Source organism: Panthera tigris, chromosome E1 (assembly GCF_018350195.1).
Source record: "Panthera tigris isolate Pti1 chromosome E1, P.tigris_Pti1_mat1.1, whole genome shotgun sequence".
Lineage (NCBI taxonomy): Eukaryota > Metazoa > Chordata > Mammalia > Carnivora > Felidae > Panthera > Panthera tigris.
In genome coordinates, this window is record NC_056673.1 from 55,919,562 (window position 1) to 56,197,020 (window position 277,459).

Consider the following 277,459-nt stretch of genomic DNA (forward strand, 5'->3'; position numbering starts at 1 on the left):
TTACTGGCACACGGCGCGAAATCTATTTAGATTGGGATTGCATTGAATTCATATATAAATAGGAGGTAAATGAACATGGTTAAAAACCCACCCAGCCAAGGGCCAGAGCAGGGATGGATCGGGCTCTCCCCGCAGCCTGTTGCCCCGGGGGAGAGTTTGTGAAGCTCAGCGGCCCAGCCCCTCTATTGGAAACATCTGGAGACCCTTAAAATTGCTGATGCCTTGGTCCGACCCCACCTGTCAATCCAGGGTGTACTCCCTTTTGGCCAGGACTGGAGGCTGATCCTGGGGGTCAATGAGAAGGCTGGGGCCCCCTTGTTCCCCTCTACTGGGGACCGTGGCTAGGAAGGCTGGTGCGGGTGGTGGGGAGAGAGAGGGAGGGGTGAAGGGAGTCTCAGTGGAGGCAGCCGCCTCAGCCTGCTGTGGGGCCGGGGTGGGCTGGCTTCTGGGCTCAGGAAGGCCCCAACCCCCTGGCCCAACAGTGTGTGCGCCCTCCCGAAATATTTGGAATAATTAGCAAGTGAAAGCCGCAAGTTAGCACAGGGAATGCCAGGTTGGCCTAGAGCCAGACTGGAGAGAAGGGAAAGAAAGGGGCTTCGGGAGAAAGGGGTCTGTGGAGGCTGGGCAGGGTTGTGCGAGACAGTGCTCGTTTGTGCCCCGGGTGTGGGAGGGGGCTGGGTGGAGAGGTGGGCTCCAGACAAAGCTGGGGGGAGGGACTGAAAGGTGCCGCTGTGCGTCACCCAAACACACATTTCCCGTGCCTCAGTTTCCCCATTAGGACTCCGGCAGGCTGGTCCCTCGTGGGGGACCCCCCCCCCGGTGGCCTTTTCCTCCTCCAGCCTGCGTTGGGCCCGGGAGGGAAGGCGCCTGGCTGGGTGAGCACATGCCGGGCTGGGGCCCTCTGGCCTCACACCCTGTCCCTCCAGGAGAGGACCCAGGGAGGGTGATGCTGGAGACAGGCCCAGGCCAGGACCGCAGACTCAGGCCGGCGAGCCCGGGCAGGCCCTCGCGGTCAGGGACATGTGAGCGTGTCCCTGGGCATGCTTGGCCCTTGTGAGTCCCCAGGGCCAGGGAGGGGGCTGCGTCTCCTTTGTCGCCCTTTCCCCGGGGACTATGGGTGCAATTCTCCCCATTGTGCAGACGGAGGTGCTGAGGCCCAGGCTGGAGGGGACCCCTGAGGACTGCTTCTCAGCCCCTTCCTCCCAGGGGACACAGAGGTCACAGAGAGTTCATCAAGGGGCACTCTGGAGGCCTTCAGCGCCCCCACATCTTCCTCCCAGCCATTCCCCTCCTCCCAAACTGGCCCTTGCCTTCTCCTAAAGTTGCAAGCAGGTCCATTTTCAGATTTTTAAAAATTTTATTTTTAAAAATGGTTTATTGTAAATAACTTTCCATGAAAAAGGTTAGGTTGCCCCACAGGGCAGGAGGGTGGATGTGGGAAGCAGACTGAGGGGCTCAGGGGAGAGCGGGACACTCCCCCCCCCCCCCCCCAGCAAGCGCGGGCAGGGATGCGGGCGATCCGTCCCCCCCACCCCCCCCCACCATTCCTGGTCCCAGAGGTTCTAGCAAGCTCCATCCCTCCCAGTTAAGCCTCAGCTACAGCTACACTCACTACATTAGTCTGTCTGTCCCCTCCCCACTGCAGCTCAGCTGCCCCTGCCCCCAACCCCCAGAACCCCAACTCCCCCACTGCTCTCTGCCTCAAAGATTAGGGATTTCCACTCTTTGCCCCCACCTCTAGGGATGGGGCCAGGCAAAGACCCCAGAGGCCTTAGAAAACCTCCTCGCCCACCAGGCTCCCCGACCTCATTCTGTCTCTGCCTTCTGTCCCCTCCCCCCTCCTTCCCCAGGCCCAGGGGAGAGGCTTTGCCCGGAGGGGCCTCCAGGGGGTTAATTTGCTGTCACCTAATTAGCATTTGTTGTACCTGGGATCTTTCTCTGGATAGAGACCTGGGGAGGACAGCGGGAGAGGAGGGAGAGGTGTCGTAGCTGAGGCACCCAGGGGCGGGCCCTGTACTGTCGCTCCCCAGCCCGGGCCAGCGCCCCTCCACGTGCAGCCCCCACTGTGCGGGGCCGGAGCCCGTCCCTGGGGCAGGAAAGAGGAGGATCAATGAAACACTGTGTGTGCGGCCGGGGGGCCGGGGAGGCAGCAGTTCTGGTCCTGGGCCTCGGCTCTCAGCCTCCTGGGCTGGAATCTGAAGGCAGCCCGGGCTGGGGGCCGCAGGGCCTCGTGGGGCCAGCCTCGGGAGACCTGGCCCAGCCCCTGCCCGGGGCGGTAGGGTGTCCGTGGGCCTGTGCCGGGTGGGTGGGTGGGGGGGTGCATTCTGGGCCCTGACGCGGGCACTGTCCAGAGCTGGGGGCGGGGCCCGGCCTCTTACAAGAAGGCGCCCACGCTGGCCCAGTCTTGCAGGTCGGCGGCCAGGGTGGCGTCCCCGGCCTCGAAGAGGGGCTCCGGGGGCAGGCAGCCACTGCCGCTCTCGTCCCAGGGGTGCTGCAGGAAGGACGTGGCCAGGAAAGTCTCGTCGAAATCCAGGCTGTCGGCCGCCTGCTCCACCGGAGGCCCCCAGGTCGCGGGGCAGTCGATGTGGCGGCCGTGGACGGTGAGGTCCACGTCCCCGTGCGAGGCGGGGCTCAGCGGCGGGCTCAGCTCCAGGGCCTCCAGGGTGCCCAGCTCGCCGCCCAGCGCGCCGGCCTCGAAGATGGCCTCCCAGTCAAAGTTGCCTTTGAGGGGCTCCAGCTCGCCCTGCTCCTCCTGGGTCAGCAGCAGGGTGCTGGGGGCCCGCGGGACCTTGGCCACCCGCTTGGGCAGCGGCTGCTTGCGCTTGTGCCCCAGCCTGCCCTCGCCCGCCTCCCCGGTGGCCTCCTCAAACTCCCGCAGCAGCTGCTGGGCCTCGGTGTTCACGGTCAGCGGCCCGGCCCACGGGGCGGCGCCGGGCTCCTGCGAGGCCTGGCGGGCGAAGGCCGGGTGGATGTGGACCGGGGGCAGCCGCCGCTTCTTGAAGGCCCCGCTCAGCAGCCGCTCGGCGTACTGGGGGTCGATGCGCCAGAAGCCCCCCTTGCCGGGCTCGTCCTTCTCCCGAGGCACTTTGATGAAGCACTTGTTCAGGGACAGGTTGTGGCGGATGGAATTCTGGGCACGGGGAAGGGAGGGGGAGAGGAGAGAAAGAGGTCGGCTGGGTGAGCCGGAAGGGCCGGCGATGGGGGGGGGGGGGAGTGACTCGTGCTCCTGCCCGCAGGGGAGGAGGGACGGACACAGCGCTCTGACCGGTGGCTCTGGGACACAGGCCACAGGGCACCGGCGGCCAGGAGTGCGGCCGGGGGGCTTTTGTTCCCTGTTGCCGGGATATCCGCCTGCTCAGTCATCCGAGCCCTGAGCCGCAGGGTGGCTCTCAGGGCCACCCCGGCCTGCCCTCCCTCCCTTACCCCACCGCTTGCGGTCTCTGGCCAAAGGCTTCAGCTCCCCCAGGGCCTGGACGGCCATCTCACTCCGCCTGGGCCTGGGCCTGGGCCTGGCGGGCCCTGTTTGTGAAGAGTGGGTGGGTTGAAAGGTGGGGGTGGGGAGTGCTGGGCTGTGGAGGGTGTGAGGGTGTGTGCTCTGAGCGTGTGTAGGGATGAAGTGGGGGGGGGGATCTGATGCCTTGCCCTGTTTGTTGAGCCCCTGCTGGCCTGCCCTCCCCGCTCCGCCCCCCCCCCCCCCCCCCCAGCAGCAGGCTATGAGGCCTCAGTTGATTATTACCCAGCCTGGAGCACAGCACTCATTCCTGACGCCCAAGTCCCGAGGCCTAAGCTTCACGGGCTTGGGGGAGGAGAGAAGGGGGGGGGGTCTCTGCTTTCTCATCGAGGGTACAAATGACACTTGCCCCAGTCAGGGCCCCAGCAAGTGTGGAATGGCCTGGGACCGGGATTCTGCAGCCTGCTCCCGGTGGGTGCCCCAGGGAAGAGTCTGGGCGTTCTGGGGCCTCTCTCTCCAACTAGACCCTGATCTAAAGTGGAAGGCTCATATCTGCTTGGCCTCAAATCACCACTCTGCCTTGTTCATTCCTAGGTGCACAGTCTTGTCCAAACCACGCCAGGGGACAGGGGTTTAGGGCCCAGAAGGCAGAGCAGGTGGGTGGGTAGTGGCCCCCCAGTAAGGCTGGGATGTTTACATGGAGGCTCGGGCCCGTTGGCTGCTCTGTGCCAGGTTCTGGAGACTTGGAACATGAAGCCAGTGAGTGCGGCAGGGAGAGCCCCTGTGGAAAGCACCTGGCCCAGGTAATTGTCCCCCCGGGGAGGTTGACTGAGAGGAGGGGGAGGACAGGAGGCAGGAAACTGAGGAGGAGTTGGGTGAGGGGCCGGGGCAGCAAGGTTACTTTAGGAAGGCCCCACAGTCCCTCCAGGGGGACACAGCTGGCCTTCACATGCCATGTCCCCCCACCCCCAGCCCACCTCCACTGGCCAACTGCAACAAGACAGAATGCAGAGCCTGGCAGGGGCCATGCTCCAGCATCCCATCCTGAGTTGGGCCTTGACAGACTGTCCTTGGGCAGGGCGGTGTCTAGGAATTCTAGGACTTGGGACAAAAATGTGTCCCTTAGTCCATCATCCTCTCTTAGAGGACCATGTCCGCGCATAATCTGGCCCTGATCTTTGGGCTGGGTCTACTGGACGAGCGACAGGTGCTTTCCCCATGAATTTTGGGGTCTGCATCCTTTCTAAAGCCCTTTCAACCTCCTCCCTCCTCTCTCTCTGAAGTCAAAGGGAGGGGCAGTTCCAAGCACTGGGCTCCCTTGAGGTCCTTCCTCGACGGCCTTCCTCCCTTGGGGCCCTGCCTGCACAGCGGGCCTACTCGGCGTGCGGACCTGGGACCTAAGTCCAGTCAGTCCGCCCCGCGTGGGGAGAAAGGAGGTGAGTGGGGAGGGAGCGACCGCCACCTGCACCTCCCCTACCTGCCAGGTGGGATCAGCGTGGCGGAAGTAGCAGAAGTTGTCCGTGATCCACTTGTAGATGGCCGACAGGGTGATCTTGGTGGCCTTGCTGGCCTGCATGGCCATGCAGATGAGCGTGGCGTAAGAGTAGGGCGGCTTCACACTCGGGTTGGTGGCGTAGTCCACGTCGTCGGGGGGCGGGGCCTGCAGCCCCGGGGGCGCGCTCCGCGACGTGCATGACGACGTGGGCTTACCCGGAGTGTGCGGCTGCCCCAGGCAGGCGGGATCGGCCGCCAGGGGCGACGCCGGCGCGACCGAGCCTGGCACCTGGTGATAGCCGTGGGGGTCGGTGCCCCCCGGCGGCAGGGCGGGGGCCTTGGCGTTGAGAATGGAGAATTCCTGCAGCCACTGCAGGCTGGTCAGGCTGTCGTCCAGGGCGTCGGGCTCCTCCAGGACTCCCTCCGGCCCCGCCTCCTCCGCCGCCCCTGCACCCGAGAGGCGTAGCCAGCTCTCCGCCATGTCTGCGGGGACCCTCCGAGGGGGCGGTCAACATCCACGGCTGAGCCGGGGGTAGCCCGCCGCGCTCTCCGGCCCGCTGACTCCCGCGGCTCCAGTTACAGGGCCTCCCGGACGCGCGCTTCCATCCCGCGACCAGGGGGTCGCCTCCTCGGAAGACCAGTGTGGTTCCTGCGAAGGACCACGGCGGGAGCTGAGCACTTTCCCCACCCTCGATGGGAGAGTGTGTGCGAGGAGGGGGAGGCTCCTCTAAAATCGTCCCCGCTGCTGGGGAGGATCTTTGCTGGCCGAGGTCTGGGAAACAGGACCAGTGCCCTGGGGTCCGACCCCCGCTGTGTCCATCTCACTCTTTTCCTCTCCGAGGTTTTAGAGGAGACTTTCTTTACTGGGTATCCGAGGCTATCACCTTCTCCCCCAGAGCGGGAGATCAACCCTCTCACAACAAATGGAAACGGGGCGAGGGAGCCCAGGAGGGCAGAGGCCAGAGACGCGGAAGTCGTCTGATTTTTGAAAAGAGATATTAGAATGGGGGGTAACGGGGAAGGAAGGAAACAGGATAGGAATTACAGGGGGCGAGAAGTAAGTGTCCCCCAAACTCAGATGTCATTCCCGGATCCACCAATTCACTCGAGGACGGATGGGAGAGCGGGCTGGTACAGACACCCTCCCTTCCCGCGGCCAGCAGCCGTCTCAGTCCCTTACCTGGCTCAGAGCGCAGCCCGGGCCAAAGGAAGGTTCTGGAAGAAGTTCCTCCCACCCCCCGCGGCTCTCTGTCCCCAGCTCGAGTGCCCCGCCAGCGCCCCTTGTCGCCCCCCCGCCCGACGGCGCCTCTCTGAGCGCTAGTGGCCCCCGGACCGGCATTAAGTAGCCGCTGCAAAGGCTTCTTCTGCTGCCATGGCGACGCTCCGCCCCCATAAACAGCTTCCGCTGCTGCTATTGGCCAGTGCGTTTCTAAGGAGATCGCGGGCTCTAGCCACTCTCTCTGGCGGTAACTCTCCTCGAACTCCCTCCTTCTGCCGCCCTCTCCCGCGCCACCCAGCCCCCCTACCCGCCACCGCGTCCCGGCTCCGCGCATTCCCGCCCGAGGGCCCCGCGCAGGACTCGGAGAAGCGCGCGGCTCTCGCCCGAGGCCCCCGGCACGCCCGCGAGCCGTCCGCCGGCGCAGCCGCGCTCCCGCCCTCGCTCCCTTCCTGTCCCGGCTGCTCCGGGCGTCCACGGCTCCGCGGACCGAGCCAGGGGCGCGGGGGCCAAGGCTGGGAAGGCTGGGAGCCGGCTCAGGCTCGGGAATCGTGTGCTTGGGGTTTCCTTTCCTCTCCTCTGGGCTCACGTTTCTGTGCCCTTTCCCACCCTCCCGACCCTGAGTGTCGTCTGGGTGCCCGCGGGCAGGTCTGACTCTCCGATGCCACCTGCCGCTCAGGCCCGCAGCAATGGCTGCACCGATCCCAGGCACACCAAGGCGAGCAGGGTTTCCCGGTAAGCGGCCCCCTCCCCACCCCTGCATTCGGCAAGGTTCCCGGAAGCTGACTTTCCAGAGGCTTCTGCGGAAGCGCTCTCCCTCCTTTTCAGATAGCTGAGGGAACAAAGCCGGTGAGTGAAACTCACAGAGGTCACAGACTTGCGGAATTCTCGTAGCAGGGTCATTCGCCCCGCTCGTTTCACCAACTTTCTAGTGGCATGGACTAAAGGTAGGGGGACACCAGGGGCTGCTTCCTCCCCTCCTCCTGGTCCCTGGCCGGTCACCAGCTTTCCTGCTCTTCAATTATTGAGGAGCTGCAGTGACGGAAGTTCTCCGGTTTAAGGGTGAGGGTGGGGTGAGGGCTCCATACTCAGGCCTCCGCCCAGAAGCTGGAGGGCAGGGAGTGGGAAGCCCGTGTCCTCAGGGTGGCCCCTCAACTCCCACCTCTCACGCGGAGCAGGTCTTTCCCTACCTTCTGCCTCCCCCACTCCGCCATTTGGAGATTCTCTTGAGGAAAAATGTTTGAGTGCTGGAGAAAGTCGGACAGAAACTTTCACAAATGAGCCAAGGACACAGTTAATAGCTCTCCTTCCCTTGTAAACAGTTTTATTCGTTTTAAAGAATCATGCAGCAGTCCATAAATATTGCATCCTTGATGTCCCCACTGTAGTGTGCCCACGAGTGTACTCCAGGGAGTGAGGGGTACACAGATGGCACAAACAGTACACACACACACACACACACACACACACACACACTTGCACACACCAGGTGTGCAGGTCCTAAAGCAAAGTGATCAACAAGCATGCCAAGATCAGGTGGACAGGACACCAACTCTCCCCAGGTGAGACAGCTCAAAGTGTGCGGCTCTATGCCCAGGAGATGCCCCAGTGCGGGCATAAACTCCAGTGGGTGGAGCTGGGTGGGGAAGGAAGGAAGGCTCCACGCGGCCGGGATCAGCACACCACCTGGAGGCCACAGGGACCTCGGGCCAGAGTTGGCAGGAGAAGCCACAGGCCTCCAGAAGTCTGTGCCCTTGTGCGAGAGGCCAGGCCCCATCCCATCCTCACTGGGCCAACTGCTCATAACACAACTGTCTCCGGATGACGGACTGGGTGCGGCAGGGTCAGGAGCTGCCCTGTTCCCTGATCAAGCTGACTAAAGACCAGCTCCTTTGGATGGGATGTTTCTGCTTGCCTCAGAGCCAAATGAGAACAAAGAGGTAGGAGAGACAGAGTGACAGAGACACAGAGGGATCGGTCCGAGAAACAGGAGCGAAAGGGCCATTTCTGACCTGGGCATGTCTTGATTATGGAACCAAGACCTTAAAGAATCTTTCTGAGCCTCTTGCTGGGAGAGGACCCAGCCTGTGCTGTAAGGAAGGACACAGACCCTCCAGGAGGGGCGATGATAATGGTTTTTCTCTCGGGGCTCCTGGCCACCGTGGCAACTGTTTACCTACATCTCCTTCATCTTGGGTAACACCACACGGTGAATACTACCTGCCGAGAGGGGAGGGAGGCTGTGGGCCGCCACCCCCGGCTGAGGGAAGATCCCCACTCCCTGGGGCTTAAACTTCAAGGAAATCAGGCAGTGGGGTTATTGCTCTGACCTCAACCGCAGAAGGGGCCGTAAGGATGTTGGGGGAAAGGACAGGAGTCGGGCCTGAAGCAGCAGGGTCCAGAAGCCCCGGCAGGGCCTCAGAGAGGGGGACATGGGGACTCAAGACAGAAGCTTAGATTCAGGCACGACTCACATATCGTGTCTGTTGGGACAGCAGGCCTTCCCCCCACCAGGGCAGGACCTGAGCCATAACCACTAGGCCGGGCAAGGGTCACCACCGCCTGGCAGTGCAAAGAAGCCACACGGAAGGGGTGAAGGATTCCCCGGGCACGGGGCTCACTTTGGGGTGTTGGAGACGACCCTGAAAGGCTCTCCCAGGGTAACAGTTCCACATACAAAGACAGGCCATCGTGATGATCAGAGCCTAAAGGCTCTGTGGTCTCTGGGCCTCATAAATTGCTGTATCTAACTCTGCTTCCCTATCTCATGCTCCACAGAGAGACCACCTTTTCCCAAAGCCAACAGACACATCTGTGCAAGAACTGTGCGGAGCCACCGATGACAACACCGTCCAGAGAGGAGGAACTCCCAGCAGCTTACAGCCTGGCCTCGCTGTTTTAGACTTTTGTTGACAAGCCTCGCACGGGGCTGAGGAGAGGTGGCGGGGTGGGGGTGGGGGTGGTGCCTATGATCTGAACCACAGAATCTCTGAATCTCTAAGGAGCCTGCGGGAGGAGTGCCTCCCCCTCCCCTGCTCAGGCTCGGCAGGTCTGGGAGGCAGGGAAGGGTAACACTTGGGGTGGGGAGGCCCCGGCTCCACGTGTGCCACTTCCTGTGGGACTCCTGGGCACCGACTTGCGAATCACTGTTCCACCCCTCTCTCAGCCTATCTCTTCAACTATTGACAAAAAGGGGTGGGGACAGGGACAACAGATAGAAGAACACCACCGGACCGGGCTGTGGTGAGGGAATGTGAGAACATCCGACAGCTCCTCACACAGGTGCCTGGCACACAGAGGTGGTCAAAGATGTGTTTTCTGAAAGGTCACCTTAGGATGGAGTCCCAGGCCTTCAAGAACGCACCTGCTCCTAAATAACCCTCCCGAGGGTCATCACGTAACTGGGGGATGCTCAGATTCGAGGCCTCCTTCCTAAGCACACAGATGCACGAGGCACAGGGGACCAGCTCTGTGACCAGACCAGATGTTCCAGAGACCAGAAAATGCCAGAGGGGTGTTTGTAATGAAGCTGCCAAGACTCCAGGTCTTCTTGGTTGTGCCCCCTAAGGAGAAAAAGATGCACGAGGAGCAACCAGCCCGTGGACCTGAAGGTCAAGGTGGGTACCTTCCACAGAGTCTCTGCAAGAGGTCTCATGAGCTGCAGTTCACTGAGAGGCTTTGGCCCGCGAGGAGAGAGGAGGCTGCCAGTTCCTTCTGGGTGGGGAAGGGTGGGGATTACGGAGGGCACCGGGCCGGGAGCGGGGGCAGGCTGACCTCCACGTCTAGCTTGCATCTGGGTGTAGAGAGTCTTCGAGGTTTCGCTGAGGACGCCGAGGAGGCCAGCAGTCCAGTGAGGCCGGGATGGAACGTGAGGGTGGCAGGGAGCCCAGGGACGGGCTGGGGCTCTCACACGGCCAAAGGACCCCACACGCAAGGCCTGTCCTGGGGGTCCTCCAGGCTGCCGGAGGGTAAGCGCGGGCGCTGTGTGTGCCGACGACCGACGTTGTCATCGGCCTGCCAGGTGCCTGGAGAAGAGAAAAGAAGGGTATAGGAGCCAGACCCCCGGCCAGGTCCGGATGGGATCTCCAGCAGGATAGCCCAGGAGTTCGGCACGGAAGCTAGCAGGACGCGTGTTACCTGAGACCCCCATGTGTGTGCAGGCCACAGCGAAGGAGAGAGAATCGGGTGAGGTGGGCACCCAGGGGGCAGGGGGCTGTCCCTGTCCTAATGGGCTAGGGACAGTCACGGCCACCATGGACTGCAGAGAAGAACATACAGGGTATTTCTTGTTCTGTGCACCTGCCCTGCAATCCACTTCTGTGTCTTTGTTTTGAAGTTTGCCTAGATGGTATGGGGGGTCGGGCTGAGGTTTTCCCCAGGGCAGGAAGCAGTGGAGGGGAGTGAGAAGAGCGTGTTAATTTGGGCTCGGTGTCAGTGTTTGCCGTGGGAGCCGGGAGGGGCAGGACGGGGCTGGTTGCTCAGCAGGGTGCCAGGGACAGAAAGGTTGGGGGGGGGGCACAGGTGTGACGGGCCCACCTGCTGCTCCTCATCTCTGTCCACCCGAGCAGCCCTCTGGGGTCACCATCAACCCCGGGAGACACCAGCTCGAGAGCCTTGGGGTCGCCCAGGTGGCACCTACAAAACTCTTGTCCTCCCCCAAACCCGCCACGGCTCCTGCACAAGGAGCACCGGCTGCCTGGTCTAGAAGCCCATTCTTGGCTGCTCCGTCCTTCGTGCTCTGTATTTCATCCGTCACTACCTCCTGTCTGTCATCAGAAAACCTGGGCTTCCCTCCTGGCTCATGACTGACGGACTGACCGCGTGCTCCTGGGCGGAAGCCTTGATTCACCCACCCATCGAATGGGAGCGGAGTGCTCTCCTCACAGGGCTGCTGGGACGACAAAACAAGGTGACACGGGAGTGTGCAGAGCAGGGCGTGGCTTGTCCAGGCTGCCCTCTTCTCTCCCTGGGGTCTCCCCTCAACTCTCGTGCTGGCCCCGACTGCCTTTTCCCAGTGGCGCCCTCCAGCGCAGTGCGAAGCTCCCCGTGACACAGAGGCTCCCGGGGAAGACCTGACTCCACGGGGCCCGCGGACCTCCAGGCTGCGCCCCCCAGGTGGTGCCCCCAGCCCGACTGCGGCCACAGTGTGCACCTCAGACGGCGAGGGAACCGCCAGGCCCTTGGCCTCCTCTGTCAGACTGCAAGCTCTTCTGGGCAGGCCCGGCCCTCAGAGGACTCATGCAAGGGACAGGCCGGGCTGAGCCGGTGCAGAGGGAGGGCCCGAGGCTCACTGTGCTCGTGTTTGAGGGGCTCAGCCTCCCGCCAGGGCCCGCCCAAGACCCTTTCACGGCCCGCACACTAGGACTGAGTAGCTAGAAACTGCGTATCTCCCGCAAGTGCCCTGGTGTGATCATCCATCTAAAGGCTCTGGCGGCAGTGTGCGGAGGGGGGGCCCCTGGGGCAGAGAAGTGAGTGGAACAGAAAATTCGCGGTGTCTCTCGAATCTAGATGGAAGCTGGAGATTTCGATTCCCTGGAGTCTAGGACATGGGCCAAAGTGCATTCTCCTCTAAGGGAGGCTCTCTTCAGTGTGACAGGATGGACAGAAGGCAAGATTGCCCTTTGAGTCAGGAACCCCCAAATACAATGAGTTGTTTGTTCACTTATAGAATTTGGTAGATCTCATACCTATTCCTCAATGTTTATGGGGCAGGACTCCGGAACTGCGGCTGTTCGGTAGGAAAGACCAAAAGCAAACGGTGAACGAGAGAGAAGACACACATGCATGCACAAAATAAAATCCACGCCACCGCCGCCGCCAACCAGCACGCCACGAAACACCGGACCGACAGGCCACCCTCACTCTGAATTCGCACGAGTGCCTGCCACAGACCACCGCTCTAGGACCCTGAGCCAGGGCCTGGAACCGATCCTGCCAGAATAGACTCAGCACTCAGACCTGAAGGATCTGTTCTTGCCGGCTTCTTAATTCACTCCGTGGCGAGGGGAGGGTTAGCAGCAGTCACGTGGTGCCCTTCCTGCTCCCCCCCTTCCCCCCGAAAGGACTCCGAGGGGCCCTCAGCAGAACCCTGCTGCTGCTCCCGGGTCACATGTGCAAAGGGGGAGCCTCGCTGCAGAGGGCAACCGGCTCGCAGACGGGGCTTCCCGGACACATGCTCCCACTGGGTCTGGCCCTTCAGCCAGAAACTGGAGCTTGTTGACTGAAAATCTGTCGTGGCGACAGATCAAGGTGCCTTCCCATTTAGAGGATGGGAAACAGGAGGGCAGAGAGACCTCTAGAGGTAGATTTGGGGAGCACACTTAGGGGAATTCTGCACACCCCTTTCCCAGCTCTACCAAGCCCCTGATTAAATGTAGGCGCTCTGACAGTTTGATTGTCTCGTGGAGTTTCCAGGGGAAAGAGAAACCTAATTCAGATTTCTCCTTCGTGTCTAGGAAATATGAAGTCTCCTAGGTGCATCTCAGCCTCGGGTTATGAGGCTTGAAGACAGGAGGAAACTGGATTTCAAGTTTTTGCCGGTATTGCTGTGCTTCGCTGGATATGTCCCCTCCTGCACGCTGCGGTCATTTAACAATGTATCTCTATTTCCACTAACAAACCCAAATTATGTTGGCTTTTTTCCCCCCCTATCACCTACACTACCCAGAACCTTATCACTTACTCTACCCAGACTTGTCACTGGTCCTCTGGCCACTACGTTGCCACCTGCGTGGTATTTCATCCAATTCCTTGGAGCCACATCCACTCAGCATGGCTTCACGGTCCCAACCTGCTCACCACCTGCACCAGTCAACTTAGGCTCCCTCCCCTTGAGACCTTTTAGAACACTCTCAGAACACGCCACCCCCTTGGTCTTGGAGCCCAAGAAGGCCCAGAAGCTTCTTAGGGGAAGAAGGGCTGGAAGGCCACGGGTGCCCTCTCAGTGACACTCCCACAAGTGGGAGAGGAGTGGTGAGGACGGGGACCTGCGTGGTCTTCGTCACGGGCCGGGTCTCCCGGCAGAGCACACATGAGCATGGGGAGCATGGCATGTGGGGCGGGGAGAGCGCGGGATGCTCCCCTTGGCTCCGCTTCTCATCAGCCCTCCGCGACGGGAGTGGCGCCACCCGGAGAGGGAAACCGACTCGAGCAGAGACCAAGTGCCTGAGAAGCTGTCCTGGTGGCCGCAGGACACGGAGCTGAGCCAGCCTGTGGGTATCCCAGAGGATGGTTTGGACTTAACAGCTGAGCGCGAAGAGGCCTATTTATTCCACTGGACCTACCAAAGCGGATACTCCTGTTATTAATCCAACAGATGCTTCCAGAGAGTTCCCCAGCAGGCTGCTACCAGTGTGATGCTAACGGTAGAACCAGAGGAACATCTGGCCGAGAAAGCAGATGCGCCTTCCCTCTCCTGTAAGAGCCCTTGAGACCTGTGGTGAGAGGGCACAAGGGGCCACCTCACGTGCCTCTACCTGAGTCGCTCTCCCGACAGGCGTCACGGGCATTTGGCTGCACGTCTGGCTTGGACTGTGAACCTAGCTTAATCCCAGCGCGCTGGCTCTTGAGAGCACCATAAGGAACCCCGGGGGTCCTTTCGGCTTCCCGCAGTCCCGCAAGTGGAATAAATATCAACAAGCAGGTTGGCCAGAGAGAGTCAGGAGGCGGAGGGAGCGGAAGGAACAAAGTCAGTTTCCACCAGCATGGTTGGCTAAAACCGTGCCTGGCAGCCCCCTCTGCCAGAAAACGGGGGTGAGGGGGAGCCCCTCGAGGGAGACAGGAGCCTAGCAGAAGGATGGCTGCTAGTGAGCTGCCACAGACACAGGGCAGAGAGGACAGAGATGTCATCATTCCCGACTCGTGCCCCAGGATGCCAGTTCAAAACGACTCCTCCTCATAATGCTTGCCACAGAAGCATCCCCGTTTTTTGTAGAACAGGGACTCATCTATTTTGACAAATACTTTTTTCTCAGGAAATCTCCTATTGAGTGCAGGCCCTCGCCAGTTAGGACCGGAGACCTAGGCAGAAGCCTCTGGCATGTGCACACGCCCAGCAAGCTTGGTGTCGGGCACAGCATGGCTGGCGGGGGGGGAGGGGGGCGCGGGGACAGTGCTGGCGCAGAGTGAACATGAACTTCCATACGAGGTCTACGTGACATAAATGAGCTTCAAAAGAAACAAACCAGACAGACAGATTTACGTTTGGCAAAAAGACGTGAGAAACAAATGGACAGACGGAAGCAAGACACGGAGCGGGAAGGCAGGAAGTGAAGTGTGCCTGGGCCCCACAGCTCCGGTCCAGGCCTGACACGGCATCCTTTGTCCTCGCTGAACGTGAAGAGTCCTGGGCAGGACCTTCAGGACAAACTAAATAGAAAACAACCGGAGAGGCCTTTGAAAGGCTGCAGAAAGCACCTTCTGGGGATTACGGCTTCCCCGCCACGAGCCTGTGTGGGGCAGGGCGTGAGAGTCCCCGTGTCTCTCCCAGGCTGACGGAGAGCGGCCACCACAGGAGGCTGTGCTGTTCCGACGCCTCTAGCTGCTTCGCTGAGCGAGTAAAGCACTGGACCCATGATGTGACGTGGCTGTTCTGAAGTTCAAATAAGTCTCCATTTCAGGGGATGTTGAAGAGATTTACAGACACCACAACGTGGATGACCATCTCTGCTGTGAAACCAGGAGGGCGGTTTTGACCTAGTCTACCCGGCCGTGACTTGGCTTCAGAGGGGTTCGTGGAGCCCTTGAACGAGCACATGGAATAGAAGGGGGTGGGTGCTTAGCGGGACTAACGCGGTTCCCGTATAGGAAGTTATCCCAGGTTCGGCTTAGTATCATGAGAGGGAAAAAGGGGGCCTATCGATAGTCCTGACTCAACTTAAAGTCAGGGCTCCGGGGAGCATAGTCACCCTCGACCCCTGACTTCTCCTCTGGGATCCAAGTCTAGGAAGTACAATGCAAATGTAACCCAAAGCTCACTGGATCACAGAGCCATTTGCTAGTCTAAAAAATGTCGGCTTTCAAATTCCTCCCTGTTCCTCTGAAGAGCTATGGATCCCCTTTCCAAAGGCTCAGGCTATCTTTCCAAGACCTTCTTAGAGAGGCGGGGTCTGCCTCAAACTTCCTGTTGATGAAAACAAGACCAGGCTACCTGCCACGGGGCCTGCAGGATGGGGGTGGAAGGCTGCTTGGTCAGGCCAATTCGGAAGAAGGGGGGTTTTTTACTCCTGTCGTCCTGTCCTCATATTCTTGCTCAGGGCAGGGTGTGCTCTCTGCACAAGTTCAAGGACTCTCCCGAGGCCTCCTCACTTCCTTTCAGCATCTGGCTTCCAGCAGCCTAGCACAGCCCGTGCCTTCTTGCAGGAAGGCCGGGGCAGGAGACAGGTGTCCCAGGGTGAGAGCAGGGGTGCGAGCAGGGGAGCATCTCCCACCAAGTTCATGTTCAGCAGACTGCCACTCACCGGGTAAGCAGACCTCAGGGCACAGCTTATTGTCCAGTGCTTTCACGCTTGCGATGCCAAAGTCATTGTTATTGTCACACTCCATACCTAGAAATGCGCGTGTCCTCTGGCCTGTAAGGGAGTTAACGCAGTTAGAGAGGGGCTGGCGGTATTTTTTCTCTGCTTTGCTGTCCTTAAAAAAAAAAAAAAAAAAATCTTAAGGATGGAGACAAAAAAAATCAAATCATATGTTTAAAAAAAAGACAGTAATTAAGTGGGTAAAGAGTGGACAATAAAGGAATCAAATTGTGTGAGGCCGCCTGTGTGCCTGCCCCGTCCTGCCCTGTCTCCCTAACTGGCTGCTTCCCAGCAGGTGCTCAGCCTGCTGGAGGCCGAGGGGCACCGGCTCATGCAGAACCGCACTGGTGTGGACCGCGGTGGGGAAAGCTAGGGACAGCATCTGCCGAAGCTACCCCTGCTCCTGCCTGGGTCTGGGGTGTGTGTGTGTGTGTGTGTGTGTGTGTGTGTGTGGTGTGCGCGCACGTGCGTGTTTATGACCACAAAGCTCTGTAAGATGATAAATACGTACAACAAACACTAAAAGTCTCAGTTTCCATAATTTTGCATATAAAATCAGAATCACCACATTCACAAAATTATGTTTTGTTTTCCTATGAAACGTGTTATTTTGAGGCTGCCTTAAGGGTCTGACCAGAAACCTACAGACACGTGAGGGGAAGGGGAAAGTTTCAGAAGTTATTTTTTCTAGCTCCCCCTGTGCCGCCGTTTTTCTCTTGGTGAAAGGGAGAGGGAAAAACGTAAAACCACCGTGCGGGCCGTGGGATGTCAGGCAGAAACCGCCCGCCACCCTGCAGTTTTCAGAAGCGAGTATTCTATGGGCGGGAAGCAATCACACAGGGCAACTCGGGGACCTTGAGCGCCGAAGGCGTCCACCGAGCGGACGACGCGCCGGGCCCTGTCTTGGCTGGCGTGCAAGCGTGGCAGGGGCACAGCCTTGGCGGCCGTCCCCTCCTCCTCCAGGGCTTCCTGGTCAGGGGAGCGCGGTCAGGCCAGCATGCACACCCCTGAACTCCCCAAGCAATGGCCAGCGCTAAAGCAGAAGCAGGTAGGATGACATCCGCGTCCGGGCTGCGGCCCGGGTCCGCTCTGGAGGTGCCCTTCCGAGGGAGGAAAGAGACGCTGGCCCCTGGAGCACGTGGTAGTCCATTCCCAGGGGGATTCTCCCAGTGCCCCCCACCCCCCGACTCTTCTCACTTCCCTGATCTGAAGACCATTCCTTCTCTCCCAGCCTTGCTAGAAACAAAACTCTTCCATCTGGAGCTATAACGGGGGCGTGAGTTACAGTAAAGAAAATTGCGATGACAGCCTACAAACGCCCGTCTACATGGAGCAGCTGGCGTCCGTCGCCTTCTCACCCCCGCTCTGCGCCCACTGGCTCCGAAGGTCCCTCCACTAGCGAAACGTCAGCCACCTTCTTCACCAAAGCAAAACCAGACCGACTGCCCGACGGTCCTTTCTGCCACGTGGAGGAAACTGTTCTGCTGCCGTTCCTAATCGTGGGGGCTGCCAGAGCAGCTCTGGGGGGGCGGGGGGAGGGCTCAGCTGCAAAGCGGAAGCGGGAAGGAAGGAAGGTGATGAGGGTCGCCCAAGAAGCTTCAGAACTTAGTCCACGAGAATTTAGAGCTCCCCGCGCGCTTTGTGAAGCAGCTCCGTCCTGATGTCCTCGGCCCTGAGGCCTCCAAAAAGCCAGGAAGAGCGCTGCGGCCCTCAGACTCCCTGCTTGCCTCGATACTCCATCAAGAAGGCCGCCTTTCCCCACCAGGCACACTGGTGCCACCGAGTCATCCCGGTGTCCCTGTCTGTACCCTTTGAAGAATCCCAAGAGGGGAAATCTAATAAGAGGGAGCGAAAGACCAGGTCTTTTACCATCTTCTTGTGGGGGGGGTCCATCCTCTTCCTCCATAACATCATTTCCCTAGGACAGAAGGAAGGCGCTATGAGTCTGTAAAAGCAGTGAAATGAATCTGTTGGTCAGCTGAAGACAAGTAATTGGCCTAACGGTATCTCACTCCAGGGCCTACGTCAATGGCATACATCTCCCGTCGTGTCTGAGGGGCCCGGGAGGCTGAGCAGAGACAGATTTTCCTTGGTGAGGCGTGGTCTGCCCGCAGGGACCGCGTCTGAGGCCCGTCACAGATGTGCCCGGGGAATGTCAAGAATAGCCTTGGTAACAGTTTAGCTCATACTGTCTCTTGAAGGTGGAAATAAAAGTTGTCAAATGAAAAGGTAAATAGTAAGATCACGGAACTTTCAGAAATTCCTTTGGGATCCCAAACCCCAACGGGCTCTGCTCCCGCGAGAGCATCTGGCTCAAGAAAGAGTGCTAGTGCCCTCACTGTGACCTGGGCCTGTCATGCACTTCCCGAACACCTCCATCAGGGCATTCTCATACTGAATTGTAATCCTGTCCGCACCACCTGCCATGGGGCTTCTAGACGAACAGGACATTTAGCGACTCTACACACAACGTGGGGCTCGAACTTACGACCCTGAGATCAAGAGTTGCAAGCTCTTGTGACTGAGCCAGCCGGGCGCCTCTGCATGAGTCTGTCTATACAGTCAGGGTCGGGGGGGGGAGGCCAACACCAGGTCACTGGGGTCTTTGTGTCATCCCGTGCCAGGAGGTGCCTGAGACAGTCATTCTGTGTAAATACTGAGCGAACGAAGGACACACACGCTCAGGTGGAGGGTCCGACCCAGAAGAGTTCCCTCTAGGACCCACTCCACACCTGCTACGCTGGGACTGGCGCACGGTGCGGTGGGACAGTCCACTGACCGGAGTGCGTGGCCACTCTCCCCTGCACACCACACCCCACCCCTAACTGAGCCAAGCCTGCCACCTTAGGAGGCCTCTTCCAGAACAGCGCCCATCCTACCGCGCCCCCCACCTCCGCCAGCGCCAACAGCCCCACCATCGGCGTTACCTCTGCGTCCTGCTCCTCGGCGGCGAGGCCGACGAAGTTGCTGTCCGGAGATGCTGCCGGCATCACCTGCCACAGAGCGACAGAGATCAAGGCACAGACTGACCCAGCTCGCAGGGTCTGCGACCCGAGCCCTCGGCACGGAAGTGGCACCAAAGAGAAGGGTCAGAGGTGAGGGGCGTTTGATTCAACGACCCCACCTCGTCTGCCAGGCCCTCCTTCCGAGCCCGGCGGGCACTCGGCAGCTGTCCCCCCGGCAGACCGTGGGGCGAGCTGCCCTGGCCGCGTGTGCCGAGTCACGGCAGCAAGGACCGTCCCCAACCCCGGGCTCCTCCCTCACCTCTCCTTCTTCTGAGGGGGCCCTGCTGGCGGCCCGGGGCGAAGGGAGCGCCTCTCCCTCTTCTTCAGTGCCGGGGGCGATGTAAGAGCCGGACATGGAGGAGACCGTGTCGGTGCTGATCTGGGAGTGGCGGCTCTGGGAGGACACCATGGACATGACGGACTGGGCCAGACTGCTGCTGGCAGGGTCTGGGGAGGCCGGGGCGGAAGGAAGGAGACGGGAGGTCAGGCTTCGGCGAGCGGACTGAGGAGCGGACCCACCTCCCTGTGCTCACGCAGCGAGGACCACAGCGGCCACACCGCACCCTTACCTAAAAAGCTTCGGGTTCAAGGTTTTCCGAGGTTCTGCCCCTTTGCATTTTAGAGCTCAGGACTCTACCCCGGGAGCCAGGGTTTGCTCGTCTCTGACTTAATGTTACAGGAACCGCTGACAGCAGGCCGGGAAACAGACGAGGACTCCTGCCCCCCTGCCTGGCTGTCAGCAGGACCCCCTTGCCTCTGACTCTGGCCTCGTTAGTCACGCAACTTAGGTATCAACCTGCTGGCCCAAGTCCATCCTGCAGGAACTGTCAGGGGTGCTGAGCGCCGGGCCGAGGGGCCGAGCGTGCAGTCCCCCTCCCTCATGTACCTTCTGGGGAGGAGATGGTGGAAGAGAGAGGCGTCCCTGTGCAAGACGACTGGTCAATAGCTCCCGACGATGACATGGTAAGATTCTCACTTTCTGGAGTTATGCCACATTCCTGGAGGGAAACAGTTAAGTGCAAAGGGAAGGGTGTAAGGGCAGGGGGCTGGCTACGGAGGGTGAGGGGGGCATCGGGGGCGCCGAGGGCCCCTCCATCAGGGGGCTACGTGCAGAGGAGGGGCGGTTTCTCTTGTCCTCACTTCTCTGCCGCCCTGGCCTGGAATGGCTGTCTCCCAGGGGAGGTGCAAACTTCAGTCAGCACATCCTGCCTGAGGCACAGCATCTGCTAGGGCCATACAAAGACTGCAGCTCAGGTGACACAGGTCACCCAGCAGCTGTGACACGGGAACACCCCAGGTTTCCCCAGGATTATAAACCGCTTTCCTTCTGAAGGAGAACACAAAACCAGCAGAGGCCTCACTGCCTGCCAGGCACCTCCGCTTGGATATCGGGTTAGTTCCAGCTCAATCGACCTAACACAAACACTACCTTTGCCTCCCCACCCACTCCTGACACCCCGGCTATCGGTCACCTGGGCCAGTACCCTCACCCCATCCCAGGCAGATGGGGATTCTGCCCCTATAACCTTTTCTCCAGGAGTTTTGTTTGGTTTTAAGTAGTCTCCACACCCAACGTGGGGCTTGAGCTCACGACCCTGAGATCAGGAGTCACGTGCTCTACTGACTGAGCCAGTGGGTGCCCAAGGAGCTCTGTGTTTATTGTAGCTCAAGGATTCCCTCCCGCCTGGGCCAGTGGAATCATCCAGACGGCCCTGCTGGTCTCTGGGCGGCCACTGTGTGCCTCCGTCAGGCAGGCCTTCCTACAGCAAAGCTCTCCCAGACAGCGGGCCTGCTCACAGCCCCGGCCTCCGCCCTACACCTCTGCGTGCCCTGCCCTGGCCATCTCAGATGCTTCTGTCGCCTTTCTCTAGGAGTCTAAAACACGCTGAGAGTCAGCTCAAATGCTACTCCTCCACTCTGCTCCCCTGGTTTATAACTGCTCTTGTCCCTGCCACAGCACTTTACTGTCCCTTCTTCTCTATTGTTAAAATCCGCTCAACGGGGCACCTGCGTGGCTCAGTTGGTTGAGCGTCCGACTTCAGCTCACGTCACAATCTCTCCGTTCAGGAGCCTGAGCCCCGTGTCGGGTTCGCTGCTGGCAGCGCGGAGCCTGTTCTGGATCCTCTGCCCCTCTATCTGCCCCCCCCCCCCCCGCCAATAAATAAAACATTAAAAAAGATTCATCTATTCATCCATTCAGCAAACAGTGCTGGGCACAGCACTGATACTTGTGTGCACATCCTGTCCCCAACCAGACACTGAGCTCCCAAGGTCAGGAACCACTTCATCAGGTTTGCCTGTTCACTCTCCCTAGCTCACCGCCGTACAGAGAGCGGGGGTAATGAACCTGTTCAATGAAGCCTGTGGGGGGCACGGGTGGCAAGCCCCGCCCTCTTCCACCGGCCTCCCAACGCACCTCTGCTGGGCCTTCCTGCTGCCTGTTCCCACGCCCGCAACCCGCTCTCCTCAGACATCTGCATCGTTCACTCCCTCACCTCCTTCCGTCTTGGTTCACAGACTACTTTTTACAGACAGCAACCCCCCACCTCTGGCCTTGAACTCCCTTGTCTGACGAGCCAATCCACAGCACGGTCTGACACACCCCTTTTCTCCCGTCTTTGCGTCCATCCTAGCCCCGATAGCAAGAATATCAGCGCCACCAGGGCAAGGACTTTTGTAATTTCCTTACTGCTACTGTCCTCAGCATACGGAGCAGTGCCTGGTAGAGAACACAGGCTCAATATATTGTTGAAAAGATGGACGTAATGAAACCTTTGCTGCTGTCTCAAAGGGTGTTCCAAGGTGCCCGAGGAACAAACGAAGGCAGACGGACCTGGAGAGGCCTGTGGGACGGAAGAACCTGTGGTCCAACGTCCGAGAAACAGAGGGGAATGAAATTACCTCTTCGAGATGCTGAGCTGAGTGTCTCTGAGAGAGCGGCGTCTCTGACTCGCTGCAAGAACGCTCGTCTTCCTCTTCACGCAACACAGAAGAGTTCTGGGAAACAGACCTGTAACAGTCCAGAGGGGAAAGCATCTGGCGCCAGAATCCACACGAAGAGGGGGACTGGCTTGTACTCTCACGAGCCGGACTCCAAGGGAAGAAGAGGCCCGAGAGGGGACGGAAGGAGCCCAGGTCTTAAGGAGGAGGACGGAGGTGGGAAAGAGCCCTAGGGGTAGCCTGAGTGCTTTTCAGGGTGTCAGAAAATCTGGGCTTTACCTTTAACTCCTTTAGTAACTTGTGTCTGTACCTGGGAAAAATCACTGACATTTTTAGGGTCTCAACATTTTCATCTATAAAATACGCTCCTTAACTCTGCCACAGAAAGCTTATCATGACTTGTGCCTAGTTGGATTTAAATGCTTATGAGGTACAGGTACAGATTACAAGGTTCCTTCAGTCTTTAGACTGAGCGACACTCCCCACAGGCGTCAATGACCCTAGGGATGTCCTTTCCCCCCCAAAACACATGAGATTCGCCTGTCTGGTACCCACAGGTACCGTAAGTATCTTCCTCACCTACGGAATGGGGGAACCTTCTGCCAGAGTGTTCACCCCAGGTCTTACGTGGGACAAAAAAGCTCCGGGAACAGCCCAGAAGGTCTACGCTGCCCTGGGGACCCAGGACGTGAGCCAGCACTGAGGAGGTGAGAGAAGGAGTGAGAACCTATCATCAGGGCCTTGAGGGGCAACACTATCGAGCACCAACCACTCACTTGGAGAGACTCTTTTTGAGCTCAATTCCTTGGCTGCTACAGTCAGACAGGCGGTCGAGTGGGGAGAGCGTCCTGACAGGGGGCAGGTGGCCATCACTGCCGTACGAGGGGAGCATTCCCGAGAGGTGGCCGTCTCCAAGCACGTGAAGGGCAGGGGCCGCTGGGGATGGGGTGAGGGGCCCATTGAGGGCCTCCAGAAGAGACACAACTTCATAACCTGGTGGAATGTTCTCTGAGGACTAGGGGAATCAGAGACAGGTTGAAAAATTAATTAAGTACTCTTTGTTTTATGACATGATCATGTTTCTCACTCTACACTGAAAAAAAAATGTTTTCTTTTACAGCTGGTCTGGCAAGAAAAGCTTCTGCAAAGGAGGCCAAAGAAAGACACAATGTCAGGGAACCTGCATATTCCTACATTCCGCTTACGGGCGAACATCTTCTCAGCAATGTTTATTTTTCTGATTGTAATGGGAATACATGTTCGTTACAGGGAATACGTGTTCATTACCGCGAGATCATGACCTAAGCAGAAATCAAGAGTCAGACACTTAACTGACGGAGCCCCCCAGGCGCCCCTATCTGTAAATCACAATTTTATATCCTGCTTTATTTTAGCAAACGTTAAGTATTTTCCTTCACACATGTCCCCTTGTCACAGATTCCATGTTTCCTACCTGTTCTCCTCTGCCCAGGATTTAGCTGCATCCACCATTTCCTACTGTAAGCAACATTTTGAGGAACATCCTTGTGTACAGATATTTTATTGTTTTTGGAGATTTAATTGGCTTCATTAAGCAATTCGTGAAGCGGGCAACATCCCATCTAGCAAGGAGAGAGATGCTACCACGAATCTTTTTTTTTTTCCACATTGTTTTCTTGGTATTAAATTCTTAGATCTTCGATGACCAGATACAGATGTTTTTAAGGCGCTTGATGTATACAGCTATACGGTTTTGTTTCTTCAAAGAGCCTTCCAGTCACACTCCCATAAGCAGCACAGAAAACCTATTTCAACTGCTTCTCTGACAGCATGGAGTATCTTTAAGAAGCTTTCGAATCTGGGGGCGCCTGGGTGGCTTAGTAAGTTAAGTGTCTGACTCTTGGTTTCAGCTCAGGTCATGATCTCATGATTGGTGGGTTTGAGCCCTGTGTGCAGACAGCGTAGAGTCTGCTTGGGATTCTCTCTCTCCCTCTCTCTGCCCCTTCCCTGCTCATGTTCCCTCTCTTTGTCTCAAACTAAATATATAAAACTTAAACAAACAAACAAAAAAAGCTTTCGAATCTGGAAGGTGAAAAATGGTACCTTATTTTATTTTTTAATTTTTTTTTGAGAGAGAATGACAGAAGGGCAGAGAAAGAGAGGGACAGAGGATCTGAAGTGGGCTCTGTGCTGACAGCAGCCAAGTCCAATGTGGGACTTGAACTCACAAACCAATGACATCATGACGTGAGCCTAAGTTGGATGCTCAATGGATTGAGCCACCCAGGCGCCCTGGAACCTCATTCTAATTGATTGGTATATGGTGGATCTCTAATGTGGTTGACTTAAAAAAAAAAAAAAAAAAAAAAAAAAAGATTGTTAACCAGCTAAGCATCCTCTTCTGAGAATTAAAAAAAAATATTCTGGGGCGCCTGGGTGGCTCAGTCGGTTAAGCATCCGACTTTGGCTCAGGTCATGATCTTACGGTATATGAGTTCAAGCCCCGCGTTGGTCTCTGTGCTGACAGCTCAGAGCCTGGAGCCTGCTTCGGATTCTGTGTCTCCTTGTCTCTCTGCCCTTCCCATGCTCATGCTCTGTTTCTCTCTGTCTCTTAATAATAAGTAAATGTTAAAAAAAATAAAAAAAAAATCCTTTGTCCATTTATCTACTGTTTTATCATATGAGCCACGGCAAAGACATTGTCTTTCCTCTGATATAAATGCTGAAGACATTTTTTTCTCTAAATGATTTGTTGTTTACCTATTTTAATTTTTTGCACATGTGAACTTTTACATTTTTTATATGGTAAAATCTACCCTTCTTTTTTTTCTTTCTGTAGTGTTCCTCTGCTTTTAAGCTTAGAGAGTCCTCTCCCATGCCAAGTCATTAAAGAATCACCTATAATTTATTCTCAGTCTCTAATATTTGGTTTGGTTTCGTTTGCTTTAATATAGTTACTCTATCTGGAATTTTAGTTGTTAATCTGGTAAGGAGTAAAGTGCTAGGCTGATTTCTCCTCCCTAAATAGCTAACTAATTATCCTAATACCATGTACTGAATAATGGCTCTCTTCTATTGGTGTATGAATCTGAAGCCGGTCTCTGCTACGACAGCACAGCTTCGAGGCTGCATTCTAACGCCATCACTTATGCTGTGAAACCGAGGTGAAATATTTCATCCACTCGGGTCGCAGTTGCTAAAGCCATGAAACGGGATAAAGAAAACAGTTACCTTCTTCGAGGACTCGGATAAAGACAGTAAACTGTATTCAAATCCAAAACAATCATCCCCTTGTTCCTGCTTGGGGGGAGTTCCAGAGCTGGACCCCACTGGGAGGAGGCTGCACGCAGACAGCTCTAGGCGTCGTAAATATTAACTGGACGCCCAGTTCCCAGGGAGGAAAAGGGGGATTTAATGATCAGTATCCAATTTTCCGTGGTAATACCGGTCGGTTTTAACACAATGTGACCTCAGCCAGCTTACCAAATACTGCAGCATGCCAGGGTTTAATTACTTGTTGCAAAGTCAGGTAAAGAAGGGTGAGAGGTGAAAAAAAACCCAGCAAGGAGAGCAGAACGCCTGCCTCACAAACGGTCACGGTGCCCAGCCCAACTTACTGAATGCTCTTCCGAGTCAGATGTCTGAGACGAGATGATGGGGTTAAAGCCGGTTGGGGACAAGGGGCCCAGTTTTTTCCTCATGGCCCGGATCTGAAGCAGTGCCCGGAAGGCTGGAAGAAGGAAACAGGCCATCGGGCCATCCTGATGCAGGAGTCAGGCTACACGAAAGCCCGGGCAGAAACCACAGTCCCCCCACCCCCACCCCAGTGTCGGTCAGTTCGCAGACCCCGCTGTCGGGTCCCAGCCTGCGGTTCTGGGGCTTACGCAGTCGGCAGATGGGGCAGTTGTTGGCCTGGTAGCGCAGGGTGTCAGCACACGTGTTACACAGGCAGAGGTGGCGACAGGGCAGAATCAAGGTGTCGCGGACATCCGAGAGACATACCACGCACTCAGCGCTGTTATCGCTCACTTCATCCTCAGCCACCTGTCCCAGGAGACAGAAATTCAGCCGGTGACACAAAGCCCTTCGTGTCCTCCATTTTCTTCACAAGCAGCTTTGCCTGAAGAGCTGAGACAAGTGGTAAGAACAAAACCTTACATTTGCTTTGGACTTAAAAAAAAAAAAAAAAGTTTATTTATTTTTGAGGAAAAGAAAGGCAGAGAGACAGAGAATCCCAAGCAGGCCCTGTCAGCACAGAGCCTGATGCTCTGTGCTGGGGCTCGATCCCATGAACTGTGAGATCATGAACTGAGCCCAAATTAAGAGCCGGATGCTCAATGGGCTGAGCCACCCAGGCGCCCCTGCTTTGCCTTGACTTTACCGTTCAGCAAGTGTGTTCACATACTGGTCAGTATCACTTCTTCTGGGAACTGTTTACCTCAAGCTCGTCCTATGGGGCTCAGATCTGTCCTCTCCGACAGATCTGGCGGGGCCCTAGGAGACCACACCAGGAAGGGCAGGGGCCAGGTAACTGAGTGACCAGAACTCTGTAGAACAACTGATCCCAGCCTGCCTGTGTTTTTCATTTTGGAAGTGATGTAAGCATAAGCATCTGAAATAAGGAACAAGAGAACACCCTCCTAGGACCAAACTGATTCCAGAGTTGGTCATGCTAAACCCCGAGATCCCAGTTTCATCAGAGCATTTCTTACTCTGTCCCCAGGGAAAAAAGTACATTCAGAATTTCGGATGGAACTTGCCTTAGAATCCTGGGTGTTGTACTTGTTTTCAATTCCATAGATCTCCTGAAGGAGGTAGCTGACCCCATCTACCTGAAGAGCAAACAGAGAAGTTCAAGGGCAGGCTGACTCAACAGAGATAAGTAGGAACTTGCCCCTCAACCTTTTCTGGTAACCAAGGACTACTGATGCACAATGAAAAAAAGCAAAGGCCTAGACAAGTAAGGATGCTTTTTCTTTTTTTAATTAAAAAATATATTTTTTTAATGTTTATTTACTTTGGAGACAATGCGAGAGACAGAGTGCAAGCAGTGGAGGGGCAGACAGAGGGAGAAACAGAATCTGAAGCGGGCTCCAGGCTCTGAGCTGTCAGCACAGAGCCCGACGTGGGGCTGGAACTCACGAACTGTGAGATCATGACCTGAGCCGAAGTCGGATGCTCGACTCACTGAGCCACTCAGGCACCCCATGGATGCTTTTATTTACTTATGTTTTCTCTTTGACAGAGAAAAGGAAATCCGATGTCTGATTCACCCACCATTATACCCAACAGGGAACATGAAAGTTCACAAATACAACACTAATCTGTGTACTGCAGCTCACTATTCCAGGCAGTTAAGAAGGGATAGACTAAGCAAATGGAAGAATGTGCATCAAAATAGAAGCATCAGCTATGTAACCAAAGTTAAGTGTAGACATTACAAAACCAAAGGAATGGAAAAGAGAGAGAAAGAAAGAAAGAAAGAAAGAAAGAAAGAAAGAAAGAAAGAAAGAAGTGGGCAAGGGAAAGAGGGGAAAGGAAAACATCTGAAGCAGAGAGAGACAGTAAGACCTTGAAGGGGAGGCCAATGGAGCCCCTCCACCTGCACGAGCCACCGTCACCCACAGAGCCAAGGACCCCTCTTGGCCCTGTTCCTTAAAACCCCAAGTTCAATGCCCACTCCCACTAGCCTAGCCACGTCAGAGCCAAAGCAGGCCCTTTTCTTGTTTCTTTACATGAGCCCACTCCTCCCTCGGCTTCACCTCTGTCCCACTGATCCCCTCCCCTCAGACCTAGCCTGTCACTGATTTTATACCTCACTCTCCGGTGTGACAGAGTCAGTTGCTAATGCCAAGCTAGCAATAGGAAAATAGACCATTTACCTTGAGCTACCCTAGCCTTTCCATCCTATCTAGGCGTTCCGGGAAATGAGGCCTCCCCATGAGACAACTCACCAAAGCCTGGCCGTGGCAGGCAGTACTCTGGGCCCAGGATCTGTTTCCTCCTGTGCCTCTTAAAACTTGTTTCGACCTACTGATTCTAATGGAAAGGATATTATCAACAGATTTAGACTAAGGTGTTACTGACTACTATTGGCCTCATTAATGAATAACTCAGAATTTCAGACACCTGTCACCCATCTGCAGGGGAGGCTGGCCAGTGCCACTGGCACCACTCTCCAGGACTCTCCGCTCACCGTTGCAAGAGTGGAAAAAAAAGTGCTGGCACACAGCAGGGGTCAGGCCTTTGAGCAGACATATGCGTGACTTGCTGGTCATCCTGGAAGACGGCAGATGGCCAGGAAACTTGGAATTTTAGAAAAACACTTGGTGGGATAAATTAAGCCAAGGGCCCTAACTGGCTCTGAATTGGACCCCGACATTTTATCCTTTAGCTCGGAATGTTTCTCGCCCTGGCATTTTCAATGAAAAGAGTTCTCCCTAAACCTAATGTCAAGAGACAAATCCTGTTCTTTCCTTTCTCAAGACCTTTGCTCAGATAATGGCTGCCTCCACGCCAACAATTCTGGAACAAGAAAGACACCAAAGTCAGTATTCTTTTCAGGCCACCCAAGGAGTTTCTAACACACAAAAGCACTCCTTTTTTTTTTATTTTAACTTTTCTTGGATTAAAAAAAAGGGGGGCAGTGGAAGAGAAAGAAGCATGCTTAGCAAAAAAGAAAAAGAGAGAGATGAAAAGAAAGAAGTCTGGGGGGGAGGGGGCCAACGATCCCCGGCCCTCAGATACCTACCACTTGTTTCTGTTTGAGGGGCTTGACACAGAATGACCCATCGGTGTGCTGGAATGAAACACGACCGTTAGGACCAGGAAGCAGGGGCAGGAACCGGGCGTTCTCGGGCACTCCTCTCAATGACACCTGCGTGTGATGGCACACTCCTCACGCCGCGGGGCCTCATGAGCATCTAGTCTGACCCTTCCGTCTCGGGAAGAGGAGACTGCGGCCTCGAGAGCTGCAGGTCGCGCAGCACGCGGGCGGCAGAGCTGGACCGAGGCCCGAGGGCGGCCCCCAGTGTGGTGCTCCTCCCGCTCCGTGGGGAGCCGGGCCTGCCCTGCCGCGCTCAGGGAGCCGGCCAACAGGCCGCACGCGTCCCCGCACGAAAGACAGCTAAACAGAACCGAGTGAGGCCCTGTGAAGCTACTCACCTTTTCAAAAGTGCCCAGCAGTACATGGCAATGGCCAAAATACTCTGAAAAAAATAAAGGGACGCGGGTGAAGGAGAAAGCCAAACAGCACACCTTGCCACCCATCTATCTTCCCCGACTCCCCCCAACCCGGAAGACCAGACGCTCTGGGCCGTCAGGAGAAGGGGCCCGTCCCCTCACCCAGGGCTGTTCTCATCAGCCTAAGGAGTGCAAGGGGCATGGAAACTGGCTGCCTGATCCCCACGGCGGGGGCGTGTTGTTCCCGAGGCCACAGCGACTGCCCGGCCTGTGCACCACAAAAGGGCAGCGCGTAGAGCAAAAGAAGACAGAGAACGCCCATTACCGTCTCCTTCATCCACCACGGCGTGGACCACTAAAGGGTAAACCTCTCGGTCCAGATCAAAGCCAAGCTGAAGGGAAAGAAAAGGGGGGGGGGGAGGAAAGACTTAACACGTTTAAATGGCCCAGTAATCCATCAGAAAGGGAGACATCGTCAAGAAGCATTAACTTCATCTCTGCTCTCGTTCGTCAACTTCGCGACCACCTAAGTCTGTTTAACTGGAGGCCACCGTTGCTTTCTAAAGTCTCATGGCTGTGAAGCCCTCTAACTGGCAGGTTCTTCTCTTTGAACGTGACTTTCTCAAAACACCCGGGGTGAACGCGCTGCTTTGGAACAGAAAAGCTATCGACATGAGGTGTGTTTCAAGGGCAAGGAGAAGTTACAGCGCTGAAGAACATGGCCTCCCAGCATCTGGGCGGTCCGGGCACTGCCGGCCGGAGTCCCGACGAGGTCCTAGGCCCATCTGGGTCCACGTGAGGGACCTGCCCCCAGGCTTTCTCCCAGCAGCCTGTCACCGCCCCCGGAGGCAGCTCACCTCCTCTTCAGCCCACTCTGAGGGGTCCACGGTGTGGGAGGGCAGGCAGAACTGCTGGCCGACCCCTCGCTTGTAGTGCACCGTCTCCGACTGGTGGCTGCTGTCCTTGGGGATGTAGCTGTCCATCAGAGAGGGAGACAAAGCAAAAGTCAGTATCTAGCCCGGAAGGATCTGACCGCTTCCTCCGTCCCACGCCTGGTCTCAGTATCAACGGGCTCTAGGTACAGAAAAGGAAAGGAAATATTTCCTTCTAATGTGTCCTTTGCTCTTGCTTGGGAACGCTGTTAAGATTATATGTCCAACCCACACATCCGCACGAAGGTGGCTTAACAGATTTTTAGCAGCATCTTGATGAAATGAAAGGTTGTGCCACCATCTGCCGCTGCACAAGCTGGCCCAGATTGAAGGGAAAAGGCAAAGAGGTGGGGCTCTGCAGAAGAAAGTCTGAGCTCAGGAACCAGATCTCACCCGGTCCGTAGGTTTTTTTCCCACAGGTGAGCGAGGAAGGCTCGCCTGTCTGGGAGGGATGTGGCTCACCTGGCCTCTCGTTCTTACCTGGCAATCCCGTTCTGGAACTCTTCCGTGGCCTGATAGTAGATGGTGATGGCCACCCGAGCGTCAGTGTCAAAGGTGAACTCCACATTGTAGTGGACTTTAGCTCTGCCCGCCTCTTCTCCCAGGGTCTTCACTTCCTCGGCACACCTAGAAAACCAGAAAGACGCGGCATTTGGGAGCTCGCAAACCAGTTTTCAATTTACCTTTTACAAATTTTTACACTTCATACATCGTGAGCTTCTCTCCAGGGTCGGAAACTTAGGCCCGCACCTTCATTTCGAGTGATGGCTGAACACCCCGTGAGCACTGCTGTTGGGCATTTAGGTGACTTCTGATGTTTTGCGGTGCTATAATGAACATTTGTGCACTTGCCAGACCTGTTTTTCTTTTTTTTTTTCTTTAGTTTTGTTGTAATCGAAGTTACTAATCACATAGCTTCGTTTCCACGGGGCTTGTTACTATCATAGCAGGCCCTCCCCCCTCCTTTCCCCCTCTTCAGAGACAATCTTTACCTCGTTTAGCTGATCATTGTCGCACTTACCTATTTTCTATACAACATGCTTAGATTATCCTTTTTATTTTTTAAAATGTTTTTATTTTTATTTTTGAGACCGAGACAGACACAGACACAGAGCACAAACAGGGGAGGGACAGAGAGAGAGGGAGACACAGAATCCAAAGCAGACTCTAGGCTTTAAGCTGTCAGCACAGAGCCTGACGAGGGGCTCGAACGCATGAACGGTGAGATGGTGACTTGAGCCAAAGTCGGACACTTAACCGACCGAGCCACCCAGGCACCCCACGTGGATCATTCCGGACTCTTCAGTTCCAGGTGCTAGCCGCTGACTTCGTACTATGGGAACCAGGATTTCTTTCTCTTTCCTTGCGCTGCCCCATATGTAGTACCCACCCCCCGCCCCCCAGTACGCTCTATCTCGATTCTGCTAGTTCAGCACATCCGTGTCTGTCTTACTGTGATTATACGGACATGGTTCCCGGCTTAGCCACAGAGTAATCTCTGAGTATTTTTCTTTCCCTTTTTCTCAAGAGTTTGTGCTCATTTCTCTTTCAGTCGCTCGGTTTCCTCGGTACTTTCTAATTCAGACCCTAGCCCTCTGCTGGCCATCCGTCTAAATCTCTCCATGTCCAGAAGTGCCGGGTGTTCCATGCATTTTGTCTTCTTGAGGGGGGTCCTACCTGGACCCCAGGCCCTCTGTGCCTGGGTGCAACCACCCGGAGCCACCCTCCCCCCGTTACCCCGGGAAGTCCCCTCCACCTCTTTCCTGCATCTCCTGGCTTCTTCTTCCTTGGGGCACGCTTTCACTGTGGCAGAGCACCTCTTCCACTAGCCTCCTGAAAAAGGACGTGTTGGAGGGATCAACTTTTTGAGAGATTTTATTCTACAGTCACACCACACTAAAAGTTTGGTTGAGGGGCGCCTGGCTGGGGCAGTCGGTTAAGCGTTCCGACTCTTGATCTCGGCTCAGGTCATGATCTCACAGTTTGTGAATTTGAGCCCCGCATCAGGCTCTGCACTGACGGCGTGGAGCCTGCGGCTTGGGATTCTGCCTCTCCTTCTCTCTGCCCCTTCCCTGCTTGTGTGCTCTCTTCTCTCTCTGTCGCGCTCTCTCTCTCTCAAAATAAATAAATACACTTAAAAATGAAAAGATTATTTGGTTGAATAAAGAGTGCTGGGTCATAAATACTTCTAAAAAGCCATTTGAAAACATTCCTGCATCATCCTCTGGCGTCTACACTGCCTCAAGAAGCCATTCCAACTGCTGGCCCTTTTCCCTCTGATATATAATCTCTGCCTTATCCATTGAACTCAACACTCCAGTAGTCCTTTTTTTTTTTTTTTAATTTTTTCAAATGTTTATTTTTGAGAAAGAGAGAGACAGAACATGAGTGGGGGAAGGGCAGAGATGGGGAAACACAAAATCGGAAGCCGGCTCTAGGTTCTGAGCTATCAGCACAGAGCCTGACACGGGGCTTGAACCTGTGAATGGTGAGATCAAGACCTGAGCTGAAGTCAGACCCTTAATCGATTGAGCCACCCAGGCGCCCCTCCAGTGGTCCGTTCAATTTAGAAACTCATGCCCTCTGGTTCTGGGAAATTTTCTTAAATTAGTTATGCCGTTAATGATGATTTCCTTCCTTCTATAGTCTCTGTTCTCTTCCTAGAACCATTATTGGATATGACACCTTGTGAACTGGCACTCTATGCTTTGGATCTTTCTTCTTCTATTTTCTGTATCTCAACCTTTTTGGCCCACTTTCTAGAAAATTTCAACTTTTCTTCCTCCATTCTATTGACATTTTCATTTCTGCTGTTTGTGAGTCTTGTTTATTTCCTAAATGGCCTGTGTCATTGCGTCTATGAAATAAGACAGCATCTACTGTCTCTGAGGCTACAAATGAGCTTTTTCTCTTCCTGCAGTTTTTATTTCCACTTAGTTATATTTTTTCCTGTTGGTTTGTTTGGCCCCTATATTTTGTATTTTTTTTTTTTATGTTTATTTATTTTTGAGACAGAAACAGAGCATTGAGTGGGGTAGGAGCAGAGCGAGAGACACAGAATCTGAGGCAGGCTCCAGGCTCCAAGCTGTCAGCACAGAGCCCGAGGCGGGGCTTGAGCCCACCAACGGTGAGATCATGACCTGAGCCGAAGTCGGATGCCTAACTGACTGAGCCACCCAGGCGCCCCTCTTTTGTCTTTAAGTAGGCTCTACGCTGGATGTAGAGCTTAACTCGGGGCTTGAACTTAGGACCCTGAGATCAAGATCGGAGCCGAGTTCGAGAGTCGGACATTTAACCGAGCCCCCCAGGGCGCCCCTTGCCACCGTCTTTCATATTATAGGCACTCCCTATGCATCTAGGAAATCTAGGAATCTTTGGTTGTCTGCTCATCTTTAAGAAAGTAAATCTCCGATTGGAACTCGGAATGCATGGTGGGGTTTGGGGACCCTGGGCTTCCCCAGGGACCAATCCGGGTCTTTGGAGGAATCTCCAAGGCCAGTCTCTTTGGTCTTCCCATCTGGGAGGCTCCTGCTCCTCAGAGACAGTGTTCCTCTCTTTGGACAAGGGCCTGGCAGCCAGCATTCTGGGGGCAGACAGTGTTGGGTGGTGGGCAGGCTGGAGGGTTCAGCATCCAGTGTGCCTAAATTCCCTTAGCCCCCATCTTTAGTACTGGGTCCAACTTTAGCTGTCCCTGGGTCTCCCAAGTCCACAGAGTCTCTGTTTTAACTTTTCACTGAGAATCGCCTGCCAGCCTTCTGCCAGGGTGTGCAGAGGGCAGCTCTGGCTGTGTGGCAAAGAGAGGATCTGACCGCCTCTTGAGTAGACTTCCCACCAATGCTCTTCATGTTAGCCTTGCACCTCGATATCCAGAGGTCCTGGTACTGCCATTTCCTGAGCCTTTGGGGGGGGGGGGTCACAGTTCCACTGGGTGATTCTCAGCTTTTCCTTTGGCTCACTTGGGATCCTGATTTCACAGGCCTGCTGTATTATTTAACTCGTACCATTTGTCCCATTCCCCCACTTCTTCTGGATTTATGCTTTTTAAAATTGCTTTTTTTATTAAAAAAAATTTAACGTTTATTTTTGAGAGACAGAGTGCAAGCAGGGGAGGGGCAGGGGGAGAGGGAGACAGAGAATCCGAAGCAGGCTCCAGGCTCCGAGCTGTCAGCACAAAGCCCGATGCGGGGCTCGAACTCACAAACCGCAAGATCATGACCTGAGCCGAAGTCAGACGCTTGACCGACTGAACCACCCAGGCGCCCCAGGATTTATGCTTTTGAAAAAAATGTTTGTTTATTTATTTATTCTGAGAGGGAAAGAGAGAGCATGAGCAGGGGTGGGGCAGAGAGAGAGTCAAAGAGAAGGAATCCCAAGCAGGCTCTGCACTGTCAGCACAGAGCCCATGCGGGGCTCCATCCCACAAACCGTGAGATCATGACTTGAGCTGAAACCAAGAGTCAGAAGCTTAACGGACTGAGCCACCCAGGCGCGACTGGATTTATGCTGTTGAAAATTCTCTTATTAGTGGGTTTTGACAGCAAGTGAAAGATGTTCAATCCTCCATTTTTACCCGGAAATCTGTGAATCAGTATTTACCCTATTCTCATAATCTCAGAAAAACAGACCCAAAACACCCTTCACCTTAATATTTATTGAACAGCAGGTGTTTTCTTCCTATTATCTTGCTGAATTCTGACAAGAGCCATTAAAGGTAAAGTGTGGTGTAGCTCTCTACGTTACGGACGGGAAAGGACTTATAGGGTGAGGGAAAGCGGAGAGAGTGGCCGACAGCCGCTGGCTCCCGAGGGCTCACGGGCCGCGAGCCACTCTGCTGCGGCGGGAGCTGCCCCACGGAGGGTGAGCACCCGCCTGCAGGCTGCTCGGCGCACAGAGCAAGCACCTCCTTGGCTGCCTGGTCCCCAGAGTTGACTCCAGGGCTGGGGAAATCGTTGGGGAAGCAGTCAGAACTTCAGGGACAAATGAAATACCGTATACAAATCAGGAGAGAAACACAGAAGTAAATTAGTGGTTGCTTAGGCCTGAAAGAGGGGTTTCAGGGAAAATGTGGAGTCACCAGCAGTGAGTTCAGGGTCTCTTTTGGAGGTGATGAAAATGTGCTAAAATTAGATGGTGGTGATGACTGCACAACCCTGAATATACTAAAAACCACTGAATTGCACACTTTAAACGGGCAAATTGTACAGCATATGAGTTACGTCTTAAAAACAATGATCAGAAATAAAACTTCCTACTGCTAACAGGACTGACCTATACGGGCATGAAATGGACTCATGAGTCATCTTCCTTGTCCGTTCAGAAAAATCTGAGATCTGTGATTTGCCCTAGCCAAAGCTGTCTTCCCAGGGGACCAGTGGGCATCAGATTAGCATGCTACCTGGAGGGCAGCATCAGTGTAAAAGTTACACTATCTTACGGACTGTACAGAGAAGGTAAATGTTGAAGATACTTAATAATGATGATGATGATTAACCAGACAAGGACACAAGGAGTTCCTCTGAGGAAGGACACATGAGATGAAGAATAAATTAAAAAGTAAATATAAGCAATAAAATAATGCTTTTATATTCCAACAGCAAATATCCCATTTTTCCACAAGCTTGCTGAGGTAGCTGCAAGATTCACTTTTTCCCCTCAATAATTTTATTTATTTATTTATTTATTTATTTATTTTGAGAGAGATAGGGGCGCCTGGGTGGCTCAGTCGGTTAAGCGTCCGACCGGCTCAGGTCATGATCTCACGGTTCATGGGTTCGAGCCCCACGTCGGCTTCTGTGCTCGCAGTTCAGAGCCTGGAACCTGCTTCAGATTCTGGGTTTCCCTCGCTCTCTGCCCCTACCCCGCTTGTGCTCTGTCTCTTCCTCTCTCTCAAAAATAAATAAGCATTAAAAAAAAACCAAAAAACTAAGAGACAGTGAGCACGAGTGGGGTAGAGGAAGAGAGAGAGGGAGTGAGAATTCCAAACAGGCTCTTTGCTGTCAGGAGCTCAAACTCATGAACCACGAGATCATGATCTGAGCTAAGAGGCTCTGACACTTAACCGACTGAGCCACCCAGGCGCTCCAATATATATATATATATATATATATATATATATATATATATATATTTTTTTTTTTTTTTTTATCATAAAACAAGAATAAAGACTGCTTCTGGGAAAGGGGAAAGTCTTTCATGAACACAGACTCTCACATAAAGTTCTGGACAATCTGGATGCGGGAAGACCTAATCTACGTGGACAGGGGCTGCTCGATCACTGCCAGGGCAGTTCACATCCTTGAGGCCAGGGAAATGAGACTCGGGGTCTGGCAGCAAACTGCTCTGCTAGTCTCTTGAGGGGTGGGGGAGGGGAGCTGCTCCGCACCTAGAACCGGGCCTGAGCCCCAGCCCCAGGGGAACTTACTTTACAAGTCTTAGTGTGTCCTTTCGGATGTTGATCAGGCTTCTCAGAGTCTTCACAGGTTCTTGGGGAGGTGGGGCGGCATAAGGAAACTGTCGGAAGCAAAGTGAGAAGGCAGCATGTTTATAGAGACCAGTCACTGTCCCCGGCTGGTACACAGCTTCAAGGCTGTCAAACAACAGCTTTGGGAGGTGAGACGGGAAGGCGCCACTCTCCTAACTAAGTGAGGACACCCGGACCTGACATGTTAAGTGAACTTGCCCAAGGTCACAGCTAGTGGTAGAATGGAGAGTCGGAGATTCGATTTGGCGTCAAAAGGGCAAGATTTCTCTGCTTTTTCCATTAGATGCAGTTCATTTGAGTCAGGATTCGAAATGTGAGTAACTAATAAAAACTCTCACTGAAGTTCCAAATACCAAAGGACATACTGTGGCCGAGTTAATCACAAAAGGCTTTTCCATCTGACCTGAGACGACAGGGAGCCAGACCTGCAAGGTTTTTCCTTCAGTGAAGCCACATGGTGTCTTCGGGATTTAGGGACCGTAAATAAAAGAGAAGCCCATCCTGTGTACAGAGCTGAGGCTGCAAACAGTGAAGAACAAATTTTCCCTGCAGCTGGTTATATAAAGCAGAGTCCTTTAAAATGTGAGCCAAGAGCTATTTTGGGGTCCTAAGAGGTCTGTGCTTGCCTGTCATTTACCTTATGCTTTCACTCTTGCCCCACTTAGAGGGCTGGATTTGGAGTTCTGTATGATGATAATGTGATAAGAAAGGGAAAACAGTAGAAACGTTAAGCGAGACTTGCTTCCAGACAGTTAAGAATGTTCTAGTGTTACCTGGACAATATACGTTTTTTACATATAATTCACAGAAAACCCGCCAGTCTCTGTAGCTTGGCCAAACTGTGGTACTCCTAGGCTCTAAGAGTCTACCTCCTAGTGCTGGGATCAGAAAATAGGATGCCCACATTATACTCTAATTGTGCCTTCACAGATTTTTGCTGAATGTGGCTCTTTTTCTTGGGAAACATAATTTAACCCGCGGTACGTGTGATTTTATGTATTCAGTATGACTGCTGATAATTCACTTGTATGAAATGGGACCCTTAAGAAAATACATTCAGTCTACAATCATGCGCCTTCAGATTACCCACCTTGTGGGTATTAGATAGCAACATTTTACTTTTTCATGGATACATTAAACATGTATTCTTTTAAAATACAGGGTGGTTGGCTTTTCTAATTATAAAGCAATACGTGTTCAAGCAGAAAATCTGAAAAACACACAAACACTACAAAATCAGCCATAATTTCAGCACTCAGCAACACCAAAGTTAACACTGCCGAATATGTCTCTCCAGACAGGCATCTACCCCCTCACTCATCCATCTGTCCATCTCCCTGTCTACTTACCCACCCATCTCTGTATCTCTGCACTGTTTCTGTGCAGAGATATCTATGCAGCCGTGCCCACTAATTTTTTCCGTTTCTCATTTAGAAAGATGCGGTAAACACTTTTAAAGTCTGTAATCAATCTGCCAATGTGGCTACACACATCAGAGACAGCGGCGTACTTTCTTTGACCAATTCCATATTATTCAATGCTTTCCATTGGTTTTCCTTCTTCTTTTATTTGTTGTTTTTGCCGATACCAATGTTGTGGTGAGTGCCTTGTCCCTACATTACTGCATGCTTGTTTGATTACTTCTTTAGGACGAATTCCTAGAAGTGGAATTACTGGATCAAAGAGTAAGCATATTTTGAAGACTTTAAAAAATATTTTGCCAAATTGTTTTCCAGAAAGCTGATTCCAATTTTGCTCTCCCACTGGCAGCGTATGAGGGGGCTTTTCTATAGGAAAGCTTCAATTCTAGTTCAGATCCTCTCTGTGGCCTGTTCCCCTCCCCCCCCCCCCACTTCCCTAGGCTGTCACACTAAAGGAATTTAAAACAATTTTAAAACAAGCTTAAGCAAAAAGTAATTAGGCGAGAAAATCCGACACAAGTGCTAGTCTATTCTAAAGCCAAAATAAATGACTTTGGGATTAAAATTTTTTTCTGGAGTAGCAAAGTTAATCATATTCATTTGCACAGGTACTTGGGAGTTATCCATAACTCCTGAGTTTAAAAAAAGAAAAAAAAAAAGGCGATTCTTCCTTCTTTCTTCACCCTTTACCCTCTATACCCCCAAAAAAAGAAAAACAAAAGGAAAGTGAAAAAGAAAAACTAATGCTCTTCGTCCTCCACCTCGAATAATCCCTGAGCCTCAATCCTCGGTCATAAAGGTACTGACCTCAGAGGTTTTGTCTATCAGTCCCTGACCAGACCAAACTTAATTCTTTGTCCACTCGTCTTTACCTAAACCCTGTCTTCGTTATGAAGAGTGAAGCAGAATCCCCGAAACTGCACTTAGGCGTCCTTCGTGAGGCTGTTCAGTTGATGTGCTCCAGGATGATGCCTGAGGAACAGGAAGGCATTCCATACGCCCACCTTGAGCTTGAGGCAAGAAGTCAGGATATGCCCTGCAGAGGCTCGACAGTCTTCCTCCATCGGTGGACCTGGTGGCATGCTTTGTCCAAGACAGAAAAGGCCATTTCTTCCCACCGACTGGGCTAATTGTGCCAGGGCACTTGTATCTAGTGGTCCTCCTTGTCACCACTCACTCCCGAGCTCAATGGATGGTTACCGAGTGGATCCTGAGTCTACTATGTGCCAGGACCATGCTGGGTTCTTTGGATATTTTGTTTTTCATTTTACTTTACTTGATTGTGGTAAAATACACAGAACATGAAAATGTTCACCTTCACCATTTTAAGTACACGGTTTGGTGGCCTCATGTACATTCACATGCCGTGCTTCCATCGCCACCAACCGCCCCCAGTTTAAATACATTTTTATTCAATAGGCTCAACACTGGGAGACGTGTTTGCCATGCACACCAGATTGTAAAGTCCCGGACGAACTCAAAAATTATGCTGGCTGATGGGATAAATGAAGAAAGTCAGTATTAACATCCTCACTTTGCAGATAAAGAAACTGAGATTCAAAAGATTGTATGATTACTGAAGATCCAGGCCTAATAGCAGAATCAGGATTTGAACCCAGAACCAAGAGTTCTGGTTCTTTCTCTTGTAGCTGCCTCAGCTAGTGCAGGGCAAGTCTATGGGTTGTTCTGATCCCGGGAGTATTCTAGGAACCTGAGCAGAGCGTAGAGAGCCTGACCGTTAAACACTCATTGCAGAAGGCACCGCATCCTGTTCAGGTTCTGCAAGTTACAGTGGAAACTCTGGATTCCATCCTTACGCTTACTTAGCCAGCAGTACATACAAAAGCATACCTAATGCCATGCTCCTTTTAAATTCTAACAGGAGTATCTAAGGTCTTCTCAGAGAAAAGCTTTCTTGGAGCACAGCATGACAAACTCCTTTTGTTTGTAAGATCTAACAGCACCTGCAGGAGACACAAATGTACATTCAGGGTATGGCGGCCACAGCAGGGGCAGTCACTGCTCCTCTCCTGCCCGAGGTGCTCAAACGCATGGCACTGAGAGAGATTTCTAGAGCACAGTGGGTTCCTCTAAACTATTTTCAAAGCACAAAGATGGGTACCCATCCATTCGACACTCTCGCTTCATCCTGAGTACTCCGTGCTAGGCCTGGGATTCAATGAGGGACCCGGCACACCTCTCCTGGTCCTGCTTGTAATGGGCCCAGAGCCGTGACAGCTTTTGTTGGGCCACTGCGCTCACTGGCCTGCTGCTTCTGCACTGAAATAAGACCAAATCTCAGAATAATTTAAATCCCAAACACCTCATGTCCAGGATAGGAGTATGGTACAGGCTCAGCCAAATGAACCCTTTCAATGAGCCCCAGGGGACTGCCAATCAGGGTTCCCTGTGAATACTGAGCAAGTTCCTCTTTGGCCTTTTATCCTGGTGTTCATCAGTTTCCTTTTACGTTAGCCTTACGCTGGCCAAGTGCCACCTAGTGACCAAATGTGGAACTGCCAGTTTAGACTCAACAGAAGCATGCGTTGCTGGGTGTGTGAGTGTGTGTGTGTGTGTGTGTGTGTGTGTATACGTACAAAGTATACACACGTATATATGTGTGTGTGTATCAACCATATATCCTAGACTTCTAAACCATTCTAATTTTCAAGTATTTTGTTAAACCACCCCAACGGATGCACACATTTTGTCGTAGAAAATATGGTCACAAGGCATGTAAGGTAATAGAACATCTTATTTTAGTTGTAAATTATTAGGCGATTCCCAGTAGTCTATAAAAAGGGCTATAGCCATTTATAAAAATAAGCAATTAACTTCAATAAAAAAGTTTTTAAGTACATAATTTGCTAACGTTTACTATTAGATTTAGGCCTGATCAGATGCATACAGCCTCCCAGATTTGGCTGTGGGGGGGCTCCTTCAAGGTGGTTACTGTGTCCTTTGACATGCCCCCATTGTTTTCTGTGCATTTCCTTACTTTCTGGTCCCACAAGATATTCCAGGTTAATCTTGTGTTTTTCTCTGATCCCCGGAATTGTTCCAAGGGGCCCTGGGGTTCTTTGAGAGAAGTCTACCTCATGCCATGACTTAGTCACTAATCGTTCACTAATGAACACTTGGTCTGTTTCTAGTTTTCACTATTACAAACAGTGATGCCATGAACATTCCTTGGAAGGAATCTTAATAGAAAAAAGAAAAAAAACAGGGAAGAAAAAAGGTGGGGGAGAAAAGCAAATTCAAATGCACTAATGCAGTTTTTATTTAGGAAAGCAAAGGCCCCAAATGCCAAAAACCTGCTTCCAAAGAGAGAGGATATTATTTTAGCCAATCTTCAATGATTAAAATAGAAAAGAACTCATCTAATATATTAGCAGTCTTGTAATATTTGTACTAAAGAATCAAGTAATAGTTACTATGGAAACCGACATCTGGGGTCAGACGAAGAACTCATTTACAGCACTACAGAAACCCTGTCTTTTATAGATTTTTTGGATTTTTATATGTAAATGTCACCTCCTTTTTATTTGATGTCTGCTTATGTTCTCAGCTTTCGCTATTTCCCCTCTTCTCAGATGTGTAGTGTGTCCTAGACTCACCAGTGGGTATTTTTAGAATTGCGATGCTTTAGAACATTTTCTTAGATCGGTGTCAGGGGAGAACAGTTTAGTCTCGGCTTGAGTGCTCTGAAATGAATTTGCCTATTTACCAGCTGCAGCGCTGAGACAGACTGTATTGTCCCTGCTATAGACCAGAGCATCAAATAAGCTATATTCACAGCTGTTAAAAACCCCTTTTCACGAATCTCCCATCCAACCCTCGTGGGGAGTCAATCACCAGTGTAGAAAGACTGGCGATCACAAAGCTGACAACATACAAGACACTCTTTTCGCTTATATCAGAAATGTGAGGGACACACCAAGAGGGTGTCACACGATGACCTGAACACAAAGATGCTCTGTGTTCAGGGTTGGTTACCAAAGGAATCAGTCCAAGAAGGCAGCCTATTTATAGTCCGTTAACTCTTTTGCAAGGTCTCCTGGCAGGAAGCACACAGGACCAATGTCATGGCCATGTGACATCACATCTTATGTTGACCTTTCCCAAAATATTTAAACCCTAGTATGAGTGTGCCCAATTAACCAAGTCTCTCCAATCCCTCTAACCGGTGATAAGAAAAACATGGAAAATCCACTGCAGAGTAAAGCATCCACCATGAAACCACACGGATCTAGGTCAGTGACCATTGCTATGTACTGCTTTGGTGACAAATGAAACCTACTCGACTTTCAGTTCCCCACTGACAGAAAGCCCTCGCCAAAACCAGGCCCCTCCCGGGAAGGATCAGGATAAAGCACAACCCAATCCTACTGTGCTCCTAAAATAAAAGTACCTTCCTGAGGATGAGCTGTTTTTAGATATACAGGGTTTTGCCTAACACCAGCTAATTTTAAGGGGGGTTAAAAGGGAAGAAGTAGTGCTTTTATTAAAGCAGACAGAGTCATCTTTTCCCTCCAGGCAAGTTGGTAAATAATGACTAATGGCCAGAGAAACTACTTTCAGACAAGCACTCCATTCCAGACGCCTGACTTCCGGATTTCATCTGGTCAGAAGACTCGTAACCCAGCTCACAAATAAGAATCCACTTTTAAGCAAGAGATTTTGAGATGCCTGACACTGTATGCGAAGAATGTGTCCAAAGAGACAAGCAGCAGCATTAGCTGAAATAGGTATTTTAATACACAACACCTATTTCTCCCCCAATGAAGCATATGAATGTTCTAATGCCACCAAATGCTAGTTTTCTGGTCATTTTTTAAAAATGTTTACTTCCTTATTTTTAGAGACAGCGTGTGCACGTGGATAAGAGGCAGAGAGACAGGGAGACAGAATCCCAAGCAGGCTCCTCACTGTCAGCACAGAGCCTGATGCGGGGCTTAAACTCCCCAATTGTGAGATCATGACCTGAGCCGAACTTGGGACGCTTAACGGACTGAGCCACCCAGGCTCTTCGTTTTCCAGTCATTTTGAAACAGGCATTTTCAAGAGGCCAATCCCTAAGAAGGGCAAGAGGAACAAAGGCTTCTTCATTCCATATTTCAAAAAACAAAAAACTGGGGCGCCTGGGTGGCTCAGTTAGTTAAGTGTCTGACTTTGGCTCAGGTCATGATCTCATGTTTCTTGAGTTCAAGCCCTGCATCAGACTCTCTGCTGTCAGTGTGGAGCCTGCTTCAGATCCTCTGTCCCCCCCTCTCTCTGCCCCTCCCCCGTGCTCTCTCTCAAATAAATAAATAAATGAATGAATAAAAAATAAACATAAAAAAAAGCAAAACCAAAAAACTGTAAACTGCTCTGCTGTCTTCCTGTGCCCCACTGAAATATACTGACTCTAAAACTATATAAATGAGGTCCAAGGTTAATCACAAGAGTTGTCAAGTCTCTTCTCATATTCCTGGAAAGAAAATATGCTCTTGCCTGAAAAAATGGCAGTATGAAATACGGAAATAGTTAAGTTTATAAGCCAATCAGTTACAGGATTCTCATCCCTGGTGCGGTCTGGAGACTTTGGCGAGGCTATCTATTCACAGATACAGCCCTAGGAAGAACGCCATTACTCTGAATCGGTGACCCTAATGAGATTTTATTTTCTTTAGCTAACCACAAGATACGGAAACCCCATATAATTAGAACAAAATAGCATGCAATAAAAATCTATAGCTCATGTCTGATGGTTTTAATTTGTAAGTTATTAACATTACGATCTGTAGTCTGCAGCTAATTTAACAAGGTGATGAGCTCCATGTTGCCCTGCTAAAGTTCCAAAAGTTGTGAGAGCTCTGATTATTCTTCAGCCACTCCTTAGTAGCAGTGAATACCCAAGGTTCCATAACCCAACTGAACTACTTTATTTGGCTCATATGAAAGTCTAAGCTCATTTAAGTACTGTATATAGTGAAAGCTAGCAGCTAGAACTGTAACTATTGTCCTGGATGGTGAGTCTCAGAGACAAAATGCACATATTACAATAAACCATGTTCAGAGTCCGGCCTGAAGTTCGATTTTTGTCACTGGCTTCCCTCTCTTCGTGGGATCCGTCCCCGTCCCTTCCTTGGCCTCCTACCTGAGATGTCTGCACCTCTCTGTGCCTGTCATCTCTCAGCCTGTTCTTGCAAATCTCCACTTCTTCAGCCACATGCTTTAACATCTCCAATTTTCCTATTCCCAGCAACCGTGTCTCTATGGCTCTTCCTCTTTTTACCGATTTCCTGCATGCTGTGAAGACCCTGAGCTTCTGCTTGTATTTCAGGGCTTGTCAGAGGTGATTCCAGTTCATCAAGAATAAATAGGTGTCCTAGTGTTAACCAAAAGCTTCCTGAGACTAAAGACGGCCAAGTTCCAAGTTGAACCATGGTGCAACACAAAGGATACAATGGATAATAATTCCCCAAGAAGCACTACACCATCGCATCTCCCAACATCGCGAATCTGACTCCTAGGTTTGTAATTCGCGGCCATGAACACAAAGATCCTTTAAGCGCCGGATAATAATCTGTTCGGAAAGCACAGCTCCATAATTAAGTGGGCAGTGAAAAGTACAGCAAGGGGATTTAGTGGCCGGCTTCTAACAAATAAATTATGGAAAAGGAAAGGCGTATAGTGGGCAAACCTGACAGATCCCACTTGGACCAAGTGATCAAGGTCACCATCGCCAGTAGTAAGTCATGAGCTATCAGGTACCTCTGAGGTGATGCGATCAGAGGAGCACTTCCCTCTGTGGTACTCTTCCCCCAAATCTGCAGCCTTGGTCTAATTAGCAGAAAACCCAAACCAAGGGAAGTTCTAGAGAATATCTAACGGTACATCTCAAAATTGTCACGGTCGTGAGAAATAAGGAAACACTAAGATGCTGTCACAGATGAGAGGTGACAACCAAAGGTGATGTGGGATCCCGGATTAGATTTGAGAACGGAAAAGAGACATGGAAAAACTGGGGTGGTCCTAATAAAGTCTGTAGGGTTTTTTGTTTTGTGTTTTTTTTTTTTTTTTAATGTGTGTGAAAAGAAAGCTGGGTAAAGTCTGTAGTTTAAAATAGTAATGCACCTATGCTAATTTTTAGTTGGGATAAATGTACCGTGGTGTGTAAGAGGTTAACAGTAGCAGAAGCTGGAGGAAGGGTATTATGGGAATTCTCCACTACCTTTACAATTCTTCTGTAAACATAAAATTATTTCTTAAACAAATGTTTATTTTTGAGAGAGCGAGTGGGGGAGAGACAGGCAGAGAGAGGAAGAGACAGAGGATCCCAAGCAGGCTCCACACTGACGGCACCAAGCCCAGTGCGGGGCTTGAACTCACGAACCGTACGATTACAACCTGAGCCAAAGTCGGACACGTAACCGACTAAGCCACCCAGACGCCCAAGGATAAAATTATTTTTTTTAAATAAGTTCAGGTGGCACCTGGGTGGCTCAGTCAGTTAAGCATCTGCCTTCAGCTCAGGTCATGATCTCACGGTTTGAGTTTGAGCCCCACATCAGGGTCTCTGCTCTCAGTGTAGAGCCTGCTTTGGATCCTCTGTCCCCTTCTCAGTCCCTCCTCCGCTCATGTGCGCATGTGCTCTCTCTCTCAAAAATAAATAAATAAATAAATAAATACACAAATGGAAAGCAGAGGATCTCAAAGTGGAAGGTGCAGGTCCTGGCTCGTGTACTACTGGTTGTGTACTTTCAGATAAATCACTGTACGTTACTTAAGTAAGTCTCCATCCCTCACCAGTAAAATATGCCTCACAATTTGTGACATTAAAGGCTGTATTAATCAAGGGCAGATTAGGAAAACAGAAACCACAATGGTTACTTTAACAGAGAGAATCTATTCTAAGGCACGGGTTAAACAGGCACTGGAGAACTAAAACACGAGAAGGGGACCCTGAGCTGACAGAGGGTGACCTCAGGAAGCAGCTACCTCCTCTAAGGGCTGGGAGAACAGAGGAGAGAGTGGGGGTTATCAGATCCCAGAGGCCCTGTGAAGCTGGGCTCAGACTGCTTCTTCTTTTTGGATATAGCTGACAGAAAGAAATTGAAGATGACACAGACCGAAAGACAAATATTCCATGCTCATGGATTGGAAGAATTAATATCGTTAAAAAGTCCACGTTACCCAAAGCAATCTGCAGATTCAACGCAATCCCTACTAGACTTTTGAGGTGGGCCCTTCTCTTCCTCCAGTCCTTCCAGCGCTCCCTGTTGGTAGAGCCTGGCAGGGAGCAGCGGGTAACGGAGAAACTTGACCCCTGGACGCCAGTTCCAGCCTCTGGGGTGGTTAGGGGCCAGGAGACAATAGCTTAGCTATTAACTGTGAGATAGTTTTGTAGACAGTAAACTCTGCCCAGAGGTATTTATTATTATCATTACTTCTATGAAGTGCTTAGGCTCACTGCGTGTTCTCTTTCTTTTAAAAAATATTATTGGGGCGCCTGGGTGGCTCAGTCAGTTGAGCGTCCGACTTCGCTCGGGTCATGATCTCACGGTCCGTGAGTTCCAGCCCCGCATCGGGCTCTGTGCTGACAGCTCAGAGCCTGGAGCCTGCTTCAGATTCTGTGTCTCCCTCTCTTTCTGGCCCTCCCCCCGTTCATGCTCTGTCTCTCTCTGTCTCAAAAATCAATAAATGTTAAAAAAAAAAATTTAAAAACAAAAAAAAATATTATTTATTTTTGGGGGCGCCTGGGTGGCTCAGTCGGTTGAGGGTCCGACTTCAGCTCAGGTCATGGTCTCGTGGTTCGTGAGTTCAAGCCCTGCATCGGGTTCTGTGCTGACGGCTCGGAGCCCGGAGCCTGCTTCGGATTCTGTGTGTCCCTCTCTCTCTGCCCCTCCCCTGCTGGTGCTCTCTTTTTCTCTCTCCAAAATAAATAAACATTAAAAAACATTAATAAACATTAAATAAATACTATTTTTTATTTTTAAGGCTGACGAGATACACTTCCAGTGTTTATAGCATTTAACATTTTAGTGAGTAGAATATATGGCTAGGAACTACATTCTATTCTATTCTTAGAGCAACCTTTACTGCAAAGCTTGCTTACCAGTGTTGCCTTCTATAGATAAAGCCTATGTCTGGTTGACGTCTGTAATAATCAGGGCTATTTTATGTGATTGACCTGGTAAGGCCACTTGAGAGAATGCAGAGAGAGTGCTCCTTAGGGATGCTGGTGTGTACGTGTAACCAACTGCTGTTTGACTCAGAAGCCTTTGACTTTTATAGAATTTGTGGAACAGCTTCATGACAAAATAAGGCCACTATGCATCCCTTTAAAAGCTGAAAAAATTAACCAAATTTTTCTTTGAAATGCAACAACAAGAAGCACAGTTTCCCGTAAGGTGGGGTGTACGATGACAACAGGAAACAGAGGTGAGAGTGTGTGCGCTTGGCTTCAGTAGGTTTCAAAGAAATTTCGAGGAAATTCCTCCAACACAGAGGCTTTAGTTTCACCGCCGAATACCACAGCAGTTCTTAGCACTCTGGTTTGTCAAGAAACAGCATTAAACAACAAACCACAAGTTCAAGCGCTTTAGTGGCACCTTCCAAGTCCGCAACACTGATGTCATAGAGCGCCTTTCTCAGGGCTTCTGTGAAACTGTACAATTCACGATCACGTCCTCTCTGTGTGGTCTGTGTCTGCTCTTCCTGCGAGATTATAAACCGGAGGGAAAAATCCATGTTAGAGTTGTCTTTGTATGGCCCAGAGTGATTAGACCAGAACACGGACAAGACAGGAGGAGGTATCCGTAGAACGAATACAGGAGGAAGATCTTCAGAAAAGCATGTGTCCACGGTGGCTCTCAGGATTCTGAACATTTGGCCCTCGGGCTACGTGGCAGGCTGGCACAAACAGTGTTCACAAAATAACTGGACAACGCGCACTGCCACGTGTTTTTTAATAAAGGTTTGTGGGGCAACATTTATTAAGTTTAATGAGGCGTTAAGACCCTCCGGTCCTGCCAGTGAACTGTGTGCAAGACTGGAGAAGGAAAATGAAATTATTTAACGAACTGATGGCAACACCAGGAGCTGGAAGACCCGGTTTCGTGCCTCGGTTCTCGCACTTATAGATAAGTGAGACCTCGGGTGAGTAATTTATCGTCTCAGCCTCAGTTTCCTCGTCTGTGAGATGGGATTTACAGCCCTGTCTATCTCCTAGGGCAATTAAAATCAAATAAGAAATGTTTTAAAAATCATACAGTGCTATGAAAATACTGGTGATCATTAGCAATCACTGTTAGTGATAATACTGTCTCTTCTTTAAAGAATTCTACCTGTAATGCAATTGTGGACACAGGCATACTTCGGAGAGATTGTGGGTTCGGGTCCAGAATGCTGCAATAAAGCAAGTCAAACGAATATTTTGGTTTCCCAGTGCATATAAAAATGATGTTCACACTATGCGGTAGTCTCTTAAACACGGAATAGCATTCTGTGTAAAAAAAACAAAAACAAATGATGTACATACCTTAATTTAAAAGTATTTTATTGCGGGGCACCTGGGTGGCCCAGTCGGTTAAGCGGCCGACTTCGGCTCAGGTCATGATCTCGCGGTCTGTGAGTTCAAGACCCGCGTCGGGCTCTGTGCTGACCGCTCAGAGCCTGGAGCCTGTTTCAGATTCTGTGTCTCCCTGTCTCTCTGCCCCTCCCCTGTTCATGCTCTGTCTCTCTCTGCCTCAAAAATAAATGTTAAAAAAATTTTTTTAAAAATAAAATAAAATAAAAATAAAAGTATTTTATTGCCAAAGAATGCTAACCATCTTCTGAGCTTTCGGTAAGTCATAATCACTTATCCCAGATCACCACGGCAAATACGATAATGGAAAAGTTTGGAATATTGTTAAGAATTACCAAAATGTGACAGAGACATGAAGTGAACAACTGCTGTTGGAATGTGCTCGACGCAGGGTTGCCATAAACCTCCAATTTATTTATAAAAAACTCAACGTGTGCCAAGTGCAATAAAGAAGCACAATAAAACGAGGTACGCTTGTGCTTAGAAAAAAGAACGTACAAATGAAACGTCGGCAACTCGATCTCCCTCTCTTAACTGTGAATCCCGAAGCACTCGGAGTAAATACAGTTAGGATGCATCTCACTTTGCTGTGACCCGGGAGAATTATTCTAAATGTGCCACTTACTCTATCGGAATTCTAACTCCTGGGAAGAGTAAGCTCCCAGGGAGGTACGTAAGTTCCTACCACAGTGACTGGTAGGCTCTTTGAGGTTCTCGGCTTGTGATTAGACGGAAATGGAAGAAGACACTGGCTAAAGTAAAATGAGAGTTAGGCAAGCTCTCCTCTTGCTGTGGCCCTGGCGGCCGAACACACAGGACTTCTGCAGCATGACCCCAAACAGTCATGAACCAATGAACAAAACAAAGCACAGGTCTGGGATGAACAGCTTCTGTCCTGCAGCGAGACACATGCACCCGTTGGTGAGGAGCTGGGATTAATGGCTGTGACTGAGGGCTGCCCGTGCAAAAGCCAGGCTGACCTCCCACCCCTCCCACCACCACACTGGGATCTGTGCCTCTCCATGGTGCCTGTCCACAAACAGGGGCTCCCTGAGCTACGTGGAGACCAGGCCTCAGAGAGAACGCTGGCATATCTATGAACCCCCGCTCCCTTCCAAGATATATTCTTTTTTAAAGTCAGGCTTATTGGGGCGCCAAGGTGGCTGAGTCAGTTAAGCTCAGGTCAGGATCTCGCGGTCTGTGAGTTCAAGCCCCGCATCGGGCTCCGTGCTGACAGCTGGGAGCCTGGAGTCTGCTTCGGATTCTGTGTCTCCCCCTCTCTCTACCCCTCCCATGCTCATGCTCTGTCTCTCTTTGTCTCTCAATAATAAATCAATGTTAAAAAAAAAAAATTTCAGGCTTATTGAGATATGATTTACATCAAAAGTAAAATTCACCCTTTTCAGTATGCAGTTCTATGAATTTTGACAAACACATACAGTTGTGTAACCACCATCATAATCAAGATACAGAACATTTCCACCACCCCTAAATGTTTCTTCATGCCCTTCTGTGGGCACCCCCTCCCTGCACCCCCAGGCCCTGGCAACCACTGATCTGTTTTCTATCCCTATAGTTTTGCCCTTTCCAGAATGACAAGACATACTCTTTACAACACTTACATAAAATAGCCAAAGGCCTCTTCCAACTCGCACACAACGCTGTGTGTTCAGTTGCCTTATGACCCTCTTGCGTGTGCTAGGAGGGAGAACCCAGGGTCTGAGGCTTACAAAGGGCAAGAAAATTCACTGCTTGAGAAGCCTACACATGGTCTCCTGAGAGCAGGACACATCCTGGTGGGAGGGGGAGACGCTCTTTAAAGTCCAAAAACAAAGGCCTCATTTTAAACTGTCCCTGTGTAAACCTCCCAGCTTCCTCTTCCCTGACTGCACAGCATTAGACACAACTAGATTTCCTTCCGGTTTAGATGAATTTCTGGTGTTAAAGGAAAACGTGAATTACCGTGGCTGGAACTGGATATAGATGAGTAAGAAAATTCTGCTAGGCTACGAAGCTTGAGTTTCAATAGAATATTCTTCCTGTCAGATCTGGCTTGACCTCACACTGAGTTATTTGGGCCTTGCAAAAGACTGAAGTTTTACTGAATTCTGCAGGAAGCGCTCAAGACCTAGGCTGGTCTTGGGTTAGGGTTGAGGTTAGGGTTCTTTGCACACAAAGGAAATAATTATGTGACCTGATAGAGATATTAGCTAAAGCTACAATCATACTGCAATATAAAAATATATCAGATCAACACACTGCATACCTTAAACTTACACAATGTCATACGTCAATTATATCTCAGTTAAAATACATAAATTAAAAGAAAGGGAGAATGAAAGGCAAGCAGAGACTTTGTAAATATAAACATATATTTACACATATCTATCTGAGAAAGGACTCCTATTTTCTTAGTATTTCCTTACCAAGAAAGAAAAAGCAGATGACCTCGTAGAAAAATCAGATGAGCTAATGGAAAAGATTTGAACGGACACTTCACAAAGGAGGAATCCAAATGGCCAATAAACAAACATAAAGGTGCCCGACCTCATGAGTCATCAGGAAAATGAAACTTAATTCTTGGGGCATGTGGGTGGCTCAGTTGGTTAAGTGTCCAACTCTTGATTTCAGCTCAAGACATGATCTCTCAGTTCATGAGATGAAGCCCCACTCTGGGCTCCATGCTGACAGCGTGGAGGCTGCTTGGGATTCTCTCTCTCTCTCCCTCTCTCTCTCTCTCTCTCTCTCTGAGCCCCCCCCCACCACCACTGTCTACCAATTTGTGCTTTCTCTCTCTCTCTCAAAATAAATACATAAACATTTAAAAGAAAAAAGAAAAACAAAATTAATTCTACACACCCACCAGAATGAAAAAGAGAAAATACGAGGTGCTGGAGATTTCTAAACCATGCTGGCTGGAGTAAAATTGGTGTCAAAACAGCTTTGGGAAATGGTTCAGCAGTTATCCACAACAGCGTCCTCCCGTGCCCTGGCAATGCCCATCCCAGGTATACTCGGAACAGACGTGGGTCCACGTGCGCAACAAAATACATACAATGAGATGGGCACAACGGCACTATTCGCGACAGCCCAGAACAGACGGCCGAACGCTGTAAACCTAGGGTGGATAAACTGTGGCGTACTCACACAGGAAACACACATGCAACAAGCATCATCGCTACATGCAATGAGGTGAGCAAATCTCACAAACACTGAGTGAAAGGAAGCAGACATAAAAGGGCCATATGCACGGTTCCACTGACATAAAGATCAAATCAGGAAAGGAGAGGACAGTGGCCAGGCTGAGTTACAGGTAGTGATAGGAAGGGGTATCAGGGCAGCTTCTGGGAGGCTGGCCCTGTTCTACTTCTTGATCTGGATGCTGGTCATAGAGGTGTGTTGGCTTTGTGAAAATCAGGTGTACATACGATGGTACCTTTCAGTGTATCTGTTATACTTCAGGAAGCATAATTTTTACTTTTATTTAAAATTTTTTTTTAATCTTTATTTTTGAGAGAGAGACAGTGTGTAAGAAGGGGAGGAGCAGAGAGAGAGGGAGACACAGAAACTGAAACAGGCTCCAGGCCCCAAGCTGTCAGCACAGAGCCCGACGCAGGGCTCGAACTCACAGACCGTGAGATCATGACCTGAGCGGAAGTCGGACGCTCAACCGACTGAGCCACCCGGATGCCCCCAGAAGCATAATTTTAAAAGGACAAGCCAGCCCCATGTAAACAGATCCAGAATGATCTCCAAGATGTGCTACTCAATTAAGAAGCGAGAAAAAAAAAACCAACCAAGGGCTGAAGTGAGAATGGGGTGTGCAGTGACGCTCTAACACCCACCTCCACTCCCTCCCGGCATTCCCACTCTCCAGCTGCTGAGAATGTTGGCCACTGACAGCCCACTGCGGCTCCTTCGCCAGGAATCAGGAACCAGAGCCTCCTGGTCCAAGAAAGTGCCCTGGACTTCCCCTTCATCAGACCACCACAGGGCAGTCAGCAACCAGCGAGACCTGGGCAGGGCATACGAAAGGCCAGGCCCCTTGCCTCAAGGTAGGGCGACGCTGTGACCCGACTTGTCTTCCAAAGCTTCCCAAGGAACCAGGCCGAAGCGAGTGTCTACCAAGACCCCACCGTTGTTCAGTTTTGCTCCCCTGCCCCATCTGGCTTCTGCTGTCCCCGTTCTCAGGACGCCTTCCTTCAATAAACAGATTTCACAAAGGTCTCCGTCTCACGTTCGTTTCCAGAGAACCTGGTATCAGCAGCTGCCTAAGGAAGCGGACTCTGCGGGTGCAAGTTGGGGGTAGGGTACCTACCAGCCAGACGGCAATGAGGACCCATCCCCCGACACGGTCCCTGGCGTGTTATGGTAAGTGTACCACTGGCTGGCTTACGGGAAGTGCAAGTGAAATTGTTTCGATAAAACTGTAGAAGTGGGTGGCTATTATTAAGATCCATCCATTCACCAAAACGGGAAAAAGTCTCGGACACAGCAGTCAACAATTTAAAGCCAAGTAGGACAGGCAGTCAGCCTCCTTCGGCAAATTTTAAAGACCGCCACTTCCTGCAGCCACAGGACCTAACTGCAAGGAGTGGAGGACAAAAAGAAGGCTGTGCTCTTAGCCCAGGTAAGTCTATGAAGGCAAAGTCAGGGCTCTGATGGGGAAAGAGGGGCCTCTAAGGCTTGAGAAGGGGATATCTATGTATACTCACTGGAGAACCATGAACCCCAGAGTCCCTCGACTCCCTCTCCTTGGAAGACAGGCAACACAGCGCTCTCACACAAGACAAGCCCCTTACAAGACAGTGCTTGCCCTGCAAAGGACCTGCCCATCTTCCGTCTTCCCCCATGGCCGTAGACCATAATTAGGGTCAAATCTCAGCATTATTCGCTTGGGGCCCGCTAGGCCTGCTAAGGGGGGGGCGGGGGGGGGTGGCACGCGGATTTTTATGTCAAAGATGCGCAGGCCCAGGCTAACACGGACACAGATAGGACTAGAAGCATACGTGGGAGTGGTCCGAGGGCACTGGGGCAAGGAGTGTGGAATATAAAGCTGGATGAGGGACAGCCCACTGGTTACGGGGACATTCTCTCGTGACACAGAATTAGCACCTTGGCAAGCTCCCTGGGTCTAACGTGTTGGGGAAGGTGGCCTCTCGGGAGCTTAGAAAAGCAACGGACCATACTAAATGATATCAGAACTGGTGCAGCAGTCGCCGGAAGAAAAGATCAAAGGCTTGCAGGAGCAGGTACACTAGGATGGGTCTGCCACACAGGAAAACCCACCAGCTGGCCATGTCCTGTGGGGGAGCCTAGAAGAGTCCAGTTACCAAAGCCTAGATGCCGCCGCTTACACTGGTTACCAACATGAATCCTGCCTCACGTATCAGGGCCTTCCTCTTCCTTGGCCCTGCAACCCGAGACGAGACCTCCATCAAATCTCATTTGGACAACTGGCTCTCCTTTACCTGTCCCCACAACCCCCTAAATCATCTTGTACACTGTCATCTGAGTGATCTCTCAAAATGTGTATTATATGACACCCAGTTTAAAACCCACTAGTTGGGACACCTGGGTGGTCAGTTGGTTGAGCATCCCCACTCTTGATTTCGGTTCAGGTCATGACCCCAGGGGTTGTGGGATTGAACCCCAAATTGGGCTCATGCTGAATGTGGAGGCTGCTTAAGGTTTCTCTCTCTCTCCTTCTGCCCCTTTCTCCCACTCATACTCTCTCTCCAAAAAAAAAAAAAAAAAATTTTTTTTAAACCCATAAAACCCATTAGAGGTTCCCCATGGCTACTGGAGAAAAGTCTGAAGCCTGCAGAAAAGCATACAAGGTCCCTCCGTCTAGGCCTGGCTCCACAGCCCTCTGGATGCTACACTTCAGCTAGATGGAATCATCTGGAACACACAAACCACCTTCCCTTCTTTAGATGCCTTTCTGCCTTTGCTCATCAGCCCCTCCTCCGACACGTTCAGGTTTCCTGACTAGTGGATAAGTTCCTTAGGGCAGGGGCTGCATTTGCTCTGCCTTTGTGTCTCTCGTGTTCAACATTAGTCTGGAATGTCACAAGTGTTCAATAAAATGTTAAACGAAGGAAGGAATGATTGAGTCAGTCAATCAACGATTTGTGTCACGGGGAGGGGAGAAAAAGATCAACGGCATGCTGTAATGATTAGTAAAGAAACCTGTATTCTCAACCAGTACAGACACCAAATTAAGGCAAGAACAGAAAAGAAACTATTTCTTCCTCTTCCTTCTCTACTTCTCCCTTCTATAATTCTCTTCCATTTATAATCCAACCTGATTTTGAAATACTTTTTTTTTTAAGCTTTATTTATTTATTTTGAGAAAGAGAGAGAGAGAAAGCACGTGAGAGACAGCAGGGAAGGGGCAGAGAGAGAGAACTCCAAGCAGTTCTCTTGGGGCTCGAACTCACCAACCATGAGATCATTCATCTGAGCCAAAACCAAGAGTAGGATGCTTAACTGACTGAGCCACCCAGGTGCCCCTTGAATATAGAGAAGGTAACCCACTAGCAGTCAACAGCTACTAAAAACTACTGTTCCTCATTCATCTCCAGCAAAGTTTCTTCTCCAGAGAATTTCTCTCCTTTCTCTCATAATCTCAGGTTACGCTATAACTGCCTTCTATAGCTTCTCTTCATATAACTATACCCTGAAGCCCGCACACCAGACAGATAAAACCACGATCCCTGTCTTCCATCTCAAAGCAAGGCAGTACGTCTAACATGGAACATCCTGTTTCACTAACCTTGGCCAATGCAGAAAATGTAGCTAAAGGAAGGAGCAAACTTAGTTGATGTTTTTTTGCATTAAAAAAAAAAAAAAAATCCAGGCAGTAGTTGCAAACTATCTTCCCCAAGATACTTATCATTTATCTGCACAAAGCTGTTACTTAACAAAGTAATACAGATGCAATCAGGGTTAGGCACGGGGAGGTGGTGCCGGCAACATTCCACTTTTTGATCCGGGTGGTGGGTACAAGGGCGTCTGTTTACGGTTTCTTTAAACTGTAGGCATATGGTTTATATAGTTATGAATATTTCACAAGTCACAATAAAAAAGCGAGAAGAAAACTCATAGGAAGTAAATTAAAAGGAGTTGTTTTTTAAAAAAAAAAAAAGAAAGTAAGGGGCACCTGGGTGGCTCAGTGGGTTGAGTGTCTGACTTCAGCTCAGGTCGTGGTCTCGCAGTTCATGAGTTTGAGCCCCGCATCGGGCTCGTTGCTGTCAGCATGGAGCTTGCTTGGGATTCTCTCTCTCTCTCCCCCCCTTCTCTTTCTGCCTCTACCCCGCTCACAAGCTCTCTCTCAAAAAGAAATAAGCTTTGTCCATCTGGGTGACTCAGTCAGTTAAGCATCCGACTTCAGCTTGGGTCACGTTCTCACTGCTTGTGAGTTCGAGCCCTGCTTCGGGCTCTGTGCCGGCAGCTCAGAGCCTGGAGCCTGCTTCAGATTCTGTGTCTCCCTCCCTCTCTGCCCCTCCCCTGCTCACAATCTCTCTCTCTCTCTCCCTCTCTCTCTCTCTCCCTCTCTCTCTCTCCCTTCTCTCTCTCTCAAAAAATAAACACTAAAAAATTTTTAAAAAGAAGGAAATTCTGACACCTGCTACAACATGGATGAACCTTGCAGACATCATGCTAAAGCCAGACACAAAAGGACAAACACTGTAAGATTCTACTTATATGAGGTAGCCAGTCAGATTCACAGAGACACGAAGTAGAAGACTGGACGCCAGGGGCTGGGGGTTGGGGAGAATGGGGTGTTAGCGCTCAGTGGGTACAAAGTTTCAGTTTTACAAGATGGAAAGTGTTCTGGAGATCGGTTACAACAAGTTTACCGCTGAACTGTAGGCTTCAAATAATTAACATGGTATGCTTTATGTTATGTGTATTTTGTCACAATTTTTAAAAAAACTATTAAAGCTCACTTATTGAACTGAGCAGTATGGTCACCTCTGGGAGGAAACTAGGAACAGGGAATTAATAAGGAAGCAGGAATATTAATAAGGAAGCTATTTTTTTAAATACTTAAGTAAGGGGTGCCTGGGTGGCTCAGTCAGTTGAGAGACCGACTTCGGCTCAGGTCATGATCTCACGGTCTGTGAGTTCAAGCCCCATGTCAGGCTCTGTGCTGACAGCTCGGAGCCTGGAGCCTGCTTCGGATTCTGTGTCTCCCTCTCTCTGCCCCACCCCCACTCATGCTCTGTCTCTCTCTGTTGCAGAAATAAACATTAAAAATAAACAAATAAATAAGCAAATAAGCAAATAAATAAATAAATACATACATAAATACATAAATAAAATACTTAAGTAATACTGTCTATAAAGCCCTAAACCGTATTTAAAAAACGGGATTATTCATTCTCCAGTTTAGGCGTTTCATAGTCTGGATTTTCTTTTACTCTCAGATTATTAAAAACTAGGCTGTATCCATCATGAATCAAATGGTTCTAACAGTGAATCATTGCACACTGGCACCAAGAGGATGAAGCCACCTGATTCCATATTCCTCTTCATGCTTATTCTGATCTTGTTACTGTTCTCCACAAGCCCCCAACCCCACTCGGCAAGCCACACCCTTTCTGTAGTTCACTAAACAATTAAACCATTATTTTATTAATTTCCTTAATTTTCCCACTCTATGTATTTTCCTAGAACTGTCTCCTTTCCTGCTCAGTAGTGGGCCCTTTTCCTATTTTTTTTTTTAATGTTTATTTATTTTTGAGAGACAGAGAGTGAGCAAGGGAGAAGCAGAGAGGGAGACACAGACTCCGAAGCAGGCTCCAGGCTCTGAGCCGTCAGCACAGAGCCCGACGCGGGGCTCGAACCCCACGAACCGTGGGATCACGACCTGAGCCTAAGTCGGATGCTTAACCGACTAAGCCACCCAGGTGCCCCCCCGCCGTTTTTTTTTTTTAATGTTTATTTATTTTTGAGAGACAGAGAGTGAGCAGGGGAGAAGCAGAGAGAGAGGGAGCCCTTTTGCTATTTTTACAAAAAAATGTAAATGCTTCTGATTTAAAAAAAAATTCAAATTCAAATATATATTCACACAGAAAAATACCAAGTCAGGAGTATGTACCTCCCCTCACTGATGTAGCCCGAGAGTTACCACTGTAACGGGTAAAATGCACTATTCTCTTATGTATTTTATGCACCTACAAATATAAATACACAAAAAAGCATACAAATACACATATATTGTTATGCACTGTTATTTTTATCAGAAATGAAACTGGATTCTATAGGATACATAACAACTTGCTTTTTTCGGCACACCATGTGGCCATAGACGTATTTTTATCTCAGTGGGGTACAAATCTACTTTATTTTTGGTTGAATACCAGTTCTTAGTGTAGACACACTATAATTTCTTTAACAATTCCTGCCTGATGTGTGCGAAGCCCACATATCTGGTGTCAAAAACGAGTTAGCATTGTGGCAGAATATTGAGAGAAGAGGAGTAAGTTTCTCCTTTACTCAGAGATTCAGAGAAATGAAACAGGTTGGCTAAAGGGTATGCATAACTAGAAATGTAATAAATATGGCCAAACTAAATGGCAAAGATAGCTGTAGTCCAATTTATAAGGGAAGGAGGAAGGAGAGACAAGAGCAGGCAAAAGGCAAGTAACTCAATCTACAACACACACCCACATACACACAGAAAAGAGGCACGTTCCCGTCATGGACTCTCATATCAAAATTCTTATGTTAAAGCCCTAACCCTCAATGTGACTATATTTGGAGAGGAGGCTTTTGGGAGGTGATCAGGGTTAGGTGAGGTCATAACGGTGGGCCTCTCAAGATGGGATCAGTGCCCTTATAAGGAGGGAAGAGAGAGAGCACTTTCTTTCTGCCATGTGGGGACAGAGCAAGAAGACAGCCACTTGCAAGAAACCCTCACCAGAACGAAATCTGCCAGCACCTTGATCTTGGCCTTCTTGCCTCCAGGACCTTGAGTAATGGATACCTGTTGTTTAGCCCCCTAATTTATGGTATTTTGTTTTAGTAGCCTGGGTAGACCAATCCAGGCTCTAAGGCAACGCATGCCAGGGTACCTGTCTTGTGACCCGCCTGTCTGATTACACTGGGGACAGGGCACAAACTAAACTGCAGATAGGGGGCGCCTGGGTGGCTCAGTCAGTCTGACTCTTGCTTCCGGCTCAGGTCACGATCTTGCAGTTTTAAGATCAAGCCCCAAGTGGGGCTCTGCACTGAGCATGAACCTGCTTGGGACTCTCTCTCTCTGCCCTTCTCCCACTTACGTGGGCTCTGCCCCCGCCCCAACAAAATAAATAAAGAAATTTTTTTAAATGTTTATTTATTTTTGAGACAGAGAGAGACAGTGCATGAACGGGGGAGGGGCAGAGAGAGAGGGAGACACAGAATCGGAAGCAGGCTCCAGGCTCCGAGCCATCAGCCCAGAGCCCGACGCGGGGCTCGAACTCACGGACCGCGAGATCGTGACCTGAGCCGAAGTCGGACGCTCAACCGACTGAGCCACCCAGGCGCTCCGAAATATTTTTTAAAAAGAGTAAAACTGCAGGGGCTCCTGGGTGGCTCAGTCAGTTGAGCCTCCAACTTTGGCTCAGGTCATCATCTCATGGTTCGTGGGTTTGAGCCCCATGTTGGGCTCTGTGCTGACAGCTCAGAGCCTGGATCTTGTTTCAGATTCTGTCTCCCTCTGTCTCTGCCCCTCCCCCACTCGTACTCTGTCTCAAAAATAAATAGACATTTAAAAAAATGTAAAAAGGAGTAAAACTGCAGATAAAACCCACACATGGCATCCAGTTGAAGTGCTAGCTGTCCCACAGAGGCTGTTCCTCATGTCCTTACCTACTCCTTGCCTTCAATTCAGACCGCCCACCACCCTTGGAACCTGAACCAGCTTTATCGTTAATGCCACTGTTCTTGTTCAGGCACCGTGTATCTTCCTTCTTATCTAAAACAAACCACTACCTAACTGGTTCCTTATCTCTTGTCTTTCCAACTCACTCTCTACACCATGAGATGATTTAAAGAATTAATTTTCTGGGGGCACCCGGGGGCTCAGTCAGGTAAGCGTCCAACTTCGACTCAGGTCACGATCTCGCAGTTTGTGGGTTTGAGCCCTGGGTCGGGCTCTGTGCTGATAGCTCGGAGCCTGGAGCCTGCTTCGGATTCCGTGTCTCCCCTCTCTCTGCCCGTCCCCTGCTCACACTCTTTCTTTCCTTCAAAAATAAATAAACATTTTTTAAAATGTAAAGAAATTCAGTAACAGTAGGGTGCCTGGGTGGCTCCGTCGGTTAAGTGTCTGACTTCAGCTCAGGTCTTGATCTCAAGGTCCATGAGTTCGAGCTCCGCATCAGGCTCTGTGCTCACAGCTCAGAGCCTGGAGCTTGCTTCGGATTCTGTGTCACCCCCTCTCTCTGCCCCTCCCCCCAAATAAATAAACATTAACAAGAAAATTAACTTTCTGGGGGTACTTGGGTGGCTCAGCCAGTTAAGCATCCGACTCTTGATTTCGGCTCCAGTCATGATTTCAGTTATGAGATTGAGCCCTAAGTCGGGAGCCTGCTTAAGATTCTCTCTCTCCCTCTCCTCCTGCCCCTCCCCAGCTCATACACACGCATGCTTTCTCTCTGTCTCTCAACAACAAAAAAGAATTAACTTTCTGAAAGGCAAATCAAATCATAATAGCTGTCATTTTTGAAAAACTTAAAATAGGGGCGCCTGGGTGGCTCAGTCGGTTAAGCAGCCGACTTCGGCTCAGGTCATGATCTCGCGGTCCGTGAGTTCGAGCCCCGTGTCGGGCTCTGTGCAGACAGCACAGAGCCTGGAGCCTGTTTCAGATTCTGTGTCTCCCTCTCTCTGACCCTCCCCCATTCATGCTTTGTCTCTCTGTCTCAAAAATAAATAAACGTTAAAAAATTAAAAAAAAAAAAGAAAAAGAAAAAGAAAAACTTAAAATATACCTGCAAGATAGGTATTTTTATAGATGGGGAAACTGAGGCTCACTGATGGCTAATATGTTAACCAACACCAAGAAGCTACTCAGTGGCAAAGCAACTCATGACTATGACCTTCTTTACTGCCTTAGAAAGAAAGGCATAAACTTCTCAATACGACCCTCATCGCCCTTCCAACATGGGCCCAGTCTGTCTTTCCAGCCTCACCTCCCACCGACATACCTCATGACCCAATCCTTACAGCCTGCTCACCCTTCTGGAAACCCAACACGCACTTCTGCCTCTTAGTCGCTTCCTCACGTTGCTTGTTAATTCTGCCTTAGTGACCTTCCCGACACCCACGAGGGACATCCTGCTCATCCCACCCGGTACAAGGAGTCGTCTCAGAGCCAGCGCCCTGGGCGGAAATCATCCTCACTCCCCCCTGCTCCCAGAGCACTCTGGCCCTGTCTCTCACACAGTCACACAGGACTTACCGGAACACGTCGCAGTCGGGAGCAATCTGTCTACCCCATCATACCGCGAGCTCCTCGGGGCAGGGGCAAGCCTTCTCCATCTTTGCACTCCCAGCTGCTAGCGCAGTATATGACCCACAGATATTTACTGAACGAATGAATGGCACCGTGACAGACACAACGCTCTGTATGGCCCAAACTCTACTTCCTAAATGGATATATTGCCAAGTTGTGTTGAATAGCTTGCTCTCCCTGCACACCTGTGGATAAAACGGCTGAATTTACGGAGACTTGATGCGAGTACAGCGTTTAGGTGTATCTCTGTTAGGGGGGGAAGAAAGACCCACCTGTGCCTATCTTGATTCTTACGGCCAGCTGTGCGGCCCTGGCTGCAGGGAGCATGACACAGGACCGGTGTCAAGGGGGTCTGGTGACACAACACGGGAGATGGCGTACCAGAGGCCGGACTGGAACTCAGCTGCTTTCCTCTAAGGTGAGATGATAGATCTGAACTCAGGTAGGGTCAAGGTATCACTCGATTCTCGGACAATCCTGAGGTCACCACGCCTCTAAATAACTTAGAGTTTTAGCAGTAATTTGCCTCAACAAAAGAAGCCCTCACTCAGTAAAGGAGCAAAAACTCACACCAGCTCTTCCACCCCGTAGGAAGGCGAAGGATGGTCTTTATTTAACATTTTATAACTGTGATGTACAAACACAGGGATCTCAACTCCTCTATATATGGGGACCAGAACAGAAAGACCGTCAGAAGCCCTGTTGACTGCTTAAGACAATAACTTAAAAACCAGCGACTATTCTCTCCACCCAAAACTATCGGTAGCTGCAGAAATAACCAACCTGAAAGGGTAGCAGTACAGCCAACATTATTTTTATCCTGGCTTCTTTTTACCCAGCAATCCCAAGACATTCTTCAAGCATCACATTCCCATAAAGTCAGAGCTATCCCCCTTTACCACTGGGTAATCTGAGAGCCTCAGTGATAGATTTGCCAAGGTTGCAAAGAGTCTAGTGGTTAAGATGTAAACAAAACCTGAAATCTTGACTCCGGCCTCTCTTCAACCATCCATGTCTATGCACGCGCTCTAGTTCATTAAATCTGACCCCTGGGACTTGATACCAAATTTGACATTGACGGATTATCCCAAGTGGGAGATCGGCAGGGCTCCAGTAAAAACTACAGGCTGAGTGATGCGTTTGCAAACGGTATTCTTTTTAGTTTGACCATTCAGAAATGACAGGAAATACCACAAGTCCCACAAGCCAGGAAGTCTATGGCACTTATATTTTATGTAACAATTTATTTCAACATCTTCCACTCCTTATCTTCATTCTCCCTCGAAGGAGGAGCTGCTCGGTGGCTTTAAAAGGCTGTTCCCTTTCCTCCGCAACCGGATGCCCACGTACTGACCCTGGGGGACATGTTGCTAGAGAGTAGAAGTCAAGTCCTCAGAACTCAAGCTACAAGTCCATGTTCAGTCTCTGGGCCGTCCCCCAAACAGGTGTGACGTGCAGTAACGACAAAACACAGAGGTCAGGCCAGCAGATGGAATACACACCAAACAGCAGCTCTCTCAAGGGACACTCAGAGAGAACATGTCCCTGCCACTCGGTCTACTTTTAGATCTCTGTCTGCATCTCACAAATTACACTTGATGATCTACTAGGACAGACTCACAGACAGGATATGCACAGAGTTCCTGAGCACACGTGCTCTGAATAGCAGAAACCGGAGTGCTTCAGGCTCTGGGGCTGGACGGCTAGGTTCAAATCCCAATTCAACCACGTACAGGCTTAGTGATCCTTGTTTAAATTCCTTGCGTCCATGTTCCTCATCTGTCAAATAAGGACCTTCCTCACCAGGGTGTGAGGACAAAACGACATAACATGTATGAAGAGCTTAGAGCAACCAGGCCTGACAAATAGTAAGTGTTCAATGAATCATTATGAAATAACGTGTGGGGAAAGAAAAGGAAATGTGCCACGTTTGTTCTGTATACCTTCTTTTTTTTTTTAATTTTTTTATTAATGTTTTATTTTTATTATTTTTGAGACAGAGAGAGAGTGAGCCGGGGAGGGGCAGAGAAAGAGAGAGACACAGAATCAAAAGCAGGCTCCAGGCTCTAAGCTGTCAGCACAGAGCCCGAAGCGGGGCTCAAATTCGTGAACCGTGAGATCATGACCTGAGCCGAAGTCCGATGCTTAAACCATTGAGGCCCACAGGCACCCACCCCCTGTATACATTATTTCTATATATATCTGAAGTTACTCCAATTTGCTTTATTAACCTGAAATTATGATATCTCCTGAAAACATCTGCTCTTACAACATTAAGCATATTTAATGATGACTACATAGAAACAACAAACAAAATGTCAATACTCCTTTAGAAAAAGCCTCAAACTTCAGGTCAGGGCTGCTCTTTAGGGCTTCAGGAAGACCTCAGTCCTTCACAGGCTCACAGAGAAGCATAAACAGGGCAGCTGAACCAGGAGTCTGCCAGCCAAAAGAAACCTCAGTAGGAACCAAAAGAAGTATTTATTTGATTTAAAATAATCTTTATGGGGCGCCTGCGTGGCTCAGTCAGTTAAGCGTCCGACTTCAGCTCAGGTCATGATCTCACGGTTTGTGAGTTTGAGCCCCACGTCGGGCTCTGTGTCAACAGCTCAGAGCCTGGAGCCTGCTTCAGGTTCTGTGTCTCCCTCTCTCTCTGCCCCTCCCCTGCTCATGCTCTGTCCCTCTCTGTCTCAAAAATAAATAAAAACATTAAAAAAAAATCTTTATGGTCTGAAAAGGTCAAAATTAAAAAAATAATAATAAACTATTCTCACACAAGAGGAAAGAAGAAAAGAAAGGAAGTAATTGACGTAAAAAGAAAGGGCCATTTTTCAAGCACGAATTGACTCCCAGGGAGGGAGGCACAATTCTTACCTGTCTCTGTCAAAACAAAACAAAACAAAACAAAACAAAACAAAACAAAACAAAACACCAAAGATCCTTCTACTCTAATTGCTAAGGCAGCAGTAACAAAATCAGAGAGCAGACATTTGGTGAGCATGAGCTGGCATGACTGAATGTGAAGCAAGAAGGACGTGGTATTTTGAAAGCACTCCTGGTCTATGAATTAGGGGAGGGGGTCACTCCAGATACAAAGGGAGAAACCAGTGAAAACCCATCATCAAAATATGTTGTTTAATTAAAGCTCAAGATGGGAGACAGTCACTGGATGAATCTCCCTAAAGAAAAAAAAAAAAAATTCTCCAAGTCACTTATCTACCTAAAAGTCTTCAATATTTCCCACAGCCTACAGGTAAGAGTCAAAAGCCTTGGGGGTAATGCAGCCCCCACCTACCTTTCCAATCGTGTCTCACCATCAGGAAATGTCTACTCCTGCCAGCCTGGCTTCCTTATTTGTTCCCGGGAGAAACAGACCATGCTCATTTCAGCTTGGTGTCCCCAGCGCCCATCACAGTACCTGGCACACAGCAGTCGCTGGGTAAAGGTTTGCTGATTTGACAACAACGGGAAAGCGTTCGGGCCTGTGCTCTGCACCTGCTCCTGGAAAGCCCCTTCCCCACCCGTCTGGTAAAAGCCCAGGCCTCTCCAAAGGCTCGCTCAACACCGTCCGCCTCTTCTCAACACGAGCGTGAGGGGGTCAGGCCTGCCGTTCTCCTCTCCTGCTCGCAAGCCCCACAGCATCCAATCACTTCAGACCTCTCCAGCTATTTATGCATCTCCTGTTCCTGTGTTTCATCTGCCCCACTGACCCAGGAGTTTCTGGAGGAAGGCAGGGCTTTTTGAAGCAATGAGAAGCAGTGGAAAGGTCATCGACCTGTGGCCAGGCAGACCTAGTTATTGGAGTTTGGGAAAACTTTATGTAAATAAACACTTAGAACAGTGCCTGGAACAGAGCATGCACTTATCATTGGTCATTTCTTGGAACCTCAGTTCTCTTGCTTATAAAACAGGATTAATAATCGGGGCACCTGGGTGGCTCAGTCGGTAAAGCGTCCGACTTCTCAGGTCACGATCTCATGGTCCATGAGTTTGAGCCCCCGCTTCAGGCTCTGTGCTGACAGCTCTGAGCCTGGAGCCTGCTTCAAAGTCTGTGTCTCCCTCTCTCTCTGCCCTCCCCAACTCACGCTGTCTCTCTTGGTCTCTCTCAAAAATAAATAAACATGAAAAAAAATTTTTTAATAGGATTAATAATAAATCTTCTGGTGCACCTGGCTGGATCAGTCGCAGAGCATCAACTCTTGATCTTGAGGTCATGAGTTCAAGCCTCACATAGTAGGTATAGAGCTTACTTAAAAATTAATAAAAATAAATCTTCTGTCAGGTGGGTCTTACGAAGATTAGGAATAATGTCTGAAAAGTCTCTAGGACCTTCCTTAGCCACTCACTAGCCATATGGCAGGCTATTCTTCCAAAGCCTCGGGCTGGGTACCAAGAGGATGCTACATACGTTTATGAAATGAGCTGAATGAACGGAGACATAGCCTAGTATCAATTCAGATATGAAGGGAAACCTTTTCAGTCATTCATTCAACAGCTCTTTAAGGGCTTGTCAGTATGCATCAGGCTTTGTTCTAGGTGCTAGGACGCAACAGTAAAAATAGTCCTGACCTGTGAAATATACATTCTAATTTTTTTTTTTAAATGTTTATTTATTTTTGAGAGAGACAGAGACAGAACGCAAGTGGGTTAGGGGCAGAGAGAAGAAAGAGGGAGACACAGAGTCCGAAGCAGCTCCAGGCTCCGAGTGGTCGGCCCAGAGCCCGACGCGGGGCTCGAACTCACGAGCTGTGAGATCATGACCTGAGCCCAAGTCGGACCCTCAACCGAGTGAGCCACCCAGGCGCCACCCCCCCCCCCTTTATTTTAAATTTTTTTTAATGTTTATTTATTTTTGAGAGAGACAGAGACAGGATGCGAGTGGGTTAGGGGCAGAGAGAGGGAGACACGGTAAAATTTACGTCCTACAAAGAAGGGCAGATAAAAAACAGAGGGCGAGACAGAGAAATACAAGCTTATATGGCATTAAGTGCTATGAAGAAGAGAAAAAGAGGTGGCATTTAGCAGAGACAGGAATCTTTCGGACATCCAGACATCGGGAACCTGTGAGATGTCCTCCCCCTTAGGCAGACTCCCGCAGTCTTTCCAGGGGTCAGCCTCTAGTGACTGGAGACCCAACGCCAGCCAAGGGGCTGTGGCCTGGCTCCCAGGGACCCTCTCAGCTCACACCGAGCTACAGACACCTCTGAACCAATGATTACAAGCTTATTTTTATAAGACTGTTTGTATTGGCCACTGAAGCCCCACGTGGAAATAAACAGGTCATAACCATACCGCTACTGGTCTGTTCCCCAGAAAGTTCAGATCACTGTTCTCTCCAAATAGGTAACCTTCGGGGTGCGTGGAGTCAAACTTCTCTCCTCCCATAATGAAGTGGCTGGCAAAATAGCTTCCTAGACAGGGAGACACAGAGACATCAAACAGAAACCAGTCAAACTAAACCAGGTAAAAAAGCTGACTCAAAAAAACGTTAATCCTTCCAACAAATAATCAGTGCAACAGTTAATAACTGTTAGGGATTTTCTCTTGACTTGGGACAATGGCACAAAGTACGCCAAATCATAGCAGCGAAAACCCAAGCTACTAACCATAAATAGATGAATTTTCCTTTTAACGTTGTTAATCGAATCCTTATTATGACCTGTCTGTAATACCATCGGCCAAAAGACCAGAAGGCCCCACAATGCACATTAATGAACACATGTACGTATTTTGTCCCTGTTTTTTTCCCTTAAACTTGAAGTGGTTATTTCCTATCCCCTGTATATTCAGGGATCTTAACTACAGGCACCAGCATGTATACGCACACATACATTTCTCTGCCTGGATTTTCCTAAGCCAGTTCATACCTAAACACACACGTCTCAGTACCTGCCTACTACTACATACATAATCCCATAACCCTCTACAGTGAAGGCTCTTTCCTTTTCACATTTGCTTCAAAATGATTGTTGTTGTTGTTTTTATTGAGAGAGAAAGAGAGAGAGAGGACACATAAAGGCGGAGACAGAGAGGAAGAGAGAGAAAGAGAGGGAGAAGCAGGGCTCACCCAAAGCAGGGCTCGTGCTCATCCCACGTGGGACTCGAACTCACTCACTGTGAGATCATGACCTGAGCCAAAGTCACATGCTTAACCGACTGAGCCACCCAAGTGCCCCAAGATGATTATTAAAATGAATTTATATAATACAACTGTCCTTGGGGGCACCTGCGTGGCTCAGGCGGGTAAGTGTCCGACTCTTGATTTCGGTTCAGATCATGATCTTGCAGTTCATGGGATTGTGTCAGGCTCTAAGCTGACAGCACAGAGCCTGCTTGGGATTCTCTCTCACCCACCCTCCCTGCCCCTCCCCTGCCCTTGCACTCACACTCTTACTCTCTCTCAAAATAAATAAACATTTTTTTTAAATATAGCTGTCCTTGGGGCTCCTGGGTGGCTCAGTCGGTTGAGCGTCCGACTTCAGCTCAGGTCATGATCTCACACTCCGTGAGTTCGAGCCCCACATAGGGCTCTGTGCTGACAGCTCAAGAGCCTGGAGCCCACTTCAGATTCTGTGTCTCCCCCTCTCTCTGCCCCTCCCCTTCTCATGCTCTGTCTCTGTCTCAAAAATAAATAAAAACATTACAAAAAAAATGAAAAAAAAAAAAATATATATATACATATATATATATAGCTGTCCTTGACTTTACCTACCAATTACCACACAGATTATGGAGTTCGACAGGACAATAGTTTAGAACTATGAAAAGACACATGTGCACACACACACACACACACACACAAAACACACACCCTCAGTCCCAAATTCACTAACGGTGTGAACGGCCAGGGTTTCAGAGACATCAGTCATGTCTTGGCCCCACCTTGGCTCACGAGGAAGCAGGGATATTTTTAACACTACAGTAACTAGAGGCAATCGGTACTCAGGGGTCAGAATCCCCATCTGCCTCATCCAGACAAACTGAGGAACTGTACCAGGACGTGAGGGCACCGATAAGTCACCAAGGGAGGCTTAGGTAACACTGCAAATTCCACCTGGGAATACTTTCCAACCTAGACTGAAATGAATGCCTCTTAACATAAATTTCTTTTTTTTTTTTTTTAAGTTTATTTATTTTGAGAGAGAGGGAAAGTGGGAGGGAGGAGCGGGGCGGGAGAATCCTAAACAGGCTCCGCGCACTGTCAGCGAGGAGCCCGATGTGGGGCTTGAACTCACAAACCGTGAGATCACGCCCTGAGCTAAAATCAAGAGTTGGACGCTTAACCGATTGAGCCAGGCAGGCACCCCAACCCAAATTTCCATAATCTAATTATCCCATGAAGATATTTATCCCCCAACACGCCTTCTCACGGCTCTCCTCACATACCCCAATTCCTGGACGAATTCAAAAAACATATGAAATGGTGAGAGGCTTCGTCGTTATCTGTCACACAGCAAGAGTATAGGTAAATTTTCTAAACCAGTTTCAATTTTTGTCGAAGGTTTATAGCAAACTAAACACAGTGAGATTCAGCATTTTCGGCTGTGAAGAAGCCATAGGAAAGAAGACAGAGAAGCAAATTCCAACAGAAAAACTGAACCAAACGTTCATTTGCGGGTGTTCTTCCCATGCAGCTTTACAAACACTTATTACACAAGGCAATGTGGATAAAAATCACTCACCACAAAGTGAGACGATTCTTTAATTAAACAACAAGTAGGAAAACATTATTTGAGAGAAAAAGCGGCCAAACTCAAAGCAATCACCGAGGAACTCGCAAGAGCTACCCACCAAAACTGAAAAATACAAAGTGTATCCATCTGCAGTGACAGTGCAATTCGTCATTTGGGAAAGCTTCATTATCAATTATTTACGTCTCGCACTTGCAAGCCCTATTTTCCAAGTGCATAATTTATAGAGGGGGGAGGGGCCGAGTTGCCCTAAGTAGAAGCTGCCACCTCAAACAGTTGAAGTCATTTGCTGTTGAACCTTAGCAAAATCTGTTTTCTGTACGTTAGAGACTATATATTTATCATCCATTCGCTGAAATTTTAAAAGTTAAAGATTTTGGGGCGCCCGGCTGGCTCGATCGGTAGAGCGTGCGAGTCTTGATCTCTGGTCAGGAGTTCGAGCCCCACGTTGGGGAAAGAAATGACTTAAATAAATAAATACCATAAGATAAATAAAAAGTTAGAGGTTTCACACGCAGGGATGGCTTGCCCGAGTCACGAATAAAGAATGGAGAGAGGAAGGTTTGGTGTCTGGAACTGGGACACGCTGAGTTTCCAGCACCTGTGAACAGTCAGGTGAGGGATGTAGGGACAAAGAAATCCAGATAACCCACTTACGGATGGTAGTGATTACCCTGGCAAGAGAAGAGCACTGATGTCTTGGGGGGTAAAGGGCTAAAGATGGTGACAGGGTTCTTTCGGAAATGCCTTTTTTTTTTTTTTTTTTTTGCCATAATATTAAAAGAGAAGAAATTACCAAGAAAGTAGGGTACAGCTAGCTGTGCTTTTGCCTTACATTAAAAATCAAGAGCACAAATATACACAGATTTAAAATTAGGGTCAATATTTCACAGGTGAAGAAAGGACTTCTGCATTTCAGTAGAAGAGTCGACGTAAAATTCCTTTAAAAAGATGATCTCCGGGGGCGCCTGGGTGGCTCAGTGAATTGAGCGTCCGACTCTCGGTTTTGGCTCAGGTCGTGATCTCACAGTTTGTGGGACTGAGCCCCGCACTGGACTCTGTGCTGACAGTACTCTCTCCCTCTCTGTCTCTGCTCCTCCCCCCCACCCGTGTGCATACACGCGCACGCGCGCTCTCTCTCCCTCTCAAAAATAAATAAACTTAAAAAAAAAAAAGATGATCTCTCTTGGTGCACTTAAAATACAAATACTTTCTCTGTTAAAAAATAATAATAATGAGCTTAAAGCAACCAAAAATTTGCTCGTTCCTTTCTTTGAAACGGACCCCTGTAATCACTTGCCCTAGTTCGACGGGCAAGAAAGAGCAAATCTGCCGTCTGCGGCCTGGATAAAGCTTTCTGTCTGTCTGTCTGCCCAGCTGTCTAAAGGGACAGATCAGCGCACAGTCATGTGCCGCTACCACATCAGCAGACGGTAACGGTCTCTGAAAACGATGCCTGTTGGCGTAGTTGTTCACAGTTTCACTTTTCAGCATAAACTACACTCTAAAATCAGAAATGGTAGGGGGGAAAGAACTGTACTCGAATACTTTGCCTGTTTGCTAACAGGAACACGTATGACTAATGGATAAACTGCAAGCTTTTCATTATGAGTTAGCTAGAATTTCTTAATCAGAACTCGTATTCAAATTCTTTGTGGGCTTGAAGAAGGTATATCTTGTGGTAATCATTTTACGCGATAGACGTGTGTCATATCATCGCTTTGTACACCTTAAACTTATACGACGTTTTATGTCAATTATATCTCAGTAAAGGGGGAAAAAGAAGACACATCATACACGGATCTCCAACATTATATTTAAAACACAGCACGAGTGGGAGGGAGAAGGGGGAAATGGTGTTTAATGGGTATAGAGTTTCTGTTTTGTAAGAAGAAAAAGTTCTAGAGATCTTAACACTACTGAATTGTACACTTGAAAGTGGTTGAGATAATAAATTTAATGCTACATAATTTCCACTACGGTAAAGAAAAAAATAACAATAAGGTTTGGTCCAGAATGGCCAACACTAATTCAAGTTCAGGATTAAAGGAAACAAATATTAAAGAAAAAAAGGCATCCAGGCAAAAAAGTAAAACTATTTCTAAGGGAAGAAAATTACACTAGCACTGTTCCTCCAGATCAGGGCTGTCCAATAAAAATATAACACAAGCCCCCTACGTAATTTTTAAATTATCGAATAGCCGCATTTTTTAAAAAGCAAAATTGTAATATATTTTATTTATCCCAATATTGGATATCCCAATATCCCAATAGATCCAAAATGTTTTATCAACATGCAAATCAGTATAAAAATTATTAACAAGCTATTTACATTCTTTTTTTTTTTTAAGTATGGAGTCTTCAAAATCTGGCACATATTTCCTACTGTCTACAGTGCATCTCATTTTGGACTGGCCAGGTTTGGTTTTTTTTAATGTTTATGTATGCATTTTGAGAGAGTGAACGAACAAGCAGGGGAGGTGCAGAGAGAGGGAGAGAGAGAGAGAATCCCAAGCAGGCTCCACACCATCGGCACAGAGCTGACATGGGGTCATGAGAGCATGAGCGGAGCTGAAACCAAGAGTCAGACGCTCAACCAACCGAGTCACTCAGGCGCCCTTGAACTTGCCACATTTCAAGTGTTCTACGGCTACGTGAAGCCAGTGGCTGCCACAGTAGAGAGCACAGCTGCAGACACTATTCCTCATCCTCTGATTTCATCTTTGTCACTATCAACACTTTCTGGCTCTACAAAAACTTCAGAGTAATTCCAAAGGAACTTGTATAGTACCGAAGGAATCCTACCCTAGCAAAGACAACTTTTGAACCAAGAGCTCAAATCAGTAAATTGACTTCAACTGTCCACAAAGAAAAATACAACTCTTTGCTCCTTATGTGAAGAAGAGAAAAACCTCAGTTTTTCTGAGAAAACTGGTTTTCTGGTTTTCAGAAAAACCAAAGAGAAAAACCTCAGTTACAATTCACTATCTTAAACAATTTGCCCAATGAATTTAAGCTATTGGGCCATATTCCTAACATCACAGTGAAATTAAATATTGCTCAATTGATTCCATAATTTACATCTGATCCAATGAGACATTCTGATATATGCCACCAAACTGCTATGAACTGTAACATCACACAATAAAGAACAATTAGACCCACTTCCCATTTTCCTACAACTCTGTATGCCTTTTATAAGATATACATATATCAAATCATCACATTGTTCACCTTAATCATTATGGGTACCCTATATATTAACAAAAACTCTAATTTCAAAAAAAAGGGGGGAGCTGGCTGGCTCAGTCCCTAGAGTATGTGACTCTTGAGTCAGGGTTGTAAATTTGAGCCCACGTTGGGGGTAGAGATTAATGAAAACTAAAATGTAAAAAAATAAAAACTGAGCCCGGGTGGCTCAGTCTGTTCAGCGTCAGACTTCGGCTCAGGTCATGATCTCACAGTCTGGCAGTTCGAGCCCCGCGTCAGGCTCTGTGCTGACAGCTCAGAGCCTGGAGCCTGTTTAGGATTCTCCCTTTCTCTCTGCTCCTCCCCCACTTGTGCACAATGTCTCTGTCTCTGTCTCTCTCTCAAAAATAAAAAATAAACATTAATAAAAAAGATTTTAAAAAATAAATAAGAACTTTTCTTTCCAAATCCATGAAATTACTGAAATATGTCTGCCTACAGAAACCAGGCGTAGGAAAAAAAAACCCCCAACTGCTTAGGCCTCTAAGTAATGGCACATTGCAAATCAAAGATTTTAAACTCAAGTCATGGAAACTTTATATTTTATAAAACAAACAAAACTCAAAGATAAGCAAGCAAAAAATTTTGATAATTTATGTGGAGTAAATGATAAAGGAAAATGTATTTGGGATTTTAGCCCCTATCTTAGGCTAAGTGGGAGTTTTTACTGCAAGATTTATAAACAATCTTCCCTTCTTTTTGCATTTTGAATGATGTCACATAAAACAACTATTCTGCCTATAAGTGAAAAATATTAATCTTCAACTTAATGGAGGTGTATGCTTGATTATTGCAAAAAAATGGAATTATATTTAAAAATAACTTTAGGGGTGCCTGGGTGGCTCAATGTTAAGCATCAGATTTCGACTCAGGTCATGATCTCCCAGTTCATGAGTACAAACTCCTCATCCGGCTCTCTACTGTCAGTCAGTGCAAAGCTGGCTTCAGAGCCTCTGTCCTCCTCTCTCTGCCCCTCCCCCATTCTCTCTCTCTCTCTCTCTCTCTCTTTCAAAAATGAATAAACATTTAAAAAAGTAAATAAAGGGGCGCCTGGGTGGCTCAGTCAGTTAAGTGCCCGACTTCGGCTCAGGTCATGATCTCAGGTTTGTGAGTTCGAGCCCCACATCTGGCTCTGTGCTGACAGCTCAGAGCCTGGAGCCTGCTTCGGATTCTATGTCTCTCTCTGCCCCTCCCCTGCTCGCTCCCTGTCTGTCTGTCTCTCTCTCTCAAAAATAAATAAACATTAAACATAAATAAATAAATAAAATAAAAATAAAAAAGTAAATAAAATAAATTAAAATAACTTTAAAAATAAAATAATAACTTTATACAAAATTTAAATATGAGAAAATTGGCTATAGGAATCCTATTAGGTTTCCATGTATTTGAAAAAGCTTCATCTACACAATATTTAAATAATATACTTTAAGCTTTTGGTCACAAAAATGAAAAAACAGTAACGAAATTTTTTTTTTTTTTTAATTTTTTTTTCAACGTTTTTTATTTATTTTTGGCACAGAGAGAGACAGAGCATGAACGGGGGAGGGGCAGAGAGAGAGGGAGACACAGAATCGGAAACAGGCTCCAGGCTCTGAGCCATCAGCCCAGAGCCTGACGCGGGGCTCGAACTCACGGACCGCGAGATCGTGACCTGGCTGAAGTCGGACGCTTAGCCGACTGCGCCACCCAGGCGCCCCTAAAATTTTTTCAAACATCTCTATTCGACTCAATTCTTTAAAAAAAAATTTTTTTTTAATGTTTATTTTTGAGAGAGAGAGAGAGACAGATTGTGAGCAGGGGAGGGGCAGAGAGAGAGGGAGACACGGAACCCGAAGCAGGCTCAGGGGTCGGAACGGTCAGCACAGAGCCTGATGCGCTGCGAGCCGTGAGATCATGACCTGAGCCGACTAATGCTGTTCACTCAATTCTAATGCCACAGCACTACTTTTGTTATTTATGCTTTTATTCATTTAAAAAATTACAAAGGGCACCTGGCTGACTTAGTAGGTGGAACGCAGCGACTCTGGATCTTGGGGTTAGGAGTTCAAGCTCCATGTTTGGTGTAGAGATTACTTAAAATAAAGCCTTTTTTAAAATTACACAAGTAAAACATATCCTTTGCAAAAAATAAAAAACAAAAATACACAGAAGCGCGTAATTTAAAAAGTGATAATCCAACCCGATTATCCGTTCTGTGAGATGTAACTCTGCTATTAAGAATTGGTTTGTGGCCTTCCAGATTTTCCTACACAGATGTAAACACATTCGGATTTTCTGTTTTACTTTGTCTTTTAATTTAATTGGAATATACACATATCGATCTGCAAGGTTTTTTTTTGTTTTTTGGGGTTTTTTGCCTATCGCACTCTATGCATCTTTCCATGTCTGCCCTTATAAATCAAACTCAAGGGATACCTGGGTGGCTCAGTCGGTTAAGTGTCCGACTTCAGCTTAGGCCATGATCTTGCGGTTTGTGAGTTTGAGCCCCACATCGGGCTCTGTGCTGACAGCTCAGAGCCTGGAGCCTGCTTCGGATTCTGTGTCTCTCTCTCTCTCTGCCCCTCCCATGTTCATGCTCTGTCTCTCTGTGTCTCTCAATAATAAATAAACGTTAAAAAATTTCTTTTAAAAATCAAACTCATTATTATTATGACCACGTTATAATACCTCATAATAATAACCTCAATGTAACAACCCCATATCGAGGACTCACTCTATACCAGCACTGTACTAACAAGTAGCACATAGGTTATTCCTCACAACAACCATATAAGGTAGGCGGTACAAATTTTTTATTTTGCAGAAGAGACGGTAAATGCACAGAGAGGGTAAGTAATTTGTCCAGGATCACACAGCTAGTAAGAGGCAGTGTCAGGGGGTACCTGGGTGGCTCAGTCAGTTAAGCATCCGACTTCAGCTCAGGTCACGATCTCGCGGTCCGTGAGTTCGAGCCCCGCGTCAGGCTCTGGGCTGATGGCTCAGAGCCTGGAGCCTGCTTCTGATTCTGTGTCTTCCTCTCTCTCTGCCCCTCCCCCGTTCATGCTCTGTCTCTCTCTGTCCCCAAAATAAATAAACGTTAAAAAAAAAAAATTAAAAAAAAAAAAAGAGGCAGTGTCAGGTCCCAAACCCAGCTATTTTTATTACAGAGTTCCTATGTGTACTCTTAACCATTGTACTATATTCCCATTGAATGCCCAGATTTAATGAACTGGTTCCCTACTGATAAACATTCTCTACTTTCTAGTTTACGTTGCTTGCATGCTTTTTTTTTCCCTCCTGGGTATTGTTGTTGTTGCTATTTGATCTGGAATTTGTCCTTATAGACTGTGTGGGATAAGGGGTTAGTCTTTTTTTTTTTTTCCCCAAACGGGAAACTTTACTAACACCATTTATTGAATATTCCATTACCCCCACTAAACTGAAAATCTATTTTTATCATGCTATATATATATACCTAGCTCCAGACTCTATTCTATTCTGAACGAGCACAATGAAGTGTTTTTGTTTGAGTACAATATAGTTTTGCTTTGTTTTTTAGTAGGCTCCATGCCCAACGTGGGGCCCAAACTCACAACCCTGAGATTGAGAGTCGCATACTCTACTGACGGAGCAGGCCAGGTGCCCCTGAGTACAATATAGTTTTAACAACTGTAGCTTTCCAGTATTTAGAGCAAGGCGCACATCGACAGAGCCAAGCCTTCCCCCCGTTTTCGAGGTACCAAACCTGACTCTTCCATTGCGACATCCCCTCAAAACCCTTCAACGTCACAAAAGCTTCACCACCTTGGGGTGCCGGGGTGGCTCAGTGGGTTAACCGTGTGACTCTTAACTTTGAGTCAGATCATGATCTCACAGTTCTTGAGTCTGAGCCCCACGTCTGGCTCTGTGCTGACAGTGCAGAGCCTACTTGGGATTCTCTCTCTCTCCCCCTCTCTCTCAAAATCAATCAATAAACAAATCCTTAAAGAAAAAAACAAAAACAAAAAACCAAAGTTTCAACACCTTCCAACTTCCCTATATTTCTATCCACACATTCTTCCGATCTCAAGAAGGTAGCCCTTTCCCCATTCCAAGGTTAACTTCTCCGCTTGAGTTCCCATTCCCAACTGCCTCTCCCTCCTGATGAGACCTCACCAGCAACCTCCCTCTTTCTCAATATTGCTATTCCTCTGTCCACCATCTTTTTACTTGCCTTGCGCTGAAAGCATATTCTGGTCTCCCCAACTTAAAAAGCAAACACAAAAAGAGTTTCATCTGCCATGCCTCAAAATCCGCCCCCTGGGCCCGCATCCGTCATTCCTGCCTGCTCCCACCCACATCCAGTAACTCCGCAGCTCTTACAGTGGTTTCCGCTGCTCTAAATTCTTCCCTGCAACACCAGCGGGCCAAGTCTGTTCTCACACTTCCTTCACCCTTATGAACGCTCAGAAGACTTCCACACTCATTTCTGAGGCTCCTTGTCCCTTGGCTCCCCAAGCCCTCCCGGTCCTGAATCTCGTCTTACCTACCACTTGTTCCACGCTTTTGTGCAGCCCACAAACGCGGAAGTGTCTCTAAGAGCTCAGGTCTCTCCTTTTCTTTCATTCTTTCTCCCTCTCTCTTCCTCATAGAATCAAAGCAGAGGCTCTGACTTAAGGCACACATTTGCTCCTGGTGCCACCTTCTACCACTGTATGGCCTAGGACAACTTATTTAACTTTTTTGAGCTTTGGTTTATTTGTAAAACGGATAGTAACACGTCTTTCAAAGGACTGTTGTCAGGCCCAGGGAGCAATCAATACACACGGGCTCCTCCTTTCCCATAATGCGACTCCCAAACATTTTCCTCCGATCCTTCCTTGGAGTTTCAGCCCAAATCTTTAACCACCTGCTGTATCTTTTCATCCGGGTAACCCCTCTTTGCTTCAAGTTCAATGAATCACCTTTATTGCTGGGAGGAGGGGGAATAAAGAGCATTTTATCTCAGGAGCTGTCAGCACAACTCCTCTGGGTGAAGGCACAATCTTTTTTTTTTTTTTTGGAATATACCTTAATGAGCTTCTGAGAATGAAGAACAACACACCAAGGGTCCGTGTCCTTTTGTTACTGGTTGCAACTCAAACTGTCTTGTGACTTTTCTTCTCAGGAGAAAGGGTGAGAAGAAGAGTCAAAAAGGCAGAGAAATGACAGGATGAGAAAGGCTGGGGCTGGGGAACCTAAGAGCCAGTAAAACTCCGTAGCTGAAGTTCGGTTTAGGGCGATGCTGCCTGCTACTCCTTTGTATTTCTGCGACGTAAACCCCAACTTCATTGCCCTCCGCAGACCTTTAGCAGAAGCTATACTTTGTTGGGGGGTTTTTATGTTTATTAATGTATCTTTGAGAGAGAGAGAGCGAGTGCTCGTGAGCACAAACATGCATGTGAGCAGGGGAGGGGCAGAGAGGAGAGAAAATCCCAAGCAGCTCCAAGTTGCCAGCGCAGAGCCTGACTCGGGAGGGATCGATCCCACACGACCCGGGAGATCATGACCTGAGCAGAGACAAAGAGTCCGATGCTTAACCGACTGAGCCACCCAGGCGCCCCAGAACCTACGCTTTCAGGGTTTTCTGTGAACGGAATTTTTTGGAGAAACTGAAGAATGGACTGAAGTCACATTTACTGTGGGGCAAAGACAGCAAGCTGGAGCCCCGGAGCCAACATGACTGTACCACGGGACATGCAGGAATTCGCAGAAATCTTGGAAGCGGCATTAGAAGTCTACACTCTATGATTTGGGGGGGTTGGGGGGGGGGTTCTGTCTAATTCTTCTAGATTCTAAGGAGCAGTAAAGCCCTGGATGACATTTGGAACTCACTTTAAAATTCTTTATTTTTTATTTTTGAGAGAGACAGAGAGGCAGAGAGAAAGGGAGACACAGAATCCAAAGCAGGCTCCAGGGGCTCGAACTCATATCATGACGTGAGCTGAAGTTGGACATCTAACCGACTGAGCCACCCAGGCGGCCCGTTTGGCACTCACTTGAAAAGCAGTGTCTTCCCCAGATTCTCAATTTCTGTCAATGGTGCTCACTTCTCTGGTCACCCAGCCTAAAAATGTCATAGTCATCAAAACCACAAAAACACTGAACGTGTGCTTTGTGCCAAGCATCCTTGTCAAGACCTCAGCCCTTTCCAAGTTCGGTTACAGTGGATTATCAGGTTATACTTCCCTAGCAAATCTCCATGCTTCTGGGTCTTTTTCTCCCTACAACCTATACCTCTAAGAGATAAATCTTCCTAAGAACACCACCTGGCTCCTCTCTCTTTTGGCTCCTACCCACCTCCCAAATTTTATTCCACGCTATCTTTCTACTAGAATTCCCTGCCTCAACCAACTAATCTATTCGCTATTCTCTAAATCCATCAAGAATACTGGCAAGTACACCTGAAACTAATACAACACTAGATGTTAACTGGCATTAAAACAAAAACTTATAAAGGCCAAAACAAAACCAAACCAAACCAAACCAAAACCAAAACAAAGCACACCAGCAAACTTCCAGGCCATTACTAACACTGTTCTCCCTCTTGGGCTATTTGAGCGTTCTACCCTGCCTTCGATGCATTCAGAACCATTGCTTTCTAGAACTCTACCCTTACTGATCAAGCTCTTTTCTGTATTTTACTTGCTTGGCAGAAACCCCTGTGTAGTTACTTTTAACAGCTTTACTGAGGTATACTATACATCACATAAAATTCACCCATCATGGGGCACCTGGGTGGCTCAGTCGGTCAAGCGGCCGACTTCGGCTCAGGTCATGATCTCACGGTTCGTGGGTTCGAGCCCCGGGTCGGGCTCTGTGCTGCCGGCTCGGAGCCTGGAGCCTCCTTCGGATTCTGTGTCTCCTTCTCTCTCTGCCCCTCCCCAACTTGTGCCCTGTCTCTATCAAAAATAAATAAATGTAAAAAATAAATTTTTTTTTTAATTCACCCATCGTACATTTTAATGACTTTGGTAACTATCACCACCATCCGCTTGAAAACATTTCCACCACGCCCAAAATGTTCCCTCGTGCCCGTTTACAACGAAGTCCCACTCCCTTCCCCAGGCTTAGGCAAACACTGCTGTTTTCTAGCTCTACAAATTTGCCTTTTCTAGCCATTTCGTATAAATGGACTCACACAATATACGGTCTTAAATCTGGTTTCTAGCACTTAGCACAATGTTTTCGAGGTTAATCTGTGTAGTGCAGCATATATCACTAGTTCATTCCTTTAAATTGCCGAATAGCATTTCATTGTACGAATTTATCTCATTTTATTAATCCATTCACCAGCTGATGAACATTTGGATTACTTCCCATTTCTTGCCTCTTCATAGATACAATGCTGCTATGGACATGCACATACGTGTCTGTGTGTGAATCTTCTGGACACATTCGTTGAGAGTGGAATTCTAGATCATAAGGTAACTTTATGTTCACTCCCAAACCCTTCCAAAGTGGCTGCTACCATTTTACATTCCTTTCAGAGACGTACTAGGATTCCATTTCCATGCATTCCCACTAACACTTGAGATCTTTTTCTTTTTTTTTGACATCGTCTTTCTTATTGTAGCTCTCCTAGTGGTTGTGAACTGCTATCTCCTTGTGGTGTTTTGTTGTTTTTTTTTTTAATTTTTTGTTTATTTATTTATTTTTGAGAAAGAGACAGAAAATGAGTGGAGGAGGGGCAGAGAGAGAGGGAAAGAGAGAATCCCAAGCAGGCTCCGCACTGTCAGCACGGAGCCCAATGTGAGGCTTGAACTCACAAACCTTGAGATCATGACTTGAGCGGAAAGCAAGAGTCAGAGGCTTAATCGGTTGAGCCACCCAGGTGCCCCTCATTGTGGTTTTGACTGTATTTTCCTAACGACTACAGGTAGTGAGCATCATTCTATGGGTTTATCAGCCATTCCTATATCTTCTTTGGGGACATACCTATTCAACTCGCTTGTCCATTTTAAATTGGGTCGTCTTAACACTGTTGTTAGGGACGCCTGGGTGGCTCGGTTGGTTGACTGTATGACTCCAGCTCAGGTCATGATCTCACCGTTTGTGAGCTGGAGACCCGCATCAGTCTCTGTGCTGACGGCTTGGAGCCTGGAGCCTGCTTCAGGTTCTGTGTCTCCCTCTCTCTCCATCCCTCCCTCACCCACGCTCTGTCTCTGTCTCTCTCAAAAATAAACATTAAAAATAAATAAATAAATACTGAGTTGTTAAAGTTCTTGGTATATTCTAGATGCAAATCCTTTATCCATGTGTTTTGCAAATATTTTCATTCAGAAGATGGCTTGTCTTTTCATCTATCTTAATGTTTTCTGAAACAGAAACATGTTTAATTTTGGAGAAATCCAATTTATCAGTTTTTTCTCTTCTGGACAGTGTTTTTGGTGCTGTATCAAAGAACTCTTTCCCTAATCTGAGTCAAATAAATAATTTCTCCTGTATCTATATCTTCTTTTAGGGGTTTTACAGCTTTAGTTCTTACATTTAGGTCCATTTTTCTAAACAGCTTTATTGACATATAATTCATACACCTTACAATTCACCTATTTAAAGTACACTATCCAGCGGCTTTTTCGTCTATTCACAGAGTTCTGCAACTATTCACCATGATCCTATTAGTGGACATTTTCATTATCCCAAAAAGAAACCCATTAGCAGTCACTCCCCATTTTCCCCTCCCCCAGTCACTGACACTCACTAATCTACTTTGTCTCAATGGATTTGTCTTTTGCAGACATTACGAATAAATGGGATTATTCGATGTATACCATTTTGCATCTGGCTTTTCACTTAACATGAATGTTTTCAAGGTTCATCATGGTGCAGCAAATACCCTGTTATTGCCAAATAAAGTCCCATTGGGTGGACTTGTCACATTTTATCAGTTGTTCCATTTGCCAGTTGACGGACGTTTGGGTTATTTCCACCTTTTAGCTATTACGAAAAATGCTGTCACGAACATTCATGTACATATTTTGGTGTGGATTTTCCCCATTTTTCTTGGGCATATATATACCTACGAATGGAATTGCTGAGTCATTTAAGGAACTGTCAAACCGTTTTCCAAAGCAACTGTGCTATTTTACATTTCTACCAGGAGGGTACCAGAATTTTAATTTCTCTACATCCTCACCAACACTTATTATTTCTTATATTGATTATAGCCACCCTAGTGGTTGTGAAGTGGTATCTAACTGTAGCTTTGATTTGCATTTCCCTAATGGCTAATGATGCTGTTTTCATGTGCTTATTTTCCATTTATGTATCTTTTTTTGGAGGAATGTCTATCAAGACCTTTGTTCCTTTTTTAAGGTTTGTCTTTTTCTTTTTTTCTTAATTTTTTTAATGTTTTATTTATTTTTGAGAGAGAGACAGAGCATGAGCAGGGGAGGGGCAGGGGAGAGGGAGACAGAATCCACAAAGCAGGCTCCAGGCTCTGAGCTGTCAGCACAGAGCCTGACATGGGGCTTGAACTCACAAACCACGAGATCATGACCTGAGCCAAAGTCAGAATGCTTAACCAAGTGAGCCACCCAGGCGCCCCAGGTTCTTTTTCTTATTGAACTGTACAAGTTCTTTATATATTCTTGATACAAATCCCTTAACATATATATGAATTGCAAATATTTTCTCCCATTCTGTGACTTGTGTCTTCATTCTATGATCCATTCTGAGTTAATTTTTGGTGATGTAAGAAAGAGTTTAAGTTTATTGTTACTATTATTTTTTGCTTGTCATTATCCAAATGTCCCAGCACCATTTGTTGAAAAAAAACCATTCTTTTCCTGTTGATAGGTCTTGGTACTTTTGTCAAAATCAACTGACCATGAACATAAGGTTTTATTTCTGCCTTAAAATTCTGTTCCATTGATCTATATGACTTTTGTTGTGCCAATACCACACTGTGGTTTTATAGTAATTTTTTAAATTGGGTAGTGCAAGTCCTTTAACTTTGTTAGTCTCTTTCTTTCTTTCTCTCTCTCTCTCTCTCTCTCTCCCTCCCTCCCTCCTTTCCTCCCTCTCTTCTTCCCTTCCTTTTTTTAAGATTTTTCAGGGCACCTGGGTGGCTCAGTTGGTTGAGCATCCAACTCTTGATTTTGGCTCAGGTCATGATCCCAGAGTCATGGGATCGAGCCCTGCATCAGGCTCTGTGCTGAGTGCAGAGTCTACTTAAGACTCTATGTCTCCCTCTGTCTCTGCCCCTACTCCACTCGTGCTCCGCCTCCCTCTATCTCTCTCTCAAAAAGAAATGTTAAACAAAAAAAATTAAAAAGAGAAAAAGAATCAGTTGGTCAATTTCTTTAGAAAAAGTTTGTTGGGATTTTGACTAAATTTTTAGATCAATTTGGAGAATATCGGCATCTTGACAATACTGAGTTTTCCAACATGAAGTGTTTAATTACTTAGATCTTTTAAAACTTCTTTAGTTAAAGCATCAATCTCGGTAACATTGTAGAATTTTCAGTGTACAACTTTTTTACTTTTTTTTTTAAAGTTTATTTATTTATTTTGAGCCACAGTGTGTGCAAAAGTGTGCAAGAGTGAGCAGGGGAGGGGCAGAGAGGGAGAGAGAATTCCAAGCAAGCTCTGCGCTGCCAGCACAGAGCCTGAACCAGGGCTCAAACTCACGAAACCCTGAGATTATAACCTGAACCAAAACCAAGAGTCAGACACTTAACTGAATGAGCCACCCAGAAACTCGAGGATGAATTGCTTTCTTTCTTTCTTTTAAAAAAAAAAAAAATTTTTTTTTAATGTTTATTTATTTTTGAGAGAGAGACAGAGTACAAGATGGGCAGAGGCAGAGAGAGAGGCACAGAATCTAAAGTAGGCTCCAGGCTCTAAGCTGTCAGCACAGAGCCTGATGCTGGGCTCAAACCCACGAACCACAAGATCATGACCTGAGCCAAAATCCGACACTCAACCAACTGAGCCAGCCCGGTGCCCCAGCTTTCTTAATTTCATTTTCAGATCATTCCTTGCGTGTAAAAATGCAATTGATTTTTATATATTGGTCTTGTATGTGCAATCTTCCTAACTCATTTATTGATGGTAGTAGTTGTGTGTGTGTGTGTGGAATCCTTGGTACTTTCTCATACAGGATCGTGTCACCTGTGAACAGAGTTTTACTTCTTCCTTTACATTCTGGGTGCCTTAAAAAAAATTTTTTTTAATACGTACGTGTGTTTATTTTGCCATACTAGTCCGAATCTCCAATCAACACTAAATGACAAAAGCAGACATCCTTGCCTTGTTCCTGATCTTAGCAGGAAAGCATTCTGTATTTCATCATTAAGTACGATATGAGCTGCGGGCTTTTCAGAGATGCCCTTTATCAAGTTGAGGAAGTTCCCTTCTATTCCCAGTTGGCTGAGTGTTCCTCATCTTGAAAAAGTTGGATTTGTCGCGTTTTATCTCCATTTATTGAAATAATCATGTAGTTTTTATTTTTTATTCTACTAACATGATATATTAACATTAACTGATTTTCAGATATTAAACTAACCCTGCATTCCTGGGATATATACCTCAGTTGGTGACGGTAGTCTGTATTCTTACTTACCTCTGTATGCCTGCATTCCACCTCTGACAGTAGATTATAAGCACTGAAATTCTGGAAGAAGCATAATTTTTAAATAATGATTTCTAAAGGTTATAACTTTTAGATTTTTTTTTTTTTTTAAATAGGTTGTGGGGCACCTGGGTGGCTCAGTCAGTTAAGCCTCCAACTCTTAGTTTTCAGAGGCTTGGTTTCGGGTCAGGTCATGATCTTGCAGTCTGTGAGTTCGAGCCACATCTGCACTGTCAGCACAGAGCCTGCTTGGGATTCTCTCTCTCTTCTTCTCTCTGACCCTTCCCTGCTCATGCTCACTCTCGCTCTCTCTCTCAAAATAAATAAATAAACTTAAAGAAAAATTTTTTTTAAAAGAGGTTTTCACAGCACAAGTACTCTTTCATCAACTAAAACCTCGAGCTTAGCACCTACTTCACAAGAATAATTAGTTAAAATAGGAAGCCACTATAGTTGTAACTTTTATGTGTCTTGGCTGGGCTATCATGCCCAGCTGTTTATCCAAACGTTAATCTAGATGTTGCTGTGATGGTATTTTGTAGATGTAATTAACATTTACAATTAGTTGACTTTAAAGAAATTACCTTGATAATGTGGATGGGCCTCATCCAATCAGTGGAGGACTGTAAGAGCAAAAACCGAGGTTCCCCAGAGAAGAAGGAATTCTGTCTTAAGACTGAAAGAGAAATCCTGCCGGAGTTTCCAGTCTGCTAGCTTGCTCTACAGATTTCAGACTCATGACTACATCAATTCCTGTCTGTTTCCAGCTTGCTGGCGGGCCTTATAAATTTTAGACTTGCCAGCTCCCACAATCACAGAAGACAAGTCCTTAAAATAAAAAGCAAACATAAAAAATAAATCTTTTTATTTTAAGGAACATACATATATTTTTTAAATATACATATATCTCCTATTGGTTCCGTTTCTTTGGAGAATCCTGACTGATACTGCCACCAAATAGCTTGTGTTGTTAATACTCCCTTCTGTGACCCATATCATGAATTCCAAAGTTGATTTGAGAGCTATCCTGCTGCTTGCCAAAGGAATCAAAATCACTGAGCACAAGGATCAGAATCTATATACTGGTGCACAGTACAATGCATGATACATACCAGGTGCTCAGTAAAGGTACATAAATGGTAATAAACAGAAAGAGAAAACATGCTAAAGAACAAAAGGATACAACCACCATCATATAAGGAAATCAAAGGCCCTAAATCTTAGAACAAAATCGAGAAGTAAAAGAAATCGGTCTGCTTTTAATGAAGTATAAATAAAACAAAAACACTGGAGGTTTCAGGGGCACCTGGGTGGCTCAATTGAGTGTCTGACTCTTGATTTCAGCTCGGGTCATGATCCTACAGTCAGGGGATTCTCTCCATCTTTCCCTCTGCCCCTCTCTCATACTCTGTCTCTCAAATAAAAAATAGAAAATTAAAAAAATTAACAATAAATACTGGAGGTTTCAAGAGGAAAATCACTACATTTTAAGTGTTTGAAAAATAATGCTGGCATTTGAACTCTTGACCTTGATGACCTTCATTAAATGGAGGAACGTTTAGGTTTTTTATGGTATTCAGTGTATTTACTATGAATTTCAGATTATTTTCTTTTTTTAATGTTTAGTGCAGGGGAGGGGCAAAGAGAGAGAGAGCCTATCAGAAGTGGCCTCTATGCTGACAGAGTTCATGACCTGAGCTGAAGTCAGTTGCTTAACCGACCGAGCCACCAGGCACCCCAAGGAACTTACTTAATTTTAAAGTTATCAAACGGTCCCAGAACTGAACAATTCTTTATTTTGTGGTGAGTTACAGATTTTAAACTCCTTGGCTTCGAAACTAATATTAAATTGATGTTCCTAAAAACTAAGAGAAATTGTTATAACTATTTCACAGACAAGAGGCGTTATCCATGCTTAAAAAACTGCTCTTGGGGCACCTGCGTGGCTCAGTCGGTTGAGCATCTGACTTGATTTTGGCTGAGGTCGGGATCACAGGGTTGTGGGACTGAGCGCTGCTTCTGGTTCCACACTCAGTGTGGAGTCTGTCTGGGATTCTCTCTCTCTCTGCCTCTCCCCTGCCCACACTTGCATGCTCTCTCTCTAGCTCAAAATAAATAAACATTTAAAAAATAAATAAAATCTTTGGGGTGTCTGGGTGGCTCGGCTGGTTAAGCAGCTGACTTTGGCTCAGGTCACGATTTCACGGTTTATGGGTTCAAGCCCCACATCCAGCCCTGCGCTGACAGCAAGCAGTCTGGAGCCTGCTTCAGATTCTGTGTCTTCCTCTCTCCCTCTGCTCCTCCCCGTCTTGTGCTCTTTCTTTCCAAAATAAATAAATAAACAAACATTAAAAATGTATACAAAATAAATAATAAAATCTCTACAAAAAAAAGGTTTAAAAAAAAAGGTGCAGAACAGCCTAAATAGCATGTTATGCTTGTATTCGCACAAGAAATTGGAAGAATTCCAAAGAAACCAAAAATGGTTACACAGGGATGGGAGGAGGTGTATGGGGAGAAACCGGGTGATGAACAGAGCAGTGAGAACAAGACTTTCACTTTATGGCTTTTCATTCTTTTAAACTTTGAATCATGTAACTTAGATTACTTATTCAAAAAATAATTATAAAACAATTTAGGCTATCTCTCTCTAAAAAAAGAAACTTAATTTTTTAAAGAAACTTCAGTTTCAACATGAAATCAGCTGTTTCCAGTAATTTCTAAAAAAAATTTTTAGGGGCGCCTGGGTGGCTCAGTTGGTTAAGCGACCGACTTCGGCTCAGGTCATGATCTCGCAATTTGTGAGTTTGAGCCCCGCGTCGGGCTCTGTGCTGACAGCTCAGAGCCTGGAGCCTACTTCAGATTCTGTGTTTCCCCCTCTCTCTACCCTTCCCCTGCTCACGCTCTGTGTCTCTCTGTCTCTCAGAGCGTTAATAAACGCTAAAAAAAAATTTTAAATTATTTTAATATTTACTTTTGAGACAGAGAGCGAGAGACACAGAGCACAAGGGGAGGGGGGGCAGAGAGAGGGAGACACAGAATCCAAAGCAGCTCAAGGCTCTGAGCTGTCAGCACAGAGCCCAACACGGGGCTCGAACCCACAATCATGACCTGCGCTGAAGTCAGATGCTTAACCGACTGAGCCGCCCAAGCGCCCCTGTTCTCAGTAATTTCTAAATGTTTCTATTCCAATGAGCGTACAAAACTAAGGGGTTCCTCTAAAGACACAAACAAAAGAAAGCAATTTCTGCCAGGCACTGTAACTATCATCACAGGGCCAGATGACACAGTTGCTTTCTGAAACTCTTCCACGGGCAGCAGAGTCTGAGACTTTCCAGGGAGTCAGGGCACGGTCTCAGTTTAGCTGGTCACCTGGAGAAAGCCGACTCTGTTATCTGCTTTGTCCTACTATCAGTACTGAAGATAAGAAGGCTTAAAATCAACCCAGTCTGATTCCTCAACAAGGACGGGCCTTTGAGTTCTGTTTCAGTCCTGATGCAGAGCAGCCTCCTTTCCACAAGTCAATTCCTTTGCGAAAGGCAGAGGCTGATGGCTTAGAAAGAAGTGCCCTAACCTGATGGGTGACCTGGCCAGACTAATTTACGTCTCTGGACTTCCACTTTCTTACCACCCACATGAGTGGGTCTTGGGCCAAATTCTCTCAAAGGTCCCTTTTCAGGTCTACAATACTATCGTCCCCATAAAAAGCCAAGTCAGGGAGCGCCTGGGTGGCTCAGTCGGTTAAGCGTCTGACTTCGGCTCAGGTCACGATCTCGCGGTATGTGAGTTCGAGCCCCGTGTCGGGCTCTGTGCTGACGGCTCAGAGCCTGGAGCCTGTTTCCGATTCTGTGTCTCCCTCTCTCTCTGACCCTCCCCCGTTCATGCTCTGTCTCTCTCTGTCTCAAAAATAAATAAATGTTAAAAAAAAAAAAATTAAAAAAAAAAAACAAAAAAAAAGCCAAGTCAGTTTAAAGATCAGATGAAGGGTGGGAAATGTCTCCAGACTAGAGCATAAATGCAAGTTCATGGAAATTCTCAAGTCCACAAAGATGTGCTGGCTGGGACATGAATGTTCTGGTTCTTATCTTCTGTGTTTTCTCTTCAACACAAATAATTTGGCCCTTTTGCTGTAAAGATTTCTCACATATATAACTTCCAAGTAGAAATGAGCTACGAATGGGGCGCCTGGGTGGCTCAGTCGGTTGAGCGTCTGACTTCAGCTCAGGTCACGATCTTGCGGTCTGTGAGTTCGAGCCCCGTGTCAGGCTCTGGGCTGGTGGCCCAGAGCCTGGAGCCTGCTTCCGATTCTGTGTCTCCCTCTCTCTCTGCCCCTCCCCCGTTCATGCTGTCTCAAAAATAAATAAATGTAAAAAAAAAAAATTAAAAAAAAAAAAAGAAAGAAATGAGATACGACTACTTAGCACTTTTAAAAGACTGGTGGAGTGGAGAGGATTATTTCAGACTGTCAGCACAAAGTGTGTTGCATAAGGAAAGTTTTAGTTTGGGGATACCTAGGTGGCTCAACTGGCTGAGTGCCTGACTTCGGCTCAGGCCATGATCTCCCAGTTCGTGAGATCGAGTCCCGAGACGGGCTCTTCACTGACAATGTGGAGCCTGCTTGGGATTCTCTCTCTGCTCCCCCACCCCCCACCCCAGCCTCTCTCTCTAAATAAATAAATAGACTTAATAAACAAACAAATCTTTTTAAAAAGTTTTAGTTTGGTCCATTTTCCTTTTATGGTCATCACCCAAGACTCATACTTGTATTAATATCCTTTGGGGAACCGCCTTCTAGAGATTTACCCATGCTAATTCCCACACGTGAAGGGAGGGTGAATCCTCTTCTGAGACTGCAAACTCTACCGAAAACTCCAAGCTCAGCAAAACATGTTCCATACTCTGATCAATAAAAGCTAAGTGATTTCGGGGGGGGGGGAACCCCCACAAATACTTGTGCATATTTCTGTCCATTAAAAAGCAAAGTGCACGCTTCTATGGGCATTTTTTCATACAGTCCTAATTAGCTAGAGTTTTCTTAAAACACTAGAGATCCCGCAGCTTTGTCTTAGACTGTTCTAAAACGGCTCTTAATCACATTCAGCAAGGATTCATGCTTTGGCACAGCAGCAGCAAGAAACAGGGCTGGCAGACATTCTGCAGGGCGCAGGTTCATCGTCTGGTCCCTGCTTCCACCTGGCACACACTGGACACACTGCTGAGAAACCAGCTCATCTCATTAGCATGTCTTTACCCTGAGGCTCCCATCCTGACACCTCTCCAAGATCGCCCAAAGCCTCATTAGGTCCCAGGCCAAACAGAAGACGGTAGCCATCCGTCCCCCAGAAGCCTTGGGAAAAAGCAATGAAAAAATCACGAGCAAAGAGGTCATGCAGCAAGCAGTTCAGAACTGGCCGCTGCTCAATCCATTCGGGATCCTCTCCCCCTCCCTGGCAAAACCCTCCTCCACCTCCAACGCTTAGGGCACAGCCCAGGGGCTGCAGACATCGCTCTTTTCAACGATTCTGACCACACACACAGTAACTTCGAGACATTCTAAATGCCTGTGCCCTGTCCCCTAGCTCTCCCCATTCCAAAAGCCAGGCCTGCCGCTACTCTGGCAAAGCGACAACCCGGGTGACTCTGATACTCAGATGCCCAAACGTTTCTGTGAAACACTTCTTTCTGCTTCTGACAGCTTCCTGAAAAGCGCCAGCCTGCAAACGCATTCTGGGCCTCCATCCTCCCGCAGGCAATGGAAGCTTTCCGCGCCCCCCCCCCCCGCCACTCCACCCCTCCCCGAGAAACCTACTTCAAACCTTGCGTCCGCGCCTCCCTCTCCAGAGGCCTGGATGCGCGGCCCCCGGCCCTCGGCCCCCGTTTCGGACGCCAGGCCCGCCTCACCTAGCCCTCAGCAACCCCCCCGGCGGAAAGGGCGCACCGGGCGCCAAGAAGCGCCCCGCGGGGCACCCCGCCCCTCCGGAGCCGCAGTCCCCGCCGCTCGCGTCTCTGTCACCGGGCAGACGGCCTGCAGGCCGCTCGCGTCCTCGGGCGGCGGGCCGGCCGGCCACCGCGGCTACCCCGCCAACGGCCCCGCCGCACCGGCCCGCAGACCTCCCCACGCCCCCGGCCCCGGGGCGCGCCCAGCCCGCGCCCGCCGGCGCTCACCGGACTTGGGCGGGTAGCGGTACACGGAATTGGACGGGATGTCCACCTCCTCCACGCCCGCGTGCTGCCGGCTCGTCAGGGCCCCCATGGCGCCGCGCCCGCGCCGCCCTCTCGCCTCACCGCGGCCGCTCGCCCCGCGCGCGGTGCGGGGGTCGGCTGTCCGCCGCAGCCGGCTCCGCCTCGGCGCTGCGGCTCTGGCGGCGGGGAGCCCCCGGCGCGCCGCGCACCATCCTCCGCCGGGCCCCGCGGCGGCGCCTCTGCCGACGGGGGGGGGTCTGCGCGCTGGGCCGGGGGCGCAGCCGCCGCCGCCGCCGCCGCCGCCGCCGCCTCGGGCCGCGTGATGTCAGCGGCAGCTGGAGCAGGGGGCCCGAGGCGGCCGCGGCCAATGGCGGGGCGGGGCGGGACGGGGCGGGGCGGGGCGGCGGCGGCGCGCCAGCCAATGGGCGGGGGGATGCGGCGCGAGCGGCTGCCATCCGGGCGCGGGGAGACGGCCGGGGGCTCGCGGCCGCGGGCTGGGGCTGCGGGCTGCGGCTCCGGCTCCTCCGACCGCCCGGCCCGGAGCCTGCTCGCCGTCGACCCAGACACCTGAAGGCGGCGCGAGGCCGCCGGGCGGTGGAAAGGCTGCTCCAGCCCCGCCCCCGACACGAGCGAGCCGGCGGCCAGAACCCCGCAGAGGGGCGTCCCCAGCCGCAGCGGTCCGAGCGCGCTCCAAGCAGAGGACGGCGTGGCATCGGCGTCTCTCTCGCCGCCCCCCACGCTCACCGCGCCTCTGCTCTAAAGTGCCCTGCTGATCCCATCTCCCAGGGGCCGGGGAGATTACTCAAGACTGGTGACCCGCTATGAGGGTATCGCCATGCCTCTCACGTAGCTCCTTTAAGAGCGCCCAACTCTGTACATGCTCCCTGTGGGTCCCTGAGGCGGCTCCTGCAGCTTCGAAGTTCGGAGAGCATCAACCCACGTTAAGATCCAAGACATCCAAGCTCTGATTGCACCTTTTGGGGGCCTTTGAGGACTGCGTGCGCGAAGAGTCAACGCAGGGGAAGGCGAATGGGGCCAGACAGAGCAAGGGGCCTCTCTTGATGAAAACACTTAAGACAGAAGCTGGGCAGAAGGCGTCATTCTAAAAACTTAATTATAGACATTTGTATTTTAAACCTTTTATTTTATTTGTGGGTCGGGTGTTTTGTTATGTTTTTCTGAAAAGGTGGGCTGATCAGCAGAAATTTCAACTGCCAAAATATGACTTCAACAACTTTTCACGATGTTTAAAGTACCGTGTGGAGTGTCCAGTTCCCTTGACTAGGTTTGCAAAGGCTTTTTATAGCCTTTCCTGGTTATGTTTTGCGTTGTTCATTGCCCTCTTTTGGTGCTAAAGGCACCTAGGACAAGTTGCCTTGGTTTTCTCCAAGGTCCCCAGGATGGCAGGAACATGTCTCTGTTATTTATGTTGACTGATGCTATGAGGAGGGCTTGAGCTACAGGGCAAGTCCCTGGCCCAGACATGTTGGTGGGCAGCCTTCTCCCAAGCTCCAGGGCTCCCTGGCAGAGTCCAGAGCCTTCCCTCCAGCCCCTGGCCCCAACCACTAGTAGGCTCGCGGACATATCTCTGGGAGGGAACTGGTGTCTTCCTCGATACTCCATTCCCCACATGCAGGTCCTACCTTATAGTAATAATAAGGTAAAATACGAGTCATGAAGAATCTACAACAACCTCAAAATAGAAGGCCTTCAGCACATCGCAGAGTAGAATTTAGCCTTATAATCTTGGGCTCCATTCAGAAACTTTTGTTCTTCCTGCTCTCAGCATTTTGTAAAGGGGGTACTGTCCTTTTTATGAGTTTCTCTGCATCTAAGGGTTTTAGTCAGAGCCGGGGGCGGGGGGGGGGGATGTGTCTCAATAGGGCAGCTCAGGGGCACCCGGATAGTTCAATCATTAAGCATCTGACTCTTGGTTTTGGCTCAGGTCACAATCTTGAGATTCGTGAGTTCAATCCCCATGTTGGGGTCTGCACCAGCAGCACAGAGCATGGTTGGGATCCTATCTCTCCTCTCTCTGCCCCTCCTCTGCTTGTTCTCTCTCTCTCTTTCTCCCTCTCTCTCTCTCGCTCTCAAAATAAATAAACTTTAAAAAAAAAAAAAAGGGGGCAGCTCAGTTCTGTTGCTTGCAAGGATCTGTTCTGGTCCCACCTCAGCCTGCGCCGAGTCTGGGAAACCGGTTCATTCCTCATCTTGGATAACACTCTACAAGCCTGTAACCTGCTTCCTGCTCCCATGAATAGTCAGGAATCCAATGCTTGGAAGAGTGAAGAAAAACAGGGCATAGCACAAGAACATTAGCAGACATTAACTGAACACTTTCTATGTGCCATGCCCTATTTTAAGTGTTTTTACATATTAAAACATTCATCCCGCCACGGCAACCCTACGAAGTACGTGCTATTAACCCTTTGATTTTACAATTGAAGAAACGGAAGCAGAGGAAAAGCACTGACTTTTGGTTGGACAAATCAAGACCCTAGCCAGTTATGTAACTTTGGACTAGGCTCTAATCAAGTCTGTTTCCTTGTCTGTAGAATAGCCCGGCCTTCATTGGTTATAAAAGAACCAATGAGTGAATCAAGAGGCAGTTAAAAAGAAACCGTAGAGGTGGTGCCTGGGTGGTTCAGTCGGTGAGGCATCTGACCCTTGATTTTGGCTGGGGCCATGCTCTCACGGTTTGTAAGTTCGAGCCCCATGTTGGGCTCTCTGCTGACAGTGTGGAACCTCCTTGGGATTCTTTCTTTCCTTCTCTCTCTGCCCTTCCCCCCACCTCAAAAATAAATACACAAACTTTAAAACTAAACAACAAAAAAGAGAAGCAATAAGAAAAAAGTAAACATAAATAAATAATTAAAAAGCATCAATAAGGGTGCCTAGCTGGCTCAGCTGGTAAAGCATATTAACTCTTGATCTCAGGGTCATGAGTTCAGGCCCCACGTTGGGTGTGGAACCTACTAAAAACAAAATGTTTTTTAATTAATTGCTGTTTTCACAAAAGGGGTAAAGGAGCCTCAGATCAGCCTTTCATCAATTCAGATCAGCTTGTACCACCAAATTTAGGGTTTTTTGAATGTCTGGGGTTTTAGGAGTTGCAGATAAAAAAAAAAATAGTGGAGATCGGGGCGCCTGGGTAGCTCAGTTGGTTAAGTGTCTGACTCTTGGCTCAGGTCAAGATCTCACAGTTCATGAGTTCCAGCCCCAAGTCAGGCTCTGTGCTGGCAGCCCAGAGCCAGCTTGGGATTCTCTCTCTCCCTCTCTCTCTCTCTCTGCTCCTGCCCTACTCGCACTGTCTCTGTCTCTCTCAAAATAAATAAATAAACTTAAAAAAAGAGAGAGAGACTTTCTGTGAATTAATTGGGTTAAAGTCCCACTTTCTACAACATAATCACATAATGTTAAGGTTTGGGGAAAAGAGAACTTCAGCCAGTGCCCAGGGCAAAGGAGAGAAAGCTATGCAACCAAGCCTTGGAGCAGCCACCTCTGGGGGGGCCAGTCCTGCATTCCTCTCTGGTCCTTCCTTGGCGCCACTTGGCTCCCTCGCCAGAGATCTGGGCCAGGGAAAGGGCCCGAGGGAGAAGACGGCACAGACAAGAGGAAAAATCCAGAAGTGATTGCCATCAAGAGAGCCATAAAAATGCTTTTAACTTGAATAAACGGTCTGGTGAGGGGTGGCAGAGCAGTGAGTGGGGAAATTACATGCAAATACCATGCATCCTTTGTGTAAATAGCCTCACAGCATCCTCTCTATTTGCATGCTACAGATGCAGCCCTTGGGAAAATCCCCGCAGAGAACCCAGCATTTAAGGGTCTCAGGGGTTTCCTCTAAGCATCCACTCAAGGCTGGGAGGTAAAAGCCACATATTTTATCACGTCCCACCCCTTCTCAACCTTGGGTCTAAGGGACAAAGGAGAAGCAGGGAGAGGAAGCACAGGGATGAGTAATTTCGAGGTCAGCCGGTCCCTTAGAGCTTTCAATTTTGTTCATTTGGGCTGTCCTGATTTCAGCTCAGATGCTCATTTTCCACCTTTGTAACACATCCACTCATTTGAACGATTCTCACAGATTCCTGTAACGGGAAGGAGAGAGAGCCTGCCAGTGAGAAGCTGACAGATGCTGGTCTGTTTGTAGCACAGCATTCCCATGATAGCAGGGGAAAGGGGCGGCGGGGGGGGGGGGGGGGATGCCTCCTGGGAGCCAGAGGAGCTAAGACAGGCCCCTTATTGGCTGTTGGCTTGGCCTTTCCGCCCCTGGTAGGGCGATAGGAAGAATAGCCCTCTGGCTGTTCTGAGCGAGTGCAAGGTCTCTCCAAAAATGGGGCCCAAGCAGCAATATATGGCCCCTGATCCCTCTCTAAGTCCATGGGCCATGGTTTCAGTGGGTCAAAGCTAAAGCAACCAGAAGAAAATTTCACACGCTACCCCAGATCAGCCGACTAGGCTGACACTGACAGAGGGGTCCGATCCTAAACGCTTTGGGACCCTGCAGATGGTTCCTTCGGCAACCTTAAGGCTCTCCGTTGAGGAAAAGAACCTTGTCCGTTAGGAAATCAGCGATCAGGCTTTCATATTTTGCTTCTTACCAAATGTGAATTCCTCATTGTTAATTTCCTCCTCAGCTGCCAGCCGCCGCTCACAAAGGAAAGCTGTTCAAATGGCCCCGAACTTCGGTTGGGGTTCGTAGCTTCTTAATCTACTTTTCCATTCCAGACTGTAACCGAAGACGAGGCTTGCACTGCCCAGTGTGGCTGAGCCCAGGATGGGGAGAATAATGTGTTAGGGTGCATGACCCTTATGTGGCGCTCACACTCACCGGCATGCGGGCGCTTCTGCTGCCTCTCCCTAGTTTTAGCCCTGCTGCCTGGGCATCTGGCATTTGCAGAAATGAGGCACCTGGGACATGAATCCCATTCAAGAAATTAGGAGAGTCCATTCTACTGCACTTTATTATTATTTTTTTTTAACGTTCATTTTATTTTTGAGACAGGGAGAGACAGCATGAACGGGGGAGGGTCAGAGAGAGAGGGAGACACAGAATCCGAAGCAGGCTCCAGGCTCTGAGCTGTGAGCACAGAGCCTGACACGGGGCTTGAACTCACGGACCGCAAGATCCTGACCTGAGCCGAAGTCGGATGCTTAACCCACTGAGCCACCCAGACGCCCCTATTGCACTTTATTTTAGTTTACTTCCTGACTGTCCTACCAAATACCAGACCCTATGTAAGCTTGTGTCAGTACAGTCACTTCTGCCTTCATTTGTCTGGCCCTGCTTTTGTATTTGAGCTCAACCCCACCTGAGGCTGCACGTTCTACACAATGAAGTCAGGGTAAAAAGAATGCACCTCTAACATTTCAGCCCGGTATCCACTCAACTGCCTCTTCTGCCCTTCTCAGATAAACACACCTACACCGGGCAGGCAAAAAGCCCAGCATCTGTCACCTGCGACACAGAGAAGCCGGAACGTGAAAGAGGCAGGGAGGCAACAGCCCTCAGACCTCCCTTTAACAAATGTTCCCCTGTGGTTACTTAGACAAATCAAAGGAAGAAAGTAAGAACAAAGGCTCTTCCTTCTCCTAGGGCTTCTTGACAATGTGTGTCCTGGCTGAAGCATCAGATCTGGAAGAAGTCTAAAGGTCATCTAGTCCAGCCCCCTCCCCTGACAGATGAGGCAGGTGCAGCCTGGAAAGGGAAAGGGGGACTGGCCCAAGGCCACACAAGTGGCAGCACGGCTCGGAACTCAGGGATCCCAGGCTCTATGCGCTGGGCCTGGCAAAGGGAAACCCAGACTGCTGGTTTGGTTTCTATTTATTACAGGATACACTGTCTTCTAGAGCCAGTATACGAGGACAAATCAACTCAAGGAAAAAGCTCAGACACCCAACGCAAACACAGTACCAGTATGGACGCGGATGTGATGTGCATTTGCCTGGAAGCTATCCATAACCATGCTCAAGTTGGAATAAGAAAGCCACGGAGACTCTCTCGCCCGGAGTCTCCCCACACTCCCCCTCTACTCCTTGGAAACTGGAACGGAGGTCAGATCTGTCACCTAACTCCTCGCAGGCAAAGGAAGCAAAGCTCAGATGAGAAAAGGGAGGGAGGGAGAGCAGCCACCGAAGGGATCAGATTCTTATCAAGCGGGTTAAAAGTGTCCTATCCCACTGATGTTGTGTCTCTGCTAAAGCCTGAGCTAAAGTCCAACACAGGCCAGGGATTCGATGACTTCATTTACAATGACACAGTCATTCCTGAGCTAATTGCTTATTTATTTAAGTGATAACTACCGTCCTCATTAGGGCACTTCAAAGACTGTGTTGAGCTGAAGAGTAATCAACAGAGATCCTACCTACTGTTGTGGTTCTCACAGTTACTGTTGCAAGCCCTAGACCTTTTTTATGTACCATGAGATGCACATTTATTATACCTCTTGGTTGTATATACTGTTGTCTTTTATATTGCAAGATGAAATCTGCGCATGAAAAGAGGTCTGGCAACTGCATTAGCTTCCTCTCTGGTCTTCCTGCCTCTTGATCCTGCCCCTAAAAATCACTCTCAGGGGGCGCCTGGGTGGCTCAGCCGGTTAAAAGCATCTGACTTCGGCTCAGGGTCACGATCTGACGATTCGTGAATTTGAGCCCCGCATCAGGCTCTGCATTGACAGTGTGGAGCCTGGAACCTGTTTCAGATTCTGTGTGTGTGTCTCTCTCTCTGCCCTTCCCCGCTTGCGTGTGTGAGCTCTCTCACTCTCTCTCAAAAACAAATAAATAAATAAACTTTAAAAAATAAAAATAAAAATAAATTGGGGTTCCCCGGGTGGCTCAGTCAGTTAAACATCTGACTTCGGCTCGGGTCATGATCTCACCATTCCTGGGTTCAAGTCCCGCATAGGGCTCTGTGCTGACAGCTCAGAGCCTGGAGCCTGCTTTGGATTCTGTGTCTCCCTCTCTCTCTCTCTCTCTCTGTGTCCCTCCCCTGCTCATGATCTGTCTCTCTCTCTCTCTGTCTCAAAAATAAATACACATTTAAAAACATCGGGTGGGGGGGAGGGCGCCTGGGTGGCTCAGTCAGTTAAGTGTCCAACCTCAGCTCAGGTCATGATCTCACGGTTCATGTGTTCGAGTCCCGCATCCGGCTCTGTGCTGACAGCTCAGAGCCTGGAGCCAGCTTCATATTCTGTGTCTCCCTCTCTTTCTGCCCCTCCCTGACTCTCACTTTGTCTTTCTCTGTCTCTCAAAAAAACGAATAAGTGTTAAAAAAATTTTTTTTAAATTAAGTTAGCGTTCTAAAAATGGTGGGGGGGGGGGGGCGCCTGTGTGGCTCAGTCGGTTAAGCGGCCGTCTTCGGCTCAGGTCATGATCTCACAGTCCATAAGTTCGAGCCCCGTGTCGGGCTCTGTGCTGACAGCTCAGAGCCTTGAGCCTGTTTCAGATTCTGTGTCTCCCTCTCTCTGACCCTCCCCCGTTCATGCTCTGTCTCTCCCTGTCTCAAAAATAAATAAAAATGTTAAAAAAAATAAATTAAAAAAAATAAATAAAAATAAAAATGGTGGGGGTGGGGCGTGCCTTGGTGGCTCAGTTGGTTGAACATGAGACTCTTGATTTCAGATCGGGTCATGATTTCACAGCTCGTGGACGGAGCCCCGAGTCAGGCTCCTCACTGAGCTTAGAGCCTGCTTGGGATTCTCGCTCTCCCTCTTTCCATTCCCAGCTTGAGTGTGTGTACTCGATCTCTCTCTCTCTCTCTCTCAATCTCTCTCTCTCTCAAAAAAAAAAAAAAAGTTAGCATTTATTGAGAACATGCTCTATGCCAGGAACTGTGCTAGGGCTTTTTTTCTTTCCAAGATTTTATTTAAATTCAAGTTAGTTAACATATCATGTAGTACTGGTTTCAGGAGCAGAATTTAGTGATTCATCACTTACATATAACACCCAGTGCTCATCACAAGTGCCCTGCTTACGCCCATCCCCCTGCCCACTCCCCTCCAGCAACCATCATCAGTTTGTCCTCTATGGTTAAGAGTCTCTTTATGGTTTTTGTCCCTCTCTGTTTTTGTTGTGGAGTGGTTGCATTTTAAAGGTATTTTTTTATGTCAGAAGTCAGGATTTCAGAGCCAGGAGGTGCATTCCAGACCCTGCCTTCAGAATGCACGTGGTAAAACAGGTTGGCATCCCCCTTGGCTGAAGGCAGAGCCCAGGGGTTGGATCCCCTGAGATACCATCTTCCTGTGCCCATTGGAACTCCAAACGCCAGGGACACATCTCCCCCATCACGCTGCTGAATGGCCAGAGAAAAAGCCAGGTTTTTTCCTCCTCAAAATGCAGCAGCCTGAGTCCCTACACTCAGCGATTGCCACCCTAAATAGCCCTCTAGCTCCTACAATCTGGATCAGCCCTCTGTGGACAGGCAGGGGGAGGGTGTATCCGTGCGTCTCTAATGTTAACTTTTCACTTATGTGTCATTTGCTAACTGGAGAGAAAGCTCATTGGGTTGGGGCCTGCTCTCTAGAGCTGATTGTTCAGGAGTTTTGCCAGCCAGTTGTTAAACTGTCAGTAGCTTGAAATTGGCCGTAATGAGACTATTTAAACCACAGAAACCATCAAATGCTGTGTATCAGGGCTTCGCCCACTCCCTGCGCCCGTTTACCGCCCACTCCTGGTCTTACGTTTCTTCGAATTCACCCCCTCTACATACACACAAGGACTGGACACATTGTTTCCCATATATAAGTACTCATTACATACATAGTTATTGAAATACATATGAAGAATAATCTTTTTTTTTTCAAGAAAAAAAATTTTTTTTTACTTGTAAGGAATCTCTGCACCTAATGTGGGGCTCGAACTCACAACCCTGAGATCAAGAGTTGCAGGCTCTACGGGTAGAGCCAGCCAAGAGCCCTAAAGAATAACCATTTTTTTTTAATGTTTATTTTTTAATTTATTTTGTGAGAGAGAGTGATAGAAAGCGAGCAGGGAGGGGCAGAGAAAGAGGGAGACAGAGAATCCCAAGCAGGCTCCGTGCTGTCAGTGCAGAGCCCAATGTGGGGCTTGAACTCATGAACCTGACCTAAAATCCAGAGTCGGCACCACCCAGGCGCCCCAGAATAATCACTTTTGAGCAATCACTCCATCTAAGCATTTCTCGAATAGATTATTTCATTTAATCTTTAAACCAAAACTAAGAGATAATGCTCCCATATCCCAGATGGGGAAACTGAGGCTCCCTCAACTGCGGGTAGGGAGCAAGAACTTGCCTGAGGCTCATCTGAGCCCAAAGTCCCCAGTCTTCCCCACAGATTGCCTGTCCTACCAGCTTCCATGGGTACCCTGGTCCAGGGCCAGGCCTGCTGGTCACCAAGCCAGCAGAGTGGTTCTCTCTGCAGTGCCACCAGTAATAAGAGATGATGCATGGGGACTTCCCTCCAGCCCCACCTTGCCTCTCTCCATATTTAACCTGTCTTCTTTATCCTACCTACTTCCTTCTACATCATCGCCTTATCTGAATTAGGACGCTTTGTATTTTTTAGGACCATTTTTCAACAAGCTTGATGCTCCAAACCCCCTTTAGAAATCCTTTTTGGCCTTCAACTTCTCTCCAAGAGCTCCGGTGGACGAATAACCTCCTATAAACTCTGTGGACCCTGTGCTTTGTAACCGTCTCCAGGCCTGGACAGACGCCCCGTCTTCTTAAGGAATCCCTTCCGATGGCTGGGCTCCATACACAATGCGGTCAGTGGGGCAGCTCTGGTCTGGAGGCTCCTGAAGTGCAAGGACATGGCATTTTCCCTGACTGCTCTCAGGCCCCAGGGGCATGCTAGTCATGGATGCTGCTGCTGCTGAGGAACATTCTGGTGGTTTCCCAATTCTGTTGTGTACAACCCAGTGCTCTCGTTCTCAGCAAATACTTCCTTCCTCTTTATGCAGAAGACTGTCCTGTGTTTATTTACAGCACCCATGCTTGGTCCAAAAAAATGATCTGTGTGGCCTGGGCTTTTGGGGTCAGGAAATAGCACGAGTGTATCCTTTGCCCCAAGGTGCCCTGTGTTCCTGAAGAAGGGCACCTATCATTGCCAAATTTGCAAAAAAAAAAAAAAAAAAAAAAAAAAAAAAAAGATCAGGGCATTTATTTCAATCAAATGCTTCTCTTCCAGGACTTGCTAGCTTTTTTTTTTTTTTCATGTACCCTGACTTCCTGTGTTCCTGAAAATTTCTGAAACCTCAAGCCACATCTCATCAGAAATTCCAGACCTCTTCAACATTGCCCTCCGCTGTGCTGAGTCCTCTGCAATTTAAAATCCCTCTGCAGCTCTGGGATTTAGAGATAAACAGGTAAAAATAGGCTCATCCTCACTGCCCAACAGTCTGGTGCCTGTGGAAGAAGAGCCCGATGGTGGTTGTTTAGACTAATGCTCATCAGTACTCCGGGCTCCCCTACTTCTTGCTTCCCCCTGAGTTAGGAGAGGCCGTGTGATCCTTCTGGACAAGGAACCATGAACAGAGGTGTGTTACTTTCAGGCTAAAGCAAGGCATTGCCAAGGCTTGACTCTCCAGCACTCTCGCTGCCTGCCTGCGGAAGGTTCCACGTAGCACCAAGGACAGATCGGAAACCTTTTAGGCTTTGTGATCCATCCCGCAACCGTTCGGCTCTGCTGTAGGATAAAAGCAGTCACAGATAACACAGAAACAAATAATGGGTAGCCGTGTTCCAATAAAACTTTATTTGAAAAAAACGGGCAGCCGCCCAAGGGCTGGAGTTTACAAACTGGGAGCTACAACATGTGGAAACTCCCACAGTCTGGATCATCGTGTCCCTGCCCAGAGGGCAGTTCTTGAGAGTTACCAAACTTGTATTGGTGAGAAGTAGAATTTTAGGATTGCAGCGACCTCGACATAGCTCAGCCTAACCTGATTAACTTCAGGAGTCTCTGCAGCACCTTGAGAAAGCATGTGCCATTTGGGGGGAATAAAGGAAAGGATACTAACCACCCTCCTCCCCCACTGCCCACGCTAACATTTGCCCACCCAAGCTTAGCGTCACCCCTACCCCACTGTCTCCCAACAGATGCCCCGAACAGTCCTCGCTATAAACTCGCTTTCAAAGTAACTTCTGTGCTATGGTTAGCACTGTTTCCTGTTCTGAAAAATACCTTTCGTTCTCCTTTCTACCTACCCCACTCCTTCCCAGCTTCGCTTCTTCCTCCTCAAAGGAGCCTCCCTATCTCCTTACCAGCTGTGATGCTAGTTTGGATCAGAGCTGCTGTCTGGGGTCATGGAAAAGAGGACAAGAGAGCCAGCCCCATCTGCCAGCGACCCATATTGGTAAGGAGGGTCCACTGAGCTCACCCAGCAGAGTTAATAGAGGGAGAGACTGAGCACCCGAAAGGGGCGAGCCACTTATGCAAAGGAAGCAATCCAATCAGTCACACCCACAGCGCATTGTTTGGAGATACCTACATACAGGATTAAATGACAAAGAAAAGCAAGGGAATGATTAATGCAAATTTGAGGCTTAGGAGTCTTTCTGGGAAAGAAAGAAAGGTATGCATTTGGAGAAGCTCTTAGGAACGTTTTCAAAGGTGCTAGGCTTGGACATCTTAAGTTCTACGTTGGGTGTGTGGGTGATCGATATTCTTCGAACTGTGCATAGATTATGCACAAACTCTTGGTGTATGATATATTTCTCAGAAGTCAATCAATCAATCAAAGGGTGGGTCAGGGGTCGGTTGAGCTTCTGACTTTGGCTCGGGTCAGGATCCCATGCTTTGTCAGTTCGAGCCCCGCGTCGGGCTCTGTGCTGACAGCTCAGAGCCTGGAGCCTGCTTCAGATTCTGTCTGTCTGTCTGTCTCTCTCTCTCTCTCTCTCTCTCTCCCCTCCTCCCCTACTTGTGCTGTCTCTCAAAAATAAATAAATATCTAAAAAATTTTTTTTTAAAAAAGGAAAGTTGTCTCTCTGCCCTGCCTTTCTCTCCCCCTAGGCAAAGACCTAGCTTCTGGTGTCCCTTCGAAAAGTTGCCAGAGCCTCACCTACCGTGAGACATACCTGGCAAGCAGGGGCAGGGCCTCCTTATCGCTGGGCTGGCATAGGACAGAGAGTACAGGCCATCAGGGCTGCTTTTGGGAAATGCCATTAACTATGTTGGGAGTGGTACGGCCTTTGTCCCTTGTGGGACATGTGACATTTGGTGAAAATGTAATCTGGTATAAACCAGCAAGAACGCATCACCCTGGGAATGGCCTTGACCTACCGGCTACTTCCAGCAATGCAGACAAGCTTTTCGATCTGATCCTTTTAGTACCACTAAGGGAGAAGCTAAAGTGGATTCCAGGGGGGTAGGCAGGGCTAGAAAGTAGCATGTGATATTTAAGAGCACCAGGTATGGGTGCAAACACAGGTACCTGAGTTCAGAGCTCAGTTCCACTCTGAGCTAGCTGAGTGACCTAGAGCAAGTCACTTAACCTCTCTGATCCTGCTTTTCTCACTTGCTAATTGGGGGTGTGCAGGGTTTCCCACCTCACTGGGTTGTTGTGTTAGATCAAGTAATTCAAACAGAGGAGTCAGCACAGAGCTGGGTTCATAGTACCTTCTCCACAAGCACAAATCTCAGTTATCACAGAGAACTGGGATTTGCCTGGAGTAGAGGAAGCACTCCTGTACTAGTCCCCATCCTCTTTAAGGAGACAGACCAGAAAAAACGTCACGCTTCAAAGTGGCAAAGTCAACCGAACCTTCCATATAGTAGAAATAGCGTACATTTCCACCGAAAAGGAGTAGCACGAAATAGGTTGTGTTAAGCAAACAAAAGCTAGCAATAAATAGCATGGGAAGTCCGAGACGGGGGAAGGGAGCCATCCCACACCTGTCAGTACCTGAGCCCCACTTGCTGAGCCCGCCCTTCCCCTCCTCCGCCAGCGGATGCCCCCTTTTCCCCATCGGGGGTCCACTCAGTGGAAATCCCAATGTCCTTGACAGCCCTCGTGTTTCGGAAAGGGCAACCACTCCGGCACGAAGGCGGGCCGTGTGCTGTAACGGGTTACCGCGAGGTTCTGGAACTAGTCCGGAGCCAATGCCTCACCCCACTGCTTACTACTGTGACCTTGGGGAGGCTCCTCCCCTCCCAGGTGCCTTACCTGCCCAGCTGGTGCTAGGGGACTCCGGATTGTGTGGCTTGAAATGAGTCCGCTGACGTCGAACTCTTAGAAAGGTGCCTGGCCCACAAGAAGTGCCGGGTAGGCGGCAGTGGTTTGCTGCGGTCCAGCTGTTGCTGTCCTGTCTCAGCACCCAGTCTCAGCACTCGCCGGCTTACATTCACAATTTCCTCGTGAGCCGCCCGAGGAAATACTGGCTAGGTCTGTCTCTCTTCTAGGTGCCGCATCACGGCTCGTTCTGGAGTTCAGACCATTGATGGGACCAAGAGCTTGTTCCTTCGGAGGCTCCTACTGTTTTGTTATTAATGGGCATGTTTTTATGGCTCTGTTTTACCTGCTGCACATGGTCCTCTCAGATTAAAATAATGATACCTTCAGTTAATAATACCTTGCACTTGGAGAGTCGCTTTTATCCCGGCAGCTCAAAGCCCTCTACAAACATGACCTCATTCATTCTCCCTGCGCTCCCAGGACAGGGACACTCCTATGTTAGCCAGCCTGGGAAGAAGACGCCCTACCCCCCCCCCCCCCATCTCCAACCAGAGACTCAGAAGCCAAAGTATTGACAGAGCATTTCCACCTCTCACGGCCACAAGTCAGAGGCAGAACTCGGTGGCTCTCCCTCTCTCTGCCCTGAGTGGCCTTACGCACACACAAGCGGAGCCCCTCTGGCTGGGGGGGGGGGGGGGGGGGGGGCCTTTTCCTCTATGCCTTTCTCAGGTGCCCACAGCTGTGATCAGGGTACCTGTCAATGGTAAACCTTGAAGAAACCTTCAGAATTAACTGCCTCGAGAGCCGGCGTGGGGGTGGGGGCAGGGGAAGGCTTGGCAACCTTGGCGTTTTCAGGATTCTCGTCTTTCTGGAGAATTTCTTCATTAAGACCTAAGGGCTCCTGCAGGCTGAGATGCCTCTGCCCGGGTAAATCCTACCACTCACGGTCCTGACACGTTTGCCGCCTGTATGTACTTGTGAAAACTAGAGCCCCACAATGACAGTACTTCCTTGTTCTGAGGCTGCTTGTGGCCTGAGCTCCCTGGCAATACAAGCTGCTGGCTGCTCACTTTTGTTTTCACCTTGCAATTACTGGAAGGGAAGGGCTGCGAGCTGTGCTCGACTCTCCAGCCACGCTGGGTCTCAGCCCATGTGCACTTAATTATGGCGAAAGAAGCAAAGCGCTGACTCCTTCCCCTTCAAAATAAACAAACAAGCAAGTAAACAAACAAAAAGACGGAACGGGATAAGCTCACTGTAACACCCGAGGCTGGGGCCGTTTTACATCAGGACATAAACACTGGGTGTAATTTCTTTCTTATTTTTATTTTATTTTTTTATATGGTCAGGTTTTCTTAGCTAGAGACTTAAATCCGGTTTAGGCAAAGTCAAAATAGACCCGTGGCTTGCTTTCTTCCAGCCTCCTATTCTGCAGACTCTTAACATTTAAAAAAAAAAAATTTTTTTTTTAACGTAATATTTTATTTTTGAGAGAGAGAGATACAGATACAGCATGAGTGGGGGAGGGGCGGAGAGAAAGGGAGACAGAATCTGAAGCAGGCTCCAGGCTCTGAGCTGTGAGCTGTCAGCGCAGAGCCTGATGCGGAGGCTGGAACCCACGAACCGGGAGATCCTGACATGAGCTGAAGTCGGACGCCTAACTGAGCCACCCAGGTGCCCCAACCCTGAACTAATTTAAACATAGCGTGTAATTGGTATTTCAGATCCAAAACTTACCAAGTTTTTCAGAAACTGAAATTCTAACAGTGAATCCCTAGTAATATTTACCTTCCTAACTTCTCTGTCCCTTCCTTAATCCACTTAAACTCCTAGTTCTTTCCCCACCCCACAATACCCAAACAAAGCCTTGAAGGTCAATCCTTTTTTTTTTTTTTTTAAGATATTATTTTTAAGTTATCTCTACACCCAACCTGGGGCTTGAACTCACAACCCCGAAATCAAGAGTGGCTCGCTCTTCCTACTGAGCCAACCACGTGCCCCTAAATGCCAAATTTTTATCCAGAAGATGATAGCTCAGCACATATAAACAAATCTGGTTTTTAAATGGCTAGGGTTGAGAGCCAGTAGCCATATAGGAACACTGTATTCAAAAAGATGGTAGGAATTTAGCTTCAGCTAGGCCAATTGATTTAAGGAAAAAAAAATTCGCAGCTTGGGCTATTAGTGACTGAGAAAGTCTCATTTTTCCCCCCTTGCAATTATACTTAGTGTATGTTAACATCGGTTTATATCTTTAGAGAGCAAAAGTTTTTGGTCTAAAAACTAGGAAAAGTTTGTTTGGCCTTTGGGGAGGGTAATGATCGAAAGGCAGAAAGCAGGTAGCTTATATTTCAATAAAAGGCTAAAAAAAAGGAGAGCTGTTCGAAAGTTTTAAAAAAATAAACAACTTTGAGACTTGAGCAGCTGCAAAGCCTCTGTTTTCTATTTTGATCATTCTGTTTCTCGAGATGACCACATCTTTCAGAGGAAATGAGTCAAAGCCACTCTGTCTTGCTTTTCCAGCTGAGCATGTACAGTTTCAATGAAGTAATGAATGAACTTGGCCGCACCACCCCCAAGCCTACAACAGCAAACACAGGGCCCTCGGCCAATCAGCAGACACTCAAGGTTTTCAAGTTGAGTTCAAACAGGCCCACGGGAGGCCAATCAACGAGCGCGGCTCCGCCCCAAACTCCCGGCCGCGGCCAACCAGGAGCCCGGAAGAGCCAAAACACAGCGGCCGACCAATGCCGGGCGGCTCCACGGCGCCGAGCTCCGCCAATGGGCGCGGCCGGGCGAAAAGAGAAACAGTGCGGGCCGCAGGCCGCAGGATTCGAATCGAACGTCCGCACCGGAGCCGGGCGCAGGCCGAGCGGCGCGGGCCAATCAGCGGCGGCGGCTCGCGGCCCCCGAACGTTGGGACAGCGGCCCCGCCCCGCGCCGTTGTTTGTGGTGTCGGCGGCCGCGGGAGCCGGGCCGGGACACTCGCCGGGCGGGCGGCGGGCGGCTAGGGGTCCGGAGGCCGCGGGCGGGCGGGCGGGCGGGCGGGCGGCGAGCGCGAGCCGAGAGCGGCCGGCCTCCCGCGGCCGCCGAGCCGGAGTCGCGCGGCGGCCGGAGCCATGTCGGTGAACATGGACGAGCTGCGGCACCAGGTCATGATCAACCAGTTCGTGCTGGCCGCGGGGTGCGCGGCCGACCAGGCGAAGCAGCTGCTGCAGGCGGCCCACTGGCAGTTCGAGGTGCGCGCGGGTCGAGGCCCGGGGCGCGCGGCGCCGGGGAGGGGGGCGCTCTATTTGTGTCGCCCCGTCAGGCGATCCGCGGCCGGGAGGTGTCGCGTGGGGCGCGGGCCCGGGGCCGGGGGCGGCGCGGAGGGGCCCTGCCCGCGGGGCCGACGGGTCGGCCGGGGGCCGATGGTGGGGGGTGGGGGTGGCTTCCCGCCCCCGTCCCCGTTAACCGCCGCCCTGCCGCTGTGTTTGTCCGCAGACCGCCCTGAGCACGTTTTTCCAAGAAACCAACATTCCCAACGGCCACCACCACCACCAGATGGTAAGCGGGGCCGGGTGCCGGCGGGCGGGCGCGGCGCGGGCGCGCACCCCGGCCCGCAGCTCGCCCGGAGCCGAGGGCGCGGGCCGGGGGCCGCTGTCAGCCGCGGGCGGTGACAGCCATGTTGCCGGGGAGCGCCGCGCCGCGATGTAAACAAAGAGCCAAAATGTCTTCCAGGAAAGAGCGGCTCCCGGGGCCGGCTGGCTCGCCCAACTTCGTGGGCCGGCCTCCCAGGCGACTGTACCTCGACCTCGGGCCTGGGCCGGGAGCGCTCCGCGGGGCCGGGGGCCGGGATGGCCGGGGGATGGGGAGGGGGCTCGGATGGGATGGTAACGGGTCGTCTGGGAAAACTGGGAGCCCGGGTGAAGGACCCTGAGGGGGGCTGGGAGCTGGGGCGTCTGTGTTTGCGGAGAGCTCCCCCCCGCCCCGCACCTCAGCCAAACAACCCAGCCCTGCAGGGAACAGGAAAGGGATAAACCCACCCAGGCTCGGGTAGCGCTAGGCTCTACCCGGAGAGGTATGTTCACTCTTTCCTGTTGTTGGAAAAGGGACTTGCCCTGAGCGTGGAGGACATACGGATTTAGACCAGATAAGGACAAGAATTTGCATTTAACCCCAGTACGTAAAGACACATAAAAGTACAGGAAACAGAAGCGGTTGGGGTCCGGGTTTGCTTTCTTTTCCAAGCCGGCCCCCCGGGGCCTGAGGCTTTGCCCTCCTGGCCGGCGGGGGTGTCCTGCTTTCCAGGGGCGCAGGACGAAGCTTTCACTTTAGAGGCTTGAATGCCTTTCCCTCCCCACCCCTAGTTACCTATTAGCTCTGTTGGGGGGGGGGGGCGGGGAGGGACTGGGCTCCGCAGTAGGGATTGTAAAACATTATTCCCCAGGAGATCTGTTGTGGCTTTTGGAGTACATTTTTGGCATTTTAACACTTGGTGTCCTTGCCCACGGCTCCCTTCTCAGCTGCTCCCTTTCCTGGAGAAGCTGCACGTGGTTCTGTGTTGTGTCTTATCCTTGGGGCCCTGTTTTCATCTAGGTGAAAGGACAAGTGGAAGGGTCTGCCTTGACCTTTTAACCAGCTTCTCAGCTTGGAATGGTTTATGCTGTATATAAATCAAAGGACAAAAAACGTCTTGGAATATGAGGGGAGAATTGTGCCGGCTGCAGGGCTGTGGCAGCTAAGGCCAGGTTCCTTGTATAAACCGTGAGGGGTCCTCTCCAGGAGACCTTGCCCTGCGTGTGACCATGGGAAAGCTCTGGCTTCCACCTTGCACTAGAACCTGGGAGCCCCCTGCCTCTCATCTCTCACAAGAGCCTTGGGGTTTGCTCCGCCAACTGTAGCCATTCCAGAAAGCCCAGGGGCTTCCAGAACAAGCATTTTGTGGTGCGGTGAACAGGGAGAGCTGGGACTAGCGGCCCTTTTAGGTCCTGTAGTTCCTTCTCTGCAAATCCCAAAGGATTATAATCTCCCTCTCTCCCTCCCTCTCTGTCTCTCTCTGTCTCTCTTTCTCTCTCTCTCTCTCTCTCCCTCCCTCCCTCCCTCCCTCCCTCCCTCCATCCCTCTCCCTCCCTCTCCCTCCCTCTCAATCTCTATACCCCACGTGAGGCTGGAACTCACAGCCCCGAGATCAGGAGTCCCAGGCTCTTTCAACTGAGCCAGCCAGGCGCCCAGGGATTATAATCTCTTAAAAGCTTCCCTCAAGGCAGGCGGCAGATTTTGTAACAGACTTTATAATCTCGGGTATCCATCAGCCCGCCATGTATTGAGTACTTAATCAGCACAGTGGAGAATGCCATTCCTGCCCTCAAGGAGTCTAATTTTAGAGAGAATCCGAGGAAAAAACTTAACAACAAAGAGAACAGTAGTGGCATAATACCAGAAGTGACCCAGGGCACAGGTAGCTGATAAATGATTGTCCTGTAAATTACTGTACAGTCACACAGCTATAGGCATCTTCCCAGACCAGGGTGGGGGTGTGGGTGGGGGGCTTTGGGCAGCTCTAAGAGTGAGGCACTGCATCGCAAGCAGGGTGCAGTGGACACTGGGTGTGCTTGAGGGCTGGAAGCTTCGTCCACAGTTGTTAGAAGCAAGGAGCTGCAGGGGCTTCGGGAGCATGGGGTCCAAACCCCTGCGTTTACCGAAGTAGAGAGAGAGAACCTCAGAAAGGTGAAGGAACTTGCAGGAGCTCACCCAGCCAGGTGGGCACGGGATGCGCCCGGTCCCCCACGAGCCAGACCATTCTCTGCAGTGGGGTGGGTCGTGGAGGCCAAGCTTCGCTGGCTTGGTCAACTGGGGAAGTCACGATGCTGTGATGCAATTGGCCTCTACCCCCACCCCCCATTCATTGTTTCCTGCTGCCGAGAAGTCAGCCCTGGGGTGGGGGGCGGGGAACAGAAGGGAGGAGGGAAGCGGTCGGTCTGGGTGGGGCCGGGCCTGCTGGGAGCCCTTGCGGCCGCCCCTGAGGAAGACAATGGTTGGTGCTCCCTAGCTGCTGGTAGGGAGCTGGCCCAGTTAATAGGACTGCTTCTCCCTCCTCATTTCTGCCTGGGATTTAAAAGCAGAGCTGTGAAAGCGCCCTCTGCGAGGTGAAGAACCCTAGAGTCTTGTCTCCCCCGCCCCCCCCAGCCCCGTGCCTGGGGGAGGGGCTGGTGTTGCTAAAATTAGGAGAAATTCAAAGAAGTACTCTCCTGGCCTCCCCGGAAAGGGAGAAGCTGCTGGTGAGGTCAGAACAGGCTTTGTGTAAGGCCTTGCTCTCTGCTGCCCCGGGCCGCGTGCCCCTGTGGGACACTTCTAGGTGGCACCCTCAGCCCCACCACGCTGCACTACCCCTCCCCCCCCTCCCCCCATAGGCGGGGAGAGTCTGCCACGCTACCCCAGCCCTTGGCCCTTCCTGGCGGGGGTCCCTGATCAGAAAGGGTGGCGGATACTGGAGAGTTCGGGGGGTTTCCCTCCCAGGGTCGTGGCAGAAGACAGCAGGTTTTGCGGTGTTTGTAAAGGTGCCCCCAGGAGGCGGGCTGAGGGACAGAACAGGCTGAGACTTCTGGCAGCCTCTGGCTGCCACATCATGGGAGAGATGCTGGGGACACAGGAAACCCAAATCCCTCCCTGGTTTTTGTCCTCCGGGAGCCGAGGCATGAAGTTGTACTTAACTCTAAGTGCAGATGACTCAGGGTTGGGTAGAGATTAAGAGCTGGGTCCCGCAGATCTGGGACCCCACCCCTACCCCCACCCCCAGGAATTCGAGCCTGGGAATCCCATCTTCTCAGCTTGTAGTCTGCGGTGGATGTGCCTCGGTCACTTGACTTGAGCTCCAGGCCTCAGTTTCCCCATCTGTGCCCTGGCGTCGTGAGAAGTGGGATAACAAAGTGTCCAGGGCCTGCTGGCTGGTGCTGTTAGTGCCGAACCAACCCAGACACTGAGAAAGGGTAGCTTCTGGGCATCGGAGGGAGACCCTGGGTCTGGCCGCCTTCCTTTGAGCAACAACCTCAGAACATCTGAGGGCGGATTATTGAGGGAGCCAGCTGGTTTCTTACCCAGGGTGAGGCGCTAAGCAATGGTGTCCCGGGCTGCTCTCTTGTCCTCACTTGAATCTGACACCCTAGCTTCTGGTTGGAATTAACCCTTTACTTCTGACGCTCCTCGGGATGTCGCTGCCTGGCATCATGAAACTCTCTTTGGTTTTGATGAAAATCGTTGGGGTTTGTGTGTAGTGACTGGCTCAGGGTGGAAAGGGTGCTTTTTCCTGTAGAAGCTCCTCGTGGACTGGAAAATGGGAATAACGGAGGGGCTGGCCTTGGGGGAGCGCCACCGGAAGGCTCCGGTCCAGGGGGCGTGGCTCCACGTTGGGGGCGGGGAGTGTGCCGGTAACCCTCCCCACACCTGTGTTCTCTTCCAGCAGATGTGCACCCCCAGCAACACACCTGCCACGCCGCCCAACTTTCCTGATGCACTGGCCATGTTCTCCAAGCTTCGTGCCTCGGAGGGCTTGCAGAGCGGCAACGGCCCCATGACGGCCGTGGCCTGCTCCCCCCCTGCAAACTTCAGCCCCTTCTGGGCCTCGTCCCCCCCTGGCCACCAGGCCTCTTGGATCCCACCCTCCTCGCCCACGGCCCACAGCTTCCACCACCTGCACCACCCACAGCCCACGTGGCCCCCCGGAGCACAGCAGGGGGGCTCCCAGCAGAAAGCCATGGCCGCCATGGATGGCCAGAGATGACACTGGATGCTGCCAGGCGCTGGGCTGGAGCTGGGGGGCAGCCCAGGGTCGCGGAGACACAGGAGGGCCAGGGTGGGGGGAGCTGGGGCGGGCGGGGGTTTCCTGAAGATCGCACTGGAAGATTTTATAAAAAGAATTGTTGTGGGGGGGGCGGGGCTAGTAAACTTCCTGAGCCACTTGGGTCCTTCAGGAGTTTCTCTTCAGGCAAGTTTTTTCTCTTTTTAATATATAACTATAATATATAAATATATAAATGTAACTAATGTATGAGAATGGAGCTGGCTGGTCGGGGTCAGCAGGGAAGGGCCGGAGCGTCCTCCCCTTTGGGCCGGCACCCCTCCCTCCACCCCTGGTGCCGGGGCAGGTGCTTGGGGGCCAGGTATCTTGCTAGCTGCCTCCCCTCAGAGGTCATGCCTTCTGGAATCAGAAGAGGACCCCCGTGGAGCCACTCCAAGGAGTTGCGCGGCGGCAGGGGCTCCCAGAAGTGCCCGGCGGCCGGAGGGGTGGAGGTCTCCTCGCCATGGGGCGCTCTCCCCACCCCGGCTTCCTCAGCGGCCCCGCAGCTCCCGGGGTCCCCCCATCTCCAGCTGGATGTGCGGGGCTTGTGCGGAACTAAGGAGCCGGCTTGGGTCAAAGGCCCAGGCTCTGCCTAGCCGGGGGACCCGATTCTCCACGGCCACCCTGCCTCTCCCGCTGTGCGTCCCGTCCGAGTGGGTGACAGAGCGGAGAGCTTGCCTTTGGATTTAGTTCCCAAATCGATCATCTCACCAGGGTGAAATTTTAATTTAAAGACTTAAAAAGAGACTTTTCTAACTTTCCTGGTTTGCGGTGCCTTTATTTGCCTTGGTAGGAAAAAAGCGCTCTCCTGGGGAAGAGGGGCCGGGGCGCCCCGGCTGTGCTGTGGTTGGAGGGGAAGGGCTTCCTTGCTAGGTGGCTGGGCTGGACATTCTGAGGAGGGGGTGTCCAGACCCCGGCGTTGAGAGGACAGGCTGGGTCCCGTTGAGTATGGAAGGGAGAAGGGGAGACGGGGCCTGACTTGGTGACCGTGACCCTCTCCCCTCTCCCCTTGGCCCTTGGCAGTGGGGAGTGGCTGGTGCTCAGCCCTGGAGCCTTTGTCTTGTCCGCGGTGAGGGGAGCTACCCCTCCACTTGGTGGCAGCCCTATCCTCTGCCCCTGCCCCCAGTCTGGACCCATCCCCAGTATTCTGTCCTCGGCCTTCTTCGGGGTAGCCTGTCCCTGAGTGCGTGTTGACTGGCCATACCCCAAAGGTCAGCCCAGGCTGTCAAGGATCCAGAGAGACGGGCTGTGACCCCACAGGAACTGACCTCCTTTTGTTAGGACCTTCCCCACAGCCTCCAGGCGGTAGACTGGAGGCAGAGATTCCTGGCCCAGTGGGCCCCTTCCTCAGGTGACCCTGCCGTGCGGGTGGTCTGGGCGGCAGGAGCCTATTAGCTGGCTGGAGGAGCGGGTGGCTGGCCCCAGGGTCGGGGCTCCTCCGTGAGCCTCATGCTGGAGAGGAGGGATGCTACCTGGAGTCCCTTGTCCCCCAAGAGCTTGTTTTCTCCCTCTGAGCAGCCAGAGCCCGGGAGTGGGCCCCCGCTGTAGCTTGGGGACAGGAAGGTCTGGGAGTTCACGCCCAATGCCTGCTAAGCCAGCCCGCCCCGCTCCTGGGTCTTCCCGCACCTTCTCTCGCTGGGAACCCTGTAGCAGCTCCCCTCTGCTTGTGATGGTTTAGGGGCCGGGTCCGTCCTTTCGGTTTTGTTTCCTGGTTGGAAACCCCTGGGGCTCCTCCTGGCCTCCCCCCACCGGCCAGCCCACCTGTGCTTTCCCGGACTGCCAGGGGAAGTCCCTGCGGGGCACGTGGGTGGCCTCGGGACCACAGCCCGGGTGAGGGTGGGCGGCCGGCCCAGGTGCGGGGAGGAGGGTGGGCCTCCATTCCCTGTCCTTTCGTGGGCGCGGGGGAGGCCTGGGTGCGGCGGGCCGGCTGTCCTGCTGCCGCCGCCCTTCCCTGCCAAGCTGGTGAGTTTGGATTCTAGGCCAGGGACACGGAGCCAGCAACCTTCTGACATTTCTCAGGGTGCGAAATGGGAGCCCGAGCAGGAGCAGAGGGGCTGGCCCTCCCCTGCCTCCTGCTCCAGGAGAAAAGGGCACCGGCTGTGAGTCCGGGACCCCACACCCCGGGCCCCGGGGTTCAAGCTGCTCCCCTCCTCTCGTCCGGAGCATTAGGTCACGCACCGCATGATGCGTGAAGGTGAAAGCATCTCAGGAGATGGGGACAGGAGGGGGACGTCCCCTCCCGCGGGGAGCCAACCCCACCCTCCGCTTGCCCACATGGAACTGGGGAGAAACCCTTTTTTGGGCAGTTTCCTGCCACACTTTCCTTTACGGTGTGATTTGTCACCCCATCTTCTCACACCGTAAAGCAGGCCTCCGGTGTCAGACATCCCTTTCCCATGTCGGGGAGATGGGGACTGGGGCGGGGGGGGGGGGCCGTGAGAACAGACCTGAAGATGGTTAAAACTGCTCTCAGGACTTCAGAGGCCTCAGTGTGAGGGCGGCCCCCTGCCCGGGGTTGGGGGGGGGGGAGTGCTGTACCTCCCGAGCTCAGCCCTGCCCTTGCCCCTCTGTCCCCTCAGACCTGCCGGGACCTTTAGCACAAAGGACTCGGGATAGCGGTGAGAGCTCTCTTGTCTGTTTGGGGCTGGTGGAGCCGAGCAAGCTGGAGCAGGGCAAGGGCTTGGCCTCGAGGCCACCTGGCAAATGGCCGTCACCAGGCTAACCCCCTCCTGACACACTTCTCCGTCTCCCTGGGGAGGGAGGAGGGGAACAGGGAACCGGCCTAGGCCAGCCAGGCAGCACCGCCCCCCCCCACCCCCGCCCCCCGCCTCGTCTAAGCCCCGGCTTGCCTCCGCAGCAGCCACCCAAGGGTACACTGCACAGGACAGCAAGCGGGAACCTTCCCGGGCGCACTGGTCCCCCCTGGGACGCCGTGCCAGGAGCTGGGCACTGCCAGAGCCATCCGTGGGGGAGCGGCTGCCGGCTGCCACCCTCGCCTCTGCTTCAAGGTACAGACACTGGGAGCCCCAACCTCTCCACAAAGCCCCAGTGGGCCCAGACGGGAAGGCCGCAGCCTCCAGGCCCAGCTGAGGTCCAGAGTGAGCTGGGGTCTGGCCTCTGCTGCCCCTGCCGACCCCTGGTGCAATGCTCAGCCCTCCTGAAGCCCTTGGAGGGCAGCTTCATCTGTTGGGTGAGGGGGTCGCGGTCTAATTCCCAGGCTACAGGTCATTCCTGGTTCTCCAAGAGAAGCCCCCCGCCCCCGGACCTGGGGGCAGTCTGGAGGTGCCTGGCCTGCAGGGGCCCCTCCCTTTCCACCCCATCTTCCTGAGCTCAGACCAGAGAAGCCTCGCTGCCCCAAGCTTCTTCCTAAACATTTATTTGTAGCTTTGCTCAGTGAGCAGTGGTGGACCTCGGCCCCCGGGTGGGCTCCTCGAGACCCTCCCCCGGCGGGACATCCAGGTGCGCGTCCACATCCGCCGGCCGGTTTCCCATCTCGCTGGGGCTGGGCGGGTGGGCCACATTCGGCTGGGAGAGGAGCCCCTCGGAGGAGACAGGTCTGTCTTTGCGCTGATGGGAAGGAGCTGGGAGACACGGGCGGCTCTGTCTCACTGCCCACACCCGCCGCAGCCCGCCACAGCCCTCCCCAGCTCGCCCAGAGCCCGGGGACGTCGGGAGCCGCCCCGCTAGCCAGGCAAGTGGGGGCATAACGCCAGAGAGGGGGCCCGTCGGGCTGGGGTGCTCAGCGCAAGCCCTCATTGGAGCTCCCGAGCAAAGCTCCTTTATAATCTCCATGAGTTAAAAATAATCAGGCTCTCCGTCAGTGGCCAAGAGCCTGCCTCTTAAGTAATGTTTCCTCTATTAATACAGGGACTATTTAGGCAATATTCACATAAATAGGTGCAGGAGTTTCTCCTAAGACTGCCCTGCCCCCCTCTCCTGCTCCCGTAGCATTTGAGGTGCCCTCACGGTGGACAGTGGGATGCCAGGGAGAAGGAAGCAGAGTTCCCCCACAAAAACCGTTTTGGAAGCCAGGGTCACAGACCTGCACCCTCCGTCCGCTACTGAGTCCTCTACCCCACCCTGCTACCCTCTGTTACCAGCGCAGGTTCTGGAGGCAGCCAACTTAGGCTGGAATTCCTAAGAATTTAGTTCTGCTGCTTCCTCCCTGTGTGACCTTGGGCAAGTACCTGAACCTCTCTGTGCCTGTTTTCTCAGCTCTAAGTGAGGCTAACGACTAGAACTCGTTCCTACATGTAAAGCTCCTCACAGTGGCCCAGCTGGTGAGGAGCCCTCACATTCAGATCCCCTTTCTTGGGGGCCGTGACACTAAGGGCACCAATCCAGCAGCGCCCCTTTATGGACAGATGAGGAAACAGGTCTGGAGAGGGGGGAGGCTTGCTCAGAGTCACTTAAAAGTGATCTGGCCTCGAGGCTCCAGGCCAGTGTCCTTCTCTGGCCCCCACATGTGGCTGGACCCTGGGGGCCCCCGAGCGCCACCCCCCCCCCCAGACTTTCAGGCGGGATTTAGCCCCTCAGGGGAGAACAGGGACTCTAAGGACCTTTCAGGCCTGGGAGTGAGGAGAAGCTCCTCGCCAGACAGGGTCAGAAGGAGGGATTCTCGGTGGGGAGAACCGCCCATGCCCACCAGCTGCCGCGCAGAGCTGAGCACTAGCTCCAGGAGCGTGAACACACAGGAGTGCGGTGGGGGGAGTGGGGTAGGGGTGGGGATGAGGGCTTGCGGGGTGTGGCTTGGGCCTGGACCCAGAGCCTTGGGCTATAGCCCTGCCCCTATTTCCGGTTCAGCGAGATGGGGAGAGTAAGGGCATCTACCCCACAGACCTGGCGTGTGTGAACTCAGTAAAGACGGATTTTCTCTCTCCTCCCTCCCATCCCGTCTCTCAGCTTCCAGGCGCTTCCTCTCTCCAGGGAATTAAGGGCAGCTACCAGGCCTGGGCCGGAAAGGGGGCCGGCAGGGCAAGGAGGAGAGGCCCCGGGGGAGGAGGGCAGTGGTGGGGCCACCTGGAAGGAGGCTCCAGCCGGAGGGAAGCTACCTGAATTGTTGCCAGCCAGCATCTGAGCACTTTGTGGCCGGGAGGGCAGCTGGCTGCCGTCGCTGAGAGACTGCTGCCGGTGCGTGTGCGGCCGGGGCTGCTTGGCCTTGTGCTTTGTCATCCCCGAAGCTGAGACCGGGGCTGGTGGGGACAGAGGATGGGAGGGTCAGTTCTGAGACACCGAGGGAGAGCTCTGCGGGGCCCCGTGGGGACCTGGAGTGGGCTGCAGGGCAGATGGTCACGGCCGGCCCCAACTGGGGTCCTTGTAAGCACACCATTCGTTCCTGTGTCCGTCCGTCCATCCGTCCACCCGCCCAGATATCCTCTGAGGACCCACGCGGACCAGCCCCGTCTTGGGTGCGGGGTGAGTTCTGACCGGGGCTCACAGTTGAGGAGGGGAGGCGGCGAGACAGGTGCACACGTGGCTCTGAGACCAGGTGGGGAGTGGGGGGGGGGGATCAACAGGGCCCCGCAGGTCTGGCCAACTGGAGGTGGGCCTCATGGGGACGGGAGATTCACTGAGTGGTGGGGGGCTCAGGAGGAGCATTTTGGGCTTTGAAAAAGGGGTAGGAACTCGGCCCCGGTGGTGCTGGAACAGGGGCTGAGGCAGCGAGGAGAGGGAGCCTGGCATAAATACGTGGCCGTGATGTCCCAGCTCGTCGGCTGAGGCCGGACAGCTGTCCCCCACCCGCAACACTGACCTGGAGCTTTCAGAGCCCTGAACGCTTGGGATCGGGGAGGCTGCAGAGGAAGGCAGGCAGCCAGATCCAGTGGCCCCATGGCCTTCCAGGAACTGGACAGAACCCCGGGGACCCTTGAGCAAGGAGGCTGAGGAGCCTCCGGGCCACCTGGACACTCACTGTCTTTGCTCGGGATGCCCGGCAGCCTTGTATCTATCCGTCCCTTGTAAATATGTCCATCCAGGCCCAAGATATCCACCTCATCATGCTGTGGGGACGGGCGGGCATCCGTTACCATGCGGCACCTTAGGGCTCGCCCTCTGGTCCTTCCTCCACGAGGGCCTGGGGCACCGAGTGACGTCCTCTCCCGACTCCCGGCACCCGACAGTGCTCAGAACCCTCCCCCGGGCTCTGGCAGCACCAGGGTGAAGGGAGGGCCCACGGTGGGGGTGGGGGTGCCAGATGGGCCGGCGGCCAGGATGCCATTTCTCCCAACGAGGCACGAGGACCAGAGGCTTTAGCTGGGACTGTTTAAGAAGGGGCCTCAAGGCAGAGGGCTGGTCATCCGCCCTTCTGGCGACTGGCGGTGGTTTTTCCAGAATGACTGGAGAATTCGGGGTCATGTCAGGGCCCTGCTCCCGGGCAGCACCCCCAACCTTCATGGCGATCTGGATCTCCTCGGTGGGGTACGGGCCCTGTGACAGGTGCTGCAGGCGGTTGCGGCGGTAGGGGTAGGTGAGGGTGTGGCTGCCCCCGCAGCGCCGAGGCGCGCTCGAGTAGGTGTAGTCGGCCATGTCTGGCACCCTGCGATGAGGACAGCAGGGTCACCGGGAGCAGCTGTGACCTGGGACACACCTAAGGGGATGGGGCAGTTGTCTTGGGCCGGGGCAGTGGGGGCGGAGGGGGGGTGTCTCTGGGAGCCAGGGCAGGAGCAAGGGATGGGAAGGGGCGAATGCATGAGGAGAGGAGAGCGACCCTGAAGACCACTCTTTCTCCCCCTCACCGCCCCCCCCCACATGTGCACGCACACCCACACGCACTCTCCCTCCCTCCCTCTCTGGCAGGGCTTCCCCCAGCAGTGGGTGAGACGTTCACAGGGCCGTGCCGTGGGCGGGCCGAAGCCGAGCCCCATGGGGGGCCGGGGGGCCGGTCCCGGGGGTCCTACCGTCTGTGGCAGGGGGAGCTCAGGCACTGGGCCTGCAGCAGCTCACGGATCATCTGGCTGCTGGCCTTGACTGAGCCTCCAAAGTGGATCTGCACCTTCTCAATGTCCATCAGCATCTTGGAGTGCATGGTGCGCAGGCGTCCCACGCTCCGCTCCGTGTGTGCCAAGTCGCCCCGAGGGAAGGGGGCACAGCCCAGCTTTAGGCTGGGGGGGGGTGGTGGTGCAGGCAGATGGAGGGGTCAGGCGACTGCAGCCACCTGAGCCCACACTCACACAGACCCTGGCCCCCTCCCTCTCTTTATGCCTCTCTAAACAGGACCGTGTGTGGGCAGGAGCCCTTTCCCTAGCACCCTGAGGGACCACAGCCAGGCTTCCCCGGGAAGGATTCCTGAGATGAGATCGTGCGGAAGAGCCAGATGGGGAGAAGCCCAGCGACTCCAGCTAAGGCTGGGGGTCCTTGGCCCCGCACACTTGGCCTTGCCTACGTGGAACACCTACAGGGCTCCAAAGTGCAGTTTGAAACCATCCTTACTGCGGAACCCCCAGACTTGGGAGGAGGAAACGCAGTGGGGAGGAGGGCAGGAGCCTGAGGGCGCGTGCAGTATGTCCCCACCTTCTCCCCCCACATTCACTGAGCCAACCCTCTGGCTGGCTGATGTCGGACCCCTGCCTTCCCCCCACCGTGCTGGGGTTGCTGAGACAGCTGAAGCATCTGGGGGGTACGGGGAGGTAAAGAGGAGCTCCCCCAGCCAGCCAGTACCCTTGGCAATGTCCCACCGGGACCCCCAACAGGGACTCCAAGGCAGGTGATTACGCCAAGGCAAGTAAGATCACTCTTACTCCTTCTGCGAAGAGCTGGGGTGGGGGTGGGGGGCTAGCCCAGAAAGTACTCTAGTGGCTCCCACCGTCCCAGCCAGGAGAAGGAGCCCTCCACACCCACCCTCCAGCCTCGGCCCCTGCCTCCCCTGCAAAGGGGACCCCGCTGCCCCGTCCGTACTTGCGGCTCTGCTGTCGGATCTGCTCCAGTTCAAAGACCGTGTAGGGGCGGATGGAACGGTGCCCGGGCAGGCCTGGGCCCATGGGAATCACAGGGATAATTCTGGGCAGGGAGAGAGGGGAGGAGGAGGGTTGGAGAGTGAGAAATCCCATCGTCCAAATCTGGCACTCCACGTTCTACGTGCCTGCGGAGCCTTCCTGTCCAGGGTCTGGCGGAGGGCAGGTCGGAGGGCCGGCAAGCAGTCAGGCATACAGGAATGGACCCGTGGGAGAGGAGACGAGACGAGGGAGGACAAGACTCGGAGGCAGGTAGGGAACGGGCGAGATACAGCCCCCCTGTGCCCGCCCTCATTATGGCCACCAGCTGGGGTTGGCCAGGGGGGAAGCACTCACTGTCCGGTCACAGGTGTCTCCAAGGGACGGTCGCACGAGAGGCAGTGGAAATGTGCCAAGAGCTGCCTGTGGGGAGTGGGATGCACACAGAGGGTGAGAGCCCTGCCCAGGGGCTCTGGAATGGGAGAGGAGAACGCAGAAGGGCTTGGCCCCCTGCAGGCCAGGCGGCTGGAAGCTCGGCACACCACGGTGGCAGACCCCAAGCCCCCAGAGGCAGATCCAGCCCTGTTCCCTGGGAAACCCACTAGCTTCTAGACGTGCCTGCTGCTGGGCGCTCACCCAGCACCCACCTGTCCTAACCCAAAGCCGGCCGGCCGGGTTTCAGAGGGTCCCTGAGGACCTGTGTGAACCTCGGGGGCCCTCTGGCGGCCAGGAGTGGAGATCCTGGGATTCGAGCCTGCTGTGGGCTGGGCCCCCCGGGACCAGGCTCAGACCTGGGGACCTTGGGCCCCTCCCTGTCACAGCGACCCAGCGGAGCTCGCCCGCTACCCGGAAGCCTTAGCCTCTCTCCCCTCCCTTTGTCCACCGCGGTCGTCACTAGCCTGAGCTGGAAGAGCTTTTCGAGCTCTCGGATTCGGTCACGCCAACTTTGGGGTGGTCCGGTGGGATCGGCCATCCTCCCAGCGCACACTGCGTGGGAGCTGTTCATCTGGGGACCCCCAGGACCCCCCCCCCCAGTCCGCAGCGTGGGCCAACCCCGCCCCCACGCGTGGGCCAGGCCTCACTGCCGCATGGCCGCTGCCTCGTCCGCCTGGTAGAGGGGAGGGCGCTCTTTAAGCTGTTGCCGCAAGGCTTTCCACCGGTCCTCCAGCAACTGCTTCACGGGGTCCAGCTCCAGGCGGTCCAGCTGCGGGCCGGGGTGGGCCACCGGTGAGCTCCGGGAAGGCGGGGTTCGGGGGGGGGGGACGGTGGGGGGGGGCGATCTGCGGCACCTGGAGACGAACTGCCATCTGCCCTCACCTTGCTGTCCATCTCCACCAGCAGCTTGTCCAGCATTTTCTGCCAGTCCCGCTCCTGCCCGCTCATTTTAGACATCAGCTCCTGCATCATGTGGTTCAGCTGCTCCGTGGTGGCGTCAAACTGGACCCGGCTCACTTTGGCCTCCAGGGCACTCTTGTCAGCCTTCTGGCCGTGAAGAGAGGAGGGGGTCCCCCAGATGGGAGAGGGAGCCCCGGAGGGGCCGCATTGCCCTGAGGCATCAACCCTGGACGTTGAGCTCCGCCCCCTTCCCCCGCCCCAATAGGCTCCTCCCCTCCCGGCCTTCCAGAGCTTCCAGAGAACGACCGGCGAGATCTCCTGGGACACAGGTGGCTCTTCCAGGCCGGGCCCTTACCACGTCCATCTCCATCTCCAGGTGCTCCCTGTTGGCCTTCTCCTTCTCGAGCTTCTCCAGACCCTGGTACAACACCTGGGAGGCCGAGGGAGCAGAGGATGAGGAGCGGGAAGTGAACGGCCTCACCCCCCCCCCCGCCCCCCAGCCGCCCCGCCGGCCCCTCACGTCAATGTCCTTCTGCTTCTGCCGATGGTCCTCGATGAGGCTGCCGGTGGTGATGTTGAGTTTCTCGCAGTCGCCCTGTACCTGCAGGATGGCGCTCTGGATGTGGCCCAGCAGCTCTTCGTCCTGCGGGGAGGTGGCACACAGGTGTTGGGCGCCGCCCCTTAAATCATCGCCCAGCAGGTGACGCTGACTTCAGACCCCTTTCTGGCTCTCCTCCGCAGTTGCCCCCTGCAGTGGGGAGGCTCTCTGCTCTTTTCCAAGTGTCCCCCTAACTGGACGTGAGCTTCAGTCTCCCACCTCCCCACGGACTAGCCTCCAGGGAACTGGCCCCCCTTTGGGGGAGACCAGAACAGGCGACGGAGAGGCTCCGGAGTGGCCCCCGAGAGCTGGGATGTGGCCCACGGTCTCCCCATCTGCCCTGAGCTGGATCTGAACTCCAGAGTCCAAGAGGTAGGACTCAGGGACTTGTGCCCGTCCCTGCCCCCACCAGCAAGCCTGCCCTTCTGTGGGGAATTAAGAAAGGTGCTGGAAGGCTGGCATGAGGGGACTTAATGAGCCCTAAAGCTATGCCAGCGTCCCCGAGGCACACGACCAGCTCTGCCGTCCCACCCCTACGGAGCCAGCTCTTCCCCGTGGTCTCCTGTCCCCAGAGCCAGCTCTGTTGCTGCCCCCACTGTGACCCCGTGAAAGGACCTGGGACTGTTGTGGGGTCAGTAAAGAGCTCCACAATGGAAAACTGGCCCTCAGGCCCGTTAAAGCTCCACCGGCCACTCCCTGCTCTGTGGGCCTCTGAGCTGTGGCTCCCCCGCTGGGGGCCGCGTGTGGCCACACGAGGAGGGAGGCCAGCGGGAATCACCTGGCTCTGCAGCTTGGCTTTCTTGGAGGGCCGGGTGGCAGCCAGATTGGTGACCATGTCCTGGAGCTGCTCGTAACGCTGCACCAGCATGCTGACCTGGTGGCCCAGGTCCAGGCTGCAGGCGGGGCAGGCGGTCTCAGGGTCGATCTGGCTAGGTGCCGAGGCCGTTAGGATCTTGCGAGGAGTCATGCTCATGGACAGCAGCGTGGAGGATGAGGCCAGCATGCTCTCGATGATCGTCCTGAGCTTGTCCAGCTGGGCGCGGGCGAGAAGGCAGGTGCAGGGCGGTGAGTGAGGCACGGCCACCTTCTGTCCACACTGCCACTGCTAGCGTGTGCTTTCTGCCCCTGGCCTGTGCGATGCAGGCGGTCGCTGCAGCCTCACAGAGAGTGCGGCCGATGGGAGATGCCCAGTGCCTGTCCTTTAAGTAGTGAATATGGTGCTCAGGGAGTGAAGCATTAATGCTGAATAAAACCCTTGCAGGAGGGAGGTTTCGGGACCTTTCTCCAGCCAGCTCATTGAGTCAAGGCAAGGACATAGCTCTTCTAGCTAAACCCTAGGGTGGTGATGTCAGTTAGCCAGTCCACAAACACTGAGAGGAGCCCGACGACACACAGACACGGCTCCAGGCCCTGGCGACGGGAGGGGCGGGCTCACACATGCTCTGTCCCCATCCAGCGTGTCGGTAACAATAAATCAGTGGGGTCAGAGCTACTTCTGCTGCGGGGGTCTCTCACGGTCTGGGCGGGAGCAGGTTCCTTCCACTGGCTCTCCTGCTCTCTTCTGTTCCCCACAGCCCCGGTTTGTCACCACAAAGGACTGGTGTCGGGTCAGCACCCGATTTGGGGGCAGCCAGTCCCACAGGCGTTTGACCTTTTGCCTGGCTCAGAGAGGGGCTGGGCCAATCTAACCCCCTCTTGGAAGTGTGCGACGTTGTCGGGCCTTGGCAGCCACTGTGGGCCGTGTGTGAGAGATAAGAAAGCTGGCCGAGAGTCCCACGGAAGAGAGATGTGGAGGTATTTGAGAGAAATGGAGAAGAACAGGGACACAGAGGCACAGGTACACACAGAAACAGACACAGAAAGACAGACAAGCGGGGGCCCCCCGGTGAGACTGCCCCCTGGAGGTTCTGCTCTTTCCCAGCCCCCGTAACCCCGTGCCCTTTCAACCGAGCTCCCTTTTGCCTGAGCTCAGTGAGACTCTTGCTCGTGCCCAGAAGAGCCCACACTCTTCTGAAGAGCCCATGATAGCATGTCAAAGGGCCCCTGGGATAAAAAGGATGGATTAATTCTAGAAGAGAGGATGATGCTGTGGAGTTGGGAAGAACGAGTAGCAGTCGTTTGGGTAAGAAGGGGTGGCAGGGACATTCCAGGGAGAGCGGCAGTGTGTTCAGAGAAACGTGGGAAGCCCAGGTGGCTGGAGAATCGGGAGTGTGGAGGCTGGGGCCTCAAAGAGGCTGTGGCAGGAGGCCAGGCCGGCCCAGCAGGGAGCGGCTTCTCTCTGAATATGCCCTCCCACTCCCACCCCTGACAGCCCAGAGGTGGCTAAGCTCAGACATGAGCTTTGGAGTGACGACTCTGGGACACGTCTGCTGCTCCTCAGGCCCCACACTGGACAGCTGGCTTTGGGGTCACGAAATGGAACACGCAGGTGCTCTGGCAAACTTGGAAATGGCCCAGAATGGGGCCTCCAGCACCGAAGGGCTCCTGACATGAGTCCCCTTGGCCCAGTGGCTTTTCCTATCTGATCCTTCCACAAGTGCTCAGAGGGCTGTCCAGACACTCCTCAGTGGGGACCCTCTGGGGTGACCGACGGTAGCATCACTCAAGATTTAAAGGTAGACATTGTCAAGAGCGTGTAAAGGGGGGGCGCCTGGCTGGCTCAGTAGGTTAAGTGTCCACCTTGGGCTCGGGTCACAATCTCAGGGTTTGTGGGTTCGAGCCCCGCATCGGGTTCTGTGCTGACAGCTCAGGGCCTGGAGCCTGCTTTGGATTCTGTGTCTCCCTCTCTCTCTGCCCCTTCCCACTTGTGCTCTATCTCTCTCTCTTAAAAATAAATAAACATTAACAAAAAATTAAGAGCGTGAAAAGAGAGTGGGAGAAAGTATTTGCAAATCATATGTCACGTAAGAGTCTAGTAGCCTCACCGCCCACGGCCAACTCTGAGAAGGGGCCTGGTTCCTGCCCCTGAAGAGTCTAGAATCCTTACCTGGTCCTGCAGGTAGAGAGAGGCTTCGGAGACTGAATGTTCCATGCTGACCTTGCCCCGCTCTTGGCTCTCCCTGAGCTCGGCCAACTCCTTCTCAATGTCGGCCACGGTGACTCTGAGAGACGGGCAGGAGGGATGGCCTGGCCCCACCGGCCGCCCAAAGGGCCCAGGCCCACCGGGTCCACCAGGGGCAGAGAAAGATGCACACCAGGGCTCTCCCAGCCACCCTGCAGCAGGTTCCGTCTAGGGAGTCCCAGGTGCCGCGTGTCCCGGAGGTGTGTGCCCGCCTGCTGGCCTGAGAGGTTTCTAGGGGGTGAGACCTGACATCACAAAGTGAGGGCTCTTGAGGGGCTCTGGCAAGTGCTCTCCTACAGCCTCCGACTGGGGAGAGAGACTAGCCTCTTTTTTCCTTCCTAGCCCTGGTGCTGAGCTGTTTTAAGAACTTAGGAAATTTTCACCAGTAACTTGAGCTAGACACGGACACCCTGAAGGGCAGACACAGCCCGGGTCAAAGACAGGGCCCAGTTCAGACTGTGAGTGAACCCAAGGCTCCTTGGCTGGGAATACGTGATGCCAGGACACAGGCTGCCCTTGGCAGGGGCGTTTTACCTGAGGATTCCCAGCTGCGTGCTCAGCTGGTCGTCTTTCATTTCTTTTCCGATTTCCTGTTCCCTTTCGCCCTCCAGGAGCCTCTGTATCTTGTCCAGCTACAAACCCAACGGAAGAGGAAGGTCAGGCAGGCTTGAGTTCTTTGCTTTCTGAACATGCTCCTGCAGCCCGAACAAGCCCCTTTCCCCAGTCCCGGTCCTGGTCCTATCCTCTAACGAGCCATCCATCAGGGTGTCCCTTCCGGACATCCGTCGATCCATCTATCCGTCCATCCTGGGCATGTGGACAGCTGGCATTAAGAGAGCAGCTGAAGGTCTAGCAGCTCCTTGCCATGACCACTGGCCCCAGACAGTCCCACAAACTTGGCTCCAAGGCTGCTGCAGAGACAGTGGGCTTTGCTGGAAGGGGCCCCATGTGATGCAAGGAGCACAGGCCTCCTTGTTGGCTCGGCTGAATCTTAACAGCTTTGAGCGTCAGGTTTTAGATCCAGGAAATGGACACGGTGATGCTTGAGGTGCGTTTCCTATCTGATGGGTTTGTAAAGATCCGACGAGATGATGTCAGCGAGAGGACTGTGTAATCTATCGAAAGACTAGTGCAAAGTGGGATTGCTGGCTCTCAAAGGCCAAGTGGGTGGACCCTCCCTTACTTACTTTGGCTCTTTCCTGCCGCACTTCTTTGGTCAAGGCCTTTAAGGTCTTCATCTGTTCCTGCAGGTCAGGTGGTATAGTCTTTTTGACTATGAAAATGGAGGCCTTATAGTCAGAAGGGTGGGATCTCCAGCAGGCCCCCCGTCCCAGCCCCCCACAGTGAAACTACCCTGGAAAGCAGCAAGATGTACCTGCTTTTCCTGGTGACTGGGTGGAGGCGATGGGAAGAAAGCAGAGGGGGGTGTTTTCACCCCATAAAAATCCACCTGATGCTTAATATTCTAAAGGGCTTTGGGACTACTGACCCACACTTTCCACCCAGCTCTCAAATCTTAATTATTCTCTGGTCCCACAGCTGTGAACAAAGGTGAAGTTGAATTCTTCCAGGTCCCCCCCACACACACCCCTGGGTGCTACCGCCGCCCTTGCCCGCTGTCCTCAGCTGCTGTCCAGAGAGTCTGATGAGGCATCAGAGCCACCTTACTCTTCTGCTGAGGCTTCTTCACTTCTACTGGTTTAATTCCAGCTTTTGGACCCCCAAGGCTATGGTAGAACCCAGAGTGGCTTTTCAAGAAAGGATATGCTATTGGCAACGACTCAGGAAGAAACTCAGCTGCCAGGAGAGGAGGCCGGGGGGAGGTTACAACACAGTGGTCCCTCCTCCACATAAGTGGTACCTACCCATGAGTGAAAGCAAGTACTGTAACTTCTCTAAGTCCGTCTGGCCAGCCTTCTCCTCATCCAGCTCCTTCATGTTCTCCTTGAGCTCTACATAAAGGCCAATGAGCTCTCCCATCAGACGAAATGTTTCCACTGCTATAGGGAAGCTGGGAGACAATTTATCCAGGGAATCATGTCTTTCGCTCTGGACATCGACCCTTTCCGATGAGACTCGGTAGAGACCGTTGAGAAAGACTGTACTCTTGGCAGAGGTGGCTTCTTGGCTTGGGGTAGTCTGGACAGAAATTCCAGCTCGGTCTGAGGTATGTGTTTGTTGTGGATCCACACTGACCTGGAGCTGATCTACCCCAGGAAAGCCTGGGCCCCGAGGGCCAGGGTACGTTAGGTCACGGGATTCTGGGATAGAGTATGACTGGTCGTGCTGGTCTGCACCTGGTTTTATTTGGCCGCCCTGGTCTGTGCCCGGATGTATCACGCCTGGCTGGTAAGTTTCTGATAAGCCCTCTTGGTCAGTACCTGGTGGTGCCAAGCCTTGACCGGAGAGGAGCGGTGACACCTGGCCATGCTGACCTCTGCTAGGAGGCATTACACCATGCTGATATGGATACGGTGATATAAATCTTAGAGACTCCGGGTGGAATGTTGGAAAGCCACGAAGCTCTGTGCTTGATGGCATTGAGCCTTGCTGATCTCTACCGGGTTGCCTCAAGCCACGCTGATCAGTAAGAGGCTGCATGAAACCACGTGGAAGTGCACCAGGCTGGACCAAACCGCGAGGATAGGCACCAGGTGGAACCAAACCTTGTGGATAGGCACCAGGCTCCACTGAACCGGGAAGATGTGCACCTGGCTGTAGCAAACCAGGTGGATAGGCACCAGGTTGAAAAACGCCACGTGGACCTGGGCCAGGCTCTGCCAAACCACGCTGCCCCGCTCCACGTTGCACCAAACCAGGCTGACCTGCACCAGGTTGTACCAAATCGGGCTGACCTGCACCAGGCTGGACCAGACCACCCTGATCAGCACCAGGGTAGACCAAACCACGCCGGTCCATTCCGGGTTGCACCAAACCAGGCTGACCTGCACCAGGTTGACCCACACCAGGCTGGACCAAAGCAGGCTGACCCATTTGAGGTTGCACCAAACCAGGCTGACCTGCTCCAGGTTGGGCCAAACCATACTGACTCACTGCAGGTTGCACCAAACCAGGCTGAGCTGAACCAGGTTGGACCAAACCAGGCTGTGCTGCACCAGGTTGTGCCAAAACACGCTGATCCGTTCCAGGTTGGACCAAACCACCCAGATCCATTCCAGGTTGCACCAAGCCAGGTTGACCCGCTCCAGGTTGGACCAAACCAGGCTGAGCTGCTCCAGGCTGCACCAAACCAGGCTGAGCTGCACCAGGTTGCACCAAACCAGGCTGAGCTGCTCCTGGTTGCACCAAACCAACCTGAGCTGCTCCAGGTTGGACCAAACCACGCTGAGCTGCACCAGGCTGCACCAAACCAGGCTGAGCTGCACCAGGTTGCACCAAACCAGGCTGAGCTGCACCAGGTTGCACCAAACCAACCTGAGCTGCTCCAGGTCGGACCAAACCACGCTGACCTGCTCCAGGTCGGACCAAACCAGGATGAGCTGCACCAGGCTGCACCAAACCAAGCTGAGCTGCACCAGGCTGCACCAAACCAGGCTGAGCCGCTCCAGGTTGGACCAAACCAGGCTTAGCTGAACCAGGTTGTGTCAAACCACGCTGACCCATTCGGGGTTGGACCAAACCACCCAGATCCATTCCGGGTTGTACCAAACCAGGCTGACCTGCTCCAGGTTGCACGAAACCAGGCTGAGCTGCTCCTGGTTGCATCAAACCAGGCTGGGCTGCTCCTGGTTGGACCAAACCAGGCTGACCTGCTCCAGGTTGGACCAAACCAGGCTGACCTGCTCCTGGTTGCACCAAACCAGGCTGAGCTGCTCCAGGTTGGACCAAACCAACCTGAGCTGCTCCAGGTTGCACCAAACCAGGCTGAGCTGCTCCAGGTTGGACCAAACCAACCTGAGCTGCTCCAGGTTGCACCAAACCAGGCTGAGCTGCTCCTGGTTGCACCAAACCAGGCTGACCTGCTCCTGGTTGGACCAAACCAGGCTGAGCTGCTCCAGGTTGCACCAACCCAGGCTGAACTATGCCAGGTTGCACTAAACCACGCTGATCCATTCCAAGTTGGACCAAGCCACGTTGATCCATTCCAGGCTGCCCCAAATCGTACTGATCCATTCCAGGTTGGGCTGAATCTTGCTGACCCAATCCAGGTTGCATCAAACCAGGCTGATCTGCACCAAGCTGTACTAAACCAGATGGATATACATCAGGGTATACCAAATCAAGAGGATAGGCACCAGGCTGGACCCAGCCACCGGAATATGCACCAGGTTGAACCCAGTCAGGTAGATAAGCACCAGGCTGAACCAAACCACTTTCATCTACCACAGGCTGCACCAAACCACGCTGATCCATTCCAGGTTGGACCAAACCAGGCTGACCCGCACCAGGCTGGACCAAACCAGGCTGGACTAAAGCATTCTGTTCTGTGCCAGTTGGTCCCAAACCATGCTGATCGATGAGATGCGGAACCAATCCATGCTGCTCCATGCCAGGCACTGCCAGTCCTTGCTGATCCATGCCGGCTATTAAAAATCCATGCTGATCCACGTGAGGAGGTACCAATCCACGCTGAGCCACATCAGGCTGTCGGTCCGTGCCAGGAAATATCATGCCGTGCTGATACGTGCCAAATGGAACCATACCAGGCTGATCTGTACTAGGTGGTCGCAAGCCTTGCCGATCTCTGCCAGGTACCAGTGGTGGCATCATACCACGCTGAGCCATGCCCTGCTCATCCATTCCAGGTGGCGTCATACCAAGCTGACCCATGCTGAGGGGTACCACACTGTGTGGGTAAGTGCTATGATGGAGCGATGCAAGCTGATCCATGCCAAGCGGTGCTGTTCCACGTTGGTCTGGCCTCGGATAGATTTGACCGTAGCTAACATGTACCCCCCCCTGCTGATCTGGGTACACGTGAGGATGCTGATCTCCGATCGCGGTGGCTGAGGGCAAGTCCTGTTGAACTAGACCGGGGTGTGCCTCTCGTTCATCTTTTCTTAGATATGCTGAGGTGTGCGGCTGCAGCTCTCTAGTCCTGTGACGATCTGACTCTAGTCTGAATTGGGACACAGGTGGGTGATGGGACTTTGCCAAGCCAGCCTCGTCACGGGCCCTTGGGTGCTGTTCTCTACCAGGGGATGCAGTGGCGGGGGTGCTTTTCTTTCGTTCCCTGCCAACTCCTTCGGAGGGGTATCCCGTGGCACTGAGTCCTGATAAGGTCCGATCGGAACCATGACCATCTGCAGAATCCACAGTTGGGTCAGCACTTGAGTGCTTGGTGGAGGCTCCGTCATCCGATGTTAAGGAAGTATGCTTTTTGCGTTTAAGGAGTCCCGTTGTTGTCTCTGAGCCCTGGTTGGAGTGGAAGAAAGAGGTCAGTAAGTGTAAGTAGAAAGTCCTCACTATGAGACACGAAGGAAAGAAAATCTGGGACGTCTGACAAGGATGACTTAGGGCCTTTGGAGAAACCTCTGGGCCCCAAGACTAAGCTGGACACAAAGACTTTGACGTTCTTGAAGGACAGGTCTCCAAAGCTTTGAGAATCTGCACATTTGCAAGTGGCACCATAAGATGTTATTTTTTAAGTTTCTTTATTTGAGAGAGAGAGTGTGCGTGTGTGCGTGTGTGCGCATGAGTGGGGGAGGGGCAGAGGGAGAGGGAGAGAGACAATCCCCGGCAGGCTCTCCACTGTCAGTGTGGAGCCTGACATGGGGCTTGGACTCACGGAACTGTGAGATCATGACCCGAGCTGAAACCAAGAGTCAGATGCTTCTCCCACTGAGCCACCCCGGTGCCCTGCCACCATAATATGTTAATTCCCTTCATAAAGGACAGCGGGAACACTACCCAATACAAGTGATCCACTCCAACTATTGCTGGGTCTACAAACAAAGGACATGAGTCATTTTATTAAGTTTAAAATATAAGGTCTACCCCATCAGTGGCCCATTGCTGATGGTAAAAGTATACACGGCAGGGCGAGTAAACCATGTCTCCAAAATGTAAGCGCACCAACTCTTGTACTCGGAAATCCCATAGGTAAGATTTTCTCTGTGGACTCTTACAAAGGGCTGCCGGGATATATATACAGAGTCTGCAGCATTGTTTATGAAAACAGATTATCAGTAGGGGGCTGATCTAGTTAGGGGACACACCCATACAGGAGAATACTAAGAATCCGTTAAAAGAAAAGAGGGACCATTTCCATTTCCAGCCCAAATGAAGTGACAGGAACTGGATTTACCCTCCCGTCTGTAATAACCAAAAGTCAAAAACCAAAAGCAACAACAATGAAATAGACACGCTGGAAACCGGCTAGTGAAGGCTGCCAACCCCTGAAACATGGGCAGGCCAACTACGTGAGCTCTACTGCCTTAAGAGAGTTTCCAGGCTACAGTGCCAGGAGAGGGACTCCCCGAGTTGAGGAGAGAGAGTTGAGCCTTCAGGGAGACTGAGGCCACAAGGGCTCACAGGACAGAGTATCAGAAAGAAAGGACATGCACCTAGAGAGGACTCCGGAGCTCTGCAGAGGGCCCCCTTTGGGTATCCAGCACAGAAATGATCAGCATGACTATGTGAGGAAGCTACCCAAGGTTGGGAAGGGAGCCATCTGCAAGGCTGGAGGGAACCGTGCCCAGACTCTCCTGGGGTTGGGAACGGTGCCGGTTTCTATCAGCCAGTTTGGAAAAAACTCCTAATTCGGGGGAGAGTGCTCAGAAAGGTGTTGCCTCAGAAGTGGAGAATAAGCGGCTCTATGCCGAACGCTGCTATGAACCCCCTAAGAAAAGAACCCCAAAACATATACAGAAAAAGAAACAAGGGAATGAAAACAGGGCACGAGAATACAATTATGTAACACCAAAGAGACGCGATTGAGGAATGGGGGAATGGAAAAGACCTAAGATATATGGAAAACACATAGCAAATGGAAGACGTAAATCTATTTCATCAGTAATTAAACACCCCATCCAGGAGGCGCCTGGGTGGCTCAGTTGGTTAGGCATCTGACTCTTGATTTTTGGCTCAGGTCATGATCTCACAGTTCATAAGATTGGGCCCTGCGTTGGACTCCATGCTGATGGTGCACAGCCTGCTTGGGATTCATTCATTCTCTCTCTCTCTCTCTCTCTCTCTCTCTCTCTCTCTCCCTCCCTCCCTCCTGCTATGCCCCTCCCCTGCTCATGCACGCACTCTCTTTATCTCCCAAATAAACTAAAAAACAAAAAAAAGGAAAGAAAAAAAGAAGCACTCCAGTCTGAAGTCTCCAATCAGAAGGAGATTTGCAGAATGGATTTAAAAACCTGATCATTGTGGGGCACCTGGGTGGCTCAGTCGGTTGAGCCTCTGACTTCGGCTCAGGTCACGATCTCACAGTGTGTGAGTTCGAGCCCCGCATCGGGCTCTGTGCTGACAGCTCAGAGCCTGGAGCCTGTTTCGGATTCTGTGTCTCCCTCTCTCTGCCCTTCCCCTGCTTGTGCTCTCTCTCTCTCTCTGAAAAATAAACATAAAAAGAAAAAAAAACTGACCACCGTGTGCAGCTTTTTCTTTCTGCATCTGGAGGCACATGAGACCTTGTCCACAGACTAGGCAGCCATGGCCAGGGAGGACACAGCAGCAAGCACCAGCGTGTGTGTCCTGGGCAGGGGTGGTGCCGGCACAGTACGTGTTCACCTTAAAGAGGAACGTGAGGCAGAAGTCCAAGGTCACTGAGATGCCTGTATCCAAGCCCTGCATCTCTGGATGTTGCATATTGTCTATGCTGTTGTTCTAGGACAAGTTTAAGAACAGAACTCGGAGTGCCTTTAAGGACAACTGACTAACCAAGAAATAACTAATAAAAAAATCTGCTGTGTATGTGAAAATGAGGTCAGAATTCCAAAAAAGTTCAGGTCATATCAGGAGCCTTATAAGAAATGATCTGTGGTCTTATCAAAGAAGGACCTTGCACGCCTTCAGGTAATAATAGACTCTGATAGGACTCTAAGTGGGTTTTCCTAGTTCCTAAAAAGGGAAAAGATGCTCACCATGACAATTATAAGCTGGTGACAAACGGAGGTCCAAAAAAGTTACTTCAACAAAAAGGAAAAGATTATGCTACAAAAATTGATCCTGTTCCTACCATAGAGGAGAAGTACCCCTAATATGGTTGAATGGAACCCTAAATCACAGGGTTTGCTTATTGAACAAGCTCTACCAAGAGCTAAGCTGAAAGAAAGAGAAATTGTGGCAGAATCTGATGTATGTTCAAGGAAGGATACGAGAATTTGATATTCTTTGATAGTCTTTGATAAGCTCCAACGACACAGTCTCCCTGTGTTCAAATTTCAGCTGGGTGCTGATGATGTACTGTAGGAAGTTACCCATCAGGCTGGCGTTTATCACCCAAATGTCAGAATCATGACCGGCTTCATGGATTTTGATGACAAACAACGGGGTGTTCGAAGGACTTAGAGGAGAACCAATTCATGAATTTAACAAACATGGTGCCTTGAACACCACAGAACATTTTGATCAACTACAAGACAGTAACAACAAAATTCTGGGAGACTCCCAAGGAGGCTTGAGGTTGGCAGATGGACTATGGCCAATGCTGAACACATTCTGGAAACTGGATTTCAAAATGATAGGGTGGGTGAACTCTTAGAAAAGTACATGCACTCTTATGATATTCCTTTAGTAAAAGATGAATCATTGGACATAGCCACCACTGTCTTACAGAAGATTCTATAAACAAGCATTCTTCAAGAAGACCTCTTTCCTCTGGAGGCAACAGATACAAGAACTGCTTGTCCATTCATCTTGCTACAAAACTCTTATTTATAATATATTCTTGCCCTTGAAGGTTTCCTTTGCGCTACTCAAGTATCTTCAGACACACTGAATCTATCGACTGGAAGTTCCTTTTTCTTCACCTCGCTCAATACACTCCTCACCATATTTTTTGACAGATTAAAGAAACAAATAAACCTTAAAGCAAAATTTGAAAAGTAACGCCCAACTTATCCAAAAATTAATTTTGTAGTTCATGTTATCACAAAGTTTTTGAAGACTTTCTTTTTTATACTGGCCAAGTTGGTAGAAGTTAAAACAGAAGTTTTATGAAATGGTGAAATAATGTGCATGATTCTAAGTATTGTTCTTTTTATAATTTGGGTGAATTATGCTGATGCTATATATTATCCTGAAATTGTGTTATGTGTGATTATTTTGTTTTAGGAACATATTTATCAGAAATGATTGGCACTTGGTGTTGAAAAACTCTGGGTGCCCACATGTCACTGGTCTTTACAAAATGTTCTATAGCAGAGGTGCCTGGGTGGCTCAGTCAGTTAAGCGTCTGACTTTTGATTTTGGCTCAGGTCAGGATCTCAGGGTTGTGAGATTCAGCCCCTTGTGGGGCTCTGCACTGGGTGTGGAGCCTGCTTAAGCTTCTCTCTCTCCCTCTACCCCTCCCCCCTCACTTGCACTCTGTCTAAAAAAATAAATAAATAAAATTTAAAAACCCAAAATGTTCTATAATGAAGCACTGATAATACACATGAAATGAAAAGCAAAAACAAAAAAATAAAACTGATTCATGATCCAATTACATGCTGTCTGTAAGAGACATATATTAATGTCAAAGAAACAAACAAGTAGAAAGTAAAAAGATAGAAAACAATAAACCATGCAAATACTAATCAAAAGAGAGCTGGAGGGATGCCTGGCTGGCTCAGTCAGTGAAGCATGCAACTCTTAATCTTAGGGTTGTGAGTTTGAGCCCCATACTGGGTGTAGAAATTATTCCCCCCACCCCCAAAAGAAAAGAACAGAAGAGAGCTGGAGTGACTGTACTAACATCAGACAACATTGTTAATAGAGACAAAGAAAGACATTTTATACTGACACAAGAGTCAATTCATTAGGAAGACCTAATAATTTTTAAAAAATATATGAACTGAGCAACAGAGCTCTAACATACATAAAAAACCGGACAGAATTAAAGGGAGAAATAAACAATTCAACAATAATAGTTGCAGACTTCAATACCCCACTTTCTTTTTTTTTTTAATTGTTTAATGTTGATTTTTGAGAGAGAGAGAGAGAAAGAGTGCAAGTGGAGGAGGGGCAGAGAAAGAGGGAGACACAGAATCTGAAGCAGGCTCCAGGCTCTGAGCTGTCAGCACAGAGCCAGACATGGGGCTCGAACTTATGAACCATGAGATACGCTGGGTGGGACACTTAACCGTTGACTGAGCCACCCAGGCGCCCTGATACCCCACTTTCAATAGGGATAGAACAAATAGGTAGAAGATCAACCAGGAAATAGAAGACTTGAACAACACCATAAACCAACTGGACCAGCAAATATCTGTACAACACTTCACATAACAAGATCTGAATAAACATTTTCCACAATAGACCACATGTTAGGCCACTAGAACGCAAACAAAACACAAAACACAGGAAAAAATAAAGATGTTTTCAGTCATATAAATACAAGCTGAAATTCATCAGCAGCAGACTCACACTATAAGAAATGTTAAATGAAACCCATCAGGCAGACAGAAAATGATACCAGATGGAAACCTGGATCTACACAAAGGGACAAAAAGCACTGGAAATGGAAACTACATGGATGAATCTATAAGATGGTTTTCTTATGACTCAAATCTCTTTGAAAGATAATTGACTGTACAAAATAAGAACAATGTATTGTAGGGTTTATAACACATGTGGAAGTAAAATGCACGACAACAATAGCACAAAGCATGAGCTGGCAAACAATGGCCATGGGCCAAATCCAGCCCATCATCTGTTTTGTTAATGATAGTTTATTGGGACACAGGCACACTGATTCATTTATGTATTGTTTATGGTTATTTTCACATAATAACAAGAGTTGAGCAATTGTGACAAAGACTATATGACCCACAAAACCTAAAATATTTACTTGCCTCCTCTAGAAAAAGTTTGCTGACCCCAGAAATAAAAGCCCCTGGAAATATGCCATTGTAAAGTCCTTATACTATGTGAAGGTGGACTGTGATTAAGCTAAAGAGGTATAAATCTATAAACCCTAAAGCAACCACTAAAATAACAAAGACTTGGAGCGCCTGGGTGGCTTAGTCAGTTGAGTGTCTGACTTAGGCTCAGGTCATGATCTCACAGTTCATGAGCTGCTGTCAGCGCAGAGCCTGCTTCAGATCCTCTGTCCCTCTCCCCCTCCCCCCACATGCTCTCAAAAAAATAAATAAAACATTAAAAAAATAACATAAAATAACAAAGACTTATAGCTAATAAGCCAACAAAAGAGGTTACAAACAAAAACATTCAAATAATACAAAAGAAGAAGACAAAGAGGGAAAAAGGAACAAAAAGCAGATGGAACGATAGAACACTAATAGCAGGATGATAACTCAACCCTAATGATATCAATAATCACACTAAATATAAATGATCTAAACAGCCGGATTAAAAAGCAGAGATTGTCGGATTGGTTAAAAAAGCAAGACCAACTCCATGTCACTCGTAAGAAAAAACTTCATATAGAGAGACACAAATAGTTTAAAACAAAAAGAATGGGAGAAAGTACACCACACTCACACATGTATAAGAAAAAAAAAAGCTGGAATCACAGTATTAATATTAGACGAGGTAGATTTCAGAAAGAAAAATATTACTAGGGATAAAAAGGTGATTTCTTCATATAAGGAGATCAATTCATGAAGAGAGCATAACAATCCCAAATATTTGTGCACCTAATAACAGAGCTTCAAAATATGTGACACAAAACCTGACAGAACTACTACAAGGAGATATGGATAAATCCACAATTATAGTCAGATATTTCACTACCTTTCCCTCAGTAATTGACAAGTAGGCAGAAAGTCAGCCAGGACACTGTATTCATTTTCTGGAGCTGTTACAACAAACAGACTGGGTGCCTTGAACAACAGAAATTTGTTGTCTCACAGCTCTGGAGGCGAGGAGGTTGAGATCCAGGTGTGGCAGGGGTGGTTCCTTCTGAAGCTGTGACGGAGAATCTGTTCCATGCTTTCTTCTAGCCTCTGGTGGCCTCAGGCATTCACTGATGGCTATCTTCTCCCAACCATCTCCGGACAATCATCTCTCTATGTGTGTCTCTTTCTGTCCAAGTTTCCCCCTTTTATACAGACTCACTTATATTGGATTATGGCCCACCTTAATGACCTCATCTTAACTTGATCTTCTGCAAAGACCCCATTTCCAAATAAGGTCGCATTTACATGGCAGGGTTAGGACTTCAACAACTTCTGGAGGGGTGGGGGTGGGGGGACACAGAGTTTAACCCAACAGATACAGTAAACCTGAACAAAACTACAACCCATGTGACTTGACTGACATTTATAGGATACTTGCCCCAAGGATAGCAGAGGACACATTGTTCTCAAGTGCACACAAGCATTTACCAAGAGAGACCATGCTCTGGGCCATAAAATATACATCTAACAATTGAAAAGGATCCAGGTTTGTACACATTATATTTTTTGACCACAATGGAATTAGAAATCGGTGACAGAAAGATCCCTGGAAAATCCCCAAATATTTAGAAACAAAATAAGACTGCTAAATAGATCATAGATGAAAGAAGAAATCAAAAGGGATATAGAAAGTATCTTGAACTGTATACTAGAATTTGTGGGCTGCTGCTAGAGCAATACTTAGGGACATATTTATATAGCACTAAATGCCAATACTGAAATAGAAAAAAGGCTCAGCTTGCACTTCAAGGAACTAGCAAAAGAAGAGATTAAACCCAGAACAAGCAGAAGAAAGGAAACGTTAAAGGTCTGAGCAGAAAGCAGAAAACAACAAAGAAAATCAATAAAATGAAAAAGCAAGCCATTTGGGTAAAGCAACGTGATTGATAAACCTCTAGACACACTGGTGAGGAATAAGAGAAGACATAAATTACCAACATCAGGAATGTCATCAAGGAAATGCAAATTAAAACAGGATACCACTACACAACTATGAGTATGGCCAAAATCTGGAACACTGACAACAGCAAATGCTGGCAAGGATACGGAGCAACAGAACTTTCCATTCGTTGTTGGTAGGAATGCAAAATGGCACAGCCACTGTGGAAGACAGTTGGCGGTTTCTTACAAAATGGAACATATTCTTTCTATATCCCAGCAATCACGGTGCTTGGTATTTACCCAAAGGAGTTGAAAACTTACGTCCACACAAAAACCTGCACGCAGATGCTTACAGCAATCTTATTTATAATTGCCAAAACTTGGAAGCAACCGAGATGCCCTTCGAGTAGGTGAATGGATAAACAAATTGTGGCCCAGCCCAGATAATGGAATATTATACAGCGCTAAGAAGAAATGAGCTATATCAAGTCATGAAAAGACATGGAGGAAACTTGGGGCGCTTGGGTGGCTCAGTGGATTGAGTGTCCGACTCTTGATTTCGGCTCAGGTCATGATCCCAGGGTTGTGGGATTGAGCCCTGCGTTGGGCTCCATGGTGAGTGTGGAACCTGCTTAAGATTCTGTCTGCCTCCCTCTGCCCCTCCCCTGCTCATGCTCTGTCTCTCTGTCTCAAAAACAAGTAAACATTAAAAACAACAACAAAAAAACTATGGACTTTGAGTGACATTATGAGTCCATGTAGGTTCACCAGTTGTAACAAACGTACGCTCTGTTGGGGGATGTTAGTGGGGGAGGCTATGCAGGTAGGTGTGGGCAGAAGGCAGATGGGAAATCTTTATACCTTCTTCTCAATTTCTTTCTTTCTCTTTCTTTTCTTTCTTTCTTTCTTTCTTTCTTTCTTTCTTTCTTTCTTTCTTTCTTCCTTCCTTCCTTCCTTCCTTCCTTCCTTTCTTTCTTCCTTCCTTCCTTCCTTTTTTTCTTTTCTTTCCTTCTTTTTTTTTAAGCAGGCTCCACACCTAATGTGAGGTTTGAATTCACAATCCCGTGATGAAGAGTCGCATGTTCCACTGGTGGAGTCAGCCAGGAGCCCTTATGCCTTCCACTCAATTTTGCCATGAACCTAAAACTCTACAAAGACAAAGTCTGGGGGTGCCTGGGTGGCTCAATCGGTTAAGCATCCGACTTCAGCTCAGGTCATGATCTCCTAGTCCATGAGTTCGAGCCCTGTGTCAGACTCTGTGCTGAGAGCTCAGAGCCTGGAGCCTGCTTCAGATCCTGTGTCTCCCTCTCTCTCTGCCCCTCCCCTGTTCATGCTGTCTCAAAAATAAATAAAAACGTTAAAAAATTTAAAAAAATAAAAAGGTAAAGTCTATTTTTTTAAGTCAATTTTTAAACGTGGGGGAAAAACATGCCGTTCCGTAAGCCCCACTACCCTCTTTCAGGCACATCTAATCCTGACCAGAGGCTGTGCTGTGATCCCCGTGACTATCATTTTTTAGTCAGGATCCAAGTTCCCGTGATTATAATCTTTATTTTTCTCTCCTTGATTTTTTCTTTTAAGCAATCTCTACACCCATTGTGGGGCTCGAACTCACAACCCCAAGGTCGAAGAATGGCATGCTCTACGGACTAAGCCAGCCAGGGGCCTCCACCCCCGCCCCCTCCCCCCAACCCCCAGTGATAATCTTAAATGTCATTCGCAACTTGTTCCACATCGATTGAGCAGCATCTGTAAAACTGCAAAAACGCACAGCTCTCGGTAGGGGACCCTGGCCAGGGTGAGGCTGGCACCGCCCAGGGTTAGTGTGTACTCCTTGGACCCTGGGAGCCCTTAAAATCTTTGCGAAACAATTTCCTACTATTCGAATCACCTACAAGATCCCAGGAAGCACGAAAGATTTATAACGTCTTAGGGCCTCACCTTGGCAGAGCACAATACTTCCCTCTGAGGTCAGGAGCCTCACTGGTGACACTTGATGGCCCACCTGCAATCCTAGCTCTGGAACTACTCGGTGAGGCCCCAAACCATTTAACAAAAACACCGGTTCAACGACCTGGACTCGTTTTCTCCTGCCGTCTCACAAATTGCCACAGACATAGACACCGAAAACGACACGAGTTTAGAGTTGGTTATCTCACTGTTTCCATGGGTCATGAGTCTGGACATGTTTTATCTGTGTGCTCCATCAGGGCCCTCAGCCTGCAATCTAGGCCAAGCTGCGGCCTTATCTCAGGCTCAGCACTGTTGCCAGAACTCAGCTCCTCGTGCCCGGCTGTAGCTCTTAGCTCCTAGAGGCCACTCTCGATCCCAGCCACTCGGCCCCCTCCACAGGGGCCAGACTCGGGTTTCACTTTCTTGAGAAGGGTTCACCTGATTAGGTCAGGACCACCCAATCCCTCCTGAGATTAACTCAAAGTCAGTGTATTAGCAGCCTAATTATGGGAGAGGTACCAAATCATATCCACAGGTTCTGCCCACACCCGAGGGGATTATACAGGTGTGCGCAGCAGAGGGCAGGAGTCTTGGCAACCATTTTAGGGTTCTGCCTGTCACCTAGAGGGGCCTACTGGAGTTAAAATCAATCACTACAAACAACAACAAACAAAAGAGGAAGAGAGGGAGGGAGGGAGGGAAGAAGGAAGGAAGGAAGGAAGGAAGGAAGGAAAGGAAAGGAAAGGGAAGGAAAGGAAAGGAAAGGGAGGGGAAAGAAAACTGACTACATGCAAAGATTTTGAAGGCAAATCTTAAAAGACACCCAATGTATTAATGTATTGCTCGTGTCAGAAAACCATTCCAGAACCAAATGCTGTGGACTTTGTGTCCGTCCAGGTTGCTGCCTGACATTCGGAAACAATATCGGAAAAGTTCAGCTAAACCTACAAGACTAGACAATCATTCATGAACTGCCCTCAAGAGGAAGAAGGGGACTGTATTACCTGTTCCTGATGGCTGCCATTACAAACTACCCCACAACTTAGTGGCTTCAGAGAGCACAGATTTCTTATCGTACAGGTCGAAAGGGCAGAATTCCAAAGCTAGTTTCACTGGGCTGGAGTCAAGGTGACTGGCAGGTGCTGATTGTACAGGCTCTCGCCTTCTCCAGCTTCTTAGACTTGCTGGCATTCCTTGGCTTGTGCCTGCGTGGCTCCAATCTCTGCTTCTGTGGCCACATTTCCTTCCCCTCCTCGGTAGTAGAATCTTCTGCCTCCCTCTCATCAGGACCTTTGTGATCACACCACTGGGCCCACCCAGATGATCCAGAATAAGCCCCCATCTCAAAATCCTTAACTGCTTCACATCTGCCAGGTCCCTTCTGCCATGTAAATCAACGTTATTCAGCTTGCCACAGCGCCTAAAACTAAAGCTACAGTTTACGATCCTGGAAAAATGGATATAACGGTTATGGTGGGGGGATGGAATGGGGTTTTTGAAAAGTTGGTCATTTTGGGGGCGCCTGGGTGGCTCAGTTGGTTGGGCGACTAACTTCGGCTCAGGTCACGATCTCGCGGTTTGTGAGTTCGAGCCCCGCGTCGGGCTCTGTGCTGACAGCTCAGAGCCTGGAGCCTGCTTCGGATTCTGTGCCTCCCCCTCTCTCTCTGCCCCTCCCCTGCTCTCACGCTCTGTGTCAATAATAAATAAACGTTAAAAAAAATCATTGAAAAAAGAGTAAAGTTGGTCGTTTTTGTTACTGGCATCAGATGAGACCCACATCATAGCTGAGGATCACGGGAATTGAAAATAACGGGTGCCAGGCCTGACCTCCTAACATGAACCGCACTTCAGACTCATCAAACAACAAACTGTAACTACTCACCCCCCCTCCAGCTGGGAAAATCTGGAAAACAGCCATCTGTTGCTCTGTCCCTTACACCCTGCGCCAAGTTCAAGGATCTTGGAGGCAGAGATGCCAGGTGCTCTATGTTAAGACAACTTATCAACTCTCACCTTCCAAGATAGTCAATACCATGGGACTTTCCTACCAAAGTGTATCTCGTGCCGGCTCTCCTCCTCACTTCAGCAAGCCTAAGGTGGTGTCGTTTATGATGGACCATCAATTTACGTACTGGTAGAAAAAGGAAAATGCTGCCAATCAATTACAAAATACCATCAACTCAAAGACACAACCTGATTTCAGAGACGCTAAAATGTGAGGGGGGGGGGGAATGTACATCTTGGAATCAATGGGTCTATTTTGATTCAAAATACATTTCTTTTAAGCCCCTCCTTCCCTGTTAGCCTGTTAGGTTGTGATCTGAACGAGGAGGATGTAAGATGAAGTCGTCTCTACGCAGGATTCATCTAGCGCTCCCTCCTGGACTGGGGCTTTCAGTCCTTCCCGCCTTAAATGAGATCTGCACCCCCAATCCACAGAACCTACCTACTATGTCCTTGACGCCGAGACATTACGACATTTTAATTTCTGTTTCCCCGGGGATGTGCCATTTTGCCCAGGTAGATGAGAGCAGGGTCAGTCTTGGGAAGCCCTTCCTCCCGATTGCGCCACTGTTCTTTGGGTCCTGAAGCAGAAGATATCTAAATGCTGATCCCAACTTCACAGTTGTACTGGAATACAAGTTTTAATTTTTGCTTCCTACTCTGTTTAGAGGCCACAAAGCTTTGAAGAGAAAATGCCCTTTATCTCGGACAGGCTATCTCTGCAAGAGACCGTCTGTGCTCAGGGTCCGTGGGCCTGGTAAAATGGTTGCTGAAAAATTCTTCCATTGTTAAATGCCCGTCACAAAGGGATCTAGCTGGAAATTCAGATTCAACACTGTGATGACAGGAGAGTGGGGAAGCTTTTTCCTCCCTTAACGAAAGTTTTGATTGGTGGGCTAGGGTAGGCTCTTCTTGGTTCTGACCCCTAGTAGTAGGACAGGAGGAAGGAAGGAGAGGCAGCAGAAGCAACATCATCATTCTTGGGTATATGTGAGAATTAAGGCCACCCACCCAATCAAAGGAGGGAGGCAGAGACTCCGAGCACAGTGAGGCGAGGTGTTGATCACCAAACGTTAATCAACGTCCTTGCAAGAGTGGGCATCTGACGGACGGGCACACTCTGGGCAGTTACAGCAGACAATTTACCTCCTAGCACGCAAGTCCCTCCCCTGGTTCCTCATTGGCTGAGTGCTACAGAGGTAAGTCCCTCCCCTGATTCCTCACTGGCTGAGTACTACGGAGGTTACAGCCTTACCCGGAAGTCGCCTATGCGCATGTAAGGCAAAAAGTAGTCAGACTGGAACAAATGTACATTCTTTGAGGTGACGCAGAGACTTCAGTTTTTTGGCACATGCTCATTGCAAAGCCCACAAAAATAAGGCCTCGAATCAGAGACGGGGGGGGGGGGGGGGGGGGAACCAGGAAGTGACGTGTCTAAAGGTTTGGGACTCCATTATGGCGGGGGGGGGGGGTTCATACATGTTCCAATAGATTGTAAACCTACTGTTAGCATAGCTTTTATCTGGTATTTCTGAAAACGAATCATCTCCCTTACTTCTTACGGTATACAAAGTTGTAAAGAACACCCTGTTGCCCCTCAGAATACGCCTTTGGCTGGCACTGGGCTGTGTCCCCAAGTACAGTGAACTCCTGGGACGGGCACCTTCCTCCTCAGTTCTGAGCTCCCATAACCGTAGCTGCTACGTGTGTGCTTGCAGCCTTCCTCCTCCAGATCAAAACACAACTCCTTTCCCATGTCTGGCGTTCCAGATATGATATTGACTCCTCTGTGCTGATCACCCCTTTACTCACCGTCCCCAGTGTGTGTCCTGACCCCCTACTTAGGACACAGGCAGATGCTGTGCCTCGGCATCGCCTCAGAGCTACCGCCCACCGGCCAAAACACATAGTTGACCTTAACGATGCTGAGTTTTGGGGCACCTGGGTAGCTCGGTCAGTTAAGCATCCAACTCTTGATTTTGGCTCAGGTCATGATCTCGCAGCTCATGGGTTTAAGCCCTGCATCGGACTCTGCGCTGATAGCATGGAGCCTGCTTGGGATTCTTTCTCCCGCCTTGCTTGCTCTCTCTTTCAAAAAGCTTTAAAAAAACACACGCTGATTTTTGAAATCCTAATTTCATAAAGGGTCCCACCAACAGTGCAAGAACGATGGGGCTCCGGCAGGTCTGTCGTGTTTTCTCAGCCTGACACAGGGACGCTCTCCACGCGTTCATTTTGGTCTGTGCGGCAGGTGGACTCGTCATTACCAGAACTTGTTCTCTTGCGTTCTCAAAGATGTTTTCATGTTTATAATCTATGCTCATTTGCTCCTGGGCTTGTTCACGATTACGAGCAACTGTCAAAACACACACGCTTTCTTACCTCCGGAGAAGCGAAAATGTCTAAAGGAGCTTATATTGTGCTTAGTTATAGGTCTGGCAGGTGTCTCCTATGGCACCTTGAGAAAATGCGTAGTTCACTTAAAACAGATACTGGTACGTGCACAAAACCTTTGGCTTAAAACACACACACACACACACACACACACACACACACACACACACACACACACAGCAAAAGCAGAGGCAACCTTTTTCCAGGCCATTCCTTTCGTTTGCAGTGTCCTCTTCCAACTCCTCTGAAGATGCACCCCCATTCAAAAAGCACCCACGTAATAGTGAACGTGCCCCAGATGGCCACTTGGTGGCGCCAAAAGGTCCATTGTCTCCCTGGTTTGTGTGAGTAGTGGGGTGGGGGGAGAGGGTGCTCCTTTCTGAGTAATCCAGAGGCACAAAGCCAGGAGAAGGGGAATGTCCAGACCAAAAGGGCAACTGATCCTCGTCCTTGAGGGCCATTTGAGAATACCCATTTTATTCAGGCGGAGACAGGGTGGGGATCTAAAAACGATTTGGTTACCCTGTGCACCGCCTGAGGACGGGCAGACGATTGCATGCACCCATGTGTCAAAGTCATCAGCACAGGGCCCCCTAAAGACGTTTTATTTCCAAGGTGGGTCATCTTTGTCCACTAGGAGTGAAGGGACTCAGGCATCTCAGAACAGACTGTAAAGGAACTTTGAAAAGCTACAAAAGCAAATCAAAACTATACTCAGGTACCATTTTCCATCCAACTGGGGACAAAAAGGGTACTGGAAGACAGGGCTGGTGGGGACTCAAGAAACAAGTTCTCTCCCACATTGTTGGTCGGGGGTTAAACTGGAAGCATTTGCGCGGAGGACTGTTTGGCAAAAATCAGCCAAATCACAAACCCACATTCCATTTCTGGGAATCTGCCCTGAGGGTATGTTTGCATGTGTGAAGGTCACATTGGAACGTGGTTTGTTACAAGATAGGAAAAAAACCACATAAAACACCCATGACAGGAAACATGAAATTATGAACATCCACGTAATGGAATATCGTGCAGTAGTAAAAAGGGAGAGAGGTTCAGGGGAGCCCCACCCGAGACCACGGCCCAGCCCCCCCCCCCAATTTGTTCACCGCTTGTGAGGACCTCCAGCCATCAGTAATTGCTTGCTCTAGCTCCTCCCAGGTGACCATGGTGACTTCTTCTCCAACAGGCATCAAACTCAGCTTCCGGCCCACTAGATCCTGACAGTAATCGACAACAAGAAGACAGACACACACACACCCCTAGTTTAGTCCCTGAAAGCTTCAGGAACAGAACTGAGCTAACAGAACCGTAGCCCTAGCCCTGAGGACAAGTCACTGTCCTTCATGTGACCAGTGAGTCTTGGGCAGCCAGTTTCCTGTCCCACGAGGGCTCCTTGTGGGACACCCGGACAGGGATGGGAAGGATTTCCCCTCAATCCGGGGGCAGTGCCCAGAGGGCAGAGGGCATCATCGAACCCCAGAGGGACACAGACCTCTGGGGTGGGAGTCTAGACATCTTCCCCTGCTGCCTCCTTGAGGGCCCTTTGTCACAGAGCTTGCCCATATTACCAGGAATTTGTCCCGTTCTCTGATTTTCTTCTCTAGTTCATCCAACCGTTGGAAGGCTTTCTGGAAGAAGAGTTCAGAGACTGAGGATCAAAACAGCTCCTCTTGTGCCGCCCCACCCCACCCCACCCCACGCACAAGGAGAAGAAAGGAGGTGTGCTGATCTAGGAGGGGAGGAGGGTAGAGGTAGGGCTGGTTAAGTCAAGGCTCTTCTTTTCCTTTCCAGCCAACTAGAGGAAGGGAAGTGGGGGGAGGGCACTGGAGGAGGGACTGGGGGACAGCGGGTCAAGAGCAAATGCTAGGGCAGGAATGGAGCCTTGGGTCCCGGGATTCATTTCATCCTACCCACCGAGGAAACATCCCAGCCCTGCTGACTGAGGCTGATTAAGCCTCTCAAGGACAAAAATTATCAGGCGCTTCCAGGGTGTCTGAACGTCTGTGTGGTTGAAAGAGAAAAGCACCCCAAAAGAGCCAAGACAAATTGCTAAAACTTAAGTTGCTCCATAGGACTTCTGCAAACCTCCAGAATGTAGGAATCTCAAGGTAAAACAAGCCTTTAGTCTAAAAACAAAAAAACAAAAAACACAACACCCTACCCCCGCCCCCCCCCCCCCCCACTACATTTCAAAAAGAAAAGCTTCCCAGAGTGAAAATGAGTCCCGCTGGGCGCTCAAGGCCTGGGACCCGAGGTAGAAGGTGGTCACTGGCTCCCACCGCCTTCTTTGAGCTGTTCTGCGCCGCCCCCCGCCCCCCCCCCCCCAGCCTCGGCGGGAGAGGGGGAGGGGGGTGCTTCTTCCTAATTGCCCCTCCTCCTCCCTCCAGCTCCGAGCCCCTGGGTGGCCTCCTGAGGGCCTGAAATAAGAGCACTGCCTCGTGCTTCCGGTCCCTACAGTGCGTCTGAAAGTTCCACTTCCTTCTCCAAGGAAACCGAGACCCAAGTGCAGGAGCCGATGCCCGCGGCGGCTGTGTGACCACGGCGCTCTCTCCATCTCAGGCCCTCCTCTAGGACGGAGATTGGGCTTTCAACACCCACCATCTTACTTTATGCTTGTTTGAAGGAAATTGGCTCAAAGAATATTCTGAGAAGTTGTCAGCTCCCCCCCCCCCCATGTCCCACACTGGGCCCGCTCAGGATCCCTAGGTGTCTGAGAACTGGTGGAGCGGCGAGGAAAAGCGCCGCGTGGGAGGGGGCGACTCATCCGCGAGGCGGGGGTCCCCGCCTCCCTCACCAGGGGACCTCACCTCGGAATGCTCCTGCGCCTTTTCCTTGGCTTCTTTCAAGGCTTTCACATCTTCTGCGACATCGTGCAGCAGCACCGTGGCCTGCAAGGTCGAGAAGGGCCGCTCGGTGGCCTGGCGCCCCCGCCGCGCCCGCGCCTCCCTGCCGGGGACCCCTCCGCTTGGGGAGAGAGGCCTGTCGGCCACCCGCGCTCACCTTGGTGGCGCTGGCCCGCTCGCCGTCCTGCTCGCCGTCCTTCCCGATTGTCACCGGCCCTCCTCGAGCCCTGTCCGGCAGCAGCACGGCCATCTCCCCCTCCGGCCGGTCCTGGGAGTCCACGGGCAGCCGGCCCACGGGATAAGTAAGGTGCTGCACGTGGCTCATGATGCCCTGCACCTGGCTTGTGACGGTCTTGAGCTGCTTGCTGAGGTCCTTCACCTGGCTCTCCAGCGCCGGCGGCCTGGCCGAGCTGCTGCGCGGCTTCTCTTTGGGCACAGCCAGCTGCGGGGCGCTGAGCGCGGTCCGCGGGAGCTCCGAGGAGCGACTCGACTCGGGCGACGGCGACTGGAAGTTGATGCGCACCTCCTGCAGGTTGAGGCTCCGGAGCATGGCCACGATGAGCGTGTGCAGGGCCGTGAAGTTGACGGCGCCCACCTCCGGGGTGCCGATGGCCAGGTCGGCCAGCTCCCGGAGGGAGACCGTGGCGGTCGCCGTCGCGGGCGGCATCGTGCGCCTTCTCAGCGGGGGTCCGCGCCCGCCACGTCCCCCTCACTGCCCGCCGCGCCCCTGGCGCTCTCCGGAGCACGAGGAGTCACCGTCTGCAGCGCTCGGAAGACGGAGAGAGGAAGGGCCCGGCCGCCAGGCTTCCCCCTCTTTGCTCCCAGGGACGGGCGCCCGCCTCCCCGGCGGGGTCCGGCCGCCACCTACCCTGCGCAGTCCGGTCTCCGCTCTCCCGTCTCCCAGCTCCCCGAGCTCGAGCCCTGGGCCGCCCTCCCCTCGCGCAGGGTCGCGGCCGGTGGACGTTTGGAACGGGAGGGACCGCCCCGTTCGCCGTCCGGTTGTGCACGCACGCCGCGCGCGGAGGGTTCTGCCAATGAACAGGCCCCGCCGAGCGCCTTGCGGGACCTCCCCGTACACGAAGCCACCCGCAAACTCGCAAGGGGAGCCCATTCTAGTGGGGTCCGGGGAAGCCTTGGCCGTATCCCCAGCACACCAGTAACTGTTATCAGTGAATGCTCCTAAAGGGGCTTCGGGGCTGTGCCAAGGCATCGCTATCGGGAGCACAGCATTTGGGGGAGGGGGAGGCCTCCTAAGGCTCACCTAGATTCGAGCCGTCGCTTAACCGCCCCATTCGTTCACTCAGCCACTGGGAACAGAGATTTAAGGGACACCACGTGTGTCCTTAGCTTGTTCCATTATTCAGGGCAGTGGCACATGTCTAAGGGGTGCAGTCCTGAGACCTTGGCCTCTTGGAGACAGTTCCCATCTCACTGTGCTTCAGCAGAAAGGAGGGGAACTTGGGAGAGACCACTCACTACCCAGGCAGCTCTGACCAGCCACCACATGGCAGGCCTTTACTGTGCCACCCTGGCCTAGTTCGTCTCAAAAACGACTCATCTGGTCAAACGCCAGCATTTCAGCTCATTAGGAGGCAGGATTAGACAGGACTAGAGGAATTTGGTGCTCTTGGCAATTGGGGCTCGATTTCCCCATACCAGAGTCTTCCAGAAAACAGAAAAATGCAATGTTTAGTATATTCAGGAAGGGAAAACCTGTGTATCTGTACTATTTGAACTACTTTTCAAATCCAGATTTTTAGTCTGAGCTGGTAAAATTTAATTGAAACCCTTCATGCACGCCCCCCACCCCCCAGCCCAAGTGTTCCCTGGGAGAGAGGTGAAACATCAGCCTATGATCTGCAGGAAGGTTAACACCCAAACATTCTTCTTCATTGTCATAGTCCTAGCACCTGACACCCCGTAGGCCTTCACACGGTTGCTGATACTGTCAAAAGAACAAATTCTTGGGGCGCCTGGGTGGCTCAGTTGGTTAAGCAACTGACTTCTGCTCAGGATGTGGTCTCACAGCTCATGGGTTCGAGCCCCACGTCAGGCTCTGTGCTGACAGCTCGGAGCCTGGAGCCTGCTTCGAATTCTGTTTCCCTCTCTCTCTGCCCCTCCCCACTTATACTCTGTCTCTTTCAAAAGTAAACATTAAAAATTTTGGGGATGCCTGGGTGGCTCAGTTGGTTAAGCGTCCAACTTTGGCTCAGGTCATGATCTCCTGGTTCGTGAGTTGGAGCCCCGCATTGGGCTCTGTGCTGACACACAGCTCAGAGCCTGGAGCCTGCTTCAGATTCTGTGTCTCCCCCTCTCTGCCCCTCCCCCACTCATGCTCTCTCTCTCTCAAAAATAAACATTAAAAAAAATAATAAAAAAGAACAAATTCTTTGTGTACACTTGAGGCCAGATCACAAAGTTAAAGCCTTGCGATAGAGCATCCGCTGTCCTGGAGGGAGTAGAACGTGGGCTTCTCAATTCTAAGTTGGGTGATTTCCAGAAGGATGTTACCCCTTGCTCCCGCTACTACTACATTAGCTCTGGCCAGAGCGTCAGCTCCCCGGGTCCTCATGGTTTCATTTCAGATCCCTGAGACTTGGCATCATGCCAGGCATGTATCAGGACCCACTAAATGGCAACGGAAAGGGCGTATATGAATATATTCTAATTCTAATCTGAGGAAATATATTCTACTGAATGCTTCTGCTAAATAAGTACATATAAACACAGGAAAATGAACATTCACTGGACATATAAATGGAATTTTGGAATTGAAAAGGACCTCCCTTAGCTGTTGGATCCAAACCTCCCTTTTTCCAACTGATGACAGAGGCCCAGAAAGGACTAGTCATCTGTCCGACATTATGAATAAGGCCTGGTTTCCTGAGTAATAGTCTACGGTTCCTCCTCTACCATTTCACGATCTGATAATTAAGTTCTTGCTCAAAATGCCCCTACGTGGGACTCTCAACAGAAGGCGACATGTGTGCTGGAAAAAGCTAATGTGCTCAAAGTCTTGACTGTGGTTAGGGAATCTTTCAAGTCATTAGGAAAAGGGATAAAAATGTCAGGGAAACGTCCCTGCAGGGAAATACAATTGTACAACGAAGCAAATTATCTTATTGCCTCATAGGAACAGAACCAACAAGCAATTCCAGCTCGCTGCCCAAAAGACACTGCCCCTTCCTGCTACATTCAGTCCTGCCCTGGATTAGACGGAAGGTTTAAAAGGTCTACCTGACATGTGTGCTATAACTAGAATTGTAATTTTATTATTTTTTTAAATGTTTATTTTGAAAGAGAGAATGCACGCACAGGGGAAGGACACAGAGAGAGAGAGAATCCCAAGCAGATTCTGTTGTCAGTGCAGAGCCCAACACGGAGCTCGATCTCACAAACCAGATCATGACCTGAGCCAAAATCGAGTCGGACGCTTGACCGCCTGAGCCACCCAGGCGCCCTGTGGCCAGGTAAGTTTAAATGCTGGGTAGAAAGGTCCAGTGCAGCCCTAGGTAATGCAATACATGTGTCACCTACTACCCATGAAAAAGCATGGCGAGTTCTATTTTTTTTTTTTTTTAACTTAGATTTTTAAATCTACTATTCCGACAAGGACTGGATTCCGTTGCTTAGGAAGGGGATGGAACCTACAGGCGGAGACTCACGTCTAGGGCTTGAGACCAGCCGTGGACCTGGAACACCTTTTATTTTGTACCCGCTGTCTCCTGCACAGCCTGGACAGAAGTCAGTCACCGGGAAGGCAGGAGAGTGGGCGGCTCTGCAAGGCAGCGAACAGACCGGCAAGAGCACAAATACTTTTATTTGCAGTTGAACAGCAACGCAGGTATCCAGAGACGGGATGCTACTCTCTAATCGGACCTCCTTGCTAGGGGTCGTGCCACACACGCTTCGTTGTTCAGCGGCCGGAGGCCCAGCAGCCTCTCACAGAAAAAGAGGGTTTTCTACGAAAGGCTTCTGTGACGTCGGACGGGGAGAGGACAGCTAGAATGGAAAACGGTGCCGGGCGCTCGGCTCCCCTAACCAAGCTCCACACCGACACACGCAGCTCCCCGCGGTGCCGACCGCCAGTCACGGAGTTAAGACCTTACCTGCCTTCAACTCCTTTCCCATTTCAGTAAGATTCGGAGCTTCTTTTCAGGAAAGCGTAACTTGTGTTTAAGGAACGGGATGAGGACGGCGGACGTTAAGGCCATTTATCCAGGAGCTCTGTCCTCCCCTTGACCAGCTCAATGCCTCCTACCTCCCGAACTTGGCAAGACAGACTACATGGCTCCAGGCTGTTTGCAGTCCTCCCCTGGAAGGAAACGCGGGGATGGACGTCGACGGCCCCGCTTTCCCCACGTTTTCCGCAGGGGCCCCGCGGTCCGGGCGACCGTGGTAGCTAGTCATCCACAGTGATGTTGCGGAAAAGGTAGGCCATGGATTCTCCGTTGTGGATTCTCCGAATCGCTTCAGAAAGGATCAGGCTGATATCCACGGTCTTTATCTTGGGACACTGCAGCTTCTGCACCTCGTGAGGGACGGTATTCGTCACCACCACCTAGTCATTGCGGCAACGGGGGAGATAAGCACGGTTACTGATGTGCGTGCCCCAACGTGGTCACGCGGAAAAGTTGAGCCAGCCGCCTCCCCGAGCTCCAGACTACAAGACCTCATTCCACTGAGTATATAGTTTTTACAAAGCAAACTCAACCGACATTACACAAGAAAAAGGCGACAGAGTCCGGAACAGAAGATTGTGAATGTCACGGTCTGCTTACGCAGGAATGACAGGGCCCGGCGCCTTGCTGAACCTTCCTGTGGTCAGGGAAGAATTCGAGGCTTCAGAGAAATGCCACCAGAGTACCAAATTACACCGCAATACAAGCTACATGAAGTACATAAAGCAAAGCCTTATGCCAACAGACACATGTTCCCAACTACACGTCTGGCCCAACAAACGGCCGGCCGGCAAGGCCACTACCTCACAGGCCCTCCAGGGAGCAGCTCGGCAGTATTGATGGAGCCACCTTACTATTCACAGAAAAGAGAGAAGCCAGTTTGGACGCAGGCTCAGTGTGCTAAGAAGCCCCTTAAGAGCAGACGCACCTCGTCAATGGAGGACTCCTCGATCAGGCGGGGGGCCTCTGCAGACAGGATGCCGTGAGTGGCCATGACATAGATCTTGTAAGCGCCTCTCTCTTTCAGGATCTCCGCCGCAGCGACGAAACTTTCCACATCATCGATTATGTCATCCTGACAAGAGAGCAGACTTAGCAGTAAGGAGCCACCCTCTGTCTCTCTGGACACACGCCTCTCTGCTCTTCTCTGCGCTCGGTTTCAGAGGATCTCCAACTGGAGATCAGAGCCGTCCGCCTGGGCCCCAGACCGAACATCCCGCAGTGGCAACAGAAGCGTGTGGACGGTGCTTCGTGTGGCTGTCAGTACTCAGAGTCACATGTGACACGTACAGCTAGACGTCGGGACTGCCAAGGCGCATTTCTGTGTCCCATTTACTTGTTTCCTTTTTTTTTTTTTTTTTTCTTCAAGAAAAAGTGAAACGCCAGAACACAGAAATAAAGTGAGCCATTGTAATCAGGCCCAGCAACGGCATTTAGAGCTGGGAGCAAATCGGTCGTGCTAACGTACAAAGAACAAGGCACTTGTTCTCATTCGTAAAAATGGAAGAGCTCATCTTTAGTTCATCTCGTGGCCCTAAAGCTGAAAGTTGAGTCCCAGACCCCTGAAGACAAAGGTTATTTATGGGGTTGAATTCTCTTACGGGAGTTCCTGTGTTCTTTTTACATCTGTAGGTTGTACTAATCCCTGTTCAACTATATAAACATTCCTACTTGTCCTAAGGGAGTGTGGGTGAGAAAGGACAGACGAATCCATTTAATAACTCTGTCATCCTCACTAGAAACATACTCCCAGAGTGGACGACCTCTAAGAGGCAGCAGTGCCCTCCCTGCACACGAAGGACGACACACGACCACGACCATACCACTATGATTGCGATGCGCCCGCCAACATCTCCGACTACAGTTATCGGTGGCTTCTCTTTGGCCATCATCACTAGCAAAACAAAACAAATCACAAGTTAGTCATGTGTCACTAAATAAGTATAATCGCAACCTCATTCCCTGGAAGTGGTGGAAAAAACCCCATTATTTAAAAAAAAAAAAAAAAAAAAGAGGAAATTCTCCGAAATGAACCTAGGGTCTCTGAAACAGACTGTCTAGAGCAGTGCTGTCCAGTAGAAACAGGTGAGCCATATGTAATTTTATGTAAAATTTTATGTAAAAAGAGGGGTGCCTGGCTGGCTCAGTTGGTGGAGCACAAGACTCAAGGTTGTGGGTTCGAGCCCCTTGTTGGGTGTAGAGATTACTTAAAATCCTTTTTTTTTTTTTTTTAATGTTTGTGTGTGTGTGTGTGTGTGAGAGAGAGAGAGAAAGGGGGTGGGGAGGGGCAGAGAGAGAGGGAGACACTGAATCCGAAGCAGGTTCCAGGCTCTGAGCTGTCAGCACAGAGCCTGACACGGGACTTGAACCCACAGACTGTGAAATCATGACCTGAGCCGAAGGTGGACGCCTAACCGACTGAGCCACCCAGGCACCCTATAGAGATTACTTTAAATCTTCAGGGGCGCCTGGGTGGCTCAGCCAGGTTAAGTGTCTGACCTCGGAGGTCATGATCTCACAGTTCATGGATCCAAGCCCTACATCCAAGTGTCCAACTTCGTGCTGACAATGCAGAGCCTGCTTGGGATTCTCTCTCTTTGCCTCTCCCTGACTTGTGCTTTCTCTTGCTCTCAAAATAAATAAACTTTAAATAAAATCTTTAAAAAATAATACAATCTTTTTTTAAGATTACTGTCGACGTTTTTTTAAATGTTTATTTTTTAAAATTTATTCTTTAATTTAAAAAAGAAATTTTTTTTTTTAATGTTTATTTATTTTTGAGACAGAGAGAGACAGAGCATGAACGGGGGAGGGCCAGAGAGAGGGAGACACAGAATCTGAAACAGGCTCCAGGCTCTGAGCTGTCAGCACAGAGCCCGACGCAGGGCTTGAACTCACGGACTGCGAGATCATGACCTGAGCCGAAGTCGGCCGCGTAACCAACTGAGCAACCCAGGTGCCCCTAAAATTTATTCTTTTAAACTTTATTTATTATTGAGAGAGACAGAGAGCGAGCACAAGTAGGGGAGGGGCAGAGAGAAGAGGGGACAGAGGATCTGAGGCAGGCTCCGGCTGATAGCAGAGAGCCCTATGTAGGGCTTGAACCCACGAACCATCAGATCATGACCTGAGCCAAGGTCAGCTGCTTAACCGACTGAGCCACCCAGACACCCCAAAATGTTCATTTATTTTTGAGAGAGAGCACAAGCAGGGGAGGGGCAGAGATGGAGGGAGACAGGATCTGAAGCAGGTTCTGCACTGACAGCACAGAGCCTGAGGTGGGACTCAAACTACTGAGCCGTGAGATCGTGACCTGAGCTGAAATCAAGAGTCAGACGTTCAACCCGCTGAGCCACCCAGGTGTCCCTAAAATAAAATCTTTAAAAAAAAAAAGAAAAGAAAAGTAAAATTAATAGATTTTATTTTACCCAGTATATCTAAGATATTATCATTTCAGTATGTAACAGATATGCAATAAATAAATAAATAAATAAATAAATAAGGGATGTTTTGCTTTTTTTTTTATACTAAGTCTTTGATATTTGGTGTGCAGTGTCCATAAATAGCACTGGCCATGTTTCAAGAGCTTAAGGGCTACACGTCACTAACAGCCACTAAGAAGTCTTCAGACAGCACAGGTCTAAGGACAGAGCGAAAGCGCGAGGAAGATCTTATCGACAGGAGAAGCCACGCTGTGATGCCACGCAAGCCAGAAATATCTGACTCTAGCTGAGACTGATACAGAAATGTAAACTCAATCCCACTCTGTAGAAAACGAAGCTGGTAAAGGTGCCAGATAAGAGAGCCAGCTTTGCTTCACTGTCTTCCAAAGTGACTTTATTTGGACAATGTAACCTTATTATCAGATTATTATCAGATAACTGGCCTATTGACATCATCAGTTTCCTGAAAATTAGGAACTTGAGGACAATAACCATGACTCCATCATCTCTTCCTGATTTGACCGGTCCTTAAAGGAGAGGCTTCTTATCTCACTGGACAAGTTACACGTGGGAAGGCCCATTCAGTATACAAACCTAACTACGGGGTAGAAAAGGGAAACAAGAATTCACCCTCAAACGAAAGTGAGCAAACAAAGAAAAAACAAATTTCAGAAGAACAGGCTAAGTAGTCTACTTTTTAAAGCTTTTCGTTATGCTGAAATATTAAACCAGGAGGGGGAGAGGGACACAAGAATAAAACTCGAGGTAGTCCTATAGGTTAGTAATTATCAGCAAACAGTCCATTTTAATGGATTCCTCTCTACAGGTACGGCGACCCTCAAAGAACAGGCGTGCCTCTCTACCTACCAGCAATCGGCCAAGCTGAAATCCAGCACTATTTTACTGGCCAATTTCAACCAACATTTCCTGATTTCCCATCCCAGAAACAAGGGCAATTTTTTTGAATCCGGGCAGTTAAAAAGGCTCTGCATATACATAGCACCTAAAAGAGGGAGAAAATAAGCCACCGGCATTAGGAAAGGCTTCCCTAAGCTCTGTCTTTAAATTAGACCATGTGAGTAGGTGGTTGTGTTGGCCTACCCGCTTCTTAGAGAGATGTGGTCCCTGTTCTTGACCATTTTCCTCTGTGAAAAAAGAATTGCAAGCCAGTGTCCCTCACCCAAGGCCAATAAAGACTCAGCTCAAGTTTGATGCAGAAAACATGTCACAGTACTCCTGTTTGCTTTTCTGTAATTCTGCTTCTCCCAAAAAACTTCTATCCGTTTGGAATGAAAACCAGGCATGGCTATAGGATGGAGGCTTAAAAGGCTTTTTTTCTTTTGAAAAGCAAGCATCCCTCCTGGTATGCTCATTCCCTGCTCTTAACTGGGTTTGAGATCCGGATAAAACTGAACATACAATATGGTCGCTACGAAAAAACAGAGACTTTAGTATAGAGTCAAGGGAAATGAACAGCACCTCACAAACCCAAATTTCCTAACAGCTTGCCCCAAAAATAAAACACTGAAAATTCAAATTTTTCAGTAAAAATTGTCAGACACTTTCTGTATGTACTGAAGTTTAAGGGTAAAAGATGCTAAAACTACCGTTTAAGATTCTGTTCTCTTGCCTCATTTTCTCCAACAAAACCCAATCTGTTTAAGGATGAGATGAACTGTGGGGTACCTGGGTAATTCAGTTAAGTCCAACTCTTGATTTAGGCCCAGGTCAGGATCTCACGGTTCGTGGGATCGGACCCCACGTCGGGCTCTGCACTGACAGCATGGAGCCTACTTGGGATTCTCTTTCTCTCTCTGTCCCTCCCTGGCTCATGCTCTCTCTGTCTCTCTCCCTCAAGGTAAATAAACATTTTTTTAAAGTATTAAAAAATTTTTTAAAGAATAAAATGAATTGTGCACCATCACTTGTGGCCAGAAATCACTATTAAAACTGTATCAACTCACTGCAGTGAAAATGTCAATTTACCAAATGACCTCAATATGAAGAAAGTAGGAAATTATCTTTTGCTTTTAAAATTAGCATTTTGCAAGCCACATTTATAACCATCCTTAAATTTTACATACTCTTTTACTCTTTCCCCAGAGTCAATTAACCAAAACTTCCCCTCTTGAAATATAGAGCAAGAAAGAACCAAGAGGAATTACTCATTCCTTATGCAGTTTGATCTCATTCTATTTTTAGTTCAATGGAAGGTCAAACTTTATCAACAGACTGACAGTAAAAAGAGATATAAGAAATAAAGGTCTCCAGTAGAACTAGAACTGAGGTTATTTTCAAGCTCATGACTCGGTCCACACACAAACAAGTCAAAACTTACATTTAATTGAGGCTCATGTCTGTTTTCACTTTAGTGGTGAAAACCACATCTTCACTTGTAAAATTAACAACCCAGGAAAACCAAGCCAGAAAAGGTGACTTTCTCTCCTTTTTGTGATCCAAACTCTTTAATTTTCACCAATGTGGCAAACACAGAGCTGTCTTTCGCAGAACCACTGGCCTATAATCCTTTCAAGTTCATTAGATGCCCTTGCCATCAGGACGGATTCAACTCTATCTTATAAAACAGAAAAATTTATACGACTTCACTTGTTTTTTAAAGTTTATTTTTGGGAGAGAGAGAGAGAGAGAGAGAGAGAGAGAGAAACAGAGTGTGAGCGGGGGAGGGGCGGAGCGCAAGAGGGAGACACAGAATCCGAAGCAGGCTCCAGGCTCCAAGCCGTCAGCACAGAGCCCGACCCGGGGCTCGAACCCACAAACCGTGAGATCGTGACCTGAGCCGAAGTCGGCCGCTTAACCAACTGAGCCGCCCAGGCGCCCCTCTAAGACTTCACTTTTAATAAATGACTCTTCATCCTCATTACCATTAAGCAAAGCCCTTAAGACGTACCGGAAGCATAACGGACATATAAATATAAAGCATATTTAATTTGGAAGGTACAATTACACATACAAAACTAGCATTTTTTTTTTTTTAAAGCATCCCCTTGGCTAAATCTGTAAGAAGAAATCAGAAAATGATCCTACGGCAACTGTAAAAAGTGGTCATGTGAACACACCTGCATGTGGATGAAGGAACACATTGCTTCACACCAGCATAGAAAATACTACGATAATTTGGCAATATCTATCAAAATAAACTCTGACCCAGCATTTTGTTTGCCAGTCTCCATCCTGTAAGTACATTCGGTCACTCAAGAAAGAACAGAAGTCAAGGTTAGTCACAGGTAGTAATGTGACCCAAATCTTGGCTAGTAAATACCACTTTCCACTAAAGGAATCGGGGCTCCTTGTTAGGACGGTTGATTCCAGGGCTAAGGAAGTACACGATAAACATGGAACGTCTAGTTGTACCAGACAGTACGGAAGTATCAAAAAATGATACGGACGCGTCAAAAGAACGCGGGAGGTGGCTCGAAGGCGTCCTCTTTGGCCAAGTCTAAGACAATTTGAGCATTACAATAAACAGTAGCGATGGATTAGAGAACATGCTGAACAAAGTAAGATTCCATGAATCCATCCCGATATAAGTGAAGGAACGAACAGGGCAGAAGGGGAGTTGGAAACATCACCATGTGACAACATAGTAACTGATTCAACCTAATGTGAAGAAATACACAAGCCCCAGTGAAGGGATATTCTATAGAACTGGCCTGTACTCTTCAAAAGTGTCAAGGCCATAAGAGACCAAGAACAGAGGAGCCACTGCAGATTAAAGAAGACGAAAGAGAAACGTCAACTGAGTCCGATGTATGATCTTATACTGGGTTCTGGGCCAGAAAGAAATGATTTCCCTTCGCTCTAAAGGATCCTGGTGGGACAACTGGTAAAACATGAGTAAGGTCTGCAGATTAGGTAACAGTATTGTAACAATGTCAGTTTCCTGAGTCTGATAACTGCGCAGTGGTTACCTAAGAGAATATCTGTTTTTATGAAATAGGTACCGACGCATTTAGGAATACAGGGGCACGGTGTCTGTAAATCCCTCTCATACGCTTCAGAAAAAAAGAGTATGTACATAAATGTTAAATCCGGGGCTCTGAGTCAAGAGGAGAGAGGAATTCTGTATTATTCCTTCAACTTTTCTCTCAGACTGCAGTTTGTTCAAAATAAAAAGCTGAAATATGGATCCTGGATCCCGCTGCTTCACTCCAAGCCCTGGCGCCACCAGCTCCGGGCCGGGTCTCCGTGTCCTCACTGGCAGACTAAGGGATAACACGAGTGCTTTCACAAGGTCGTGTGAAGACCACATCTGGAGATCTACTAAAGGGCTTCGAATACCTCTTGACACATAATGAGGGCGCAAAAGATGTTTATTATTACTGGTGCCTTGTTTTTCATAACCAAAGCCTGGGAAAACTCTACATGTTCGACAACAGGGGACTGATTCAATAAATTATGGTATATCCAGGAAACAGGGCACCACGAAACTATCAAAGACCGAGAGATCTGTATAGACTGATAGGGAAGGGACAGAGCAATGTGATATACTACCACTATGTGAAAATGAGAGAACATGAGATACATATAGTCTCTAAACGGATATAAGAAGCCAACTATCTGCAGGTCAGAGCAGCTGGGGAGGAAAGAGAAAAATCTAGGAGGAAGACAGGGGAGTGGGGTAGGAAAGTTTTTTTTACTGGAAAGAATTTTATACTTTTTGAATTCTGAAGTATTATCAATGTATTGCCTATTCAAGAACTTTAATTATGAAACCTTCAAATAAAGTAAAATGCTACGGTACCAAGAATTTAAATTGACAGAGTATATTGCTTGTTTGTCTTATACAGAAACCTCCAAAGTTGAAAACAAAGCAATGGAAATTCGATAGGGGAAACAAATCAGTTTACACCTTTGACGGGAGTCTAAGTAACCTGGGGTATAACCATTCTGGTATTTTCCCACTCTATTAACCTCCGTATGTTTCTGAGGCATGGCAAATAGATACAGATTTGAAAAAGAAATAATCTTTGGGGTGCCTGGGTGGATCAGATAGTTGAGCATCCGACTCTTGATTTCAGCTCAGATCATGATCTCACCATTTGCGGGTTGGAGCCCCGCGTCAGGCTCCGCGCTGTCAGCACGGAGTCTGCTCGGGATTCGCTCTCTCCCTCTCTCTTTCTCTGCTCCTCCTCTGCGCTCTTTCTCTCTCTCTGTCTCAAAATAAATAAGTAAACTTAAACAAAAGAAAGAATCTTCTCCCTCTAAAAAGTATATTATATATTATAGTCTAGGATGCAGGTCATTACCACTCAAAATCCATGGAAAGAAATAGCCTCCACACTGTTGGACTAATTAATAGCAAGTTAGTCAAGTATCAGGTCGAAGGGCTATATTACTAAAGTAAGAGCTAAAAGTCACCTGGGTCACCAAAGACTAGTGCCTGATCAGTGGCTGCTACTGTCGACCTGACCAAAGTATAGAAGCGCAAGATTTCGCACCATTACACATACAGCATTTTCATTAAAGCTAAAGTTATTCCACACTCTCTGAAGGCTAAGTGCCACCCAGATTAGTTCCACTGTCCTCACACGGTCTGCGAATGTAACACAATCTCCTTTTACCAAACGGGAAATCAATGCAATACCATTCAATTACTGGAAATACCAAGATAGCATACATCCATACACGTATTAACTCCTAGCCAGTCACACTACTCCAAACTTTCTTCCGTTTACAAGTGAAATAAAAACACAGAGCTAATCTTACACGGCAACTCCAGGCCCGGGTGGACGGTGGCATTTTTGACCATCGGGGGAGAATGACGACCGTCATCCATGTCCAACTCTGTACACTGGGCTTCTCCGTGGATTACAGCCAACCCCAGACGGAGTCTCTCCGCATATGACTGCGCCCTAAGAGAAAGAGGGAAGCAGCAAAATTCACGGGAAGAAAACCCAAGTGTCACTATCTCATTACTCTATTTATCATAAAACGAAAACATCACTCAGGCTTTTAGGGACACACAAAGGAATTATTTCTACAAATCAGAGGCCTTACTGAGGCCTAGACCAGAACGTTAAGTGCCTCAAGAGGCCCAGGAGTTGACATGTGGGCCAGCATCTGATTCTGGATAATTTTGGTTCTACCCTTTGTCCAATATTGTAACACTCCTAGGGGCGCTTGGGTGGCTCAGTCAGATAAGCGTATGACTTAGGCTCAGGTCATGATCTCACGGCTCATGGGTTCGAGCCCCGCATCAGGCTCTGTGCTGACAGCTCAGAGCCTAGAGCCTGCTTCGGATTCTCTCTCTCCCTCTCTCTCTCTCTGCCCCTCCCCTCCTCGTACTCTGTCTCTTTCTCTCTCAAAAATAAATAAAACATTAAAAAAAACAAAAACAAAAAAACCCCACTGCCTGAAAAATGCTCATATCCCTTTGTTTTCCTTTTCCTGAGAACCTGAAAGGAAGAACTTCCTTTTCTCCCCCAGGAAAACGGAGTAATTCAGAGACTGATCTGTATTGGAGACTAGAGACAAAGCTGTGGTGGGGACAAGACAATAATGGGAAGGGGGGTGGGGGGCGTGCACTCAAGCCAAGGAGCCTTTCCGGGACACATTATGACAGGCCCTAGATTCCAAAACAGCTCATTCTGACTCAGAAGCACCCAAAAGGAATTTTTACAAACGTCTAGCTTCTTTTACCTTTTGGCCGCATCAGGAGACTTCGCTACAATGACTGCATTCCTGTAATTTGGGATCTAGATTTGGGGGAAAAATAAGAAAATACTGGAAAGTTATCAAAAATAACACCTGGATGCCGGCATGACACTTTTTCCTCTCCTAACCGGGACCCATACTAGCAATCGGATACTCTAGGATTTCATTTACACATTTAAAATTCTTTTAACACTTATCAATGAACATCATTGCCAAAGTACTGCTACATCAAGAAGATAAATAATTAATTCTTAACACCTTCATTTAAGAAAACATAGATAAATTGCTAAATATACTTAGAAGGAAATCTATTTTTAATGGCTTTACAAAATATGACCCTCCTTGCCTCTATGCTGACCCTATCCGGCTGCCTGAGCCAGGAAGACTTAAGGGAAAGATCATTCGATGTGCCCTTCCATATTGAAATCTGATACCAGAGGAAAACTACATAGGGTCTCTTTTGAGGAAAATGGGGTGTTTGCTCATGCTCCTCACTTCTTCCTGGATATACTGAAGCAGGAAAGGTGAGGCTCTAAGGTTGTCCACAGGAAAGCTGAAAAAGCCTTGTATTTCCTTTTGATGAAGATCCATAGTGATAATGTGAGTTAAACCTGAAATTTTAAAACAAACAATTACAAAGTTCACCCCTACAAGTTACTGGCTACAGTGGCCACAAACTAGACGCCCACTCCTGTTCCCTAACCGAAGGCTGAAAGCAGGGAACGGATTGCGAACAAACACCGTAAGCTACAGAGACTTTATTTGCGACCTCAACAAAACTGAATGGACTAAACAATGGGTCAAGCCTCATGTGAAAGAGCCTATGCCTTCCACATAGACAAAGAGCGCTAAAGCAGAGAAAAAAGTGCTCTCCTCTACTATCATAACTAGCTTGGTCCCGAAAATGAAGAAAAACCAGACAGAAGCAAAGATATGAATATGGGATTAATAAATACTAAAGAAGTAATGGGTGTAAAAAAAAAAAAATAGTAAGGCCTTGACTAAAGAGTCTAGGAAGAAATGTTAAAAGGCCTGTGGCTGAAGCAGAAGGAATAAGAAAACAAATCCAAAGTAACATACCTATTAGAAGAAAAACTCATATAACACAAAGATAAGACATTGAAGTTAGGAACAAGTTCTAAATGTCACATAAGAATGGGTCAAGAAGTATTCTAGAAAAACAAGATACACTCTTATAGTCAACAGTGCTGATCGAAAAAAGGTACACGTATAAAAACATTACAAATGGCCAAAGGTCACTGCAAAACTTCTAGGGCAGTATTTCTTGTTCCTCCCCAAAACATTACACATTTTTAGAGAATGGAATCCAAATGCTTTTTCTCAGGACTCAAATATATATTAGAGTTTTTAAGTAAACACGCCAGGCAAAAATCCCAGTAACTAGAAAGTGTTTTTACATTTGATTCGTAGGCCAGAAAGCATGTTATCACTACAAAAACACAGAATGAAACCAATTAAGAACGAGCTGCTAGACAGAGAGACAATCAAGGAGGGGGGAAAAAAAGAGCATTATATAAACTGGAGAAGTAGCAAAAGAAAAACCTGGTTTTAATATTATGCACACGAACGGCATTTAGCTAACCGAGGCAAATACATAAAACCTAGACCTGGAGCTCAAAAGATCCCCTACGGATGCCAAGATCACAGCTAAAGTTTTCATGGTCAGATGAAATGAAAAGAAGTGACAGATGACGGAAAAGCCCAAGATTAGAGAAGAGACGACGTCGCACTCAAGTAAGACAAAGAGAAAAGAAAAAGATGAGAATTTACACCTAAGCTCACATATCCCTAACCGGAACTATCAAAAGGGAACAGAAGAAAGTAATTAGTGAGCAACACTTAAAACCGGTCCCGAATTAGCTCTGAGGGAGGGACTACTCTCAAGCAGGAAGAGTCCTAAGTGAGCACCCCAAGGTCCGCGTCCACACTCACCTGCTTTCGCCAGCATGGACGCCAGGAGCTTGCACACAATGGAGCCCCTCTTCCTCATCTTGCTCTGCTTGCTGTAGGGGAAGTAGGGGATGACTCCGATAATGTTCCTGGCACAGGCCGTCTTCAGCGCATAAGCCATGATCAGTAACTCCATCACGGCGGTATTCACATCTCTGAAACAGGTAAAGTTTGTAATTGGGGGGGGGGGGGGGGGGGGGGCGGAGTTTCATTTACTAACCCCTAAAAGAGATCTGAACGTCAGCGATGGCACACGGGCCGCCAAGATGGGCGTCACGGGCATTTTTATCGTCACCTAGCTTATGATGGCACCTTGTGAATACAGGGGAAAGGCTGTTAGCTCTTTGCAGCTGTGGTTGTCACCTGTGGTTAGGTAAATCCATAGCACAGCTACCCACACTCACCTACGCCTGGCTGTTCTGTCAGTGATGCGATCGCTGGGGTGGCATGTGAGGCAGACGTCAACTGCTGGTGGCCAGAGTTAAGCAACACCCGTGGGCACCATCCCAGGCACGGGGGACTCAGCCCCTGCGTCCTGCGAACGCCAAGGGGGGGGTGGGGCACTGTCCTGCTATGTAGCTGCCATCGCCAGGAGGGATTTGGTCTGTTTGTTCTTCCAGGGGTAGCGGGTAGGGTGGAGGATGGGGAGGTCTTGGAACTAAGTTTTCAAAAATCTCATTCCTTTTTTCTCAAGTACACAGATTCCCAACAGAGGTTACTCAGAGAGAGACAAAGAAAGAAGTATGGATCTGAAAGATATTCAAAGGAAAGGCTACTTTCAATTTTAATGAATGTGGATTGCTACTCTTCGCCAAGGCTGATGGCGCCCAAGAAGGGCTCTGCCCTTAAAATAGGTGAGAACCAAAAAACCCAAAACCAGCCAAACACACACACACACACACACACATACACACGGTGAAAACCTTAGGGCAGAGGGAAGCTCTGAGCTGAGTCCCTTGTGTCACTCCACTCCAGGTCACCTGGGAAGGTCTGAGACTGGAAGCCAAAAGCGGCCCCGACAGGGTCCTCCCTGAGTTTCGTGGAGGCGGGTTCCCAGAGAATCTGAGACAGGGCCCACTGGGCAGGAGCCTGGACCGAAGACTCTGCCCTTGGGGAGGGGCCTGGCAGATGCTTCCTTAGCTATAGCTTGGAACACACTGGGCTAGCAGAGTGAGTTCAATGGCTGGGGGGAGGTACTCTGCCCTCATAACCCAGTAAGACTACTCTCCCCTGTTCACAAAAAAGAAAAAAAAAAAAAAAAGAGGTGAGAGCCTTGAAATCCTTCAGGATGTTCTTCCAATGGTCCTTGGATTATTCAAGAATCGTCAAACACCCTCTCTTTGGAGTCAGGAGTGTATCTCCCTTGCCTTCCTGGGAAAGAGGATCATTTCCCACGTCTTAGTTTCTATCCATGTGCGCAGCCGGCCCTCTGGGGGTCAGTTCTTGAACTGTCTGATACACAGCAGTGACGCCCTCATTTATAGCAAAACGGAAAGCCCGCCATCAACACGGTACCGACTTCGTTGAATAAGATACTCATCATGGGGATTGCTTTCTAGCCTGAAGGGCGGTCGGGCCAATTCCTCTCGGTCTCTGAATTCGCGTGTGTCCCTCTCTCTGAGGGCATCCGTCCTCAGCGCATCTGGGAGTGACACGCTGCAAAGACATCCCTGCGCTCCGACAGCGTTTACTTCCACATTCAACTTCTAGAATTTCCGACCTCACCTTCGTAATTTGGATTTTTCGTAAATATTTCGGGGTTCAGTCACACAAGCATTTCTCCCAGAGCGTGGGTATAATGGACTCAGGGCTCAATTTTGAGACAACTCTGACCTTCCTTCCGGACTGCTGACAGGTTACGGTATTTTCCGGTTATTTCCTTCCTCTGAAATAAACTGGAACATTCTTCCTTCTCATGCTCCCAAACTAATACTGTCCCAAGTCGGGCATCACAAGGTTAGAGGACACACAATCTTTTGGCAATAATCAGGACAAAACATTTACCGAACACTTTCAAGGTACTTCGGAATTTGTTAGACCTGGTCAATTTTAGTTCATTCACATATTCAACAAATATTTATTGAGCAACAGGAACCAGGCACTGTGTTAGGTGGGGGAGTTAAAATGGCAAATGGGGCTGACCACAGGGGAAGAAAATGCCAGAGGCCCACACTGGATCACCCTCGTGGTAATCACGGGTCCCAAGAGGGGGCACGTCTAACTCCACGTTCCCCCTCCCAGACTTTTTTTTTTTTTTTATTAAAAAAAAAAAAATTTTTTTTTTTAATGTTTATTTATTTTTGAGACAGAGAGAGACAGAGCATGAGCAGGGAAGGGGTAGAGAGAGAGGGAGACACAGAATGTGAAGCAGGCTCCAAGCTCCGAGCTGTCAGCATAGAGCCCGACGCGGGGGCTTGAACTCACGAACTGTGAGATCATGACCTGAGCCGAAGTCGGACGCTTAACCGACTGAGCCACCCAGGTGCCCCTCCCCTCCCAGACTTTTAGACTTCATTCCACAGAGGGGAGAGCTGCTCTTCCCCCACTGGATCACCTGAACCGGTGCCTCGTGGGCTCTGAATGTTATGTTGGAAGGTTACACAGTACCTGGAGGACAGCATGTAAATAACTCAGGCGTCCACATCTAGACTAAACACCAGGCATCACATCTACTATAGCCAAAGTCCTCTTCCGCATATAGACTGCTTGACAATGTTGGAAATACAATTAGAGCTTTCTTAACCTTCCAGGGGCGTGATACTGGGCGGTGTTGCAAAAGTTCCGCCGGCTGTGGTTTCTTCCATCAGACCTCAATGTCAGCAATACGGTTAGAGTTGAAGTTAATAGATTCCGAAAGAGTATCTGCCCAGGTGGCTGGGCTTTTAGCTGGCTTTGTAATAGCATTTATAACACACAACCATAGGATGCAGTGAGGTTTGGGCAGCACACCTCAAGGCCCGCCCAGATGGTAAGATGTTAACATAACAAAACGAACAATTTTCAAAGAGCCTGGATTTCAGCAAAACTTCCCTTTCACTAATTACTAATTTCTGCCGTGGGATTTCATTTTCTACTTTTTCCTCTTCCTATTGACCTATGCCAAGGGATTCAACATCCTCCAGCCCAAAGCTAAGGAAAGCCTCCCATGCCCCACCCCTTCGGTCAGGAAAGCAACAAAGGAGCCTCTGTCACACTGGCTCTCCCCGTTCCCTGCGGGACACTAGACAAACCGGACAGCAGGCAGTTAATCTGTGGGCTAGCAGGGTGAAGAGAAGCTGGCTGGCAGCCTCTGCTTTGTTTATCTGTTCCCTAAGACTGTTCCAAGTACATCCTGGCTAGTTTTCGTGGTCTTTGTATCTAAGTAGGACAATCTTAATTGTTTACCAACCGACTCGTTTTTCTTTCCCCTAAGATAATCACATCCTATATTAAATCCGACCCTTGCTGCTCTGCTGGTTTTGATAAACAAAGATAAATGAGACACGAGGAAGCAGACATGGTCTGTATACACCAGCCGAACGGCGCAGGACCGCAATGACAGGCCGACACCATAGATGGAAGGAGTGACAACATGCTAACGGGGTGGGATTTACCCCACCTCCGACCCCACGACTTAATCATCTGAAGCAAATAAGGTATAAATGTTCTTCTCTTTTTTAATTTTTAAAGTTGATTTATTTTTAGAGAGAGAGAAAGGCAGGGTGAGCAGGGAAGGGGGAGAGAGAGAGAGAGAGAGAGAGAGAGAGAGAGAGAGAATCCCAAGCAGGCTCTGCACCGTCAGCACAGAGCCCAATGCGGGGCTCGAACTCATGAAACCGTGAGACCGTGACCTGAGCTGAAACTGAGAGTGAGACACTCAACCAACTGAGCCACCCAGGCGCCCCGTAAATGTTCTTTTAATGACTCTTCTTACATTACATCAACACACTAGGCCTTGTAACATAAACACGGAAATTGTCCTTCAAAAAACACTCTGTAAGCTTCACATCCATTTTACTTCCTTCCCTCGCTCAGTATATTTGGAAGCTCCTGGAGTACTGATGTGAAATGTTGGGGTTCGGGAGCAAACGGTCAAGAAAGTATTCTTGAGACGTCTTCAGTGCAAAAAAGGGCTGTTTTATGAAAGCACGGGGACAGGACCTGTGGGCAGAAAGCACTGCACCGGGGTTGTGAGGAGTGGCTGATTATATACTTTCAAGTCGGGAGGGGGGTCAGGGACAGCGTTGAGTCTCGAAGGAACATGGAAGCAAGGTGTCCAGGACCTTGAGGGGCTAGCTCTTATGAGGAAGAGGTCATTTCCTCCAGTAAAACCGCAGTCATGAGACCCTGCAGATGTCTATCAGTAGGCCAAATGCTTGGAGAATGACTGCTAGTCTATATCTTGGGACTGGGAGGGGGCAGTTAGAGATAAAGGAAGTTTCCAAAGGGATTTTTTATAGGATCCTGGAGGTTGGACAGACGTCAAGCTAAGACTGCCTCTTGCCTCTAGCAAAGTATTAACGTGGAGGCAGCTAAGCTCCCTGAGGAAGGTCACTCTGCGTGTCTCAAATACCTGTCACTGAGCTGTAAGTTGTGAGGAAGTTCAATTTTTTTTTCTTTCGCCTTTGTTCTCCACATCGAGTATCAGACATTTAAATCATGCAACATAGCGGTGCCCGGGTGGCTCAGTCGGTTAAGCGTCTGACTTCAGCTCAGGCCATGATCTCATGGTTTGTGGGTTCGAGCCCCGCATCGGGCTCTGTGTGGACAGCTCGGAGGCTGGAGCCTGCTTCGGATTCTGTGTCTCCCTCTCTCTCTGCCCCTTCCCCGCTCTCTCTCTCCCTCTCAAAAATAAACATTAAAAAAAAATTTTTTTTTAAATCATGCAACATAATCACTTCATTCAGAAAGGCTTTTTGCCATTTCCAAAAAATTGAATCCACCCTCAACAATAAAAAACGTGCGATTACTGGAGCAAAGGGAATATGTTGCGGGCTCTGGAGGGGGGTTTTGGAAGGTGAGCCCCACCTCCGGGGCTATTGGTCAGCAGCACCACCAACAGGGGTGATGACATTAGTCTCCCCTGGCGAGCACAACACCAGAGGGCAGCCTCGCGGGTGACAGAGCTCCCACGCTCCCGCATTTCGCCCCCAGACAAGACCCTCAGGTCTTCCCCTCATTTAAAAAAAATTTTTTTAAAATATTTATTTTTGAAAGAGGGAGAGGGGGAGAGAGAGAGAGAGAAAGAGAGAGAGAGAGAGAGAATGAGCGGGGGAAGGGCAGAGAGAGAGAGACACAGAATCTGAAACAGGCTCCAGGCTCCGAGCTGTCATTGCAAATCCCGATGCGGGGCTCGAACCCACAAATGGTGAGATCATGACCTGAGCCGAGGTCAGGTCAACCGCCTGAACCACCCAGGTGCCCCCTCCCCCTCATTTCTAAGGTGCAGCATCGAACAAAAGCACGAGGCAAAAAGAGTGCCAGGACCGGGAGGAAACCGGCACAAAACCAAAATTGCCGGAGGACTAGTGGGCAAAGTTACTACCAAAGTATCTATCAGAGGCGCCTTATCTACCAATACTACAGCGGCATGGATGTTTACACCCAGCAATTCCATTTCTTGGAATCTTCCTATGGAAATACGGGAAACACAAGATGTCCAGGCAGGGTATGTGCTGCAGGCACTCGGGCACAGGCTTCAGAGGACGGATTCACCCCGTGGGGGAGGGAGGGGCTGAAAGTTCCCACCCTCTATCCTCTGCTGACATCCCCAGGAGCCCCCCTCTAGTGGTGATCTAGAGGCTTCCCAAAAACCATCTCAATAACGTCAGCGCAGGAGTGGCTGTAAGGGGCTTGCTATGAATAACAAAAGACACGTTCATTGCTCTTATCGCTTAGGAAATTCCAAAGGTTTTAGGTTTTAGGAGCTCAGCACTGGGAAAGGAAGACCAAATACACACACACACACACACACACACACACACACACACACACATCTTTTTTTTTTTTAAGATTTCATTTTTAAGTGATCTCTACACCCTGGGGCTCGAACTTACAACCCTAACCGAGATCAAGAGTCGCATGCTCTACCAACTGAGCCAGCGAGGCGCCCCCAAATATATATTTCTTATTACAAGTCACATTTTCACTGAGGCTAAAAGTAGCTTCCATGTGGGATTTGGGTGAAGGATTAAAGAAGATACATGTAAGAGCCTCACCCCGATGGCCTCCAGCGCCGTTCTCATCTTTTTTTTTTAATGTTTATTTATTTTTGAAAGAGAGACAGAGCATGAGTGGGAGAGGAGCAGAGAGAGAGAGAGAGAGAGGAAGACACAGAATCAAGCTGTGAGATCATGACCTGAGCCGAAGTCGGGTGCTTAACCGACTGAGCCACCCAGGCGCCCCAAGGGCCATTCTTACCACGACCACAGTCTCAGGAATCTCAGTAAACCAAGACAGGAAGGTCTGCACTTTCCAGAGACATACACAGATACCATCGACACCAGAGCAGCTTGAAATGGGCCACTATGCCAAAAAAAAAAAAAAAAGTGCAAAAACTGTGCATCCGCAGGGGCCATGCATCGGATTTAACAACAAAAAGCTTTTCGGAGCGCCTGGGTGGCTCAGCCCGCTGCGGATTCTGTGTCTCCCTCTCTCTCTGCCCCTCCCCTGCTCATGCTCTGTCCCTCTCTGTCTGTCAAAAATAAATAAACATTAAAGAAAAAAAAAAAAGAAAACGGAAGTGTTGCTTCTATGATAACAGAATTCTATCGCTAAGATTTTTAGAGGAAATCTTACCTCTAATGCTAATCTTACCTGGGTATTGTTTGTATAATGAAAATATCTTGGCCACGAACAGATTCTTTTATTTCAACTCTTGTTTCTGAAAAATAAAAAAAAGTCCAATAGTTTAGGGAAAGCACTTCGTGATACACTAATGGGGCAGCACATGGACGGAGTCAAGATGAAATCTAAATCAACACTTCACCTAGCGCACCAAAATAATTCTGCAAGAGATCTCAGAATGACAAGCATCCATATAAAAATAGTGAAGCTGAAGGGAAAAAAAAACCCAAAAATACGCTAAAAGGCAAAAAAGTAACACAAACAGATCCACATAAAATCTCGGGGTCCAAAAAAGCAAACCCATCACCGAAACAAAGACAGGACGCCTGGGGAAAAGTAAAGAGGCCAAAAGTTAACTGCCTTCTTCCCACAAATGCGGAGGCCTCGGGCCCTGTCCTGAGGTCCCCAAGTGGAAGACCTGGACCAAGTAGGCGAGGACTGATCCAGGAGAGACAACGCAACGCCAAAGGCTGGGAGACTTTTCAGGCTAATGTGACAGAAAGAGACCAAGAGATGGGGCGCCCAGCTGGCTCAGTAGGTAGAACACGCGGCTCTTGATCTCAGGGTCGAGAGTTCGAGCCCCATGTTGAACATGGAGCCTGCTTAAAAACAACAACAGCAAAATACAAAGACCCGGAGAGCGAATAGTGGGGTTGGTTAAACCACCTTCTCGTCCTCAGGTGCTTCATCTCAGGAGCTCCCCAGATGCCATCACCATAAATTAAAATTGTCACTGCTAAACAGACTAGCTCGTCTATCTGCTTTCAGCTTTAGGTTTTTGAATACCAGTATCTCCTGACTTGTCTTGACGGTAGATGAAGTTTTTAAAGTCACCAAGTAGAAAGTTACTAAGTGCGGGGGCGCCTGGCTGGCGCAGTCGAGCGCGCGACGCTTGACTTCAGGGTCGTGAGTTTGAGCCCCACGTGGGGCGTTGAGATTACTTAAATAAATAAAACTTTTAAAAAAAGTTACTAAGGGGCGCAGTGACTCTTGATCTCAGCTCAGGTCATGATATCACAGTTCATGAGTTCGAGCCCCATGTCAGGTTCCGCGCTGATAGCGCGAAGCCTGCTTAGGATTCTGTCTCTCCCTCTCTCTCTGCCCCTTCCCCACTTGTCCTCTCTCTCAAAATAAATTAATAAACTTAAAAAAAACCAAGTTTCTAAGTGTGGAAGCGGGATGAAGGGTATCTGGGGGTTAACATATTTTTTAAATGCTTATTTATTTTTAAGAGACAGAGAGACAGAGTGCAAGTGAGGGAGGGGCCGAGAAACAGGGAGTCACAGAATCCGAAGCAGGCTCCAGGCTCCGAGCTGTCAGCACAGAGCCCGACACAGGGCTTGAACTGTGAGATCACGACCTGAGCCGAAGTCAGACGTTTAACCGACTGAGCCACCCAGGCGCCCCGGTTCCAAATTATTTTACGTTAACTTGTCTTCACAGGGCATTGTACGGCCTGAAGTACACAGCCCCACTAGATTTACGATGCAGCACTCCTAGGACACGGGCGATCAGCAAAGTGCTTTGAAGCATTATCATTTAATGTCACAATTTTCCACGGAAACTCAGAGGGCAGCAAAAATGGGTTACCAACCCAGGATGAGAGTCTACAAGAGAACTGAGAAAAAAAATTAGGCTGAAAGAACTCAAAGCTGGGTTTGTTTGGTTTGTTTTTTATTTTTATTTATTTATTTTTTTAATTTTTTTTTTTTTTTACATGTATTTGTTTCTGAGAGACACAGAGAGAGACAGAGCACAAGTAGGGGAGGGGCAGAGAGAGAGGGAGACACAGAATCCGAAGCAGGCTCCAGGCTCTGAGCCATCAGCACAGAGCCTGATACAGGGCTCGAACTCACGAACAGTGAAATCATGACCTGAGCTGAAGTTAGACGCTCAACCGACTGAGCCACCCAGGCGCCCCTGGTTTGTTTTTTAATTTTTTTTTTTTTTTTTTACATTTATTCATTTTTGAGAGGCAGAGAGACACTGCACAAGTGGGGAGGGGCAGAGAGAGGAGACAGAATCCAAAGCAGGCTCCAGGCTCTGTGCAGACGGACATGGGGCTCAAACTCAAACCGCGTGAGATCATGACCTGAGCCGAAGTCGGACGTCAAAGCTGGTTTTTTTAAAAAGTCATTACTACCTGGTACCAGATTGCTCTAGATGCCATTTGATGACATAAGGAGACACAGATGTAAAGGGCATTTAGCAAACGTAGCCCAATATAGGAGAGAAAACATATTCTTTACATCTCTCCTTTTTTCACTGTGAAATGACAAGACAGTCACATTATCCTGGAAACAGGGGAAGGAGACTTTAAGAAAGAGAACAAAGAAAGAAAGATTTAGAGGCAAGTAGTGAATGATCTTAAAGAAAAATGTTTTCATGTTACACGGGAATAGCATCAGCCTTTTAAAAACATGTCAGTTGAAGGGCTGCTGGGTGGCTCAGTTAAGTGTCCAACACAGGTCATGATCTCACGGTTCATGAGTTCAAGCCCCACGTCGGGCTCTGTGCTGACAGTGTGGGGCCTGCTTAGCAATCTGTTTTCCTCTCTCTGCTCCTCCCCCACTTACATGTGCTCTTTCTTCCTAAAAAAGGGGAAAAAAAAAAATAGACCAACGATTGATTTTGGCTCAAGTCATGATCTCATGTTTCCTGAGTTCGAGCCCCATGTGAGACTCTGCACTGAAGCATGAAGCCCGCTTGGAATTCTCTCTCTCCCTCTGTTCTTCCCCCTCTTGCTCTCTCTCCAAAGTAAATAAACATTAAAAAGAAAAACCCACGTCAGTTGACTAAACAGTTTAGAGAACAAAGGATGTTTAAGAAATCATTTTCACTTACCTCCATTGGTCTCTTGATAGACCACAGATTTCCCCAATTCCGCACCAAGACGCCTATGGGGGGGGGGAGGGGAGGTAAAGGCAATAAGCTCTTTAAAAAAAAAAAAAACTTCAGTTCCTATGTGTATGTTTAACAAAAAGGCTAAAATAACTAGACTAGCATTCTTTCCCCAAAACCCAGAAAAGTTCAGAAAGTTTAATGCATTAAGAACCACACACCCTCCACTGTTCCACAAGCAGCTTCAAGGGCCCACCATTTTGTAACACGCTGCTCTACCGGGGGGGGGGGGGGGGGAATCCACAGCCAAAGTTTAATGTCTAGTTCATTGTTTTCTGAACAACGGTCTTGGAAAACCATTCCCAAACAGACGCGTGGCTACCGACACCAATTCCAAAACCACGAGTCACAGGTAAATGCAATGGCCAAAAGCGAATAGACTCCAGTGCCATTAACCAAACGCAGTGTGAATGTTGCTTGGCATCCTGATTAGAATAAACTAGGCACAAAAAGCCATTTTTGACACAGGGGAGGGAACTATGAACAAGGGCTTGATACTAAATGATATTAAGGAATTAATGATGTCATAGGTTTTGCTTTTTTTTTTTAAAGGATTTTTATGTAATCTCTATACCCTCTGTGGGGTTCGAACTCACAGCCCCGAGATCAAGAATTACACGCTCCACTGACTGAGCCAGTCAGGTGCCCCGTCATGGGTTTTCCTGGTTATCAGGTAGCATTACCACTTTAGTGAGTGAAATGCTATGATGTGAGGGGGGAATCTGTTTAGAAATACTCCAGCCGCGCACGCAGGACAGCGAGGAAGGCCGCTGGGTAGAGGAGGTTGTGGCTTTCCGGGGCTTTGAGGAAACGTCAGACGCGAGGCCTTCTGGCCAAGTGTCTGAGAGTTTAGACTGTGGAGGATTCTTACATCCTAGCGGGCTGCAGCCTTCTCTCCAGGTTGCTGCGGCGGAACCAAGAAAGAAGGCATAGGCAAAGTTCTACAGAAATTATGATTCCCTGAGAGATTCTGAGGTGAAGACGGCTGGTGCCTCTCGGGGTGCAAAGTGGTTTTGGAATGTAAAGAATTTCTTCGGGTTGGGTTGCATGGAAGTTTGCACTGACCTGGGTTTCCTAACTATGAAACACGAATATTGGGGTATGAAATAGTTTCTCTTGATAAGCAAACAACTAACAAATACTGTGCACAGTATAAATAAATAGAATTATTCCAGTCAAGTCTACAATAGGATATTATTCAGCCTTAAAAAGGAATGAAATTCTGATACATGCTATCATATAGATGAACCCTGAAAAAATGATTCTAAGTAAAAGAAGTCAGACACAAAAAGACAAATATTGCATGATTGCATTTATAAGAGGTACTTAAGAAGAGGCAAATTCAGACACAGAAAGGAGAACAGAAATGACCAGGGATTGGAAGGGAAGGGATCGGGGAGTTAGTGTTTTAAGGGTATGGAGTTTCTGTTCCGGATGATGAAAAAGTTCTGGAAATGGATACTGGTGACAGCTACACAACACTGTAGATGTATTTACTGAGTTGTACTGAGTTGTACGCTTAAAATGGTTAAATGGTGTGGTGCTGGGGTGGCTCAGCTGGTTAAGCGTCTGACCTCAGCTCACATCATGATCTCGTGGTTTGTGGGTTCGAGCCCCGCGTTGGGGCTGACAGCTCACAGCCTGGAGCCTTCTTTGGATTCTGTGTTTCCCTTGCTCTCTGCCCCTCCCCCGTTCGCACTCTGTCTCCATCTCTCTCTCTCAAAAACTGAAAAAACATTAAAAATCTTTTCAAAAAAAGGTTAAATAAATGGTACATTTTAAGTTATGTACATTTTACTGTAATTTAAAAAAAAAAAAATCCTTGGGGGGGTACCTGGCTGGCTCAGTCGGTACAGCAAGCAACTCTTGACCTCCGGGTCATGAGTTCAAGTCCCACATTGGGTATAGAGCTTAGTTCACATATTTTTTTTTTTAAAGTTTATTTATTTTGAGAGACAGAGAGAGCATGTGTGCAGGAGCAGGGGAGGGGCAGAGAGGGAGAGAATCCCAAGCAGGATCCCTACCATCAGCATGGAGCCTGATGTGGGGCTTGAACTCATGAACCCTGAGATTATTATCTGAGCCAAAATCGAGAGCCAGATGCTTAACCGACTGAGCCACCCAGGCATCCCTAGAGCTTAGTTTAATAAAAAAAGAAGAATCTAGCCCCCCCAAAAGTGAGAGATAGGTAAAGTAAATGAAATAAGACTAACAAAAAGTTGTTAAATTGAAGCTAGATGAAGGGGGTTAATTATAACACGTATGTAACTTACACACATCCTGGGAATCGAGCACACCTAACTTTTCTACTGATTCAAGTGTATAACCAAAAGTGTTTGAAAATCGCTGCTTGGAAGTTCAGATCCAAAAGCAGTCATGGAAATAAAATATTCTAACGTCAGGGACCTTCACGCTTTGCTCAGTGGTAAAAGCCTTTTTTCTTTTTTTTTTTCTTTTTAATTTTTTTTTTAACGTTTTTATTTATTTTTGAGACAGAGAGAGACAGAGCATGAACGGGGGAGGGTCAGAGAGAGGGAGACACAGATTCTGAAACAGGCTCCAGGCTCTGAGCTGTCAGCACAGAGCCCGACGCGGGGCTCGAACCCACGGACAGTGAGATCGTGACCTGAGCCGAAGTCGGACGCTTAACCGACTGAGCCACCAGGCGCCCCTAAAAGCCTTTTTTCAAATAAAGTCTTACTCAGAAACTCAACATACGAAACAGATAAAGGAAGTATTTACAAATATTATTTACAGTAATTTAAAACATTTCTGGGGGTGCCTGGGTGTCTTCAGTCGGTTGAGCGTCCGACTTCGGCTCAGGTCATGATCTCGTAGTTGACGAGTTCGAGCCCCGCGTGGGGCTCCGTGCTGACAGCTCAGAGCCTGGAGCCTGCTTTGGATTCTGTCTTCCTCTCTCTCTGCCCCTCCCCCACTCATGTTCTGTCTCTCTCTGTCTCAAAAATAAATATAACCATTAAAAAAAAAATTTTTTTTTAATAAAAAAATAAAAATAAAACACTTCTGGGGGCGCCTGGCTGGCTCAGTCTGAAGAGCATGGGACTCTTGATCCCAATTAGGGTCGTGAGGTTGAGACCCACATTGGGGGTAGTGATTACATGAAAATTAAAATCTTTAAGTATTTCTGGAACAAGGCAGAGAAGAACCTATCATTAAAACAAAAAAGCAAAACCACTGACCTTTTAAATGTGCCCTCCTCCATCTGCTTTCTCTCAGCAAGGTCACTGTGGTGAATTTGACCCAAAACAAACATGAGCTTTATATTTAAAGTTAGCATTTTAGTTGGCCTCAAAAAGCCAACATTTATCAGGGGTTAGAAACAGAAACTAGGAAGTAGAGAGGATTTACTCTTCTAATCTCACTTCAAACCCCCAACTGAAAAGAAAATAGGCATCGCTGAGAAAATAGGACTGAAGTTTCCCTTCGACATTTCCATCTAGAATCCAAAATTATATCCTTGCAATTATTCATCAACTCTGAAAAATCCAGAGAAACTCTAATGTAAAACTGTTTCAAGATATAAAAATGACTTTAAACGTTAAAAAAGCAAGCTATTCATTTTATGCCTTAGGTTTGTAACAAGTTTATCTGCAAAGGGTTCCGAAGGCTCTTCCTTTGCATTAGAGCTCTGGGACTCTCCAAGAGCCAACTAGAAAAGAGTTATTATTCCGAGGGCCACTGTGAGCCTCTGCTCAGCTACAAGCTTTATCTACGTGATTTTGTTCCTGCTCGCGATGTTCCTGCCCGGTAGATAACAACGCCGTCCCTATCTTACCGATGGAATTCAGGAAAATCAAGTCTCTTGCCCAGGGCCACAGGGTTAGTAAGTGGCAAGACTGGGGAAAGACATCTCAGAGCTGTCAGACCCCAGAAGCCACTTGAGATCACCGGCTTCCTTGGGTTAAAAACACACGGAAAGGCAAAGAGCTCCTTTCAAATGACTGCTCGAATCCAAAGCTCACTTAAGAAAATAGGGTTAGACTTCTTTCTTTTTCTTTTTTTTTTCGGTTAGACTTATTTTTATCAGCAACTCTGACAAATCTGCTCCCCTGGAGTTGTCCTGTCCTCGCTGCTCTCTCCGCCACCCCGGCTAGGGTTGGTGCACCCGGCGCCTGCCACCTGCAAGGCCCTCCCGCCGCCCCCCGCCCCCGCGCAGCCCCCCTTCCGGGCGCAGCGCCCCCCATCGCCGGGTCAGCGTGTTATAGCCCGGGGACCTGCGGGCCTCGGGCCCACCGAGGAGACCGGGGAGTGGCGACGACCCGGCTCCGAGGTCAACTCCCACTGTGGGGCAGGGGGCCGCACCCAGGGTCCCCCTCCGGGCCCTCCCTGCGGGGCGACGGCAGCCTCGCCCCTGCGCGGGAAGTGGGAGGGAGTGGGGCGAGCGGTGCCGCGCAGCCGGCGCGGGGAGAAGTCAGAGTGCGCCGATCGCGTCGCGGGTGCAGAACGGCCACCCGCAAGGGTCGGTCCGGCCCGGAACAGGCGGGCCCGCGGCTCCGCGGCCCGGGTGCAGGGCGGCGCCGGGGGGAAGGGGCGTCGGGACGCCCCCCCCCCCCGCCCCCGCCACGGCCAGGGGCCCCGCCCCGCCCCCTTACTCGGTTATGCGCTTGGCCAGCTCGGTGCAGGCGGCCGTGGAGTTGGCCGAGAAGACCCGGTAGCCGGTGCGGGCGGCGTTCATGGCCGGGCGCGCGGCGGGGCTGGCTCGCGGGGCGCGGAGAGTCGAGGACGCCGAGAGCGGGGGCAGCAGCAGCAGCTTCTTGGGCATCGTCCGGCCCGAGGCGCGGTTACAGCCGGCCGGCGCGGGGCGGCGCCCGGAGCGGCTGCGGCTGAGGCGGCCGCGAGGCCGGGGATCCGGCTGGGGAAGGGGAGAGGCCCGAGACCCCCCACGTCCACGTACGCGAGGCCACCAAGGGCCGGGGCAGAAGCCACGCTCGTGGCGACCGGCGTTGCAGCCGCCTCAGAGCCAGTGGCGAGGCCGCCGCCCCCTCTGGGCATTGGAGAGGCGCCGGCTAGAGCGCCCGCGGAGCCGCCATCTCAGATGAGGGCAGGGCGGTGGGCCACTCTTTGAAAGCTTGTTCTGCCGAGAGGAGGCTCGCGGATCGCCCCGCCGCTTGCCTTTGTCGCTCCCACGGGAGCTCTTTTGCGCTCACGTTCCGGGGCGGTGCGGCCTGACTTGGTAGCGGTCCCCGCCGTTTCCAGCTCTTCTGCCAGGATCCAAAATGTCTGCGTCCGAGGAGGGTGACCATCTAGCTCCGCGCCTCTATGCTAACACAGCCAGAGCGCCCAGCTGGGATTGATTTGAAAAGCGGAGGGCGGGGTTGTTTTCCGCCGGTCGCGGGCACTGCTGAAACGCCCCCGGGGCGGTGTGTGTCCCGGAGCCTGATCTTTATTCCCCAAACGGACCCTAGCCTCGTATCTGCACTTGAGGCAAAGTTCCCTGAGCGGGTCAAAGCTACTCCTGCCAATCAGTGCTTTGCTCTCAAGCGCAAAAGCCCTTCTTCCTCCTCTCCCACATGCTCCGGTCCCTCAAAGACCTACTCCGTGTAGCATGGGCTCCGCGGAGTCTCGCTAGATCACCTCAATCAGAGTCAGCCACCCTCCGCCCCCCGGACTGTACCGTGGACGGAACCATGCATAGTTGCTTGTGTTTTGATTTACCGTTGTGAATTCCCAACTAGGAGGTAAACGCTCTTTGGGCAAGATCGTGTGTCACTTAGCGCTTGGGATTGCCCAGGGTCTAGGGCAGTGCTAGGGCAGTGGGTTCCAGATGCAGGCAATCAGTACGTGTTGAGTAACATCCGAGAAGAAAAGTGAAAATCGACGGCTTTGAGTCGCTGGTTACCAGCTGCCCCAAGACTAGGGAGGGAGGCAGGTGGAGTGCTGCTCACACGCACAGTACCAGCTTCTGAAAATGCCTCTTAGGGACTCCGCCTGTTGCAGCATCGGGCCAGAGGGAACAGTGGATTGTGACTTCTCACCTCAAGAAGCCTCACAATCCTGAAGATTCAGGATTTGGAGATCTGCGGCAGTCTGATCCACATGTGGCTGGCTCTCCAGAATTACTGCCCCACCCACCCCCTCTCTCCTTGGGGTAGGTTAAATTAAAAAAAAAAAAAAAAAAAAAAAAGTATGTGAGCTAAATAGCCTGGGCCAAATTATGGTTAACCATAAGCCTTGTTATCTTCTAGAACAGAAGGAAATCACTTCCTTTCACATTTTCCTATCTATATCCCCCAGAACCCTTGTACCATCTTCATTTTTTCAGGTCTCCTTGGAACTGTGCTGCTTCCTCTATTCCCGCTGTGACTGATCATAACCTTGAGTTGATTTCCCAGCCAATAAATCCTGGAGTTAACTTTTACCCCTTTCATTCCCCCCCACCTCCCATTTCTACATCTATCCGCTTATCCATACCTTAATGTTTACTGAGCACCTATTTGCCACGCCCTTTTTAGGTGTTTGGGATACTTAAGAAAAAACAAAAAAGCTCCTATCCTGGGGGTACAATCTAGCAGGGGGAGAGAGATAGAAAATGAACAGGGGCTGGGCGCCTGGGTGGCTCAGTCTGTTAAGTGCCTGACTCTTGATTTCGGCTCAGGTACGATCTCCAGGTTTGTGAGTTGGGGCCCCACATCGGGATCTACACTGACAACGTGAAGCCCGCTTGGGATTCTCTCTGCCCCTCCTCCGCTCTCTCCCTCCTTCCCTCCCTCTTTCTCTCTCTCTCAAAATAAATGAATGAATGATTGAATACATACATAAAATAAGCCTAAAAAAATAAAAGCAATTAGATCTTCAAATTTAAAAAAGAAAAATGAACATTTGGGTTATACTGTTGAAAGTTTTGGGGGCACCTAGGTAGCTCAGCTGTTTGAGCATCTGACTCTTGATTTTGGCTCAGGTCATGATCTCTTGGTTCGTGAGATCAAACCCCACACTAGTCTCCACACTGACAGTGGGGAGCCTGCTTGGGATTCTCTCTCTCTCTCTGTCTCTCTGTCTCTCTCTCTGTCCCTCCCTCCCCCTCACTTGCACATGCCTTCTCTCTCTCAAAATAAATAAACATTTTTTAAAAAAGGTTTCCCCAGTTTCTTTTCTTTTTGTAGATTTTTTCTTTAAGTAATCTCTACACCCATGTGGGACTCGAACTCACAACCCTGAGATCAAGAGCTCATACCCTACTGACTGAGACAGCCGGGTACCCTCCCCCCCCCACTCCCGTTTCTTTTCTTTTCTTTTCTTTTTTTTAACTTTTCAAAATGTTTATTATTGTTGAGAGAGAGACAGAGACAGAAACGGAATGTGAGTGGGGGAGGGGCAGAGAGAGAGAGAGAGGGAGACACAGAATCCAAAACAGGCTCCAGGCTCTGAGCTGTCAGCACAGAACCCGATATGGGGCTTGAACCCACGGACCCACAGACCCCGAGATTATGATCTGAGCCGGAGTCAGAGGCTTAACTGACTGAGCCACCCAGGCGCCCCTCTTCCAGCATTTTTAACCCACGTTCCACATCTGCGCCCCAGATCCCCTGGTTAAAGGTCTCTGGGGCTTTCCACCGCCTGCAAGATGGAACTTCTCAGCCAGATCTGGCCTAGGTCTCCGAGCCCAGCTCCTGTTTCCCACCGTAGGCCACGCTCTGGGTGTGTGGATTCCGGAACAGTTTGCCACTTGTTGAAAATAATGTAGTTTCTCGTGGCTGAGAAACTTTGCAGTTGCCACTGTGATTTCTTCTTCTTCTTCTTTTTCAGTTTATTTATTTGTTTTGAGAGAGACAGAGACACTGTGAGTGGGGAGGGGCACAGACAAAATCCCAAGGGGGCTCATGAGAGTCACGAAACTCTGAGATGGTGACTCTGTCCTGTGTGTCTCATGCTACTTTCTGCTGGGTTACTTGGAGCCTTGCCACGGATATGTACGGTTTAGGAGTCAGTCTGCCAACTGCAAAATAATTTGTTCGCGGAACCGTGCGGTGCGGGCCTCTCCGAGAATTTGCCCCCTGGAGTCCCAGCCACTTTGGTGGCTCAGATTCTGACATCTGTCTCTTCAGCTAAAACTGCTGCTTTCTGCTTGGACTTTGCTGACCCTGGCTCACCCCCGCAATGTGGACGTGAAGACGCCCTCAGGGCAAAGGCCAAGTGACTGGAAACTTTCTTCAGTGACTTTGCCCCCATTAAGGATCCCAGCTCTCAAGCCTTCTCTTCCCTGGGTGCTCCGTAGTGCTGTCTATTGAACAGGAGTTTCGTATGTTTGTCCAGCTGTTATTAGGTGGAGACATTAGTTTGGTACCAGCTTCTCTGTCATGGGTGGAACCAGAAGTCCTGAGTGTCTTTGGACGTGACATCTGGACTCAGAAGGCCCATTCCCAAGATCATGCAACCTGAAAGCTCCTTCTTCTTCTTTTTTTTTTTTTAAATGTTTATTCACTTTTGAAAGAGAGAGAGAGTGTGTGTGTCTGAGTGGGGAAAGGGCAGGCGCACAGAATCTGAAGCAGGCCCCAGGCTCTGATCTGTCAGCACAGAGCCCGACGCGGGGCTCGAACTCACGAACCGTGAGATCATGACCTGAGCCGAAGTCAAACGCTCAACCTACTGAGCCACCCAGGCGCCCTTGGAAAGCTCCTTCTTATGCTTGAAGACTCTGCTCCGGCCTTGGCCTTTCCTTTCCTTTGCTGGTCCTGGCCTCTTGTCCTCATCCTCCGTCTGACAGGAGGGCTGACCCTGGGGGCTCCCGGATCCCCTGGCTTGCGCCAGCTTCGGCCAATGGGAGGTGCGGGCGGGGGGCTGGAGGTGGAAGGAAGGAAGAAGCCGGGGTATTTCTTCCCTTGGTCTCTGCCCCGCGGGTGTCCCCAGCATCAGTCGCCCCGCCCCCACGGCTCCAGTGCCTATCAGACATGACCTCCAAGCTTTTGGCAGCTACCCTTTGAGTGTCCCCGGGGGGGTCCGGCCCTCATCCCCACCAGCTGTTGTGCCGGGTTGCCTCACTGCCCCCCTGGCTGGTTCCGTGCCTGGGCCCCGCCGCCTTGGCACCTGCTGCACATAAGCGTCCAATAGATGCTTTGTCAGAAAGGGGAGAGCCAGGCCCTCGCAGGGGACCCCTCTCCCGGCACCGCCCGGGCTTTGCAGCAATTCTGGGGTGGCTGCTGCTCCCACCGGGCCCTCCCTGGGGTGTCATGCCTCAGCATCACGTGTGCCCGGTGGTCTTGGCCATGGTCCGGTTTATTGTCCCCTATTTCCCAGGTCTACGTCCTCCTTCCGAGGGGCGGTCATGTTCAAATCACTGTGGAACATTCGTTCTGTTTGGCTCCCGGGCTGATGCTTCCCCGGCAGCATCTCGGGGGCGTCCCTGAGGATAGGAGTGAAGTGCCCCCACGGCCCAGAGAAAGAACACCAGGGCTGAAGGGCAACTACTACTTTTAAGTCTTTTTTTTAATGCTTATTTTTGAGAGAGAGAGAGAGAGAGAGAGAGAGAGAGAATCCAAAGCAGACCCCCAGGCTCCAAGCTGTCAGCACAGAGCTCAGCGCGGGGCTCGAACCCACGACCTGTGAGATCACGGGGGGCGCCTGGGTGGCTCAGTCAGTTGAGTGTCGGAATCTCGACTTCAGCTCAGGTCTCGATCCCAGGGTTGTGGGATCGAGCCCCGGGTCGGACTCCATGCTGAGCGTGGATTAAAATTCTCTCTCTCTCCTTCTGCCCCTCCCCAGTTCACTCTCTTGCTCTCTCTAAAAACAAATTAAAATTAAAAAAATTTACAGAAACCGATCTGTGTGTATTTCTGTGCAAAGTACGAGCTGCCAGGTCTCAAGCACTCAGGCATCCTCACTGCTCACGCAACTGGGGTTTCAGACTGCAACCCCTGCAGGTCACAACCCGGAAAAGCCGGGGAGTGAAAACCCAGCCCCTCGCCGCTCCCTGGGGACAACAGTGTCTCCCAGGGCTCCCCGGCTGTCCTCGGCCATAACCTGTGCAGTCACACAGCCCCCCTTTTGCCATCTTCTTTCTCTTCCTGGGTCCCCCCCATTGCTGCTTCCTGGCTTTGCTTCCCACGTAAACCACTCACACGTTCTTGTCTCAGTGCCTGCTTCTGGGCGGCCTCAAGCTAAGACAAGGTTGTACCTACAAAGCTTCTGCTCATTTCTTTCTTCCTTGGGCAAATTCCTAAGGGTCTGCAACGGTTCATTTGATGTATCAATTTGGCTGCCCATCCATGGTGCCCAGGATGAACATTTGAATTGATGGATTCTGAGTAGATTACCTTCTGTCATGTGGGTGGGCCACATCTAATCAGCTGAAGGTCTGAAGAGAACACAGATTGACCTCCTGGAGCAAAAGGGAATTCTGCCAGCAGCTGGTCTTTGGACTCAAACTGCACCTCTTTCTTGAGTCTCCAGTTGGCCAGCCTCCCCCCATCAGTCGTGGATGTACATATATATACAATGATATATACACGATGCTTGTACCGTATATAACGTTGGCTCTGTTTCTCTGGAGAACTGTCACTAATACAGGGTCTGAAGTTTGGAGAAAGGGGCCCTCTGCTCATTTTGTAAAGAATGTCCTCTTTGGGGGCGCCTGGGTGGCTCAGTCGGTTGAGCGGCCGACTTCAGCTCAGGTCACGATCTCGCGGTCCGTGAGTTCGAGCCCCGCGTCGGGCTCTGTGCTGACAGCTCAGAGCCTGGAGCCTGTTTCGGATTCTGTGTCTCCCTCTCTCTGACCCTCCCCCGTTCATGCTCTGTCTCTCTCTGTCTCAAAAATAAATAAAAGTTTAAAAAAAATTAAAAAAAAAAATAAAAGCATCGTGATTTAAAAAAAAAAAAAAAAAAAAAAAAGAATGTCCTCTTTGAAGTTGGAAGGGAGATTTGACCAGTTTCAAGTTTTGTTGGTTTGTTTGTTTCTCTGGCAGACCTGGCTCATCCTTAGGTCCCAGATCTGCTGACCGTTTCCTGCAGGAACAAAACAGCTCTGGTCAGCACAAAATGACGTTCCCCATATTCAGACCAATTTCAATTTTCAAGTCTAAAAACAATGCTGCCGCTGTTGAATGGGCTGCAGGTTCAGCAGAAGCGGTAGAAACGTGATCTCCTCTGTTCTTACAAATGCGTAGACCAAGGGGGCACGGGTTCAGATTGGACGGGAAGACTTGGCCAAGAATGGTCTGGACAAGGCAAAGAGAGGTATGTCTGGGATTGCTCAGCCTTCTCCCCCGAGGGACGGGCAAGGTCATCTCTGCAACCAAAGAGAACATTTCGGGCAACGATGCGGGACTTTTGCCTCCACCTTGCGCCGCTCCAACTTGAACTTGGGAAAAATACGAGGCCTTTCTCTGTTTTCGTTCCACGAGCAGGCCTCAGCAAGCTGAGAAGGAATGATCTTTATTTCTAAAAATAATACCAACTTGGATCTCTGAGCCGAATCTCGCAACGGGGCACCAGAAACCATGCTGGGGCAAGAGCAGAATATTGAGCAGACAGAGCCAAGCACGCAGGGAGTGACCCTTCCCAACTTCTGCAAGGACAGTGGTAGCGCGAGGCTGCTGGGATGGCCGCTGGAAAACCCGAAATGGAATCTCAGTGCAGGGTGTTCAGGAGGACAGAAGCCACCTATCTATGATGGGGTTTTCAGTAGCTCTTGGTGGAGGCCTTTGGAGGCACGTACAGGATCTCACAAATACCCATACATCATCGAAGACTTTGGTTCAAGTAGAAACCATCTGGTGCTTTCTAGTGCCTTCTAGAGCTTCTGCAGGAGCTCCTGCCAAACAAGAGAAGATTCCTTGCCCACATCACCAGATTTCTAGCAGCACTGGCAAGATGGGATCAAAGAGAGACATGGAGTGGGGAGAGAAGCCAGGGGCAGAAGAGGCTGAGAGGGTAGGAGATGAACATTAAGGAGACAGGCTATAGCAACCCACGGGCCAAATAACTGAGAAAGTCACAAGGTTCCTGCCTTGAAGAATGCCAAATTCCAAAATCTGCAAACAGTACAAATGTCCAAGAGTAGCTACGGTCCATTCACAAACTGGGACTTTATCGGGGTGGGAGAGAGAGAGAGAGAGAGAGTGTGTGTGTGTGTGTGTGTGTGTGTGTAATGCCCCAAGGACTCTCCGCGAGGCCGCCGGTGCACAGAATGGGCATTGTCTTTGGGGAACCAGACTCTGGGAGGCAACTCTTATCAGCTGTGTGACCTGGAGAAAATCATTATGTCTTTGCCTCTGTTTTTCTTCTCTACAGTGGGGATAATAACAATTGCTACCTAGAAGGGCTTTGCGACGGTTAAGCTTGTTAATACATGTCAAGCAGTTAAAACGGGGTCTGGCATATATGAGTCATTGAGTGAAGAGAGTTGGAAAGTGTTTACACATACTTATTAGTCAGGAGGCAATCAGGAAAAGGAACCACATTCATTATTTTAACAAAGACTTAACACAGAGAATTGGTGAAATGGATATTGCAGGACAAAAATGGCAGAAAGGAGACGCTGGGGGAAGGGAGAGAGAGTAACGGCAGGGATCAGTGGCCCCACCTCGGCGCCTGGCGACACTGGACTGGAGGAGGAGTGGGACCCTTAGCAGTTGATTTGAAGGTAGGTCTGGGGGCGCTCGGCTGGCTCCGTCGATAGAGCATGCAACCCTTGATCTCAGGGTTGTGAGTTTGAGCCCCGCCTTGGGTGTAGAGATTACTCAAAAGAAATAAAAATCTTTAGAAATAGATGCACCTGGGCGGCTCAGTCGGTTAAGCTTCCGACTCTTGGTTTCAGCTCAAATCACGATCTCACGGTTCATGGGTTCGAGCCCCGCGTTGGGCTCTGCGCTGATGAGCACGGAGCCTGCTTGGGATCCTCTCTCTCCCCTCTCTCTCTCTCTCTCTCTCTGCCCCTCCCCCACACATGTGCACTCTCTCTGTGTCGCAAAATAAACACTAAAAAAAAAATACTCTGATAAAAAATAATCTTTAAAAATAAAGGTAGGCCCGAATGAAAGTGTGACGGTAGGTGGGAGGAAACAGGACAGATAGGCACACTGGACTTCGGCATTGGAGAAATGGTATGGTCCAGCAGCAGCTGTGAGAGTCGGGGCTGAGGGCGAAGAACGTTCTAGGTCAGAGACAGATTGTGGCAGGGGTCCAGTTCCCAGATCCCGGATCCCAAGGTCCTACACATTCTCAGAAGCAGTGGGAGCCGAGAAGATGGTGAGCGAGGACCCGAGATGTCCCAGATGAGGAGAGGGGGAGGCCCTCACCCCCACAGCAGAGCGTCAGAGCAGGGACGGTTTCGCAGGAGGGAGACGGGTGGTTTGGAGGCTGTGTGGGGAGCCGGTGGGGTGAGGCCAGCTCATCCCTGCCTGTCAGGGCAGGAGGCAGGGCACCCTCTGCCCCCATGAGGGGGCAGCTTTAGGGCCCGAGGCGCCTGCCCTCAGGTGTGGTTTCTACTGGTTCACCTGGGCCGGTCTCCAACCCGCGCACCTGTGTTTCTTCCTCTGTAAACCAGTGCTCACAACACTACCTGCCTTAGGGTTACGAGATGCTGTGTGTGTGACAAGGTGGAGGGAGGGGCCCAGTGGGATCTCTCCTGTTCTCCAAGTATTACCAGACTCCACTACCAAGGAGAAAATGCACCCCAGATTTTAAGTTCAGAAGACTCCAGCTGGTGGGCTAGCTGACCCTATAAACCCTGTGTGTAATCAAGAACTTGGCTGGGGGTGGGGGGGCGCCTGGGTGGCTCAGTCGGTTAAGCGTCCGACTTCCGCTCGGGTCACGAACTCGTGGTTCATGAGTTCGAACCCCACGTCGGGCTCTGTGCTGAGCGCCTGGAGCCTGCTTCGGATTCTGTGTCTCCCCTCTTTCTCTCTCTCTGCCCCTCCCCTGCTTGTACTCTGTCTCTCTCCCAAAAAAATAAATAGACATTAAAAAAAGAGATTAAAAAAAAAAGAACTTGGCTGGCCTTCGTCCCCAGGTCCTGAGAGGTCACCTCTAAATCCTTGGAATTTCCCGAGAGATAGGAATGTCTGCTATTCATGCTGGGCTCCCCAATCCCGCCAGAGAGTTTGTGATAAACCGCGTGATATGAGCTCAACCTGCCGGCAGGAGAGGGGGCTGGAGATGGCATTCGGACGAAGGTCAGGAAAGGAATCAAAGTGCCTACGTGACGAAACCCCAATAAAAACTCTTAGGTCGCAAAGCTGGAAGGGCCTTCCCGGTTGGCGTTTCTCTGTAGATGGTCACATGACGACGTACAAGAACGTGTGACTCAGGGGAGCCCTTTGGGAGAGAGTCTCTCGTGGGCCGGCCGGCGGGGCCCCCTCTTGTCCACAGCAAGTCTACAGAGCACTGGGTCTCAACCAGGTTGGTTGCCCCGAGGGACATCTGGCAATGGCTGCAGACATTTTTGGTGGCAAAGCTTAGGAGGAGCTATGGGCATCTAGTGGGCAGAGGTCAGAGGCATTGCTCCACTGTGCACAGGCCAGGCCCCCACGACCAAGAACGATCCAGCCCCCCAAAATGTCAGTAGCGCGGAGGATGGGGAATCCTGTTCTAGAACATGAGCTAGATCGGCAGTGATGGCCCAGAGCCCGAGGACAACCACAGCACGGCCGCCGGCCAGTCACCGCAGGGAACACGGGTGGTTTTCCACTTCTCTCCTCTCGGCCTCAGCCTCATAGAAGAGCGCACAGAGGAGGGGACACAGTGGCATCAGAGACATGCATGTCCCTGCTTCCTCATGCTGGGGCCTCAGGCCTGACCCGCGTAGGGAAGGGTGGGGGGTAATCCGAGATAAGTTTTGGGTTTGTTTTTTTTTCCACTTATTTTTTGAGACAGAGACAGTGTGAGCGGGGGAAAGGACAGAGAGAGAGAGGGAAACAGAGTATCCCGAGCAGACTAGGTGCTGTTAGCACAGGGCCCGATGCAGGGCTCGAACCCACAAAACCGTGAGATCGTGACCTGAGCCGAAGCCAAGAGTCGGGCGCTCAGACCGACTGAGCCGCCCAGGTGCCCCGAGACGAGTTTAAAGGAACAGATCCTAAACAGCAGAGTCAGGCTGTGTTAGCAAGCAGAAATGACCGGAAAGCAGACTGAGGTGCCTTAAATGGGGAGCCTTCTTCCCCGGGGGAAAAGGGGGATGTTGACAGGGCGCAGCTGGTGGTAGCCATTCGAGTAAGAGCTTTTGCTGATGTGCAGCTTCAACCAGACCCATTTCCTTAGTGAAAGTGGCTGCCCGTGAACGCGGCTCCTCGGCGCGAGTTAGCACACTGCCTGACACAAAATAAAAGCTCGATAAAGGTTAACCACTTGGAGTAACAGAGAAGTGGGAAATCAGCAGCGTCCGGCAGGGAGAGGGGTTTAAAGATGACTGTTGTCACAGCAGAGACAGCTGGTTTCAGTTAAAGCCCGAAGATCAAGGAAGCCGGGACCTTGACCAACAAGGCACCAGGGTTCCTGAAAACATATTTGAAGGAGTCTCTTCTTCTTCTTCTTCTTCTTCTTCTTCTCCAGATTTTTTATTTTTAAGCAATCTCTATATCCAACGTGGGGCTTGAACTTACAACCCCGAGATCAAGAGTCCCATGCTCCACTGACTGAGCCACTCAGGCGGCCCTGAAGGGGTCTATTCGTAAGCTGCAAACCAGTTTCCTGAAGGGCAAAGCAATTCTCTAAAGTTGCCCCATTTCTTCCTCCCTGAGGTAAGTTACCAGCTCTCCCAAGATGGTGGCCATCAGTTCCTTCTCTCTCTGTAAGCCAACCCTACTCCTCACACCAAACGGAAGGGGTCCTAATTCCCTCCCCCTGGGATCTGGGCAGGATTTAGTGATTTGCAGGATTTAGTGATTTGCTTGAGCAGGGGAGGGGCAGAGAGAGAGGGAGACACAGAATCTGAAGCAGGCTCCAGGCTCCGAGCTGTCGGCACAGAGCCCCATGCGGGGCTCGAACTCCCAGACTGTGAGATCATGACCTGAGCTGAAGTCGGACGCTTAACCGGCTGAGCCCCATGTTCTGGGACTTCTGAGGCTGGGGCATGAGAAGCCTCGTAAGTTCTGCCTCGGTCTCTTGGAATGATTGCTCTTGGGACATTCCCTCTTGGAACCCAGCTGCCATGTCACATGGAGAGACCACAGGGAGTTGCTCTGGCTGACAGCCCCAGCTGAACTCTTCGATGACAGCCAGCCACAACTGTCACCACACGAGAGAGCCATCTCAGACGTTTAGCCCAATGACCCGGTAACCACATGAGTCCCCAAGTGAGAACCACCCATCTGAGCCTAGTCAACCCAGGGTGATCCCAATAAATGATTGCTTCGAGCCACTAAGTTTTTGGGTGATTTATTACTCAGACACAGATAAGCGGAACACTTCCCTAGGGAGTACTTTCAGACACATATGTTCCTTTCTTGGATGAAAAATTAATTGTCTTTCTAGTAATTGCCCAGGAACGGTTCGCACAAGTGGGATATCGGGGCTGATGGAAAGATGTAAGTCAAACACCAACACAAGCCCAAGTTCCAGCTTATGTATAGTACCAGCTCATAAGCCAGGTAACCTCTGATGTAAGAGCATTTCATCGACTCCCTTCCCTTCCCCACCCGACGATTTCTTCTTCCTTTCCATTCCTCCATAAATTTCAAACCGCCGTCCCCAGTCATGATAGAAACATAGTCAGGTGCTTGGAAATCTGATTCTGGAAAGAACGGCGTGGCACGGTGGAGGGGGCTGGACACTTCAAGGCTCACATCTGAGGCTTAGCCACCAGGGTGAAGTCTTTAAAGTCTTCATAAAGGGAAGGTAATCTTTCATTTACACACAAGGGAAAACAGAATCCCCTGATAATTAAATACTAATTAGACATTAAGAAAGTTGTATTACGATTCAACAGGGAAATAAGACTTAACTGAGCTTTTTTTTAAGTTGTTTTTTTTTTTAACGTTTACTTATTCTTGGGAGAAAGAGAGAGAGAGACAGAGCACGAGCGGGGGAGGGGCAGAGCAGACACAGAATCCGAAGCAGGTTCCAGGCTCTGAGCTGTCAGCACGGAGCCCGACGCAGTGTTCGAACTCACAACCTGTGAGATCGTGACCCGAGCCGAAGTCGGACATTAACTGAATGAGCCCCCCAGGCGCCACGACTTAACCTAGCTTTTTAAATTCCCCAATGCTCCTTTTTGATCCCACCTAGCCGGATTGACTGTAATAGCTGCCGAGACCCCTGTCCCCTTTACTTGGAGCCTGGCTGGCGGCCAGCTTTGTCACCCTTCCCACGTTCCCACGCTGGTGTCTGAGGGGATGTAGGGAGATTGTGATAAGATGCGTCATTTCTCCACTACGCCTGGTCCATTTCCAAACATGAAATAGTCACTGGGACCATGACAGTTCACGATGCCCTTCAAGAAGTTTTCTGTGGCATTTACAGAAATCTGTGCGTTCTTTGAGCTTGGCCACCTGCTTGGAAAACACGCTAGAGATCCCCCCACACACCCACTTTCTTTTTCAGTTTCTTTATTTTGAGAGAGAGCACACGTGTGCGAGCACAAGGAAACTTGAGCAGGGGAGGGGCGCAGAGAGAGAGAGAGAGGGAGAGAGAGAATCCCAAGCAGGCTCCACACCATCGGCGTGGAGGCAGACGCAGGGCTCGAACCCACGGATTCATGAAATCATGACCTGAGCTGAACTCAAAGAGTCGGACACTCAGTCAACCGAGCCATCCAGGCTCCCCAAGATTCGCTAAGTCGGCAGCTTCCAAATTTGTCTGCGCGCTAGATCTCCAGGGGGTTCCAACGTGCTGCCTCCTTTGGGAGCTACGGTGCTAAGTGACCCTGGAATTAGAAGGGGCCATCAGCAGATCCCGTGGCTATTGTCTGTGGCCTCCTCTCTGCTTCCTACTAGGGATATCCTCAGGCCGGGGCTCCTGGGTGGCTCAGTCGGTCGGGACCCCGCCTTTTGGTAATGGCTCAGGTCAGGATCTCACGGTTGGGTTCATGGGATCGAGCCCTATGTCGGGCTCTACGCTGACAGCTCAGAGCCCGTTTCGGATCCTCTGTCCCCCTCTCTCCCTGCCTCTCCTCCGCTCACGCTCTGTCTGTCTTTCTCGCTCTCTCAAAGATAAGTAAACATTCAAAAAAAAATTTTTTTTAAGAAATGGACATTTTGTGCATCACAAAAGAATGATCCTGAGAGAGGCACTGCCCTTTCCTTCAAGTTCCTTATTTGGAAAAAGAAATTGAGGTGAAACGCACAGGACACAAAATGGACAGCTCAGTGGCATCTCGTGCATTCAGTATTGTGCAAACACCGCCTCTGTCTCGTTCCAAAACATCTTCGTCACCCCCAAAATAAAACCCACGTCCAGTAAGCGACTACTCCCACGCCCCTCTTATCCCAGCCACTAATCTTCTTATCTTGATTGACTTGCTCATTCTGTACACTCCAAACAAATGGAATCACACAACAGGTGGCCTCTTATTTATTATTTCTTTTACTGTTTATTTATTTTTGAAAGAGAGACAGAGCGCCAGCGGGGGAGGAACAGAGAGAGGAGGAGACACAGAATCCGAGGCAGGCTCCACGCTCCAAGCCTTCAAGCACAGAGCCCGACGCGGGGCTCGAACCCACAGACTGTGAGATCATGACCCGAACTGAAGTCGGACACCCAACCGACTACACAACAGGTGGCCTTTCACACCTAGCTTTTTTCCACGGAACATCCTGGAGACTCGGCCACGTTCGGGCACGTGTCAGCACTTGCTTCCTTTTTGTGGCCAAATAACCACTCCACGATACGGATTTGCTGCTTCTGTCTATTCATGCGTCCACTGACGGACATTTGGGCTGTTTCCGCCTTCGGTTGTTGTGACTAGAGCTGCCGTGAGCATTGCTGCCGAAGTTTTGTGCGGACACGTTTTCGTTTCTCGCGGGTGCACGTAGACCCAGGAGTGCAACTGTTAGGTCACATGTTCAACGTTTCGAGGAACCTCATTTTAAAAGCTATTTCTCTCTCTGGGGCGCCTGGGTGGCACAGTCGGTTGGGCGTCCGACTTCAGCCAGGTCACGATCTCGCGGTCTGTGAGTTCGAGCCCCGCGTCAGGCTCTGGGCTGATGGCTCGGAGCCTGGAGCCTGTTTCCGATTCTGTGTCTCCCTCTCTCTCTGCCCCTCCCCCGTTCATGCTCTGTCTCTCTCTGTCCCAAAAATAAATAAAAAACGTTGAAAAAAAAATTTAAAAAATAAAAAAAAAATAAAAAATAAAAGCTATTTCTCTCAAAGGCTAATGGGTAATCCTAGCTTCCTTTCCCACTTTGGTTAGGGCCACGTTTCCACGGTTGACCTGCTAGGCTTTGCTGAGTGCTCTCAACATGGGGGTCTTGGTCTAGAATGGCAGTTTCCAGATGTTTCTCTCAGGGTCTTCAGTATTGCAGAAACGCCCACGACTGGGGGCACCTGGGTGGCTCGGTCTGTTGAGTGTCTGACTCCGGATGTTGGCTCAGGTCATGAGCTCACAGTTCGGGAGTTCGAGCCCCGAGTTAGGCTCTGTGCTGGCGGTGGGGATCCTGCTTGGGATTCTCTCTCGCCCTCTCTCTCCGCCCCTTCCCTGCTTGCACTCCCTCTGTCTGTCTCAAAATAAATAAGTAAACTTAAAAAAAAGAAAAGAAGAGCCTGGGACTGCAGGGACGTGGCCCTCGGTGTCCTGAGGTTTGCTGTGGCTCCCAGCTCCCGCTCAGCCTTGTCCCGGCCAGTGTGGCTCCCACAACGCTAAGGGCTGCAAATCAGAGTTAAGAGATCCAGCCCCTGAGGATTCAACGGGCTTCTCCCGTTGGGAATATCACTCGTGCCTGCCAGAGCTGAAGGAGGCGGACCCCGTCCCACGCTAATCATATTTTGCAGACATTGGGTGTTTTCCCTCCTCGAGGGCTCAAAGGTGTCCGAGAACCGAGTAGTCACAGACACTTGTCACATGGTGCCTGGAACTCCGCCTAAAGCGGTAGGATCTATGTGCTTGCTTGCAAATGCCCAGTTCTGATGCTATGGGTTTTCCTAGGCCATCCGAGTCAGGAAGACTCAGATATCGTTTTAACTCTGCCTCGGAGCCAACTGGCCGGCTCTCCCGGGACCCGTCGGCCTGCTGTGCCCCGCCCGGAGGAGGTGGGGTGTAGGACCGTGCCCTTTCGGGCCCCCCGGCACCCCCTGGCACCGAGATGTGGCTCTCCTGGCCTCTCTGCTGCAATTGCCGAGGGGGATGCGGTGGGGAGAGGTCAGTCCGCAAGCATTTCTTGAGGACTTCCGTGGGGAGGACCGCAACGACTGCAGTTCTAGGAAGGAGACGAGAAGGAAAAAGACGTGTTCTCCGGCCACCTAGTACACAGGAGCACTCTCCAGGCCCGTTCCGTTTTTGGCTTAAAAAAATTTTTTTTAATGTTTATTTTTGAGAGAGAGAGAGAGAGGGAGAGAGAGAAAGAAACAGAGCGTGAGCAGGGGAGGGGCAGAGAGAGAGAGCGCCGCGGAATCTGAAGCAGGCTCCAGGCTCTGAGCCGGCAGCACAGAGTTCTACTTGGGGCTTGAACCCATGAACTGTAAGATCGTGACCTGAGCCGAAGTCCCACGCTTAACTGACTGAGCCACCCAGGTGCCCCCCCCCCCAATTTTTGCTTTTAAAAAACGAATTCAGGGGTGGCTGAGTCTGGGTGGCTCAGTCAGTTGAACGTCCGACTCTTTGATTTCAGCTCGGGCCGTGATCCCAGGGTCGTGGGATTGAACCCTGCGTCGGGCTCAGAGCTGAGCGTGAAGCCTGTTTAAGATTTTCTGTCTCGGGGGGCCTGGGTGGCTCAGTAGGTTGGGCTTCCGACTTCAGCTCAGGTCATGATCTCGCAGTCCGTGAGTTTGAGCCCCGCGTCGGGCTCTGTGCTGACAGCTCAGAGCCTGGAGCCAGCTTCTGATTCTGTCTCCCTCTCTCTCTGCCCCTCCCCTGCTCACATTCTGTCTCTCTCTCTTGAAAATAAACATTAAAAATTAAAAAAAAAAGATTTTTTTCTCTCTCTCTGTCCCTCTCCCCACATTCCCCTGAGTGTGCACATGTGCGCATTCTCTCTTTAAAACACACACACACACACACACAATTTCACTAGTCTGTAAGCTTTGCCAGGTAATCACTTGTTTCCCCATTTCCTTTTTGAAAGTGAGTTTCAGAGAAGGCTGCTAGGATCATCTGACGGTGCCTTGAAGGAGAAATGACATCTTAACTCATTCTCAAGATGCTAGTCACGTGGCCGCGGCCAGGACTTCAGAGAACAAGGACCTGCTTTTGGAAATGGCTCTCCTGTCGGATCAGCACATCACTCCCCTTGATGCCCAAAGGCTTCGGGGAACACGTGTGCAATTAGGTTACAGTGTCCCTTGCCCCCAGCCCCCCTCCCCGGCCCCAGCTGTCCAGCCCATGCTGTATAATCATGGCTTAAATTACCGGGGCTGTGTCTGGAAAGAATCGAAGGGTTTGACCTTCAAGAGGCAAGCCTCCAGGGAAGAGGAATTTCTATTTTCAGGATGTGGATAATGAGCATCAGGGGTAGGCAAGCCCCGCTCCAGGATCCGTGTCTTTGTGCAGCCGGGCAGAGTAGGGCGCCCATGCCCCTCTTTTGCCCCCAAGCTACCACCCCCCACAGATGGCATCTATGGAGGAAGCCTGAGCAGCCGCAGGGTTCGGATGAAGGAGAAGGACGCATGTCCCAGGTGGCCACCAGGGGTCAGTGGGGTGCCGGGAGCGGGCGTTCCCAGAGGCAGGGCAAGCTTCTCTGGGTCCCGGTGACAAGGGACTTCACCTCCCCGGCCGCAGGCAGGCAGGGTCCACGTCAGGTTGGAGGGAAGGCACCGGACCGCTGGTGCCAATGCACCGCCCACCTCGGCCGGGTCCGGCCCACTCTGTTTGCTTTGGGAACGTCCCAAGGATGCATCTTAGCTTTTGAAAGAGGTGAGAGTGGAAAACATTGCACAACATCAAGCCCCCGGAAAATTGTGTACACACCCATCCCCTTGGCTTGGATCCTGCTTGTCCTGCTGTCCTGCTCCCCAACTTCAGAGCGCCAGGCCTCTCTTCCTGACTCCCAGAAGTTTCCCTTTGGGGAACTGCCGCGGGCGGCCTGACGTGGCTTTCCTTCCCTTGGATCAAGGCTCCTACCAGTTGCCCCCGGTCTCCGAACCAGTATAAATGAGCAAGTAGGCACAGTTGGGTGGGGTGGAGGGCCGACTGCAGCCTCAGGAAGGGACAATCACGGCAAGCATCCAGGATGTGGGGTTGGCCACTGGCGAGCAGGCCAGAGGCTGCTTTGGGCCCAAACCGGAGCTGATGTCAGCCAGAGCCTCTGGAATGTTCCTAGCCACGATTTTCTGTGTGGCAGAGGCACACAGAGGGGCAGAGGCAGCAGGGCTGTTAGATCACATGATAGGGGCCGAGAGGACCACACGCTTCCTTTTGGTACCCGGGGGGCCCATGGCAAACCTTTCCGGCAAAGCCGAGTGGAGAACTCTGCCAGGCCGAAAAGGGATGGGCTGTTCTGCTTCCCGTCCCTTCCTCAGGTGAAAAGTTGGGGTTTTGGAATCCCGGAATTACTATGTGTAGCCAAGATGCCAATTTTTCTCTTGGGTAATTTTCAAAATTGGAAACCGGTATTCTTTGCAGGGAAGTCGACAGAATCACGTGTGGATACCAGCAAAAGTGTTTTCACCCCCACACGATAGACACTTATTTGGGGGAAAACAACCTCCTGGTGTGTGTTCACTTGGGGGTGCTGGGGGCGGGTGTCGGAAAGTTCTTCAGCCAAGACGCAGTTCCCAGACTTTCTGTAACTCCTCCGTGGTTGGCAGGATAACTGCCCCCCAAATGTCCAGGTCATAATCCTGGACGCGGGCGAACACGTTACCTTATATGGCAAAAGGGCTTTGGAAGAAGCTTAGGAAGCCTTAAATTAAGGCCCTTGAATGGTGAGACTATCCTGGGTTATAGGGGCGGGGCCGATGTAATCGCCGGGTTCCTTTGAGGAAGAAGGAGGTAGGAAGGTCAGAGACGTGACAATAGAAATAAAGGTCAGACGAAGATCTGAAGTCCTGTGCGACTGGCTTCGGAAGGAAGAGAGGGTCTGAGCAGAGCAATGCACATGGCCTCCAGAAGCTGGAACAGGCGAGGCAGGGCAGCCTCGCTGATCCATCTGAAACTTCTGACCTCTGGAGCTGGAAGACAGTAAATCTGGGCAGCAACAGGAACCTAATATGCTGACACAAAACTCAGCTTTGTTCTTCCAAGGGCCGGGGAAACAAACCCATCTTCTTAGGAAGCCAGAGACGCCATAAGTCAAGGTGTAAAGTAAGATCTGAAAGTCGAGGGAACAGTGTGCAAGCCTGGGCGTGCAAGGAAGTGTGGCAGACATCAACAACCCCTCCCAACGGATCGCACCCTGACAACGCCGGGAGAAGGGTGGTTCCGTTTTCCAGACGCCCGCTTTCCTCCAACACGCACGTGGACGCACATTATCTCCCTTTTTCAGGACACCTAGTATTTGTCCACTGAGGAAAAAAATGTTTTTTAAGTTTATTTATCTTGACAGAGACAGAGACAGCATGGGGGGGGAGGGGCAGAGAGCGAGGGAGGGAGAGAATCCCAGTCTCCAGGCTATCAGCGCAGAGCCCAATGTGGGGCTTGAACTCACGAAACTGTGAGATCATGACCTGAGCCAAAACCAAGAGTCAGATGGTTAACCGACTGAGCCACCCAGGCGCTCCTAGTATCTGTACATTTTTATTTTTATTTATTTTATTTTATTTTTTTACATTTATTTATTTTTGAGACAGAGAGACAGAGCACAAGTGGGGGAGGGGCAGAGAGAGAAGAAGACACAGAATCCAAAGCAGGCTCCAGGCTCTGAGCTGTCAGCACAGAGCCCGATGCAGGGCTTGAACCCACAAACCGTGAGATCATGACCTAAGCCGGTCAGACGCTTAACTGACTGAGCCACCCAGGCGCCCCTATCTGTACATTTTTTAAAAAGTGTTTATTTATCTTTGAGAGAGAGAGTGTGAGCGAGAGAGGGGCAGAGAGAGAGAGAGGATCTGAAACCGGCTCTGTGCTGACGGCAGAGAGCCCGAGGTGGAGCTTGAAACTCACAAACCCTGAGATCGTGACCTGAGCTGAAGTCAGACACGCAACCTACAGAGCCACCCAGGCGCCCATTGTATTTGTACATTGTTTTGATCGAAAATGTGATACGCTACGGGGCGCCTGGGTGGCGCAGTCGGTTAAGCGTCCGACTTCAGCCAGGTCACGATCTCATGGTCTGTGAGTTCGAGCCCCGCGTCAGGCTCTGGGCTGATGGCTCAGAGCCTGGAGCCTGTTTCCGATTCTGTGTCTCCCTCTCTCTCTGCCCCTCCCCCGTTCATGCTCTGTCTCTCTCTGTCCCAAAAATAAATAAAAAACGTTGAAAAAAAAAATTAAAAAAAAAAAAAAAAAAGAAAATGTGATACGCTAAAAAAGCGATACGTTAATTCACACTAGAGTCCTAATAACTCATTGGTTTTTCCCGCCCACAGTAATTTGCATTTGAAAAAGAACAAGCCCACAGAACAGAATACAGACCCCAAAGAACAAATCCAGGGGCGCCTGGGTGGCTCAGTGGGTTATGCGTCAGACTTTGACTCAGATCATGATCTCACAGTTTGTGAGTTTGAGCCCCACGTCCGGCTCAATGCTGTCAGAGCACAGCCCACTTTGGATCCTCTGTCCCCCTCTCTCTCTCTCTCTGCACCCTCCCCCCTCAACATACTGGTCTCAGACTCGGGACCTCTGGGTCGGTGAAACAGTAGATTTCTGGGAATTCACCCAGTTTGTGGTACTTTGTGACAACGACCCCACGAAACTAGAATTGTCTTCAGACGTTGGGCAGACATTCGAAAGGAGTGGAGTGGGCGTGGCCTGCAGGCCTCCACACTGAGGGCGTTCCAGAAGCTAATCACCCTGTCAGGGAGCTAGAATCAGCAGGCCAGCAGGTGAGGGGTGGAAGGCAGACCCCAGAGGAGACAGGTGTCCCCAGCCTTAGCAAGGAAACCCACGAGGACAAGGAGGCTGCCCGAAGGGTAGAGCTAAGCTGATCCCAACCACGGCAGAAACAGAAACTCTGAACACTCCCTGCGAGCAGCCAAGAATCCCGTGTGACCAGTCCGCCCTCCCGGATCTCCACAGGCGGCACACCCCACGACCCACAACACCCGGCACGGTCACGAGCATCTAGGAAACTCTCAGAACGGAAAGCCACATCTGGGACTGTCCTAGAACACAAGTCTTAAGGGGAGTTTGTAGAGTTGCACACCTCCCCTTCCCCGCCCTTGCGGCCTCTCAGGCGGAAAGGACTCAAGGTCAAGGGAGGCCTCGAGGCTCTGCAATTCAACTTGGGAGCTGCAATGTCCCAGGGAGGGTTGCTTCCGGCAACGGAGGGATGCTGGGGATCCCATCCTAATAAAAGCAAGTCATGTGCCATCTGGCGGCCTTGGCCCCACGTTTCGTGAGAGCTGGAGCTGGGCCCAGTGAATGCCTGCTTTCTTTCTCTGAAGCAGAAGAGAGGCTCTCAGGAGTGTCTCCCTGGGGAGGCTGCCTGGGGGAGGAAGAGGTGGCTGGGAGAGATGGAAAGGGGGTCTCTCTGACCTGTGAGACAGGTATTGCCTTCAAGCCGAGCTACCCGGTGGCCATCTGGTCAGATCAAGCCTGGCGGGCCTTGCTGGGCACGGGGGCTGGTTGCTAGGACTAGGCTTGGGGGAGGAAGCCTGGAGAGGGCTTCAAGACGTTTTCTTTCTCTGGTTTTCTTTCTCATTGGGGCAGGCCACCTACCGGGTCAATGGATAGGATACTCAAACTTAATCAGCAAGAGGTCTGTCTTCCCGGCTGGGAGGCTGGGAGGCAGGACTCCTGGATTTACTTCTCCGCTCTGTTGGGAATTGGTTTGACAGCTAGGGCAAGACCCTTCACCTCTCGGGGTTTGGGTGCCCCCGATTGTCAAAGGGCCACAAGCATCTTGTGCTTGCCCAATCCTGTCTCTTGGGCCAGGGCTGCTGATGGGTGAGTTTCTGCATCAGATAAGGTTCTTTAGAGAGAGGCTGGGGAGAGGCGGCCTGGGAGCCGGGAGGTGACTGACAAGAATGAGGGGGGTTACAGCGGGGGCCGTGGAGGTGAGGGGGGCAGGAGAAGAGGCGCCAGGGAGGACAGAGGAGCCATTGTGCAGACTGGAACCCGGGCCAGAGGGCTTTGCCCTTCACCTCCCTCCCACTGGGCCCCCGGAGGCCGGATGAAGAGCCCAAAAGGCTGCCCCGCCTCCCCTCGCCCGCAAGGTTTCTGGTCAACCCCGCCTCCACCCGACTCCCTGCGACTCCGGCGGGGCTCCAGCCTGGGGCGCCTGGAGGAAGCGCGGGACCCTGTAGCAGGCGAGCTTTCTCACCATGGACTCATGCACAGCCACATCTTCCCTTCCCTGTGCCTCAGTTTCCCACCAGACTCCAAGGTTTAAAGCAGCGGCTCTTCAGGCCTGATGGGGGAAGGGGGAGGCTGGCCTGGCCTTCTCCGTAGCCACCTCCCTCCAAGGCCGAGATCTCAGGGGGAAAAAAGCGCCTAATCCAGACTTAGACCCTAGCCTGCGCCGGAGGGGAAGAGCCGGGACGGAAGGGCGGGAAGGGGAGGAGGGGAGCAGGGGGGAGGGGCGGGTGGGCTGGATCAGGTCCTCAGGCTCCCGCACTGAGCCTCCTCCTCCGCCGCCGCTCGCGTCCCCGCGTCGCGTGACCGCGGCACTGCGGCTGCAGCGCTGCCCTTCCCGTGCCGGTTTCCTGCGGAGTGGGGGTGGCGGGCCCGGAGGTTCAAGACCAGACCGCGGCCGCGGCGCTGCGAGAGGGTGATGGCGCTCCAGCTCCCTCCCCACGTTCTTAGTTTTACGGAGTTTCTCGACCCTCGAGCGCATCGCTGAGTCACTTTCTCGGAACGCGCTCGGGACGCTCGGGACCCAGCCAGGGCCGCCCGGGGGCCGCGCAAGGCGGAAGCGCGCACCGCTGCGACGCGCGCCGAGCCGCGGGTCCCCGGGCCCGCGCCTCCCTCCTAGCCGGCGACCGCGGGCTCCGCCGCCCCCCCCCCCAGGTGCCGGGAACCCGGGACCCGCTGCCTGCGTTCCCCGGAAGAGACCCCGCGGAGGCGTGCCCGAGTTGCGACTTTCGGGGGCGTTGAGAAGTGCCAGGTGTGCGTGGGCCGCGTGGCTGCGGGTGCGGGCGCGCGAGCCCGCAGCAGCCTGGGCCCGGACCACCTCCGCCCGCTACAGGCGTTAGGCCTTTCCTAACTTTGGCCTCACCTGGTCAGGGCACCTAGTCGGCTTTGACCCCTTCCTCCTCCGGGTCTCCGCAGATAACCCCCCCGGGGACTCAACTCGAGTTGGTCGCGGACACGTTCAGGTCAGACACTTTCTCCTGATATGTATGTGTATCTCTCACGCACGCACTGACACGCGCTCCCCGCTCTGCCTCCGTCGAAGTGAAGGTTCCCCCGGCGCGCTTGCATCTTCCCACTGAGCCGGGGGAGGCGGCGGGGGACACTCCGCCGCGGTTTGGCTCTCCGATCCCGACGGGGACCCCTAGACCTTGTTCACACCTCACGGCGGGTGAGGGGCGTGGGACTGGATCGCCTGCTGCGGGACAGCTTCTCTCGCCCCGGTGAGCCTCGATGGTTTCCTCTGGGGGAAAAGATCCAAATTTTAAGGTTCTTGACAAGGCCCCCTCCTCCGGACAGCAGCCACCCCACCCCCCCACCCCCACCCCCACCCCGGCGGGTCCCCTGTCCCCTCCCCCCGCCCCCCGACGGCGCGCCTGACTGCCGTGGGCTCGGTGGCTGCGCGACCGGGCTGCCGCGCCGGGAAGCCAAAAATAATCCTCCGGGGGAGAACGGGCGCGGCAGCAGAGACGCCCCGGCACAGAGGAGGGGTACCCGGTGGGGTCTGGGCCTCGAATTCCGGGGGGCTGCGGTGGGGCGCACGGAGGGGGAAGATCCCGGGGCGGGAGGTCGCAGCGTCCAGGGGCAGCCGAGGGTCCGCCCGGAGCCCCACAGGGGCGGCTCGGACTTCGGGCGGCGCGGCGAGTTCGCGCGGGGCCCGCGCTGCGCGTTCACCCTTGCGCGTCCGGGACTCTGAGCTCGCGGCCGCCGCTCGTGGCCGGACCCCGGGCTCTGCGCCTCGCCGACTCCAGCCGGGCCGCGGCGCCGCCTTCTCGCCGGTCGCCCAGTCTGAGCGGCGGGCGCGCGCGGCCGGGCCCCGAGATCCGGCCAAGCGTCAGCGCGGGGCCGAGCCGCGGGGGCCGACAGTGCGGGAGGCCGGGGGCGGGCAGGCCCTGGCCGCGCCAGGCGCCGGTTCCACCCCCGGGAGCGCGGGGGAGCGCGGGGTGTGGCCAGGCCGGGCGCAGAGGCACAGCGCCCTCCCAGCGCGGCGGCGCCTGGCGGCGAAGTTGAGCTAAAAGTTTGAGGCCAGAGGCGGCGGGGCCGTGGAGTCCGCGTTAGTCCGGCGCTCCGGTCGTCGCCCAGACGTGAGGCTGAGCCCGGGACGGGCTGAGTTCCGCCCTCGGCCACTGTAGGGAACGGAGGTGGCTCCTCCCCAGCAAACCGGACCGACTGGGTAGGGCCGCCCGCCCTGCCTTCTCGCCGCTCGTGGCTCCTGGGCGCCCACTCGGCGCTCGGCTGAGGGAGGCGACGGCCGGCCGCGGGGCTCTGGCTCGGCCCTCGCGCGACCCCGGCGCGGCTCCCACGAGCACGGCGCGCGTCCGGGCAGCGTCGCGGGGCCCCGGGAGGCGCGCGCGGCGACCCCCGCCGCTCTGGAGCTCGCGGTTGTGGCCCCGGCCCGCCGGGGGTGGCTCGGGGCGGCGATCGCTCGCGCCCAACTTCGCGCCCCGCGATGCCCGCTCACGTTCTGGGATTTTTACGCGACCGGACTCCCCTCCCTCTGGCAGTCCCCGGGGGGTGAGGAGCTGGTGCGACCGACAGAGCCACGGGGCTGTGCCTCATCGTCGGGCCGGAACCCGAGGCCCCCAGGGAGGAGAGTCCCCAGGAAGAGAGACCCTTCGCCTCTGAGAGTGGAGGGGCGGGGGGGGGGCTCAGTTCTAGGACGGGGGCGCCCTTGGTGGCGCCAGACCTCGGCTCTTTGGACCTCTCGGAGGACTAGGCGATGCCAGAGAGCGCGGCTCCCCGCGCGCGGCCCGAGGATCTAGCTGGGCGCTGCCCATCTCTGGGGGCCTCCCGGGACTCCGCCAGCGCTGTCTCCTCTCCCTCAGATCCCGCGGCCGCAGGGGATGACGCCGGTACCTCCGCGGCCCCGACTCCGGGCGGGAAGGGCGAGCCCCTCAGCCCGCACCGCGTCGCCCGCCTGGGCGGCACCGATAAGGAGCTGAAGGCAGGAGCCGCCGCCGCGGGCAGCCCCCCAACGGCGCTGGGGGCGCCCTGGCAGCTGGAGCCGCGGGACGAGGTTATGGATCCAGGTTTGTGGGGTCCCGGGGGGGGGGAGGGGCTGAGGGTGGGTGGCCCTTCCGCCCTTGCCAGGAAGAATGGCCAGAGTCAGCTGGGCAAAAAAAAGAAGGGGCTGGCTGGGGGACAGTCGAAACACTTTTCCCGACGAGGCCAGAAGCTGGCCGGGTGTGAGCCAAGAGCCGGGGTGGCAAGGGCACGGTGCTCCCTCCCGCTCCCGGAGCTCCCCCCTGGAAGGCCGCTGCCTCCGGCGGGGATCTGTTGGATCAGTTACCGGGGGAGTTCATCAGGCCCCACGTTTCCACCCCGAGTACCCCTTTTGTGATCCGCGGCCCCCTAGTGGCCGCTTGGGGACGCGGTCTTTTGGGGTTTGTTTTTGCAGCGGGCGGCGGCGGGAGCCTGCTGCCCGAGCGGTGCCGCGTGCTGGTCCTGCTAAACCCGCGCGGAGGCAAGGGCAAGGCGCTGCAGCTCTTCTGGAGCCACGTGCAGCCCCTGCTGGCCCAGGCCGGCATCTCCTTCACGCTGATGCTCACTGGTGAGTGCCTCCCCGAGGGGTGGCAGGGAGCAACCCCGGCCACTGTCCCCCATACATACCCTCGGGGCCACCCGGTCTCTCCACAGAGCGTCGGAACCACGCTCGGGAGCTGGTGCAGGGGTTGGAGCTGGGGCGCTGGGACGCGCTGGTGGTCATGTCCGGAGACGGGCTGATGTACGAGGTGAGGCCCGCCCCAAGAGACTGGGTGTGGGTGGTGGGGGGCGGGGTGCCCCCCAGGCTGAGGCCACCCGTGCTCCAACAGGTGGTGAACGGGCTCATGGAGCGGCCCGACTGGGAGACTGCCATCCGGAAGCCCCTGTGTAGCCTCCCAGCTGGCTCCGGCAACGCACTGGCAGCTTCTTTGAACCATTATGCCGGGTGAGAGCCCAGGGTCCGAGGGGGCCTCAGTTTCTCCTCCATGCCACCCTCCTGCCAGGTTTTCTTTTCTAAGTCCCCGTATCCCAGGGTAACTTCTGTTCCCTCTTCTCGGGAGCCTCCACGCTGTGTTCCGGGGCCCTCTCTCGGTCACTGCAGCTGGCTGCCTCCATCCACCTGCCCCCTCTGTCATTCCTACCGACTAACTCCCTAGGGACCCGGTGTTGCTTTGCCTGCCTCGAGTCCCCAGGCGGCGGAAGGGGAGGATGCGCGAGGGCTCCGGCCTCACTCCCTCCGACCTCTCGCCCCCCGCAGCTACGAGCAGGTGACTAACGAGGACCTCTTGACCAACTGCACCCTGCTGCTGTGCCGCCGGCTGCTGGAGCCCATGAACCTCCTGTCACTGCACACCGCCTCGGGCCTGCGCCTCTTCTCCGTGCTTAGCCTGTCTTGGGGCTTCATCGCTGATGTGGATCTGGAGAGCGAGAAGTTTCGGCGCCTCGGGGAGCTCCGCTTCACTCTGGGCACCTTCCTGCGCCTGGCGGCGCTGCGCGTGTACCGGGGCCGACTGGCCTACCTCCCCGCAGGAAGGGGGGTCCCCGGGGTGCCCGCCTCCCCTGCAGTGGGCCGGCAGGACCAGCAGGGCCCCACGGACGCGCACCTCGTACCCCTGGAGGAGCCGGTGCCCGCGCACTGGACGGTGGTGCCGGAGCAGGACTTCGTGCTGGTGCTGGCGTTGCTGCACTCGCACCTGGGCAGCGAGATGTTCGCCGCCCCGATGGGCCGCTCTGCCGCCGGCACCATGCACCTGTTCTACGTGCGGGCGGGCGTGTCTCGGGCCACGCTGCTGCGCCTCTTCCTGGCCATGGAGAAGGGGAGGCACTTGGAGCAGGCCTGTCCCTACTTGGTGTACGCGCCCGTGGTCGCCTTCCGCCTGGAGCCCAAGGATGGGAAGGGTGTGTTTGCCGCCGACGGGGAGTTGTTGGTCAGCGAGGCTGTGCAGGGCCAGGTGCACGCGAACTGCATCTGGATGGTCAGTGGCTGCGCGGAGCCCCCACCCGGCCAGAAGCCTGGGCGGGGATCCCCTCCAGAAAAGCCCTTATGACTCCACGGGCCTTGTCGTGCCTTAGCCTGCTTGGTCTACTCCGAGCTCAGGATCCTCTCCCCTTCCCCCAGGACCGGAGGGCCTGTCCCCAGCTCGTGTGGTGGTGGGGAGGAGGAGCAAGCGGACCCCTGGAGAAGGTGGGAAGGCGGAGGACTTGCTTTGGGAGGCCGGGCTCTGCCTCCCAAAGGCCAGAATGAGGCTCTGGGCCAGGAGCCCAGCCGGTTGCCCCCCGCCCCTGCCTATGGGAGCCAGTCCCGTTTTGTCCTGGGAGCCCCACCCCATGAATCAAAACACAAATAAAGCGACCCTCCCAGCCTACTGGTGTTATTCCAGGTGTTGGGGGAGGGAGTGGGGTCTAGAACTTAACGTTAGCGATGCCCAGTGGTGCCTCCTGGATTGGACACGGCAGGATACTGACCCCTGCTAATAGTCATTTTGGTGGTGGGCACGGGACCAGGGCTAGTCCGGGTTTTCCTTTTTTTCTTTTTTTGCGGAGGTTAGGGCCCTGCCCCAATGATCATCCCGCCTTTGGCCTGGGAGAAGCCAGGGAGCTCAGCCAACTGCCTAACCCCATATGGAAGACAGACACTCAGATCTAGTGTCTTACCCAGGGCCACACAGCCAGTCAGTCTCCGCAAAAAGGGAAAATGTCTCCGATTTCGGGGGCATTAGGGAAATTGGCAACAAAGTCAAAATGGGAGGTAGTTACTCCCTTTGGAAAGGAGTCTTATCCCTCCCGTGAGGGCTCTAGGGCTCCCCCAGCCTCCTCCACCTCCTCTACCCTACCCTGCCCCTATCCCCCCATGGGCAGGAGTTAAAAGGAAACAGCAGGAGGGGCACATACCAGGCCCCCAAGCTGGTCACCGTTTTGGCGTATAGCCCAGGCCAGGTGCTCGGATGTCCGCTCCCCCAGCATCTGGAAGGAGTTGACCTGGCCGGGCCGGTCAATTACAGGCCCCCGGGACCCCAGCCGCTGCTGGCAGACATTGCCCAACACTGGCCCTTGAAGAATGGGACGCGAGCCCTGCCCACGAACAACAGCACTGACCCGCTGAACTAGATCCCGGGCTCCCGGCCCCCGGACGCCAGCGAGTCCTAGGACTGGACGCGCAGAAGGCACGGAAGCAGAGCGGGTGGGTGCAAGGTGCCGCTGCCGTGAACTTCACTTCCTGGCAACCGGTCTTGCCTTCCCCTGGGGAGGTGTGCGTGAGGTGCCCCAGAGGGGAAGAAAGGCGACAGAGCCCAGATGAATGGCAGAGGCAGGTTTAATGGTGCCACCTTGTCTTTTTTGTACATTGTAATGAGCCAAACGAAAAAAATGCAAGTAAAAAAAAAGTTTAATCACACAGCACTTTATACAGATATCGTAAGCAGTAGGCATTCACATCTCCACATGAACAACGCACCGGGAAGCACAGCCCCACCACTCTAGATGTTTCTCAAACAAGATACCGACTCAGGGCTCCAAATGCCGCGGCCCGGCTCCGTCCTTCCCTGCGGCCGCTGCCCGCCGGGTGGTTACGGCACAGCACAGGTGTGGAGCCAGCGGAAGGCGGACAAGACGCATCATGCTTTGGCTTCTTTTTTTTTTTTTGTCTTTTTTTTTCTAATAAGAGTTAATATCTTTGCTTTTGAGATTTATTTTCTTTCAACCTTAAATATTACATACATACACCAAAAATTACATAGCTGCAATGTGCTCAACAGCATCCTCTTAACCTGGAGCTTCACATTATCAAAAGCTTAGAAAACTTGTAAACCTCTGGGCCTGTCTCTGCGAGGGAGGAGAACCCCTGTCAGCCACCTCTCTCTCCCCAGATTGAGCCTGCAGAGTTTGTAAGCAACAGGAGGCCTCATCCTCAACCGAGAAAGAGAGAGAGAGAGAGAGAGAGAGAGAGAGAGAGAGCGAGCGCCGGTTCCTTCTATGTCACCTCCCAGGGTTAGCATGTGATGGTGGGAGGGGCAGAGTCTGCGGGAGGGGCCCCGGCACCTGCCCCGGCCTGGTCTGTGCCGCTGCCCTGCCTCCTAGGGCCCCCGGGGCGGGACGGGGCAGGGAGCAGACCGGCTTCGGCCCAAGCGGTGAGGCCGGCATGCCAGCACTGCGGAGCCCCCAGCCACCTGGGACGCAAGAGCAAGGCACCTACAGCTGTCTTCTTTTCCAGCAGCAACCTGGTCCTCATTCCATGTTATGCGCAAGGGCCACCACCACCTCTCCCGGGTGTCACCCTGAACCCGGCCTGGTCCCAACCTCTCTGAGAGAGCAAGTTCAACAGCCTGAGGGTTATCCTGTGAAAGGTCCAGAGCAGAGCCAGGAGTCGGCGACGGCAGCCACAACTCCCCAGCTGGGGGTGGAGGGGGGTGGGAGGGGCGGGGAGACAAGGGAGGATCCGGTGGCGGTGGCAGCGGGAAGACCCAGGAACGGGGACGCTGTGGGGCACCGAAGAGGTTGAAAGGGACGAGGGGGGAAACGCTGGAGCAACCCACACTTCATGCAAGGCACACCCACTCGTCCTGCGGCTGAGCTGCACGGCTCGTGGGGCAGAGCGAGCCCCCGAGCCAGGCCCTAGGAAGACCCCACCTCCGCCTTGAGACGGGGACGGCGAGGGAGCAAGTGCCGGGACGCCCTGCCTGGGTGACAAGTGGAAAATCAGCAACAGGTTTCAGATTCTCTTTGCCACAGGGCACCGGCCTGTTGGAAGATTGCTTCGGAAAAGAAACGGCAGCATCTCATGAAACTTCTTGCACTTCAGCATCAAACTCACCTCGGGGAGAGGGCAGCGAGGGGCTTTCGCGTTGGGGACAGAGGAGAAAACGGGAAGATGGAAGGTTCCGGGGGAGGGAGCGAGCGGGCAGCGGCTGGCCTCTCCCCACGCGACGCTTCTTCCTCGAGGGCCGGCGGCTACTGGTCCCCCGCGCTCTCAGGCATGCCCGCCTCTAGCAGAGCGGCCCGGAACTGCGTCAGGACGCCCCGGATGCTCTTGATGAAACCCTTAGAGAGTGGGAAGAGAGGGAAGCCGATGTCAGGGTAGCCGCTCTTCTCGGGCAAGAAGCTCCGGTAGCTCTTCCTCCGCTTCTTTGGTCTGACACTGGGGGGCACCGGGGCGTCGGGCGCTGCCTCCGCAGTCTGGTCTGTGCGGTCCCTGCTGGCCGAGGCCGGGCCCTGGGCGCCGCCCTCCGAGTCTGAGCCCTGGGAGGCCTCTCCGGGGAACAGCCCTCCGTCCTCAGCTTCCTCTCGGCCGTGGTCCGAGAGCTCGGCCACGGCGGGTGGCTCCGGGGAGCCGCCGTCCTTGGGGATCCCGTTGGGCAGCGCCTGGGCCCTCTCCGGCAGGGCGCGGGTTTCCAGCCAGGACTCGATGCGGTTCACCAGCCGCCAGCCACCGGTGCTGAAGTGTTGCCGGATCTCCTGCTCGAAGACCTCGGGCGGCCGCCGCACCAACTGGGTCATGGACTGCACCACGCGGATGAGCGCCATCTCGTTGTAGCAGCGACTGTTCTCATACCCCTCCTGCAGGCCCCGGTCGCTGTCGAAGCCCGCCTCGTTGTAGTACGGTTCATTCACCAGGATTAGACCTGGGGGTGGGGGTGGGGGTGGGGGTGGGGGTGGGGGGGTGAGAAGCCCGTCAGGGCCGGCCCGAGAACTCCAGGGCCGGCCAGAGCTACAGGCGGGACGGGGAGGACACGGAGGCCAGCGGCACCGCACCCTCCAGCGGCTCTCCCCACCGGCGCCCCGCACCCTGCCCGCCGTACCTTGGATGGAGATGAGCACCTGGAGGAGGCTGGATTTGCTCGTCCACCTCTCTGTGCCCTGGAATGCACACGCGCACAGCCTCGTCAGCTCCGGCCCCGACACCCCCCCCCCCCCCCCCCCCCGCCGCCCTCCCCAGTTCCCACCCGGCTCCTGGCACCGTAGTCACCTTTCCGATCCAGGTGCCCAGGAGGCTGACGCACACCTTCCCGTTGTCATACAGGTTGGGGTTCAGGCGGCCACTGCACTGGGAGAGGTAGCAGAAGTGGGGGGGCACGGCTGGGTAGATGTTGGGGAGCTGGATGTCAAACAAGTAGAGGCCGTCCTCGTAGGGGGTGCGAGTGGGGCCCTTGATCAGGGCTGAGAAGAGGTCCTAGAGGGAGGGAGGGAGGGCTGAGGTCGGGGGGGGGGGGGGGGGCGGCTGCAGCGCAGGTGCCCGCATGGCTCCAGACTCTACCAGCTACGGAGAAGCTAAACGTAAATACCTCTGTGCAGAGCCACGCGGCGTCTTTTAACCCCAGGCGTAAATAGAATTATCCAAAGTTGTGTTTATTTTACCAGGCTTTTTTTTCCGTTAAGTCACTACTTTTATTTTAAAAAATTTTTTTATTAAAAGAAATTTTTTTAATGTTTATTTTTGAGAGAGAGAGAGAGAGAGAGAGAGAGAGAGATGGTGCCTGAGCAGGGGCGGGGGCAGAGAGAGAGGGGAGACACAGAATCTGAAGCAGGCTCCAGGCTCTGAGCTGTCAGCACAGAACCTGATGCGGGGCTCAAACTCACGAACCGCGAGATCATGACCTGAGCCGAAGTCGGCTGCTTAACCAACTGAGCCACCCAGGTGCCCCTTATTTTTAAAAATTGTTTTAAATGGATGCTTTTCTTTCTGCCTTTTAAAAAGTTTTTTTTATTTATTTATTTTGAGAGAGAGCATGAACGAAGGAGGGGCAGAGGGGGAGGGATGGAGGGATGGGGAGAGGGAGAGGGAGAGGGAGAGGGAGAGGGAGAGGGAGGAGAGAGGGAGAGGGAGGAGAGAGAGGGAGAGAGAGAGAGAGAGAGAGAGAGAGAGAGAGAGAGAGAGAGAGAGAGAGAAAGAGAGAGAGAGGGAATCCCAAGCAGGCTCTGTGTTGTCAGCGAAGAGCCTGACGGGGCTGGCTCGATCTCACCACTGTGAGATCACGCCCCGAGTCAAAACCAAGAGTCAGACACTTGACCGACTGAGTCACCCAGGGGTCCTTCATTACTTTTATTTTTACTCTTTAAAACACCTGCCCTGACCTCCACCCCCATGAAGACCAACAATAATCACAACCACTTAGAAAATGAAAGGACATCCTAGGGCGGCCAGGCTCTACCTGCTTTTGGGAACCGGAGGGATAGGGGATCTGGAATTCCAGCAGAAACGGTGGCAGAGTGCCAGAGACTCAGGTCACTAAGTCACCGGGCAGACGCCCCACAGATGCTCAAGATCTGTGCGCATGCCGGCGGAGGGGCGGCATCGGCAGCCAGACCCGCGCTCGGAACACGGGGTGACGGAATGGCGAGGGCGGAGTGCCGACTGGACCGACAGCACCCTCTCCCGCGCTTTCCCATGCGGCCGCCCTGTGGGCCTCAAGAGAAGGCACGACTTCCCCGTCCCTCCGAGTGAGGCTTGGAAAACATGCTAGTCCCTTCTGTCAGCACAGCTGAGACCAGCCGGGAATTTCACAAGTTTTACTAAAATCCAAGAACAAGCCAAAGTGTCGTTAAGAACCCGGAGCAGCACCGACCCTGTGGAGACCCCAGCCCTGCTCTGTGGTTTCCGGCCTGCGGCAAGAAGGTCTGAACAGCGCCTCTCTTCTGTCCTGGGGCCCCTTTCACCAGGGCTGGGCTGGGGCCCGGGTCAGAGTAGGGTTCAGCATTTCGCACGAGGCCCAGCACACAGCAGGCGCCTGGTAAGCGTGCTGGATAAATGAGGGGCCAGGCGGACCGGGCTGGCCTGCGCCTGGAACGAGGAGGTGCTCACACGGCCTCTGGTGGCAGGACTCAACCCTGGGCCTGAGCCACGAAGACAGGAGTGGAAAACGCAATGCGGCATGGCCGCGTGACGGGACGCTATTCTGTAGCTAAAAAAGAACGAACTGGATCGACATCCATCAACATGGGGGGTGGGTCTAAAAAACTACCCGATTGAGTGAAACAAGCAACCCGCAGGTGACATGTACGAGGACGGGCTGTTCACGTAAAACAAATCACACGGAGTGTCTACGGGGACACATGAGAAGGTAAAGACATGAAAAGAGGGTCTCCTATAAGGAGACCCACAAAACTCAGTCGTGACTCCCAGGGGCGGGCTGAGGATTGCTCAAAGGCAACTTTCGCCTTTTCCACAACGTTGTAATATTTCAAGAGAACAGGACTCAGGTAAAGCTCTGTGCTTCAAAACTGACTTTTAACAGGAGGGAGAAAGGGAGGAGCCATGCGATCCGGACACACGTGCGGGGGTCCTGCCCCGTGAGGGGTGCGGACGGCCTCCCAGGTGCTGCCGGGTCCCGCGGCCCCCTGGGTACCAAGCACCCACACGAGCACGTCTGCAGCTGCCAGGCCCACGCCGGGCTACTTGCCATTCTGTCCTCGAAGGTCTTGACCATGATGCCGTCAGGCAGCGAGGTAGCCAGCAACGCCATCTCCTTCCGTACCGTGCTGAAGAACTTCTTGGCTTCCGGAGGCTGGAACTCAATTTTCTTAAAAGAGTGATTTGCTACAAGGCAAGAAAGAGCGGTCAATCGCTACCGGCAAGCCCCTGAGAGCTCTATCTGGAAACACAGCTGCCGCCCTTGGGAAGCCCGGCCCCGAGGGAGCGGCCGGCTGCTGGGTGTGCGCCCCGGACGGGGGGATAACCCCACGCGCTTCGCACCCGCCAGCCTGGCATCGGCACCAGTGACCACACCGGGGACGTGGCCTCCTCCCCTCAGGCGGCAGCTGGCCACCCGGCCTCCAGATCCGGCAAGAAAAACAAGGTGAACTCACAGGGTGCGAACTCCAGCACTGAGAAGACCTCGCCCTTAGCGCTGGTGAAGGTGACTCCGGGCTTGCCGCCGCACTGCTGACAGAGCACCGGGGTCTCGCTGGGCCACTCGGCCTTCACGGGTGACTGCCCCTCCGGCTTCTCCTCCTTGCGCTCCGTGTCTGGCATCGCCTCCATCTTCTCCTCCTCTGCGATGGCCACGTTGTCCAGGGTCTTCTTGAGATTTTCCTGCAGTTTCTTGATGTCATCCAGAAACTTCTTCTCTCGAGTCGGTTTCTCCGGCTCCACTGTGGGGGAGGTGGGCGAGCCTGTCAGGAGCTGCTCCACAGTCATGTTCTTGAGGCTCTCCAGGATCTTGATGGCCTCTTTCAGCTCCCGGAAGCTCTTCGGGGGCCCGTCTTTGCCGGCCTTCTCCATCAGCCCAGCCACGGGGGCAGCCATGGCCACGGCCCCCTGAATGGCGGCCGTGGCAGCCTCTTCGCTGATCACTACCCCCTTGTCCTCCTCGGGGGCCGCCGGCTGCTCAGTGGGCGGGATGGGGGGCTCCTCTATCTTGGGGTGCTCGTCCTCCACCAGCCCGTTGTCCGTCTCCCAGCTGTCACTGTCGTCCTCCCACTCATCCGAGGACGCCCCGCTGGTGCTGCCTTCCACCGAGTCATAGTCCGACTCCTCAATCTCAGACTCGATGTTGTACAAGTGCTGGGGGGCGGGGGGGGGGGGCCAAGACAGGCAATTCAGAGAGGCTCTGCTGGGCGCTCCGGGGCCCTCACTCTGGGGCCCGTCCCGACCCTCAGAGCGGATGGTGACTGGGTGCGTCGAGGCCTCGGCAGGCCCCTTCCACCCGTTCCCCCTCTCCTGTTCTCAACTCTGCAGTTGGGTCTCTCTGCACTAGCTGGTCCCCGGGTCTCTAGAAGGCGCCTCCGCCTGCCCCACACCCACTGCGGGGGGGGGGGGGGGGGGCGGAGCTGAAAACCCCAACCAACGGCCAAAGGCTGTTCCAGCCTCCCCTGCCCCTGTGTGCACCCCTTGGCCACCATTTGACCTTGATGGCAAATCCGGCCCCTCCCCTAGAGGATTCAGGTCAGCCACCTCCGTGGGGCTGCACGGGTAGCTGAGAACGTGCAATGGCGGGGGGAGGTTCAGCAGAGCTGGCCTGTGTCACATCCTGTTCCCGTACCCTGGAATGGCCGCCCGGACGAGGGGGTGAGTGAGTCACTCCCTCCCCTACCCCGTGAAGGTGCCAGGAGAGGGGAGCTGGGGCGTGCAGATCAGCTCACACAAGGGGGGAGGGAAACGGTACTGAGAATAGCTTTGCTGCTCAGAGCCCACCAGCAGGGGCTGGGACTGGGGGCCAGCTCTTCTCCTTTCTCTTGCTGACGTGTGAAGAGTTTTCCTAGGACTGTTGGTGGGAAAGGCTCTATCTCCTATAGGAAGTAACCTGTGTTTCTCAGCACAGTGAGATGGGGACACAGGCAGATCTGGAAAGCTTGTGAAAATCTGCACACACCTGGCAACCTGGGGAACCTTCCAGGTGGGACAAGACTACGGGCCAGCTGTGGGCTGCCCCTCTGTTCTCCGGACTGCCCACACCACAGTTTTGCATGGGATAGCTCCTTCCTCTCAGGCGCTCTCTGAGACCCAAACGCCCCAAAGAAGAGACCCTCACCGGGAAGACCCGAGAGCCTGTCTCCCTGTTCCGTGAGCAGCGACAGGAGACGAGCCACGGCTCCCAGCCCCAGCTGCCACGGTGACGGTCTGGGCCTCAGCAGGGGCTTACCTGGGGCAGAATGATGGTCTTTGAGTTGTCAGCCCACACCACCTCCACCTTGCTGCTGACGTCCACACGGGCCACCTGGCCAACTGATGGCTGCAGGGCAACGGGACAGGGTCAAGGGGGCATCTCTCTGAAGGGTGAGGGCCAGGTCACCTCCAAAAGGGAGCTCCGGCAATGGGTGACAAGGGCGAGGCCGTGAGAAGGGACACGGGTGCCAGCCCGAGGCCGCACACGGCGAGCAGCTCAAGCGTGGGGCCCTCTGGCTCCGGCACCGGCAGCCAGACACCAAGCCCCTGTTAACTCCCTTCCCGCTCAGCATTCCGCCCTCCCTGGGCTTCCTGACCTTCTCGGGACGGGGTTCCTGCCCTTCCTCGGCTCGACCCCACCTGATGTTCCCACCTGCTCGCCAAGGCACGGCTTGGACGCCCCCTCCCCCAGCCTCTCCGGTGCCCCCACGGCACTCAGGACCAGGAGTCGGACTTCCCCGCTAAACAGAACCACTGGGGCTCGGGGAGCAGCTGCGTGCAGTCTGATCCCGACAGGCAGGCAAATCCTTGTGGAGGCGCACGCGAGGGCACGCGGAGCCCGGAGGAGACCTGCAGGTCTGGTCTCCTGGAGCCACCCGGTGGCAACTCTGGGGATCGCAGATGCTGCCTGGGGCGGGGAGCCGGCATGGAGGCCATGAACTGGGGTGGGGGCGGGGCGGGCAGACCTCATCCTCCCTGTGAGGAGCTCCATCCTCAGTATTGCCGATGCGGATGACAATGTCCGTGGTGCGGAACCGGAAGTCAGGGTGGTCAGCAATGTCGTAGACGCTCACGTCCTCCTCTTCTCCAATCAGCTGGAGCACGGGATGGGTTGTCATGAGCCCACGGGCCTTACGGCCAGCCCACCAGAGCCCACCCTGAAGGAAGACGCGGGGGCTGCGCATACCTCCACGTCATCACCACTGGGCCGCAGCTTGAACCACTTCACCATGCAGGTGCGGCCCACGTGGTCCCCAGACTGCACCACGCCGTAGACGGCGGGGTCTGGACAGGTCTGGACTGGGAAACCGGAGGAGGGAACGTGACTGAGGGCTAAGGAGCCCTGCCGCGCACCCCCCCCCCCCCCCGCCGCCACTACATCGCAGGGCACAGGGCACAGGACCCGTGTCCTCTGCCAGGCTGGCAGAGGCCAGAGAAGGCTGCCCCAGTCCTTGAAGAAGTTCTTCAAAGGGGGCGTCTCCTCCCTGAGCCCGAGACCTCCGGCCCCTCCCTCCCAAGCGCTGCCCGGGCCCTCGGCTGGGCGGCCTTCTGGGGCCGGCACTACCTCGCTTGTCCACCACAAAGTCTCCGGGGCAGAATTCGTTGTTGTCCAGGTGGTGCACGGGAAAGAGGTCGTTGGAGCGGATGTTGCACTCCACGGAGCCGTCTTGCCACATCACGTCTGCCGAGGTCATGGTGGTCACCACCTCCACCGCCACCCTGCAGGCGCGGTGCATCCGGTCAGCCGGGCCGCACGCAACAGGCAAGGAAAGAAGGAGGAAAGACAGGTCCGTGAATGCTCCCCCGCACGTCCCGTGCCCCGGGACCTCCTCTGAGGCCTCGTTTGGGAGAGCCCGGTGAACGCGGTCCCGGAGGCCAGGCTCGGGGCCCACACGGTGCCTCCACGCCACCTGCCGGCCCCACTCCCAGAGCTCTCCTCTCCACGCAGGCCAAGGCCAGGCACCTACGCGGCCTCAGCTGGGCACCCCCCCCGAGCCTGCGTGGGGCTCGCAGACTGTGCTCGCGTGTGCGGGAGCCACACGGACAGCCTCGGGCCGGACACTCAGCCAGGAGGGAGAGGGCGCCTCTGGGTTTACCTGTCCCCCGGCTTAAAGTCACGAGTGATTTTATTCTTCTTCCGCTTGTGTTTCCGCTTCAAGTTCTTGATAGACAAGGGGATGCTCTTTTTTCTACTTGTGCCGCTGCCACTCTGGGAGGAGGTGGTGGAGCTGGCAGAAGAGGTCACCGAGCTGGTGTCATCCGTGTCATCGGCGGCCTCGTCGTCCGCGTCCTGCTCTGCCGAGTGCAGCCTGTCGTCGCCACCTTCCTTCAGCAGGAAGGGGGGCAGCTGCTCCCCCGCGTCCTGGGCCTCCTCTGGGCCCTCATCCTGCATCTCCACCGGGCTGGCGGCCCCATCGGGCGTCTCCTCGGGGCTGACGGACCCCGTTTCGCTCTTGGCTTTGGCCGCTCCTTTCTTTCCCGGGTCCTCCATGGAATGGTCTCGGGAGCACTGCGTGTCCGGGGAGCAGGACATGATCCTCACGACCTGCTTCTTCAACAGGCGCTTCACCTATGAGGGCGGAGCAGGAGGCACGGGGGCTGTGGAGCAGCAGGGCGCCCCTGGCCCCACCCTGGGCATGTGGGACACCCAGGCAGCTTGGGGGGAGGGGGGCAGCGATACACATCGAGGTGGCCTGCAAGGTGATCGGGGCTGCCCCCCAAGGCCTAAAGCACAGACCGTCCTTCCCGGCCGTGGAAATAGCTCACGGCCGGCCGGTTCCTCAAACGCCCACCTATCCCAACCCCAAGGACGTACCTTCTTGGCCATAGAGCCCTCCCCCTGGGCGCAGTGTTTTTCTGGACATTCACAGGCAATCTTGGCCGGCTCTACCTTGGCTGGGAAGACATACAGACAGCGCTCCCCAAGCTGCCGCTGAGCATGGTCAAAGCATCCGAGACGCTTCACCCTGGGAGGGAGAGAAGCGAGGGCTGGACCAACGGTGATCTCGGCCCCCCTACGGCTCTCACTTGGGTCCAGAGACACGAGCAGGGCACGCTACCGGGGTCGCTGGAGTGGGCATGCTGGAGTCACTCACCTGCCTAGGTTTTCCTGGGTAATGACAGAGGGCGGGGGGCTGACGCTGTCCGTGCCCCCTGGACAGAAACTCTTGGTAATCCATGTGACTTTTAGCTCTACGACCTGCACCTGGGGATGGCGGGTGGGACAGGGCCTTAGTCGGCAGCTTGACGGCTTTCTCAGTTAAGCAGCTGCCCGGAGCCCACCTGACCTCCGGAGCAGGAAGCCAGACGGATCTTCACGGCCTACGACCAAGTAGGACACCCCCAGAGCAGGCCCCGCCTGTAACAACTACAGCCTCACCCCACGGATCCCCACCCTGTCAGGGCCCGACGGGTCCACCACTCACCGCTGTGCCACCTTGCTGGGTCAGGCTGGGGGACACCTGCCTAGCAGTTACCCCAAGACCACGCCCTGGCTTCCCTCTATCCTTAAAGCCCTTTCAGATCAAGAGGGCTAAGGGGCCTCTTGGTCCTCCGAGCAGACAGCAAGGGAGTGGTAAGAGCTCGGCACCAGGGCGCAGAGGCTGAGGCCCCGGCCCCACCCCAGCCTTACCTCTTCCACCACCACGCGGAACTTGCTCTTCGTGCTGAGCACGGGCTTGACCCCAGACAGCCACTGGGCGCTAGAGAAGATCTTGGCGGGGCCGATGAGCACCTGGCCCGGGTAGAAGCCATAGGAGTCATCAAAGAAGAGACCCTGCAGGATGTGGGGCCAGAGAGAAAGTCCTTATGAGTGGCACCTGCCCAGGGGACAGTGCTCTCTGCATCTACGCCTGCCTCACCTCACACCTGCATGCTCCCCAGCCCTTTAAGCTAAGACAGACCCTAGGGCTCCGGAGCAGCACGCATCACATCTAAAATGCACATAAATCACCCAGGGAGCTCACTAGAATGTACACCTGACTCATTCCAATAAGCTCTCAGGCCAGGTCAGTGTTGTCGGTCAAGGGTGACACTTCGAGGGCTCTAGAGGGCAGGAGTCCCCACACTGGCCTGATCATGCGCCCTTCCCATACTTACTTATAAACAGTCATATACTATCGTTCTAAAATATCCGACTGTAACAACACAGCGTACTACTCTAATACTGAAGAGTGGCTATTTGTTAAAGAAAACATACAGTTAACAAAAGGCAAAGAGAAGTTCTAATACTTTCTGTCCAGGTCTAGACTTCTAGACCTTTTGGTACGCACCCACCCCCTTTCTAGGAAACCACTCTGCCTAGAAGCAGCGTCTGCTTAGCCCGGGCCAGCTCGCAGCTCTCTGCTAAGAAGTCCTTCTTCCTGTGCGGCCCAGAGGGCAGAGGAACAAGAGACTCTGTCCCCTCCAAGCCCGCCCCCGGAGAAGCCTGCCTGGGTGGAGCAAACGTACAGAGTCGCTGACGTGGGGACAGACGTCATAGAGCTTGGCGCCATCTTCTGTGTTCATGGAGCACCTGAAACGGCGAACACGGGTTTGGTCTCCACCAGGGCACAATGACGGTCACACCGGCCCAAGTGGTTCCCCCGACACAAACAAAGCCCCGACCCCCGAGTACTGACTACCATTAAAAATTATTGGGGCGCCTGGGTGGCGCAGTCGGTTAAGCGTCCGACTTCAGCCAGGTCACGATCTCGCGGTCCGTGAGTTCGAGCCCCGCGTCAGGCTCTGGGCTGATGGCTCGGAGCCTGGAGCCTGTTTCCGATTCTGTGTCTCCCTCTCTCTCTGCCCCTCCCCCGTTCATGCTCTGTCTCTCTCTGTCCCAAAAATAAATAAAAAACGTTGAAAAAAAAAAATTAAAAAAAAAAAAAAAAAATTATCGAAAATAAAGCACCAACCCCTAACAGATGCTCTAAATTAGGCCAGGGCGACAGGAGACCAGCCCAGGGGCGGGCCCCCAGAGCCAGGAGCGCGCGTCACCGCAGGCCCCACGAGAAGACACCCTCGGCCCTCCCCTGCAGAGCGTGGCCCCGTATCACGGGTGAGCCGTGTACCTGGCACCGTTGGACAGCTTCAGGATGATCTGGTTCTTTAAGTCGTAGACCTTCCCCAGCCAGCAGTCATAGGCAATGTAGTCCCCGTACATGAAGGGCTGTGGACCGGGCCGCGGTGTGAGAGGCAGCGGGAGGCACTGGTGTGCAGCCCGCCAGCTCCTCTTTGCCCGGAGACGGAGGAGGAGGGATCCGAGGAGCTCGCTGCCTGAGCCCCCCCCCCCCCCGAGTTCTACGCTGCACCCCGGCTCCCCCTCCCAGGTCGGAGGAGGGGGTGGCGGGGGGCGGGGTGGGTCTGCCTGGCGGCAACGAGAGACCTGTGCCGAGGCCACGGAGCCTCCGAGGACACAGGGCTCCGGGGCAGGAGTGGGCTGTGGAGGTGGCAGGTGGAGGGTGGTTACGTGGACAAGTAAGCGATACGTAAGCAAGTGTCTCCCTGCTGGGAAAGGTTCTCACTCACACAGAAAAGAGGAAAGGAAAGAACGAACCTGAGCTGCTCAAACGGAACTAGAAGTATTGAGACAAAATCACATATTTTCATGTGTGCGTAGAAGAGGTGCTGACAAATTCAGACGTGCCTCCGGGTACACACACAGGCATCTCCTGGTGTGGTCCTGAGAGGCCCTGCTGGCGATCCGTATGCCCTGCACACAGCCAGATTTCTGTTTAAAATGCCATTCCCCTCTGAAAGGAACCAAGGCTCTTGGGAGAAATGGCTGATTCCAGGGCCGGATCAGAAGAGGTAGAAAGTAAGAAGGTGCTTAAAACAAAACAAAACAAAACAAAACAAAACAAAACAAAAACCAAAAACAAGACCCAGGATGGGAAAGTGTCGAAAGGACACAGATATCAGCTTGAAGGGGCGCTTACTGGCCAAATCTGCAATAATTTAAGCAACAAAACACTGGCAGTGATGGACTGCAACCAACCGAACAGAAGGGGACCTCGGAGTCCGTACCGACGTAAAAAGAATTAAACGAACGAGGCTGAAAGTGAAGCTCTTCCGTACAGAATGCCAACTAATAAAAAGGACGAGAAGCCACCGTGCCATCAAATCACCACTCGGCAAGCATTAGAGGGCTAGCCGGCTCAGGTGGGAATTGCTAACGGAGGCTAAGGCTGGCGGATGGGGGTCTCAGCAATTATGGACACAACCCCGGAGCACCTCCCCGCAAAGCTGGCCGGCTCGGGTGGGAAGTGCTAACCGAGGCTGGGCTGGTGGACCAGGGTTTCAAAAGTAACAGGTTATTGACGCAACCCTGAGGCATCTCTCCCCAGAGCAGAATCCCTTGCAAAGGTGGTGTAAATGGTGACCTTGTGGAGAGGCTGGGCAGACACCAATACTGCCGGGATCACGACGACCACCCCTACTGTGGCCGCTGGATGTCACGGGCCAGGAAGAGCTCTGGGTGTTGCTGGGGCGGTCCTGACAAGGATGCGGGGTCTGAGTCTGGTCAGGAGGCCGATGACACGGCTCCGCGCTCAGGTCAGCCACTGGAAGGTACCAGGGCGTGGACGACAAAGCAAGACTGGGGAGCAGTTCCAGATGAGGAATCAAAGGGCTGACAACCGAATGCAAAGTGTGCTTCTGAATGGACTCCCGGATCGGAGGGGAAAGGCCGTTGGAACAGCCGGATGGGGTCTCTGGGTCGGACAGATGCGTGCTAGTGCCACCTTCCTGAACGGGGGGGCTGAAAGACGGGTTCCGGGTTTGGGGAAGTACGCACCGTAGTGCTTCAGGCCCGTGGGGCGCTGTGTCTGTAGCTTGCTCTCCAGCGTGTCAGAGAGAAGACTAGGGAGACAGAAGGAAATGTGGGGAAGGGAGGAGGAAGGTGATGGGGCAAACGGAGGGAAAGGTTCACCGCCAAGGAGCCCAGTGACACAGGGAGCATGGGAACGTACAGCTTTCCCTAAGTTTGAAATCACTTAAAAAAGAAACTAAGGAAGAAATTTGTTTTTTCAAAACAGAGTGTTAAAGAAGAAAGGGAGCGAGGGAAGGAAAACCCCACCAGCAATGCGTGCCGGAGGCACAGGGAGGTGTCCCGACCTCACGTCTGCACGGCTTCCTCACAAGGAGCGCCACTCAGGCGAGCCCGCCCCGGGAAGGTGCCCGGAAGGTGTGGTGCGCGTGGGGACAACCGGACAGACAGCAGAGGGCGGTCACCGGCGGGCGGGGCCGCTCACCCAGATGTGCTGCAGGTCCTTGCTGTTGACGGGGTAGATGATGCAGTTGGTGCCGATGAGCTTGACGGCACAGTCGATGCTGACGTCGATCACGGTGCCGCACTGGCTGTCCTGGGGAGGAGAAGGCATCCAGGCCCGAGCAGGCGCACGGCACCGGCCGCCAGGGCAGACCCGGCCCAGACACTCCCCAGGCAACCCCCGCGCCAACACTCACGGTGGATCGCATGTGCCGGACCACGTCCCGGGGCACCACAGAGCGGTCCTCTAGCTTCAGCTGAGAAAGAGAACACGGTGTGACAGAATGGCCTCTGATGTCATCACGGGGTGCGTTCCCCCCCAACTTCTGACTACGCTGTGACACACAGACAGCCAAGCACACAAACCCCAAGTGCCGAGCACGGCTTTGGCCAGCGCCACACACCCTCTAACGGCAGCCGGACTGACAGACAGAACTCCAGGCGCTACCTCCCGGAGCTCCAAAGGCAAACAGTATGGTGACCGAAGGTCGTTTCGATCATACCGAGAAGCGTGCCTAAATGACAGATCACATAAGGCCTCCTTCAAATGACAGGTTCAACAGCCCGTCACACAGCAAGACCGCTTTGCTAGGAGTGACATCCTTTTCCTACTTTCTGCGAGTGCCTGCCTGCGCCCCCACTGAGCGCTGAGTTACAGGGGGTGGAGGAGCGGCGTGACACCGGGCCACGTGGGTCACCCTGACGCCCGCTATCGCCTGACACGACCTTGTAATCTGGGCTATCCTTTCCGACCAGCCGCAGCCTGCTCCTTATCTACTGCTCCGCAGAGCCGAGCACAGCACCGCGGGGGAGCCCTCGCGACGGCCGGCTCTGGAGCCCCGCCAACTGCTCGGCGAGCACCGGACCCATCCCTTCACAGCCGGCCAGGCACAGCCTCCTCTGAGCGGACAGCCAGGGCCCCTCGAGGGCTGACCCCCGCCTCTGCCAGGCACGGGATCCCCCTCCAACGGCCCGGCCGCAAGACGGTGGTCGGGGACGCCCCTCGGGAATGCTTCACTGAGTCACGGTACCGGGCGAGTTTCTGACCGCCCACCTCCTTTGGACGGGCACCTCCGAGACCCCAAACCACAGGGGTGCGAGAGCTATTCTCTCAAACAACACCCAACCTAAGACTCCTCAGGCTCACTCCCCCAGTGCAAGGCCCAGGGCAGGGAAAGGTGAACTCCACGGAAGGAGAACTGAGACACCGGCTCAAGGTCACCGAAATTTTGGCAACGATGGCTGACACAAACCCTGCTATCAGTAGGATGATGTGATTTACAAAAAAGTAAAGCAGGAAGCGACGGGCCCCATTATCGACAAGCGATGGAGATTCTCCTACCTGGGAATATAAGCCCATGATCCAGCTAAGAGTAAGCCCGGGGGTTAAAATCAGGGGTCCCTGAGCCAGACACTTACACGTGCCAGCTCTGAAACCTCAGGAAAGTCACTTATGTTCACACGTGAGAGCAGCCGTCTGGGAGTGGTGGAGGGGATCACAAAGGCAATGAAAGCACAGACGGTCACAGGGCACCGGGCACACAGTAAGTGCTCAGCTAATGCCAGATCTGCTGTCTCCCAGGGCACAGGCTGAAGGCCCTCTGAGGTCAGGCTCTTCTTCCCTCTGCTCAAAGACCCCAGGAGGCTGTGAGGGGCCACAAGGAGCTCTGCTCAGGGTCTGCCGTGATGATGGGGCCACTTTTCTAACTCAAAGAACTTCTTATCCTGTAACCCTCTGTGCCCAGAGCTCTGGTCTGGGTCATGGTATTTTCAGTGCTGTCCCACCCTATCTCAAACCTCTGCTCCCATTTTAGACTTCAAAAGCCACAATTGCAGATCTTCCCAAGTTGCCATAGAAACCAAAGTTACAGTGCCAGGAAATCCAATGGGAGAGGGGCTGCGCTGTGTGGGACACAGGGGTGCTACCCTTGGTGTGAGCCCTGGCCGTGGGCACAGGCCGCCTTATCTGCCCGGGGATCCCTGAGGAGAGCCAGCCCCAAGTTGAGTCTGCAGATCACGTCCCCACCGAGGGGTCTGTGTCGGGCCCGACAGAGCCTCAGGGAAGGGACGGGCACAGGCCCAGCTCCCGAATCAGTGTAGTCTGTGATGGCACGCCGCCCGGCCTCGCGGCACCCTGGCCCGAGGGACGCTGCTCCTGAGGGTGGGTGGGTGGGACCGAGGCGACCGTTCCGAGGCCAGAGCGGGAACGGCACGTGGGTGAAGGCTGGCGTCACTGCAAGGCCAGAGGCGGGCTTCCTCCACCCTGCCTTCGTGAGCCCGTGCGGAAGGCGGCAGGGCAGCAGTTCATGGTGTTCTTGGGAGAGGGGAGCTGGGGAGCAAACACCGGCCTCTGGGTATGGCTCTGCCGACCTCCCCACCTGGTCCTCAGGCCCTTCTACCCCTCTGTGACAAGGAGTGACATTTCTCCAAAGCCCTGACAACGCGGGGAGGGGAGCGGAGTGGGAACGGCAGGGAGGAGAAAGGGGTGTGGCGGCCACGGGTCTGGCTACATAGCCTTCCCTCGGGAATTCCAGACGGTGAGAGAAGGGCGTCTGGAAGGGCTTAGATCAACCTGCAAGGCTCTCGCTGATCTTTCACAACCTTCCTCCCCAGCTCCCTACGTCCCACCCACACGGGGCACCGCCTGTGTCCACACAAGCCAGTCCTCCCCCTCCTAGGCGCCTCTCCACCGCACAGGTCCTTCCAAACGCTCTCCTTTCCTCGCCCCACTCCCGTCACGTGCTACCTGCATCGCGAAGGCTCTCCATAGCCCCACTCTGGGAGGCACCTCAGTGCTCCCGGGGGCTCGGGAGCTCTGGAGTCCTCTGCCCACGGCACCGCCCAAGTGCGACAAGCAGCTTCCTCGGTGCTTTGTGTGTTGTAACCTGTGAGGTCCTCCAGGGAGCTCCGAAGCACACTACTCCGGCCATTCCCATGTTACAGAGAAGTAAATGGAGACAGAAAGAAAACACAGCTCCACGGAGGTGGACCTTGACTTGAACTCAATCTGGCTCCAGGGGCCATTCTCTTAACCGCACAAAAAGCCCAACCCTCCCTGGAGCCGCAAAAATGAGCAGCGAGTAAAACGCGTTCCTGGAAGGTCCATCACAGTGGAAGACAGCGGATCAGCGCTGTATTCATTCCTGGGCCGGGGATGCAGAGATCGGGCACCCAGACGGCGGGCACTGGAGGCCAGCACTAGAGGGCGCTGTGCCCGCTCTAGGAAAATGCCGGGCTCTGGAGCTGAACCAGCCGCGAGGCAAAACCTACCAGTGATTTTCTGGTAGGTACACCCTGACTGCAGTTGCCGAAAACTCGTTACCAGAGTGGGATCTGAGGTGGGGGATGGACAGGTCTCTAAACTGCTGAACAACCTCTGAGGAGGGGACTATCAACATTTTTTGAGAGTGCAGCTGCCAGAGGCTTCTGAACAGGGGGGAGAAAAAAGATACCACACCAAAATGCTGACCTGTCTCCGAATGAGAAGGGACTGTGGATGGCTTTTAAAGGGAGCGTGCATTACTTCAGACGATTTTGGGACACGACTGTGGGACGTCGTTTGCTCCCCCCGCCTGCTCTGGAAACAGCGACGCTGGCGCTGCCCTGCGGGAGGAGAGCCAGGCCTCACAGAGGAGGTGACTCATCTGAACAATGATGACTGAGCACCGGCCATGGGCCAGGCGCTGGGGAGACAAGTGCCTGCTCTCACAAAGCTTAAGCTCTAGCGCAAGGAGGAGACGCACACGTGTGAGTGCACACACGGGTCAGGCGGTGCTAAGTTCCATACAGAAAAAAAAAAGGCAACTCAGGGGCAGGGGTGAGAGACCAGGGAGGGGAGGAAGCAAGAGTGAGTGAGTTATTTTATTTACTTTTTAAAGTAGGCTTCATGGCCAATGCAGAGCCCAACGTGGGGCTTGAAGTCACGACCCTGAGATCAAGACCTGAGCTGAGATCAACAGTTAGATGCTTAACCAACTGAGCCACCCAGGCACCCCAGTGAGTGAGTTCTTTTCAAGGCTGGTCAGGAAAGGTCACGCCAAGGTGCCATCTGACCGGAGATCTGAGTACAAGAAGGCGGTGAGCTTTCCAAGCAGAGAGAAAGGCTGCCGCAAAGACCCTGTGGGCCTGCGTGTTCTATGGCCGGCAAGGAGGGCAGTAAGCAGATGAGGCTGGCGCATTCAGGCCTTGGACAAAGACCCATTCCATCCAGTGCGGGGCTCGGAGCAGAGCGCGTGCATGACAATAACGTTAAAAGGATCCTCTGGCTGCCGGCTGTAAAGAGGGGTAGGGAGACCAGTTAGCCAAGTGGTTCTCAACTGGGGGCGACTTTGCTCCCCAGAGAACATTTGGAGTGTCTGGAGGCATTTTTCATTTCACTGTCACCACTGGGAAAAGGGGTTTCTGGTACACAGTGGGGAGGGATGCTGCTAAACGTTCAAGGAAGCACAGGACAGCCCCCCACCCTATTATCCCTGATGCCATGACAAAGAATGCGCTGGCCCAAAGCATCAGCTGCATTGAGGCTGAGAAGCCCTGAGGCTGCCCCCAGAATGGTGGCAGGAGGGAGACAAGAGCACTGGGGGAAAGGATCGCCCTCCATACAGTCTCATCAGAAGGCAGAGCTCACTGGGGCGCCTGGGGGACTCAGTCGGTTAAGCGTCCGACTTCGGCTCAGGTCATGATCTCACGGTCTGTGAGTTCGAGCCCCGCGTCGGGCTCTGTGCTGACAGCCTGGAGCCTGCTTCGGATTCTGTGTCTCCCTCTCTCTCTGCCCCCCCCCGCTCATGCTCTCTCTGTCTCAAAAATAAGTAAAAACATTAAAAAAAAAATTTTTTTTTTTTTTAAGAAAGAAGGCAGAGCTCATAGTTGGGAAGCAACACAGATCACAGGGAAAAGGCAACAGGGCAGGGAGGCTAGGCACTTCCATCACCTCCATTTGAGCCCCACGGAGCTCTGCTCTGACCAGGAGGACTACTCTCCTCTCCCTGCCCCCCACCCGAGGTGCACACTGCTTCTGAGCTGGGGTCTCGGGGCCCACCACTGACAACACGACAGAAACACGAGCTGGTCCTGCAATCCTTGGTCTAGACCCTCACTCATAACATTGCTCTTTATTGACCTGGAGGAGCCCAAATTCACGATATCAAACTGTTTCAAGAGTAGAAAAAGGCAAACTGAGGCTGATCAACAGGTTGAAAATGCAAGAAGCTGCTTTCAAGCGGACCGAACGTCACATCCATAGGACTGGGTGGCCGTAAGGGCTGGCCTGCTCAGTGGAGGCCAAGCACTTGCTCTGGGGAAAAAAAGTGGCTTTGTTCCTGGTCAGGAGCCCGAGCACAGGGGCCCCCAGTGTGAGAGGGGAAGCGGCAGAAAGTCCCCAACAAAAGGCAAAGGAGGGGCCTTAAAGGTACCTGAGCATCTGTGTCAGGGCTGGAACCCGCCCACCAGCCACCGCCATCTCCTGTCAGACTCTGGCGAGGGCCACAACACAAGCGAAGTGGATAGATCTCCTTAAGTACCACCCGAGAAAAACCAACCTGGTCTTTGCTGGGGGGGGGGGGGGGGGGCGGGGGGCAGTGATATTCTCACCACCAGACTCTCAACTTACAACCAGAAAGAGCGTCAAACCCAAAAGGTACGGCATCATGCCAAGCACCCACGGGCACCTAATAAAGTCTCAGATCACAAGGACAAGCTGGCTGCCAGCCCCTCACGGTGCCCTGGTGAGCAAGTGGAAAACTGGGGACAGCCGGCAGCGGGCCCAGCTTGGGTTTATATTCAGAGTGAGGTTTTACTACACTCCCCTCGACTGAGCCAGGCCCGAGACCCCGGGGAGACCGCTCAGGGGCCTCACGGTGCTCAGCAAGGAAACCAGAATCTTCTGAGCTACGCTGCTGCTTTGCCCGGTGAGGGGAGGTGGAGGGCAGCGTGGCCCAGCAGACGCACGTAGGAATCAGGCTGTTTACCTAGGCCAGGACTCAAAGAACAGAGTCCTGAAAGGAATATGAGGTCAGACGAGCACTGGAAATTTCTAAAGGCTTATTACTTCCCAAGGGGTAACAACCCCATACAGCCTGAGCCGAGGCTGAGTCCAAGCCGTACTGGAGAAGGATGAAACAGGTCAACAGGGGCTTCCACTTGTGACGAGGACCCCAGGGTCTCCTAAGCAGACCCCCACCCCTTCAGTGTCACACACACTTTTGATGCTGTCCCCGAGCCTAAAGGGCCTAGCCACACTGCCTGTGGGCCGGGTCCACTGCAAGCACCGCGCCGCACTGGGTGGGGGGGTGGGGGGGGAAACCCAGCAGTAGAGGGGGCATGCTGGTGAGTGCACACACACGTGCTCCGCCGGCTTCCGTTTGGGGAGGTGAGAACAGAGGAAATCATTCACCAGGAACTTTGCTGACACCTAGGATGGAGGCCATTTAATTTCTTTAGAGCTTCCTGTAGGTTCAGGGCTAGAGACAACATCCAAATGTACAAGGAGTGAACACTGCCTTTAAAGAATTTACGAGCACCTGGCACGGAGATGGGTGGGGAGGGGGATGGTCCAGTGGCCTTAACCCTTTCCCCTCCCCGAGGTAACTGCAACTGGGTGGCCAGAGAAGCTAATTATGTCAGACTGGGAAGTTTGTCCTGCAGTGAGGACTTCTAGAAAAGTTTTGGAAATCCCAGAATGAATGGAATGCTCTCTAGAGCAGTGTTTTCCAAACTGTGGGCTGTGACCCATTAGTCAGGAAATCAATTTAGGGGCACCTGGGCAGCTCAGCTGGTTGAGCGTCCAACTGTTGGTTTGGCTCAGGTCATGATCTCCCAGTTCATGAGTTCGAGCCCCAAGGTGGGCTCTGAGCTGACAGAGCGGAGCCTGCTTGGGATTTCCTCTCTCTGCCTCTCCCCCTGCTCAAGCTCTCTCTCAAAATAAATAAACTTTGAAATCATGATGTAAAATTTAATATTCTACAGTGGGTCACTTTCAAGAAGCTTGAGAGCCCCCACCCTGCCTACCTATCTGCCCAGTGCCTGTGCCCGGCTCAACTGGTTCTCTCTGGCTATGGTTTTGGCCAGTTGCATCCAGGAGAAACAGCTCATCAGAAGCTGGTCTGGAGCCAAAAACAAGCAAACAAACAAAAAACCCCAGATCTGTATGTTCACACGTAGACACTGTGGGAGTGGGGAACCTCGAACTCTGTGACATTACTTACAAACGTCAGTATGGTGGCTTTCAGAACCGGAAAACCGGAAGTGAGAGGAAATGGCACGTGAGCCCGAATTCCCCGTTCACACTGGGTCTGGGGATGTGACTGGTCAGGGATTCTAGCATATGCCAGGGTAAGGCCTTTCTCAGAGCAGGTGACCATCATGTGGCCAGCCCCGGACAACCCAGCAATCAGCAAGCTGCCCACCTGAGGACAGAAGGTTTTACCAGCAAAACACAAATGGCCAGAGGGCCTCCCATGCATGGGGAGGAGAGAACAGCTGGAAATGTCTGGGCAGTATGGAAGAAAAGACAAAGGTCAGTGCCCCTAACCAGAAAATCCTATTAATCGTGGAAATTATTCATCGGAAGTTCTGCTAAAGCCAAAGACTGAGGTCAATTAATTCCATAAGTTTTTAGTGTTTTCTATAGATTCAGAATGAGACAAGAATAAAAATCTGTAGGAATATGCACATACATTTAGATGGGGAGAAAAAATGAAAATACGTGCAAACATTTATACACAATACATACACATACACTGCTTAGCTGGGTAGGGAGAAGAAAAACTCCTGTTTCTGGATGGTTGGTGGGAGAAGGTGGGAAGGGCCAGGCTGCACAGGAACTAACCACCAGAGATACAGGCAAGGGATGTCCACCACCTCCTCTGCGTCAGATGAAAACTGGCCAGGCCTTTGTGCTCTCAGCCCCCGGGGGCAGCACTGTCCCCAGGGAGCGCCCTCTTTGATCCCACACCCCAGACACCGCAATCTGGGCTGGGCAATGCGGCAGGACTGCATCACTGCCTGGAAAGTGCAGCTGCCAGCTTGCTGGAATGGCCTGGGAGGCACAGCCTGCCCCAGGGGGCAGAGCAAGGGGACTGAGTCCAACTGCCTGCGAAGTGAGGGGGCAGCACTGGGGAGCTGCGCCCGCGGCAGGCCAGCTGGAGCCTGGGCAGCAGGGCTGGGTCTCTACAGATGCTGTGATGTTTGGGGTGCGGTGCGTGCATTCGGTGGCAAGAGGCCGCAGGGACATAGAACAAAACCGCCCATGACTCCTGGATTTGAAGGGAGGGTACAAACAGGAAGCTTTAGGAGGAAACCTCCCTCCTCAAGGAGCACGACTAAAAGGTAGAAAAGGAAACAGTAAACACGACTTCTTCTTCTGTTCTTGGGGCCAGGCTGCTGTCCCAGGGCTGCTGGGCATCCCTGGGGGTAAGCACGCCGCAGGCCAACTGTCCAGGCGCAGAGAGGGCTCATGGCCTCATCGCTGCCTTCCAGACCTCCACCACCTGATGTCAGGTCGGCTCAGGGAATGACAGACCTTTACTGAGCTTGCACAGTGTAGGGAGGAGTGCCACACGCTCTGCCCCTTGCAGACCTCACAGCCTCTACAAGGGGCTCCACCATTACCGGAGTCCGGGGGGCTTGGAGAGGCAGGTGAGCTGCCCAAGACCGCCCTGGCAAGAGCACTCCAGAGCCGGTTTTGCAAACTTGCCCTTCCTCATCTGGCAAGCGTGACCTACGGCGCAGCCCTCGGGCATGGCGCTGGCCAACGAGAACCGTGCTGACGCGGTGTGGCCCCTGACGGCAGCCCCGCCATCTTCCCAGAGCTTACTGAAATGCAGACTCCCAGGTCCCACCCCAGCTCTGCCGCCTGGGAGTCCACATGTTGACAACATCTCTGCTCTCCGGGTGACCCGTGCGCACGGAACGCCGTCTTCACGTAACAGAGGGTCTCGACAGAGAGGGTATCAGGATAGAGGGAGGGACAGCCCTGTCCCAGGTGCACTGCTCAGTCCAAAGCCCCAGGAGGGTATTCTGAGAATAGGCATTCTGAAAACACTACCCCCAAACCTGGCTATTCTAACTAGCACTTTAAAGGCGACAAGGGAGGAGGAGAAATAGCTCAAAGGGACTGTCTCCGGGTCCAGTGGGGTGGGCCAGGCCCACTCTCCAACCGTAAGGGACCCCACGTGGAAGAAACATACCCTCCCTGGACCCACAACCGACCTCTGCTTGTTTCCCAAACACCTGCGGTTACTACCTCCCGGCAGATGAGTACCCTATATCCTGGGGTACTGCGTGCCACTTGGGCACCAGATGGCCCTGCGGCTGGCACACTAGGGGCTGAGCTTACCTCTGGGTCTGATCGTTAAGTCTCAAAAACCCTGAGTGCCCAGTGCTCGCCCATGGCAACTTGCGGTAGGATGACACGGCTCATTGGGCTGGGACTTAAGATACTTGCAGACGAAACGGCAGAGTCGCTGAGACTGGGGTAAGACAGCAATCGTGCTGTCGCATCGAGGTGGCCTGTCTCCCTACCGCACAACCACCAGGCCCGGCAGAGGCTGGTGCTGCACTGGGGACGTCCTCTCACCTCCCCGGGTGTTAGCCGCCTCATCTGGAACAACAGCCCTGGGCCGGGCAAGCTCCGGGCTCTTCCAGCTTGAGCTCATTCCCTGTAACATCGGGGGGGGGGGGGGGGGGCAGGGGCAGGTTTCTAGCACCTGCCCGCCGCTGTCACCACGGAGGGGCAGTCTGTTTGGAGCGTGCATCCCTACAGACCTCTCAAGTAGGCAGGCTAAACAGAAAGATGTCCCTGGTCTGCCCGGTCTAAGAAAGCCCCACGCCAGGAGCACCCGGGCCCAGCCTGAAGCAGGCGCCGCCTCTGAGGTACTTACAGAGCCGCTGGAGAAAGCGAACACACACACAGACACACACACACACACACACACACACGCGCGCGCGCGAGGTAACGTCTACAAAGACTAAAACAAGATGCAACAATTAGCGTAAGGGCACATCTGGATCTATTTTTTTTTTTTAATTTTTTTTTTCAACGTTTTTTATTTATTTTTGGGACAGAGAGAGACAGACAGAGCATGAACGGGGGAGGGGCAGAGAGAGGGAGACACAGAATCGGAAACAGGCTCCAGGCTCCGAGCCATCAGCCCAGAGCCCGACGCAGGGCTCGAACTCACGGACCGCGAGATCGTGACCTGGCTGAAGTCGGACGCTTAACCGACTGCGCCACCCAGGCGCCCCCACATCTGGATCTAGATATCACTAGGAAAAAGCCTTTTACAAACTGAAGGGATTTTAGGTACAACAGGGGAGCTATTTCAAGAAAACCCACAAGAAATCATATAGTATACAAATAACCATGTTCCCGTTCATAGGGTCAAAATTCTCCCCTCCTTTTAATGAGCGTGGACACACTCACCCACAGGAGATCCGAGCAGGAGTGAATCAGAGAGTGTGGGACAGAGCACGCTCAGCTGGGTCCGAAGCTACAGTAACACTGGCTGATACTGCTACCCAGGCTCCGGGGCGCAGGAGGTGACAGCACTGCCTGGACCGAGGGGGTCCAGCAAGCAGATCGTCTCAGCCCTGGGTGAGGGGTGCTCAGGGGGGAGGGGGAGGAGGTACGTCTAGGTGCCTCACACACCTCCTTCAACCCCCACCGCCGCCTCAGGGGGAAGGTCTTCTCCCCATGTCGGACAGGAAACGTGCAGGGACAGTCACAGAGCTGCCCCATCCCAGGACCGAACAGCGTCTCCACCCCAGGCTGCTCCAGGGCGCGCCTGCGGGGTCAGGGAAGGGTGAAGGGTGACTAGTGAACAGACACCAGCACACGAGACACAGTGATCTTTTCTGTACAATTAGGCACGGAGCTTCTCTCCTTCTCCTGGGCCCTTCTGGGCTCTTCGCGCAAAGGGCCTCTCAGCCAGAATTCATAGTATCACAAACCTGAGGGGAACGCGTTGCCTGAGAGCAAAAGGGCAAAACCGACTTGCACCCGCTTTTAGACACCGGGCCTTACAATCGGCAGCTGCGAGGTGGTGTTTTGGCTGACCACACGCTACCGTGTTGGTCTTTGAAGGGCCACAGGTGGAAGCCGACAAACGGCCCCATAAAAACGGAGCAGAGGAAGTCTAGATATTTAATTTGGCAAGTGCCAAAATCGCGAAAGATTGTGAGGAAAGACGGAGGCAGCCTCAGTAGGGCTCTTGGGAGGAGGACTAGGTTCTAAGGCGGCTACCCATCAGAATCCTCGCGCTCTTTTAAAACGGACGCCTGGGGGCGCCTGGGTGGCTCAGTCGGTTAAGCGTCCGACTTCGGCTCAGGGCATGATCTCGTGGTCCATGAGTTCGAGCCCCACGTTGGGCTCTGTGCTGACAGCTCAGAGCCTGGAGCCTGTTTCGGATTCTGTGTCTCCCTCTCTCTCTGACCCTCCCCCGTTCATGCTCTGTCTCTCTCTGTCTCAAAAATAAATAAACGTTAAAAAAAATTAAAAAAAAAAAAAAAAAAAAGGATGCCTGGGGTGCCTGGGCGGGGGGCGGGGGGCGGGGGCGGGGGGGGGGGGGTCGGTCGGTTGAGCATCTGACTCTTGGTTTGGCTCAGGTCATGATCTCATGGTTTATGGGTTTGAGACCCGCATCGGGCTCTGTGCTGACAGTGTGGAGCCTCCTCGGGACTCTCCCCTTCCCTCTGCCCCTCCTCTGCGCGGGTGCACACTCTCTTTCTCTCAAAATTAGTAATAAACAAACTTGAAAATAAAATAAAACAAAACAGGTTCTTTATTTAGCTTTTACCCCAAACCTACTGAGTCTCTGGGTGAAGCCAGAAATGTGCTTCTTAACATCCCCCAGGCAAGTCTTGACAAAGAGCCTGGTGAAAACAGTTCTGACCCAGTCAGTAAGTTTCCCTTTCTTCTAAAACAAAATAGAACCACAACTACTTAGGGACATTTGTTTTTAATTTAAAAATATTTCAGGGGTGCCTGGGTGGCTCAGTCGGTTGAGCGTCCGACTTCGGCTCAGGTCATGATCTCACCGTCTGTGAGTTCGAGCCCCACGTCGGGCTCTGTGCCGATAGCTCGGAGCCTGGAGCCTGCTTCGGATTCTGTGACTCCCTCTCTCTGACCCTCCCCGTTCATGCTCTGTCTCTCTCTGTCTCAAAGATAAATAAACGTCAAAAATAAAATAAAATTAAAAAAAAAAGAAAAAAAAGGAAATAAAAATATTTCAGGGCGCCTTGGCGGCTCAGTCGGTTAAGCATCCGACTCTTGAAGTTGGCTCTGGCTGCGATCTCACGGTCGTGAGACGAGGCCCCGCGTCCAGCTCTGCACCGAGCGCAGAACCTGCTCGGGATTCTCTCTCTGCCCCTCTCTTGCAAGCGTGCTCTCTCTCTCCAACGAGATAAACTTTAAGAAATAAAAAATAACTTTTAAAAATATTTTAAAGATATAAACCTGGAGATCAAGGTACAAAAACAAGGTGACTAAAATAACGAACACGGTGAGACCCAACCGATTACCGCCGCTTGCCTCAGTTTTCCCTGATACGCTCGTGGTTCAGCCTCTGACGAGATACACGGGCACCAGGTCGTCAAAGTGATGTGGCCCCAACTGTGACCTCTTTTCAGGTGGTCCAGACCCTGATCCAGGCCAGTTACCAGACCGACGCCAACAACGAAGCCTGAGGCCCTGCGACCGCTTTTAGTGCGAAACCTCTATTGACCAGCTGCTACCGAGGTGGCAGAGAGCAGATTCCGCCGTCCTCAGATACCCGGGGGACACGGTTTCGCCACCTTAAAGACTTCCAGGCAGAAAGGCAGCTCCTGGGCCTGCACTGTGACCACGAGAGCCCGATTTTTAGAGCTGGGTTTCAGGACGGGTGTGAGCCAGTAAATGAAATGTGGCTCTGCCCACAGGTAAGTGCTCCAAATCTGAGACAGAACTACCCTGGTCTGAAGGGTGTGTCACACTGTCTGGCCCAAATCATCCAAGATGGCCACACTGCATCTTTACAGACGCTCCCGCTCCCTTTCTTCACCTTCCCTCCTGGGAGCCCGCAGAAACATGACATCATCTCCAAGATGACATCATCTTCACTCAGCAAAGAGCTGACACCTCATTTCCACAGTGGCTTGTGACATCCAGCCTCACCTCCACCCACAACACCTGCGTCTCCTTCGGGCCACGCTCCCAAACACTGAGAATCAGCTGCTGATCGATAGCCACTCTCCGCAAAATGCATCCTACCTTCCGTGGCAGACTCAGACTGAAAGGGATCCACTCAGCACCGCTATTTTTAAAAATGCAAATATGGTAGGAAAAGGCAGTAAAAATAACACACCAGGGCCCCGATCCAAGGCAGATTCTTTGCCGAGGGGCTAGGATTTCATTGAAGTAGGGGTGGAGTGTGTGGGGCTCGGGGTGGCTGATCTTCCTACGGAGTTTTGTTTTTTATCACACCTGTGTGCACAGAGCTGCGAAGACCGTACAGACTCCCCCTGCCTCCAACCTCTCCCTGGTGAGCCACCCCACGGCAGGTAAGCTGAACCCATCCCAGAGGGGCGGGCAGGCTTCACGGTCCTTCCCGGAATGACTATGCCAAACACTGACGGTTCTCTGCTTCCCTCAATTCTAAAATGACATCCTTCCAAGACAAACCGAGGTGGGTGTTGCAAACATTCCCCCGCCCCCCAGGGAAGCGGGGGCTTGGTAAAGGCACAGCGAGCCAAGGAGGAGACACACAAGACCCCGGGATGGGAAGCAAGCTGGGGTCCTGCATCATTCAGTGATGGTCCTGACGGCCAGATGGTCCCAAACTGCGGACAGCCTTCCAAATTGGCCGGTCCACACTGCCGATGCTATGGCCACAGAGAGCCCAACAGACAGGCGGATCCCGCTGCTGCGAGTCAGGAGACGTGGCCTCGCCACTGCGGCGCCAACACGATGGCCATGGTGGCTTCCTTTCCCCAGCTCCCCACGTCACTAGAATCAGGTCAGGACAGGAGGAGGTACCCTGCCTCTGAGCAAAGATTTCAAACTAAATGAAACACAAATATTTAGCAGCCCGTTTCTGGGCAGAGTTCATCGTAATTGGCATGGCTGGGAAAGCGGGAAGGACTCCCCAGCAGCCACCGGAAAAAGAGGTAAGGAGGAAACACCTAATGGTACTGCAGACGGATCTCTAACAGGCCCTCTGGCCCTCTAACAGGGAATGGGAATAATCACGGCTACGACAAGTGCCCCATGGCCGAACCCAAGTGTCGAGAAGGGCCAGAGAGACTTGCTGGGGTACGGGTTACAGCTTCTATGGAATAAACTTCTCAGCCTTTCTGGGCTGGCCGTCTTCCCTTAATCCCCGGGTCCTGGGAGCCGGCCAACAGGTTGCTGGAGTGGGAGTCTGAAGAAGAACCAGAAGGCGACACCAGACTGGCATCTGAAGAGTCGTCCTACCTCTAGTAGGTTGCACCCAGACCTTCTCAAGGACCACCGATTCTAAGTGGAGGAAGGCGGGGACAGATAAAGACGTCTCAGGGGCTCGGCTATGGTCCTGCGAGGGCCAACCAAGCCACGTGAGGGCAAAGGCAGGCCGTGGCGATGGTTTTGAGCTCTCTGTGTGTAATAAGCCCTGGAAGGCGCCAGGACACGTGTGGCAAACAGTAAGTAATCAAGAACGATTTCCTTCCCGTGCCCCCTGCCCATGCTCTCCCAACCTTTTCCAAGTTTACTTCACTCATCTGCAATCTGAACTGTCCCGACACAGTAGATGACGTACAGAAACTGTTGAATGAAGTACACGGGGAGAGGTATGACGGAGGTGTCTCACATTAACCCACTTTTGTCAGGCTGTAGCTCCAGTCCTATCTCTCCTCTATCAAGGGCTGGACAGGGACAGAGCCTGCCCTGTAGAGAAGTCTGGGCTCCTGACCGGTTGCTTCCTTTGACATTTATGATACGCCTCTCCCTTGATCGACTACAGACCGACAAACCATCCATCCACTGATGCAACCAACTAAACACCTACAGGATGCCAGATGCTGTGTCTGATGCTCACGAAACATGGGGAAACGAGACAGACTCAGCCGGGGCAGAGCCAAGAAGGGTGCGGAAGACAGGTAGTTCCGTAAGCAATTACGTGCTGACGAGTGCGGGGCTGGGGGAAAGCATGAGCGGCCACACGAACAACCACGGCTTTGGTTTGTCCAGATGGCCGCACTCAGGTCTTTGCTCAGATGTCACCTCCTCAGAAAGGCCTTCTTTGACCGCCCCATCTGGACTCCTCCCTCCTCATTCTCTACATACTCCCACTTTTTCTCCACAGCACCTGCCATCCCCTGCACCCATCACCGTTTGCCCCATTCGACGTGACTGCCCCCCACGAGGGCAGGCAACGCTCACCACCGCATCCCCACCACAGTGCCAGGAACCCTCAGGGTGGAGGAGGATGTGAACATTCGGGCCTGAGAGGGAACCCACTGGGGCAGTCTGCAGCATGGCGTCTACGAAGCCATCTGCATACCGGAGGTACTGCCTACTGTTCGGAAACGCCACTACCTTGAGGAGGCTGGGTTTTCCAAACCGCAAGCCCAGAGTCCATTTCCTGTGACGTCTGCCCTGCCTCCTCTTGGTGGAGGGTGGTGCCGAAGGGCACGCTACCTGTGGTCATAAGCCTGGCCTAGTGGCTCAGCTCCCAACCGCCAACACCAGCAGCCCATGGGTCTAGCGTGACAGTTCTGATGGGTGTCCGCACAAAAGGAACCGCTTCACAGGTAACCGCGATCTGAACAAGCAGCACTCGTGCCGAACAGGCCAAGAGCCACATGAAAAGAAGCACCGCCTGGAAGGGTGAGGCCGCCTTACCACTCGGTTCTCAGTCCGCCAGCCTTTCAACAGTATTTTAAACCCAGTTTTGATTATTACACCCACAGGGTGTAGAGAATTTGGAGAGGATTCAGAGCGGCGCTAGAAACAGGATCTGCGAGGAAAGAGGGAAACACACTCTAGGACAGAAACGAGAAGCCCGGGATCGCTTCTGTCTTCGAGTCTGGAACTTCCATGAAAACACTCAGCAACTCGAAATGTCTGTGGAGAACTTGGAGTAGGGATGGCCGGGCGGCTCGGTCAGTTAAGCGTCATGATCTCACAGTGTGAGTTCGAGCCCCGCATTGGGCTTTGCACTGACAGTGCCGAGCCCGCTTAGGATTCTCTCTCTCTCTCTCTCTCTCTCTCTCTCTCTCTCTCTCTCTCTCTCTCTCTCTCTCTCTCTCTGGCCCTCCTCCACTTGTGTGCTCTGGCTCACACACACACACTCTCTCTCAAGATAAACTTAAAACAAACAAACAAACAAACAAATAAAGTAGGGATGCTTGGGCAAAAGGAAGAAACCAGGGTCAGGTAACTCCCCTCCAGAATGGGCTTCTCCAATGTTCCTGGGTCAGACCTAAACTGTCCAACAGGGAAGCCACTGGCCACATTCGGCCACTGAGCATCTGAAACATGACCAAGTCAGAGAGGAGACGTGCCGGAGCACAGACAGGGCGGCGACGATGCAGCGTGAAGAATGCAAATCATTACTCTTGTCACCTCTGTTGCATATGCTGAAATGATATCCTGGATCTACACTGGCTTGAATACAACATTAAATTCACCTGCTCCCTTTTGCTTTTTTTTTATGTGGCCACTAAAAACAACCTGAAACTACCTATGTGACTTAGATGGCCTTTCCACTGAACAGTGTTGGTTTAAACCAGTAAATCCTTAACAACACCAACAACAGAGTACCAGAGGCATAAAACATAAGACAGTGCCCAGTTGTACTGTCTCGATAGTGCTCCCCAGAGGCAACCACTTTCTACTTTCTTAGAGGTTAGAATATTCAGCCACATGTAGAAACCATATGCTTGCGTCACTAATTCCTAATTTGTTAACAGCAGACGTTACCTACTGTTTCTCCCCTCCCCCTGACAACCCGTCCCGCGAGCCCATCTTCCCAACAGCTCTACCGCTTTGACTGGAACAACTCGATCGTGTTGTAACGGAGCAAACGGAGCTTAGAGTGAACCAAGGGGCACTCCGTGAACACGTACAACCCGTGCGTCAAACACCTATCCATAACTTTTCCCAACCTGCTCGAACCATTCATCAGGTGTCTTCTAGGTTTTGTGTCTGTCGGAGACTGCCGTTCCACCCTGCCTCTCTTACGTGGACTTCCCTTTGCCGCAGGGCAACAAGGGAGCTCTAGTTTCCCAGACCCCAGAAAACTCCCTCGTTCTGGTGAAGCACACCTTCCTTCAGCTTCCGGGGAAAGGGTTCAAGGGAAGCGTGCTGTTTTTCCAGTCCTTGCACGCCTGAACAGAATCACCCGCTGGGTCACCTGGATGTGGGATGGGGGATGTGGGATTCCCACAGAACGTCGAGGGCTTTGCTCTACTGTCTCCCACCCGTCATAACCGGCACGTTCGCTCTGTTTATATTCACTGTGATCGTGCGGATCTCTTTCTGTTACCTTCAGGCCCTTCTATCTTCCAGGCTTTTTCTTTGCTCTCCTTTTTTCTAGGAGAACGACCTAGTTTTTAATAACTCCGAGTATCTTCCCTCTATTGGTTGGAAAGCTTTCAGGCCTATTTCTATTTGACGGTTACCCTTACTTAACACGCTGGTTTGTCTACTGGACTCAGGCTGAATCACAGCAAGGCCCTCCGACCCTTCCCAAACGGGTCAAAGGCCTTAGAACGTGTTCATTACAATCGTCCCCTCGCTCTCATTTCCGCTGTTTGTCGGGATTTTCCCTTTAAGCTCTCCTCAAATTAGTAATGCTCACTGTTTTGTGTTCCCCGTGTCCTGGCACGCCGTTCCTTGTTGTCTGTCTCCTTTCTCCTGGGCTTCGTTTCCTTCTCCCCGGAGTATGGAGAAGGTCTGTCGGTGAATAAATTCAGTGTTTTCGTGCTGCGAAAATGCCTTTATTTTGTTCTCACTACTGAGTGGTAATGAGGTGGTTACTGAAAACGAAGGTAGCAACCTATTTTCCCTAGCACCCTGAAGAGTCTCTTCCGTTGTGGTCTGGCCTCCATGTGACTACCTGGACCCCTGCTGACTTACACGGTGAACCCTGGGAGTAATCGGGATTTTTTTTTCCCCCCTCAAGCTTTTTCCCTTTGGGAGCTCCCATCAGACACAGGCTGGGCACTCCCGGCCATGCCCCTGGTGTTACTTCTCTCCCTTCCATCCTGTCTCGCTCGCGGCACCGAATCCCTACTCAGCTTCTTCGAGATCTGTTTTCCAGTTCACGTAATTCTCCCTGGGGGTGTATCCACTGGCTATTTAGCACTTCCACTGGGTTTTACATTCCATTAGAATTTTCATTCTGGAGGTTTTTTGGGTTCTTTTAAAACAAAGCCCGTTTAAATGTACTGTCCTAGGCTTTCCTTTGATTTCTTCTCTTTCCTTTAGTTCTTTAGCCCTTCAATCCCTTCAGACATTTATATTATAATCTCTCCTATTACCTGGAATTTTAAAACGCTGGAAATCCTGTTTGTTCTGATAGCTGATTCTTATCGTTTCTGCATGTTTATCAGTAAACTCCTGGCGTGAGCTCATCATTTTGGTGGAGATGTCAGGGTTCTAGGAGGCCAGCCTTGTGGAAGGGTCATTCAATCCAAGTTATGCTTTTCTTCCTCAAGGGGCTCTGAGGGCATCACCAGCCTGGTGCTGGCGTGGGGATTCCTAAAATAGGAGGCTATTATCAATACAGAAATCAAACGTGGATGTTTCAACTGCTTATAAGAGACCTCCCCCAGCATCTCGGAGTGTGGTGCAGTGATAAAACTTCCCAGCCATTTCTCTAGCCCCACAATGGAGATCTTCTCGAATTCTTTCATTCCTTTTAGCAGGGAAGAGCCCTTTGAAGGGATCTCGATTTCAACTCTATACATGATCATCGAAATCCAAACTTCTATTACTGTGAGGGCCTGTTTTAAGGTCCAATAAACACCCCCTAAAGATGCCACAATATCAGTAGGCCTTCTCAGCTCTAGTTTTAAATTCCTTCTTGATTTTGGTTTCTTGTGATCCCCTTTCTTTCTTATAAACTTAGTTACATATTTAAAATCTTCATTATATTCTATATGGCATTTTATTTTATTTTTTTATTTTTTTTAACATTTTATTTATTTTTGAGACAGGGAGAGACAGAGCATGAACAGGGGAGGGTCAGAGAGAGGGAGACACAGAATCTGAAACAGGCTCCAGGCTCTGAACTGTCAGCACAGAGCCCGACGCGGGGCTAGAACTCACGGACCGCGAGATCATGACCTGAGCCGAAGTCGGCCGCTCAACCAACTGAGCCGCCCAGGCGCCCCCTCTATATGGCATTTTCTAAGTGATTGAGTAGGAGTGGTTCTACATTAGCTCAATCTACCATGTTAGACTGGAAATTCACTCCACTGCCTGCTGGCTTCCCACAAGATTGAAGGTTGAAAAACCGGAGCTATCTTCATTCCCAATCTTTTGCATGTAACCTCTTTTCTCTCTTTGGAAGCTTCATCACCACTGTTCTGGAATTACACAATGTGCCGGTCAGAACCTTTTCCATTCACCATCCTCGAACTTTGTGATCATCAATTCTGGAAACATTTCCGATTTCTCTGATACATTTGTGTCCTTAATTTTTCTTTTCTTTATAGATCTCCTAGGTGTTTTCACTCTATTTCCTGGGAGTCTTTGTCAACTCTTTTCTATCCCCTGATACGTTTTTAACACCAAGAACTCTTTATTGTTCTGAGTTTTATACCATTGTTTTATTTCATCAACAAAACATTGGCTCTTATTTCTGAGAAGACATTCACTATGTGTTTTGAGGGTTTCTTTTTTCACGTTTGTTTATTTTGAGTGGGAGACACACACACACATACACAGAGCGGGAGAGAGAGAATCCCAAGCTGAAGAAGGGCTTGATCCCACAAACCTTGAGATCATGACCTGAGCCAAAATCAAGAGTCAGATGCTTAACTGCTGAGCCATCCAGTGCCCTTAGGGTTTCTTCTGATTCACCTCTTGGCTTATTCTAGCTTTACCCTTCATGTTGGAAGCTTTTTGAACATGTTCAGTGACCCCTGGATGTCCATTCCTATTTGAGATGCGGCAACAGGAAATCGTGATGGTGATGGAACAGTTCTGTATCTTGACTGCTGCGACAATTACATGAAACTACACCTGATAGAACGGCACCGAACTGCACATACATTGTGTACCAGTGTTGATTTCCTAGTTCTGATACCGTCCGTAGTCACGTAAGATGTAGCCATTGGGGGAAACTGGATGAAGGGTCCAGGGGACCTCTCTGTACTATTTTGCAACTTCCTGTGAATCTCTAATTATTTCAAGATAAAAAAAAAAAAAAAGTTGAGAGATAAAAAGACGATGGAAGCTTTGCGAACACAAGCAGGGCTTTGGGCTGGTACGGATCATATTAGCTGGGGTAGAATCTAGCTTCTGCTGAGGGACTGTCAAGCCCCACACACTGCAGGTCTGTCTCTGACGCCATTCTTTTTTTTTCCAGAGAGGAATCCTCCAACCCCACGCCTTGTGCCTGGTTTCGGCACTCGGGGAGCAGGCAGGGAACGCAGCGGAGACGTCCCCTTTTGGTGTACCGACTTCCTGGAATCCCTATTTCATCTCCGTGTTATGCTGCCCTTCGTTACATGGGAGCTGTGTCAATCCACGGTCTCCCTGGTTCGATTTCTCCAGAGCACGAACCTCTGCTCTCGCACGCGGGGTCTGCACGGGCGGAGAGGCGAACCTCTCATCTAATCCCTCCGGCTTTGGGCCCAAACCTCGCTTACGCCTTGGGCAACATCAGGGGCGGCCGATCCCTGAGACTTTCTGCAGTGCTTCTCGGTCTCCATAAGCACCCACATTTCAGTTTCCTCTGCCCTGCCCCGCACGGTCTGGGCTCATCTTCCAGAACTTAAAATCTTTTGTTCTCTGTTCTTGCAGGTTTACACATTCAAAAACTTCATTTACTGGGGCATCCGGCTGGCTCGGTCAGGGAGCACGGGACTCCTGATTTCGGGTCATGAGTTCGAGTCCCACGGTGGGGGTAGAGATGACTTAGAAAAATAAACTTAAAAAATTCATTTACTGCCATTTCAGAAGGGCTTCTGGAGGAAGTGGAAATAAAAGTTCAGTCTACCGTGTTTACCTAAAGGATGCCAACCACAGATCTCTAACCTTAATTCAGCAAAGTACTTACCTACAACCACGGGACAGATTTGAAGATGGAGAGATGGGAAGAAGTTAGTGAAAACAAGAAATCACAAATTCAAAAATCAGAATGCTTTAGTTTCAACATCCACCCACTTAATTTAGAGACCAGTTCATCATTGAGGGGCTCGCCCAGAACTGCTGTTCTAATATGCGAAATGGTGGTGGCAGGGGAGGCACGACTGTGTCAGAAACTCCCCCAGTAACCTGAGGGGGCACCCATCTGTGCGGACAAATGGCTTGCTTTTTTGTTTTTTTAAATGTTTATTTATTTTGAGAGAGAAAGAGAGAGCGAGCACGCAAGCGGGGGAGGGGCAGAGAGAGGGGAAGAGAGAGAATCCCAAGCAGGCTCCGTACCATCAGCACAGAGCCCGATGCGGTGGCTCAATCTCCCAAGAACCAAGAAAGAGATCACGACCCGAGCCAAAATCAAGAGTTGGACGCTAACCAACTGAGCCACCCCAGTGCCCGTGGCTTTCTTTCAAACGTTGAAGAAATTTTGAATTCTACGGATTGCAGGGATTCAATCACGACAGTCAGACCTGATCCCAGACAAAGCTGGGCTCTGGGTGGAAGAGACTCACTCTCTGTGTCTTGCGACAGGCATGGGGAACCGACACTTCACATGCTCACGAAGTTAAATTAGATTCTTAAATGCTAAACTAAAAACAATCACCGAGAAAGTCACAAAACATAAATAGCAGCCCGTGTGCCCCGCAGCAGACAGCCACTCTGCGTAAGGATGGGGGATCTGGGAAGCAGCGGGAGCCAAGACGCACTCGGCCAGCCCGGGGCCTCCGTTACCAGGCACCGTTTGTCACACGCCCGGCACCCCCCACGCGCCTCGCGCAGCCAAAGCCTCAGACCTGCCAAACGGCCACAGAAACGCCTCGGTTACCAACACACATGCGTGTCTGGCAACAAGCACTTCATCACCTACTGCGTAAGACGTATCATAACCCGTACTACAGGGGAGCCGGAGGGGGAAGGAGATGGTACCGTCTCTGCCTCTGAAAAACTTCAATTGCGACTGCAGGCCGTGCCTAATTCGTGCGACTGGTAAACATCTGCAAGCTTGCCCCTGTGTCAAGGAAGCCCTATTTAGCAACCCCTTTCTTATTCTCGGGGACTGTGGAGCCCCAGATGTCAAACAATTAAAACTCAGTTCAAGAAGATTTAGAATTTAGAGCCCTTTCAGTTCATAAGGATCTGAACTCCTCTAAAGTACATTTAAATAGGAAAGGAAGTTAAATCCGAATGCAGTGCAAGACGCCTGGCAGAGACCCCAGTGACACACACACACACAGCGCCTACCGCAGGAAGTGGTCCCCCTGCCAGCCTCTAATGGACAGAGAAGACCCAAAGGCAGGGTCTACTAGGCAAGCCGACAAATGACCCACTTAAAAAGCGCGCAAACGATTCACTGGAAGAGACACTTCTCCAAAGAAGGTTTACAAATGGCTACGAAGCGCGTGAAAAGACGCCCTCAAAGCCGTCAGTCACTGGAGATGCACACCGATCGTGACGCAATAACCACTCCACACCCACGGGGGCGGCTATAATCAGATGGCCAATAACAAGCATTGCTGACGATGTGGAGAAACTGGAACCCTCACGTACTACAGTTAGTTGCTCAGAAGGACAAACGCCGAGTCACCGCATGACCCAGCAACCCGCTCCTGGGTATGACACCCCAGAGAACTGAAAATACGTGCCCCACAAAAACGTGTACGTAAACGCTCACAGCGGCATCGTTCAAAATTGCCCCCCAGATGGAGTGTCCATCAACCGATGAACGGACAAAGAAAAGTGACATCCCCATACACCGGACCTGGTCACAGAAGGGGAACGAGGTCCTGATGTGTACTACGACATAAAGGAAACTTGGAAACACGCTCAGTGAAAGAAGCCAGACACAAAAGGCTGCACGGTATGCGTTCTCATAGGACATGTCCAGAAGAGGCAATCCCATAAAGACAAAAACCCAAAGAGACAAACAAAGAAAGGGGTTACCAGGGGCTGAGAAGTATGGGTAGTTCAGGGGGACGGCTTGCTTTCAAGGGTGATGGAAATGAAAATATTCTAATTCTATATAGTGAGGGTGGGTGCACAAAGCTCTGAATATACGGAGAGCCATTTGAATTGGAGAACTTAAAAGGGTGAATTTTATGGCATGTAAATTAGATCTCAAAAAAGCTGGGTTTTCCTTTTCTTTCTTTTCTTTTTTAAAGGCAAGCCTAAGGTTAAGCTGCAAGTAGTGACTTTGCCTGCATCTACGATCTCGAGTAGGAAGTTTCTTGAACACGTCTCCTGAGTCACAGTTAAATCCTCTGTATTCTACATTTTATTTAAGTCAAACACAGAACCCATCAACTAGAACCAAATCACCAGAAAACTAAAACCGGCACTAACACCCTCTACTTCTACTCCTAGAAATTAGATGGGTGTCCTTCTGTGAACTTTTCTTTTCTGAAGTCTCAGGGTCTTTGTCCTTTGGTGGCTTCCGTCATCCTTAACCTGAACCAGTGAGCCTCCTGGGGCCTCAGTTCCCTATGAAATAAAGGGGTCAGATCAAATCCTTCCTTCCGGTACCACTGCTGTGGGCCCAGACATACCCTAAAACCCAGTATACGGCCAACGTCATTCATCCCAGGGGCTCAGGGAAAGACCCGCTGGCACTGGACACCCGATAACCGAAAACTCCCTTGTCCTCTGATGTCACCAGCAAAGGAGAGGCAAGCTTGAGGCACAGGGGGCTACAGGAGAGACAGAGAGGACGGAGACGGCATCACCGTACAGGACACAGTCATCGTCCCGCTATGAGCTGGGTCATCTGACAAGTGCCTCGGTGGAGCCGTGTGCAAGAGACGGGGATTCTGAGCGCTGACTGGGGTTAATGCCTCACCCTGGGGAAAGGAAAAAGGCCCACTTTATGCGACCACGATCTGCATTTGGGTCGTGGAGGGCCCTCTGAGAGTTCGGCCTCTGCAAACGCCAGCCCACGTCTGAGCCACCCTAGCTCCCCTGGCTTTCTCACCGTCCCCCAGTCCAGCCCTCTGTTCGGGGAACACGTGCCCTGAGCCAAAGGCACAACAGGCTGGCCTACCGGTCCTGCAGAGCTCGGGGACACCCCCGGCCACAAGAAGGGCTTGTTTCTTGGCGACAGAAGAGTACAGTCAGAAAAACGCCTAGTCAACTGACCTGAGTTCTAGTCCCCAGATGCTGCCAGCTAGCTGGGGACCCCCACCTAAGTCACCAAAACCTCTCCCCACCAGCTGGGGAGACAGGCACTACAAGATGGAAGTGTATACCCGCATATACCACTTTGGGGGACGACTGTTTGGTAACACGAATCCAAAGTCTTAGCAGTGTACTCCTATCCCTTGACTAGTAATTCTGTTTCAGGAATTTATCCTGAGAAACTGGAAGATTTGTTAAAAAAAAAAAAAAAAAAAAAAAGTACCAAGTGTAAGACATTAGTTCCATCACTGAAAACTGTGAAAACGTGGAAACGTTTTAGCTGGTCAAAAGCGGACATGAGTTCAAGAAACTTGGGTTCGTCCACCTGATAGAATTATGGGCGGTCATTAAAAAGCATGCTACCGGGGCGCCTGGGTGGCTCAGTCGGTTAAGCGTCCGACTTCAGCTCAGGTCACGACCTCGTGGTCCGTGAGTTCGAGCCCTGCGTCGGGCTCTGGGCTGACGGCTCAGAGCCTGGAGCTTGCTTCCGATTCTGTGTCTCCCTCTCTCTCTCTGCCCCTCCCCCGTTCATGCTCTGTCTGTCTCTGTCTCAAAAATAAAAAAATAAAAAAAAGTTAAAAAATAAATAAAATAAAATAAAAAGCATGATACCAAAAATCTGTTTTGAAACGGGAAGAAAATGTTATGACACAGAAACACCTCCACCTATGAACATCTAACTTCTAAATACCGTAGGCAGGACCAAAGCCACGTTCCCGAAAAAGAGCGGTCGTAGTTGGCCTTTCTAACACACTTAGCCCGTGTGTGTTTCACGAACGTTACACCTGCAGGGAGCGGAGGCAGTGGCACCGCAAGTGCTGTGCAGGGAAGCCGTTTGACTGCGGAGGTCCCCAGGGCACAGATGACAAATACGATGAAGAGATGAAGGAGAGAACAGGATGAACAATTCAGGAGTGCCCGGGATGCGCTGATTTACAGCAGGAATGACCCTAAGGGCTGAGCAGGTCTCTGTGAGATGCCAGCAGGGCTGTGTCTTCGCCAGGCACAGAGACGGCCAGGCCGCAAAGGCCTGAGCGCTGCCTGACATCTACTGCTGGTTCGCAGAAGGCTCAGAGTTAAGACCCTGAAGCCAAAGCAAGGTCAAGCGGCAAACAAGTTCTTGTTACTGGTGTTCTCTGTTCTTAAAATGCAATCTAGGGGAACAAAACGTAAGAGACTCTTAAACACAGAGAACAAACTGAGGGCTGCTGGAGGGGGTGAGGGTGGGGAATGGGCTACATAGGCAAGGGGGCATTAAGGAGGACACTTGTTGGGATGAGCACTGGGTGTCATATGTAGGGCATGGATCACTGGATTCTACTCCTGAAATCATTACTGCGCTATATGCTAACTTGGATGTAATTTTTTAAAAAAATAAATTAAGAAAAAAATGCAATCCAAGGGGTGCCTGGGTGGCTCAGTCAGTTGAGCATCTGACTCTTGATTTCAGCTCAGGTCACGATCTCACCACTTGTGAGTTCAAGCCCCACGTTGGGCTCTGTGCTGATAGCTTGGAACCTGCTTAGGATTCTGTCTTCCTCTCTCTCTGCCCCTCCCCTGCTTGTGCGCGCTCTCTCTCTCTCTCTCTCAAATAAAGATAAACTTAAAAAACAAAATAAAATAGGGGCGCCTGGGTGGCTCAGTCGGTTGAGCGTCCGACTTCGGCTCAGGTCACGATCTCGCGGTCCGTGAGTTCGAGCCCCGCGTCGGGCTCTGGGCTGACGGCTCAGAGCCTGGAGCCTGTTTCCGATTCTGTGTCTCCCTCTCTCTCTGCCCCTCCCCCGTTCATGCTCTGTCTCTCTCTGTCTCAAAAATAAATAAACGTTAAAAAAAATTAAAAAAAAAATAAAATAAAATAAAATAAAATGCAATCCAAGAATGATTTTTTAGGTTTGAGCCCATGAGAATCAGTGTTACATCAAAATGAGAGAAAATGTCAAGTAGCTCCTGAGGAGTTTCCGGGAACACCTGCACAGGTTGTCAAGAAAGGTTGTCAAGAAAGGGTCACCTGCACAGCAACAGAGCTGATAACGTGCCCCCAGGAAAAACCAACAACTATAAACTTCAGACAAAGAGAATAATCCTACCAATTTTTCTTCAGAGTTGGATCATCAGAGACTGAAAGGGCCCTAAGCCTACCTCCCCTACTTCCCTGACTTCCTCACTCTGCACTCACCTGTCCAGCCGCCACCCTCCTCTCTGGGTACTGCCCATAGTTACGGGTCACTTCCAGACTGCCTCATTTTCAAGGGCATCTTGCTTGACCCCTCTTCTCTGGCATCAAAAGCTGTTAACAAAATTCTTCAGAAAAATAACTCTTAAGGCAGAGGATGAACTGAAGATTAATCAAGAGAAAGATCAATTAGAAGGTTTTTTCCCAACGTTCAGAAGGCAATTACGCAGGGGCGCCTGGGTGGCTCAGTCAGTTGAGCATCTGACTCTTGGTTTTGGCTCAGGTCATGATCTCAGGGTCGGGGGATAGAGCCCTGAGTTGGGCTCCGTGAACATGGAGCTTGCTTCTTGAGATTCCCTCTCTTCCCCGCCCCCCCGACCGCCCCCCCCCCCGCTCTGACCCTCCCCCACTCACGCTCATTCATGCTCTCTCTCTCAAAAAAAAAAAGAAGCAATTATGCAAAATGCAACATAGTATTGTGAACTGGATCCTGAAACAGAAAAAGGACGGTGGTGGAAAACTAATCCAAATAAAAGTGTACAGTCTAGTTTATAATGGAAAACCAATGTTAATTTCTTACTTTTGACAAATATACTGTGTTACGTAGGACGTTAACATTAGAGGGAGCTGCTGCAGGATATACTAGGATCCTCATAAATTGTCTATAAATCTAAAAAGTGTTTATTTAAAAAATGCAATTATGGAGGCGCCTGGGTGGCCGGTTGAGCGCCTGACTCTCGATTTCGGTTCAGGTCAAGCATGATCTCAAGGTTGGTGGGACCGAGCCCTGAGTCGGACGGCGCAGAGCCTGTTCGGGATTCACTCTCTCCCGCTCTCTGCCCCTCCCCCGCTCACGTGCCTGCTCTCTCAAATAAACATTTTAAAAAATGCAATTATGAGGGCATGGAATAGGACAACGATAAGAATCAAAGACAGACGGGACTCAATACACATTTCCAAGGTAGGGGTCTCTTCACACGGATGATTCCAAGCATCTCCGACACTCAGCTTCCGAAACTCAACCTCCCTCGCGCTTCTGTGTCCACGCTGTTACTGGCGGGACTATCACCTGGGCGCACACTCCAGAGGCCTGAGTCTCTGCCACGCTTCTTCCCTATGTCAGGAGACCACATGTCTACAGTAAACGGGTCACTGTTTAATGGGGGCAGAGTCTCAGTCTGGGAAGAGGAAACAGTCCTGGAGATGGGTGGCGGTGATGGCTTCATGACACCGAACTGCACACTTAAAAATGGTACATTCGAGGGGCGCCTGGGTGGCTCAGTGGGTTAAGCGTCCGACCTCGGCTCAGGTCATGATCTCTCAGCTTGTGAGTTCGAGCCCCGCGTCGGGCTCTGTGCTGATGAGCCTGGAGCCTGCTTCAGGTTCTATGTCTCTCTCTCTCTCTGTCCCCCAACTCGTGCGTGCTCTCTCTCTCTCACTCTCTTCTCTCTCAAAAATAAACATGAAAAAAAACTTTAAGAAAATGGTACATTTTATTATGTATATTCTACCACAGCAAAAAGCAAACAGGGGCGCCTGGCTGGCTCAGATGGTTGAGTGTCAGACTCTTGGTTTCAGCCCAGGTCATGATCTTGCACCTTCATGGGTTCAAGCCCCATGATGGGCTCTGTGCTGGCACCGTGGAGCCTGCTCAGGATTCTCTCTCTCTCCCTCTCTGCCCATCCCCCACTGTCTTGGTCTCTCTCAAAATAAATGAATAAACTTATAAAAAAAAAAAAAAAAGAGGATAGCCCTTAAAAGAAAAAGAAAGAAAGAAAGAAAGAAAGAAAGAAAGAAAGAAAGAAAGAAAGAAAGAAAGAGAAACGTACATAATGGCTCCCCAACTCCCTTCTGATCATCTGAGACCCTGGGCACGTGGACACCCACTGCTCCAGCCCAGTTGTGTTACACAGGCTTTCCCTGCCACTCCCAAATGCCCTTAATGGCTGGTGCCTGCCACCATCTGAGAAATCTGTCCCTGGGGCGCCTGGGTGGCTCAGTCAGATAAGCATCTGACTCTTGATTTCAGCTCAGGTCACAATCTCATGGTTCATAGGTTCAAGCCCTGAGTTAGGCTCCACAGATCCTCCTTGGGATCCTCTCTCTCAGCCCCTCCCTGCTCACTCGTGCTCGCACTCTCTCTCAAAATAAATAAACTTCAAAAAAAGAAAGAAAGAAAGAAAGAGCAACCTTCCCCAACCTCCCTCTACCTCTCTATCCCTACTGCTCTAACTCAAAGTGCCCCGGCTGCTCTCCGATTCAATAGTCCTCATTGTACTTGGGAGTCAGGTCCCAAGGTCAAACTGAGCATCATCGAAATTATCCTTAAAAAGCTCCTTAAAGCTATCAGTAAGTCCTCCAACACACCAACTTTCCCTCTGGCACTGGAATAGGTTGCTGCTTTGTTCACTGAATACTGGAGGAAGTTATTGGTTCACACGTAGGGGCCATTTTGTATGAAAGCCGGCACTTTCAAAACTCTGCCGTGTGTGTGTGTGTGTGTGTGTGTGTGTGTGTGTGTGTGTGTGTGAGTGAGGGAGAGAGAGACAGAGAGACAGACAGAGAGAGAGAAATGCCACGCAAATTAAATGCACAAAAGACAGAACTCGCCAGCACTGCAAAAGCTCCTAACCGGTCCCCAGGCTTCCCAGATCCCACCCCCCTCCCCCGATTCCATCTTAGGAAATGCTGCCACACGATTCACCGCAAACTTTGAAGTGGCTCTTCATCACGTGGAAAAACAGCAACAACACAAAGCCAAACTCCAGAGGCCGTCACCAAAGACCCTTACCCCACAGAAGCCGTGTGCTGCGCAGTCCCGGAGGGGCAGCAGACCTTGTGGCTGTGGGGGCACCTGCCTGGGCTTCACCCAAACTCTTCTTCGCTACACATAAAATAGGAACACCCACGCCACAGGGTTCTCCCGGAGGGGCCTAAGGAGCCCCCCATGTGAAGTGATCGCAACACACCGAGAGCACAACAGGACACGAGAAACGCTGTCACCACCACCGGCGACCGGAGCCAGCCCGGCTAACCGGGGCTCCCTCTCGCCCGCCTCCTCCTTCCACCCCACCGCCAGCTCAGCAGTCAGTCCTGGGCGCATGCTCCGGGGGTCCTGAGACCCCCTCGGGAGGTCCCAAGTCAAAACCTTTCCGTGGTCCCATTAAGATGGAATCTGCCTTCGGCACTCTCGTCCTCTCCCGAGTCCACGGTGGCACTTGCCAGAGGCCACGCGGCGTAATGATGTCCCTGCTCTGACGGCCGGAACGAGTGCCTGGGTATTCTCAGGGCTTAAGTTTTGCTTTCACTTTGCACGTGTAAATACTGATACAACCCATATGAATAAAAGCTCCTTGGGATCGTCAATAATTTTTAAGTGTCAAGGAGTTCCAAGGGCCCGAGTGAACTATTTCTCCCAAATGTGCGAACTCGTCCCGCGCCTGTCTTTCTTCACGTTGATCTTCCCGCTCAGGATGCGCTTCCCTCCCACCACTGTTGTTCCAAATTCTTCTCACCTTCCAAGGCCTAGCCCAAAAGCTGCCTGCATGAAAGCTTTTCCTAACGTTCTCCCACCAGTCTCCGCTTCCCCCACTTCCCCTCCCCGCCCCCCCCCCACCCTGCAATGTTGTCTGTGCCTCCAGACGGGACTCAGCAGCCTCTACCTTCCACGTACCCCATTCACCCGTTAAACAAGGACCACCGGGCACCGGCTCTGGGCCAGTCTCTGTTCAGGCACGGAGAGCAGGGAACGGTTCGCTTCTGCCCTCTGCCCTTCTGGCCAGGGAGACAGTAAACAAAGAAACGAGGCAATGAAATCTCAAATAACGCTAGATGCTCTGAAGAAAACAAAGCTGAGCAAGGGACGGGAAGGTTTTCTCCCCCACCAGAGCGCCAGCCAACGCGTGAGCCACTGCAGACAGGAGAATGTAAAATGTTTCCTAAGAATGTTTATGCTGATTGCGTATCGATATGGTGTCTTGGTAGAACAGGTCACATAAAATTTATTAAATGTCATGTCACCTGTTTCTGTTTACTTTTCCTTTTCTTTTTTTTTAAGTAGGCTTCACGCCCAGCACGGAGCCCAATGTAGGGCTTAAACTCACAACCCTGAGATCAAGAGCTGAGCCGAAATCAAGAGCTGGATGCTTAACCAACTGAGCCACCCAGGCGCCCCTCTATTTACTCTTTCAAACGTGGCTCCTGTCGAGTTTAAAATTACAGACGTGGCTCACACTGTATTTCCATCAGTCAGGTCTCTTCTAGAGCAGAGATCGGCAAACTATGGCCTCTAGGCCAAATCCAGCCTGCTGCCTGTTTGAAATAAGATTTTACTGGAACACAGCCATGCCCACTCGCTCCCTTATTGTCTCTGGATGTTTTCACGCTACAATGGCAAAGTTGACCAGTCGTGAAGGAGACAGTATAGCCCGCTAAGCCTAAAATATTTACTATCTGGCCCTTTACAGAAAGAACGCTGGTCCCTGATCCAGAATGCAGGGCCTGTGTAGGGGTGTTCTCTGTACTCCCACAGCACCCAGCCGGCAAAAAGGGCCTGTGCTCTGGCAGCATAGACACCCAGGCTCTGCCCCTCGCTAGCTGTGTGGCTTTGGGCGAGTTACAGGCATTCTCTAGGTTTTAGGCTCTCCCTCTCTAACATGGGGACACTGGCCACTTTAGGGAAGATGATGATACATGTAAAGCATTTGTTACACCGCCTGGCACACGGCAGGAATCCACTGCTACTGGATGGATATATATATATTAAAAAAAAGCAAGTTTCAATCATTTTCCTCTTGGACTGGTTGCATTCTTCTCGTAACAACAATCATATGTGCATCCTAAGAAGAAATGAAATCCAGCAAAACCCTTAGCGGCAACTGTGCATTAATACCGGTCAGTAGGCAATGGGGGGAGGGGGAGGGAGAAGCAGGTGTTTCCAACAGGAACACTAGGCTCTGAAAGCACTGCCTGGTTATTAGAGGTACTTAACGTCTCTTCCCTCCCGCCGCCCCCCTTTCGATAATTTCTGGCATTACCGCTGCTACCAGAAGACTAAGGCAGAGGGGAGACAAAAACCTCAAACCAGTTACACGCATACAGTTTGAGGGCAGGGTGACGGGGGTCACACCTGAACCTACAGACATCAACAGGGTTTCTGAAGGACCTACACTGTCAGTTCAATTCCGAGGACAGTCCCAACCAGCAGAATCAGCGTCCCAGGGGGCAGGTTAGACGTGCACACTCTCAGGTGCACCCCGGGCCATTTCAGAAGACTGCATTAGCAAGAGCCCCAGGCAAGGCCACACACATTAGCCTTCCCGAAGTGCTGCTCTGGATTCCATGGATCCACGCTCTCCCCATACTCCCGGCACCCCTGGTGAGCCGTGTTAACAGATGGTGCCTGATTCCTTCAGAGTAACAGGCCGGGCACAGGCACGCCAACTCCAGGCTGCGCTCTCTAGGATGCCCCAGAGCACCGAGGCGGGCAGAGCACAGAGCCCAAGCTGCGCTCCCAGGCAATGCACCGCCGGGGCCCTGTCCTGTTTCCAGCAAAAGCAGGCTCCCACTAAAGACCCAAAACCATCTCCTAAGGTGAGGGCTGCTGGGCTGCTCTCCGTTCATGACCTCACACGTGTGAACGTAGGTCTCGCAAGTGTCTTCTTCGGCTGGGTTGTTACAGCTGCCCCTCACGACAGCCTTGAGACGGGCATCGTCCCCATTTCGTATGCTGAGAAACTAAGGCTCAGAGACGGTGAAGGCTTCCACCAAAGTCTTGAAGTTACTGTGGGCGCTAGAACTTGGGCGGCTTCTAAATGTTGAACTGGTGCTTTTTCCAGATCGTTCAGAGCTTGCACGAGGACCTAAAGGAGACCCAGAATGGCACCAACCAGGGAGGGTCTCTACTGGCTTCGTGAGGCACAGCCTCTTAGTTCTCATCCCAGGCCATGCTCCTAGGGAGCCTGTGGCCAGGAGAGTGTCTCAATTCCTGCTAGGTTTTAATCCCAGACACAGCTGCATTTCGGCCATAGCTGACACCAGCTCTGGCTAGCTTTATCCTAGCCCACTGGGCTCATGCTCTGCCTGGGGAGCTTCTGATGGAAGTTGCTGAAACAGTCAACTACAACACGGGGTATTTTTGATTAATCTGCTCTTCCTGGTGTTAGGATACCCACATGTCTCAGTCTGGAGCAATTATTCATAGTGCTCTCGAAAGAGCCCAGCTTGGACGGTAAATTACATGGGCAACCTACCTAGTACCCTAAGGGGACGTGTCAGCTGGCGAGGTGCCCGCATAGCTCCAGCACAGATCATGAAGCGTCTGGAAAAAGGCTAAGAATACTCTTCGTAGGTGAATGGGAAGGTTCTGGTCATTAACTCAAACAAACGCCTCCCACGAAACTAGACGTGAGCCATTCAAAATGTAAGCTTTCACAGCATATCAGGAGTCACTGTCTTTGTCTCTCAAGAAGCTTCCAATCCAGGGAGAGAGACCTCAAGTGTGTCACGTTAAGTGCCATGGGGCATCAGTGGAAGAGAACGGCGCAAGTGAACTGGGGAAACAGATTAGATGCAGTCTACTGAAGGGGCAGAAGATTAAGCCCGAAATGCAGGCGAGGAGCCTCGAGTGACAAGCTAAGGCGTGTCAGGAGGCTGGGTCCCGACACAATCCAACAGTCATTCAGAAGGTCAGCCTGTGGCACTGTGCACTGGGCTGCAGAGGGCTAGAGGCAGGGAGACCAGGCGAGATCAGTCCAGGCGCGACACGGTCAGAGTGAGCTCGTGTTGCAGAAAGGAAATGCAGAGGAGGCAAGAGGCATTTCGAACAAAGATTTGATGACAAATTGGAATGGGAGGCTGACACCAGAGGCACGGGCAATGAAAGAACAGACGAACTGGATTCATGAAAATTTAAAAAAAACATATTATAACGCATTAAAAGACAGTATCAACTGAATAAAAAAGGCAACCCACAGAATGGGAAAAAATATTCGCAAGTCATAGATCTGATAAGGGATTAATATCCAGAATATATACAGAACTCCTACGACCCAACAACAAAAAACCGCCAAATAACCCCATTCAAAAACGGGCAAACGATTTGAATAAACGCTTCCTCAAAGATATTTAAGTGACCGAGAAGCATGTGAAAGGATGCCCAACATCACCCATCCGTAGGGAAACGCAAATCAAAACTACAGTGAGACACTACCTTCCACCCATTACGATGGCCGAAATAAAACAGAGAGAGAGAGAGAGAGAGAGAGAGAGAGAGAGAGAGAGAGAGAGGAGAGAGCGCGCACAAGTGACAAACGCTGGCCAGAGTGTAGAAAAGCCGGGATCCTTGCGCACAGCTGGGGGGAACGTGAGAGGCAGCTGCTGTGGAGCACAGTAGGCCAGTTCTTCAAAAAAGTACACATAAAACTACCGCATGGCCCAGCAACCCCACCTCTGGGGCCACCCCCAAAAGAAGCGGAAGTGGGATCTCGAAGAGGTATTTGCACGCCTAATGTTCGTGAGCGGCGTTACTCGGGACGGCTACAGCAGGAAAGCAACCCGAGTGTCCGCCGACAGATGAAGAGCCAGGCTGAAAGCTGTGATACATACAGTGGACTCTCATTCAGCCTTTAGAACGAAGGAAATCCTGCCGTCTGCTACAGCACGGATGAACCTTAGGGACATTATTCTAAGCGAAGTGACAGTTCACAGCAGAAAGTAGAATGAGGGTAGCCAGGGGCTGGCGTGGGGAGAAACAGGGGTTATTGTTCGGTGGGCACCAAGTTTCAGTCTTACAGAATGAAAAGAGGTCTGGAGATGGATGACGGGGGTGGCTGCACGTTAGGAATGCATTCAATACCACTGAATCGCACACTTAAATTAGAATGGGCGCCCAAGAAGGTAAATTTCAAATGATCCCAAACGTCTGAATTTTAGAAGGCGCAAGCTTAAGTATTCAGAGCTGTCCGCTGTCACGTCTGCTTCTGACTTATCACATGACTCAGGAGAACATATATTTACATACACAGGTAAAGCACAGAGAACAGAATGTTAACTGCTAACTCACGATCATTGGTAATTAATACTCTTTGGCCTAGTCTTTGGGCTCCTCTGTATATTTGAAGATTTTTCATGATCAAAAGTTGGAACTGGGGGTGGGAAGGGCAGTTACACTTATAAAACTTTACACCCACAAAGTCTGAAGTTCTAGATGACAGGAGCGAGCCGTCAGGTCCACGGCGGGGACCGCGGAGCGGGTGTGGAAGCTGAGTGCGAGAGCCAGCTGCAGCCCCAAGAGTGAACAAAAGTACCGGAGGTAGGAAGGTGGTGAGGGGAGTGAGAACGTGGTATGTGGAGAAGTCTCACTGAGATAAGAGGAAAAAGCCAAAGAGAAGGGGCACCTGGGAGGCTCAGTCGGTTAAGCATCCGAGTCTTGATCTCGGCTCAGGTCATGATCTCACAGTTCGGGAGATCGAGGCCCGCGTCGGGCTCCACTGACAGTGTGGAGCCTGCTTGGGTTTCTCTCTCTCCCTCTCTCTTTCTCAAAATAAATAAATAACCTTTAAAACAAAACAAAACAAAACAAAACAAAAACCACAAAGGCTAAAGGGAAAAATTCAGTATGGTTGGGTATATGGAACCCAACGAAAGTAAGTTTCCAGTAAGAGGGCAGGACCGACCACAATCAACAAGGCTGATGGACCAAAAGGACAAGGACTAGGGAGAAGTCAGCAAATACAGTGACCAGGAATCCGTCAGTCCTTTGTGACCTTCAGAAGAGCCGTTCACATCCAGTGGTGAGAGGCCAGAGGAAGGCTAAGAGGTCGTGAGGAAATGGAGGCAGATACCTCCTGCAGCATACTGGAGGTAGGGAGAGCAGCTTTCTTCTTTGGCTTGAAGATGATATCATCAACCTTCGGGGCCCTCAAACTCCCTTAAGTAACTGAACAGTCAGAGCAGACAAATAAGGGGATGCTTTCAGCACAGACTCTGTTCCTGATCCTCCTGGAAGCCACACAAGACACAGATGCGTGTGTGTGTCCCTTCCTACCTGCACTTAAGGGGCTAGCAAGAAGTGCCGTGGACATGCCTGTCACAACAGCTTCACCGACCGTCATCACAGCAACGTCTCCCACAAAAAAAAAGATCAAAATGAAAACAAGACGAAGCACCTCATCAGAGCTGCTGAGTGTCAAAGACCAGCTCTCACTTGCAGGATGTAAATGAAGAACATGTTCTTTTTTAATTTTATTTTAATGTTTATTTCTGAGAGAGACAGAGACACAGTGCGAGCTGGGGAGGGGCAGAGAGAGGGGGACACAGAATCCGAAGCAGGCTCCAGGCTCTGAGCTGTCATATCAGCCCAGGGCCCAGCGCGGGACTTGAACTCACCAACTGCAACCTGAGCCGAAGTCAGCAGCTTAACCACTGAGTGCCATCACCCAGGCACCCCAGAACACTCTTTTTAAGACGGCAGAAAATCCCTCCTGCTTGCTGGGGGTTTCATTTTATCGTTGGATAGAATCAAATATGTTTTCCTTTCTATTTTTTTTTAAGCAACATACAGTATCTTAAATTCAAAAAAATTTTAAATTATCATAGCTAGAATGAATCCTCACCGGACATAGCTAGGTTAGTTTGATCTTTTTTTTTTTTTTTTTTTTTAGATTTTTATTTATTTATTTATTTATTTATTTAAACTAATGGCTACATCCAACTGGGGCTCGAACTTAAAGCTCCAAGATCAAGACTGCATGCTCGGGAGGCCTGGGTTTCTCAGTCGGTTAAGCGTCCGACTTCGGCTCAGGTCATGAGCTTACAGTTCGTGGGTTCAAGCCCCGCATCAGGCTCCGTGCTGACAGCTAGGAGCCTGGAGCCTGCTTCCCTCTCTCCCTCCCCAGTACGTGCTCTGTCTCTCTCTCTCTCTCTCAAATAAATATAAACATTAAAAAAAATTTTTTTAATAAAAAAAAAAAAAAAAAAAAAGAGTTGCATGAGCCAGCTGGGCACCCCTATGCTATTGATTTAAACCCAAAGTGATCTGATAAGTGTCGTATTCCTTCGACCCAGCTACAAAAAATTGTTTCAGTCTCAAAATAGGCAAATCCCAAGGCCAACCAATCAACCAGATTTAACCCCAAAAGGCCATTTGTTCCAGTACATGCTGCCTAGCTGAATACTTCTGAACAGTGTATCATCTGCCTCAATGTTTAAGTCAAAAACTTGTTTTTCACAATCTTGCTTCAGAAGAACACAGTATACCTGCAGGCAAAACTGACCAAAAGATCCATTCAACAAGGTCGGCCCCGGGTTGAAGGCTCAACCTCAGAGTGCAACTCAAGAGCAAAACGAGGGCGAACAACCCCGGAGTAGACAGACTTCAGAGGGCCATCCGTGAACATGACTCAATTTGATTCCGAAGTACAAAAATTCCCGGTAAGTGTTTTGCTCTTCCCTGTCTGTGACCACACACGTGTCAGGTGGTTCCTACTAGAGCCCCCTGAGGCCAGCAGAAATGTCAGCAACGGAAGCAATTCGGAATGTGCACCCCGCTCACTAGAGCCGTGAGTGTTGGGGACCCAACAGCCTTGAAAGCACCACCTTCTCAGTGGCACCCGGCCACCGGGCAGGTGGAGTCTCAGAAGGAGCTACAGTTAAAAACACCCAAATCCTAGTAAGTGTAAGCGAGAGCGTCTTGTAAATGAAAAAGCACGTTTCCCTCTTTCGATGATCGATGTGAGTCAGCACCCTCCCATCCAGAAGCAGGCTAAGCTCTGGGCAGGGAAACTCCGAAAGCTTCCATCAATCGGAATAGGAGCACAGATCACGTCCTCCTCCCAGTTAAAACTGCAGAATGGCTCTTTAAAAAGACATCACCCTAAATCGAGCTGTGAGGGGACCACCGGGGGCAGCTGACACCGATCATGGGCCCAGCGCTGTTGTGATGCTGATTCATGTTACGCACGATAACCGATAACCGCATCCCTTTTGTAAAGTACTGGCCCCACAGAGGTTCCACTGGATTCCATGAGGCCCCTGGGTAAAACGGTAAAAAAGAGAGCAAGATTTCTCTTGATGGAACAGGAAAACGAAAAGAAAAAAAAAAAAACAAGAGCAGGGATAACAGTGAAGTGGGAACGGGAAGGGCGCAACAGAACCTTTAATGTCCTAAAACAAGAAGAAGGCCGAGAGCACAGTCAGGTCCAGGGCGACTGAAGGAGAAGGAACTCAGCCTCTCTCCAAGGAGCCCTTCTGAACCCGTCTCATGACTCAGCATTCCCAGCGGGAGGGTGACAACAGCAGCAAGAGGGCGGACAGGTCTTTGGGGGCAGGAGGTCAAGCTGGATTTCCTAAGGCTGACCATTTCTAAGGCAACACAGAAACGCCCGTTCCCCGGACTTCTGGTCCAGGAGGTGCGGAGGGGACTAAACCAGCACTGGAATGAATCACACAGAGCTTGCTTTCATTCAACATCTAGGGGCGCTCACAGGTTCTCCAGAAATAAAATATATGTTTTGACAATTATTTCGAGAATGACGGCGGGGCCAGGGAATGAAACATGCAGAACAGGAGCACAGCACAAGGGCCAACCTGGCGCCTCCTCCCATCCTGTCCCCGGAGTGATCTCGCTCTCCCCTGGCCACTGGTACACCTTCCACCCATCCCAACACCCTGCTCCTTCCTCTCTCCTTACCTGGGGTTACCTCCTCTCCACTAAGACTTTCAAGTGTTTAATGACTGGATGATTAATACCAACCACAGGATCTGTGACTCATGTTTAACCAGGGCACTTGATGCGGTAATGATCGATGAATGCTGAACTTCAACATTCTCAGGTGAGAACTACATTTACTTCAATTTGTATTCAGGTTCCTCCACTTATTAGCAGTGTGACATCGGACAAGCTACTTAACCTCTCTGCCCCTCAGTTTCCTCCTCTGAAACGTGCAGATAATCGCAGGACCTAATTCACAGGGTTGTTGGGAGCACGGAGCGATACGCAGAAAGCACCGAGAGTGCCTGGCACATAGTAACACTACATAATGCTTATCCATATTATTTTAAAATACGCAAGCAATAATCTAGCATCCTTGTAATTCATTCTTTTGGAAATTTCAAAAGATATCCTCCAGATTCTGGAAAATACGCACACATACATGTTCATTCCATCCCTCTCCTGGAGGTTGGTGGACTTTTGGGCAGGTGTTACTTTAATTTTTTTTATTCTTTATTTTGGAGACAGTAGGGAGGGACAGAGGGAGGGACGGAGAGAGGGAGAGGGAGAGACAGAGGAGGGAAAGGGGAGAGGGGGGAGAGAGGGGGAGGAGTGGGAGAGGAAGGGGCGGTGAGGGAGGAGGGGGGAGAGGGAGGGAAAGAGAGAGAGAGAGAGAGAGAGAGAGAGAGAGAGAGAGAGAGAGAGAGAGAGAATATATGTTAAGCAGGCTCCACGCTCAGCACAGAGCATGATGTAGGGCTTGATCCCATGAGCCTGGGATCGTGACCCGGGCAGAAATCAAGAGTCAGATGCTCAACGCACCGAGCCACCCAGGCGCCTCAGGCAGGTGTTACTTTAAAGGCGCATAAAGTTCATGAGCATCTATAGAAGAGTCTTAAAAAGAAGTCCGATCTATAACCCACCAGGTCAAGAGCAACAACATGATCAACGAGGAACTCCTACACCACCGAAACAAACCCCTGTGGCGCACACTTTGCCTCCCAAGGTGCCTCCTGGGTGCAGCGCCACTCTGTGATGCATGGAAGTGATCTCCTGAAGGGACGGGGCAGGGGTGGCTGGCTCTGTCCGACGGACATCAGGATGGTGTCTGCTAACAGCCAAGTGGCCACACCACTCAGCTACGCTTCCGGTTCAGGCTCATTTCAGGGGCTAGGAAGACAGATCTTGTATTTGATTGCAGAGAGAAAACGAGGCAGTGACTAGGCCAAGGTCATTCAGAGTAGGTGACAGCCGGGAAGAGCACCCAAGGGTTTTGACTTCCAATCACAGGACACAAACACACACTCTTCTTCTGGTGAAAGCGCCCTTGAGCAAGGCGGCAGGTCAGACAGAGGCACCATCACGGCACCGAGTCCCAGAAGTCAGAAGGGGGGAAACCAAAGGACAAAGAACAAAAGCACGGGGTCGCTGAGCGAGTCTACAAGTGCTGTGATCCCCTCTGAGTCAAGTGCAACGAGATGCACTCAGTCCTGCATCTTGGTTAACCTTCCATAACTCCTTCCTATCACATCACTAAGAACAATGACTTTTAATGGGTCCAGCACCCGGACGAGTGAAGCAAAGCCAGCTTCACATGCCATGATGCTACACCTAAACAGTTTTCCCAGTGGAAATGCTGGCCTGAGTAGAAGCCAAAAATAAACCGAAAAGCCAGTTCCTGAGGGATGTGTCATGAGGGATGCTACACACACACACACACACACACACACACACACACACACGGCCTTCGGAAAGCAGCGTGATCACAGAGACCGCTTAATTTTGAGACATCAAATCTCAAACCAGGAGAGACTCTGAACGTTGCGGTCACTCAAAGCAAGGGACAGCGCACAAGAGATGGGAAAGCCAAAGCCTAAACAGGAAGCCCCCAAACTTGGACTGACAGACAGCAGTCTGTTCTCTTCTTTACAGGGGCCATTGTGTCCAACCATAACCGCTGGAGACCAGAAAGACCCGCCGGGTCTAGCCAGTGCTCGAGAAGGCAAAGAGACTAGCGGCATTTGGCTTTATTCCAAAAGTTTACTCAAGGATGGTCGCTGATGGGGAAGGGGTCAGTCACAAAGGAGACCCATGGCCAAACGGGGAAGTCTCAAGGAGTACCATGCTGGAGGGGTCAGAAGATTGAGGGAAGAAAGGAGCACAAACGTCGTGTTTAAGTCCTAAAGAAGCTCAACGTTGGCTGCTGGGAGCCTCAGGAACTGGACCATAAATTCTGCAGTTTCCAAGGAAGAGCTACTTATTTGATTTCTGTTGATAATTTTCACTGAAGGGGCCAGGAGGGGGCAGAACTTGTCGGCCAGCCTCTTCATGTCTCATCATGAATTTGTTCCTTTCAAGCTTGCATCAAGAGACTAATATTACCCCTTTACTCATTGCCCAACAAATTAACCCGAAAACGACAGAAATACTCCACAGCCTGCTGAACGCTCCACATTAAAAGGGTACTATTTTAAAAGATGCCAAGAGGTGGCAGCTTTAAAAAGAAATACGTTTCTCCACACCGTCAACCACGTTATTCTATCAGTAAGTGGGTTCTCAGCTCTCATAACCAAATCGGATGGAGTAGGCAGCAGAACCTAAATGTTCAGCCTTGGTCTGAGAGTCTTTCCTTTCCAACCTCTACGGATTTCCAAGGAGAAGTGAGAAGAAGAGAAAAAAACAAAACTCTTCCTAAATCACTTCCGAAAAGTGCAAGGTCCCAGGCCCCACCCTACCGCCCCAGTCGGGGTCATCTGTGCCTAGGGTTCCTGGGACCCTAGAGCTACTTATCGGGTATACAACTCCCCCCCCCCACCCCAACAAACCTACTCTCAAAGAACCTGGGTCTTGCCATCCACAAATGGATGCTACGTGCCACCATTTCCTAAGGTTCCCGGGCCCCTAAGCTCAGAAGCCACAGACGCTCCGGTGGCAAAGAAAACACCACCACTGGAGCTGCGATGGACTTCAACAAATTCAAAACAAATCACCAGAGGCCACCTTCAAGACATATCCAAGCCGGTGCCTTACCTTACGGTTATTTTCTGCTTAATTCCTAAATACGTACTTTAAGTCCAACTCTGTAGATAATTACACATGGTGGCAGGAGGCGGGCAGAACATAACCGTAAACAAAGTTAACCACCAAAGTCAAGATGAACGGGAACCGACAACTGATAAACATGGCCCGGTAGTGAGCTTGGCCGGGCAGCCTGAGTCCCGGGGCAGGAGGCCATGACACGGTGAAACGAGCTGCCTTCCGAAAGTCACAAACCTCTGGAGAGGATGGTCAGGGAAAAACATTTTTTGTTTAAAGGACAAAAAAAAAAAAAAACAAAAACAAAAACCCGCAGAAAGACATTAGCAACCATGTGCTAGTAAGACAATGCAGAAACACGGCATAAAGACCGAAAAAAAAAATCGTCTTCCCGACGTAACAACACCGATGGGAATTGGTAACGAGCATTCCGCTATAGAAAGTAGTATTTCCCACATACTTTTGTGTTTGTTTGTTTGTTTGTTTTTGCACACGAACTTGTCATTTTCTTTCAGTCGGGGCGGCCACTGCCTGATTGGCATTTCTCCGAGGGGAAGCCAGGGGACCCGCGTGCGTGCGGACTTCGGGGTCTTGGGGAGGCATGCGCACCGGCCAGCAGAAAGACTCTGCTGGTACCAAGGGTCACTTCTGCCCCGGGGAAGTGGTTCTCAGGCTCTTCCTGGGAGAGGGGCCTTTTCCCCTGCCAGAGCTGTTATCGCAGACCCCCTTGGTAGGGTGGCCTTTGTCTCCCAGCGTGTGAGAAACCCAGATGAACTTCTCAAGCGCCCTCCCTTGAAATCACACCTGTCAACAGCACAGGCCTGATTCCTGCTTAGAAACGTTTTCTGGCAGGGGAGGAAGAGGACGAGATGAAGAAGGGGTGAAAGATACAGGGGTGTGTGCCTGGGTGGGAATCGCCGATAGGAGTTCACACTCAGGAAAACAAGACCCAGGAAGCCACCAGGCCAACCTGGGTTCAAGGTTTCGGGTTTAAGACGATACACCCCTTCGCTGGTGAAGACTGCGATATTCACCAGCCTCACCCCAATACCGTATGGGAGTCTGAGGTGTGCCTCCAGCCTCAGGTCAGGAGAAACCCTTCGGGCTTCCGAACGGGTGGCTCTTTTCCATCCGTGGTTCTGTAGTATTTTTTTCAAGAAGTCCAACTGCACTTGGGAGTCATCAATTCCAGTCGCAGCTGTCACATCCCCCCCTTCCCGTACTATTAATATCACGGCTCTGATTGTTAATGATTTTACTCACAAAGTTCCCCGCAGCAATTACAATGAGCCAACAAGGTTGGGGTTTTTTGGGGGGGTTTTGTTTTTGTTTTTGTTTTTTAAAGAGGGGTTGGGGTTTCTTTACCCATAATAACGCATTCTGTCATCTGGGGAACTTCTCGGGCTTATCCGTCGCCCGAGATTTTCACCTCTACCTTTGTTTTGGACCGCCCACAACCCTTCCCTGCACGGACCCGGCACGGCCTTCCTTTCGGGATGCACAATGCAGTATGTAGCTCCTTGGGGGTCAGCAAAACGCCGCACTGGTGTCATGCCGAGCGTGCCTCAGAGTCTGAGAAGTTCCCCCACGGTAGTGGGTCCACATAATCTTGAGGCCGACACCACAGCACGGCCAGGCGTGGAAGCCCCTTCGCGGGCGGAGGGGGCGGGGGGGGGGGGTGGAAGCGCGGCGCCCGGTGGCCCGGGGCTGGTGCAATGACTTTGCACCGGAGCGTCCCCTCCGCGGAGGCTTGTCCTCCCACCTCGGCCCACTGCGGTTGCACCACGCCGGCCAGCGCCTCGCGCGCCTCCCCTCCCCGGCCTAGGGCTCCTGCAGCAACTCCCGTCCCCGCGTCGGCCCCGGCCCCCGGCCCCCCGGCCCGCCCGCCGCACCTTGGTCTCCTTCACGTGCTGCTTGACGCCCTCCGGGTACCACTGGACGCGCACGTAGCCGCGGCGCAGCGGGCTGGCCCGGCCCTCCTCGTGGCCCGCGCCCCCCGCCTCGGAGCAGCCCGAGCTCCCGCGGCCCTCCTCCTCGCCCTCCGAGTCCGAGTCCTCTCCGTGGATGAGGCGCACCAGCCCGAAGTGCACCGAGCCGCGGTAACGGCCCGACACCAGGTCGTGAGAGAAGAGCAGCCGCTGCGAGCCGGCTTCGGGGCCGGAGTCCGAGGACGGCCCTGAGGCCGAGTCCGGGGCGGGCGCCGGCGCCGGGGCCGGGGCGGGGGCCGCGTCCGGGGTCGGCGCCGCGGCCGGGGCCGCGGCCGGGGCCTGGGCGGGAGCCGGAGCTGCGGGCGCGGGCGCTGCGGGATCCGCCATAACTGCTCTGCGCGAGTCTCGGGCGGCGGCGGCGGCGGCGGCGGCGGCGGCGGCAGCGGCGGCGGCGGCGGCGGCGAACGCGGCACGGGGAGGCGGGGCCAGCCGGCGCGGGGGCGGGGCCACGGCGCGCTGACGTGGCCCTACGTGCCGCCGTCGTCTGGGAATCGAGATGCGGTTGCTAGGAGCTCCTGCCTCGTCGCTAGGGGACGCTGGAGATGCTGCCCGGGGCGGGGGGGAGGGGGTGGATTTCCCGGAGGGAGGGGCGGGGCCAGAGGGGGGGAAAGTAATGGGAGCGGGACTGGGTGGGGACCCCGGAGGAGGAAGTGGAGTGGTCAACGAGGAAAAGGGGAGTGGCCGAGGTGGGGCGGAGAGGATGGTCCCGAGACTGTCAACAACATTTGAGGAGCCTCCTTGGCGTCCCCAGCCCTAGTCCTACGCACTGGGAGGGGTGGGAAAGAGCTAGATACCGTCCCTGTCCTCTAGGCGTTTACAATCTGGTTGGAGAGACAAAACATACACATATTAAATAGCTACAAAAGCAACTCCAAGGTAGCTTGTAAGCAAGGCTATAAAAGATATGTATAGAGTGTATCTAGGGTGAAATTCCACACGAAGCTTGGAAGGTCATGACTCCTCAGGGATGGGTCAAGGGGTTGGTGGAGGAGGTCCAGAGAAAGATCAGAAAGATAATCAAGCGTTAGTAGCCCCTATGGTTTGGCTTTACACCCGTCAAGAGGAGCTCAAAGCTCCATGAGGAGCAAGGCACGAGGTAGGACAGTGAGGCAGTTAGGAGTGGGATGGAGCCATGGATTCCAGTATTTGGCACGGCCACTTACTAATCTTGCACAGGTAGGTAAACTGATAAACTGTTTTTCGCCTTAATTTTCTCATCAGTAAAATAGGGGTGACGGCGGCAGTACGTGTCTCATCGGGCAGTTGGGAGGATTGAAGGAAATAGAATAGTGCCTGACGTACACTTCCGTCAGTAAAGCTCAACCATTACTACAATATTTCACCTCTCCCTTCCTAGACTAAAATTCTAGCCAGGTAGAACTGTTATACTTATGGTTTGCTCCATGTTGCCATTTTAAAATATAAAAAGTAGTGGGACGCCTGGGTGGCTCAGTCAGCTGAGCGTCCGACTCTTGGTTTCAGCTCAGGTCATGATCCCTCAGTGTGTGAGTTAGAGCCCCACGTGGGGCTCTTTGCTGACAGTGCAAAGCCTGCTTGGGATTCTCCTCCCTCTCTCTACCACTCCCCTATTCTAGTTCTCTCTCTCTCTCTCTCAAAATAAACTTTAAAAATAAAGAAATCAAATATAAAAAGTAGTTATACTAACGTGTCCTGTAAGTAAGTTCCAGAAGATTTAGATACATCCGGGGGCGCCTGAGTGGCTCAGTCGGTTGAACATCTGACTTCAGCTCAGGTCACGATCTCATGGGTTGTGGGTTCGAGCCCTGCATTGGGCTCTGTGATGTCAGCACCGGGCCCACTTCGGATCCTCTGTACCCCTCTCTCTCTGCCCCTCCCCCACTGGTTCTCTTTCTCTCTCTCTATTTAGTTGTAAATAAATAAACTTAAAAAAAAAAAGATTTAGATACATTCTCGGAGGACAGATTCCAAATGGGTTCTTAGAAGGAAATTAAGAATCCTCAGAATATGGCCCTACCCTTTCCCAGTCAAAATGACTTTTTCCTCATTTTACTGCAAGACCATCAATGACAGATCAGTAAAATGGTTCCATATTACAGTACTTGGGTTCTGTTACAAAGGCAGGATCCCTGTTCCTCGAGCAGTTTTCAGACCGCCAAGGATACAGAACGACACGCGTGGAAAAGCCCTAAGAACATGTGGCAGCCTGAGTACATAATGTGTCCTGAGCCAAGTGCTTCGAGAATATTGACGTAATATTAGGGTTGGGGTCGTTGTCAATGGACCCAAATCTTAGAAAACCTGCATACTAAGATATAGAGGAAAAAAAAAACTGTGGCCAAATGAGCTGAAGGGGAACTACAATACAATTTAGGGGCACAGCTGGACTCACAAAGCCTGGCCTTTCCATTGCAGACCACAGTGTATGAATGGCCATCTGGAATCCCTGCTGGAAAGACTCCGTTCCCCACCCCCTCCCCCGTAAAGACCTGGCAGGCTTAACAGCAGTGAGTGGCTTCTGTCTCACCTACCATGTCCCTTTAGCCCTTTCCCCTTACCCCCTGATAGCCTAACACTTATTGAGTATCTGTTATTGACCAGGTACCATGCCAGGCACATTCACATACATCGTCTTGTTATCACAGCCCTGGATATAGGTGTCCTTAACCCCATTTTATCAAGGAGGAAACAGGACCCGAGGAATTCAGTGCCTAGGGTTACAACGCAGTCACCTGCAGAGCCAAGGTGGAACCCGGGTTTCCTGACTCCCAAGACCAAGGGCTTTTCTAGTTCCTATGTCTATCAAGGGATCGGGGGAGGGAGCAAGCTGGTAGACTGACAGGGCAGGGCAACGATGAGCTCGATATCTTTGGTGTCAAAAACCCAAGTGACGGGCCACCTGGGTGGCTCAGTCGGTTAAGTGGCCGACTCTTGTTCGCGACTCAGGTCACGATCTCACGGTTCCCGGGTTCGAGCCCCGCATTGGGCTCTGGGCTGACGGCACAGAGAACCGCTTGGGATGGTCTCTCTCCCTCTCTCTCTGCCCCTCCCCTGCTTGTGCACTCTCTCATTCACTCTCCCTCAAGGTAAATAAATAAACTTAAAAATTTTTTTTTAAATCCAAGTGAGTTTTGCCCTCTACTCTAGCTTATGCCTGTGTTTGTTTTAATATGAAAAGAATGTCCTTCCTCCCTAATCACTGAGCAAAATTGGCACTCCAGGAAGATGGACCATGTTTATTCTGTGGCTTCTTGTAATAACGGCTAATAATAGCTACCAGTTACTGAGCTGTAACTTAATACCAGGTACTGTACTAAGTCCTGTACGTAGATTATGCACCTTTACGTAGATTAGCCCTCTGGGAGAGAGGATGTATGAGCCCCCCTTTTGTGAAGCGTCATGCCAACCCTGTGCCGTCCCCCTCCCCCAGGAAGCTGCTAGGTTGTAGGTAAGAGCCTTGATTTCAAACGCTGATCTCTCCCTTGCTAACAAAACCGCTTTGGATCATGTCCTGCGTATGCCTGTAACCCCAGTACCTAGTACCGTGCCTGGCACAGTCTCGGTGCCCAGTGATGTACCATATCAGGGGGTGTCAAAGGCCTGAGATTCCTGGTCCTCTGCTTGGTCAGTTTCCCATCCTTGTCCCATACATCCAAGTAGCTGCCCGTGCGTTCTCTCAGCCTTTTTTTGTCGCCCCCAGGTTGAGCTGCATCAGAGTCCTTTTAGAGGAAGAGGCTCAGGACATCCCTCCCAACCTCACTCACACCTGAGATGCTCCAGCCAAGGTCTGAAGCTTGACTCCTTCCTGGTCCCCGAGCCCCCAGCCACAGTCTGCACACCCAAGCTGGCGAGCGGGGTGAGCTGGGATGGGAACACTGGCTTAGTTTTTATTTCCATAATTGTTGAATGAAAAAAAACACCAAAAAACCCTTCACTCCCCAGTGGAGAAACCCCTCCTCTCATGGCCCTAATACCCAGCCCTTCTTGGGGAAGAGAGAGTCTTCTCAGGAGAATTTTGCTTATTTACAAATATGCCTGCAAGAAACTGAACCAGGCTGGCCACTCCCCTTGCTGAGGGGCTGGCAGGCACAGGAGGCATCAGAGCTGGAGGCAGCCTGAACTGATCTCTGGGAAGCAGGCTCTGTCTTATCCCTATCTTACACGGCCACTGGGCTAAGAAGTGTGCACGGGCCTCAGGGCCTCTCACTGCTCCACGGGGAGCCCCAGCCTGCTTGGCCTTTCCAGGCCTCCCTGTAGGAGTGAATCCAGACGGGCCCAGAGAACTCCTTCTATCCTGGAGTACATGTTTGGAGGCTCCAGGGTGCCTGCAGCACTGGGGTCCTCAGCTAGGAAGGTGGAGTGGGAGGGGAGCTACCCTGGGGAGCCCTCCCACACCCCAGACGCCGGCTAGAGAAATGCCCTTGCCTGAGGCTCCAGCTGTGGTTTACTCCCCAGTCATGGGCTTTGGGAATTAAAGGAGTCCTTCTTGCCCTTGGAGCCTTACCGTTTTTTTGTATCGATGCCCTGGGAGAACCGTGGGATTTGTCCAAGATCACCCGTGCAGGGCCGTCAGGATCAGGACCCAGATGGGTGGGCCCTTGGCCATTCTCACTCCTGACTCAGCAATGGTTACAACCCACGGAGCAAAACGCTCTGGGCCGGGGGCAACGGGGAAAGGGCGAAGTGATTCGTGAGAGCCCAGGGTTGGCAGAGTCACCCCGTTTCCCTCCTTCCTGCCGATACAGGGGCCGAGGACAGCAAATCCACCAGACCAGCTTGAAGAACAGTAGGGCGGCTGTCTCTCAGTAATGCCACTCTCCTCACCACCACGTCCCAGATCGCCAGGCCAAGGCCTTCTCCTCAGCACTCGTGGGTACTTCCTGGATGACCAGCCAAATGTCACAAAGTGACATCTTCCCCCAAACCCATTTCTTCTCCCAGACTCCTCACCCAGGTTGATGGCAACATCACCTACTACCTGGGAACCAAACTGGCCGCCTGAGGGTTAAGCGTTGATCTTAAGCTCCACATGCAATCAAAGCCCAGGTCATGGCCCCTCTACCCCCTTTCCACACCCCCCAGCTCCAGAGGGGCTCCCCCGGGGGCCACTTCATGGGGAGGTGGAGTGGTGCCGTGGCACCATGGCTAGGGGTAGGGTCCCAGAATCAGACGGACCCGGGTTTGAAGCCTGCGCTGCCACTGGCTCACCGTGTGGCCTTGAGCAAGCCATTTCACTTCAGTGAGCCTCAGTTTCCTCTTTGTGAAATAGGAATAACAATAGTACGTACTTCTTAGGGCTATTGAGAATCTAACTGACATGGTGAATATATTGCATAGGGCCTGTCCAGTGTTCCAGCCTGATAGACGGTTACCTGCTGGTGTTAGTTCATCCCCATCGCTTGCCCACGCTGTTGCTGTAGCCTCCGTCCCATGCCCCTCCCCCGGCCCGTACTCCGCCCCCATACACCCCTTCACCGTGCTGCCTAAACTATCTGCCACTTTGTCCCCAGGGATCTGGAAAATGCAGACACGATCATCCGACTTCTCGGCTTAACATCTCTCTGTGGCTCTCCTGGCCCACGAGGCAACCCTTCTAGAATCGATTCCCTCTACCTACCTCTAACCCTGTCTTCCAGCTGTCTGCCCCACACACATGCTCCGTGCTCCAGCCTGGGCTGCCTCCTCCAGGACCCCAAGTGTCGGTCCCTGGTGCCTTTTCGCTTGTTCACCATCTGCCTGGAAGTTTTTATGCCTCGACTTCAACTCCTGTTTCTACCTAAAGAACTCCTTTCCATCTCACAAAACCCAGATTGTGCCTTCTTATCTAAGAAGCCCTCGAAGCGCCCATTCCCCTGCCATCCCCCCCCCCACACTTACCTGGTGACACCTGTATGATTGCGTTTATTCACCTCTCTTGTGCCCTTCTTCATCTTTGTACGCCAGCATCCAGCACGGGTCTGACGCATAGAAGGTGCTCCTCGGGGCGCCTGGGTGGCTCAGTCGGTTAAGCGGCCGACTCCGGCTCAGGTCATGATCTCACGGTCCGTGAGTTCGAGCCCCGAGTCGGGCTCTGTGCTGACAGTTCAGAGCCTGGAGCCTGTTTCGGATTCTGTGTCTCCCTCTCTCTGACCCTCCCCCGTTCATGCTCTGTCTCTCCCTGTCTCAAAAATAAATAAAATGTTGAAAAAAAAAAAAAAAGAAGGTCTCCAAAGGTGTTTGTTTTTTTTTTTTTAAGTTTATTTATTTATTTTGAGATTGAGATTGAGAGAGAAAGCAGGGCAGGGGCAGACAGACAGAATCCCATCACCCGCACCATCAGCGTGGAGTCTGACAGTGGGGCTCGAACCCACGAACCGCGAGACCATCACCTGAGCCGAAACCCAGAGTCGGACGCTCAACCAACTGAGCCACCCAGGCACCCGGTGCTCCAAAGATTTTTGTTGAGTGATTGAACAGAACAAGCCAACCTCCTCCAACGGCCCTAAATGTGTCACCGGGTCTCTGGGACCTGACCCCTGTTTTTCTTCAAGTGCCCTGCTCTCGTTTCCTATATATGGAGAGGAACATTCACATATACAAACACACAAACACACACATACTCTTGTTCTCTCCTCGGACTTCAGCCTCTAGATCTGTGCTGGCTTTTGCGGTAACCCCTAACCACGTGTAGGTCTGGAGCCCTTGAAATGAGGCTAGTCTGAACTGGCATGTGCGGTAAGTGTAAAATATACACTGAATTTTGAAGACTTGGTTGCAAAAAAAAAAAAAAAAATCCAAAATATCTCAAAAATTTTATATCGATTACTTGTTGAAATGACAATATTGTATCTGTAGTGAGTCAAATAAAATATATTATTAAAATCCAGCTCACCTGTCTCTTGTGGCTGCTTCATGTGGCTAGGACAAAATGAAAGTCACCTATGAGGCTCACATGACCTTTCTGTTGGACAAGCAGGGCTCCAGATGTTCAGGGAGCCGTAAGTCCCTTCTTTCTCCAGGAGATGGCGATCCCTCCCTGCCTTTGACACCTCCGTTCCAGAAAGGTCTGGAAGGTTCCTGAGGAAACTGCCCTGTGTACTATGTCAGATAGTGAACCCCCAACAAGGACGGGGCTCCACTCAGCCCTGCAGTGAAACCAGCCTATCTATGCAAATGAGGCTTCAAAATAAATCCACAGGAAGTCAAGAAGCTAAACGCCATCCTCCTCAACGGAAGAATCAACACCTGTTGATAGACACCTACTCTGGGGGACACACTTCCACTTTCACCCCGGGCTCTGTTTTCCAGGGGTTCATAAAGCCTGTTGGGGAGATGGGCGTCAGCGGATACAGTGGTGTGTAGCCCGAATCCACCTTCAGATCCCAAGAAACCCTTCCCCCACTGCCAGGCACTGGTCGCTGAGGATCACGGCTGGGGTACCTTTCCAAGGGTTGCCCTCGGCCAGAAGAAGGTGCCTCAGCCATCCGACGACTGTCCTTAAGGAGGAACAAAGCCTGGCCTTTCACCTCCATTCAGGACACCTGGGAAGGGCCACCCCGACTTCGGAGCTTCTCCTGGGCTCAGCTGAGGTCTCTGCTAGAACTTCCTCATCAAGGTTAAACTTCTCCCTCTGCCCGCTTCTGCTGCCCTTGCTCCCTGAGGACACTCCCAGTAAACATCCTCAGAGTCTTTAAGTCTGTTTCCTGGGCAATCTGACCCGTAATTGGTGCCAAGTGTGGTCCTAGGGAACAGACCCTGAAAGGGATTCTAGAGGGGCTCCTGGGTGGCTCAGTCGGTTGAGCGTCCGACTCTTGGTTTCGGCTCAGGTCATGATCTCATGAAATCATGATCTGTGAGTTCGAGCCCCACCTTGGGCTTTTCAGCTGACAGTGTGGAGTAGCTTGGGATTCTCTCTCTCTCCCTCTCTCTCTCTGCCCCTTCTCCTCTTGCCCTCTCTGTCTCTCTCAAAAGCAAATAAATAGGAGCGCCTGGGTGGCTCAGTCGGTTAAGCGTCTGACTTTGGCTCAGGTCATAATCTCGCAGTTCATGAGTTCGGGCCCCGAGTCGGGCTCTGTGCTGGCAGCTCAGAGCCTGGAGCCTGCTTTGGATTCTGTGTCTCCCTCTCCCCCTGCCCCCCCCCCCACTCATGATCTGTCTCTGAAAAACAAACATTAAATCTTTTTAAAAATAAAGAAATAATAAGCAAATAAATAAAAATTTTAAAAAATGAATGGGATTCTACAGCTGGATCATCCACCTACTAACGAGGAGCTCCATCAGCAGTGGTAGGTGCTGGCCCCTGGCACCCTACAGCCGTGCAGTGGTTAAAACTTTTGTGGGCAACAAACTGGGTTGGGTACCAGCAGAAGGAAATGCGGTTAAAAAAAAAAAAAAAAAAAAGGAAAATCTCAGGCATTTGCAAGGCACGGGAGAGTGGTCATTGTAAGGACTACGGCATCTCATGACTATTGCTGGGGGCAGTCGCACTAGAGACAGTGAAAAGCTACGGGTGATGGGTCACCAGTTCAAAGCTCAGTATATAAGCCAGAGGGCCTCCTGGGTAGAAACGCACCGCCCGAAGTTAGGGAACAGAGAAAAGTAAGGGATCAGGTTCTGGACTTAATCAGGCCAGCAGAACCCCAGAGGAGGTTGAATTCCCAAACTTGGTGAGTCAGCTATGCCAAGGAGGACCCTAATTGGGAAGAAGGGGGGCTCTGAGACACCTGGGGATACCTGGATTGCTGTGCTCGAAAATCTCAAAGCCTTGAGAACATCTCCTTGAGCCTTCTGGACCCTCACAGGTGTGGCCCCCCTCCCGCCTGTGACAGATTATTGCTTTCTCTTTGCCGGAAGACAAGACTCTTCCTTCTAAGACAAGCGCCAACCCTCCCCCACCCCCGGACCCCAAGGGTCTACTCTATCTCCTCTGTTTGGACCAGATCAATAGCTGGGTCTCAATCACAGCATAACCCGGCTGGTGACGTGCTGGGCCACCTAAGGGAGGAGAAAGGCTGTACCTGGAAGGGCCTGCAGGTGCCAGCCGCTGGTACCGACAGGAGCGGGGAGAACGTGCGACTGGAGTCAAGGACACGGGGCCAAGAGGGGCAGAACATCAAGCTGGATAAGGTGAATGCGTAGTTCTGGGAACACTTCTCCCCACAACGGGATTTATCACCCTGGCAAGGACCCTGGAATTTGGTGCTAACACACCGCCAGGGCGGCTCTTGGCAGCATGGAGAGAATGATCCAAGAGCACCCGCCCCCTGGCTGGCAGGGCTGCTCTCAGCTCAGGAAGCTGCCTCAACCAAGGTCAATGCAGGGCAAAGAGGCCTGCCCCCTGCTTCATTCAACCTGGGTGTCTCTGAAGGGCTTCCTGGCTCCTGAGCTCCCACGAGATGGGCCGAGGCCTCTGTGGCAATGACAGCAACATGACGGACCTCTCCCTCCACCCAGGGCTGCTTCCCCTGCTCCCTGACAGGGTCGGCCCCCGAGAGCTCTCCCCAGCGAGACTGCTGCGTGCAATCCTCTATCTCGGTTTCTGTTTCCCGGGGAGCCTGCACGTAACAGACTAAGTTTGAAAAGGTAAACTAGGCAAAGTGTGCTCAGCGCGAGGCCTGCAGGGCGGATCTGAAGTCCAGGGAAGGAGTTAAGAGAAACAAGCCGCCCTCAAAACCACCCAAAATCGCAACCAGTGGGGCCTCTGGGTGGCTCAGTCGGTTAAGCGTCCAACTCTTGGTTTCGGCTCAGGTCATGATCTCGTGGTTCGTGAGTTCGAGCCCCACGTCGGGCTCTGCGTGGACGGCACGGAGGCTGCTTGGGACCCTCCGTCTGTCCCTCTCTCTCTGCCTCTCCCCCACTCGCTGTCTCTCTCTCAAAAATAAATAACCTAACAGGGCTGCCTTCCCTGCCCCTTAGGGCCTTTCCGTTGCTTTGCATGGAAAATTGGGGTCTCAGAGACATCATCAGAGTGTCTCTGGGCCCTGTGTCTCAAGGGGCCCGCTTCTCAGTCTCCCCCAGGTGGACTCCCCCGGGCCCTGTAGTGGGAACCGGGCCATTATCACATTGAGGAGAGAAGGGAGGAGCAGGTGCAGCCCCGTGTGGGAAGTTCCCAGAGGTCCTGGGACCAGGGCGTCACTCACCTGGGCCCAGGTGGATGCTCGCTGCCACACTGTGCCAGGCTCTGTGGGTGCCTCAGAGTCGTTGCAGGTGATGGTGCTGGTGAGGGGAGAGGGGGATGGAGGGATAAGATAGGGGGTGGGGGAAGTCTTGCCAATGGGTCCGTGTGTCTTTAATTTTTATTTATTTTATTTATTTTTTAATTAAAAAAATTTTTTAATGTTTATTTTATTTTTGAAAGAGAGAGAGAGAGCACAAGCAGGGGAGGGGCAGAGAGAGAGAGAGAGAGAGGGAGAGAGAGAATCCCAAGCAGGCTCTGCACTATCAGCACAGAGACTAATTCTGGGCTTGAACTCACGAACCATGAGATCATGACCTGAGCCAAAATCAAGAGTCAGACGCTTAACCAACTGAGTCACCAGGCGCCCCGGGTCAGTGTATCTTTAACAGGTGGCCTCTGCCCTGCTGTGACCTCTGCTTTGCCACCATGAGGCCGCTCCCCTGCCTCTGCCCTCACACCTCCCCACCCCTCTCTTCTGAAAGACTTCAAGGCCCCCAGGGGCCTCCGTGTTAAGAGCATCTGAGATCTCTTCTCCATTCTGGCTGCACTTGACCTTGTTGACTGCCCCATGGCTGGGACTCTGGGAAATGTCTTTATCCTTTTCCTTTCTTCCAGCTAATGTCTCCTTCCTCGCAAAGAGTGGACGTTCCTTAGCTTTCCTGAGCCAACACGCAGCCCCTCAGAACACTCTTTCAGGGGCGCCTGGGTGGCTCAGTCGGTTAAGCATCCGACTTCGGCTCAGGTCATGATCTCGCAGTTCGTGAGTTCAAGCCCCGCGTTGGGGTCTGTGCTGACAGCTCAGAGCCTGGAGCCTGTTTCGGATTCTGTGTCTCCCTCTCTCTCTCTGACCCTCCCCCGTTCATGCTCTGTCTCTCTCTGTCTCAAAAATAAAAAATAAACGTTAAAAAAAATTTTTTTTAAAAAAAGAACACTCTTTCAGTACCCAGACCTCCGTCGTCTACTCCATCACGAGTATGGCCACATCTGTACCCATCATCCTTGCCGCTTCAGATCGTTAGTGGGATAGGGGCTCAGCTGGGTCAGAGGTGAGGCTGAGACAGGTGAGGAGTTAGGTAACATGACCCTTGTGTGGGGGTGGGGGGTGGGGGGTGTCTCTATGGGCCCTGAACAGCCTTGCTCCAAACTATCATAGAATGTTCTGGAGCCCTAACGCAGGAAGCCAAGCCATCGCCCATGGTTTGCTTGGGACCAAAGAACCGTGTGGGAGAGAACCGGAGCCCAGCCCATAACTGCCATTCACATGTACATAGACCCGTCTGGTGGACTGGGAGACCAGACCGGAGGGAGTGAGGGCGGCACCCCTAAGGGGGAGACATCCAGTGAGAAGGAGTGTGGTTTGGAGGCCAATGGGCAGAGTCAGAACTGGGGAGCAGTGGTTACAGGACCCTTTCAAGGGAGCTGGTGCTTCTCAATGCGAGAAGACTGGCAAAGAGCAAAATTATACCAGGGCGCCTGGGTGGTCCAGTCAGTTAAGCGTCCGACTTCGGCTCAGGTCATGAGCTCCTGGTTCGTGGGTCCAAGCCCTGTGTTGGGTTCTGTCCTGACAGCTCAGAGCCTGGCGTCTGCTTCAGATTCTGTGTCTCCTTCTCTCTCTCTGTCCCTCCCCCCCCCTCAAAAATAAACATTAAAAAAAAAAAGAGCAAAATTATATCAATAGGGGATCTACAAAGAAGCACCCTGAGCCAGTGGTCCCCACACAGGACACTGGGTCACACTGACTCCATCGGATACACAGCTCACCTCTGGTTCTGCTGTTGGAGAGCCTGTGATGTCCTCTGTGATGCCTGTCACATAGATGGCCCTCTTCTCTTGCCCCCTGAGCCTGGACAGAGCCTCAGAACATGCAGGGGGGGTGGGCGGTGTTCCAGGGGCCATTCAAGGCAGAGGGCACTCTAAAGTGAGTCTGAGCTTCTGAAGGGAGTCCATTTCTCTTAGGGGGTCCCTACTGGGACCAGTCTCATCTTGGCAGGGCCCTCATGGAGTTCACAGCAGTTCTGGCCTATTGCAGGAGGGTCGGGGGGTGGGGTGGGGTGGGGACTCTTGATCTGTTTTACACACTTGACCTCCGCCCAAGACTCCACTTGCAAAGGGGTGCAAAAGTTTGAACCCCTGCTCTGGGCACATGGCTAGGTAGGCACACTCTCTCCCCACAAGGCAGACAAACAGGATGCCAACCTACAGCTCGGAGAACATGTACCTTTTTTTTTTTTTTTTTTTTAAATAAACTCACCACGTGCGGGGCCCGAACTCATGACCCACAGACCCAGAGTCACATGCTCTGCTGACGGAGCCAGCCGGGCGCCCCTTGGAAAATGTGTACTTTGAACAGTGGTTCTCAGGCCCGGCCGCGCAGAGGAAGCCCCTGGGGGAGGAGCTATGCTCCCGAGGCCCTACCCCAGAACTTAAAATGAGAATCTCTGGGGAGGTGACACAGTGCTTGGAATTTTTTAAAGCTCCCAGATGATTTCAAGGTGCAGCCAGGCACGGGAGCCCTGCTTTGAAGCCGGGGGAGTTGGATCGGTCACAGTAATGGCTAGCGACATCACACCATGATGTACACAAGGACTTCAGCCCTGCCCGAGGCTCGGACACCTTCTTCCCTGTGCCCTGTGCAGGCACGCAATTCTTCCTGGTTCCCTCACTGCCCCTTCCCCGGCCTGTGCTGACCACTCCCTTTCTCAGACCTCACAGACAGAGTAGCCAGATAAAACACAGGATGCCCAATAAAATCAGAATTTTTAAAAAAAATCTATTTTTAACTTTGAACAGAGTTGACCTAAATGTCGCATGAGTTTCAGGTGGAAATCAGAATTTTGGATCAACAATTTTTTAGTGTAGGTGTGTCCCAAATATTGCAGGGGACAGACTTATACTTAAGAAAATTTGTCGTGGGGATGGGGCGCCTGGGGGGCTCAGCTGGTTAAGTGTCCGACTTTGGCTCAGGTCATGATCTCCCAGTTTGTGAGTTCGGCCCTGTGCGGGGCTCTCTGCTGTCGCACAGAGCCTGCTTTGGATCCTCTGCCTCCCCCCTCTCTGCCCCTCCCCTGCTGGTCCTTTCTCTCTCTCTCTCTCTCTCTCTCTCTCAAAATAAATAAATAAACTTAAAAATAAGTTATTTGTGGGGCACCTGGCTGTCTCAGTCAGTGGAATGCGAGACTCTTAATCTCAGGGTTGTGAGTTCGAGCCCTAGGTTTGGGTGTAGAGATTACCTAAAAGTAACATCTTTAGGCAGCTCTTTCTGCCCACGGGGTCCTGTCCCCATGCTGTGACAAAATCACCTTTTTGCACCGAAAAAAAGTAAAAATAAAAACAAAAATAAAATAAAAAAAAAAAAAGTTGTTTACCTGAAATTTGAACCTCACAGGGCTTCCTGCATTTTTATTTGCTAAATCTGGCACCCTTATTCACAAGGTACATCCCTTGAGGCCACTCTGTTGGTCAGATGAATTTGATGACAGCTCCTCGTGCGGAAGGACACCCCGAGGTCCGGAAGCGGTTGGTGTTCCGACAGGCCTCCAGAGATCATCACTCAGCAAGGCTGGGACTAGAGACAAATGCAGTCACTCTTGACCTTTCTCTTAATTTCACTACAGAGGCGTCCTTCTCCGTCTCCGTCACCCCCGTGTGTCCGTCACCCATCTCTTTCCCTCTCATCGCTGATGGCATACTGTCAGGTTCTTCAGTTGATGGGGACAGCTCACCCTCCCTTTCCCTCCCCTGCCCCCTTGGGGGATCGGGTCCCCCAGCTCAGCCATGTTTTGTATAATGTCCTGTCTTCGTCTCTGAGGTTCCATGTGTCTAGAGGTGTTTTCCAGAAAGAATAGGGCCATACAATGGTCAATCAAAAGAGAGGCAGATTCGATAGCCTGCTCTTCTCTGGTGGCTCTGGGCGGTGGCGATGGGCATGAGGGGGCGCGGTGGAGCCACGGGGTCTAAGAAGGACAGAGAAGACCTTTCCTGAGACCTTGAGGTTGGAGGTAGAGGTGCCCAGCCCCGGTCCTGGACCTGTCTTCCCAACCAGGCCCGAAAGCCAAGCGTGAGGAGGTCTTCTGGGCGGTCCCGAGAGGTCCGTCGTGGGCCCCCAGAAGGGGAAAGACAGGAAGTGCCCGGTAGCAGTTGGGGTGGGGGGCACGTTAAGCTCTGGGGGTTCTGCTGGGCCTCACACAGCAGAGAGGCCCTGGGAGGAAGGGATCCCACAGATAGGAGCGTGGGTGTGGGGGGCATCTGGGCTGGTCTGGGGACCCCGATGTCAGAGCCACATAGGCAGAGCTCCGGGACCATGGCAAGAGCAGGCCCTCCTTCTGCGGCGGGTAGACAGGGCATCGCCAGGGTGATGGCAGGGGGGCACGAGTCACTAAGGACCTCTTGCTTGTTGAGGCTGGTTTTTGTGACAGGTGATGAGCGAGCGGTGAGCGTGGGGCTTTGACTCTTACTTCTGGACCTGGGTCTTTTCCTCAGAGTGCTCTGGAAAGAGGTAAGCTGGTTATATACATGGAGGGGGTAATTTATGAGAGCAGGACGTAGAGGCGTGTGTCTGGTGATCAGTGGCTTGTCTCCGTCTACCCGGCAAGGTCTGAATACCGCTGCCTCCAGCCCTGCCTGCCTCTCCAGGCTCACTGAGATCGGGGCATTTCCTCCCAAGGCCAACGGCACACCCACTGGCTCCCCTCGCTTTGGGAGACCCTGATCTGAGGACACAGTCTGATTGACGGTCAGTAGGAGTGTGAAGGCGCAGATCCGTCATGTGGAAAATCAACACACACCCTGTAATTGCGTGACACAGGGAGACAGCCTGGGGTTGCCTTTCTGGCCTCCGCGACTTGCTGGGAGGCTCTAAGCAGGTTCTTCAACCTCTCTGAGCCTCTGTTCCCTTCTCTTTAAAATGGGGTTAATACTGGGCAGGCCTGTCAGGTGGATTAAAGGACACTCGTACCTGAGGCCCAGCCCACCACAAATGGTAGCACTCCCAGCCTGCAGAAGCTGAAAGGACCCTCGGGGGTGGGCTTGCCCAAGCCTCCGGAGCACAAAGGGTGAATGCCTGTCCCAGCCGGGCAGAGCCAGGGCGGGGATTAGAGCTGGACCCCTGAGGTTTTAGCCCTGTGCTCTCCCCGCCCCTCCCCCCGCCCCTCTCTGGGGCCTTCATCAATCACTGTAATCCCTTGTGCATCCAATATGTCACGCTGATGTCTGACAGGCAGAGACAGGGCACGGAGCCGCACAGCCCTGCTGGCTTTGTCCTGCTGGTGTGACAAGGAGGCGGGGCAGGGATTATAAACCGGTGAGAACATCCCATGTTCCCCAGTGACGCCTGCTGCAACAGGCGAGCCGTGCACCGAGGGGGCGTCCCAGATTCCCCCTGCCCCCCCGCCCCGGCTCCTGTGCCTGCAGACTACCTCCGGGGTGATCGGCTCTGTGGTGGGAACACTGGGCCCCTCCTGAGGGTGCTGGTAGGTGGGACCCCTGCTCCTGGCTCCCAGCCTTCA

At 51.7% G+C, this 277,459-nt stretch overlaps 7 protein-coding genes, 2 long non-coding RNA genes and 1 pseudogene across 29 annotated transcripts; 5 read left to right on the forward strand and 5 right to left on the reverse strand.

Annotated features, from left to right (window-relative positions):
- Positions 1–1,551: 1,551 nt before the first annotated feature.
- FOXJ1 (forkhead box J1) lies at positions 1,552–6,229 on the reverse strand. Its single transcript, XM_042967471.1, has 3 exons — positions 6,126–6,229; positions 4,929–5,594; positions 1,552–3,130 (listed from the first exon to the last, which is right to left on the reverse strand). Exons 2-3 carry the CDS (start codon positions 5,424–5,426, stop codon positions 2,375–2,377), a joined length of 1,254 nt encoding a protein of 417 aa, XP_042823405.1. The 5' UTR covers positions 5,427–5,594; positions 6,126–6,229; the 3' UTR covers positions 1,552–2,374.
- Positions 6,230–7,468: 1,239 nt separating this feature from the next.
- Positions 7,469–103,083, reverse strand: RNF157 (ring finger protein 157). Of its 7 annotated transcripts, none has more exons than XM_042967670.1 (20): positions 83,794–84,512; positions 83,201–83,251; positions 65,987–66,105; positions 36,136–36,224; positions 30,195–30,341; positions 29,640–29,757; positions 29,108–29,174; positions 28,765–28,808; positions 28,352–28,399; positions 26,361–26,432; positions 25,485–25,644; positions 25,218–25,330; positions 22,398–22,636; positions 21,583–21,691; positions 19,568–19,679; positions 18,941–19,128; positions 18,604–18,669; positions 17,546–17,594; positions 15,620–15,730; positions 7,469–10,186 (listed from the first exon to the last, which is right to left on the reverse strand). In XM_042967670.1, exons 2-20 carry the CDS (start codon positions 83,214–83,216, stop codon positions 10,068–10,070), a joined length of 1,986 nt encoding a protein of 661 aa, XP_042823604.1. In that variant the 5' UTR covers positions 83,217–83,251; positions 83,794–84,512; the 3' UTR covers positions 7,469–10,067. The 7 variants fall into 7 exon arrangements, with proteins under 7 accessions (XP_042823604.1, XP_042823609.1, XP_042823603.1 ...); XM_042967671.1 differs by lacking the exons at positions 83,201–83,251; positions 83,794–84,512 and adding exons at positions 11,849–11,889; positions 89,375–89,561 and having other exon boundaries at positions 10,108–10,186; XM_042967675.1 differs by lacking the exons at positions 83,201–83,251; positions 83,794–84,512 and adding an exon at positions 102,539–103,083.
- LOC122233754 lies at positions 9,693–14,143 on the forward strand. Of its 5 annotated transcripts, none has more exons than XR_006211451.1 (6): positions 9,693–9,778; positions 10,183–10,351; positions 10,938–12,700; positions 13,264–13,372; positions 13,477–13,577; positions 13,657–14,143. It is a non-coding gene; the product is annotated as an uncharacterized LOC122233754 (long non-coding RNA). The 5 variants fall into 5 exon arrangements; XR_006211450.1 differs by having other exon boundaries at positions 10,938–12,410; positions 12,617–12,700; positions 13,477–14,142; XR_006211453.1 differs by having other exon boundaries at positions 10,938–11,070; positions 11,177–12,700; positions 13,477–14,142.
- A 2,511-nt stretch (positions 103,084–105,594) lies between the features above and the next one.
- Positions 105,595–111,119, forward strand: UBALD2 (UBA like domain containing 2). Of its 2 annotated transcripts, none has more exons than XM_042965718.1 (3): positions 105,595–105,786; positions 106,031–106,093; positions 109,986–111,119. In XM_042965718.1, exons 1-3 carry the CDS (start codon positions 105,667–105,669, stop codon positions 110,304–110,306), a joined length of 504 nt encoding a protein of 167 aa, XP_042821652.1. In that variant the 5' UTR covers positions 105,595–105,666; the 3' UTR covers positions 110,307–111,119. The 2 variants fall into 2 exon arrangements, with proteins under 2 accessions (XP_042821652.1, XP_042821653.1); XM_042965719.1 differs by having other exon boundaries at positions 109,989–111,119.
- A 2,604-nt stretch (positions 111,120–113,723) lies between these two features.
- Positions 113,724–146,333, reverse strand: QRICH2 (glutamine rich 2). Of its 3 annotated transcripts, none has more exons than XM_042965716.1 (20): positions 145,545–146,333; positions 145,352–145,432; positions 144,113–144,172; positions 143,651–143,761; positions 125,151–128,661; positions 124,473–124,558; positions 123,820–123,917; positions 123,211–123,325; positions 121,003–121,257; positions 120,147–120,269; positions 119,982–120,056; positions 119,609–119,770; positions 119,374–119,495; positions 118,649–118,714; positions 118,257–118,358; positions 117,260–117,463; positions 116,751–116,898; positions 116,275–116,362; positions 115,415–115,555; positions 113,724–113,944 (listed from the first exon to the last, which is right to left on the reverse strand). In XM_042965716.1, the coding sequence occupies exons 1-20, from the start codon at positions 146,052–146,054 to the stop codon at positions 113,754–113,756; spliced, it is 6,249 nt and encodes a 2,082-aa protein (XP_042821650.1). In that variant the 5' UTR covers positions 146,055–146,333; the 3' UTR covers positions 113,724–113,753. The 3 variants fall into 3 exon arrangements, with proteins under 3 accessions (XP_042821650.1, XP_042821649.1, XP_042821651.1); XM_042965715.1 differs by having other exon boundaries at positions 119,609–119,773; positions 145,545–146,332; XM_042965717.1 differs by lacking the exons at positions 145,352–145,432; positions 145,545–146,333 and adding an exon at positions 144,459–144,676 and having other exon boundaries at positions 119,609–119,773.
- On the forward strand, positions 129,807–132,039 carry LOC102957242 (annotated as a pseudogene).
- Positions 146,334–149,189: 2,856 nt separating the features above from the next.
- PRPSAP1 (phosphoribosyl pyrophosphate synthetase associated protein 1) lies at positions 149,190–176,624 on the reverse strand. 2 transcript variants are annotated; one of them, XM_042966121.1, is made up of 11 exons: positions 175,997–176,624; positions 174,584–174,628; positions 171,327–171,379; positions 168,453–168,519; positions 161,640–161,812; positions 160,182–160,297; positions 159,672–159,727; positions 158,739–158,884; positions 151,392–151,462; positions 150,497–150,643; positions 149,190–149,948 (listed from the first exon to the last, which is right to left on the reverse strand). In XM_042966121.1, exons 1-11 carry the CDS (start codon positions 176,164–176,166, stop codon positions 149,790–149,792), a joined length of 1,203 nt encoding a protein of 400 aa, XP_042822055.1. In that variant the 5' UTR covers positions 176,167–176,624; the 3' UTR covers positions 149,190–149,789. The 2 variants fall into 2 exon arrangements, with proteins under 2 accessions (XP_042822055.1, XP_042822056.1); XM_042966122.1 differs by lacking the exon at positions 174,584–174,628 and having other exon boundaries at positions 175,997–176,621.
- A 20,365-nt stretch (positions 176,625–196,989) lies between these two features.
- Positions 196,990–203,219, forward strand: SPHK1 (sphingosine kinase 1). Of its 3 annotated transcripts, none has more exons than XM_042967299.1 (6): positions 196,990–197,066; positions 200,697–200,900; positions 201,269–201,421; positions 201,508–201,602; positions 201,684–201,799; positions 202,112–203,219. In XM_042967299.1, exons 2-6 carry the CDS (start codon positions 200,891–200,893, stop codon positions 202,899–202,901), a joined length of 1,164 nt encoding a protein of 387 aa, XP_042823233.1. In that variant the 5' UTR covers positions 196,990–197,066; positions 200,697–200,890; the 3' UTR covers positions 202,902–203,219. The 3 variants fall into 3 exon arrangements, with proteins under 3 accessions (XP_042823233.1, XP_042823231.1, XP_042823230.1); XM_042967297.1 differs by lacking the exon at positions 196,990–197,066 and adding an exon at positions 198,922–199,094; XM_042967296.1 differs by lacking the exon at positions 196,990–197,066 and having other exon boundaries at positions 200,255–200,900.
- Positions 203,220–204,148: 929 nt separating this feature from the next.
- On the reverse strand, positions 204,149–262,147 carry UBE2O (ubiquitin conjugating enzyme E2 O). 2 transcript variants are annotated; one of them, XM_042965560.1, is made up of 18 exons: positions 261,725–262,147; positions 218,618–218,677; positions 218,404–218,514; positions 216,223–216,320; positions 215,621–215,684; positions 214,803–214,946; positions 214,267–214,376; positions 213,987–214,137; positions 213,268–213,740; positions 212,736–212,890; positions 212,358–212,470; positions 212,137–212,265; positions 211,428–211,517; positions 209,653–210,349; positions 209,247–209,383; positions 206,816–207,019; positions 206,649–206,706; positions 204,149–206,471 (listed from the first exon to the last, which is right to left on the reverse strand). In XM_042965560.1, the coding sequence occupies exons 1-18, from the start codon at positions 262,145–262,147 to the stop codon at positions 205,801–205,803; spliced, it is 3,888 nt and encodes a 1,295-aa protein (XP_042821494.1). In that variant the 3' UTR covers positions 204,149–205,800. The 2 variants fall into 2 exon arrangements, with proteins under 2 accessions (XP_042821494.1, XP_042821495.1); XM_042965561.1 differs by lacking the exon at positions 261,725–262,147 and adding an exon at positions 218,924–218,947.
- Positions 261,868–267,804, forward strand: LOC122233430. 4 transcript variants are annotated; one of them, XR_006210975.1, is made up of 4 exons: positions 264,145–264,306; positions 265,500–265,655; positions 266,545–266,672; positions 267,310–267,804. It is a non-coding gene; the product is annotated as an uncharacterized LOC122233430 (long non-coding RNA). The 4 variants fall into 4 exon arrangements; XR_006210974.1 differs by having other exon boundaries at positions 266,545–266,668; XR_006210973.1 differs by lacking the exon at positions 264,145–264,306 and adding an exon at positions 261,868–261,931 and having other exon boundaries at positions 266,545–267,804.
- The last annotated feature ends 9,655 nt before the right edge of the window (positions 267,805–277,459 follow it).

Excerpts from the sequence above, each read along its gene's own strand:
- RNF157 (XM_042967669.1), bottom strand. The coding sequence starts at position 89,462 with ATGGGGGCCCTGACGAGCCGGCAGCACGCGGGCGTGGAGGAGGTGGAC. Across the intron at positions 29,758-30,194 it reads TTCCAGAACGGGATTGCCAG|CTACATCCCCAAGGACAGCA; the intron begins GTAAGAACGAGA and ends TCTGATGGACAG. Across the intron at positions 21,692-22,397 it reads CTCAAAAAGAGTCTCTCCAA|GTCTGTTTCCCAGAACTCTT; the intron begins GTGAGTGGTTGG and ends GGACTGTTACAG.
- UBALD2 (XM_042965718.1), top strand. The coding sequence starts at position 105,667 with ATGTCGGTGAACATGGACGAGCTGCGGCACCAGGTCATGATCAACCAG. Across the intron at positions 105,787-106,030 it reads CGGCCCACTGGCAGTTCGAG|ACCGCCCTGAGCACGTTTTT; the intron begins GTGCGCGCGGGT and ends GTTTGTCCGCAG. Across the intron at positions 106,094-109,985 it reads GCCACCACCACCACCAGATG|CAGATGTGCACCCCCAGCAA; the intron begins GTAAGCGGGGCC and ends GTTCTCTTCCAG.
- SPHK1 (XM_042967296.1), top strand. The coding sequence starts at position 200,591 with ATGCCAGAGAGCGCGGCTCCCCGCGCGCGGCCCGAGGATCTAGCTGGG. Across the intron at positions 201,422-201,507 it reads CTTCACGCTGATGCTCACTG|AGCGTCGGAACCACGCTCGG; the intron begins GTGAGTGCCTCC and ends GTCTCTCCACAG. Across the intron at positions 201,800-202,111 it reads TCTTTGAACCATTATGCCGG|CTACGAGCAGGTGACTAACG; the intron begins GTGAGAGCCCAG and ends CGCCCCCCGCAG.
- QRICH2 (XM_042965715.1), bottom strand. The coding sequence starts at position 146,054 with ATGCCGCCCGCGACGGCGACCGCCACGGTCTCCCTCCGGGAGCTGGCC. Across the intron at positions 123,918-124,472 it reads TGCGGCAGGAAAGAGCCAAA|CTGGACAAGATACAGAGGCT; the intron begins GTAAGTAAGGGA and ends TTGGGTTTGTAG. Across the intron at positions 120,057-120,146 it reads AGAAGCAGAAGGACATTGAC|GTGTTGTACCAGGGTCTGGA; the intron begins GTGAGGGGCCGG and ends TCGGCCTCCCAG.
- PRPSAP1 (XM_042966121.1), bottom strand. The coding sequence starts at position 176,166 with ATGCCCAAGAAGCTGCTGCTGCTGCCCCCGCTCTCGGCGTCCTCGACT. Across the intron at positions 171,380-174,583 it reads GAGGAGGGCACATTTAAAAG|GCGTCTTGGTGCGGAATTGG; the intron begins GTCAGTGGTTTT and ends CCCCCCCCATAG. Across the intron at positions 160,298-161,639 it reads GTCCATGCTGGCGAAAGCAG|GTTTAACTCACATTATCACT; the intron begins GTGAGTGTGGAC and ends TTAAAATTTCAG.
- UBE2O (XM_042965560.1), bottom strand. The coding sequence starts at position 262,147 with ATGGCGGATCCCGCAGCGCCCGCGCCCGCAGCTCCGGCTCCCGCCCAG. Across the intron at positions 213,741-213,986 it reads AGGGCTCTATGGCCAAGAAG|GTGAAGCGCCTGTTGAAGAA; the intron begins GTACGTCCTTGG and ends CCGCCCTCATAG. Across the intron at positions 206,472-206,648 it reads GGTGCTCATCTCCATCCAAG|GTCTAATCCTGGTGAATGAA; the intron begins GTACGGCGGGCA and ends CCCCACCCCCAG.
- FOXJ1 (XM_042967471.1), bottom strand. The coding sequence starts at position 5,426 with ATGGCGGAGAGCTGGCTACGCCTCTCGGGTGCAGGGGCGGCGGAGGAG. Across the intron at positions 3,131-4,928 it reads ACGCTGATCCCACCTGGCAG|AATTCCATCCGCCACAACCT; the intron begins GTAGGGGAGGTG and ends CCCCGTGCCCAG.